Source organism: Astatotilapia calliptera, chromosome 17 (genome assembly GCF_964374335.1).
Source record: "Astatotilapia calliptera chromosome 17, fAstCal68.1, whole genome shotgun sequence".
Classification (NCBI taxonomy): Eukaryota; Metazoa; Chordata; class Actinopteri; order Cichliformes; family Cichlidae; genus Astatotilapia; species Astatotilapia calliptera.
The window spans coordinates 22,773,889-23,017,681 of record NC_137438.1 but is presented as its reverse complement, the minus strand read 5'-3'; the positions used below and the strand labels follow the sequence as shown (position 1 = coordinate 23,017,681).

The 243,793-nt window shown below is 40.6% G+C and overlaps 7 protein-coding genes and 1 long non-coding RNA gene across 27 annotated transcripts; 4 read left to right on the top strand and 4 right to left on the bottom strand.

Moving 5' to 3' along the window:
• Window positions 1-1,479: 1,479 nt before the first annotated feature.
• On the bottom strand, window positions 1,480-62,531 carry sfmbt2 (Scm like with four mbt domains 2). 9 transcript variants are annotated; one of them, XM_026146679.2, is made up of 21 exons: window positions 62,394-62,531; window positions 54,972-55,153; window positions 51,305-51,399; window positions 43,918-44,158; window positions 40,201-40,221; window positions 25,680-25,768; window positions 24,160-24,409; window positions 23,518-23,651; window positions 21,996-22,097; window positions 21,094-21,324; window positions 20,060-20,186; window positions 19,782-19,895; window positions 19,655-19,697; window positions 18,287-18,354; window positions 12,852-12,991; window positions 12,286-12,395; window positions 9,970-10,145; window positions 9,643-9,812; window positions 4,066-4,350; window positions 3,638-3,760; window positions 1,480-2,383 (listed from the first exon to the last, which is right to left on the bottom strand). In XM_026146679.2, the coding sequence occupies exons 2-21, from the start codon at window positions 55,060-55,062 to the stop codon at window positions 2,243-2,245; spliced, it is 2,751 nt and encodes a 916-aa protein (XP_026002464.1). In that variant the 5' UTR covers window positions 55,063-55,153; window positions 62,394-62,531; the 3' UTR covers window positions 1,480-2,242. The 9 variants fall into 9 exon arrangements, with proteins under 9 accessions (XP_026002464.1, XP_026002463.1, XP_080147361.1 ...); XM_026146678.2 differs by lacking the exon at window positions 62,394-62,531 and adding an exon at window positions 62,109-62,339; XM_080291235.1 differs by lacking the exon at window positions 62,394-62,531 and adding an exon at window positions 57,454-58,092.
• Window positions 62,532-69,843: 7,312 nt separating this feature from the next.
• tmem110l (transmembrane protein 110, like) lies at window positions 69,844-83,310 on the top strand. The gene is made up of 8 exons (XM_026146427.2): window positions 69,844-70,286; window positions 74,625-74,673; window positions 74,869-74,964; window positions 75,052-75,173; window positions 76,701-76,813; window positions 77,478-77,561; window positions 77,660-77,791; window positions 83,109-83,310. The coding sequence occupies exons 1-8, from the start codon at window positions 70,097-70,099 to the stop codon at window positions 83,235-83,237; spliced, it is 915 nt and encodes a 304-aa protein (XP_026002212.1). The 5' UTR covers window positions 69,844-70,096; the 3' UTR covers window positions 83,238-83,310.
• Window positions 83,311-86,321: 3,011 nt separating this feature from the next.
• itih5 (inter-alpha-trypsin inhibitor heavy chain 5) lies at window positions 86,322-104,734 on the bottom strand. Its single transcript, XM_026146426.2, has 14 exons — window positions 103,437-104,734; window positions 103,316-103,360; window positions 102,567-102,730; window positions 101,400-101,501; window positions 99,223-99,503; window positions 98,773-98,942; window positions 98,384-98,500; window positions 94,967-95,138; window positions 94,440-94,749; window positions 92,103-92,785; window positions 91,455-91,508; window positions 89,887-90,003; window positions 87,864-88,241; window positions 86,322-86,825 (listed from the first exon to the last, which is right to left on the bottom strand). The coding sequence occupies exons 1-14, from the start codon at window positions 103,548-103,550 to the stop codon at window positions 86,566-86,568; spliced, it is 2,967 nt and encodes a 988-aa protein (XP_026002211.2). The 5' UTR covers window positions 103,551-104,734; the 3' UTR covers window positions 86,322-86,565.
• Window positions 104,735-105,368: 634 nt separating this feature from the next.
• itih2 (inter-alpha-trypsin inhibitor heavy chain 2) lies at window positions 105,369-114,764 on the top strand. 2 transcript variants are annotated; one of them, XM_026146695.2, is made up of 21 exons: window positions 105,369-105,558; window positions 106,044-106,076; window positions 106,362-106,400; window positions 107,435-107,607; window positions 107,682-107,786; window positions 107,870-108,032; window positions 108,103-108,210; window positions 108,695-108,823; window positions 108,914-109,030; window positions 109,178-109,346; window positions 109,434-109,559; window positions 110,197-110,378; window positions 110,698-110,883; window positions 111,004-111,143; window positions 111,393-111,565; window positions 111,756-111,899; window positions 112,009-112,122; window positions 112,742-112,931; window positions 113,011-113,183; window positions 114,156-114,267; window positions 114,378-114,764. In XM_026146695.2, the coding sequence occupies exons 1-21, from the start codon at window positions 105,433-105,435 to the stop codon at window positions 114,523-114,525; spliced, it is 2,850 nt and encodes a 949-aa protein (XP_026002480.2). In that variant the 5' UTR covers window positions 105,369-105,432; the 3' UTR covers window positions 114,526-114,764. The 2 variants fall into 2 exon arrangements, with proteins under 2 accessions (XP_026002480.2, XP_026002481.2); XM_026146696.2 differs by having other exon boundaries at window positions 105,430-105,558; window positions 106,050-106,076.
• kin (Kin17 DNA and RNA binding protein) lies at window positions 114,377-119,476 on the bottom strand. The gene is made up of 12 exons (XM_026146698.2): window positions 119,211-119,476; window positions 119,022-119,116; window positions 118,891-118,934; window positions 118,673-118,795; window positions 117,237-117,421; window positions 117,105-117,153; window positions 116,968-117,019; window positions 116,759-116,891; window positions 116,546-116,674; window positions 116,353-116,452; window positions 116,178-116,278; window positions 114,377-114,961 (listed from the first exon to the last, which is right to left on the bottom strand). Exons 1-12 carry the CDS (start codon window positions 119,322-119,324, stop codon window positions 114,902-114,904), a joined length of 1,185 nt encoding a protein of 394 aa, XP_026002483.1. The 5' UTR covers window positions 119,325-119,476; the 3' UTR covers window positions 114,377-114,901.
• A 656-nt stretch (window positions 119,477-120,132) lies between these two features.
• atp5f1c (ATP synthase F1 subunit gamma) lies at window positions 120,133-125,132 on the top strand. Of its 2 annotated transcripts, XM_026146699.2 has the most exons (10): window positions 120,150-120,272; window positions 120,797-120,831; window positions 121,612-121,743; window positions 121,830-122,037; window positions 122,706-122,849; window positions 122,933-122,997; window positions 123,076-123,231; window positions 124,399-124,495; window positions 124,791-124,817; window positions 124,999-125,132. In XM_026146699.2, exons 1-9 carry the CDS (start codon window positions 120,232-120,234, stop codon window positions 124,795-124,797), a joined length of 885 nt encoding a protein of 294 aa, XP_026002484.2. In that variant the 5' UTR covers window positions 120,150-120,231; the 3' UTR covers window positions 124,798-124,817; window positions 124,999-125,132. The 2 variants fall into 2 exon arrangements, with proteins under 2 accessions (XP_026002485.2, XP_026002484.2); XM_026146700.2 differs by lacking the exon at window positions 124,791-124,817 and having other exon boundaries at window positions 120,133-120,272.
• A 65,365-nt stretch (window positions 125,133-190,497) lies between these two features.
• LOC113009181 (uncharacterized) lies at window positions 190,498-199,694 on the bottom strand. Its single transcript, XR_013902554.1, has 2 exons — window positions 199,363-199,694; window positions 190,498-191,513 (listed from the first exon to the last, which is right to left on the bottom strand). It is a non-coding gene; the product is annotated as an uncharacterized LOC113009181 (long non-coding RNA).
• A 162-nt stretch (window positions 199,695-199,856) lies between these two features.
• Window positions 199,857-216,408, top strand: gata3 (GATA binding protein 3). 10 transcript variants are annotated; one of them, XM_080291233.1, is made up of 7 exons: window positions 199,857-199,997; window positions 205,165-205,252; window positions 205,413-205,797; window positions 206,782-207,258; window positions 209,783-209,829; window positions 212,279-212,404; window positions 214,813-216,408. In XM_080291233.1, the coding sequence occupies exons 3-7, from the start codon at window positions 205,563-205,565 to the stop codon at window positions 215,101-215,103; spliced, it is 1,176 nt and encodes a 391-aa protein (XP_080147359.1). In that variant the 5' UTR covers window positions 199,857-199,997; window positions 205,165-205,252; window positions 205,413-205,562; the 3' UTR covers window positions 215,104-216,408. The 10 variants fall into 10 exon arrangements, with proteins under 10 accessions (XP_080147359.1, XP_080147357.1, XP_026003141.1 ...); XM_080291231.1 differs by lacking the exon at window positions 209,783-209,829 and adding an exon at window positions 209,570-209,715 and having other exon boundaries at window positions 206,782-207,315; XM_026147356.2 differs by having other exon boundaries at window positions 206,782-207,315; window positions 209,570-209,829.
• The last annotated feature ends 27,385 nt before the right edge of the window (window positions 216,409-243,793 follow it).

Genomic DNA, 243,793 nt, shown 5'->3' with positions numbered 1-243,793 from the left:
CACTCAGTGTGTAAAACAACTGGTTGTTCATCATTGTTTGTGGGTGTGTGATAAAAATATTTATTGTGTCATGTTGCACCAGGCTTTAAAAATAGCCCTGAATATAAAAATGCCATGACAACCGTTTCACCTGAGATCATGAAACACAGCTATAAACAAAACTATGTATATGATGTAGTTGTACCACACATCAGTATAATATGAGACGAGGAGTCCAGGATGTGTGATTCCAGAAAAAGCAGAGGGAGGAGATGTATTTCATTTCTACTCTGCATCCATTAAACTGACTTTCTTCTCACTGGCTGCCCCTCATAATGCTACAGGTTAGAGGAGTCAGGGATTGAACCACTGACCTTTCAGTTGGTAGACTGCTCCGCAACAAGTGCCCCACACATGAATGTGCCACCCGAGTTTCTTGCTCCCAGGGGTTATATGAATATATGCTCACTGCACTATTTTAAACTTTGGCTTTCTATTTTTTTATTGTAACAGTTTATATACTAACCCTTCCAGTGAGCTGCAGTTCTCTGGGTAAAAATGCCTTGTTGATGTCAGACTGCAAATAACCACTTTTTTACAACCAAAGTATGCAGAAGAGTATCTCTAAATGCACAACACAATGAACGTTGCAGCAGAAGACACACCAAGTGCTGCTCAGCCTAAAATGTTCACACACACTCACAAAAACAAGACCATCCAATAGCGACTTCTGATTTCTGCTGCTACATTCAGGCAGGTTCAGAATTTGACTGTCTATTTGTTTATTACCACAGTGTACTCGTGCACCATGTCACAAAGCTCAAATCATCTTAAACTGTTCTCCTGAACATGACAGTGAGTCCACTGTACTCTAATGCAGCGGTACCCAACCCCCGGGCCACGGACCGGTATCGGTCCGCGAGTCGTTTGGTACTGGGCCACGAGAGCTGACGCTCAGGTGTGAAATTTATGGATTTAAGGGTTTTTATCGTTTTTTAGACGTATTTTTTTTAATCGTTTTTATCGTTAACTTTGTTTCCCTGGGTCTTTTCCCGTGTGTTATGAATAAATCTTCTTTTTTTAGGTACCGGCACTGGTTTTATTTTGCTGTATTTATCCGCGACACCTTAAAGGCCGGTCCAGGAAAATATTGTCGGACATAAACCGGTCCGTGGCGCAAAAAAGCTTTGAGACCTCTGCTCTAATGGCCTCCACAGTCATCAGATCTCGAATAGAGCTCCTTAGGGATTTGGTGGGTCAGGAGAGTCCCATCATGGATGTGCAGCAGCTGGGTGATGCTATCATATCAACATGGACCAAAATCTCTGAGGAAAATTTCCAGCACCTCTGTGAATTTGTTCCATAAAAAATACAATTAAGTTCTAAAAGCAAAAGTGGAGTGAAATACATTTATACCAGGTGAATATGCCATGCTGTCAGGAACCTTCAGTTTATGTTTATTAGTGTTTGAACTGAAAAGCGAAGCACAAGAAAAACAGATAAAAATCAATAGAAATTTATTTTCTTACTTATCAAAAATATCTGCAACAGAATTGCATAGATGGACACAAAATAGCTTCCATGATTGATTCATGTGACTGTAACAATGAGAAGAGAGTAAGACTATTCCAGTGTGTTCTTCTCTCAAACACATGGGATGCTTATTTGAACTGAATAAATTCATACCATAGTTTCCCGTTTTCAATAAAGATTAGCTAATACGTACATTGTGATATACATCTCCAATTTTTTTCCTTAAAAATCCAAATGGATAATCACTCCTTATAAATAAGGGTAACAATAAATATTCCAAATATATTAATTCTTGGTTTGTTAAATACTTTCCGATTATATTTTCTGAACCGATTATGCCACACAGAAAAAAAGGGAAAACTCTTCATGATTATAATTTTTAAAGCTTAATTGCTATGATGCTCCTCTATGACAAATCAAATGGAAATGAAAAGTAAGAGAAAAAAAAACAAGTCCTCAGCTTCTTCACAGATCAGTAGAGCACACAGATCAGCTCAGTGTGTTCGGTTCTGCCGGAGTCGACAGTAAGGAAGTTTTTTTGTTTTTCGAGGGTACTGCATATCATTTTCACACAGATAGTATCCCAGAAATTAATCCTTCAGCTTCTCATCTGGAAACATCCTCCTGCTGTCCCTCGGTGTGTGCTTATCCAAAGTAACCGACTGCCAAAATAATTTGGAAATCCACGTAATCCAACATTTCCAGGCTTGCTCCTGTCGCTGCTCCTCCATCAGTTGGCGTACTGTTTGTAGAAGGCAACTTTGACACGCTCGATCTGGTGACACAGCTTGATGGCAGGCCCGAGCTTCAAGTCCATACACTCCTGGACTGTGGGCAGAGTCAGCAGCAGCAGGGCCTGACCATCGATGTCCTGCACACAAGTTAAACAGAAATATTCAGGGTTTGAAGCTTTCAGCTTAAACTCCTGTAATGTACTTCACCTCAAAAAAAGCTGCTTGCAGAGGGCGTTTTTATACAAAATTAGAGCTTCAGTTTAGTTTCAAACAGTCTAAGGATGAGTTTTTTTTATTTTTAGTGTATTTATATAAAGTATTTGTCAGATTCTAAGTTGAAAAGTTCAAAACAAAGCTCTAATAAAATATGATAATGAAAGCACTCGACACATTTAATAACATTGCCATTCTAATCTCAACACACTGAGCAAAGCCTTCATTGGCTGGTTTTCTTGACAAATGTGACCAAATCACCAGACTAAACAAAACTCATTCTGTTTGTAAGTACACAATCTCATTTCACTTTAGACTATTTAGGCTAGGTTTTATTTCCATTTGAGTTAACTAAAACATGTTTAAATTACTATAATAACCTTACAAAAAGTCTCTAAGTAACAAAACAAGAAATGTTACTAATGGTTTTTTAAAAGGCTTAAATCTTGATTTCACACATTTTTGTATTATTAATTCTCTTTTTATTCTTTATTTTCTAAACCAATTAAAATGTGCAGTAATATGAAGTAAACAATTTTTTTTTTCCAAAAAAGCAGAAAATAATCGACCGCTCGAAGAAGATGTCATTTGTAGCTGGATAAATATCTGCCTGAGAAAAGCTGGTACCCACTGCACCTCACAGAAACAAATAAGGGGTTAAAAATATAATATCCACACATGTTATTTATCACGTCTGTGTTCAGTGTAATATGTGAGAGTCTCTGCTGGCTTTTACTGTCTTGGTTACACTGAGGTGTTTCTCTGTGTGTGTTTATCTACTCTGTGTGTAAAGACAGCCCCTCCCCTCCTTCTACACACACAGTCCAAGGAGAGACACACAAGCTGAAGTCAGTCGAGTTAATCACTCTAAAATAAACTAATAAAAAAAACCACATTGTTGCCACCTAAACCAATCAGTGAGGCAAACACTGTATCTAACCAAACACTGGGCCATCAAGAAAAATATATTAAAACAATTTATAGAAGAGTTTGTACACAGACAGTTGAAAACAGGGGCTCTGTCTAAAAATATCTATGATTTCTCTAATGCTACATTTTTGCTCAACCCCTGAAATTTAGTTACTTTATTCTGCACCTTCAGCCCCTATTTATCAAACAAGCAACACTTTTATTGACTTGTATACCTAACAGTAATTGTGTTTTTGTTTTTTGTTTACCTGCTCCTGGAAAATGCCAGCCAGAGATGCGCAGTCGGTAGAGTTAATGAACTGGACGACTTCATCTACGCTCCACTCCAGAGGGTTTCTGTCCAAAACCAGCTGACCGTCCTCCTCCTCCACCTGAAGTTGCACATAAAAGGCACACTGTGAATTAGAGGGTAGCACACACTGCTCTGGGTTCTGTTAATCACTCAACTATTTCAGTGTGGATAGGATAAATCATGATGCAAAATCCTGATGTGATAAATCCCCCCATCGTTGATTTTTTCTGGTGTAGAAGCTCGTGATGGAGCTGTTTTACTCTCCTCTCGACACTATTACTTTTACATATAATTAAGTGTACCAAAAATATGATGCATTAATATCAGTAAACTTGCTTGTCATAAAGAGTATGGGGAACCTGTTTTGTAGCCTCTCTGCTTTACCTGCATGTCTTGTCCTTTGGCGGGCTGGTACTTGCTGTTCTGGTTGTACGCAGACAGCGAGCGAGTTGACCTCCTGCGACCTGCGGGAGCCTCCGGGCTGAGTGCCGGGCCGAGTGCCGGGTTTCCCGCGCTGACGGCTCTGCGCAGCGCCGTGGCCCGGCGAGGACGGCTGCTGGTCACCTCCACCGATGAGGTGTCTGTGTGGTCCTCGCGAGGTTCCGAGCTGGTGCCCTCGCTGCCCGACTGCAACGCCCTCTCTTCGTCCTCCTCTCCCTCATCACTGTCCTGGAGAGGGGAGAAAGAAGGGAGTTAGAGAGGCGCTCAGTTGTTCACAGTTGTCCCAGAAATCATGCATATCATGCAGAAATGTTTGTCTCAATGTTTATTCACCAAGTTTAGCAATTTATTCAATTTACCAGTCAAATGAGAGTTGTGGAATAATTAAAAGCAAAAGAATTGTAAAAAAGCTGTGGATAAACAGTAAATACAGAAATTTTTAATTTGAACATCAGCACAAAAGCTGCTTACAAAAGCCGAACTTGAATGTTTATGCCTCCTAAATGTTCTCACAGCATTTTGTTGGGATCATTTTGGTAAAATGTTGTTAGAAAAGGCTGAAACGCACTGGTGTAACAGTAGAGGAAACATTTGAGCTGGACTGAAATCTGAAGTTTCTTTTAATGACATTAGCCAAAAGTTTCTTGTTTACACAGACAAAGCAGAGGCTTTTATGTTAACCAGAAGCTGCTACGTCAATTTAAATGTAGACAGAAATATCTATTAAATATTACGACTGTAGCTGACTGAGATAAAAACAGCTTTTCATGCAAAAAATTAGTTAATAGTATAAATGATTTGATAGATCTGCTAATCTGGTGACATGTAATTGGTTACATGTCAGTCTGCAGTGATATAACACAGAGAAAAGAAGCCACTCCTCACAGATGCCAGAGCACAGAAACGATCATTAACATGAGCGGGTTATCTATTCAATCACTTTGTGTTTCTCTTTAGGACTGAAACAATCTTCCAACCAGTCCGGCCAGTAAAACTCCACAATGTTGCTGAACCACCTCACGCATAAACTATACTTTCAGCCTAACGATTCCCTCCCTCCCAGCAACCGCCATCCTTGTTGAGGCCACATGAATGTGTGTTTTTTTTTAATGTAATGAGGAAGGTAACTTGGTAAATTTAGGGTTTGGGTTATCAGAATCAGAATCAGAATACTTTATTGATCCCTGGGGGAAATTATTTATTGGGTTATCATGCTTTCCTATAGACACAAGTACATAAAACAGGTAAGACTAGATTAACCTCAGCCAGCCACTGCAATAAAATGTTGCCACGTGAATTCTTTATTATTAGTAAACCAGAAATTTTGAATATTATGCAGGTATATTTACACTACTTTTATGTTGTTTGTTGACAAGCAATGCAGTGTTCCAAACTTCTGGTATAAACACTTGGAGTATTGTAGGAGTGCTGGAGGATACGATTTTGGGGTTAAAAAGCTAAAAATTTGACTTTTTACTTCATAACTTGTGAGCAATGAAGCTCATTCTTTTTTTTTTGTTGTTTCAGTTTTTTCAGGGTTATGCTTGTTGCCTGGTAATACACTGGTAATATTTTCTGAGGTTAGGTGCTCCAAATCCTGTTTGGGCCACATTTGAACCTAAGTAATTACCACAGTAGGTTTCATGTAATGTTAGTTGGATATGTTGAATTTATTGACTTTATTGCTAGAATACTCCCACTTATTCTGGATTATCTGTCCATCTGGGCTTTCTCTGATTTAAAGCAGACCTTAACTCCCTGCTAAACTGGCTTGTTGAGTTTCACTGTGGACTTTGAGTGATTTTAAGGAGGAATCTGCAACATTTAAAAAGTCTTCTTGTAATAAAGAGTGCTGAGGTCAATTGATTATAATACAGTCACATAGAAGATGCTACCTGCTCATTCACTGGTGTTAAAAACATATTCCTGTGGTTTAAAAGTGACACAGACAGCAATCTGGGAGACGTATTTATGATGCAAGAAATGGAAACTTCTCCTGCTGTTAGCTGAAGAACAGAAGAAACAGATTTCATTTTAGTTGCCGGTTCAAAGGCACAGTGGGGTACGCTTGCCACAAAATTTTATTGTGCGAACACCACAGCTACACTAATGCAGCTTTTTATTATCCAACATGCCAGGTTGTACTGCCCTCCTGCTAACAACTCAGCAACACTGCCCAAGTGCAGAGGACCAAAATTTAAGAATGCGATAATTTCCTGTAATCACTGTTAGTACAGAAGTCTGTTGTTACGTGTCTTGAAATGTATTTATGTTGTTGCACAAGTCTAATATTTTTCCAGACGAATCTATCTTTCAGCCTGACTTTCAGGTCAGTATTTATTTTATATTTAATTTTGTATCGTCATCAGAACTGTTAATGTTAAATCTGTTGTTTTTGGTCATCTTTAACAGTCATAATAATTTATTTATTATAATCTTATCAACTATTCTCCCCTTATTTAACCGGAAGATGAATGGTCAGATTTTGTCTTTTTATCCCTGTCATATAGCGGTCTGCAGCATATTCACACGTAGTATATGAATATAAATTAAGACACAAACTAAAATCTCTCAGGGCCTTCTTTTAACTTTTATGTTGCTTTTTTACTTTCTATTCTACAGTATGTGTTAATATTTTAAGTGATCACTTTTAAAAATCTATTTATCTAAAATCTATTTATTCGTAATACCACCTCTTTATTCACCTGTAAATAACTCAACCTGCACAAAAAGGTGTAACACAAACAAAATGTGACTAAAAGTTTTCTGAAATGTTTGTTTTTGTTTTTTTTAACCACAGCAGCAGTGACAAGGACATCTCACCCTCATGAATTTTTATTATTATGTTATCCCCACTCTGCTTCATGTTTTCTAGCCACAGAGTGACAGTTTGTTTTTCATAAACAGAGCGGGAGCGCAAGAAGAGAGACAAATGCACACTGAAATTAACAGATCCTTTTAAAATAATTACAGTTTATTCAAATCCTGACTTGCTTTCTATGGTGTGAAAGGTTCTGCGTGTCTTCTATTGTTTCATTCATCCAGACTGCACAGTGGGCGTATTAAAAGGTGGATTAAGTGCTTATATACACTTTTAATAAAAGTAGATTTTCCCATTTCTCTAAATATCAGCTGGACTGGCCTCTAATATGAGTGATAAACACTGATCATTTAATCATAAAACAAATATGGTGAGAAATGTGTCTTAAATCCTTTGTGACAAATGACAAAAGACATAATGAATAATAAAACTGTCTTTTGTTGACAGGACACAGGAATTTCTATTAATTCAGGACTCAAAGGCTGTCAGAATGCTGCTCCATTGCCGCCTGATCGATGCAAATCCAAAGGTTGTCTCTCTCTCTGCTGAGGCGCTGCATGCTTAGCATTGTTCTAGGCTGTGGCCTCCAGATAATCATATTTACATTTAAATGGCAACAGACATTACGTGAGGAGGAGGTATGGCACTCAAGGGATCCAGAATAGAAATCCATGCGAGTTTTCAGAAATGCTAAAGATCCTTGCCCCGAAAGAGCCCATTAAAACCCGAAACAGGAAGCATGTAAGCAAATACTCTTTCAGCTGTGTTGATGCTTACCCATAGCAGAGGTGCAGGAACCTTTCAGCTGTGCTGTGGACATTATATTTTACCTTTCCACTCATGATTGTAGTAAAAAAGTCATGCCAGTTTATACTCTTCCTGTACCGATAACATAAGATTACTATGGCATTTGTACAGTGGTCTGGATTAAGCACTTAATGAAGCCGTAACGCTCTGAAACTGTGAGCGTGTAGCATTGTGTTATACTTAATAACTTAGATTTGTGTAACGCCTTTCAAGAAACCCAAGGACGCTTTACAAAAGAGTATAAATAAACAAAAAAAGGCTAGAGGTCAAAGGCTTTGCTTAATACACGAGTTCTGAGAAGTTTCTTGAAGGACTCCAGTGACGGGAAGTTACGCCCTGGCCTACATGCAAAATGTTGTGAAGCTCATATAGGTGTCCACATAACCTCTGAAATTAAAGTTATGGCACTCTCTTTATTATAAGTGGCTTCAAAATAAGTGCTGTTCGTAGTGAATGTATATTTGTCAGACCTCCTTTCTTTGTTTACTCTAAATCTGTTTAACCAGGACAAAAAATGACCTAAATCAGCCATTTGATTCTGCTGTGACAAATGTAACGATGGTATTGTCTCACTTCATCATGCAAAAGCCATGAGGAGTAATATTCAATAGAAATGTCTCAGACAATTGTGAAAAGCTTTTAAAAACAGAAAAGTAGTTTTGCAAATTACTGATGTTATTGATAAATATATCACACAATATTGAGCATATCAGTCATCACATGTTTATTTAGTCCAATGTGATTGGCTGACCAGTATTTGTGCTCAACCCAACATTCAGGCTGAACGTAAAGCTGCTCTGGTGTCTCTGCTGGACGTGGTTGTTGATTGTTGTTGGATCAGGAGGACGTTGCTGGACAACGCCACCAGAAGGTCCTGGAGTGATTTCCTCATCTCTGCTTGCCTCGTCTTCTTCTTTGAGGAACAGCTGCGTGAGTTTTCTTACAGATTTTGTGATGACCAAACCCAAGATGAAACCCAGAGCGAGGACGGGCATGATGAGAGTCTGTTTAAGTCAGAGTTCTGCGAATCTTCATTTAATCCAGCAGGCACGAGTCTTGTTGAAACTGATGATGTTAGCAGTCTCAGGTGGAATGTTTCTTTTTGTGCTGGTTTGCTTTCATTGCTATGGTGACTCAAAAGCTCCTTGTTGCCACGGCGCCATGTTGTAGTACAACCAAAGCCTTTCTAGAAGCAAATCTCACCACTTTGCAGCCATCTTGAAAAAATTCAAGATGGCTTGAACCAAACCAAAACAAAAACCTGTAGCTCCTCTTATGGCCACTTGAGGCAGTCTAGCTAGACTCCCATACTTTGCACAGTTTCATATAAAAATATTCCAGGAGGAGCCTAGACATCATGGTTCAGAGGTCCACTATAAAATGCACTGAATGCAACGCCTGTGTAGGCTGTTAAAACTAGAGAATGAACTCATGCCTGCTTTCACTGAAAACTGACCTTATCCCTGTGTTAATATGCTAAAGCTAACTGAGGCCTTAACCTGTGAGGTAGTCATATAATACGCTTTAAAACTCACACAAATGCAGACTTGATGCCTGAAGACGGTACTTCTGTGGCATCTGCATATTAAATGAACAACTATAATGTGATTGACTGCAACCTTTCTGTGCCAGATGTGTGGCTATTTTTAGCTACAATAAATAACTCAGTGCCCAGCAGTGGATATATCTGCATAAGGCACCTGCATGAGAAGCTCCTCTTTTACCCCGCATTTTCTATATTCACATGTGATTTTGTTTATAATTTATACACTGTGCACTTTGTTGTGAGTGTACCTGCTGCTTGTCACATGAGCAGGAGTGCACAGGACACTTGTTATGAGAGACAAAATAAAGGACTGAGGAAGAAGTGAAGAAGTGAGGTGTTTTCTAACCTGCGGGGAGCCAGCGGGAGTGTAGTCCACAGCAGAGGAGCGTCTTTTCTTCTGCACAAAGATAGCTTTCCTCTTCTTCCTGCGGCGCGTCGGCTTGGCCAGCTCTCCCTCTGCTGTCTCCTCTCCTGCAGTGGGCTTGGATAGCTTCCTCTTCTTCCCATAGTAATAGGCTGTGGACGCAGAGCAGATGTTGAAAACAATGCACCCAAAACAAAACTTAGCCACTCATCCAGGGCAATTATACACTCTGCAGCATCACAAGCTTTGATTTGGGTCTCCTTCATAGCTGTGGTGCAGGAAGTGATGCGTATAATTACAGAGACTCACTGTATTTGGTTTTTGTTTGGACGGAGCAGTTCTCTGGGCACTTGTCAGTAACGAGGATGGGGCTGAAGAGGTTCGGGCAGCACTGTAGTTTCACACACACTTTACGGCAGAAATCTGGGATCTGGTCTGCTAGGCGGACAATCCGTATGGTGGAACGATATGTTTTTCCTTTATATCTGTGTGTGGGAGGAAGGAAAGGGAAGACAGAGGGACATTGTCAGTGAAGAATTACTTTTACTTATGAGGACAATGGCTAATTAAACCATCTGTGATCCATCAAAGCACTCATAGGTGAATGATGATTGCTTGCACAGCAAGGATGTGAAAAACGGGCAGTTTTACGACAGCCCGCATGACTTCAGACTGTTCGGTTGATTAGGCCGATTCAGGAGAACGGAGTGAGATGAAGGGTCAATTTGGCAATATCCCACATAATGGCTAAGGTCGGGCAAAGAGAGCGGAGCTGCTGGCAAGAAAAAAATATAATGACCTACAAACTAATGTTGGTCTGTGCTACTTTCTTTTTTTTGGAGGTTAATAGGTTAAAATCCAATAATAAATCATTAGTGAAACAGCAGTTTAGTTTGATTTTAAACCAAAACACATCAACAAAGTCACATTTCAATTAGTTGTATCGATAAATTTCTTTATATACATTCTGTTGTGTAACATAAACGTGCTCACAGAAATCAGAAAAGGAATTTTTCATGTCATAGACTGAATGACTAATCATTTAATTTGCAACTGTTAAGGAAAATCAAAATCAAGTTAAAGCCCTAATAGAAAATAAAATAGTTAAATTAAGTCTTATACCCTTAGAAAATGCAATGCTGATATGTTAATTCTGACAGGACAGGATGACTTAAAGGTTTCTAAACATGCAGCAGAGTTTATCTGATCTCTTTGTTTAATCATTAATCATTAAATGAGACACATGCGTGTTTATCTGGTACTATAGCCCATTGTTGGCTCTGAGAGGAGGTTAGATGAGGGGAATTCCAGAGCAGTGCGTCTAACTCATAATAATTTTCATAGATACAATTTTCACTTACATGAGGCAGTCCTAATGAAAGGAGAACGCGGCTTGTGGTAGTCAAGGAGCAGAAGAAGCAAACAAAACGAAACAAAAACACACAAACAAAATACTGATTTTCTCTTTCTTCTGCTTTTAGAGGTCTCAAACTAACATAATGCACCAGCAGTCGGCAACTACGGTCAAATCAGTTAATACTAAGTCAGTCAATTCAATTTATTCAGTTACTTTTAATTATTAACTATGTTTGTCTTACTAATTTATTTTTATGGATCAGCATTAACTCTGCTCTTAGAACTTGTAGGAATGAACAGACTGCTGCCCACAAGGAACTATTCTCCACATTAACACCTTAAAATGTCTGATTTTTACTGATTATCAACTAAAAACTGAAAAATAAAAATAAAAACTATAAAAGATGCAAATCTGCAATAGCTTAAAAGCTGCAGATATTCTGCAACATTTGTGATATAAACTTTGCTTACCAATGTATTTTCTTATGTTTTAAACACTAATATAATCTATGAAATCATGCCAAGTTATTTAAAAAAGCCCTGTAATGACTATGACACGCCATGAGAGTTAATTCACACAGTGACCCTGAGATGTGCTCCATCAGGACCTCAATTTTAAGTAACAATCTGAAGAAAATTACAACCAAACAGGAACAAGATCCATTAATTAATGAGAAATATGTACTCTCTGTCAACTTGTTTTTGCTCTTGCTTAATTGAACTCAATTGTGTACTGAGCCTTCTCCACTTTGGAGTCAGAAATAAATTGTCTCTCTGGGTGGTAGATGCCCCAGAAAATTAAAAGTAAATCCTCTGGCGAGTTGTCAAAACACTTGTGCGTGAATGTGATCACTGTGCTCTGCGGGCCAGCACAGGTGACTCACTCAGACTCATGACTGCCTGATTCTTTCTCGTTTCGGACGAAAAAAATGGGGCCGTTTTCGATTAGAAAACACCGAGCACGCAGCCTGAAGCTGTGGAATAATTTGGCTCTGTGCAGCCAGCAGTGGATGAAAATGCAGACCTTACACAAATACTGCAGCAACAAAAAACAACATAAAAAATTCAAAGAGGGGCAGGGAAAATGGCCTCGCAGGAAACGAGAGGAGGGGGAGGGACACAGGGCCCTTTTAGGAAAGATAGTGATGATTTATTATGAAATTCAATGGCCCATGACCAAAACAGGAGTGGAGCAAATGAAATGAGAAAAGAACATGTTCATTGTTGTTCCCCTGCCATTTTTTGTTTTGTATTTTCCTTTCCCCTCACTTGGCTTTGAGGGTCTCCTCTTGGCAGTCCCAGCTCTGATCCTCCAGCTCCTGCAGCTCCTTCAATACTCGTCCAGGCTTGTAGGCAGCGTTGATCAGCATGCTCAGCAGCTGGAAGCAAAAACAGAACAAAGAAAAAGACAAATAAACTCCTGCTTGATGTGAACAACTCAAGACAAAAGTGAACAAACACGAATGAGGATCCAAGCGAAAGTGAAAGAAAAGATACAGATCACAAAAAACTGTGGAGAAAGCTACATTCTCACACCTGCACAAAGTGCACGAGAGCACACAGTCTCTAGAGAAATTAAAAGGCTGTTTTCCCAAATGGTGGTGGCGGTGTATAACAGTAAACACTGCTGACTGACAGCTCCTCACATTAAAATGAAGGTGCTGCTGGGAAACGGCAGGTGGTTAACAAGACATCGCTGTCTCGGCCTCCGTCTCTTACCTCCTCCCTCTGTCAATTTCTGCTGGCCCACCTCTCTCTTTGAAAGTGTGCAACCCTTTGATTAAACCTGCTCCTCTATATAACCTCCCCCCCACCTGTTTTTGACATCAGCCCACCTCTTTGAGGACCAGTGTGCATTTTCCAGGTCCGACAGCCTGCGGCAGCTCTGCGATGCGTCCCTTGTTGAGGTAGGGTCCTGAGAAACAGCGGTGGTTGACAAAAATCTTGGAGCAGCAGTATCTTCCATTAGCTGAACCTAGGACAGAAGAAAAGAAGGAAAAATGGATGTTCACCACTATGGGAAATAAATATGCTACATGTAATACTGGCATAGTCCAAATAATATCTCTCTTACAAATTTTGAAACCATAAATAAAACATTGAAACAAATATTCTGGACAAAACTGAAACCAACATCGCATTTGGAAAATCAAAGAGAAACAGAAGAGAGTGCACAAGCGTACAAGGAAGCTTTCAGAGTAAACAGATTACACTTAGTTTTCGGATTTTTCTTTAAGTAGCCATGGGTCACAACATCTCATTATTCCTGGTGGAAAATGTCAGGTTGAAAGAAAATTATTCTCCAATAGGAACAAACGTTTCTCTGTATGTGTGGCCATGGTTGCAAATCAACTTGCAGAGTCAGCAGCAAGCCTAGGCGGACTAAAGCCACTTATATAATCGAGTTAAGTTAATTATATAGCACATTTAAGCACAACAGATGTTGACCAAAGTGCTGCACAGCAATCAATAAAGAATTAGGAAAAAAATAGAACTATGGGACAGTAAGGGAGCACGATGGAAATTAAAATATAGCTGTAAAATAATGTAAACTAACCTACAATGTTCACGGAAAGGCAGACGTAAAAGGCTCAAGAGAAGAGGCGCTTTTTTTTGTTGACATACGTATGACTGTTAAGTGAGGCTCTACTACCAGCTGGCAGACAGCTTGCTTAAAGCATTCTGCGTGGGGTATTAAACACTATAACATGTTAGATAATTTGGGGGGGGGGGGGGGGCAAGCCCATGCAAGCAGCTGCAATTGTACAAAAGGATTTTTAGATTAATCCTAAACTCTACAGTAACCAGTGCAATGACGCAAAGACAGAGGAAACATGTTCATGTCTCTGTTTGCCAGTTAGTACTGCAATCTTTACGATAAGTTGGTATGAAGTAGTACTTCCTCACCTGGATTATGGGCAAAACTCGACAGGCCAAACACAGCGGCTCATATTTGATACTTCCGTGAACCAATGTCTTCCCTGTCCACCAAACTGGAGTTTACAAACTTCCTTTCAAACCCATGTTTTGTTTCCTTAAAATACAAAACCTCATTTGATGTTTGACTGAATAATTGGTGTGTCACTTCCATGCAAGGGTGTTAGTCATACTAACGGCTTCAGTTTATCTTTAAATGCAATTTTAGAAGCTAACATTGATGTCATGGTTTTTCCTGGCTCAATATGACGGGAATAGGCCCTTAAGCATGATTTGTCCACAGGTTTGTCAGTTCTGCATTTTCTTGTTATTTCTGACCATTTGATAGACAGAAAACCTCCCTTTAAACAAACTAGTTAAAATATTTTTAATGACAGACTTGGTGATTCTTCATTTTTTAGTGAAGGAATTTACCTGCATGTATGTTTGGATTATGTAAGTATTATAATAACAGATGATGTTTTTCAGTATTATAGTTGCATAATGAAACGACATTTAAACTAAATGTTGAACCTCTCTCAAAACACTTCCTTGTGGTTTGATTGAGCATTGGCAGTATAAGGAAATGACCCAACAACTTTTTACTGGTTTTGTTTCTCAATGCTTTTCTTCCACTCTGAACCAGAAAAAAGACAAAGGAAGAAAACAGAAAGCTCCTTTGTAAATGAAAGTAAATGAATGGTTGTGGTGCTCTTTACTTACTTACTACTTTCCAGTATATCATTAGTGTGTGACTAACCATTTCAGCACATAGGTGAGAGCAGAGTCAAACTGGGCCATGGGTACATCCTGTTGATGTGACCCCCCCCCTACTCCACCACCCTCCACCGCCTCCAAGAAACAAACTAAGAAGTCGTATGAACGATGCTGCACTCTGGCCTTACTGGAGCACCTGAAAACCGTCTGCACCTGGAGGTGCACTGCCAGGGGCGAATAGTAATTAGATATGGTGATGAATATGCATGAGCGAGTGGGCGGTTTTAAACCAGGGACCAAGGTTCTCCTCGAAACAATGCCCAGTTCAGCCCACCCCCACCCCTTTGCTCTTTTTGTGCTTGAACATACATGTTGCTTACAGACGTGTCTGCTCCCAAAGAAAACCAACCACACAATGAGGATGTGAGAGAAGGATGTGGTGTTTTGGTGAAATCTATTCTCAGATTTACTGATATGTCTGTTTATTTGGTTTCAGAAATGCACCCAGAAATACACCAAAGATTGCTAAGTGGCATTCTTAAAAAAAGCTACTTTACCTGACTGTTTTCTAAATTTTGGCTCCAATCCTGCTGGCCGTGGTGATATATTTTACATTTACTGAAATTTGGAAATGACGCAGCTTCATGGTGAATTTCCCTTAGGGCGCAATGGTGTTGAGGAAACCCCCAGTTCAGTTCAGTTATTTCAGACACTGAGGCAAGTGAAAACGAAAAATAACACACCCACATTTATTTGTCAATTGCACGGTAGATCTGAATTCACAAAAATTACCTGCTTTAAGTTTTTTAGAGATGTTGAACATGTGGCCGAAAATATCCGCCTATGCTTTAGTTTTCATTCCTAAATAAACAGTTTATCCTCAGCTTTGTTATGTGTTATGTTTAGTTATGTAAAGCTGATATATATCTTAACAGCACACTGTTCAGACTGCTCTAAATTGCTGTGATGTCATATAGAGATGATATCCCTAATATGGTCATCTCAGGTGCACAGGTGCAGTTTATGAGGGGCAGCCAATCAGGAAAAAAAATACTTCAATGGAGAGAAAACAGCTTGTTTGAGACGGTGGATGAATGGAGGTATAAATAAGGATATTTAAAAGATTACTTAAAATCGCAGATACTCTTATTAAAGAACATAAAACTGGAATGAGCAGATTCCCTTTAAGTTAGGCAAAAGAAAACTAGAGTCACAGGACAATTTGTAAAAAGGAAAAGGTAATTTTTAAGGATTCGCTTTATAAGCACATTAAAGTTCATGTGGTCACAAAAGAATGCTGTGTTCTGGCTCTAAGATTTTGTTTGTGGGTGTAACCTTCTCGCTCCAGCTGATAAAAAGCCAAACATACACATAGTACTCCCAGGGCAGCTACAATAACAGCGGGTAGAACAGAAACGCTCCGGCTCTCTAATGCATTAGAGATAAATAGGGATTTCCTGTGTAAAAGCATTCTTTACATGTGCATATCTAGAATATGGTTTTATAAGAGAGAGAGAAAAAAAGATGTTTACTGAGGAGGAAATGAAACTTAGTGACTGTAAAACATAGTTGCATCTTGTGCTGCTTTTTGCTTTCTCAAGTAGAGTTAAACATTTCTTTAACATTACTGATTCAGTTAAAACCACAGCAGAAGAGGCTAAAAATGCATCTCTCTTTGTGGGATTACTGTAATTAATTTATCAAAGAGACAAACTGATTTACTTAATATGTAAAAACCGTATTAGTGTGAGAAGGAAGATCTTTTTATAAAAAATATTTTTTCCCCTTTTGACTTTGGGGAAAACGGAAGACAAACAATAAAAGGAAATCCGTGTAGCTCCAACCAACGATAACAACTAGGAGTAGTTGATAAAGTAAAAATGTGGCTCTCATACAGTAAATGAGAACAAATGAGCATATCGATGCCAATGCTTGTTAATCATTACCAGCTGATAATGGACAGTGGACATGGATGTAGCTGAGAACAAGCATGATGATTTATGGAGTACATGCATAATTTAGTGGTTACTTCAGGATGTATTTCTGTCATTGCTGACTGACGTCTCAAGTAGTTTACTGTTCCCAGTAACTCATTAACACCATGCATGTTAAAACACAGATTTTAACTAGAACCAAAAACATCGTCTGGATAAATTCCCTGCTTGTGTCCTCAGGGTTACTAGTTTTCCTGCGAACTGAGCTAGATTGAAAGCGCTCCTGCGGGGTGAATTTTCGACCCTGCTCGTTGGGTAGACGTGTTTCAAAATACATTGAAGCTCTGTTAAAAACAAAAACAAACTTATTAAATTATTTAAATTAAATAATCTATTTTTGTTTTAATCCTATAAAACAAATGCAGCATCACCAAGTTCAGCAGTGATGTCACCAACTCTGAGTATGGAACAGTTTTTATCATCCAACCGAGGAAAGAAAAAACACCTTAAAGAAGCATAATCTCAAGTTTCAAGGTGCTTTATATTGTAAGGTAAAGACCTACAATATTAGAGTACCAGACGATCCCCTGTGAGCAGCATTTGGTGACAGCTATAACTATTAGTAACTCTAGGAACCACAAGCAAGCCTGCAGTCTGAAAGCCAAGTGCTCTATTTGGTACTACAAGATGTTTAAGATATGAAGAAGCCTTATCACTCAGGACTTTTTATGTGATCGAGATTCTAAATTCAATTCTGTATTTATCAGGGAGCCGATGAAGACGAGCTAACATGGAAGAAATACGAGCCCTCTTTGTAGTTCCTGTCAGTACTCTCGCTGCGGCGTTTCAGTTCTTCTGAAGGCTTTTCAGGGAGCTTTTAGGTGATAATTAATTACAATATTCCTGCCTGAAAGTAACAAATGCGTGAACTGTTTTTTCAGCGTGATTCTGAGACAGGATGTTTCTATTAAGTAATACTGAAAGAAAGCAGTCAAACGCATTTGGTTAATGTGTGCACTGAAGGACATATCCTGGTTAAAAAAAGGCTCCTCACAGTGTTAGTGCAGGTCAGGTAATACCATCCAGAGTTGGTATCTGGTTAAACATTTTAGAAACAAATACAAATATAACCTCAGTTTTGTCTTATGAGATTCTCCTTCCTCTTCTTCTTCACTCTAAGTGTGACAACTTAAATTTAACTGTAATGCGTTTCACTGGAAAGCAGCCATGAAGGGACTCTCATAAGTCAAACTAGTGGGGAAATCCCTTACAGTGCCAACAGGTTGTAATATAATTTTGCTAGTTGGAGCCACTGATAGCTTTTAACATGAAATATATATAGAAGGTAGAACTGCTTAGATCAAACAGTCCATATTTAACTTTATGGCATGAAATATAGAGACGATGGAGAAAATTAATTCAACTTCCTTTAGTAACATCTCTGACTGAACCTGTGACAGGACACACATCTTCCATCACATTGTTTTCAAACTCAGCAACTTGTAAATAAAATTTACTAAAGTGTTGAAGTGGAGCTGAGTGAAACAGAGGAAAGCACATCAGAGTGCAGTAGGTATATCAGTGTGTAAATCCAGACTGACTTAAGAGTGGAGAAAGAGCGGGATTTCCTTTAATCCTCGCCACAGCGGCTCATTAGCATTAATCGCCACAGATATATCATGTGTAACGTGGCTTTTGATTACCTGGATCCAAGGCGGCAGGCTGGTAGTGGTTGACAGGACTCGCCTCGACAGGCTGGGAACGAGCCAACCTGTGGAAAAACGCAATCAATCCAGTCAGGCTGATCAATAAAATTATCCAAGGGATCTAATCAAACGGCAAACAGAAGTCAATTCACTCAATCAATCGGCACAACAGCGACCGCTTTCAGCTTCAGAATTAGAAACAGGAGTGTTGGAAGGCGGGTGTATGTAGTGATACCGATGAAAGGATTCTCCTAAAGGTATGAAATGGGATTAGTGGTTAGATGAGAGAGCTGACAAAGTGCTGCTGAAGACCTCATATTTCTCCTGCTCTCTGACCGCCGCCCTCGCTCTTGCTCCCGCAAGTAAACAGTATAACATGCCATTCGTCTACAAAAATCAATCAGCGCCCCAGGAAAGCAATTTCTGCCCTAAAAAAAGCCACAGTTTCAATTAACAGGTTTGAGTGACACAGAGAAAGAAAAACCTTCAGGGTTTCTCTGAAGAAACATGTACTGATTTTTTTTTATTATCTTCTTTGGCTTTCAGGTAAAGGACAGAAACCAAAAACCCACAAATGATACCATTTTTCTGACCACACTGAAATTAAACCAATAACAGCGGTCTTCGGGTTACAGAGACATGCAGTCAGCGTTTCACTTTTAGCTGCAATTGAACTGTTTTCCAACACTTGAAAACCATGTTCAGGAGCAGGTTTAATGAGTGAGGAATAGGCATACAAGGAGAAAATGGAGGGCGCCAGATCAGTTTGATAAATGAGGCTAGGAAACCTTCATAGTTTCCTTTTGGAGCACTTTGAAATAAAGCAAAAGGTAACCAAGTCTTGTCTTTTTTTTAAATATAGGTTGTGTATAATTCCTACAATAGACACTGTATCTATTAGTTAACTATTAGGGGGAAGGAGGACTCTCAGCCATCTGAATATTAGCATAAAATGTCCTCCAAAAATACTAGCACACGTCTTCAAAAACATAGACTGTATATCAAAGATGGGCACAGCTACTGATATCCATAGCAATTGATTGTCTAGTCCCACCTTTTGAACCAGACATCATGAGTGTGCAAAGCCCCCCCCTCCCCAAAAATAAATCACACCCTGCTTCACCATACTTCTGCACTCTAATCTGGACTAAAATATAAAAATGTAACTCCATGTGGTATTTCTATTTGAAAGTAGTCGTAGAGGGTGATACATCAACTAAGAAATAGGGTCATTTTCTTGGAAACTTCCATGCAAACAGATGAGTCACCCATTAAAAGAATGTAAAACACGGATACTGTGCCTGTCTTTGAGACAAAGTCTAAAGTCAGTTTTACTTTCAGTTTGTTTAATGTTGTGCTTCTTACTGTTTCTCTGGCTGGACCACTGCTATCTTCTTCTGCTTCTGGCCTGCAGAACGAATCAATGAGACTTTGTGTTAAGCTGTCACTGCATGGCAAATTTACATTTGTGTATATTTGTGTGTCTACGTACAGACAGGTTTGATTGGAGGGGTCAGAGGGTAAGCGTTGGCCTCGCACCAGCCGACAGGGAAGATGTCCATGGACTCGACATCCACGATGCACTCTGACAGAGGCTTCGGCACACCTGGAGATGGGCAGACAGCGGAAGGAAAGCAGGGGTGAGGGAACTGTCACACATATACAAACTGCTGTTTTTTTTCTCTACCCCATCTTCACTCTGGGACACAGCAGGAGTCCCTGACACTTAATCCTCACTGCACGCACACACTCACACACAAACGAATGTACCTTCCAGTCGGAGCCACAGCAGGCGTCCTCTGACCTGTGTGACCTGAGCCACACACACCTCAGCCGGTCGGTGAGGGTTCACTGCCTCCAGCCACATGTCCTTGGCAAAGTCTCTGCTCTGCCATGTCTGAACGCACACACACGAGGGGAAGAGAGAGGGCTTATTTTACATTCAGAGCAGGGATCTAACCTGAGGTAACCTGAAGCCAGGTTCAGATTACAAGACCTTCAAACTGATTTAACCCTTATTTTCCACTTGAAGGACTTCAAACAAGGTGCTGTAACAGGGGTTTTGTAGGCTCATTGCATGTAACACAGTGTCAGATGGGTCTAATAAGTTCCTGTTTACAATATGTGTCTCACTGTAGAGTGTCAACTGTTATGTAAACCTGAAAAAGAATAAAACACTGATAAAACGTTCTTTGAGTGTTTCTGCTGTTTTCACAGTGTACTAACATAAATAAATATTTAAAAACAAGTTTTAAAAGTGATATAAATGGGAAAGAATTGAAAGTACAGAATGTTTTGCATGCATCATCCAAATGCAAATATCGTTTGCTTTTTTAACTTCACCAAAACAGAATAAAGTGGTAGACACTGCTCTCGATCATTTCATGCATTTTCTGCCTGGTGCTCATTGGTGCAAGCTTCTTCTGTTCCCAAACTGTGTGATTGGGACAGTGGGGCACAGTGGCGGTAAAGACAATTACAGCAGTGAAAGTGCAGGCAATGGCTTTGCACTTCAGATCGCAACTTACAAGATATGTTAAAAACCTCTGAGCTTGTTGGGACAGTGGGATTTAAAGCAGATGACACTTGAATAAAACCATAAAGCAGCACCAATTGTGTCTTCTGTCTCTGCTGCCACTATGCTATCCTGAAGTGTTGTGTTGTTTCGGTCTTCAATTTGGTTTTAAAATGTTTGCAGGAACCCTACTGAAAAGCAGCTTCCTCTGTACTAACAACGCTCCCATCAAAACATAGGCTGAACCATCAGGAGTGTCCCAGTTTACATCTCTTCACCCCATGCTTACATCAGGAAAGCAGGCGTCAGGAGCTGCTTCTGTCCCGCTCTGCTTCAGGTAGTCAGCCCAGTCAAAGTCCTGGCCCTCGTAGGCCCGAGGCCTCTCCAGACCCACGCCGTTCTTCATACACCACTGGACAGGCAGGATGCCAGGCGAGTTGGCATGACACACCACAAAGTGTGGCTTGGCTTCAGCAGAGAGGTCATCCAACATCACCTGGAAGTAGAACTCATTGTAGACCTGAAGAGTAAACAGAGGGAGAACATTTAATCTCTTCCTAACACAATGATTTCAACACACGTGTAAAAGAGATTATAGACGACAAATTTACTCTCCATCTTTTAAATGCTTAGACAGAGCAAATTAAAAGAAAAAAGATTTCAAGTATGAAGGCATCCTTGGTAATGTACAATTATTGTTGTGCCACACTAGTCTGCCAGTGTTTTAAGCCGCTGGATCTACCCTGTGAAACAATAAAGGCCAACTAATTATAAAATTTTAAATCATAACATTGAGCACAGTATGTACTATCTAAGCTGCTTTGCTTTCCCCCTGTACGATGCTTTTCTTTGTGTTTAGTAAATTAGGAAGAAATGTGTTCATCATGGAACAATTTAATAAAATACATAAAAAAAAAACGGTATTATATAGTTAGAATAATGTGCAAATGATTGGTAGTTTTACTGCTCAAAAATCAATTAATATTTTTAATTAATGTGTAAAAAGGAAGAAAAAACCCAAATTCATGTCTAAGAAAGGTTCCAGTTGATTCCAGTGGTGCAGAGGAAGGCCTCGTCCATGGAAAAACATTTAAAAAATCCAATGCTTCACTAATAACAGAAGCTGACGAATGCTCTGTTTTGTTTTTTTTAGATAAGCCATTGTTCTCAGAGCCTTTCTGCGTGACTCACCTTTGTGACAGAAACAGGGCAGATCTGGAGCTGCTCCCATGGAGAAACCATCTCCAGCTTCATACCCATCTTGAAGGAGTGCTTGGGCAGGTCTACATGGTCCTGACACAGTAAAGTCAAGATTTTTAGACAAATGTGCTCCACTTTTGATCACACACACACACACACACACACACACACACACACACACACACACACACACACACACACACACACACACACACACACACACACACACACACACACACACACACACACACACACACACACACACACACACACACACACACACACACACACACACACACACACACACACACACTCTCCATGTAGGTCATTCAGACCCAGCTGGGTGGCCCTATAATGAATGAAGCATTCTGCGAGGCTTGATTCATGCTGCTGGCGATCATTGTGATGAATTAAATATAGTTTTTTGCCTCGCACATTGTTTTTCTAGCACCATGACACCTTTTTTACATTCAATTTGGTGTTGATAAGGTTGTGTTTCCTGTATCTCTTTGTTTTTTTTACCTTCTCTATTCCAACTGACTCAAAGTGTAATCAGTACATCCTGTATCACACGGTACTTTCTTGGTTTCACAAGAAAACACACTCAGATCTTCTTTGAAGGGTGTGTTTTCTGTTGTTTGTGATGACACACAATAAACTGTATTATGTAAGAAGGTTTTAGGTAATGCCGTGACTTTTTGCCTTTACTACGCTTATTCACTGAATGTAAGCAGGCTTCTATTTCTTCTATTCTCTTCTATTTATTCCTTTCCGGTTGGTAGGACCGTGTCATGTGGGCTGCTTTGGTAATTTAAATCTCTTATTTCTAAGATTTTTCTTTCACACTTTTACTCATCTGTTATGTCCGTATTGGATTCATTTCAGTTTCTGCACCCTCTTACTTGTGCAGAGCTCTATCAAAACCTAACATTAGCTGCAGGCATCTGTGTCTATGCAGCAGGTGCTCAAGCACAGCATTAGGAGGACGTCATCCAACACAAAATCATTCCAGCTACACTCATAAACAGAGGAATGCAATTAATAAATTACACTTCATTTTTGCATTGACTCATATTAAAAGCACAGTTTAACGCTAAAGTTCTTAACCTTGAATAAGTTGGATTGGTTTGATCATAATTTGTTCTGGCTCTTCATCTCTAAAGTAAATTATTCCTTAAATATTTTTGTGAATGGAGATGGAAAATATTCAAATGATGCGGTGGAAAGAAGAGAGTTCAGCTGCTGCAGTTCCAATTAATCCACCCGTCCTCCTACTAAATGCTTTATTCGGTGCAGGGGGGGGGGGTCAGCTGAACATGAAAATGTTAAAGTTCCACAGATTTTTAATAACAGTTGAATAAATGGATGACTGAATACACAATTATTGAGATTTAATTGGCTTTCAAGGGCATTTCTTTTTTTCTGTAATTGGTACCAAGTAAGAAAACTTCCTGGAGATGTAAAATAAAGAGTTCCTATTCTTTCCTTATATCATAAATTAGCCATAGTTCACCTGGACCTGATCTTCCTGCAGGTCACGGAGCCTCACCTTGAACACCTCCAGAGGTAATGGATTCTTCTGTCCATCAAGCTGAGCATCCTCTAGAGCCTGCTGCCAGTCGGAGGTGCTCTTCGTAGACCTGAGCTCTGTGCGACAGATATGAGATTCTTTTTTTCTCAATTCAACAACTTTTTTCTTCAATTTAAAAACACAGACACACAAAGTCAACTGTTTGACAACAGTTATAGATCATAATTTGTCTTTATGACTTTGTCTTTACAAAAAACGTATAAACCGTTTGATGATTTAAATATTAAACCTTTAAGGATTAACTTGTCTCCTTATTTTCCGAGCAGGTGGTCGAACATTTAAACCCAGCATACCGCCTTGTCAGCATGAACCTTTACATCTTATGTTTTAAATGGCTTTAGGTAGTTCAAGCCCATTTTCTAAAGACATTTTATGAAGCAAAGTATTAACCAAGACAATAACAAGGACACACAGCATAGATAATAATTTGTGATGAGAAGAAATGCCCAAAAACAAAAAACAAAACAAAAACAATGAGTATAATTAATTGGTATCTGGAAGTTATAATTTACTTGTAGATAAAAATGTAAAAGGTGAAAAAGTGCAAACTTATTAGACTCTCACCTGTTGGCGGTTCTAAGGTCAGGCAGTTTTCCTGGGCCCAGCCGAGGGGCCGGAGCCTGACGTCCAGATAGAACAGCCACGTGTCATGATCGTGGTACTCTTCAGAGAGGCCAGCATACCGCAGGCGGAGCCTCCCTCCAACGTTCTGGATGACTCGTACAGGCCAGTAAAGGTAAGGGTCTAAAAGGTCCTGAAGCTCCAACACCGATCCGTCGACAATCAGATCAACTGTGTTCTTGCCTCGTAGAGGCTAAAGGGGATGGACAGAGAAGAGTTTTTACTTATTAAATAAAATGAAAATAAAACACACTGGTCACAGAGATGCTATAAAGGCTAGCTTAATGATCGAATCAAACCTCAGTGGAAAGAGTTTGCGTGTTATCCTTAGATTAAGATGAGAAAAAGAGGTATCTAAACAGGATGTTGAGCTTGAAAACGAAACAGTTTTAGGTTTAGATGATCACACCGGCATTCAGACCTGCTAATTATCCTGCTCTCACAGATGTCAAGAAGTACAACAAGAACTTGTTATTGAGTGTTAATTAGGATACAAATCTCAAAACTTGCCAAAACACTTTAATTTACCTGCTTTGACAAAGTGTTAGAGAGGGTGCAAGTTTTTTTTAAGTGTTTCTATTGAATTGAATGGAATGAAATGCTTTGCTTTTATGTTGCTGGGAGGTGCATTCACTTTGCTTTCTTCAGCTCAAGACAATAATTTGAGATTTTGAGAAATCTATTTAGACCTCAGATAAAAATGATGTATGCTGATTAATGTGTCAGATCATGTCTTGGAAAACGTGGTCGGTGGGGAGGTTTTAGGTTTTTTTTTTTTTAAACAAATAAACACAATCAGCTAATTAAGAAGCCGACTTTCGATGATTTTAACTAAATGTCCGTGTACATGTGCACATAAAGAAAGAAAACCCTCACATGTAGAAAGAGCTTAAATTTTCTCTCGTCTGCAGTAATGCTGCCATCACTCCAGAAATACCTGCAAATTTTATCAAACATCTTGAATTATTAATGACTTCTCTCCAATCGTTTACACTTGCAAAGCTATCCAGCGGACCTGACTGGACCATCTGGAGTTTGGCTAGCAGGATCTGAACTTATGTTCTTATATTTGGCCTCTGCTTTATATCAGTCTTGCAGGTGCAGAATGCAAACATGCTCCACACTCTCACAGCTGATTTCTATTCTGTCACAAAACATAATCAAAAGAGGCCCGTTATTTTCATTTTAAACTTCATATTTTTACTCTTGGACTCCACCAGTTGCTTCTTATGATTCAGAGAGCAAAATAATTATTTAACTATCTCTGTATCTCTATTCTATCTCCAATCTCCACCTGCCTTTAAGCCTGTTCTTTCATCTGAGTTTGACTTTTAAACTAAAGATTTGAAATAACCACATTTTTTCTTAAATTTGGGAAAAAATATTAAAATTGTAGAAAGTATAGGGTTAGGGTTAGTGTGTCATTGTGCTTCTCTTGCTTGTCTGTGTAAACACACACTCACCCCTTCCAGCAGGTTGGCCGGTGCCGTTCTGGCACCCGTCAGGTCCTGAATAAGGAACTCTGTCCAGTCGCTGTGTTTCTCCTTGATGGCTGCAAAGAAACACAAACAAAAAGCCGACACTGAGGAAACATGCACACAACTGTGCAATGGAAAGTGAGCACAAGGTGTGTTCTTGTATAGTGTTTAATTATTAAATGTGTGCAGAGCACCGTTAGATGTAGCCACCAGAGAACAGCATGCAGAGGAAGTGCATGCATACACTTGCAAATGCAAATGTTTCTGCTAATTCAGGTGTTTCAAGGCATAAAGCAGATGTGCAATATGTCACTAGGATGTTTGTGTGTTTGACTGATTTCAATAGTTATGCAAAACGAGTGACAAGAATATGTTTTTCTGCCTGGAAATGTCTCAAAAACGTCAATAGCCTCAATGTTTCTTAAGTCTGTCATGTGCAAAAGAGAAGTAAAGAAGACACCATATTTCATAGGCATTTGCAAAAATAAGCGCATAAAAATGAAAGACACTGACTAATGGCATACTAATGGTGTCGTTTCTGTAATAATGTGAAAAACAAGAGCTGCAAATCTGAGCAGAATAAATATAAATCTTTTAGTTCTGGCTCTTCATGGTGCTAAATGAGTATTTCTCTAGAGACAAATGGGAACAACCCCCCCCCAAGAAAAACCCCCAAACTGGTTTTGTCCAAAATTTTACATACGACATTCACCAGGATGCTTGTAGCTTCCTCTGTGAGCAGCAGAATGATGCACGAAGTCAAAATGACTGTAATGACTGAGGTCCTGCTGCCACAAGTTTGTTTCAGGTTTAATACCACAAATAAAAGTGGGACAAATCAGACCTCTAAGCGCAAGATTCAGAGTGTCTTTGAAAAAAGAAAAAAAAAAAAAAAAAGGAGCACAAATACACTAAAACCCTGGGAAAAAAACCAAAAAACCAAAAACAACAAAAATGTCAGTTGTAGCATTAATTAGCATTTAAAGTTCTGGTTTTGATGAGTCAAACTGAAATTAGACTTGAACCATCAAAATCAGATAGGGGAACTACATGTTACGTAAGTCAAAGTGGTGATGAATACAACTGTCATTAGTCTGTGTTATGCACATAACTAGCATGGCACAGTTTTGAACTGTCTGGGTGCAAAAATGTGGATGGTTTCCATTTAATCGTGGAAAAAAAAACTAAAGCAATCCAACACAAAACCTTGCAACAAAGACTATCTGGATATAGAAACTGATTTGGGAAGGTTTTGATTCTGCTTTCACATGATTATTTGTTTAAAATTGTGACATTAATTCAAGCTCAATATCACAACCTTTAACAAGGTTTTGGATGTAAAGCTAGGCTGCTGTGTTAGACTGAACTTTAACTGTATGCACCTAATAAATTGGCTAAGCATAGCAAGAGAATAATACAGGTAATGTCAGTCATAGACAGTCTTGAAAAGACTTTCATGGGTATGGCAAATCAAATCAAATGTCCCTACAGAGCAGATTTAAATCGTTGCCTTTTAAAAAAACATGCAAGATTGATTATATAATTAAAACCATTTACTTAAAACAATAAAACTCTCAAATCCAAACAAAAAAATGTAAAAAAAAAAAAATGTTTTAAGGTAGTTCATAAATGTGTAGCTGGAATGAAAACACTGGTGAAAAAAGGTGTTTTTATTCCAGTGCTATGGAACAAAAGCCCCAATGCAGCTTACCTACTGACCTCAATTGAGGTACAGTATACGCTGTTGATTTCTAGGAAAACCTGTGTCACAGTAACAGAAGAGTAGTTCTGTACTGTACGCATTCAGAGGACAACCACTGCCTGGCTTCACAGACATAATAAAAAGTTCTTATAACCTTTTTCCCTGTTTTGCTTGCATCCATTAGTACCTTGCAGCAAATATACAAATGATTTCAGAAAACCTGAGTATAGTCAGTTGCAGTCATCTAGTCCAGAAGATTTTAATGCAGTAATACCAGCGTCTATACCCTCAGGAAAGAGGATGTACCGGGAAAAAGAAACAACCTTTTACCACTGAACTGATTTGTTTATCAAATGTCAGTTGAAATGACACTGGGCAGCATGTGTATGACTGTTGATTATTGACTGCCCTAAGCTGATAGTTATATTCAAGGTTGTTTGTCGTATTTAGTTCTCTGTAATTGAGTAATTAAAGGATTAATTTGCCTTCTGGGTCGCATTTCCTTTCTATCCATCTCCTTACTTTCTACTGGAATGATTATGTGTAACTATCCTCTCAAAAGATGACCCCATATCTGTGAACAACAGTTCTTTCTTGCCTTTTCCTAAAGAGAAAAAACTTTTCTTTCAAAAATGCAGAGGATCTAAATAGCAACTGAAAGATTAAATTAACTGTTTGGCTAATTAGAAGGAAAGGATGAGCCTGAAACATATAAAACACAAATGAGGTCAATTTCAAATATGGATGCCAGTTTTGTGTAATCATGTCCACCTTCAACCAAAGACTGACTTATGTCAGATCTAAGAGGAGACAATAAAGACTGTTTTCCTTCAATAAAATGTTCAAAAATATGTAACTAAATATTTATTTTGCAAGTTTTTATTAATGCAAAGTAGGTTGTGTTTAATTAGATACTATTCACTTGCATTTTTTGACATTAAAACTATTTGTCTTAATGTAAGTAATCCTCCCTAGAGGTTTCATGGTGGCATCCATTCAAAGACCGTTCAAAGATTTCCCTTTGTAACATTCTTTGACTCCAATCTCAACAAAATAACAATTTTAAACTGGGCTTTTTACAATGTTCTGATGTTTACTCTTGAAAAACATGCAAATTAATATATATTTAAATTGATTTTTGTTTATTATACACGCAAAATGGCTTATTTGTATTTTTTTTTTTTAAAACCTTGATGCACACTATGTTTACTCAAGTTATTAAAAAGCACAAGGTTGTTATTTTTGCACTGCCAGCTTAGGAACTGCTTCTTTAACGTCGACCTGAAAGTAGGTGTGCTTGCTTTAAAACAATGGTTAACACATTAGAGGTGAATCCCCACAACGTTTCCGCAATAAAAATAGATCTGTGCCTGCACAGCATGTCTTCTATCAGCACACACAAATGCATACACTGATAGATGAATACGCCACACTGACCAAAGCTTCAAAACCATGCTAACAAGCCAAGTTAAAATAAATTTGCATGGGAACTTGTGGCTTTCATATGCTTCCTGCTTCCCATAGTGGAACAGTGTTATATAATGCCTGCTTTGCTTTTCATTTGCTTTTGACTCTTGATTAAAAAAAAAAAACAACCTAAAAAAACCTTCCTTTTCCCAAAACACAGAGCTTCCATTCAAATGAATTTTATGGATACATTTTTAATGTTTTTCCCGTTAGTCACTTACAGAAATAAAAGAAAAAACGCAGACACTTGTTGGAGTTACTGAAACATACCAAATGAGTCATAGTTGCAGAATGACTGCAATGCGCTGTGAGAACTGACATTCCTTGCAGCACTGATTAGCATCAAGCTGAAGTGAAAGAAGAAAAAATTTCTCCATACACTGAAACATGCCACTGCGCATGAAGGAAAATGGGTTGTGAAGTTAGCTTCTGTGGCAGTTCAGTGAAAGCATTGTTGCTGAATCATTTTTGTTTCTGTTATATCCAGGTTTTGTATCACCTCTGTCTTGTTATTCCTAAGTCAACATCAGCAGGAGAGTTTTAGACACAATAGTTAAAGTTTGTTGGGAGCTTTTTTCCAGCAAAGAAAAACTTTGAGTCATGGTAAAAATGAAGTACACTCTCTGTCAGGTCAAAGGTTTTACTTATTAGGACACAATAAAAACAAAAGCTGCGTCTTAAAATGAGGTAAATACAAGCTATGACCTGTAAGAATGAAACCAAACATGACATATTACAGTGCTGTTCTTTATTTCTCAAAAATAAAGCCAAAATGCAGAAGCAATGTGTGAAAACTCGCTCCACCCCATGATTTAGCAGTTTGTAGAGAGACTTTAAGCAGCAGTTACTTGAAGTAACTGCTTTCTGTATGACTCTCGCATCTTTGTTCAGGACTTTTGACCAACTCTTCTTTAAAACACTGTTTCAGGTTTGCAGGCATTTGTTTGTGCACAGCTCCCTTTTGATCTCACCACTACATTTCAATCAGGTTGAGGTCTGGACTTTGATTTGGTCATTTCAGCACTCTGCTTCTTCTCATTTTCAGTCTTTCTGTTCTAAATTCACTGCTGTGCTGGGGATCATTGGATCAGTGATCAAGAAGTGCAAACACAAAATTACCATCAGAATCATGAAGCGTACACACTGCTCTATTTTATTTTCACCACTGTATCTATGCTAGTAAATCAGAGTCATTCTGAGACAACAGGCATGTGTGATCTGCATACCACCAACCCCCCAATTCTCTATACAATATAATTACCCCTGAGTCTTCAACAAAAAGAAGCAAACAGGTGGGGCACCTACACACATTTATTTAAAAGTAAAGATTTTCAGCATCTGTTGGATAGAAATTAGAGTTTAAGTGATGACCTCCAACAGTTTTATGTGCAATTTATAAATGAATCTTTTGTGATAAGGTGAGACGAGATAACAAACACTGGAATGTATTTAAATTAAAAGGGTAAAGTCTACATTTACATATTGTTTTATTTACTTGCAATTTGCTTCCGTCCATGTTATTATTGTTGATATTATTGTTGTTATTATTACTACTACTGCTCCTACTACTAATATTATTAACACTATTATGAGTAGCAGTAGTAGTGGTAGCATTCATTTTGGAAAAGTGTTTTCTAGCATAGCTAGCCCTTCCTTTATTTGTACATATAGCCAGAGGGACTTCTACATTTGTTTATAAAGTACGAATAAATTTACGTATGAAAATCACTGATTTGGATGCATGATTTAGGCTTGTGTTTCTAGAGAACCATCATCCTGCCGCACAACCCAATTCTGGTCAAGCTTTACCGGTCAGACAGGTGGTCTCTAATACTTTGCTAAACAGAGGTTTTCATGGTTGATTCAGTGACTGCGAGGTGCCAACGTCCTGTGGCTACACAACAAGCCAAAATCATCACCGTTCCACCACCGTGCTGACAGCTGCTATGAGGAGATTTCACTGATGTGCTATACTTGGTTTCCACCAAACGTAACCCTGAACATTTTACGTCTTTACTTTGGTCTCATCTGTTATGGTTTTGTCGAGCTCTAACTAGACTTCTTGTTTTGTTTTGTTTTAGAGAGAAGACACTTTCTCCTGACAGCCATACTTGTTCAGCATTTTTCTGAACTTTAACATTTAACATGATGGCGTAGGCCTTGAGATGTTGCTCTTAGGTTTATTAGTGTTTTCTCTGAGCATTGCACGGCCTGACCTTGGGGTGAATTTGCTGAGATGACCAGTCCTGGGAAGCTTGGGAACCCTCTTGAATGTTTTCCACTTGTGAATAATCTTTCTGACTGCAGAATGATGGAATTCAAATTGTTTAGAAATAGCCTTACATCTGTTCCCAGGCTGATGGGCAGTTGCTTCACTAAGATTATTGCTGCTGTCTTTCCTTCTTGGCGATATGTTAACACAAATCTGAAAGCTCCAGACCAGCAAAACTTCGGCTTTAATAGAGATGCTCACATCTGCTGATGATCCATTAATCAAGTCAATCAAGTTTGATTAGCAGAGCATAGCTGATTCCTACCATCTTAATTTCAATGGAAGCAGTAAAGGTGGACTGAGTTTTTCACATACTGCTTCTGCATTTCAGTTAAATTTCTGTTAAATAAATAATTACACAGTGTAAAATATCATGTTTTGTAGTTCATCTAAGATTGTATCTACCTAGTTTTAAGACCTGCTAAGCACCTGGATGTTTGTATTATGTCCTGAAAGGTAAAGCCTAGAATTTAAACCATGACTGTATGTTCAAACTTTATGTTTCTGAAGGCACTTTAAGTAGGAACTAAACAGTTGGTTAATCCAGAAACATTACGAAAACAAAAACAGAGACATGCTACGCTCTTTTCCCCAAATAGCCAATCATTTCCTGCACACAGGTAAATCAGAAAAAAATGGGCCAATTACATCGTTTCACTGATTCACACAATTAAGATTCAAAACAGTTACAGCGATGTGGTGGTGGATATCGTAAACAGGTAGGTGAGTGTCCTTATTGTTTTTCTTCTACCACTCCATCCACTGCTTAACAGAGTGCTCCAGAGGGATGAGTCAGAGTTGCTGATCGTCACAGCAATTTCAACTAACAAGTAAGTGAAATCACAATACTGTAAAACGTTGTGCATGTTTAGTAGAGGTATAATTTGAGGATAAGCTTTCAGAGCGTATTCATCAGATTTGAGTGTTAACTCTTTATATACAGCGTTTGTGCTCAGGTGACCACAAAGTTATATTGTTTTCAAGTGTTCAGTGAGAAGGGCGCTACAAGTATTTCTCGATATCCAATTCAGACGGCTGCCCAGTGGTAATGTTTGCTTCTGCATGTAATTTAGTTAAACCGAGACTAAATTTTGCCACAGCAGTATTTGAAGATCAAGTGAAAAGAACGTGTTTGTATTTGTTCTGTCATGAGTTTGTTCAAGTAACTCAGTTTTTGTTTTTCTGTTTCAGACCCCATGTCTTCTTTTAAAGTCTCAACTTTCATCTTTTTCACACCTATTAGTTGAGTCAAATTCATGTGAGGATATCCCCCCCCCCCCCAAGTATAAGTTTCTGGTCAGAAGCCTCTTATGAAGGATTAGAAATGGAGCAATTAAAATTTCTGATAGGAAGTTGATATGAGCACACGACTGCCATGTTCTTAGGAAATTAAATATACTAAGATTTGATCATTTTATTACATTTGCTAATCTTTAAGTCAATTATAAATTCTACCTCGGGTTCCCGGCAACCTTGTAAGTCTACTTAACTTTGGGCTGAGCAGCACACAGAGCATCTAGTGGGAACATTAAGGTACCATTATGTAAAAAAAAAAGATCATTTGGGCAAACAAGATGTTCCTTATCTGAAGGACTCAATCTGCATCCTGACTGGGATCATTCATGCAGTCATGAATGATGTCCAGCTTCTGGACCTGTGGAGCGTCATTCTCTGAGTTTGTGCCTTCTAGTGTTTTTTCTGTCGTCATTTTGTGTTAAGTTCTGAGTCTTAAAATAACACATGCCTCCATTTTTAATGTTTGCTTGTTGAAAGCACTTCTGTAGTATTCTTTGGTATCTGATTAATCTCATCATGTCCCGTAGAGGGACAGGAGAGCGTTTCCTCTCTTTTTGTGTTTCACATGCAAAGATTTTATTAAAACAACTTGTTCACAGTTTAAAGAGCTAAAATTTCCCATAAACGAGTGAAACAGCAGAGAGTCTGTTTTCAGCTCTTGCAGGCCTGATATTCTCATATTTCTTCTTTTAATTTTTAATGTGTGCTTTTTTGTTTTTTTAGGTGCAGCTTTTCTTTTACCCTTCACTGTTTTGTATGGAAGCCCGTTTCCGCCACTAAAAAAAAAAGGATCCATAACTCAAAATTTCGAGTTATTTTCTTGAAATTTCGAGTTAATATGTCAAAATTTCAAGAAAGTAACTCGAAATTTTGAGAAAAGCAACTCAAAATTTCGAGTTAGCACTGCCAATCAGTAATCTACGTGAATGACGTCATTTCCTTCTTACCCGGAAGCTGAAGCCCTCAGCTACAAATGCTACAGCTAAGCTACCGGTATTACATCCAGTCGTGAATGCACAGATTGCTGAATGTTTTCAGCCTGGCTTCACAAATGATGAAATCCCTGTGTTATTTGCTGAATCACATGGTGTTACTATCAGCAAACGTACTCGCGAAAGCGCCAATTTGTTGGGATCCGTTTTTGAGTGCGCGTGCCTCTGCGCCATATGCTTCCGGGTGTATATTTTTGATTGGCAGAGCTAACTCGAAATTTTGAGAAAGGTAACTCAAAATTTTGAGTTATATTTCTCGAAATTTCGAGTTATTTTCTCGAAATTTCGAGAAATATAACTCGAAATTTCGAGTTCTGGATACTAGCTTCTTTTTTTTATTTAGTGGCGGAAATGGGCTTCCATAGTTTTGCTCTGCAGATGTTTACTACAACGGTAGTGTTGTTGATGTAATCAACAGAGTGAGACGTTGTGGCTTTTAAGACAAGAAAAAAAAATGTTCACCCATTGCACACATAGATCGAAATGTTCCCACAGACCTTCTCAATATGGGAGAGGACTGTCAATCTGTTATTAACTAAAGTCTAAATCTTTCTTCACTTTCCTCTCATTGAACATTGTGTAGTTCTTTAGGAAAAGCCCTCGTTCAGCCCTCGCTACTGTTTGGAAATGTGCTTTGAACAACAGAGGTTAGCTCCATGAGGGCTCTGAATTTTAAATAGATAATTGACTTGTGAGCCCAAGTCAATAAATCCTCTCCTGGTTTTGCACTCCAGAGGTCCGGCCTGAATCAAATCAACAACCCTGGAACTTTCTGGTAAATGAATCAATGGGTCAGCACAGGAGGAGCAGCTTCCCTGTGCGTGAACAGTGAACATGTGTGCGGCCCGACGCTCTCTCCTTACCTGCCTAATAATAGTGTTTTCTTCTCTTGCTGCTGCTGGAGGTTTGCAATGACAAACACACACACAGTGGCTGAATGCACTCCTCTGTTGATCTCAGGTGGTGCAGAAATAGATAAACTATTTTTACAGATCCTACTGAGATTAGTCATGAAGCCATTTAAAGCTCAGCCGGAGCTGCAGAAGCTGAAAGGTGCAAACTTCACCCTCCTTCGCCCTTAGTCCTCTCTCACCTCCCCCCTTCCACACCCAGCTTGCAGTTTCATTATACTCTAACGCTTTGTATACAAATAATTATTTATTTTTGCTTGCTTTCCATCCCAAAGGCAGCAGACACAGAGAGGTGAAAGCCCGAGTTTCACACAACAATAAGTGCATAATTAACCTTGCGGGAGGAGATCCTCAAAACACACCCCTCCTCCTCCCTCATGCCACTACATATCTCAGCACCAACCCCCTCCTACCCTCTCTCTTTCTCTCCCTTAGAGGCCTAGCTGGCTGAAGTCTCCAAGCAACTATCTAGCTTTAAAAAAAAAAAAAAAGAAGAAGCAAAAACAAATATGAATATGAAATGTGATATTTGCATCCGCTCATCTCTGTAAACAAACCAGCCTCTGTGCACAGGGCTCATTTAAAAGCTTTACTTTGGCTAATCAATGTTATATTTAAGGAAAAGAGACGGTTTCTGCATTTTCAGCTGCAATCGCAGCAGTGCAACAGATTCTAATCAGAGTTAATGGGAGCAAATTACACGCGATTCCCCCCTCCTGTCCTATCCACTCATTATGCACTGGCATGGAGATGTGCAGCCCTCAAAGCACACGACAATTCAACTTCCAGTGTAACCGACGGGCTCTCCAAACAGGCCATAATGACCACAGCGAATGGGCACACGTGAAGTGGCACGCAGCGTAATTTGAGTGTTTATCGAGAGACGTATTGCTGTCGTGCTTGGCCGGCCAGTTTCAGGCGCCATATTGTTAACATTTTTATTGACCTATTCATGGCAGTGGAGGGGATATTAAAGCAATTTGTGTAAATATGATTACCTTAGCGGTAAGCAGTAAGAGCCCCCCAGGAGCCGGACACATACAGTAAAGATATGTGCGTGCACGCGCGTGTGTTTGTAACTGTGTACTTCAGTTTTGCTGTAAACTGCTTTTAACACTGTGCTCTAATTCATGAAAAACCACCTAGTCTCAGAGTCCTTATGGAAATGCAGTCTAATCATGCAGAAAGCAAATAAACACAAATTAGCTTTTCTATAATCTATCAGAGAAACACACACAGACACACACACGCGCAACTGTTGTAAGTTTATGCAAATCTGGAGGTTACAGCAGGGAGCCGTGGTGAAGTATCTATCTGACTTCAGCCACCTTGTTTTACAGGAATTTTGCTCCTGCTGGATTTCAGTATAAGGTTGGAGTTTGTCAGACATCACAAGATTAGTCATTTATTTTGAGTTAATATGAACCGTGAGAGATGTTTTACTGGTGCGTTTTATAAATTCTTTCCAGTCGTACGACATCAAATGATGGCACTTTTTTTCCCCTGCCAAGCCCAGCCCGTTAAAAATCACTCCCTCCACATCCGTTTCAATGTGGGGAAAAAACAAAACAAAAAACAAACACTGTTTCGTCTTTTATTATCATTTCTATAACTGTAGGATAACCTGCAGAACTTCAAGCTGTTTTGAGTATTTGTGATTTAATGCACATAATTTGTATTTGTTGCTTTTTGTCTGCTCCTCCTGCACTTTTCCTCCCTTCTGCTTCGCTTTTCATTTTCCTTTTTGATTGTTTAAGGGGAAAGCTTACATCAAATCACATCCGTATCTAGTGCACTTTGTACAGCTCTTCTAATCTCGTTTTTACCTAGCTGGATAAAAGAGTTAGTGGAAAGAAAAGCTCAGTAACTGTTTTCCTTGTGAATCTGTTCTTTAAAGTCAAAAAATAAATAAACAAAAATAAAAACATTCAGTTGTAAAATGTAAATTTTTAGGTGTTGAGCTCACAGTGAAGGAAAACAACCAATTGTAAACCATCATCTTCAACTTTCAGAAACTGAAATGTACTATTTGTTACCATTTTGTAAGGTTGTATAGACAAACTGATGATTCAAAAACTTAAAAAGGATCTGTTTTGTTAATCGGTACAATAAACTATTTTGGGATCTTTAATGAAAGCAAAGTATTTTTGAGTGGTAGCAAAGCAAAGCAAACCCAATCAATCAGCTGTCCTTTGCATTTTTCTCCCCACAATGCAATTGTAAGCCTGAATGCAGCCTCTTACAACACGACAATACAACTGACACAAAGACACACACACAGCAAGGAAAACAGGTCTATCTCAGAGCGTCATCTCCAGCCGGCTCAGGCAGGAAGCAGTGTGGTGAATTCAATATGCAAATGATCTCCATCAGGATTTGTTCAGCGAGCAGCTACCTTCCCACATAACTAAACTTGTTATGTACAAGGCTTTTTATGTGAATGGATAAATGTATACTCACATAACACATGCGGACACACGAACACGCACATGCACTCACACAGAATTACATACATGCACATGAGACAATGAGTTCACAGGAGCAGCTCGACTGCCTGAACAGGCCTCGTTTTCTCACTCTGACCCCAAAGCTTCAAAAAGAGTGAAACTTTCACATGTGTCTATTGTGGTCTCAATTATACTCTCACTGTCTTCATGCACTAATTTGTCGGCTCACCTGCAGACGTGACAGAAAACAAGTTCTACATTTACCTGTCAAAACTTTGCTTCTTCAACTAGCATGAGCCTTTTAATTGGAGCAAAATTTCCAAATGAAATGTGTTTGTTTGTAATTTAGCACGACGCAGCTAATTATAAGCTGATTTTCCAACAGCGGGAGCGGAAATAGGACATTACAGGCGAAGTGGAAAGAAACAGTTCACCCCTCTTACACGGTCTTTGAGATGACTTTTTTATTTCTAGAAATAAGAAAATTATGGGAGAGAAGTGCTCGCAGTTCTTTCAAAAAAAAAAAAAAGAAGAAAAGAAGATGCTGATTAAAATAGGCGCTGATTTTAGGAGCACATTAGTTAGCAAAGCAGCATTTCAAGTGAAGGACTGTGTATGTGTGCAAGTTTCATGACTGAATAAGCAAGTTTGACAAGGGATTAAGGTGTGTTTGGTCGATGTGGTTTGTCCAAGCAAATCAAATATGTAAATGAACTGGTATTCAGGTTTTTCACAACCTGGAAACAAACTAAGGTGAAACGGTTTTCTGAGGGAGTCCTGAATTGTAGAAGTGAGCCTCATGTGAGAAATTTTACAAACGACTGTGCTCCTGCTTAATGTAGGCCAGCAGCACCAGTCAGGCAATCAGGAGGAGTCATTGTGAAACTCTGAAGAGAGCAGAGCAGAAAAAGGAAAATCACAGCCACATTTTAAATCTCATCTTAAAGCTTTTTACGTAAAAGCCTTTCCCTGTGCTTGAACTGTTCTCTGTAATAATGAAACCTTCAAAATGTGCAAATTTAACAGTCTCCTGAGATGCTGCGTTTCCTGGAGCTATCACTGGTTCAGAGATCTGAAGTAAAATTCCTGCTTCCGTAAGGACTGCTTCACCCAAACTATGCCAGATATCTGCCTGTGTCATACTATTCAGACATAACACAAGATCTGTGTTATAAAGGTTAATTGATAACATAAATGAGCCTTTACACACTCTTCATTCTAAATACAAGCATCATCCACATTTTATTTCTAGTTTTATTTATTTAAATGGACAAACTAACCCTTTAAGGCAGTGGGTTTCCAAATGAGGTCTGTAACACATAGCCAAGGGCAAATAAACCAAATAATCTGCAAATGTGCTGTGATATTAAAAGAGTCCATAACATACATATCTACCAGTTCCTGCAAACAAATTATTGTGTGCTTTACTCCCACCCACTTTATCTGTGTGCAAACAGAAGCTCTTATATGACTGTGACACATCATGTCACATGCGTATATAAGCTGAAAAGGTGTAAAATACGTACAGTTCCAGTGGCATCTACAAGTACACATAGTATGTAAGCATATGCTTAACCTGTGTCAGGATTATGAGGTGATTCCAGGAAAACCTGAAAAAAAATCCCCCCTGTATTTAAAGGGCAGCACTAAGCCACTACAGTGTTACTTAAGAAGAGCGTGCAAAACCATGAAAAGCTTCCAAACTACTATTACAGATCCTGCAGAGAGACCGTTCTGCTCCATGCTTCAATATGCACAGTTTTAAGAAGAATCATGAGTCTGAGTGCACGCTGAGCATTTGTTTGTCTTTTCAGAATGACATGAACACAAGCTTGCTGTTTCTAAATATAAAACCTGCAGATAACCTGAGAGGTTAATGCACAAGAAATGCATTACTCATTACTTAAACCACAGCCTGCAGCCTATCTGCATCGAAGAGCAAACACATTTAAAAAAAAAACACACTTTGAAAACTGTAAAGAATAAAAATATTGCTTAAATTTTTTCAAAGAGCAGTCCTCCACTGAGCCCTAATTAATGTATGTGGCATAATAAGCCAACTGACTTCAAACTATCTGAACTATGACAGCAAACCAAAGTGAGCACCTTGCATCAGTGCAAGCAGTTTAGAAAATGGATAATACACACAACAAAATGCAATTCACAAGCAAGAGAGCAAAGATTAAAAGAAGATCAAAAGCCAAAAGTTACACCAAGGATAAATGATAAAAACAACTTGCTTATCAATTTGAAACAGAGCCATGCTAGACTCAACAATACAACACAGCATGACTCAACAGTTAAAAACAAAACAAAAAATACCCTAAAATTAAAAAAAGCTACACTTCACTGAGCAACCTAAGAGCTTTTTTCTCTCGAGGTCTATTGTCTTTATTTTAAAAACTAGTGTTCCTGGGTCAATATACACACACACGGCTTGATCCTTTTAGCAGCCAACCTGTAACATGTACAAATAAAGACCTGATGCATAAAAAGCACTTGATATATAAGACTTGACATATATTTTATAACAACTTCCAACCAAATCACAAGCAGAGAAAAAGGCTTCATCCTCACAGCTTTACTCTCGCCCACGCACTTGCATCCATAAAAAGAAAAAAGTAAACACTGAGAAAACAAAGAAAAAGGTGGGGAAGCAGTACTACACCACGCCTAAATCCAAGTTCTGAAATTATCCAGTGCATCTGATTATGTTTTTTTACGTTTTACTTCCAAGGCTATATGCTGTATATGCATCCTATCTGGAAAGTCTCAACATGCAACGAGAGCAACTAAAGATACCTTTTAAACTGCATTGTGTTCTTTTTTGATCAAACTTGCTCATCATAAGAAAAAAAAAAAAAAACATAACATCAACACTTCAAACTATTGCCTCAAAAAGTTCCCATAGAACTGGTGACACGTATTGATCATATCTGGCAGACACAGCAGTCCTTTAACCTCTGATCTCTCTTCAAACATGCACTAGTGACCTTCTTCTAAATCATTGTTTGTTTGTAGCTCGCTGGTGGAGACGGCCACTTTATCAAAGCATCACACTTCTCACTGAGCAGCTTCGTTTCTGCACTAGTTATCATAAGAGCACAGGCACAAACAGCAGTGTGTGTGTGTGTGCGCGCGCGTGTGTGTGTGTGACTGCTATCACTCTGCTAAGACACTCTCACTCAACATTCAGCTAGAAAGGAGTCACATGCAAGAAGAGGCAAGACATGACAACAGGGCTGTGAGGTCACGCCCTGTACAGAGGTGAAAAGAGGAAGAGGAGGAGGAAGGGGGGGGGGGGGGGGCACACTGTACATGCAGCTCTGAGGCCTAAGCCTGACCCAGTGTTGATTTCATGTTAGCCACTAGTGAGCCAGGCAGGTGAGTTAGTCAGAGGCTCTGTTAGAGCTGCTTACCTTTTCTTAGGTAAATGTTATCTGAGAAATAAAAACAAACAAAAAAGGAAACAAATAAAACAGGTAACTGTAACACAGGTGAAAGCAGTCAAAAATACACACTTGGCTCTCATACTCCAGCTTACTAAGAATACATACACTTACTCACACACACGCATACACACAAAATGTGCATACTATGATGCAAATCCTTGAAATGAAGCGACAAAGAACTCGTAGGGGTCACACATTGACACTATGTTGCAGAACATTCTTTGGGGAATATAACACTGACTCCATTACATGATATACGCCTCAGTTTGCATCATTTAACATGCAGTGGTGTCAGCCATCCATCATTAGTAGAATATATACACACACACACACACACATAATTATACATGTATAAGCTTTCTGACAGGCAGACAGAGAGCTAGTTAATATCAGTGGTTAGTTATATTATAATTGGAACCGACTTTTTAGTGCAAAACACATTTTTTTATTAACACCTGCAAATACTTTCATCAATTTATGATAAATTGATGAAAGTATGATGGATAGAATGGATGATGGATAGAAATTGTGAAATTATTTTAAACCCACAGAATTTAAAAGGTAACCCTGCTCAGTTATAGATGTTTGCATGGCTCTCTTTCTTTCTTTCTTTGCTGATACTGACCTCACTTTTTTTTGTGTCTCTTATGCATTTAAGGTCTGCCTCCAGCAAGGTGCTGGCTTTTGGGATGTGCATGTATCTCCCTCTGGAAATCTGTGCCACACGTGGTTATTCATAATAACCTGCCTGTGTATAGGAAGGATGTCCACAGCTAGCAGACTACACCATCAAACATTGCTGCCATTAGCTGAAATACCAGCTGGTTAAACAGGTTCATCTTCTTTTCATCTTATTAATGCACTACTCCATTGATTAAGAAAATGAGCAGTTGAATTCTGGCTTTGTGTGACATATAATTACATGACCGAAGAATTGTGCAACTGCTAATTGTTAGCCACACCAAGCAAACTAATCTGATATTTTGTGTGTGTGACATGTGGCGCAAAGTTGGACACACTTCAGCGACATCTAAGAGGCGCGCACATTACTTGTATGAGCAGGATCTAATCTGAAATATGACACTGTGCTCAGTTTCGATTGTTTACCTACTTTTAGACTAGTCTGTTGCTCTAATCTTTTCATCCTGCTTTATGCATTATCTATCTATTTATTTATTTATTTATTTATGTATTCTGGAAGGAGGTCAGGGTGGATGGTTGGGAACACACAGATCAGACAATCTGATTTAGAGACCAGAGTTTGACATGGTTCCTTAAGCAAATGACACAATGATTATGAATTTAGCCAAAAAGTATTTAAAAACACAATATTTTTTCCTTTTGCCCAATGAATGCTGTAACAACAACAAAAAACAACAACCTGAAAGTAAAAAATGTTGCAAAACTGTTCAGTAAAACCATTTCTTTGACTTGTTCCTGCAGCTAATGCAAATATAAGTCGTGATTTTAAAACAATCATAAAATGGCACAACCATGGATCACAATTCCTTCAAATCATTTGCAATTCAAAAAAAAGGAAGCAAAAACTGTAAATTTACAACACGCACGCTTCACATCAGATTGAATTCTTCAGACTGAAAAGGTTTAACCGAACGACAGAAAAGTTTTTCCAAATCTTCTGATATTTTGCTTAATTTATTTTTCATTAAAAAATTCGTAATCTTTTATGTAAACTTTGGAAAAAAAAATTATATTTGTATGTCAGGTTGGATTTTGGGAACTCGTGATGGCTGTTTTGTTTTGTTTTTTAAACATTGCTGTCAAATACCTGGGGAAACCACGTCACTGATTGATAGCGGAACAATCAGTACTTGCAGATGCTTTCACCTGCATTTTCATCTGCATTTTGCAACTTGAACCACACAAAACGCAGATTTGATCTGTTTTCTTTTTGAATGATTATCCCCTGAGATGCGAATGTGAATCATCACCTTGTGGAAACAGATATTGTATAATCACTTTCCACAAGAACAGTTTCTGACTGAAAAGGACACATGGAGTCGATGTGAGGGCAAGGACACTAGAGTCAAGTGAAAATCCAGGTCATCTCCACAACGACTGCGGCGCATCTATCCATCAGGAGGGAAAGTGTCGAGAAAAATAAATGGTCTGAACAAGCCTGGGAGGATGAGTCATCTATCTGAGGGGGAGCTGCATGTGGAAAAATATCTCAGCTGTGAAAGCTTTGACAAAGTTGTGGTGAAAGGGACAAGATTTTCTAAGAAGTTAAGGATGTATTGTTTGGGTAAGGCTGAATGGAAGTGCAAAAGTGGAGACTAAAAAAAAAAGCTCCTTTTGTACAACAGGTATCCTGCCTTCGTTTAACACCTGGCTGAGGTGAATGGGATGGATGTGATGGGTGTGATGCTTCGGTTGGATAAATGGCAGTTGAGCAGCCATTACAAAAAAAAAAAAATTCTTTCAGGAGACCTGACTTTCCACTCAGTTTACTTAAAGCATTCTTTGAAAAGTAAATATGGGAGGTGTTCATGTTAACCTGTGTGTGTGTGTGTCTGTGTGTGTGGGTGCATTAACGTCACAACTACAACTGTCAATTGTCACACCAAATATAGCATCCTCTTCTCAGGACAGAAAGAAAACAAACTCACTGCACTGAAGCAAAAGGTAATAATTTGAATAAAACTATTATTTTAAAAGAGCAAATTAGTTTACATTAACGTTGTATACGGTATATACAGATTTGACAACCAACATGTGGTTAACCCTTGTTTATAGTAATTATGTGTCTATTTTTACAAGCACTGCTCAGATTATTGTAAACTAAAGAAATCCTGAAGAGAGGAAAAGCAAATGAGCTGCAGTTAATAAGCCAAAGTACTTTTTGCTCGCCATTGTGTGTTACCCTGCAACACGGGCTATGTGGCACTGCCTGTTAGAGACAAGTGTATGAGCAGGTTTTCTTTGCTGGCATTTCAGTGATAGAAAGTTGTAGGCGCTCAGAGATTCCCAGATAACACAGAGGGACATCGTTTCAACGGTTGGAAAAGATGACACGTTCTGGAGAAAACTTTGAACCAAATTTCCATTTCCACTCCTATACCAGCGCTGATTTTGACACCTTTTGATCAGAAGAAGGTTTTTTGATCAGTTTCCATGAGCAATGACCAAAGCATCAACATTAATTTGTGGCTTATCTGCTCCTAGCTCACATCGCTCTGTCACTAATAGTTTCCCCCCAAAGTACCGGCTAGACAAACTGACTTCACAAGATAAAACTGCCTTTCTACTAGCTGCTGTTAGCTGACACTCAGTTTTATTCCTTATGCAGAGTTTGCTTTGGAGGGGAGGGTGCACAACGCACTGGATTTTTAATGGGAATGTGTTTTCAGTTTTTTAAAGGTTGAAACACTACAAATTTTTTAGACTACATTTGAGTTAGTTTTCAAAAGCTAGTTTTGAATTAGAAATGAACTGATTTTTATTCTTACAAAACAGCATAATCTGTCATGGTACCAGAGATATTACCAGCTGATTTTCTAACAGAAGTGAGTAAAACTTGTGTAAATTTCATAAATGCTGCGTATTTCAGTAACCTTTGACCAGGATTTTGTTTATCTTCACAGTGGTTCAAGAGGACCCTTTATGATACAGAGATCTAAATGTGTGCGTGGTGCACGGGTGCATCAAAGTAATCCTTCCTACCTTCAGGGGGCATGAGGGTCTTGTTGTTTTGTGCACACCAGCCAACTGGGTGCAGCTCAGCTGTCATGACATCACACCAGAAGTCAGCCTTGCGGTCCTCGCCGTAGCCACTGAAGCGCAGGAGCAGCAGCTGGCCACATGTAGTGATGATGGTGGCCACCCAATAAGTGTCTGGGTTGCTCTTATTGGCCACTTCGAGCTTCATGCCAGGCTGGAAGCTGCTCTGAAGGCTGATCTCCACCTATAGAGGAAAACAAAAGGACTTTCAAGTTATAATCTTTTTTTTTGCTTGTTTTTTTTAAGACGTTTGTCTTACTGTTTTTCCTTAAAAATTGAAGTTAACACTGACATTTGGGAGACCAACAGGGCATGAACACAATCAGAGGATCAGAAGTCAATTTCCATTTATAAACTCTGGTTGTACATATAAACTGTGTCTGACAGCTGAAATATTACAGGTCAACCATGAACCACACTTCAGTGTGCAGGTTTGTGGCCCCTTTGGATACTTTGGCTTTAAAATAAGGGTGATAAGCATGAAGTTTGTTTACATCCTGCTTGACCTCCCTGATCTTTACACTGTAGGTTGGTACTACATCCATAATAAACTATAAAAAAAAGTATAAAAAGGAATAAACTAGGTAAATTTGACAAATGAACAAAAAAAAAAAAAAAAGAGGAACAGTCTTTTTTTGTGGAACTAAAGTAGTGACAGTAGGGGTGTATGACATAACCAAAATAATATTAATAACACTGTGTGGGGGATGAGTTCAGGCGCTGTTTCAAAACTCAGTATTCACAGTAGCAAAACGAGCGTTAAAGGGAACTCCACTCATTTTACACACAAAGGTCAGCTTATGCGAAGTGCTTCACAGCCTGTGAAAACAGTTGCTTAGTGTCTTTCCTTGCTTTGCAGGAGGCCAAAGAAAACAACCCTTGAGAATTTCATTAGGACCGTCATGGCTCGAGCTTCAGACTAGACAAACTAATGAAAGAAAAGTGTTACAAACAGAAAGCATGAAGATTCAAAGACAAGAGCATGCAGGAAGTTGTAATGCAGGAATATTCGTTATGTGCAATCTGGTGTTTCTGGAATTGAACCTACATCAGATATTAAAGGTCAGGATATTTCCACCCATGCATTTTTTTAAAGATGCCATTTCCAGGCACTTTCTGTCTTGTAACTGGAATTTTTTTCAGTTTGTTGGCGGAGATGTCCTCATGCAAAATGATGATGGGAATTTTCTGACATTTGACTAAATAACCAACAATAACAGTGTGAGACTCCAGACTCCATATATCAGTGAGCTACTAAAACCATACATGACATCTAGATCTCTGGAGTCTACTGATCAATGCTGTACCTATATCCAGGCTAAAGACTAAAACAAAGACAAAAGGTGACTGGGCGCTTCTGTTGGACGTAAGATCTGTGGACACTGTTAATATCTTTAAAAAGAAACTTAGGACCCTTCTGTTCAGACTTCTATTTATAAATGTATACTATTTTAATTGTTGGATCTTATTCTGTATTGTTATTTTTTGAGAGCACTATATAAATAAACCTTACTTACTCCTGGGTTCATGTGAAAAAGTGACATTTTCTTGTCAATTCCACCCCATTTCAGCCTATTTCACTTTGCTATGTATTTGTTAAATTATGATCTGAATTTTTTGATCCACATCCAGATCTGGATTGACTCTAAAAGTTAATTATTTACGTTTAACTGAGCCTCACCTCTGGAAAACATTTAGAGCAAATCTATTCATGGCACTTTGAGTACTCCTGCTAACAAACCAATCACATCACCTCCTTAAAGGAAGTAATTGAACAACAGTGTGATATCTAATCTCACATGTATTTTATCAATAGTGTATCACCTGATATTACATATTTACTGACAGGATCAAGTGCTGAGAGTGCCTAAGAACTGCTTTACAGTGCTACTAACAGCATGTAAGACGGGTGTAGGTGAGATTTTAATATTCACCAAACCAAATTACTTTCAGAAAAAGACTAAAACAATCCCTCAGGTTAAATAAAAGCCTCTCAGTTTGTCCTTGTGCAGAAAAAGCGATAAATCTGTATATAAAAGAATAATGCATTTCCACCATAGCCACAAGCTGCTGTACAATTCTAGAGAACATTACAAGCCCAGCAGGATGTTCACATTCAACACTAGAAAAAAAGAAAAAACACCACACACACACACACACACACACACACACACACACACTCAGAAGTGAATGGAAAAGCCAACATCTTAGAAATAAACACAATACAAATGGCCCCGTGACTTCCTGCTACAACAATGCAAACGTGCTGTATCACTCTGGCTGGCTTATGTAAGAGAGCTACGGGCAGCCTCAGCAGCAAACACTGACTGTGTGTGTATGTGTGTGTGTGTGTGTGTGTGTGCGCGCGCGCAGGGATGTGTGTGCACAAGCCCAAGAGAAATCACTGTTTCAATTTGTCCAGGCAGAGAGAGAAATGAGGGCTGCACTTTACTGAATCACATTTTTCTGGGGAATTCATGGTCTGTTTCCCAGTGACTCAATCCACTTACCAACAGGGCAATTTAGGCTCCCAAGAAACCCCGTCCCCTCAAATCACCACAGACAGTTTGTCCAACATTGAGGCGCACTTGTAAAACTCACATATTTTAATCTTGGTTTTATTACACTCAACACTCAGTGACGTAAGAAAGTGAGACACTGACACACATATTTTACACCTCTGAAGCCCGTCCTCCCGGCAGCTGAGCGCGGTGAGTCTCATAAGAGCAGACAGCTGCTCCGCTGGACAAACACACGGTCATCTGAGGTGGATAAAGACTTCGCATCCAGGATCAGCTCTATTCGCCCATCTGGCCCTCTCCTGTGATGTAATGTATTAATGGAGGCAAAGCTGAGTAACTATTACTTATAGGGTGTCTTTTCTGGAGGACTGCTAGTAAAAAAAAAAATTAAATAAATTAAATAAATTAAATAATTAAATAAATTAAATAATTAAATAAATTAAATAATTAGATAGATAGATAGTTAGTTATGTAAAACCACATGCGTTTTTTGTTCGTTATATGATTATTATTAACCCTGTAATTAATCAGTAGTGAAATTTAAGTCTGAAACTAACCCTCTGTTTAAGAAGAAAAACAAAGACTCCTTGATAAAATTATTAGTGCTACATTTTTGGATGCTGATCTAAAGTAACTAGGAAAGCTGTTAGAGCCAGCTATTGTAACTAGGATATGGGGTGTGGAGAGTGGGGGTGGTTTGTTACAATTTAATGTTGTCCTCTATTCATGTAGTGCCATCTGCAATAACACTAATCTCTAATTTGGGCAGCAGCACAGGCAGAGCAGTGGATCTGCGTGTGTGCTGCACACAGGAGGAGGGAGACCCGGGGGACTTTGTTCCCACTTACTGCATGATGAGAAAGTAAACTATGTACATACAGACACCAGCAGTAGAGCACTAATATGGGCTCAAAATGTGGTCATAAATATTTTGTACTTGTAAATCGGTTTTGTACTTGTAAATCAGGATTTGTATGTGTAAAAAAGATTTGTATGTGTAAAAAAAAATTTGTGTGTGCGTAAAAAAGATTTGTATGTGTAAAATAAATTTGTGTGTGGGTAAAAAAAAGATTTGTATGTGTAAAAAAGATTTGTGCGTGCGTAAAAAAGATTTGTGTGTGGACTTAGAAAAACCCTGCAAGTTACAAGTATGAATTTTGACCCTATTTTTCTTCCTTTCATCTGATTGGTCAATGTCATGTCAATCACAAATGTAACAATCCAATCAGAGAACAGATGGGTTTGGCTGTCGAGGGGCGCTTTTTTTGAACTGCAGGTCTTTGAAGGGAATAAATGCCCTTTTACATGCCAACCCAGCGTTTTCCTTCATCACCATGAAGGAAAACAGTCTGTGGTCGTCCGAGTTTGGGGATTTTTGTGTCACAGGTCTACGTGTTTAATATAGGGAATTCCACAGCCTTTTCAACAGCGCTGCGGACCGCGGGGTGGGGGCGGGCAGTGTTTTGGAAATGACAGTCTTCATTACAAAGCTTTCTTTGTTATGAATTAGCATAGATGTTTTTATTGAACATTTGAAGAACTAGCAAAAAAACCCCAGAAACTCTTGTAGAGGACATAAAGTCAGAGATAGAAAAGACAAGGAGCAGATGCATCTAGTACAGGTAGAGCTGCTGCAAAAACCCACAGAGCCCAGCAGCCAGCGCAACAAATTCTGGATCCTTTGCTTTTAGTTAGCAGTTAGCATTAGCAGCACATCCTGCGTCCGATGTGAAAGGACTTTTATGCTGCGCACTGTGACTCACAGCAATGGTCCTGGGTCAGCCCTGACTTTGTGTTAAACTAATCCTAAAGTAATAATGGTATTTCTAACCACTCATATACCACAACTTTACCTTTTCAACAGCTACTGAAAATTAGGGGACCTAGCTGCTACCCTTCAAGGACCTGCAGTTCAAAAAAGTGCCCCTCCGACAGCCAAACCCATCTGTTCTCTGATTGGATTGTTATATTTGTGATTGACATGACATTGACCAATCAGATGAAAGGAAGAAAAATAGGGTCAAAATTCGTACTTGTAACTTGCAGGGTTTTTTTTTTTCTAAGTCCACACACAAATCTTTTTTACGCACACACAAATTTTTTTTACACATATAAATCCTGATTTACAAGTACAAAACCGATTTACAAGTACAAAATATTTATGACCACATTTTGAGCCCATACACTAACTTACAACTGAGATAAAGTACTGTGCAAAAATCCTGAGCCACCCCCACCTTTATATTTTGCTTTCAAGCAGCCAGACTTTTATTTGGACCTTTGCTACTTTTTCACAGATATTCAGTACAGTCCTTGTACCTGACCACTTTTGGAGAAATGCGTTTTTTGTTTGTTAAATCGCTGAGCACAGACCTGTGAATTATTGAAGCATAAAAAGCAACACCTAACTCTAAGAATGAACCAGTGGACCCATCTACACACAGGAAACTTATTTTAAATGATATCTTAAGGCACTTTGTTACTATAGCCTGTCACAAAAACACAAATTGTTTCAGTTTCTTTAACTAAATCCCAAAAAGCCAAATATGATACAGTCTGACAAGAATAAAATAGTAATTATCCACCACCAAGGTGCATCCTAAAGAGGAATACATTAAAAACCTGGCATATATTCCGTATGGTGTGTCCCTAAAACAAATTTGAGGAAACCGGACAAGTGGTGAACTAGTTGGTGACCCCTGAGCAACTTCCTTTGGGGTGGCTCACAGAATTAAATACTAAAATGCCATAAAAGACACCAAGCCAAACGGTTTAAATGTAAATTAAATAACATTAAACACAGTTTTCGGTTTCAGCGGCTTGAACATTCAGCTGGCCCACAAAGACAAACCACTTCCCTACTAGTCTTTCTTCTGTGGTTTCTGTGAGCAGACAGAAACAATTTCCACCTTCTAATAAACATATTTAAGCTACTTCAGCTGGAAGGAGAGCTGTGAGATGGACACTAAACATCAGCGACAGCAGGTGAATTCGACATGTTAAGCAGGCAACATAGTCGGTGATGGTCGACTCAAGGCCCGGTTTACCCCTCAGCTGGCCCTGACCAGGACAGCCCAAACCAACTTCAGCCTAGCAAATCAGAGCAAAGCAGAGCACAGTTGGCCTATAGACTCACTACCAAGAAAAGTACCTTTCTCTTTCACCTCTTAGCTCTCCAAAAATCTGTGGTCTGAGTAGCATCAGTAGTGATTATATAGATTTCACTTTTAAACAAGCTCTAGGCTGTGGTACATTGTTTTGATATCTGATAATGCAGCTTTCTAGAGAACTAAAACTGTAACCCAGTTCTAGTTCACACAAAGATAATGATCTGGGCATAGTGCAGCGCAGTCATATCTAGCATGCTCAGTATTTTGCCACTTTGCCACACAGCCTCTGGTGCGAGTTTTGCACAAAAAGTGCTGATTTTTAACATGCAGATGTTTTAGTGCCTACTCGAAACTGTTTTATTGTCTTCTGGCTAGCTGAGTAACTTGCTGCACCAACTGAGAGTTTACCCCATAAAATATAACACAGTGAAACCTGAGTCACTGAGCTTGAGCTTTATACTTTCAAGTTTCATGTTCTGATATTACTTTAACAACAGAATAACCTTGTTAATGTCACGCTGAAGATTTCACACAGACTGCACATGTCTATCTGAGTGTTTTGCTGCAAGTAGGAACGACTGGTCTGCCATACGTCATGCATCTCAAAAAGATGACATGTCTGGACACCACACAAAGCACAGGATTTGTGAGCAAACTCCATGCAAATACATAATCAATATACATATAAATTCCATGTTTGGAAATACTCTTTTATTTATTTATTCATTTATAAGTGCTACATGGCTCTGAAAGCTTATCCAAAAGTAGAGCATAAACAAGGTCGATAGTAAAAAAAAAGGTGCTCTGTTTAGGATAAAATCATGTAATAAATTTATTCTTGCAGCAGTTCAGCAAGCATAATAGACCAAATTGACTCCAAGTCTTCATCAGGATCTGACAAATACAAATTTGTAAATTCCACAAAAAGGCCGAAAGCAACAATGAATTAAATCCTACTAAGACGCTATTGTGTGTGGCTCTGAAGTCTCATACTGTATATCCTAATCCTGCGATACAGAGCTCCACTTTTGTCCAAAAACTATCACAAAAACACAACAAAAAGCAACACTGTTGCACTGGTGGCACTGACTGGTATTCATTATGACAAACACAAACAGTGCTGTTTGTTTTGACTAAAAATCATGCTGTCTTGATTTGCCCAACAGAAAACAGTCCTCAAAAAATTCACTCGGCCAGAAATGTGGTAGTCCAAGACTATCAAGAAAGACATATGAACACATTGTTGAAAGGAGAAAAATGCTACACTGGTGATACTTAGATAATGTCCTAATATCATTATAATGACTGCTTTCATTTGCCACACCTACTTCAGGGCAAGAAAACAGGAAAGACTGGGTATGATGATAACATTCAAATATAGTCTCAGGAAAAGTGAATGAACAGCTGGTCCTTATTATGTTATTTATTTGCATCTATTGTCATGTTTTCTTTGGTACCTAATTAGGTACCTAAAATGGTATTTTAAAAAAAAGAAAAAGAAATGCCAAAGGTCGCCCAACAACGCGTGCGTCACAAGGAAACAAAGACACTGAATCCTCTGTTGAGGCTTGAACACAGCACTGCCCTGTTTTGGTTCTCTCCCATGTGTTGTTAAAGGATCTCTGCATATGGCACTTATCTATGAGGCTGTATTTAAAGGATTAACATGTCAGGTGAAGTTTGTAGACAGTCACTCACATGCTTGAAGTTGGTGTGAGGGGCAGCGTCGGCCCCATTCTCCTCCAGGTACTCCTCCCAGTTAAACTCCACCTCTTCCTCCATCGAATCTGCATCTAAATGAACAAAAGTCAACTGTACATTAACCAACAATAAGACAGATACTTAAAACAACAATTTAGCTCCCAGCTGATTTTTGTTTTTACTGTTACTTATTGCCTCATTCGTGCCCAGGAAACAAGGAAATATACCTAATAAGAACGGAGGCTTTCAGCTCTTCATCACACTCCCTTTGAATATTTAGACAGTTTAAAATTGTTGTTACACAACAAGAACATCAGGCACTGCCACTGGAAAATGTCATCTTATTTATTAACAGGCCTAAGCAGCTGTTGGCCCATATCTCAGTGCATCCCTAATGCAGGTAGCAATTAAACACAGAGCTGTAATTTCTTGTAAATGTAGCTAATTTTGCCTAAGCACAAAATCCACAGTAAACTATCTGGAGGCAGTTTGCGTGCACAGCGTGCTGCAGGTTGTCTTACATAATGTCATTAATGTTTCTCCTGAAGGTGATTGAAGCTGATGCAGTCGAGGCATGCGTCAGGGTTTTTTTCCCCATCAGTATGTTTCTGTGTGAGTGAAGTATGTGAAGGCTGTGTGTGTGTGTCTGTGTGTGTGTTTCAGTGTGTGCCGAATCTCTGGAGACTCCTCAGAGTGAAAACTGAGGGACTGAACCTGTTCTGTGTAATGAGAGGAGATGGTAGCGAGCTGCTATTTTGATGGAGTTTGTTTCTAATAGACTGAAGTGTCTGCTCTCATTTTTCCCATGAATGGACATACGTGGCTTCCTCCCCTTAGTGGTCATTTTTCACTTTGTATATTATTAAATTAGTACATGTTTTTTCTTGTTTCTGATCATCAGCCAAAATTCAGACAATTTCATATTACATAGAGACTGCCTGACAATGCAGAATAAACTGCTTGGAACATGTTGCCATGGAGCTCCCTCCACATATGTTCTAGATTCACACTGCATAGTAAATTCATTCTGTACATATGAGATCTGTCATAATCCACCGCAGTGGTTTCCAAGCTGTGTCCTGTGGCCCAACAGAGCACCTCGAGGTTAGTCCAGGTGTACCTTGGGTATTTGTGTCAACTTAACATTATTAGTGCAAATTTAAATTCATGATATCAGTTTAAAGAGTCTGACAGTAAGATGGGTGAGGTAAGAGAGATAACTTTCCTGTGTGCAACACACAACTGCTAACTGAAATGGTTATGCTATTAAAAGTGCCTGCATCTGAAAATACAATCAAAAGAGGAACTGACAACACTTCAGATGACAAACAGGCTATTTTCTGCAGATATGAACACATGTGCGCCTTGTACTGTGTTTTTTGGGACACCTTACACAAGAAACACAAAAATAAGCAATTTAACACCAACATTAAGTTACACGATATGTCAGTGCATGTCGCCTCAGCTTCTCTTACAGGGAGTGCAGAATTATTAGGCAAATGAGTATTTTGTCCACATCATCCTCTTCATGCATGTTGTCTTACTCCAAGCTGTATAGGCTCGAAAGCCTACTACCAATTAAGCATATTAGGTGATGTGCATCTCTGTAATGAGAAGGGGTGTGGTCTAATGACATCAACACCCTATACCAGGTGTGCATAATTATTAGGCAACTTCCTTTCCTTTGGCAAAATGGGTCAAAAGAAGGACTTGACAGGCTCAGAAAAGTCAAAAATAGTGAGATATCTTGCAGAGGGATGCAGCAGTCTCAAAATTGCAAAGCTTCTGAAGCGTGATCATCGAACAATCAAGCGTTTCATTCAAAATAGTCAACAGGGTCGCAAGAAGCGTGTGGAAAAACCAAGGCGCAAAATAACTGCCCATGAACTGAGAAAAGTCAAGCGTGCAGCTGCCAAGATGCCACTTGCCACCAGTTTGGCCATATTTCAGAGCTGCAACATCACTGGAGTGCCCAAAAGCACAAGGTGTGCAATACTCAGAGACATGGCCAAGGTAAGAAAGGCTGAAAGACGACCACCACTGAACAAGACACACAAGCTGAAACGTCAAGACTGGGCCAAGAAATATCTCAAGACTGGTTTTTCTAAGGTTTATGGACTGATGAAATGAGAGTGAGTCTTGATGGGCCAGATGGATGGGCCCGTGGCTGGATTGGTAAAGGGCAGAGAGCTCCAGTCCGACTCAGACGCCAGCAAGGTGGAGGTGGAGTACTGGTTTGGGCTGGTATCATCAAAGATGAGCTTGTGGGGCCTTTTCGGGTTGAGGATGGAGTCAAGCTCAACTCCCAGTCCTACTGCCAGTTTCTGGAAGACACCTTCTTCAAGCAGTGGTACAGGAAGAAGTCTGCATCCTTCAAGAAAAACATGATTTTCATGCAGGACAATGCTCCATCACACGCGTCCAAGTACTCCACAGCGTGGCTGGCAAGAAAGGGTATAAAAGCAGAAAAGCTAATGACATGGCCTCCTTGTTCACCTGATCTGAACCCCATTGAGAACCTGTGGTCCATCATCAAATGTGAGATTTACAAGGAGGGAAAACAGTACACCTCTCTGAACAGTGTCTGGGAGGCTGTGGTTGCTGCTGCACGCAATGTTGATGGTGAACAGATCAAAACACTGACAGAATCCATGGATGGCAGGCTTTTGAGTGTCCTTGCAAAGAAAGGTGGCTATATTGGTCGCTGATTTGTTTTGGTTTTGTTTTTGAATGTCAGAAATGTATATTTGTGAATGTGGAGATGTTATATTGGTTTCACTGGTAAAAATAAATAATTGAAATGGGTATATATTTGTTTTTTGTTAAGTTGCCTAATAATTATGCACAGTAATAGTCACCTGCACACACAGATATCCCCCTAAAATAGCTAAAACTAAAAACAAACTAAGAACTACTTCCAAAAACATTCAGCTTTGATATTAATGAGTTTTTTGGGTTCATTGAGAACATGGTTGTTGTTCAATAACAAAATTATTCCTCAAAAATACAACTTGCCTAATAATTTTGCACTCCCTGTAGTTAAATGATAAATCAAAGTCATTTTACAACTTATACTCCACTGGTTCAGTTTCAGGTATAAGAAGTGTTAAAAATGTCCCATCATGAACAAAAACTTAAATTTGCACCTTCGCTCAGGATTGCAAACACATCAAACTGGCATTTAGCTCACATTTTATGTTTTCTTTAGAAAGAGAAAGTAGCACAACAACTGCAAGTCCAGAATGTGCCTCGGATACAGGCCAGTAACGTATCCTGACATGTTCATGTGCAATGACAAAACAGCCTGTAAAGTGGGCTTCCACGTAACGGTATGGGCATAGGTGTTACATAACAGCCATCTTTGAATACACAGGAAAAAATACATGCTTCTCGTGACTAAGCCATGAGGACAGGAGAATTCAGTTCAAGCAATAAACAGCCAGGGACATACCCTTACTGCTGACCTAAAGGAGAAATCTACAGAGAGAATTAGAGCATGTCTTTGTGACACAAGTGGCATTCTCTGTTTCCCATCTTGTTAGTGAGATTCCTCAGACGCATTTTCATCTGTGTCAACCGCACCAATCTGTTGATCTGATGAGGGCTGCAACATGAAACCACCCTGGCCACATTATGGTTAAAAAAAAGCAGTGCAGGGTCTTACCTGTGTTCACCTCTTCTTCTTTCCCATTGGTGGGATAGTGTGGCTTCACTGTAGTGAGGGCCAGTGGCTGCTCCTGAGTGTGAGACTGCATGCTGCCCGTTTGACTTCCTGTTGAGCATTAACCTTTAAACCTGAGATCTTTCAATTCTTCTTCACAGCATCTCTCGCCTTCCTTGACAGCCCTGCACCAGAAAAGATAAATTCAATCAAAGCTCTAATTTAATCAGATAATGTTCAATCTGCCCTCTGTCCAGAATAGTCCAAGATCCTTCCAGGAAACAGATGATTTTACTGCTCTTCGCTTACAATAACACGAACGAATCGACACAGTTCACAAAACCTTGAGGTTTGCACACATAAACAGCCAGTATTTGATGAGAATTTCCTTGGAAATTGTGCACACTGTATTTCCATTTTCTTGAGAATAAACAAAAGAAGAAGTGGGTGGTTACCACAACCAGCAACAGCCAGTTTGTCTTAATGTGCTAAAAAGAAAAGAATGCCACCTTCAGAAACTTAACACAAGTCAGCTGATATTTTCAAAACAGTAAAAAGCACACCAGTTTTCTGCATCATTAAAATCATCCTCTCCCTCCTCTGCCTGTGTGCTTTTCCAATATCTTGCATGCTGTGTTCATTTTCATACCACAGCAAAACTGCATCAGATAACCAGTCAGAGTCAAACAAAGTAGAAAAACTGGAATAACATGACTAAGCAAACAAGTCTGCAAATAAGTGTGACCAGAAAATATGCATCCAGGCACCTGAGGCAAGAGAATAATACAGAAGAGCAGAATCATGTCACTGTAACTAAATATGGAAGACTAAAGAGGAAATACTGTCTGACCGTAAATATGTATTTCTGGCACATACTGAAGGAAGCGTAACTGTGTAACGCTAACAACCATAAACACGTTTCTTTTGATCCTTTATATCATTAGCTAAGCTAATGTGTTAACTGAATATTGTTGGAAAGAACTGTAATAAAAAAATAATAAAAAAGAAAACAGGTAACCATGTCCTGATATTAAGTTTTAACCTTTTTCTTGTGGCTTTCTGTTATTATACAGAAATACCTGCAACTTACTCTACTTCTTTTGTCTTTTTGGTTTGTAATCCTGCTAATAACCTTCAACCTAATGCAAATCCTAACAGGTAAAACATGCTTCCAGGTGTTGATTAGCAAACCAGCTTCACCCTAACCCTTTGATCCAAAGGTTAGTTTCTTCCCCTCCTCACAAAACTACAAAACTCAACTGTAAATGTGACTGGGTTGTTTGTTTTTACCTTTCCCAACCCGTTTTATGTGGTATTGTTTTTCTTTTTAATTCTGTTTCTCTGTATTTAGCTAATCAGTTCAACTATTTCACCATTTGCACATTGACTGATTAACTGTTTAGGCCAGGCGTGTCAAACATAAGGCCCGGGGACCAGAATCACCCTGGTGAAGACTCCAAACCGGCCAACTGAATAGCTTTGGAAAATGTGAAGGACAACATAAATTTTTGACTTTTAATTGTATTTTCACAATATTTACAGCTTTTCCTATAGATAAAGACCTCTGTCATAAAATTCCCAATACAAAGTAATTAATTTATACATTTCTATAATTTTACACATTTGCTTCTTACAATTTAAGCACAAAGAGTCATACTGACAGATTTCTTTCATTTACTACAGCGGCCCTTTATCATGTGCAAAAACTGAGACAAACTCCTTAAATTGCACCTTTTATCTTATATTTAGATATCACATTGACTACATGTGTAGTTACATTTCTTTACACATAGACAGAAATGGAAGTTTTAATGTAACATAAGGCTGTATATGACCTGCAATGCAAAATGAGTTTGACGTCCTTGGTTTAGGTTATAATTATTACTAAATCATGCAAAAATATAGTGAACATTTTCACTGAGTCCTCCCTCAACTCCTTAAATGTCTCATTAGTCCACAACCCTCACAGCAGGTCCCTTCTCTGAGCAGTTCTCCCATGTCTGCAATGATCTTCACAGCATCAAAAACATGACAAGTTAATTTTCCCATTAATGTGGCTTTAACCAAGGAACCTGTACACATCCGGAGCTGCTGCACAGCTGCTGCCTACTGCCGATCATAACTAAGATAGGTGAACTGCAGAGACTTATTTCCTACAGGAATCAATAAAGGATGTCTTACCCTCTAATACAAAGCAGAGAAAACAAGCAAATCCTCCAACCTAAAAAATACAATTCACTGATGATCACTCCTTGCAGTGCATCATTAAAGCTGTATAAATACACTTAAAAATGCCAAGACAGCACGTAGAAACCATGAGACTTGTGCAGTAAAAGGAATTTTAAGCAATAAAGTAAATCCTAAAGGAATAAAAACCAAAAGTCTATCCAACGCTGGCATTATTCCATGAATAAAACAAAGAAAAACAATCAAAACAATCATCAGTTCATTATATTCACAACAACAGGCTATGCTTGTCACTTGCCTGGTGGTTGTTCTTGGTCATGCAGTCACATCACCAATGAATCACTCACCGACTTACACACATTTTCATCAACCTGGCAATTAGAGCTGAGGCATGTTGCTGTCACACAGCGATCCTCAATCAAGAAGAAAACAACTCCAAGCTCATGGGGTTGTTGCTCTCAACTATGAAAATCAATATCCAAAAGAGCAAAAAATACTCTGTGATTAAGTACCCAACCTGATGTGCACCCACATGGGAAAAAAGAAGAAGAAATAAAACAAAACTGTGATGCGCATCCAGCAATCCTCTGATGAAAACACACTGAAGTCCTGCTTCCAAAAAAGAGAACAAAAGAAAGAGCCTTAAAATCCACAGGAAAGGAAAACACTTCTCCTCGTCCTCGCATGCCTGTTGGAGCTGCGAGTGTATGTAGAACTGTGAGGCTGCAGCACAAAGGCTGTGACAGCCTCAACAACTAACTGTGTGTGTGTGTGTGTGCGCGCCATCCCCCACCACAGAACACACACCCCCTTGCGTCCCACAGTGGCTCCGGCGTGCATCCATTGCGTAAACAACACGCTGAGCTAATTTGGCTCACATGACGCTGCTGTTTGCTGCCCTTATCCCCCACTCTCTGCCTAAGTACACTACAATCTTCAGCACTGATACATCACTGTCGTCAGCAGCCTTCCACAGCACTCATTAAACTCATCAGAGTGCTCAAACACTGCTATCAAACAGTAGGAGGAGGATGAGCAGCTCGTTTCTTTTCCTTAAAATTCTCTTTAAAAACTTGCAGTTTCACATTCACTCTACATCTGCTTATTTCAACACCTCAGCAAAGCAATCTAGAGCCTGATTGACATCTTTTAACTACTTTTTATGGTTTGTTATTTTAAAAACAGAAACAACGATCCACAATTTGCAGCTTTTGTCGATTTTATATCATCGTACATTGGATAGCTCTAAGATTTTTGAGCTGATGTGAATTTTCAATGCATGACAATTGACTCCCAAAGTCATAACCTCCTGTTTGAACTTTAAAATATCAGATTTTTACCAGTTTTAGTTCTGCCTAATCCAGAATTTCAAACACACTTCTTCGCCTGTTCACCCATCATAAGAAACACATATGTGAAATGTTTTTTTTTCCTCTCCAGTCTTTACTTCCACCGAAAAATGAGAGGAAGAGAAGTTACAGCCATGAAACGATGAGTCAGTAACACTGGTGTTATTGAACTTGTTCTCAATACTCTCAGCTTCAACTCCATCTAATTTGTTTTAACAGAAATGAAGCACAACAAATCCTACATCCATCTGAGTCACTGTAGCACAAGGTTGCCTCAAACCTTTGAAAAATTGCACCATGTATGCACAGCCCTCAATAGGGCGAGGAACAATGCACCTTTCTGAGCTGTTTTGGTGCTACACTGTAGCCCATTTTCTCTGAACTGAAAGAAAGAGAGTAAGCCCTGTGGTTAAAGTGACTTTGAGCTTTAATTTGAGGGCTTTAACAACCACACGAGATGAAAAGTGCAGCGACTGCAACCCTATCATTGTCCACCTGCACTTCCCAGCAACTGGAGGCAGAATGTTTTGTTTTTTTGTTTTTTTTTTTAAACGCACCAACCATTCCCCACACTAATTAGCTCAATACATGATGAGAACACCCTCGAAACATTTAAGCTGAAGGTTTTATTTCCAGTATGCTGGAAGTAAAAAAAAACAAACAAAAAAACCCACAAAAAAAACAGGAAATGTGTCATTGTTCAAATACTTTTGGCTAGCATTGCTCATTTCCCTAGAAGTCACTGCACATATTTATTATACTTGTAAACTCCTTGAATAGTCTCTGGAATAAAAGGTCACATATGCTCATTTTATCAAATTAATGAAGTACTTTGGGGTCTTGAGGAAAGAAAGCTCACATCTATGTGCCTAAAGGTGCTTTACAATGAGTTTTCACAAGACACAGGCTTTAAAATTAATTTCTATGCGTGTAAAGTTTGGAAACAGGAGAACTAAACTCCCCCTATCCTCCTACATAAAATTAAATATTGCAATGAACCACTGGAAGTCGGCTTAAACAACAATGTTTTCTACACTGACTACTCCATACCAGCGCAAGCTGAGCTTTTCCTTAAATTGATCCCTCACTGGATAAACAAGTTTTCCAAACCCTGAGGGACGTTTGTTTGTTCTGACTCAGTGTTAACAGTTCCCCTCAATGTTCATCCAAAAAACAAGCCAAATTTTTGAAGGAGTTTTTTTCTGGGAGTTTCGCGTTTGTACTTGATGAAGCCTGCTGACCTGCAGCCTCCTGGAGGAAACAGCCCAGATTGGTCACCAGGGGATTAAACTGCTCTGAGAGTGTTTAATCTCAGACGCAGGACATTTGTGCCCCAATTGTCTTGGATTGAGAAGAGTTTTTTTTTTAAAATTGATTAGCCCCTGATGGGGCGCTCGGGCATCCACGTGCTGTCTTCTTGCCTTTCTCTAAACCCATCCATGCCAAAGATTTAATAGGGGATTTAGGAGATTAACTACCACTGCATGGGCTTGGGTTTTATTGCATTACTCCGTATTAGGTTCTCTTCTTTTAGAGCTATCCAAGAGTTGTTTCCTCTTGGCAACAGGATGTTATCATATAACAATTTGTCCTCTGTTTCTAACTCTTAATTCCTGCTGTTTTTAACATAGATGTGCACACAACGCACCCAATGTGCTTTATTCCCCAATTAGAACTGCCTGTGATCCCTCACTGAAAACATAAGCATGAAATGACGTCGGGCAAACAAGCATCTGCCCCTCAGGACCACAAATAAATAAATAAATAAAAGAGAGAGGAAACAAGGGGTGAAACTCCCACATCCCAGAGCATTCTTACAACTTCCACAAAACACACTTGCATAACATGGACAGCCTGCAAATCCAAGGCTTTTGGAAAGCAGGAGGAGAAGCTGATATTTGCCTACCTCCTCCCCTTATTCAAATAAGGGGGGAGAGTAAGTGTGATGCCAGCAGAAAGCAAGAAAGAAAGCAAGAAAGAAAGCAAGAAAGAAAGAAAGAAAGCAAGAAAGAAAGCAAGAAAGAAAGCAAGAAAGAAAGCAAGAAAGAAAGAAAGAAAGCAAGAAAGAAAGCAAGAAAGAAAGCAAGAAAGAAAGCAAGAAAGAAAGCAAGAAAGAAAGAAAGAAAGAAAGAAAGAAAGAAAGAAAGAAAGAACTGGACTCTTTCTATCTTTGCTTCTCTTATCTGTGCAGAATATGTGATTGCCTCTTTTCCTGAAACGCTCACCAGTGGATTAGCATACAATGCCTGATCAAAAAAAACAGCCGCGTGATAAATGGCTGTTGGATGACACTTTTAAAATAAATGAATAAATAAAAAGCCAAACCACCAAAAATGATAATCAGCTGGTCTCGTATTGGTCTTTCCCGTGGAGAAAATGGATTATGTATGTTTAACATTATGACCATCTTCGCATTTTCTCCTTTAAAAGTGCTCATTTTAGGCGTTTTCCCTTTATCCGCACGCCTGCGCTCACGCATTCCCACTCGCAGCGTCGTGGAAAAAAATCTTTGGAGCCACAAGAAGTCTAAAAGCATGATTTATTCATGCCGAACCTCTATCTGGGGCTCCGTTACGCAGTCTTTATTGTTTCTGCTCATTATGGTGACGAATTTAATCAGGAGGTGGAATCCTCTGGAATATTGTAAAGCCACTAAAAAAGAAAGAAATTGATTTTTGCGAAGCACCTCGCAAAGCAAAAGAGAAATAATTAAATAAATACGCATGTGGTTTTACCCAATTATCTGCTTAATCACTCAGGAAAAAAAAAAAAGAAATCCCCGCAGAGAAAACAACACAGCGAAAGAATTTTTTCTCGCCCGACTGTGCCAACGTCAACATATTAATCTAAGATTGCAGGGGGGATCAAAATCACCCTGTTGGTTTTATAAGGAAAACAGTATTAATCTGACACACGGCGATCTAGAAGCATCGAATGAGCCACAGCATTTTTGATAAAAGTGAAAGAGGAAACGTTAAGTGCACATAAGGAAGATGAGGCTGTGAGGGGTGTAGCCGACCAGCAGGCTGGCTGGCACTCCGGTCATGTACTTTGCACACTCAAAACTGCAGCGGAAAAAAACTCCCACGGAGTTGCCAAATGCACACTTTGAATTTAATTGATTAAACCTCGTCCATGTCCACCAAAAGAAACCGAACCGGACGCTTTATCTGCCGTCGTTTTATTTTTTCCTCGTTCAAAGATTTTAAGGCGCAGTTTTCCCCCTACGATCACCATAACCCGCCATGTTGAAAGTGGTTTGACATTTTGGCAGTGTCCGGTATTTTCCGAAGGCTTTTACGCATCTAAAGATGACGGGAAAAAATCCCACATGACTCATCTATATGAGAATGACGGCAATAAGTCATTTCTGGCGTTAATCTTTAAAATCAACTTCGTGCTCACGCCAAACAAAATTGCGTCGCGGCCATATAAAACACAGCATTAAAGAAACACATCAAATAACACACGAGCCGCCACTCACTCCTATTTTCCCCACGAATTGTTATAAATTGTATTGTTTTCAAAGCAGTAAATGGCAGAACACATGCTAACAGGCAAAATAAATAAATAAAAAAAATAACAAGGCAATAAACGATATTACCGAGAGTGCCACGAGACAACGTCCTCTCCGCCGGTGAAAGCTGTTAATTACAGCGCGTGCGAGACACTTTGAGCAACTTGGGCTCGTGAACGAAAGCTCGCGACTATATTATCTCGTTTCTACAGAAACCGTCTCAGGAGCACTTCGCTGTTTCAAAGCGGAGGAGGAGGAAAAAAATAACTCTGCCTGTGTTTATTTCGCCGATAAAACCTCCCCCCCCCGTCCCCCCTCAAACCCCGTCCCCCCGTCCCTGCTCAGGACCGCCGGAGCCGTCACCTGTCTTACCTGTCCAAGTTTTTTTTTGTTGCCTCTCCTTCTCGTGACCCCCCTCTGCCTTTTCTCTCTCTCTCTCTCTCTCTCGTTCCCGCGAGCTACGCAAGCGACGTCTTTCAGCTGCTGCTGCCCCCCCTCCTGTTCCAATATGGCATCCCCCATCTGCGCATGTCCAAAAAACATCTACAAATACTTTCAAGCCAACTCTTTCATTGACCTTTCAGCACAGTAGCAAAAACATATTTCTACAGGCTTTTGTAAATATGGAGCCGAGGTTAAGTGAGACACCCACAGCCCCCAAAACTGAAAGCTGTATTCTACTCAGCCGAGCAGATACAATGAAGACAACATCTAATGCCTAATTTATACCTGGTGTATGAAATAAAATGAAACTATTTTTGTGTGTGTGTAAAAACAGCCATTTCACCCACCCCCAGGACCCATTTTTCTTTAACTGTATAGTTACAGTTTTATTATTAACAGGAAGATAAACTATGACCCCGTATAATCACACGTAAACAACAATAAACGTGGTGATCCTTTTAAGGACGTATATGTAAGAATAGTTAACTGTAACAGCAGCAGCAGTAGAGTATGTCTCATCATAAGCAGCTGCATATGTGCGTGAATAAAAAAGTGAAGTCAATAATTTATGGCTTCTTGGCACCATTTAGTCGTTGTTAGCTACTTTTCTCAGTTCAGACTTTTTTCTTCTTCTTCTTTGTTTTGGGAATGTCTACCGTAAGCAGAACCCTTGATATATATATATATATATATATATATATATATATATATATATATATATATATATATATATATATATATATATATATATATATATATATATATATATATATATAATCTTATCAAAGTCAACACTATCCTCTAGCGGTAGGAGTGTATTGCATCAGTTAACGAGGCGAGGCGCTCATGCGTAGACCTCAAAGGTTGGCATGTATTTTCAGAAAGATCTAGAAAGAGTCAGATATTAACAAACTGTGATGGTAAGTTAATCCCAGTGGAAGGCAGCGCATAGTGAAAGTTTTATGGGGTGGAAATAAACTGAACTTTCAGCCTGGCTTTTTGCCCGGAAAGTGAGAGCTACGCAGCTCTATACCGCCCCATATGACGTTTTTTTTCGTCTTCTTCTTCTGTTTTTTTAAGGTGGGCAATTTCTAAAAGAAGTTTCAGTGAAATTAAAGCAGGTTCCTCTTTGAACCTGAAACTTCACTCCTGACCTTGTGCCCGAGTTCTGACTCTTTGATGATATTTTGGGGACTTACTCCAATCACACGATGAATAATAGGGTGACTGTGTGTCCCACTTTTTTCTTTTTTTATCATTTGTCCTCCCCCCGATCTCACGAGACATGTCCCACGGTTTTATTAACTGGCATTTACGCATGTCAGCCACAAAAACATGTCCATGGATCCGTGGATGCAAAAAGTGATCGATCGTATTTAAAGTGTTGTAAATGGTTTGTTGGCCTTCAGTGTTTCAAACACATCTCAAACATGTCCTTCATTAATGATATCGAGTCACCTTGTCACAAGGTAGAAGATGCAATCGGTTTTTGACAAAGTCACTTGTATGTCTTTTATTTATAGGAGTAAAACGTCTCACAAATATTAAAATGTCTTTTCCAAGAGGAGATCTTTTCAGAAGGGCAGCAGAAATTGCCACAAATATAACAAAGCAGTTCTATAAAGATATTTTACATGTGATCAAAGAAACTGGACTGATTGTAACAGGACACAGAGTGGGAACAATAATGCATGCTATACTGGTCATTTCTTTAATTTTCTATGTAACCATTTCTCTCGCACATCCTGTCCACTACAGCCTATTTACCAGTGTAAGCAAAGATATTACGCATAAAAAACACAGAAACGTAAGCAATCACCTTTTTACTCAGATGGCAGCTACATAAAAACAAACGAGCTTCCGCTATGTTTAGAAAATTGCTTTTAAATTGAATAAAGTCAATTTTTACTTTGATATGATCGATGCCAAATCTTTACCGGCATATTGCGCGCTCGCGTGTGTGTGTTTAAGCTATCGCTCAGCTTTAGTAACGCGCAGTGCCTGACCAAACCAAACTCTTTGCTCAACATTTATTGTCTCTCGTTGAACTGATCATACTCATAAAAAGAAAATGCAATAAAGTTTTTCCATGAGCAAATGTCAAGTGCTCATGGACCTACTAGGTCAGCGCGACAGCAAATATAAATAGGTAATGTATTCATTCTTAGAATGAATAAATAAAAAGCTGTAAGTCGGTGACATGTTTGCCTTGATTGGCCTGACTAAACATGGAAACTATTTGAAGGATGAAAGAATCTAACATTTCTCAACGGAGATTAACAGAGTTAATAAAAACACCGAGACTGTTGACAAAGTATAGCTATCTTAAAAAGGGAAGTGCATGACTTCTGGAAAAGTTCATGTGTGCAATCATGTCTGCACAAATTGCAAGTATAACCTGTGTTTACACAGTTGTGTAGATGTCGTTTGATATGCACAAGAGAAACCAAAACCTTCTGTGCTCCCGGAAAAGCTGAAAATATGTATCACGACAGTTAAAACCTGTTAATCAGGGTATTTATGATCAAACCGATATGGGGCAAGGAATGGAAAGTTTGAAAAATATGCGCAGTTTCACACATTTATATTTAGGAATCAAATATTGTTTCATTCAGCAATGATCGTCGAAACGTGGAGTTGCCTCATTTTAAGGAGAAATCTGTAAAACCCGACGGTCTCACTGTACAAGCGAAAACGCGCTCGCTACGTAGATTGCTTTAATTAAGGGTTTTGTTTTGAAATGTGTAATGGGAAGTTTGGTGTTGTGTTTACGGTAGATCTGCCTCATGGAAGCACAAAGGAGTCCTGTAAAAGACAGGAGGAGAGGCGCTCGTGCTGGTGGGATGCCACTCGTGGAACAGATGGTTGAAGCGTGCGCCGTGCGCCATTAATCTGCCAGAGAAGAAGCTTTTCCAAGCGCGCGGGAGAAAGGATTATGGCTCCATTTACACGTACACACAAACATACACACACTCGGATGGCACGTGCTACTGCTGCATCGCGTACACGCGGTTTTGCTCGCCGCAGGGGCGTTTCCAGGACTTTTTAAAATGGGGTGTCACAGGTGGGACCGGGAACAAGGCGCACACCAGAGTGTTTATCATAAATCTAAACACACTCGGCCTCGTGTGTTTCTCTGCATCCTGTCAACGATTCATTAGATGTAAAGAAGTGCTGCACACACATTTAAACATAGATTACTTGGTGCTGGATAACTGTTGTGTAAAGTGGGAAATATATTTAAAAAGCAACATTTATTCAAGTAAACCTTCTAATCCTACTTAATTATCCTAACAGCACACATGTTTTATAATTAAATTATATTTAAAACATGTAAAGAAAAAACTTCCACATTCATTATGATGTAATATTTGAGTTCTAGTTAGGTCTGTGGAGTGTAGTACTTGAGTTTAGGTCTTGTGTCTCAGTCCTGGTTGTCTTATTGTTCTACTGTTTGGAATTAAAGTCTGTGAGTCCACTCAGAGTTTCCGTCTGTCACGATAGTTCTGGTTTCACGGTTTCAGCTATTATTTATTTTCTGCTTTGCTTTGGTGATCACATGTCTCTGGTGTTTTGTGTTTAACTTGATCTTCTCCTGTCTGTCATTAATATCTACACCTGGGTCTTTTTTTTATCCTTCTGTGCCCAATTCCTTGATTACCCTCGTGTGTATAAAAGTCCAGTCTTCATCGTAGTTGTTGTTTGATTGCCTTTCTTTCCTGATGCTGTGTTCATGTTATCTGCCTGCTTATAAACATCCATCCATTCATCCATCCACCCTCTTCTGCTTATCCTTATCAGGGTCGTGGATTCAGTTTGCGTCTATTTTTCATGGACTTTAGGATTTTGGATTCAGAAAATGGTCTAAATAAAGGTTTTCCTTACATCTCCCTGTCTGTAAGTCTGCATTCGATTTCCTTTACCTGCAACTTATGACACACACATTGCTGGGCCGCTTGATTTAGGGGGGTGGGTCAGGAAAGGCATTTGGGGTAAAAATCTGTCAAAGCAAATATATGGAGCTACACACTGTGAGCCCTTCGGGAGCAGTGAAAGTAGTCTATCAGCAAAATCATAAGAAACTCATATTTTAATATTAACAGTATGAAGTACAAAGTACAATGTTTGCATCCAAAATAGATAAAAAGCAGAAAGTAGCATACTGCAAAAAAAAAAAAAAAAAAAAAAAAGAAGAAGAAGAAGAAGAAAAAGGAAATTACCATAGTAACGGTAGTAAGTTACTTTCCATCCGGTGCTATCTGTGCTGTCATCTATCATTGCCACAATAGCAGTGCTATATTGTAGGGCGGGGCGGGAGCCAAGTTGTAGTTGCTTCCAATTAGCTACAACCTGATGGATAGAATAAAAAGTCTGTTATTGAAAGAAAATCAGAAGGAAGTTATTGTATTACTCTGCTAAAGGCTAAGGTCACTTTTACTCTTCTCTGTTTTTTATGCGTCTTTTCATCCCTGTGGAAACATTACAGTTTATATGGAACTCATGGGTTGAAATGTGACTGTTTGTACAATAATCTATGTAAGAATAGATCAGGGCTGTTACCAGGATGTTTTTTAACGGGTTGCCACGGGGGCTAACCAAATACAAGTAGAGGAACCCACAGGACCCACACCCTCTGCTCAAGTAAAACGTGCAGTTCTGAACTTATGTTACTGTACAGACTGTGCTTGTCATGAAAATATACTTAATTTAAATAACAGTAATGTTATGCAGAATGGCTCTTGTCGGAATTATATAGATGACTTTATCTGTATTCTTACTGGATTGTTTTCTGTATTTGAAAGTCTGCAAAATCATACAATATTGACAATATTTTTGTATCAGTGGAGTAAAATCAACAAAGCATAGAAAGTCTATCTATCTATCTATCTATCTATCTATCTATCTATCTATCTATCTATCTATCTGTGTGTGTGTGTGTGTGTGTGTGTGTGTGTGTGTGTGTGTGTGTGTGTGTGTGTGTGTGTGTGTGTGATGTAATAAAATTATATCATATAACATATAATATACTTACGTTTTTTGTTTTATTGGAAGCCAGCTGGAAAACCTAAAGATTTCCTTTGTTACATCATCACGTGAGCCAGCAATTTGCCTCGTGGGGCCCGTGCGCATCACCGACACACACACGCACACACACATATAGGATCACATTAACTAATTTCTGCTGCGAGAAAGCTGCGTCGATTCCAAACAAGAATAACAGGAAGTTAAACGAATTTATCTTCAAAATAAAAGGCCAGGAATCGTCTCAAGAGAAATAAACATGCTGAAAAAAAACAACAAAAAGCCAGTTGCAAATCAAAAGAAAAAAATCCTATTCGCATTAATAAGATAAAAAACACTATTACTTCTAAATAGCTTTTCATATAGGATCATTAAAAGGGTACAGTCGATAGTGGTTTCAGAAGAGCTATATTATTTCGTATATTGTAGAATAGAATAGAATAGAATAGAATAGAATAGAATTCAACTTTATTGTCATTGCACATGCACAGGTACAGGGCAACGAAATGCAGTTTGCATCCATCCAGAAGTGCTTTAGTGATATAGTTATATTACAATAATATAGATATGTAAGTTCATTCATTCGCTTCCGCTTATCCTTTTCAGGGTCACGGGGGGCGCTGGAGCCTATCCCAGCTGTCATAGGGCGAGAGGCGGGGTACACCCTGGACAGGTCGCCAGTCTGTCGCAGGGCCAACACACAGGGACAGACAACCATTCGCACATTGGCAATTTGGAGTTTCCAATTAACCTATCCCCTCAAGCTGCATGTCTTTGGACGGTGGGAGGAAGCCGGAGTACCCGGAGAGAACCCACGCAAACACGGGGAGAACATGCAAACTCCACACAGAAAGACCCCGGCCTGATGTTGGAATTGAACTCAGGACCTTCTTGCTGTGCGGCAACAGTGCTAACCACCGTGCCACCGTGCTATTCACAACATACTTCATACCATGTACATTATAACATACCATAATAGACCCATTTGCAGAAATGGGTCTATTATGGTATGTTATAATGTACATGGTATGAAGTATGTTGTGAATATTCTATAACTATAGGTATGTACAGGCTGTAGTGAGTACAAGCTATGTACAGGATATGAACAGGATATAAATATGAAAAACTATACAGAATATGAAATAAATAACTTTACAGAAATCTGAGATATACAGTTATACAGAAATGGGAACTGTGCAAGTTGTAAACAGTTGTAGGGTTAAAAATTATCGTATGTACAGAATGATTATTTACAGAGCTATACAGTAGTGCAGTTAAGATAAGTGTGATATGTGGATAATTTCTACAGAGGCTATATAAAGTGCTAGTGGTTGTGAGCGGTGGTTCAGTCCATGTTATTATTGTGTGTTTATTGTGTGTTTGAGGGTACAGTTGTCCATTGTGGGTGTGTGCATGTTCAGTCCATGTGTTAACGTGGGTCATATTATACATACATATATGCATGTATATATGTATGTATATATATATATACAGACCTCTCTCTCACACACTCTCTCTCTCTCACACACACACACACACACACACACACACACACACACACACATCATATATATAGTTTTAAAACACAAAAAGGTGGATATTATTATTTATATTTTGTGCTCTGCCACTGTGGCTGGATTCAAGATGAGGTCAGGCACGAGCTTCCATGGATAATGTATGGTGGTGAAACTGTGGTCTGTAGTGAGAGAAAGGAGCATGTGGAGGAGAGATAGAGTGGAGGCAGATGATCCACTGTGGTGAGCCCTAAAGGGAGCAGCCAGAAGAAGAGAAGCAAATGTTATGCTGATGCCTGTTTATGTAACTGGGTAACATATTTTAATGCAAAACAAGTGGGATTTTAAATAGGATAGTGAACTCATACAACTATAATGTTCAGTGTAATTTCAAAACATATGAAGTGAATTATATTTTAGTCCTTCATAACTTTCATGAACTTCTAATTGCCTATTTCACTAATACTTATTATTTTACACAATCTACACTCTGTGCAGACTAAGTAATTTGATTGCACTTCCTACTACAATATTTTTAAATATACATTTATTAAACCATTTTAGTCTACCTTTATTTGATTTAAGGAATTTATTGAGTTAGTTTAATTTTTAGAGCTAATTTATTGTTTGTTTTTACTCATTGAGTTCTTTTTTCTGTTTAAATTATTTTTGAGTAATTATCACAGAGGCAGCAGAGCTCATTCTCCCTTAGATTTATTCAGCCCCTCTATCGATCTATCCTGTTCTAAAGTTGTTCTGAAGAACAGCGGAAGGCTATTATTTTGTAATGGAACTACCGGAAGCGGGGCTCCCTGCGTTTGTCCGCTTCACAGTGCGTGTTTTCGTTGTCAAAACATGTACGCGACTCAGATAATCGATTTCCATATGTTTGTGTTAGCATCATGACAGGCAGCATCAGCTGCTGGAGACAGTGAAGGGAAACTCCACCGAGAGTTGTTCGCCGGAAGTTAAAAATCCGGTCGTTTGTTCTTACCGAGTAAGAGAAAAAAGGGTTAAAGACTTATTTTTCCCACCGAGGAAGCGCTCCTTTTGTCTCCTACGGCTGTGCCGTTTAGTTTTTTTTTCGGTGTCACCATGGACATGTACGGGTATAGCGGAGTCATGCTAGTGAAAAGATTCTTGGATAATGCCCCCTTTGAAGTGACAAACATGTCCGACATTAGTAAGGCGAATCCCCACGGCTGCGACAACGGAGCTCTGACGGACAGGTTCGGCGTCCTGATCCAGGGACTGCTGGCTATCGTGGCTTTCAGCACTCTAATGTGTGAGTATCGATTCCTTTACCATCGGGAGACACATCCCTGATAACTTGTTTTCTTTTTGTGCTAATTCAGTTGGAGAATTGAGGAAAAGCAAAATGCACGAAGTGTTTTTTTTAGAAAGCTGCACCAGTCCACGTGGCGTTTTGTTTGTTGACGTTTGTTTTCCAGCCCCAGTAGCTCCGCACCAAACTGTATTGATAAATATGCTAATTTGTTTTTCCCACCGGTTTCGGCAAGAATCTAAAGCGGACAGCAAGCTTCTAAAAACAGTACCTGACTAATAGCGTTTTTCCTTTCCTTTCGGCGTATATCAGATGTTGTAAACATAGCAGGTTTGAACGGAATTTTAGCTCTTTAACCAAGGGAGAGTTGGGCGAACCCTTATTTTCAAACTGTAATTAATCAAATGAGTTGTTCACGGTATAGGCACTTAATTAAATATGTAGGGCTTGTTATACCGCACTTATATATGTGCCCTTTGCCAAAGCAGCATAACTGAGGTGCTTTTAAGCAGAGCCAGTGTCACATAATAGCAGATTTTAGATCCAGGACCTCATTTTGTTTCTCTTAGAAATCAAAATTGACTTCCATCAGAATAGTTACTTAAAATCTTTGTGCATCCAGTGGAATTTAAGATGTATGCAGGATTTCCGTGTATTCTGCAGTGTTTTTTTTATTATTTTTAACTTTAATTAAAAAAAAAAAGTTGGTGGTGCAGTGGCTGGCAAGCTGGCCTCACAACAAGGATGTCCCAGCTGGCTGGAGTTTAAATGTTCTTCACATGCCTTCCACATAATGTAGTTTCCTCCCCCTGTCCAAAGACGACTGGTAACAAGAATAAATTCGGATTAGGTTAAATGGTGATTCTAAATTGTCTGCCTCTCTGTGTTAGCCCTGCAGCATATCTGTGACCTCTCCATCTGTGGCTTCTTGTCCTGTGACAGCTGGGATAGAGAGAGATAGATGACAAAACCTACATGTTGCATCCATAAAATCAATAAAAGTGAATAAAACCATAATTTAAACCAAAACTAGAGCAGCAAAAATGGAAAAAATTGTAAATAAAACCAATTAACTGAAAGTAACTTACATAAAATGAAGTAATAGTCAAATCAATAAAACAATATAATGATAATTAAGAGTAGGAATTGGACTATTTAAAGCAGGGATGTCAAACTCATAAAACCCACTTTGATCTTAAGTGGGCTGGGCCAGTGAAACTCTCCTTTCTGTCACTGTAAAGATGTTTAACTACACATCTAATCCCTCTATTCCCTTAATATAAGAAAAAGAAGTGCAGTTTCAACCATGTATCTCCTTGTTTTTCTACATAATTGGATCACATCTTGGAGAAGCTCACTGTGGTCGTGAGTTCTCAGAATCGGCTCTTTGAGCACAAGAATGACACCATCACGGAGCGTAAGTTTGATAACATCATGGAGAAGCTCACGGCTCTCCAACGGGAGATTGAGAGACCAGTGTTGGACTGTTAGAACAGCTTTGAAATTCATATGAGTTGTTCGCACTAAAGTAAAAGCCACCATCACTTCATGCGGATACCCCTTCGGCGCCAGCCACGGTCTCAAGGCTGGAGCTGAACAACAACACCCTGATAACGACTGTGTTTAGACTGTTCTTCTCATTCTATGCAAGGCCACCTGGGTTGGCTGGAAGACTGTTTACTTAGCCTGGCAGGGCGAAGGACACTGTCTCAGCTGAACTCTGGACACATACACGCACACAGAAATATATATACACATGCAGATGTACACTCATCCCCCCTCCCCCTCCAAACGCCTTCGACGCTTATTCCCCTCCGATGCTGACGGTGGATCAAGGAGACCAGCGCTTATGCTGCAGGCCCGGATGCACTGTCTACATTGGCTGTCTCTCACCCTTTACCCACCCCTGTTGCTTGTCATGTGTTTCTTTGGTGCATTAAGAGTTTTTTCATGTGCTATGTGCAGAGGTGTTTTTTTTTATCTCTCAAACTGATCTCCCTGTTGGAGCTCAGTCTGGGGGGAGTTATTTTTTTTCTCCTTATCTTTCCTCATGTTGTGCTTTTTCCATGTTATACCCCTCTGACATGTCTTCCCCATGTGATGTTTGTGTAATGTATGTATGGTCGGAAGGGTAAGACGGCGCTGGCACGGCTGGCAGCCTTAACCCAATTTCCCTCAGGATGAATAAAGTATGATCAATCAATCAATCAATCAATCAATCAATCAATCAATCAATCAATCAATCAATCAATCAATTAAGGATTGTTGCCGCATTAAATTAAAGAAGTTGTCTGCACGACTCTGAGCTTATAAGCAAGGTTTTCAGACCGTGCCAAAATTTTAAAATCGCCTCTAAAACGAACAAAGCAAATGTTTGGCCTCAGTATAGTACGCTCAGTGTGCTATATGAAGCTAATTAAGCTGTTTTGTTCCCTTCAGTTTTCTTGTGTGTTCAGTTGTCCAGCACTTGTCCAGTTGTAAGCACAGTCGAGTCTTTCAGCTGGGCACTTTTTATCCCCGGATAAAAACTTAGGGTTAGGGTGATGATTAAAAACAATGCTGTTTTAACAGCTCAACAAGATGCTCCTTGTAAACTGGAGTGTTTACTTGCTCAACCCTAACAATGGCTGTTGACTTACTAAGAAACTTGTGATTCTGGGGCAGCTGACTTGGGGAATGCCAAGCATCTAACCACTTTTGGCACCCTTGGCTCTGTTTTTTATTTTTAATTATTATTTTTTTGGCAGCTCAAAGGTGCGACTGTTACAAGTAGCTGTAATAAAAGCTAAACTCGATGCCTCTCAGAAACCGTATATAGTTTGTGTTAATGTTTGATTACCTGTATGACTTTCTGGATCATATTTAATTTTCGGTTTTAATTTGTTCTCAGCTGTTTCCTTGGATTATAGTGACTTCAGTCATCTGCCAGGGATATTGTTACACAACTGTCTGCACATATGTGTTCAGGGAAAACATTAGGACAGTTTCCTTTTTTTTTTTTTTCTTTGTTTTTTGTAAGTATTCCTAAATGCCACACAAAAAACAGAGTACATGGATGCTGATCCAGCGCAATATAAACTTATTTCTCTAGATTGCTGGCATATAATCTAATAATCAGTACTTTAAAAGGTCAGTGCAGTCATGGTGATTTCATCAGCTAATTAGCATGCTGAAACCTGAGCAGTGAAGTTCAGCAGAATCAGGTCAGGCCTTAAGTGGGAGCGATCAATGAGCTCTAACCTCCACTTAGTTACTTATTAGCAAAAGAATCAATATCCCTCCTCTCGCTCTTATTCTCCCCCCTTTGGTTCTCTGAGTGTCATTCTTGGTCATTCGGGCCACATGTATGTGTTAATATTTACAAATTATTTGTGTGCAGTGAAGCATTATTAGCATCATTAGATCTTAGGTTATGGCCAGAGTTGCAGGCGGACCTGCACCGTACATCCCTCCGCTCATCTGTCTTCCTCAAAGCTATTTTTGGGAGTTTCCTTCCACTGACTCACTGTTCTGCCTGCACTCATGGAACTCAGATAAAGGCTGGAGATTGAGTACGTCAGTCTGCCCCGCCTTGTTGTTCCGTTGCTGTCATGAAAGTAAATCAACACCCTACTTTCATGCTTATTAATATTTATTTTCTGTCCAGGATCCTTTTAAGTTTTAAGTCAACAAGTATAGATTAGTGACAAAGCTGGGGTCATTCCATCTCAAATCAAACTTTCACAACATCCATAAATTCCATGTCATTTGGCATTCCTATAGCAAATATAAATAAATGATGTAAATATGCCTTTACTCTTGTCACATCGCCAGCACATAGCCATAGCCATCGGATTACTCTGTAACACTTCCTGTATTGCTGAGATATTGATGGGCCTTTTCCAAAGGTTTCTTCTTGTCAGAAAACTGAGATGTTCAGTTTCGAGTTAAGCTGCTGATTGAGGAATCTAGACAATATCAATCATTGTGCCTTATGTACCAATATTTTTTTCTCAATGTGATGGACCTTTGAGAAAGGCCCAGTTGGTCTGCATACAGTTTATATATAATACTTCACACATTACCCTGTGTGAAGTATGCGATTTCCATTTGAAGGAGACCTTGATTCTGTTTCCACATGCTCTCTCCCATTTTCGACCCTGGTGGATTTATAGGAACAGTCGGTGCCTGTTTACTGAGCCCACTGGGCTGCGTGAGATTAAGATGATTCATCTGTATTTTATCCTCAACCTTTCTCCCCTCTGGCTGCTCACAGATTGGTGAAAACAGTGGTAAGAAACTGTGCTTTATGTTGTTGTTTTGCAGGACAATCAATCAATTGATTTTCTTTGTTTGCAGTGAAGAGGTTCCGGGAGCCAGTAGGGATCAGACGACCATGGCGGATCTGGTCAGGCATTTTTCATTTTCTCTTTAGACATATCTACCCTGCCCTGTCCTATATCCTAACGTTTTCTATTCCAGCTACAAAATAATTCCTCTGGAATTATACAAAAAATCATAACATTTAAAAAAAAAAAAAATCTCACTTTTCAAGTCAGTCAGAACCAGAAAATAAAAACCGAGTCCATCGTGCCTTTTCCAGGTTTTTTGATACATCCAAACAAGCCATAGGTGCTCTCTTCATCCACTTTGCCAATGTCTTCCTGTCCACTCTCACCAAAGAGGACCCCTGCTCTCTGTAAGTTCTTTAGAAGCACATCAGTCATTCTAGGATGTGCCCTACAGGGATGTCGCTTCAATAATGTAATTTAATTTTTCACCAAAGTTATCTGATGAACTTCCTGCTGGATGCCACTCTGGGAATGTTGGTCATCTGGCTGGCTGTCAAGTTGGTGTCCAAGTTGGTGGAGTACAAGCAGTGGACTCTGCTCATATTTGGAGAATATGGTGAGTGAAACCGAATAATTTTCTTCTCTTTATGGTTTTTCATTTTCTTCTCATCTATTTACACACAAAATGAACACTGAGGCGCATTAATGAAGAAGGTGCAGTGCTAATTTCTGCCAGCAGAGGGCGCTGTAGACCCACCAGAGGTACACCAGGAGCATAGCCATCTCCAGCTGCAGCTGAAAACATTCCTATTGGCTTAATACAGTTACTGCAGCCCCCTCACTCTACCTCCTGTTGTTTTTTTCCTTTACGTCCGTCCTTGTGTGATGGAAAATTTTACTTAAACTTGCCCGATTAAATCCATCTTACTTCTGGGCTACAGTTGTGCTTTGGTCAAGGGCACAATTGTAGTTAATTCCCTGTTTTGTTTGACATGAGCGCTGACATTTCCAGATCGGTGTGTTTGTTTGCCCCCCCCCCCCCGCGTCTGGCTTGTAGTCTTCCTTCTTCCTTCCTGCCTTAATGACAGACCTGTTCTCGTTTGTGTTTGCTGTGGTGAGGCACCTGTGTAACAGAGATTTTATTAAAAGGTTGAGACCAGGGGAAGAAATTCATCACCTTCAATATTATAATCAAATCCATAATTCTGTATAGTAACTGGTTCAAAGCAATGGTAGTCAAATGAAGCTTGACTATAGTTTCATGTTAAAATCCACCCGTAATGTGTTTCCTTATTTTCCGTCACATATGTGCTGTTACTGTTGGGTCTGTGTTTCCACAAGCCCCGCTAATTCTAGAGACTTATTCATCATGAAGAAAACAAGGCAGTCGATCGATTATTTGCGCAAGGGAGGCCTCGTCTGTGTCCACCACGAAAATGACCTCCACGACAACCTCCCTTGCTGCCTTTTTATTGAGAGACAGTTCACACAAAAAAAACATCAGAACAAAGCCACGCCCACATGGTTCTAAGACAAGGCCTTGTATGTATATGTGTGAACTTCTGTAAGAGTGTGTGTGTGTGTGTGTGTGTGTGTGTGTGTGTGTGTGTGTGTCAGACCTCCTGCTGACCAAAGGGTCGTAAACGCAGGAAGCTTGCATCAAAAGAAGCAGATCTTCCAGATAGGATGTATCTGCAATAAAACATTACAGCCCCCACCTAGAACCTCGAGAATCTGGGGGGGAAGGACAGTGGAATTTCTTTCATCAGAGTTGGCAAGCATAGAAATGACAACATTTAACAGTTCACTCTAACAGTTACAGTGGTGGATGCTCATATGGAACATAGCCAGATTTTAGCAGTGAAGTAATCAGTGGTGAGCAAAGAGCTTAGGTTTCAGACTTTTCTAAACACCCTGTTTCTTACAGTTTTTTTCCCCCACTTTTGGCTCTGGATGATGTCATAAAGTGGTCATCTCAGGCACACATGCTGCCTTCCAGATACCACGAAAGTCGGATGTCGGAACTCAGGATGGACATTTATTAGGGTTCAGGAATAAAAACGTGGAACTTTAAGCCTGTGACGTTAACAGATGAAGTGCAAATGAAGTTTCATTAATTTTTTCCCCCTCCTTGTTCCTCCAGGTGACCCCCCCCAGGCAGCAGCATGGCTGGGCCAGTGTGGCGTCTACATGCTCATTATGGTGCTAGAGAAAGGTGTCATCAGCCTTGTGCTGCTTGTCCCCGGATGGTCCAAAGTAAGAAGATTTTACAGCTCATTGTGCGCTAATCCTTTGATATTATAAAACATTTAGGCAGAGGAAACGATTTCCACTTTTTACATCATGGCACAGCCAAGACTTCAGCGAGGTTTAGCCAGTCTTAGACTGTACTTAATCCAATACAATTGACCAAGCTGTGATCTCATCCTAGAAGAATCACAATTTAGTTTGAATCTGAACACCCTTTCGATCTTGTTTTCATGTACATCTGGCATTGTTTGGTTTGTCTTTGAGGCAAATATGGGAGAGAATATAAAAGTATTTATTTGCCAAAAGAAGTTTTTGAAACTTATGAAATCCTTGTGATTTTTTTTCCTTCACTGTTTCCTAGAAATATGCAATAAATAAATAAATAAAAAATCAGAAATGTAAAGTTCATGAGAAACAAACTTTGCCACTTAAGAACTTTTGACCAAGAAACATAAACAAGGAAGATGGTGAAAAAATGACTTCTCCTGATCCCAGTGTAAACATGAAGTCTGTTTCAAAGAGAGTTTGTTTTTGTAACACTGAGAATATTTGTGTTGTAAAATTAGCCTTTGTCATAGCAACAATTGTCGTTATTTGACGGTCTCAATTTATTTCAAACTCCTTCAACCATCCATTGTTATTATTAATCAGTTTTCATCTTCTGTTCCAGTTACAGGAGGTGTTGCTGAGCTACATAGCTAACCCTCAGCTGGAGCTGGCCCTCGTCATGCTTATCGTGCCCTTCATAGTCAATGTAAGTTCTGTTTTCATGATGAGAAAGTGAAACTAATCAGGACAGTTTTTGACTGCTTTGGACGTACCACCTTGTGGTGTCTCTGTCTCCCCCTGTAGTCAATCATGTTCTGGGTGGTGGACAGCTTGATGATGAGGAAGTATAAGACAATGAAGAGCCTGGACGACTCGTCCGACAGCTTGGTGAAGAAGCCCGAATCTCTGCCGTGGGTGGACAGTGAGGAGTCAAGGGTGAGAGTAACTGTTGCTGTGTAAAAACATCACATCACAATCAAACTGGATTTGTGCCCATTTAATTCAAGCTTAGACTGAACAACATTAAAACCCGACTGTAAGAATTTAAAGGCTAATGCTGCTGAAGCAGATAGACCATACAGTGGGGCAAAAAAGTATTTAGTCAGCCACCGATTGTGCAAGTTCCCCCACTTAAAATGATGACAGAGGTCAGTAATTTGCACCAGAGGTACACTTCAACTGTGAGAGACAGAATGTGAAAAAAAAATCCATGAATCCACATGGTAGGATTTGTAAAGAATTTATTCGTAAATCAGGGTGGAAAATAAGTATTTGGTCAATAACAAAAATACAACTCAATACTTTGTAACATAACCTTTGTTGGCAATAACAGAGGTCAAACGTTTACTATAGGTCTTTACCAGGTTTGCACACACAGTAGCTGGTATTTTGGCCCATTCCTCCATGCAGATCTTCTCGAGAGCAGTGATGTTTTGGGGCTGTCGCCGAGCAACACGGACTTTCAACTCCCGCCACAGATTTTCTATGGGGTTGAGGTCTGCAGACTGGCTAGGCCACTCCAGGACTTTCAAATGCTTCTTACGGAGCCACTCCTTTGTTGCCCGGGCGGTGTGTTTTGGATCATTGTCATGTTGGAAGACCCAGCCTCGTTTCATCTTCAAAGTTCTCACTGATGGAAGGAGGTTTTGGCTCAAAATCTCACGATACATGGCCCCATTCATTCTGTCCTTAACACGGATCAGTCGTCCTGTCCCCTTGGCAGAAAAACAGCCCCATAGCATGATGTTTCCACCCCCATGCTTCACAGTAGGTATGGTGTTCTTGGGATGCAACTCAGTATTCTTCTTCCTCCAAACACGACGAGTTGAGTTTATACCAAAAAGTTCTACTTTGGTTTCATCTGACCACATGACATTCTCCCAATCCTCTGCTGTATCATCCATGTGCTCTCTGGCAAACTTCAGACGGGCCTGGACATGCACTGGCTTCAGCAGCGGAACACGTCTGGCACTGCGGGATTTGATTCCCTGCCGTTGTAGTGTGTTACTGATGGTGACCTTTGTTACTTTGGTCCCAGCTCTCTGCAGGTCATTCACCAGGTCCCCCCGTGTGGTTCTGGGATCTTTGCTCACCGTTCTCATGATCATTTTGACCCCACGGGATGAGATCTTGCGTGGAGCCCCAGATCGAGGGAGATTATCAGTGGTCTTGTATGTCTTCCATTTTCTGATGATTGCTCCCACAGTTGATTTTTTCACACCAAGCTGCTTGCCTATTGTAGATTCACTCTTCCCAGTCTGGTGCAGGTCTACAATACTTTTCCTGGTGTCCTTCGAAAGCTCTTTGGTCTTGGCCATGGCGGAGTTTGGAGTCTGACTGTTTGAGGTTGTGGACAGGTGTCTTTTATACAGATGATGAGTTCAAACAGGTGCCGTTCATACAGGTAACGAGTGGGGGACAGAAAAGCGTCTTACAGAAGACGTTACAGGTCTGTGAGAGCCAGAGATTTTCCATGTTTGAGGTGACCAAATACTTATTTTCCACCCTGATTTACGAATAAATTCTTTACAAATCCTACCATGTGAATTCATGGATTTTTTTTTCACATTCTGTCTCTCACAGTTGAAGTGTACCTCTGGTGCAAATTACTGACCTCTGTCATCATTTTAAGTGGGGGAACTTGCACAATCGGTGGCTGACTAAATACTTTTTTGCCCCACTGTATATGTGTCTGCTGAAATAAGAATGCAGCATTTGCCTGTTGTCACTCGTAAACATTGTTTTATAGTTACACATGAGAACAGCAGTGGGCCTAGTATGGAACCCTGGGGCTCCCCTTTTCTTACAGACAGGTAGGAGGAGGAAGACCCAGCAGAGTGGACGTATTTGACAACTAAGTCAGAATTTCTGTGTCTGTCTGCCAAGCTGACAAACTAGTGCTTTAATAATATCACTTACCAGTTTAAAAGCAGCTGTTATTATTGTGATAAAATATCACTTCTGTAGGAAAAACAATTGAAAGTATTTCAATTGAACTGTAATTAGCAGAAGCACTTTTTTTTTGTATTTTCTCCACTAGAGCCTTTGCCTTTTTGTCTTTTGTGAGTTGAGTCAATACTTGACGTACCGGTACTGTATTACCCACACAGTTATATTAGTGGGTTTATAGTTTGTAGCAGTGACAGTAAATTATCAGCGTTTTAGCTCCAGCTGATGAACGCCATCAAGATTTAAAAGGGGAAAAATACCAGAGTATCATTTGGTTACCATCATATGTTTACTATTACCATCTTTACTATTTGCAGTAATTTGTTTTTGGTTTTTTTGTGGTAAGACCTCATTGCAAATGTGTTTTAGAGTCTGCAGGCATTTCAGTTGCTGTATGTAATTGTAATTTTTAATATGAAGCCATTAGTTTTCTTTAGTGTTCATATAGAAGCCAAACAGTTATTTAAAAGTTAAAAAGAACACACAGATAATATGATATTGTTCAATATTACATTTTTTTTTTTTTTCAAATTTTAGGGTTTGAATTTTGAATTTTTAGTCCATGCAGGGTTAAAATCTCAGTATTTTTATTCAGCCATCAGTTAAATTAAATCCCTGGAGGAATCTGACAGACTCGTGTGAGTTCTGGAAGTGACTCATTGATGTTTTGGTTTTTTTTTTTTGTTGTTATTATTATAAATGTTTTGTTCCAAAAAGGAAATAACCCTGAAAAAACTTTGTTCCCACCAAACACCCTCTGGGACTATTAACCAAGACAGATCCAACCATGCCATGTGAAAGCTGAATGCCTTTCCTTTTTGAAGAAAAATCTTTCATCGTGTGTCGAAATGAGCGTTAATGTACCAACACTGTCTCGCTGGGTGTGAGCTGCACCTGTTGTTTTTCTCTTTACGCTTGATCTAATGAGGAGCCAAACCCATAAATTTAGTCCAAGAAACACTGAGTCAGACTTTTCTCTCGAGCTTTCGTCAGTGCTGTTGAATTAGGCGATTTTAGCTTGATTATAGTTGGTTGTCGAAGTTTCAGACTCCCGTAATGAAAATGTTTGCGCGTGGTTTTGCGTATAGAATTAAAACCTCAGCAGACATTTAAAAGGAGATATAGGATTATTGATATTTAAATGGGTTTCTCACCCTTTGTCTGTATTACACAGAAAAAATAAAGGGAAAAGGATAAAGGGTAATAACACGCAGAAAAAGCCTCTTATTGGATCCCACTTGATCAAGAGGAAGCCCACACAAGCAGGCTTTTCGTGTGTGCGTGGTTGGATGCTGGTTTGTCTAGTCTGACAAAGTTGGAAGAGGTTTCTTGTAGTAATTCATACCAGGCATAGAAGCTTCTGATATCCTTCTTTTCCTCTAAGGAAAGGCTGAACTCACAGACTTTAGGGCGAATGACTGCTGGGGTGCGTGACCCTTGTGTGCAATGTGATGAGAGTGTTTATCCCTCCCTCTTCTTTTCTTTTCCCTGGTCGTCTGCCAAGGAGGCATAAATCAAGTCTTCATACCAAGAATAAAAGTGACATTTATAATTTGTTTCATCATGCTGATGTTATGGAAAGCTGAGTGGAGGAGGACAGCAGAAAGACGGGCATTGATTTGGATGAGCTCTTAGTGGAGTTGGAGCCACAATGCTGTTGTTGTGGTTAGTTAGACTGACTGTTATAGAAGAAGTTTAACATGAGTTTAACATGAGTTTAACGAGAGTATAGCTGCAGCGCTACAAATAAAGAAGTTGGTATGGATGCTCAGTTTTAGTACTGTTACACAGCAAGAAGGTACTGGGTTCAAATCCAGAGACACAAATCCTGTGTCTCTGTGCTTTTCTCCTGAGCGAGGTGCAGATGAGGTGCGCTTGACTGATTACCACGTGTTGGAAATCCTCGTCTTTCCTCATGTCGTGCATTTTCTATGGTTTCGGTTCAGGTCGCTGTTCGTGTGGTCGACTGGCCAGTGCTACCTAGCCTGACCTGTCTCCCCAATGTGATGTTTGTGTATTGTATGTATGGTCGGCAAGGTATCATCTATCTTAATTGCCCCTTGGGGATAAATAAAGTCTTTTTGACTTTGACTTAAATAAGATGTTTGTTAACCTTTGACAATATATCTGACAGTGGTTGCAGTCTATACAAGTTTGGAGACAGGCTGACAGGTCAAAGGCAACCTGTACAATCGCCTGTGTTCAAACGTGGTTGCACAGAGATAATGTGTGCAACAAACTCAATCTCTGTATGATCAGTACGTGGAATCGGCCATAAAAAGTCAAAAATATTCACTTCAAATTTCACCTAGTCACAAGGGCGTTTACAGTCTTATACTTTTGTGTGAGTGAACCATTAGCAATAAATCAGTTCACAGGGCCTTAAAGGCACCTAAGAAGGCACATAGCATGTGTGAAAGCCTTGAAATCCCCACATTTACCAAAGCTTAAAGTCCTAACTTATGCTTAACCGACAGTGATTCAGTTACACCTGCTGCGTTGTACGTTCTATTTAATCTGGGTTCCCAGTTTTCCACATTAGCTACAGGGATCAAAGCTCTGGTCAAACACAGCTGGAGGTTTAATGGCTTGAAATTGTCCCTTGGGGAACACCTGTTTGATTCATACTCACAAACGGATGAACATTTAAAAAGTTGATGTTAACTTTGGCTGTTTGCCCTTGTGTAGAATTTGGGACCGCTCTTGACTTTTGCAACAGTACAGTTGCAAAAGCACATTCTCATGGCAGTTTGAGCTCAGTGAGTATTTCACAATCTGTTTAGATATTTCCCTCTTTTCCAGAAGTCCTTTATACTTAATGTTTTCTTTCACGCTTAATCTTCATTTTCTTTTGCTGTTTGGATAGATGGATAGGTTTAGGCACTGAAGCTACCTGGTTAGGGTTGGAAAGGATCAAACATGCACGCTCCTACTCCGATATTACTCTTTACTAATCTCTAAGCTCACCCTTTTAACAGATTTTCCACATGTCAAACCCTATTTTAAAGAAACATATGGAACTTTTTTAGTACTTTAAATGTCTAATAGTTGTGGAATTCTGCTCCTTAGAGAGTTGAATTCCTCCTGCTTCTGGAGAGTGTCTTCAAAGCTGCAAATAAACAGCGGTATTTTTCCACTGTGGACTGGGAATCCAGAGCTGAGAGATTTCCCAGCTTTTTGCCTAGGACGCAAAGTCTAAACACACACTACAGCTGAAAATGAGTCATCTGTTCTTTGTCTTTAGCTTATAGTTAGTGCTGCTCTACTGTAAGCTCTGGTGGCTAACAAAATCCCCCTCTCTCAGGTCCTGCTGTCGGCTGAGACAGACACCGAAGAGGCTTCAGAGGGGGAGGAGGAGCCGGCTGAGGTTGAACCGGTCCCCTATGTGCAGTACTCAGGTGGACCACTGAGACCAAGCTGGGTGGCAGTGTAAACCCAGGTGACGTGTCCTCGATTATCGACTGTCCCCACACACAACACATAACAGCATAAATAAGAAAAACAAACTTCCATCCACGTCTTCACAGACTGTCGTCAGTCTTAATATCAGCTTCTTTGCAAGCAAAGGCACAATTTAAGGTCGTATAACCTGTGAATGTGAATACCTTTAGCTGCCTTCTTCCGCATCAAAGGTTAGAACACTTAGAACTGGAGGTCGACTCAGTATATGCATGCACTGTGCATCACGTAGCGTTTTGGGAATTAGAAAGTCTTTATCCTCTCACCTTGCTGCCTCCGTTTACTGCAAGAGAACATCAGAGAAACCACAGCTGAACACGCCACGTGTGTGGGGAGAGATCATTAAGGAGCGCGGTGCCCACAGGGCAAAATCTACGGGTGGTAATGACAAAGACTAAAATTAATCTGTCTTCTCTCAACTCCAGGGACTTTTGGAAATGTTGTTTCTCTAAAGAGAGTCATTTATCGAGTGTCATATTCCAAAAGGAGAAAGAAAGTATACACTATATATATAAAAGTGCTCTCTAAGGTTATACTCAAATATAATCACTTTGAATCCACCTTTTTATTTGAGGTGTAATTATAGTCATTCCTGCATGTTCTCCCTCCGGCTGTTTACTTTAAGGTAAAAGGGCGATCAGTGGGATTTTTGTTTTTGTTTTTCTGTTGAACCGCACACATCAGTCCTTTGGCTGCTGCACTTTCAACACGTGGATAATGTGGCTGATGAAATACACCACCAACACATCTTAAGCTTGATTTATACTCCTGCGTTTAATCTATGGATGACCTTGCTCTGACATTGCACCACCGAAACAGCAGCTGTCATTGTGTTGCTTTCCTTCCATAGACTGTATATAAAAGATGTCTGTTTTACTCTAAATGAGGCCATCGTTTAAAAAAATGAACATTAAATAAAAGTATACCACTGTGAACTAGCGATTTAACATCAGAGCTAGCTGTTGCATCCTAATCCTAAACTACATAAAAGACAGATGTTTTAAAGCCTCATGTTTGGCCATTTTGAAACTGGTTTTGACCTGATTTGGATGAATACTCTTCAGATTATCTTTTACTACATTAAAGGCTACACACGTGATTTAGTAAAAGTATACATACACTTACACTTCCCCCTCTTTGTCTTTATATATAAAGAGAATGAATACCATGCTCTAGTGAAGCATGCTTTAAACTAGCAATTGAGACCCATTAGAAATATCTTTACAGAGTTCACAGGTCAAGTAAGTCACACAGGCTGGTGAATGCGCACTCCCTGACACTTTGGTGAGTGGTTACCGGAAGTTGCGGAAGTCTGTTTGATAAGAGATTGCTGCAGTCGCCTTTAGTTTGCATGGAAGACACTGTTTTGTCTACAAACACTTGCTAAGCACAGCCTTTTACAGTAAATTTGACTGAATCCAACATGTTTGAAAAAGATTAATTTTTAATTTGAAGGTAAATGTTCTGTGTTTCCGGTTTACTTTCACAACTCTTTACAAACGAGTTGACATCTTACACACAAACTTTAGGCAACCACAGCAATCTGCTAGTAATCAAAGCCATCACAAGGAGCTTTTCAGTGACGGCAAGCAGCTGCTCGTCAACCAATCGAGGAATCATACTTCCGTAGCCAGCAGCCTTCCAGCAACTATTAGTACCTGATCTAGGAGTACTTATTTTTCCCTGACAACTGGTGACTGCGAGCCAGGCTCCAGGTACTAAGCCAGTGTCTGTCAGGCTGAAGAAGTCTGGTCATTTTTCCTCAGACTTCTATACAACATGGCTCCTTTTGACTACTTAAACAGTTGCCTCCTGCTGGCCATTAGAAAGAATGCAGGCTCAAAGTGCTTCTGCATTGGCTTCACTTTTCACACCTGAAGGCTACACCCATCTTTTATAAGCAGTCTGTTTTTTTTGGGGGGGGGTTGATTTACTTCAAACATTTGCAAAGAAGACAGACGGTACTATGCAGCAATTATTAAAGCTATGGAAATAAAAAAAAAAACGTATGTGGTGCATTGGTGGTGGTTTAGCATTGTGAGCAAGCCAGATAGAATAACAACTTCTATTTCATATTTCACACGAGCATTATATTTGCTCCAATATGTCATATTACTAACAAGCTGCTCAATCGAGTAGTTGCACTTCCGGAGAATTACATGGAGTAGGATAAATGTCTATGTCGTAGATTTAATGCAGAAGCATCAGTCAAGCTTAAAATTGAATTATCAGGTAGTTTTTAGGCACTTTTTTAACAATAACAATAGAACATTTTGTAACACTTCAGACTTTTTTTGTCTCCTATAGGAGGCCTTTATGTTACACTACAGTGTGGTGATGCAGCAGCTGTGTGTTAAACTTTTGCAAAATTTTATTTATTCAGTTATGAAAACTGTAAATCTATATAGTGGTCCAATCTGTGGTAAATGCATTGAATAGGAAGCTTAGTGAAAAGGTGTGAGTTTTGAGTCTTCGCCAGATAAAGGTGGTAAACGGGTCAAATGATGGATGTGTGTTACTTTATCCTCAAAGTATTCCTGCCTACATGGTTTACATCTATAATTTCAAAGGTCTACAGTTTGATATGTACTGTCTGTAATATTGTATTTTGTATTTCTTTCTCTTTTTTTTTCTTAATAAACAAAGTTATAATCCTGTGGATGGCATGGTACAGCATGATCTGAGTTGTCATGCACAGGCCGTGAGCTGCCTCAGCGCTTCTTACGAATGTATTTACTCTGTGTTATCATTAAAGATGATTGACACATGAACTCGTGTTCGGTGTTGAATTCCTGTGGCAGCCCGGGCGCTGCAGCACGATGACAGACAACCTGAGTGAGACCTGGCCAGAGCACACCTGTGTGGGTGTGGCCTGCAGCCCTGTGACCTCCACCTGATGACAAGGTGCTGTATGTAAGGGTGTGTTAGGTTTACATGTATTCATCAGCAGTAGGACAAAGGGTTAGTTGGTGGGGTTGTTCTCAGTGGTAAACAGGTGTGATTTACAGCTTTAAGTTTACATGTGTGCAAAAGGTGATATCAGAAAGCAGCGTTAAACTTTTTCTAGTTTTCATTATTTTAGTTACATTTTTTATTATATAATTAATGTAAAAAATAAGAAATTGTATAATAAAACCTTTAACTTTCATCAGAAATAATAAAAATATATTCAGAAGGGACCTGAAAGTAGGAAAAAAACGTAATGTGTGGAGGCTTTTAGGTCTTTTTGGATGTGATAATTATCTTTAAAAGGAGTTTAGTCAGGTAATTAAATGCTGAAGCTATAGTTCTTTGTGCTCATCTCACACCCGGTTTGTCCCATGTGGCCAGTCTCCTGTGTCAAACATGTGTGACATCAAATAGTCTTTGTACTCTCCGTCTATCAGCTTGGCTGCGTTATTCCTGGCGAACCAGCAGTCCACACTCTGTGTGCCGCTGTAGATCCTCCTACTTTTCTGAACAACGGGCACTGAGCGGTTCTTCACCTTCAGGACCAGTGAGGGCTTTGTATCTCCCTGTGCAGGAAGCTCTGCCAATCCTACTTCCTCATACAGGAACTGACCTGAAAGGAAATTTAAAAAAAGAAAAAGGGGGGGTTATTTTAAGCCTTTTTTAGGCCAGTCAGTTAATTTCCTGCTGATAATGGATCTTATTACAATATATTCTCTGACAAATCTGCATTTATTCACAATTTGCAACAATGTAGCTCCATATAACTCAGATAAAGCCAGGTTTTTTCAAATCTCTGAATCACTCTGCCAGATTAGCCCAGATTAAAGTGTAGCTATCTAAAGCTTAGTTTGTAATTAAATACTTAAATTAGACATACTTTTATCCTTTTCTCAAAATGTGACCTTTTTTACTTGCAACTTTGTATAGTGGCGCAAGTGCGGTGATCTAACCTGGCAAGTAGCTTCCAAGTGTGTAGCTTCTTAATGCAAAATCACTTCCAGTTTTAGTGAGAACATTTCTGGCTTTACCTGACTATGCTCAAAGGATAATTCCTCTTGATTTTGGTGACCCCTTGTCCATTATAATCCAGTGTTCTCCTGGGAAGCCTTGGGTCTCAGCATTCAGGCTTTGACATGTACTACGCACCAAGCACACCCTGGACAGTAGCCCTACTACAAAAACCCCTAAGAATGACTCAGAACGTGGCCAAGAGCCCAAGGCATCGATTCAGTCTCTAAATCCTCCACATCCCCAGAGTTTGGTCAAACACACGCCTGTTGTCCAGAGGCCGCACCCCACTAACTCTAACATCCAAACTGACAACAAGCCGGTGGTGGACCTCAGTGACACCGATGGAGATCCCCTGTCCATGCTCCAACAGATTGGAGTTGTATTTTGCAACCCAAGAGAACCTACTCCATTTTAGACAGCGACTTTATAAAGTTGTTCCTGACTGATGAATGTAAAAATGCATGGATTTTGTGAATAATAAATAATCATTTCATATATAGTTACTTAACCAAATATTCATATATTCACTTAAGTCAGTGCTCCAGCCTCCAGAGGTTGAGAACAGTGCTTTAGTATTTATTGATTAGAGTTCTCAGAGCAACAGGATTTTACAGATGAATACTCCTTCAACACTCACCTAGCAGACCGTGGCAGTTGTGCGACAGCCCCTTGTTGTTTCCAATGTAGAACCCCAGATGGTCTCTCTGGTAGGGCGCCGGGTTTTTGTACTGATGCAGCAGGATTACGAAGCTGATGTTCCCACCGACCGTCACGGTCACATTCGAATTTCCCACAATGGCCACAGACAGCGCTCCACTGTCCACAGACACAGTAGAGTGGCAGGGCAGAACAATGCGGTCCCGTCCATCCAGAATAACCTTCTTAGGTGTCACCTCGATGTAGGCGCGTTGGGGTTTATCCACCACAATGGTGATAGTGCTGAAGTAAGTACGCTGCTGCTTGTGACTGCCCGGTGGTGCCGGGGCACCGATGAGCTTACCGTTGACCGTCACACCTGAGAACACAGAACATGTTTTATTAAAGGCATAAATGATTTTTGGTGCCTTTACACCACATTCCAAATTATTATGCAATTTATGTTTAAGTATCATAAAGATTAAATAAGTAGTTTTTCAATTAAACCCATGGATGGAATTGTGTCTCAGGACTCTTTGTATCATGGAAATCAATCTCGGACATCTATGATCATTAGTTTGCCAGGTGAGCCCAATTAAAGGAAAAACTACTAAAGAAGGATGTTCCACATTATTAAGCAGACCAGCATTTTCAAGCAATATAGGAAAGAAAAATGACCTTCTGTCGTTGAAAAGCGTGAAATAGTTAAATGCCTTGGACACGTAATGAAAACCATAGATATTTCACGAAAACTTAAGCATGATCACCATAATATTAAGAGATTTGTGGCTGAGTCAGAGCACACACGGGCTTTTGCAGATAAAGGCACAATGAAGAAGGTTTCTGCCAGACAAATACATCTCTATTAAGAGAGCAGCTGCTAAAAGGCCATTACAAAGCAGCAAACAGATATTTGAAGCTGCTGGTGCCTCTGGAGCACTGCGAACATCAAGGTGTAGGATCCTCCAGAGACTTGTAGTTGTGCATAAACCTTCTATTCAGCCACCCCTAACCAGTGCTCACAAGCAGAAACGACTGCAGTGGGCCCAGAACTACATGAAGGCTAATTTTCAAACAGTCTTGTTCACTGATGAGTGCAGTGCAACCCTGGATGGTCCAGATGGATGCAGTGGTCGATGGTTGGTGGACGGCCGCCATGTCCCAACAAGGCTGTGTCGTCAGCAAGGAGGTGGTGGAGTCATGTTTTGAGCCTGAATCACGGGGAGAGAGCTGGTCGACCCCTTTAGGCTCCCTGAAGGTGTGAAAATGAGCTCTACAAAGTATGTGGAGTTTCTGACTGACCACTTTCTTCCATGGTAGAAAGAGAAGAACTGTGCCTTCTGCAACACAACCATCTTCATGCAAGACAATGCACCATCTCATGCTACAAGGAATACCTCTGCATCATTGGCTGCTATCGCATAAAAGGAGAGGAACTCATGGTGTGGCCCCCATTCTTCCCTGACCTCAATCCTATTGAGAACCTTTGGAGCATCCTCAAACAAAAAAATACGAGGATGGGAGGCAGTTCACATCCATACATCAGCTCTGGGAGGATATTCTGACATCCTGCAAAGACATTCAAGTAGAAACTTTCCAAAAACTCACAAGTTCCATGGATACAAGAATTGTAAAACTGCTATCAAATAAAGGGTCCTATGTTAATATGTAATTTGACCTGTTAAGAAGTTTTTGATTGAAATACCTTTTGATTTCAGTGAAATTGATCCACTAATGCTGCAAATTCAACAAATTACCATTTTCAGTTCTCTACAACCTATAAAATGTTTTGAAACTTTGTGTGCATAATAATTTGGAACTGTGCATTTTAAGTTTTATATTTTTGAAAAACACTGTTTTCATTGGCAGTTTTGTTGAGTAACATTTGAATTATACTCTAATGGTTGATGACTCGAAAATTATGCCGACTGTCATTTGAATCGACTATTTAGGAAAAACTGAGAAAAATATCATTTGCATAATAATTTGGAACATGGTGTATAGGGTTTAGTCACAAGTCTTACCAGAGTATTTGTGGTCGGAGACCAGGCCAAGGATGTGTCCAGGCTCGCCATTGATGTTAAAGCACACAGTCAGTTTACTCAGGGGGAACTCAACAACAAAATGGGGGTCACCATCCGCTGTGAGAGGGTTTAACGGGGGAAAAACACAATTAAATGCAATTCACTCATGCAAGAATTATTGGTTCATAAATCTGTTAGGGCAATAAAAAATATTTAGCATTTTCAACACAATTAGATACTGGAGATATGCTGGTAGACTGATAAAATGTACAGAAAAGTTACATAGTTTGTTGTCTGTGAGGGAATGGTCTAAAAGAAGAAAAGGTATCCAGTGACCAGCAGGTCTGTGTGAAAAGGTCAGAGGGGAATGGCCTTGAGGTCAAGGTAACTAAGATTTGAACTCGTCCGAGATTTTTAGTAGATGCACCTATTGTATGAATTTAAAAATTCTGTGTTGCAGTATTCTTCACTTATCACATTCACAAACTTGGGTGTCGACACCAACCGGCCATCCAGGGGGATGACGACAGTAACCAATCAGCCTTTCATGGGTTTTTAATTGAAGAGGTGCTTTAAGAAAAATTTTTTTATTGTGCAACAATGGGTAGCTATGAAATAAGAAGGGGGTAGGACTGTGGCTCAAATGAGAAAATAAGTCATGTTGTGTTAATATTACAGCTGCAGCAAGTTTTGACCATCAGGACTCAAACGTAAATCCTGTATTATTACCGAACCCATCTCAGCTGCACACTTGTAAAGGCTTTTTGACAGCTTGTTGCAGAGTTCTGGTGATATTGTGCTGACAACATCTGTCGACATGCACACAGTGACGTACCAAAGTACTCAAAACTACCTTCAGGGTGCTTCCTGCAGCAAGTGTCTCAAGGACGAAAATTTTGTAATGAGGTGAAAACAAAACAAGCTAAATTATTGCTGCTGGTAAAATGAAAATAAATAATAAAGCTGTAAATTAAAGTATGGTATCTATCAGCATTAAATGACTCTGGGATAAGAAAACCTGTGAAAATAAACAGCAAACTGATGGATGATTTTCTTACATGCGTTTACATCCGTGTGTCTGTCTGTGTATTACTCCTAGGTTAGAGTTTATTTGTTCAACTGGAGTCACCGACAGTTTGCTGAGAACCAACCAAGATGAAGAGGGGAGCAGTGAGATGACAGAGCAACACTAATGACAGGGCTATTAGCCCTCACTAACTGCTTCTGATGAACTTCCCTCTCTTTACTGTAACACATCCACAAACATCCTCCATTAGCACACAGCACTTAAGGTTTAAAATGCCACGTAGTGCCTGTGTTGGCATTTCAATTAGACCCTGTACGTTCTTTCCTCTCTTCAGGTCAGGTTCAGAGGAATCTGTGAACCTCTCGCTGTCTGTGTAATCACTGCCGACATCCAAATTACAGGCTGCCCACACAGAGTGTAGAGCGAGTCTACTATACATTCCCCTTCTTCTGTCTTTTAAGTTGGTGCCATGTCATCACTGCATATATGCTTCCAGTGCCCCCCAAAAAGAAGGGGAAAAGCACAGAAATTCTGGAGTTACCCGATGTCTTGGAGAGGGTGATGAATTTCTTTGTTGGTCTTCTCACAACTTTGCCTAGAAGGAAGAGAAAATTCAGTCTTAGTAACAAACCTGAGAAACTGCTTAATGCCAATTCTTAACGATAACTATGTTTGGATTAACTGTTAGTGTAATGCGGGTTGACAGAAAAGAGACAGTCTGCATGTTCTTACATGAGATAATGGTTTTAATTCCTTTCAAATTTCATCTTCTTTTTGTTTGCTAGTGTAACCTTATTTGCTTCATTTTCTGTTTCATAAATAGCCACAACATGAAACCACCTGCCCAATACTGTGTAACTCCCCATACTGATAAAACAGCTTTCATGAGTTGGGACAAGGATTCAAGCTCCACAGGGGGATGTCCTGTAGTGTTTGGCATTTGGACATTTGCAGTCTTTGGAGTTGCGAGTTGTAGGGTAGGGTTTGTGTGGATGGGGTTGATCCTTGATCAGATCTGAGGTATGGAGAGTTTGGGGGCTAGTTCAATGTCTTGATCATTTTGTTATGGCCCTCCGGCTCCTCCTGAGTAGATTTTGCTTACAGTTTTTAACTAAGAAAATACTCATGAACTCATTAGGCAGACTTTACAGACACCCTGCACCCCCAAACCTGGGAGCCACTACCTTACCGATTGTGTTGCTCTGCGATAAAGCCTGGCTGTTGAGGTCCCTGTCAGGTGTCTGTGGCTCTCTGTCATCTGTGTCTCCTGGCAGCTCATTGGCAGGTGAGGTAGCCTCACCGGCTCCTGGCGTAATGGTGGGCGCTGGGGCCATGGTGCCATCAGTCAGGACTTCAGGCTTCTCCACCGCAATGTTAGTGAGAGGAGTGAGGAAGTGATAGGTCATGGACAGGTTGGTGGCCTGCTGAGTGTGGCCTTCCCTGTCCTTGCTGGTTTGGCTGCGCAGTCGTGAACGCAGCCCCTCTTTGATGCTTAGGAAACCCCACACACGTTCCACGAAGTCTTCTGCTACCGAACCCAAAGCGACTCCTAATTTCTGTGTCGCGTCAGTTCCCAGGGCTCTGACGCCCGTCGCCATTGCAGAAGTGGCTAACTTCACATGCTTCTCTGTATCTATCTGCCGGTTTCGCAGTGGTACGTCTGTCTCGAGTATGATGCTCTTATCGTTGTTACTGGCAGTGACCTGCACGTGGAGAGATTCTGCGCTTTCGTTTGTGAGCTTGCCGGCAACGACGATCTCAGAGCCATTGAAGTAGTTGGTGAAAAGATTCTGAGTGACGTACTGGACGGAGTTCTCCGTGTAGTTGATTCTTATGTCAGACAGCAGAGGAGTTCCGATTTCATTATAGAACCTAGAAAGAAACACAAATATATGAAGAGTTTCAGTTGAATGAAAGAAAAGCTGAAAGGAGATCAATCAAATTAGCTCAGTCAGGCATTAGTTGGACAAACAACTAAATGTGCAGTGTTCTTTTTGGCAACTTTAACATTATATAAAAGTTATAAAGTATAAAAGTTTTAATATTATAGATTATTAATTGGTGAACATCTGATAAGCAGTAAAGCTGGGTTTTGCTTGCCCAGCAGAGTCCAGTAGTAATACTAACACATTAACACAGTTCTAACATTAAAAATTATATCAAGCATGTTTTTCACTATATAATTTTACACATTGTGCATAGAGTTTCCAAACCTGCATTTGCTTGTTCAGTGTCACCACGAGAGAGGTGATCAGTGTCAGAAAAAGAAGGGTCTTATAGTATACTTCCTCATCTTGTTTATTCAAATAAGCCACCTTCCGGCCATAAACTCCCTTGTCTAACCCCTTAAGCTGTTGCCACCCCACTTCAGAGTTCCTGCGGCCTGTCATTGTCGTCACGTCACAGCAAACCTCCTCACCTCCTGATGAATATGTTTGTTCAAGCAGATCAGGGGCTATTATCTTTGGAGTCTGTCTGTTAACCCCTCGTACATACTCAGACGCAGGTTTCACAACACACAAACACACACATTCCTGCTCAACTGAACAAACACCTCGTGTGTCTGAGTGCGGAAGAGAGAGGGAGAAGAGGACCATGCGTCAAGGATAGGAAAAAAAAGAGCTCAGAGAGAGAGTTGATTAAAGACGTCTTTTGTCAGCACCGTCACATTTGCGGTCGTGGTTCCCTCATAGGTCGATGAGAGACGCACGGGCATATCAGAGCGGGAGAAGGGAGGAATTAAGGACAGCTAATTGCTTAATAAGAATGAGATTATAAATTTATGAAGGTGAAGGGCACTGGGTAGTAATCGTTTATTGAAAGTAAGAATTACTTAATCATACATCTCAATGTTCGTCTTGAATTTTTTGTGTTGTTTTGTGATAAGGAGCTTGGATAGAAAGAGACTAATTCTCAACAGTTAATCTTATAGATGGATTGCAGTCATAAAAAGGCTTCAGACCTGCTTTTTAAACCAGTTTAAGGTCAGTTAAATTCCAGCAAAGACTGGTTAAAAATTAGTTTTCCTTTGTTTCCTTGGTTTGAAAACGAGTCAGTGTTAGTTGACCTTTAGACCAGTTTTAGATCAGTGTAAGGCTGACAGCCATCAGACTGTCAAGTAAAAACCAGACTAAAGCCAAGTACCAGACCTTCAGAGTTTAGACCTTCTCCCCAAATTTAATGTTGAACCTTTTGGACCAATTTTAGACTAAAAGAAGACCAGGCTAATTGTGGTATAGTTTCAATTTAACAACAAGACAGACTTCAGACTAGCCTCACACCTAATTTAGATCTCATCCAGACTACATGTTCAAACCAGTTTCCGACCAGTTACTTACCCCCTAACACTAAGCCATGTCAGAGTCCTTTTGCAGCGGTTTTAGATCATAGTGTCAAATAATCTTAAGCGAATTTTAGACACATTAAAATAAGCTTCCTTAAATTCTCTCATCTTCATTAGCAAAATGGGGCTCATTGCCCCGTAAATATCAACTGTAGCCTATAAGGTGTCATGTCAAAGCCATACCCTTTGAGCATGGCGCTTGCGTCAGCCTCCTCATTGATGCGTCTCATCATCCCGCAATTTTCCAGAGCCATACGCTCCAGCAGTCGGTAGTCCACATCATTACCAATCCCAATTGTGAAGATGCAGAATTTTTCCTGCACAGCTGAGCGAGTGTTCCCCAGGATCGCCACGGACTGGATCTCTCCGACAGTGGGCCGCCCGTCTGTCAGGAAAATAATGAGCGAGACGCTGTTCGGGCTGCTGTCAGGGCCCAAGAGGTAGTCTCGAAGCAGAGACGAGCCGGTCCGGATGGCGTCATCGATGTTGGTGCCTACAGTGAAGGGACATCACTAGGTTTACATCTCAGGTTATGGAAACACAGTGACTGAGCTAAACTTTAATATGTTTACTGTCCTTATTAAACACTCACTTTTCCCACTTTAAGTCTACAACAACATCTATTTATCAGCAAAGAAGGTCACTGCTGTTATTAAAGGCAGTTTTACTTCAAGTCTTCAAAAGGACAAGACAAAGACGAACCGTCTCACCTCCAGTGGGCGCCAGCATGTAAATAAACTTCTTGGCGTCCCTGATATTGAGGGGGGTCACTGGCACGAGACGATTTGGCTGCCAAACTTTGATCTTATTGGAGAAGCTGATAAAGTTAAAGTTATCGCCGGGCCGCAGGTCCCTCAGGATGGTGAAGAGGGCATCTTTAGTCTGGGAGACGGGAAATAAAAAATCACAAGACAGTAAACATCTTCGATGTTTGAGTGTCTCTGTTTTGTCAAAGATTCACGAATTCATGCAGAATAAAGACCCTCAAAATAAATAATTTACTGCAGCGCTCAGACTGTTTAAATGAAACTTTTTGCTTTTCCTGTCTTTAGGTATTAATGTTTGTAATTTTGGCAGATTTTCCTTGATATCTTTGCCCTTCCTGGCTTTTCCATTTCATATTTAGTGGCAATCAAAATATTATCAGTTTCTTTCAGCATTCTCTTTTTATGGATTTAAAATTAAATAAAACTTCAGTTTTTAATTTATATTTTCTGATCGTGAGCCAGCATAATATTGAGTTACATATTCAAACCCACATCTTTTCTGTGTTTTTCTACTGAATATTTTTTTTATCCTTATTACAGTGACGAATTTCAGATTGAATTTGCAGGTGGAACTCGTGGTGAAACAGTCATGTTCACAGTAATTCTGTGCTATTTTCGAGCCTGTGTCAGTATTTGCTTTAGGTTATCTTAGGTTAAGTTGAACCTGCATTCCTGCTCATTGTATTGTAAAGTGCAAGGGTTGGAAGCAAACACTCAAAACATCTATCAGCACCAACCCCATCCCAACAATCACTGTGAAGCGTTTCTTTTCATCATCCCTTGAAAGAAAACAAGGTTTGTTTGTTACCTGATTTCTTTATTTGCTTTAATTGCCAAAATAAAATTCTGTCATTGTTTCCACTGTGGTATGTTTCTTTACGGATAAAAACACTACACGTGTATACATACAATAGCTTTGGACATTTCTGGATTTACAGACAGAACATTTTCCAGTGGTGACATGTAGTTCATGTGTAAAGTGCTATTTGCTAGGTCTTGAACTCGAATGTTTGGAGCTCTTTCTTCTAAGTAATTAGCATTTTATCCCGCAGTGGTAATGTTTTCTGTCTTATCTACTCAAAATTTGACCGACAGAGCATAAAAGTTGATGAATACATAAACTTCAGATACTTGCTGTTGATGTGGAACCATTGAATTTAAATGTACCATAAAACTTGATACCATATTCTGTCAGATCTTTACAGAACATGCTACTTCTTCATATTTAAGTACAGGGGAAATAAGAAATAAGAGTTATTTGGAGACAAAACTTCCTGCTTTTCCGTGTTGAATCCTCATCTTCAGATCTGCAAAAATGAGCAGATGAGAGATATATGATTTGCTGCTGAGGAGCTTCTTAGATGTCTATATGGGGTGTATACTGCAGGGGTCAGAACCACAGATTGACCTTCACTGAAAAACCTCTATTGTGCAGCCACATCAAAACACACTCGTTGTTCTGTTCCTGCAGCCCACTTGGGGCTGCTGTTGGTGGGGAGAGGGATCAGAGGGTCGAGGGTACTGTTGTCCAGAAAGTTCCATTACCCCATAGACTCTGACCTTCCTCCCTCACAGTTTCCACTTTTCTCTCTCAGTGAAAATCTGTTTTTCACTTTCTCTCCTCTTTTCTGTTTCATGGCAGCTGCAAAGATCAGCTCTGGCTGAGGGGATTATCGTGCTACAGCAGATGGAGGAAAAGGTCTGATATTGATATTCCAGTGTGGGCGTGAGGAGGTTGGGGTGTCACATTTCCTATCCAGTGCAGCTTTTAAAATTCAACTTTAAAACAGGGAAAGAGCCTCATAAAGGAAGAGAGGTGGTCAGAAAATGTAGATTTCCTCAGATTCCTTTAGGAGAAGGGTTCGTGTCCAGGACCTCTGCTCCAGGGTAGAACTTTTGGGTAACACTCTAATGTGAAAATACACCAAGCTTATGAGCCTAGTGTAAATGTAAGCTGTCCAAATCCAAACTCACAATGTGTAGCAGGAAAAGCCTGCTCACTGGTAACAGGAAAATTCAAGAGCGAACCCTTCAGTTAACAAACGAAGCACATTCAAGTTGGAAAACAGGCAGGTGCTAAGCTGTAAACACACTAACACTGGAAAAGAAATTTCCCTGCTTACACACTCTGGACCTCTAGTCTTTACTTATTTATTTAACTCCAAAACCCACACACAAAATATGCTTGCTGTGTTTTTATTTTTTGTGTGGTCCAGTCAATCACTGCAAGGGTGATTGAGGTCTTGAAGGTGGAGCACTGTAGAAAATAGGGCTGAATTTTACATACGTACATATAGATCCTGTGGGACTGCCAGATACAGATGGACAAAAAGGTGGTGACTAACCAACCAGACATAGTGGTGGTAGACAAACAGAAGAAGACGGCCGTAGTGATAGCTGTAGCGGTTCTGAATGACAGCAACATCAGGAACGAGGAACACGAGAAACCTGAGAAATCACCAAGGGCTCAGAGAAGAGCTTCAGAAGATGTGGAGGGTGAAGGTAACAGTGGTCGCCGTGGTAATCGGAGCACTAGGTGCAGTGAGTCCCAAGCTAGGCGAGTGGCTCCAGCAGATCCCAGGAGTAACATCGGAGATCTCTGTCCAGAAGAGCGCAGTCCGAGGAACAGCCAAGATACTGCGCAGGGCCCTCAAGCTCCCAGCCTCTGGTAGAGGACCCGAGCTTGCAGGGTAGACCGCACGCATGGGCGAGAGGGGAAATTCTTATACCGCCCCTCGCTTGTCATGGATAACGTCATGGTGGCTATTGACAAATACATAGAAACTGATGGGCAGCAGTGTGGAAAATAAGGCAAAATAAATTAGGACTTGGTACTTGACTAGATGTTGCTTGACATGTTTCTACCATCCCTACTAAATTCAGCACCCTTAGAAACACCAACAGGAAGTGACTAATCAAAATGGAAAGAACCACTCCCATGATTTTGTCATCCCCTTTTCTTTCCCTAGCCATACTACCATTTTTTCCCCCTTTTTAATTTTGGAAGGAAGAAATTTGCTCAGATTAGGCAGAAAGGTACCATAATGTACCACTCCGTTTACCATCCATTTCCCAACTCAAGATCTCAGTTTCATCATGATCTTTGTCAGTGTCGCATCGTTTGCTCAGAAACCCATCTACTGGTACAAAAGACATTTGACAGCCTTAAAGTAAATTGAATTACATTTTTGTTCCTGCACAGTTTATTTTCCTTCTGTTGTTGATTATCCTAACATTAATCACGGAACACGCTGCAGATTCATTTTAATGGTAGTTTTACAGCTGCCATAAATTAAGGAAAAAATGCATTAGTATTCTGCTGTTTGATGCAATAGTTTTCTTTCGGGTATATTGCAATACCTGTCTTATCTTAGTCCCCAACATGGAGGCGCTGGTGTCGATCACAAACACCACGTTCTTAGGCACAGCAGGAAGGTCTTTGGGGGCAAAGTAGTGGACGAAATGGCCGTTCAAAACCTGAGAAACAAAGACAGACGTGCAGCAGCCAGTGAGATCGGTTGCAGTTGTAGTTCTGCTCCGAAGACAGACAGGAGTTTGGCAGTGACATGAGGCTGGTGGCAGGAGGCCAGAGAAAAGAATGACTAACAGGTGGGTGGATAAACGTTGCTGGATGGGAAATCTGCAAGCATGCATGTAGTATATAACAATTATTGTCGCTGAGTTGTTTTTTTCATGAAAACTTTTGGCCCTGTCTGTGTTTATTAAGCACATTTGAGATGTTCTTTCACCTGAATGTCTCCGATCCCCATGTCTCTTTGAACATCATAGCGGATCACGAAGTCTCCCAGGATGCCACTGGTGGTGATCTTTGCCTGTTGGATGATGTTGGGGCTGAAGGTGATCTTGCAGACGTTCTTTTCGTTTTTGATCACAGTGGTGATGGGAAGCTCAGGTTTGGCTGGAGCACAAAGACAGGAAATGCTTTAACAGGGATCAAGAACCGGAGATTTTATAACAGTAAATCTAAACTGGTGACCTCTCCACATTTTATGGACTACAAAGACTACAAAGACCAGCCCTACTTGATTTTTTTCTACTATTTATCGAGAGTTCTTTATGCCATTAAGCTTTATTAGTTTGATTTTTGTTTTGTGTTGTCTATATGCTGTTGGAACTTAAATAACAGTCTTAACTTTTAACTTCCCAAAGATTTTGCACAGTACTCAATATCTATGAACCTGGTATGTTTGGTGGCTTAGGAGCAGTTGCAGTGTTGGCGGCGGCGTTGCTCTTGCCGTTCCGGAGCGGCAGCACCTCCAGGTCCGTGATGGGGGAATGGTCAACGATGGTGACGTCTAGGCTGAGGCGGCTGACCAGCTGCATGGGCCGGAGGCTGGTCACGTGTTCGTAGCGTCCTAGCCGGCGCTGTAGAAGTTCCTCGTATGTCAGAAGGAAGACCGCCCGGTTTCGACCAGGTATTTTAGCCGCCATTCTGAACACCTCCACTTCTGGCTCTGGACTGGAGAGGAGAGGAGGCAGTCAAAGAAAGTAAGAGGATGAAGTGGAATAAACTGCAAAATTACAGTTACTTACCTGTTAAATTAAAGCACAGTAATGACAGCTAGACGTGCAGCAATAAACAGTTATTTTACAGTCTGCTTACTGTAATCTACAACAGCAGCTCAATGTAAAAAAAAATAATAATAAAGTACTGTGATGCATAGAATCTAAGTTTTACAGTATAATATGGATAATTGCCCCATTGCCACACAGTTTAGTGATTCAATTGTGCTCTATCAGCAGTCAATGGTCCTGAACTATGACAATATATCAGCTTTTGTGCATTTCCTCTACTTCCACCATTACATAGTAATAAAAAATACTACTCCCGGTCATGGTGGCTCAGTTAGTGATCTGAAGATGCTATGCAGAGTTTGCAGGTCTGCAGCTGTGGAGCAGTGCGTGGGTGCAGTATCAAAATTATATGGAACAACTAATAACGTGGGCTGGTCTTGTTTATGTTTGTGCTGTTGGTCCCTTAGCTTAGCTCCTGATGCAAGGCAGATATTACTCATGCCAGACAACAAGCTTCTTTGTAAAGTGTTAAAACCAATGAAAACTCTCGACTAGATATTCTTGTGTGGGCTTTTTGATCTTTGACATTTGTTTTAACATGTCTTCCTGCTTGTGCTGAATGCTGTTGTTCCACTTCCTTCTTAGTCACCATCAAATAAAGCCATCGCTGTTGAGCCATGCACTGTCAGCTTTTTGGAGAATGACATGCAAGTGCATCCCTGCATCCTCTACGTCAGTTAACTCTGCACAATCCCTCTCTGTGTAGCCAGAAACAAATGTGGGGACCATAAATTCAACCAACCAATTTCCACAGTGAGAAATTCATCAGAGATACACAACCATTAACCTAAAAACCCAGAATAACAACAACTTAAACCTTTACATTCACAGAACACTGTATAATGCTATAATACCAAAGTTTCCTGTAATCATGAAAAACAGTACATTACATTACATGATATTGGAAGAAAGTCAAGAATAAACATGGCATGTGAAAAAAAAAGAGATAAAGCTGTAGTGTGCTTTGGGGGAAATAACTTGTTTATGGTTTATGTTTGGAGCTTTGCACAAGCTAAATGATTTATTATATTTGGAGTTTGCAATCTCTGAAATGAATTTGCTAAATGGAGCTAATTTAAAGTTTATGAGGTTTTGAAATCTTGCAGATTTTCAATTTTTTGGAGTTCTTGTACTTGGTATTTAGAAATTGTCTAATTGTCTAAATTTTATTGAAACTGCCTGCAGTTATATTTGCTTTTAGCCTTTTTTTTATGTTGCACATTAACTGCCATGCATCTCAAATGAATGGGAAGATTAAGTTTTCTTGACCATGCCCCTATGTATTGAAATAATAACTGAGCAGCTTTAGATAGATGAGGGAAGGAGCATTACAGCAGTTAATGAAGGTGGATGATTTTTTTGAAAGAGGTGGAGCAGCAAAGTAAACAGTCCAAGTGGTGATATCACTAAATTGGACTCACTGCTTCCAAATAATCTCACATTTTTCCTTCAGCCCTGTCCTTCTTTGCCTGCTTAATCTATTTACAGTAGAGTCTGTGACTCACAGAATGACATTTAATGAAATGTCACTTTTCTGCATGGCAGTTCTAAATGGTATGATGTCACTTCTCCCATGTGTCACTTCTTGGGGCACAATTTATGCCTGAGGAGAGACGATCATTACAGCCTTTGTGCCCGCACACACTAACACATGTTCACCCTTTGTGCTTGTAGGGGTAGAAGGATTTTTAGATGGGATGCTATCAATCTGTAATTCGGAGGACGCGGCCACACAGTTAAGTTCAAACTGGCGCACAGACACCTGTTCATCCTCTCTTACCTTGCATCACCTGGCTCCTTCGTCCCAGATTTTCCTCTCTCCTGTTTGACCCTCTTCTCCTTCGGCTTGACCTCGCTCTGGTAGACACGCCCCCCAATGATCCTGGTGTGTTGGGGTCAAAGGTTGAGAATTAGTGGTGCTCACGTTCACGAGCACCTATTGTTACAGTTTAACTAGGATTTTCTTGGACAAAGGACAGAATTTGTTTGCAGAAATCATGTTTTCAGCTGTTTACGGAGTCCAGTGCTGAAAATAAGTGAGCTAATCTGTGTGTGTGTGTGTGTGTGTGTGTGTGTGTGTGTGTGTGTGTGTGTGTGTGTGTGTGTGTGTGTGTGTGTGTGTGTGTGTGCATTTATGAGTGTGTGTGCATTAAAGCTCACCCTTTCCTGTCAACATATGCAAAGAAATGGAAAGATCATAAAACCTTCCAGCCCTGAAATCCTTTTGGAAACATAAAATATCTTCCACAACATCCAAAAACTGCTTCAGTCAAACAAATAAATGAATGCATATAAAAATCTAATTTTAACTGAGTTCTGTTACTTGCTAACAGTTATACATGTGATCATTAGTGATATCTATTGGAATCTGATTCACCATGTCAATTCAGTAATTAAAATAGTGACGTGAGTGCAGATAACACTGAATATTTGCTCCAAATGCCTTCCACTTCTGCCACATTTGGTCTTGACTGATAACCTTAACTCAGGTTGATTCTGGATGCTTTATTTCAGCCACAGGTGGACTTCATATAGGCCAAATGCCTAGTGTGTCAAGACATTTTAACCACATCTCACAGCCCATGAAACTTCTGCCAACTGAGACTTAAGCACCAAATTTAGACCTTCACAAGTCCAACTATGTTTGCTATCTATAGAACCAATCAATGTCATTCTAAAAGAACAATGTGAAAGACAGCAAGATGATTAAAACGATAAAAGAAAGAATATGTCTTTTTAAAATCGCCAAAAAATCCCAGAACGCAGAATCACTCACAATAAACTGGGAGAGAGTTATGTGGCTTCAAGAGAAAATATAGATTTAAAGATGTGTAGAATCGAGATTTAAAAATCTAAATCACCAGCTTTATTCCCTTTATCAGTCTATTAAGTCATTAACTAATAATTCTGTCCACCATCCTATTAAGATGACCTGTGTGGCTCTTACATGGTGAAGTTGGAGATGTAGGCATTAGCGGGGATTTGAAACTGAAAGACGCCCTCACTAGCGGCGGGGTAGCGGTTGAGCAAGGAGCAGTACACCGCGGTGAAAGCGTAGCGGGAGATGATCGTGGTCTTGATGGAGAGTTCCTGGATGTGAGGTTTGGTCTCCTACAAAGTAAAAGTAAAAAAAAAGAAAGAAAAAGATAACGACAACACTAAAACATGCACCGGTGGCGCTTTGGCTAAATTTGGCAAGATTTTACGGAGAGCTGCTGTGATCACCGATAGTTATTCATCACTTCAGTTTTCATCCCAACGAAAGCTAGAACTCCAAATTTACACTGACTCAATACTGAGAGGAATTCGTGCTCGTGAGCTAAGATCCAGGCCATGACATATACTTTGGCACGTCTGCGCGCTTGGCAGTCCTATGCGTTCCGCCCAACGTGCAGAGGTTCAGAGTGACAAAATCAACTTCTAAATAACTAAAAGTAGGTCATGCATTCTATTACAGTGTTTGTTACAAAATCCTCAACTCTCAGGTAAAGTGACAAATGAACAGATTTAAGACAGAACGATAAGATAAAGTATTTCTTCTCATATTTGATCATTTTGAAATAAAGAATTTAAATTATAATTTAAATCCACACGAGGCTGCTCTTCATCCCACCCACCCCCTCCAATCCTCCAAAATAATACATTAAAAAAATGCATAAACACGCAATATCTCAGTAACTGAAACAGCTGTTTTACCTTGGTTATTATAGTTTTCACCTGGCGAGGGACCCTGCGCGGTGCCTGGAGACAAAAACATCATCAGAAGACGAAATATTGACAACCAAAAGCTCAAACACGTCTCCTTTAACAATCTTACAATGTCTAAACCAAAGTCCGCCAAATCAACATCATCTTCAAGTTCAGAGTCCTCCAGTTGTCCCAGTAAAGTCCCGCTGAAGCTCAGCAGCAGCGTCAGCAGCGTCACCAGCATCTTGCAGTTCCTCTACTTCAAAACTCGTTAAAAAGATGAATGAGGCATCATCTCCCGCTGCGGAGCGTGCCCGAGTCCCAGTCCAGACCCGAATGACCGGACAGAGGAGCGACACGGTGCGAAGAAAACACGCCCACCCACCGGAGGAGAGAGACGCAGTGTTTTCGGGAGGGAGCGCTTCATCTTCTAAATCTAAATCACTGCTGCAAATTCAGTTTGCAGGCATGTACATTGAGACTGGATGTGTACAAAAGTGTGAGTTAAATGTCTTCAGTAGTTTTGTTTGTATTGTAATATTCGCGTTGAACCTTGTAAAATACCTAAAATAATAAAATGTCAACTAAAACTATACATTTTTAAAACTAACCAGAAGCGACCAAAACCACTGTGAAATGAACTGAAAAGAAAAGTTTAGAGAATGTGTTCAAAGGTTCTGTGTGTGCGCTCATATTTCAGTGTTTTAAAGACACCGTTTCGAATTAGCGCTGGCAGATATAAAATATATTCTTCACCACTAGGTGGCAGAATTTTACTAGCAGTTGCTGTTGTTTATTAACTTTTCATCCAATCACGGTACAGAAGAATGTTCTTACAGCGACTACAGCTTTAAATAGTAATTACTGTGTACACAAAAGTACAGCACACCCTTTAACTACAGTCACCTCTTTAACTCAACACTTTATAAATCTTTTTATTCTGTTGATGGGTTTACTTTATTTTTTTAAGGTTTGAAACTATTTTAAACACAGGAATTTTTGGTAAAAGGAACATTTAAGGTAGAAAACACAAAACAGCACATCTGTCTTGACATGTTGAATAATTATCTGTGAAGCCGACAGATGCATTTTACATGCTTTATCACTTAGCATGACATTCCTTCACATTCCTTATAATTTAAAATACTTTATCACAATTACAGGACTAATCTCTGGCTTAAAAAAATTACAGTGCTTACACATTTATTTGACCCCCTGTCAGAAAACCAAGAGAACACAAATATTTTAGAAATCTGTCAAAAATGTGCTATAAATTTAAAAAAAAATTGTTTATTAGATACATAACAAACTGAATTCATGTATTTATACTTGTATCGAGCTGGCTGGACTTAAATGTCAATTTCTTCTGTTCAAGAATGAAACAAATGTAAAAACTGTAATTTGGTATCTTAATAAAATGTTTTAAAGAAGTAATTTACTACTTTTTTTTAAATAAATTTGAAAATTAATGGAAAACATTCATTATATGTAATCATTTAAAACATTGTGATTAAAGCGCTTACACATACTGGTTACATTACAGAAACATTAAAATAAAGATTTTGGTAATTACCAGTGTTGCATGTGTGGCATGAACCTTACATGGTGGTTTAATAAATTCGTTAAGTGCAGCACATTTTTACATAGTCTACTCACAGTATTTCCCTAAATGCTTAGTATGAGTGTATTAAGGAGGTCAAAAGTTTATCATGAAGCTGTCAGCAGTTGGGTTTACTTTGGGGCCATCTCGTGGCCAAGCCGAGACACTATTTGCCCTATTTGATTCAAGTCCTGAAAATGCTCATTTTGCAAAGCTGGCTTTCCAACAGAAACACATTAGAATGGTTCCTGGTTAGTTGTGCACCCTGATGTTCAGCTCTGAAGCGCCCTCTTTAACCTGTGAATGACTCAGACCTGTCCTTTTTATCCTGCTCATACTGCAGGCCGAGTTTCAAAGTTTCCTTCTGCAGTGTGGGTTACATGAAACACAACAAATATTGACTGGGGCTGATCACTTCAGTGGATTTTAACCTTCGGTCTTCAGCTCTGCTCCCCTGCAGGACTCTCTCTCTCTCTCTCTCTCTCCCACTGCTTTGTTTTGTATTGTGTGTTTTCCGTGTGAGGATATGTGCACACGAGCCCACAGACCTAGAAACATGAGGCATCTTCAGGTGTTACTTCTGGGGCTCCTGCTCCTTCATCAGGGCTGCTGCTTTGAGTTTGTGATAGACGGGGAATGGGAGGACGAGATGGTGAGTTGGGAGGTGTTAAAATAAACATTTACATATATATTCAAGCTTAAGCTTAAGTAAAACTGTGTTAGTAGTCTTGGCCTCATATTGAAGACACAATTTTTTACGCCTGTAATTTTAAGTGAATTTTATGCTTTTCATTGATGTTACAAGAGAGCCACTTGTGTTCCATGTAACAGCCAGTCTGCATAAAATATGTAAGATTAAATCTAAATCACTGTCTTGAAATTTGACCTGCAACAGGTCCAAATACAACAAATTACAAGCAGCTATTCCCTGAAATTCGTGCTTATTGTTATACTATCAAGAAAGATTCTTACATGTTTATATTTATTGTGGCTAAAATGAAAACAAACTAAAAGAAATCTTAAAATTAGAGGCAAATCAGAGTTTTTTGACCTCTGAAATGAGTCTAAATGACGTTAAATGACTGGAAAACATTTCCAAAGATCTTTTATTTACTTTCATTTTCTTTGTTCTGCTAGTCACAGATGCAGGATCATCGGGAGAGACATAAGGTGAGAGCATCTTTTCAAAAGTCGGACTTTTATTTTACCTGCACACTGCATAAAGAGTCTTGAAATGTGGGTTTGTCTTTCTCACTGATGTTGCAACGCTTGTATTCGGCAATCCATGGAATTCACATATTGATTCTTCAAAAATAAACAAAAGCTCAGCAAACAAAGCCACTCTGATCCAGTTTTAAATTCTACATCTGCTCAAATTTAATAACAGTTACTGATGCATGATCTCACCTCAGAGAGCACATTAAGATAGTCTGATCACTTCTGTGTGTATTTCAGAGAGCGATTTTGACCAGTGAGGAGCAGGAAGACTTTGAGGTATGACCCCTCGCTTGTTGTTCAAGCAGTCTCTACTGTGACAGAGTTTAACCTTATCTGATAATCAATACGCTGTTTGAAGAGATCCTCGTGACTGACAGGTTATTGACTTTGTTCACTGTAAATCCTGCTCTGCTTCCCTTTGCTGTCCCTGTTTCTCTGCTTTAGAAGCTAAATTAGCGGAAACGTTTTGTGAAGTCTGACTTTTCTTTCTGGATTTTCTTTTTTCTTATACCTTAAACAGCAGCAAAATACGTTAACAGGGAATAATTGATGTTAATGTCTCTCTACATGGGTGTTTCCAGGATTTGTGAGGCCATGGGGGCCGGGGTTTGGGAGGGGGACAATAATAGTCATGTGGGCTCGTGGGAAATCATGTATTACATTAAACAAAAATACACTGTGAAAAACTAGCTTCATTTAATAATCCGAGCCATTATCTAGTATTTGGGAGTTTTCAGACCCTTTCGTTAATTAAAACTGTAATACTGCAATACTTTCAAAACAATATGCATCATATTAATGAATGATGTAGCTTTGTACAATAATCACAGAAATGTTTAAAGGGGCTTCTTTATTTATCATATATACATGATGGAAGACAGTTTTTAGGGTGTTTTTAGGGTGCCGACACCCCATGGGTTAGACACATCCCTGCCTTTGAGCAAGTAATTTAAAAACAGAAAAAAAGCATTAAGATCAAATCCATGAACATTTAGCAAATATCTGATACTTTTGGGTCTTAAAGTAGAGACACTTAGGGATCAAATCTTACCCAAATATCTTTTATTAATAAAGAGAACTTTATTAAAGGCACTGTACTTGATTTATGTTGCTACAGAATGCAATGAGTTTGTGGTTTAAAGTATATAATATTAGAGAAAGACCTCTTATGAAAACTTGACTGTAGGAAAACTTGGTGAACAAAAGAAAACAAAGTTAAAAACGATCCTGATCAGAAAAGCTAAACATCTCTATGAAACGTGCGGGAAATTTCAAAATCTCGTTCAGATATTGCTTAATTCTCTGCACAGGCCATCCGTGGAGATGACATCACCGTCAGGAGCTACAAAGTGGAAAGCCGCATCACTTCACGGTTTTCCCACACCATCGTCAGGAGCTCTATGGTCAATTCAGGCTCCACTCCCCAGAGCATTGCCTTCAACGTCCAGATCCCAAAACGAGCTTTCATCACCAACTTCACAATGTGAGCCCAGATTCACTCAGTGCAAGCAATCCAGTGAAAGGGGCAGATATAATTGAACCGTATATTCCCTTCAGGAATGTGAATGGGATAACGTTTGTGGGCTCAGTGAAGGAGAAGGCGGTGGCCAGGAACCTGTACGCTCAGGCCAGAGCGAGAAACAAGGCAGCCGGCATCATCAGGTGCAGGAGCAAAACAGCCTCTCGGTTTCATCTCCTTTGTGCAGCTTGTCAGTTAAACTCTTTTGTTTTTTTCTGCTTCACAGGACTAATTCCCAGGACATGGAGACCTTTAAAACAGAGGTCCATGTGCCCTCAGGCAGCAATATTGAATTTGAGCTGCACTACCAGGAGATGATGCACAGGAAGCTGAATCTTTACGAGCATACACTGCACCTGCAGCCAGGGAGGCTGGTGCCACAGCTCCAGGTGAGAAGGTCACAAATAATGTGGACGTGCACTTCACCTGGCGATCCTTTCTAATGCAGTGACATTTCAGGTGGACGTGTACATCTTTGAGCCACAAGGAATTGCAACAGTAAAGGCATCAAACACCTTTGGAGCACAATTTGCAGATCTAATTAAAGTAACGTCCACCAAAGACAAGGTAACACCAGAAATATGTGTATATGTGTAAAATATAAACCTTTACAATATAATAAGATTAGCTGTTTTGTTGTTATTATAACATTATTTTGTCTTCCTATTGTAATTATCAGTTTCTTAGTATCTTAATTTCTTCCTCTTTTTTGAATTTAAATAAATATCCATGAGATCGAAGTAACCCATGAGTACAGTGCCATAAAGCTGAAAATGTTTGTTTTACTTTTAATATATTAATTTATCTTTGATCTCATGGCAAACTTTTACGGAACCGTTTTTGTTAGAAAGCTATAAAACTAATTCTGAAAAAAATAAATACATTAAAAATAAATATATATAATTTATTTTAAATATCATTTTAACTGATAAATGTGATCCTGACTTAATTAAAAAATAAACTTTAGTAATATATATATATACAGACCTCCACTTACTAAGTAATAAACACTGAAAAAAATATTTTCCCCTTTTTTTCTTCTTGTCCTCAGGCTCACATTGTCTTCAAGCCCACCGTACAGCAACAGAAGCAGTGTGAAAACTGCACAGAAAGCGCTGTAGAAGGTGTCATTACTGTTTTATATGATGTGAACAGAGACAGCAATGCTGGGGAACTGCAGGTATCACACACTGAGCCTACAAGTATCATGTAAAAGACGATTTTATTGATACAGTCTTTTAGAAATGACAATCTCTTCATATTCCCGCAGGTCTCAGATGGCCACTTTGTTTACTTCTTTGCTCCGTCCAACCTCTCCCCTCTTCCAAAAAACATTGTGTTCGTCATTGATGTCAGCGGGTCCATGTGGGGGGTCAAAATGAAGCAAGTGAGCAACAGTTGTTTACTCTTTGGTCAACATTTGGTGCACTTTGGCTCCTTCTGCTCCATCTTCATACCTCTTCCATCTTTTGTAAAACACTGCAGCCCAGTGGCGGTTTTTCAGAATACATTTAAACCCAAGCTTCTCTCACAGACGGTGCAGGCCATGAAAGCTATTTTGGACGACCTGACCATCGATGACTACTTCAGCATCGTAGACTTTAACCATAATGTGCGCTGCTGGAGTGAGGGGCTTGTACCTGGCTCCTCCATTCAGATTGCAGATGCCAAGAGATACATTGAGAACATTAAACCTAATGGGGGTATGACACAATAATTATTATACTATTATCAAAAGGAGTGCTCGAATGACCATTCCCATGTTAATGTTTGGATTTTACTGACTGCAGGCACCAACATCAACGAGGCCCTACTGAGAGCTGTTCAGATGTTGGTGAGAGCGTCCAATCACAGGGTCATTGACCCTCGCTCCGTCTCCATGATCATTCTTGTGTCTGATGGAGACCCCACTGTTGGTAAGACTGCCTGATTCAGATAATTCCCATTAGCCATCTTGGACTTTTGGAGCCAGAAATGACCACACTTGGACAAAAGAATGCATCACTTTCAGCTAACCCTAGCAAGATGAGTTAGCAAGCTATTAGTGCTAATAAGATTTTTAAAAAAGCATCAGAAGATTTTCAAACCCCAAATTTGAAAGACAGATCTCTAGGATGATCTGTTGGTACAGTTAGCCACACAACAAACCATTTTACTGCACAGCAGCAACACAATAACAGTTAAAAAGGCTCAGGCTAGTTGAGGTGAAGCTTTGCAGGCAGGTAGTAGCCTGTTTTGACTCCTAGTTGTCACTCAAAGAGGTCATGCCACAAATGGAGCCACCCCCAAATGGCTATTTAAAGAACTGCAGGTTTTGAAAATTCTGCATTTTTCAGCCCTTAATCTGACCAAAGACATATAAACTAGTCAGCCCTACTGCAGACAAGTTTGCATTTTCTTATCCAGTATATGATATGTGGTTAAGAAGGCGTCATAGAAATACTGGTATAGTCTTTTAATACCAGGATTTTAGGTGTTGGTGATTCTAAAGCCTTTAATGTGGAGTAGAAGAAGTAGTTTTAGATGGAAACAGCTGATTCAAATTTTCTGCAGGTGAGATCAAGCTCAGTGCAATCCAGAAGAATGTAAAGCGAGTGATGAGGGAGGAGTTTTCGCTCTTCTCACTCGGCATCGGTTTCGACGTGGACTATGATTTCCTGGAACGTATTGCCATGGAGAACAGGGGCATGGCTCAGAGGATCTACGCCAACCACGACGCAGCAGAGCAGCTACGGGTACGGCAAGGAAACACAACAAAAAAAACCCATCCAACTCTGCATCACTTACATTCTTCCTCCAAATTTCCAATTTCCTAAAGTCCAAAGCATTCCTTTACTTCAAGCATCTAATCTTTAGGCATCATACTCCCACTTACTGGTAAACTATTTTCTGGGACTCAGTTTGGTAATGAAAAGGTGTGCCAATCACAGTACAAATAAAGAACAGATTTTTCCTGTAAGATAAAATCTACCTTTTTTGTTGGATGCAGAAAATGATGGCCCGTTTAACCATCAAAACTGTCGGTTATCACCTCCTTTTCTTCTCTCTCCACAGGCATTTTATAGCCAGGTTTCCTCTCCCCTGTTGAGGAAAATCACTGTTCAATTCCAAGCGGACTCAGTTGCAGAAGTCACTCAGAATCACTTTGATAAATTTTTCAGCGGCTCTGAGCTGGTGGTGGCTGGGAAGGTGCTGCCGTCTGAGAGCAACACGCTGACCAGCCTCACCACGGGGTCTGCTGTAAGTGCAACACACCCAGTCATACACCTAACATGCTTACTTAAAAAATAGCCCGAGTAGTAAGGACATGAAGGAATGAAGCCTTACTACCAGTATCCCGTGGTACATTTCGTCCTGCAGGCACGTCTGGACATTATTTTGGAGACGGACGCCGACACCACAGAGCTGGACGCAGAGCTGGCCAAGCAGCAGCACTCTTTCACTGGCTTTGCCCGCCAGATGTGGGCTTACCTTACCATTAAACAGCTGATCAGTGAAAGGTGATGGCTGACCAGTTGCTTCATTTCTTTATACATAGGAGACATTTCTGGTTGATCATTATTGCCAAATCTCAGCTTGACATGGAAATATCATTTGGAATATAACACCAAGTAATGTCAGTGGCCCTCTAATACAAGCAGAGTCAAACCCCTGAAAGAAAACATGATTTCTATATAAATATCCTTGAAGACAACAGCAAATTTGTGGAATTGTCAGTATTTGACAGCTGCGGTGTGGCTCCCCTCCAGGTCTCTGGCTACAACAGCTGTCAAAAAGAGGAAGATCACCCAGCGGATTATGACTCTGGCTGTGGAGCATCAGTTTGTCACTCCGTTCACCGCTCTGCTAGTGGAGAGCGGGGACGCCACGGAGAGGTTGCTGGCTGACTCTCCAAAGGACCCCAAACATGGCTGCTGCTCAGGTGCATGGCAAACGGCAGCATGACACTAAACAAAACAGGTGCTACATGGCTGAGGAAGATGAGGAAGGGAAAGGATCCTAAAGCATTTAAAGCACATGTAGAATAAAAGGGCACAAAATGGGATCATACATATATGAATGAAATGCTGTACATGCAAAATATAATACTTTATTCTCTCACATGTTTACAGGAGGAGGATCAAGTGGTCCACCTCCTGTGGAAATTCTTGTGTACCAGCCTCCACCCTGGGTCATGTCAACCCCAGCACCCTCAATGGGTGAGGTTTTGGAGGGTCCAAAAGAGGAGATCACTCTGCCGGAACGGGTTAACCTTGGTAATACAGGCTGTACACACTCTTACTAAGCATCATGAGTACCTTTCCAGCTGCAGTGTTCCCTGTGAACACGACATAGTGAGTAACCAGCTCAGTGCATCTCTTCCAGTGGATAACGACCCTCACTTCATCATCCATCTGCCCAGAAGTAACATGGACATCTGCTTCAACATTGACTCCAAACCCGGTCATATTCTTAACCTGCTTTCTGACAGTGGAACAGGTAGTAAATGTTCAAAGAAATATGTTTTGGTGTTTTGTTAATCATGACTATATCTACAGTTTACTACTGTAAACAACCATGACGACTTCTCTAAGTAATTTGCAGATCATAAGCTGTATAGAAAAGATTGAAGGAGCCAAAATGATATTGGTGGTTGGTTGGACTTCCATTTTTATGTCAGAATGGTAGCATTTTAGCAGTCACCATCTTGGTTTTCTGAAACTAGACAACACATGTGAGGACCCAGAGAACCAGAGGACACTAACCACTCTCTAGTAGCCATTATAATTCACAAACAACAGCATACCGCAATAGGCTAAATAAGATAAATCCCTAGACTCATTAGGAAAATGCTTTCTGAGGAATTAAAAGGAAGAGGAAAGGTAATTTTGTCAGAGGCTTCCTCACAATCTGACTTATTTTTGTAACCAGAAAAGTCACCCCCTGCTGGTCAGTAGAAAAAAAATGAATAAAGCACTCCATCTTTTATGTACAGTTTATGTTGCAGACCTGAAGTGAATTTTAATTTATTCAATCTTTAGTCTATTAAATTCCAAATTTAACTGAATATTATGCGGCACAATAGTTCATAGATTAACCTCCCTCTCCTGTCCTTAAGGTGTAACTGTGAATGGTCAGTTAATTGGCTCTAAGAAAGTGAACAAACGCACCTACTTTGGCACCATCGGCATCTACTACCAGCCGGACGGAATCAGTGTGATTGTCAGTACTGATGGGATCACCATGACTGATGGCAGAAACAACCACTCCTTCACCTGGGGGTCTACAGCTGAAATAAGACAGGATGGGTAGCTGACTTACCTTTAATTGCTGTTTCTACCTTGCTGTCAGATCCTTTGGGCTAAAGTTGTTTTGTTTCTATTTCAGGATAAGGATTTCCATTGTAAAGAATTCTAATGTCATCATCACAATAAATAATAGTACCCAGGTGATGGTGTTGCTTCACCGTGTGTGGAAGAAACACCCTGTTAATGTTGACTTTCTTGGGATTTACATTCCCAATGAGAACCAGTATTCACCTCTAGTCCACGGACTCATAGGTAGGTCTAGGTGGAGTGAAACACACAGTATCCTCACAGTAATCAAACATTAATGTTGTCAAAATTGTTACGTTTAATAGAGAAGTAAAGCATGGCAGTGTTATAAGATACTAATCAAGGAGCTAGCAATGGCCCAGAGGTAAGATAATAAAAACAGCATGGGCCGCATGATCGAGCCTTGAGGAACCCCATGCAAATGTGGAACAGAAGAAGATGTAATTATTGATATAAATATTGAAGTGTTTGCCATACAATACAAAGTACAAAGAAGACCACTGAAGTTCAGTAAGCACAATTAAGACTGCTCAATTAAAAATCAGAGTCATGACTCTTTTGGTCAAAAGTGACATCCCAGTTATTTAACTACTTTTAAAACATCATGTTTTTGTTTGTTCAAAGTATTATTTGTGGTTGTTAGACTCAAACCAGGCAATTTTTTTCTAGTATTCAATCGTGGTGAGCTTGTATAAATTATAGCTTTAATATCCTGTACTTAGCTGACAGGAGTTTTAACCATTGTGGTTTTCTCCTGGTGTGGTCTATCTGCTTCAAGATTCAAGATGCTTCTCTGTACACGCTGGTTGTAACAAATGGTTATTTTATTTATCGTTGCCTTTTTAGCTTGAAGCAGTCTGGCCATTCTCCTCTAACTCAATGAATTTTTCTCCCAGAGAACTGGGTGACCATTCTCTGTAAACCTTAGAAATAGCTCTCTGGGAAAATCCCATCAGATTAGCAGTTTCTGAAATACTTAGACCAACCCATCTGGCACCAACCGCAACACTTAATCACATAAGGCCAGTCTCGTAAGGCCAATAATCTTGGCCTTGCGAGATGCAATAGTACTAATGCATTTGAAGCAGAACTTTTCTTGCTCTCATATTGTCTTTTTGTGTTAATTCAGCTCATGTTTGAGCTTACAATATACTAAATATCAAAGATAGAGTTTAAGCTAAAAATGTGGTCCCACAGGGCAGTTTTCCATTGAGCCTGAGGTCATCTTATACGACATCCACAAAGGAGCTGACCCCCTAAAGAAGGAGGCCACTATGGAAGTGAAGGGCAACAAGCTGCTTGTCACCAGGTATGTCTTGAGCCACAAAAAAAAAGACAAAAACAAAAACAACAATAAAAAAAATGTTAATAAGAAACCTTCTTGTTAAAACTTTACATTCTTGTTTTTGTGTGTGTCAGGGGGTGGCAGAAGGACTACAGGCGTGATAAGAAGCGTGGCTCCAACGTCTACTGCTGGTTCATTCACAACAGTGGGAAGGGCTTCATTGACGGCCACTACTCACAATACATTGTCCCAAATCTAAGCAGCTTCCTCCACATGCCCTGAGAAGCCAGATCCACACTAAATTACCCTGTCCTGCTATTAATCCCCAGGGGTCAGTAGAGAAAATTAGAACCATATGAGTGAAGGGGAATGTCTTTTTTTCCATTGATGTGCAACTAAATTTATTAATCTTATTTTCCAGAGGACACCAGGAGTAACTTTTGTCAAATTTATTTTGAGAAAATATACATCTGAAATGTCAAAACTGACTCAAATACTAAATAAAAACAAACAAAAACAAACTGCTCAAAGTTCTTCTGGTTTGTTCAAGCAGGTGAAATATGGGACATACACAAGAGATTCCCGGGGAATAAACTCTGACACAGTAGAGTCCTTCAGCTAAAAAGCTACCTGAGGTTTAAACAGGAAGTATGCTTATTCAGGCCAGTTTTGAGAAATCCTCGTAGGCAATGTCCACTCTCTTTCCTTTCTGAGGTCCCTGAGGATGAAGAAGAAAAGACATTTGAATGGCTACAGCAGAACAGAACTTTGACAATACCTAAAACAAACCCAAAATATTAATCCTGAAAACAGGGAGCAATAATTTGGTCATAGTCGGACCTATTACAGCCTGACTAAATGTTTTTCCTTTCAATATATAATGAATACTGTGAAATTAGATTATTCCTAAACTGTTTGACACACCTTAAATCATTTAGCTGATCTTTTTTTATATTCGTGCATGTGCAGACTTTTTGATGGGCGGGGCTATGTAATTATGCACGGACTGATTTGCGCATTTACAACACAGAAGAAGTCCAAACATGGACGAACTAGTTTCCCCCCCCCCAAAAAACAAACAAACAAACAAACAAACAAAAAAACACCGTTAGCGTTAATGCGGCTTAAACATGGTCATCACGATTAAAATCTTTTAATGCTCTCAACCCATCTGGAGCGCAGAATGAACAAAATTTGGACAAACTGCCGAAATGCGTTGACAGAGACATTTCAGGGATTTAGACTCAGTCTGCGCTCCAGATGGGTTAATTGTTAATCGCGTTAGTCGTGATGACGGCGCGTTAACGCTGACAGCACTAAAAAAATATATAAAGTCGCCAATTTAGGATTTCTTTGGCTTTAACCCCGATGAAAGAGGTAAACCTAAGGATGTAACCAAAGCGGTGTGCCACTTGTGCAGACGTATAGTGCGAGAAAAGTACTCAAACACGGCTAACTTGCATGAGCATGTACGTGTCCACCATCGGGCTGAGTAAGTTAGGCTATCACCAGCTTCTGCAGCTCCATCAACAAGCATTTGGGCGCACTCTGAAGAGGGTGCATTTGCTCACAGATGATGAGGGTGCTGTTAAAACAGCGCTAATATTTTGTTTCTGTTGACTGCTTCTATTAGCTCCATCATTATTAGCAAACTTACTAATTTTAATGGTTTAAACACTGTTTAATTCAGTGCCATCAGAAATGATTGCTTAAGAGAATTCTGCATTAAAAAATAAATTAAGCAATTTGTTATTCACAAAAGCTCTTTTTTTCTTTATAAACATAAGGACTCATATGTAATATTGATTGAACAAACAAAGCAATGTGAAGACTTTTGACTACAGAAGTACATTAACTTTTACAGACAAAACTATGTTTTAACATCACAGGGACTTCCTTTGGATGATTAAAAGCGGAAAGGTCAAAATACTTACAGAGTCAAGAGTGAGTGCAGCGCTGAAATGTTTTTCATCAATGCCCTCTAGCAGAGCCTCCATATCTCTGTAAGGACCGTTCAGGATCAAAACTCGTTTACCTGCAGCAAGTTTGAGAACAGGTTTACTACCAGAACAATTAACATTTCAAGAACGGTTTTTCTGTGATTTATACCTGGGGCAGGTATAACTGTCTCTAAGTGATTCTGGTCCAGTTTCAGTTTGTCTCCAGAGTCGATCATTTTTACCACTGCGGTGTATTTGTCTCGTACCTCCTATGAATGAAAAGGATCCGCAGATGTAAGCACCACAGACCTTTAAAGTTTACACACTGCAACCCAAATTTAAATCTAAAGAAAATACTTTACCATGATGACAGCCTTCTTTTTGTGGTATTTCTCCCCCAGTCTTTTGGTGATTACTTTTACTATAATATTGGGCTGCAGCCAGTCATCAGTTCTCACCGGCTGCTGCTGCTGTTGTTTTTTCTTCTCCATCTGTGCAAAAAGGAATCACATACCTGATCAATGAACCTGGCTGCAGTTAACCGAAGACAATGCAAACAAAACAAGAATCACAACCTCTATGATCTCCTCCAAAGCTGATTTCTTCTTCTTTTCCCCTCCTCTGAAGTCTGAGCTGGAGTCTTTCCTTTTTACTGAGGTCGAAGACGAAGATGATGCTGCTTTAAGCGCACTAGCACCCAGAACCGAACTAAAGGAGGACAGGAGCACTCAGTTAGAGGCTGAAGTATTTTACATGAATGTATCTTACACAGAGACCTCTGTACCTTGATTTGGAGGGGCCAGCGACAGAAGAACAGGCACCCAAGTTGAAAGCAACTGTAAGACAGAAATAAGTAAGGGTGAGGGGGAAAAAAAACAACTTTCTAGCAAATGTATTAAGAAAATAAGAAAAAACACAAACCTTTTTCTTCCTCACTCTCCCGTTTGAGCTCTGTGTAGACTGGAGTTTCCTGTAGAATAAAACCACCTTGATTATAAAGAGCTGAACCAGCAAATACAGTACGAGGCTTGGGTCTGCCCTGTTGGTACTCACATCAGTGCCTTTGCCTTCACGGCCTTTGCGGACCTGCTCCTCGATCATTCTGGCACTCCTCTCCTCGTCGTCAAGCTCCTGTTTCTTCTTTCTCGCCTGCTCCTCTTGGCGTCGGATGGTCTCTGGGTCGCGGTCGATGTACTGGATGTACCAGCCTTTGGGGGTTTCATCAACTTTGCAAAAACCTGTTGACGATTTCAAACAAGGTTAAAGTACCATTATATTCCTTTGCATTAACTGCAAAAAGGTTACATCTAGATGAGAGACCTGTCAATTTACCAGTCAGTGATTTGTAATGCCTCATCAATCTACATATACATAATGGACATCAATTTCCAATTCAATTTAATTGTGTATCTAAATAGCACCAAATCACAACAGCAGTTTTCTCAAGGTGCTTTATATTGTAAAGACCCTACAATAATACAAAGAAAAGAGTTTTTCAGGTTTTTCACTCCTTAAAAATTGTCAATTTTTTTTGCCCAAGCTGTGGAAGCAGGTGGTTTGATGAAAGGTAAAAATACTGACTCTAAGTGAAAACTACTCATTACTGATTTCACCTAGTTTTCACCACAGCTGAATCTTCTTCCTCTCCCTTTAAGGGTTGCCACAGCAGATCATCTGCCTCCGTGTCACCTTATCCTTAGCATCCTCCTCTGCATGTCTTCCTTGATTATTTTTTTTCCTCTTGCTTGTCAGCTCCATCTCTAACATCCTTTGTCTAGTACATCCACTGCCCCTCCTGTGCACATGTCCAAACCATCCCAGCATTGCCTCTCTAACTTTGCCCCCAAACTGCTCAACCTGAGCCGTTCCTCTGATAAACTCAGTTATAATCCTGTCCCTCATGGTCACTCAGAATTAAAATCTTAACATCTTCAATTCTGCCGCCTCCAGCTCTCTAGCAGGCCTCACTCCATTTGGTAAACCTTCTCTTTCACTTGCTGTGTTCCTTCTATCACAAATCATCTCTGACACTCATCTGCAGCCACTCCACCCTGCCTACGATGTCTTTTTCACCTTACCCGTGCTCTGTCTGTAGCTGTGGATTTCAACTCATCTATCTTTGCTACTTCTGCAACTTCCCCTTGTTACCAGCATTTCAGTTAAAAGAAACACCATCAGTAGCCCGTAGCTGTCCAATCAACAAGCCCAACACACTATTTTGTTAACTGGTCATTTAAATGTGTTCTTTTAGAATAAAACATTGCATAAATGATTGATTAGATGTGGTTTGTAGTTGAAAGCGAAGCTGCTCAATATATAAACACCCACCTAATTTCACCCTGCTGAAAACTACTCACAAAAACACTTAGGCTGTGATCAAAACACTTTTACTACAGAAGAAAAACACAAGAGTGCATTTCCACAGACCATATTTATTCTTTTCGTAGGTTTCAGACCACCCTGTAGTTCAGTGTTTCACACCAGCTTACCCTCTCTGCCCAGCCACTTGGTGAAGTCGGTCAGAGTCTCCCACTGCGTGGAGTTCATATGGATGTGCTCCCGGTGACTGATGTACTCATTGTAGACGATGTTGTTGTGTACTCGCTTGGTCCCTGTGGATGAGAAAGGAGCAACAAACATTCTTATAACTGACTACAGACAGCTGCTGCTGCAGAAACATCTGGATGACTAGCAAACCCCATCTCACCAAATCGTCTCCTGAGCAGCTCCAGGAAGTCACTTTTGAATTCACTGGGAGAAAAGCAACAAGAATAAAGGCTTATGATCTTTTTCATTAAATCACAAACGTGACGGAAGAAGAAACATGACGTAACTCACTCTGAGAAGTAGTCCATGAACTTGGTGGGGTTCTCAGAGGCCAGCAGTAGCTGCCTCTGGTGGGACTCGGACATGCAGTGACACTTAAATCCGTTCTGTCACCAACAAAAACACAGTTTAGAGTTTAAAATCCTTTAGAAGTACAACGAATACACCTAAAAAAAAAGACCCATTTAATGAACATCTTACCTCGTCCCTGCATTGTTTCTGACACATCTGGCAATACCATCTCAACTTCTGTAGACCTTTGGCTTTTATTCGGTTACTTATCGCTTTGGGTGAAAGAAAATCCGCTTTTCCCATTATGACTAGTTAACTTTAACACGAAACACTTTAGAAAATGATTTAAAAAAACGTGTTTTTCCTCGAAAAGCTGCTCAAACGAGCGCTCGCTGCTAGGGTAAACAGTTTCCGCGTGTGCTTCTACGTCATACCCTCGCGAATAAACGAAAAAACTCGCGATACTCTTGCTGCGCGTTTGTGCTCCTCATAAAGATTGTGTTTTCTGGAATTTTCGTGTACATAACGTTCCGGAAAACACATTCACAAAATGTTTTAACTGTTTTAACATTTAACTAATGTTTCTGCGTTTCATTTAATTGTCCTACAAGAAAAAACGAGTAAAAGATTATTTAAAAGTCTTTTCTTTTGCTAAATAAGAAGAAAAACTCGAAACAAACCAACAAAAAAAGAAAAAAGATGTTTCTAGCTAATATAATAAAATCTTAATTATAGCCCAAGCAAATATTTTGTGGAATTCAATATTTTTCAGTAATTTATTTTTATTTAAACTACATGTAAAAGATAAACTACAAAAGGAAGATGTATGTATGGTTGTGTATGCTACATGGGAACAGATGACTCTTCAGGAGTACTTCATTAACGGTAAGAATTTTGACAGTAAGTCGAGAATTTTCTTTAATTTGTTTTTCCTGGGGAAAAGAGCAGAAGTCTTTTCAGCTGGTAAAAGGGGACATTTACATTTCGTGAGAGACTGTATTGTAAAAAAAAAGACGTTAAATAGCGTAAACACATGCTGGATAAATTACTGCGATAATGTACAATAATTGATTTAACTTTTGGAAAATTGTCGAAGGATGGAACAGATTAGCTTTATCTTGACGCGTGTCCGTGAAGGCATCAATTCGTCCATTTTGCTTTTGACTTGCGCCTGCGCAGTCCTGCGTGTCTGACCTTCATAGGACTAACCATGTTCGCCAGGAGCAGCGCTTTGGTGTTCTCCCCACAATGGTAAAGTGAATAATTTTCTTATACTTTCTCCGCTGCCTTAAATGCAGTATTTTATAAGTTTACTTCAAGTAGATATGCAGCGGGAGTAAGTGTGTGACGTGTAGACTGCACCGTTTGCAGTTATTGAATACAAGGGCGCGCTATCTTGCAGGCCGCGGCTAATGAATGACAGCGCTGCCAATGGACACGTTCAGCCGGCTAGTCGTTAATGCTAACTGAGCTGACGTTTTTCAATATGAGGGGAAAGGGGAAATATTATCAGTGCCCCTGGATGATTTATCTTACTGCATTATCTAACACAGCACAAGAACAGCTAGAGTGAACTGTCACAGCTTTCTCCGTGTAGTTAGCCACCAAGCTAAAGGATGAGGGCTCTCCTTCAGGATTAGCAAACAGCTAAATCTATATCAAAGGTTCATTTAACATGAGTCTGTGCTGTAAAGTGGTGTTTTTGCTGTTTAGGATGTATTTGGATATTGATGAAGCTTGTCGGTTAAGCTCACATACATCCTTTCTGTTCACAGGGGGCAGGTCAGGAACATGGCTACCTTGAAGGACAGTAAGTACTTTGTATACTACTCTGATAGAAACATAACACATCTCGGATACAAAATCTGAATGGTCTCACACAAAATCTTTACTATTCCCTTTAATAAAGCTGCAAACATTTACTGGGTGTCACTTGATACCAGAACAAAGCATAATATATATTCTTTTTTTTATTAAGCTAATGCAAAGGCTAGCAGGCAGTCTCGGGTTATCTCAGTCCATCTATTTCAGCCCTGATATCTTAGCATTTGGTTAACTGCTGATATGAAGTACCCGTGACACGAGTGTTAAATTCATTAGCAGTATATATTATGTGTAATCAGTGTTTTGTTTTGTTTTTTAATTTTCCATAGCAAAATGGAAAAAGGAATAGACAAGTTAAATTTAATTAATATTAGCTCTTTAATTTGATTAATATTCTCATGAACATCAGTTCATGAGGATATTGCATAAATTCTAATTCAAGCTGAATATGAGTCTCTAATGGAGACATTTAACAACTGTTAAACCTAATTTGAACTTGTACTTGCATAGTACCTTTCTACCCTGAGCCATAGGTGCTGTGATGAGAACATCAGAAAGTAGTGAATAATGAAAGAGGAAAAAGGGAAATTTAAAAAAAAAAAAGACTAACAGCTGCTAAAGTGAATTACAATTATTTTGCTGAATTTTAGTTTTGTGAATAATAGAATTAAAGTGTTTTTGCAGGTTCGCCAATAATAAAGGGATGGATACCTCTTTTCTTAGTGTGTGAAATTGCATTCAGTTGTCATTTCTTTTCTCCCTCTAGTTACCATTCGGTTGAAATCCATCAAAAACATCCAGAAAATCACAAAGTCCATGAAAATGGTCGCCGCTGCCAAGTATGCTCGTGCTGAGAGGCAGCTGAAACCAGCACGTGTCTATGGCACCGGTTCTCTGGGTATGTACATCTCACTGTCACGTTGACTGAAGCTTAATATTGATTCCAATTCAGTTGATGATTGAAGGTTTTACTGCTTTCTTCAGCCCTGTATGAGAAGGCTGACATCAAAGCCCCAGAGGAGAAAGCCTCCAAGCACGTGATCATTGGTGTGACTTCCGACCGTGGGCTCTGTGGCGCCATCCACTCCGGTGTGGCAAAGACCATCAAGAGTGAGATCGCCAACCTAACCGGCGCTGGCAAGGAGGTGATGGTGATCAATGTGGGAGACAAGCTCAAGGCTCTGCTGCACAGGTGTGTTCAAGGTTTTCATCATTATATCATTTTATCAGTGTAATGATCATCATCTTCATCATCTCACTGTGAAAGGATGTGAATGTAGTCTAGTGTTTGGCTTCACTCAGCAGGTATTTAGGGATATTTAGCTTTTTTCTTTTCTTTTTTTTTCTGTCCTTTATGCTATGTGAATATTGGTTATTTTATTCCATGGAAGGTGTATTAAAGTAATATTTAGGCTACCTCAATGTTTTGTTTTTAATTCCTTTTTTGGGGGGTTGAGGGTATAATTTTATCTCGCACAGGAGCTGTTTGTCTGCTGTTACTTTACTGGGTTGATTTGTATTATTGTGTGACCTTGATATTTTAATGTGTTAATTCATGCATTAAAACTCAAAGGTCACAGAAACAGAACTGCAGCTCCAGTTTTCTGTGAAATGTAATTCTGTTTTTTGCAGTGGAGTCTGGCTTTAAGAAGGCTGCTTCTTTCCTCTGAGCTTTGACTCTTGTCACATGCACAGTTATGACACAAAGTTAACGTAAACCTTCAAACTCTGGATTGGAGGCGTGTCTCCTTCCATCCATACTGTAGGACAGCTTTGATGGCAAGCTCAAGCTGAGGACTGAGGATCTAGTCTAAGACTGATTACTGAGCTCTGATCACGACGACTCTTGTTCTGCCTTAGAACTCATGGAAAACACATCATGTTGAACTGCAAGGAGATTGGCCGCAAGCCCCCCACCTTTGGTGACGCTTCAGTCATTGCCGCTGAGCTCCTCAACTCCGGATATGAGTTTGACCAGGGTTCAGTCATCTTCAATAGATTCAGGTACAAACAGGCTTTGAGGTTTCACTGTTTTCCTTCTGTTTTATTATCCAGATCAAAGCTAACCGACCCTCCCTGTCATGCAGGTCTGTTATCTCCTACAAGACGGACCAGAAGCCCATTTATTCCATAGACACAGTTGCTAACTCAGGTAGCACCAGTTGTTTTGTTAAATCCGTTTAACATGGAGCCATCAGAGATGTTGATCATCTTTCTTCTCCCTCAACAGAGAGCATGGGCATCTATGATGACATTGATGCTGATGTGTTAAGGAACTACCAGGAGTTCACTCTGGTCAACATCATCTACCTGGCCCTGAGAGAGTCGTCCACCAGCGAGCAGAGCGCCAGGATGACTGCTATGGACAGCGCCAGCAACAACGCCTGTAAGAATCTGAACTTCCTGCCAAACGTGCAGTCTTTTATTGTTTTCTTCTAGAAGTCAGAGTGCTGCTGATACTATTTCTCATTTTAAAAGATGCACTGATGTTAGAATATTTCTTTAACAGTTATCATCCAACAGCTATGTCGCCTTTGGAAACAACATCTAAATATATAAGCAGTAGCTAGCATAGCAGCTAATATGAGATGTTTCATAACACTGTCATGAGAAAGCTTAAGTGTTTAAAGACCGATAAGGTGGTCATAGCAGTTTATGGAAAGTTACTTATAGCATAAGTGCTGAGTATTTCTGGGTTTAGCATTTCAAATGGGTTTAATTCAAATTAACTTAAAATTATTGGGAAATAGCCTTCATTTACAGTATAACACCAGCATTATCTATAGATGCAAGTAATTAAAGATGCATAACAAAAAGGAACCCAAATAAAATGACAAATTGCATAAGAGGTTCGAAGGGAAATTAAAAATGGTTCATCCATGGTTCATCCAAGCTCAAGCAGGCTTGAGGGACTTCCTTGGTTGCTCTTCCAGTTTCAGCCTGCTAACAAGGGCACTTTTAGGTCTTTAGATTCATGTCATTGCTAAAGGAGTTGTTTTTGTCAAATCAATTAAGTTGACACCTCTTGGATCTTGGTAGACATTGAAATGGGGCATGTTATAGACAAATGTAAGCAGATTTGGTATGTTAATAATTATTAATGGTAACAGAATCCAAAGTCATGATGACTGGGTTTTTATCCCTCAGTTGTAAAAGGCTGATGGGGTATTATCGCAACCCTGCCGGGTGGGTGGGTGGATGGTATAGACACGAAAGTTTGTGAATACGATGACTCAAGAAGGAAGTCGCCTTAGATCTTAAAATTCTTGCATCTACATCAACTAAGGGGTGATGGCTTTTCAAATTGATACCATAGGTGCATCTAATAGGAGGCTGATGGGCAGCAGTGGTGGCTGCCAGTGTTTCTTCTTTAAAATGCTCTTAAAGGCTTCAAACAATGACGAATAGAAAACAAGCTGAGAGGAGTTGGAGGCGATGGGTTTCTATAACTGTAACGTGTTATGATTTAGTTTGTGCTGAGTCATGCTTTTAATCCTTCCACCATAAAGATTTAAATTTGACCGTGACTGATTTTTCTCTCCCTTCGCTTCAGCTGAGATGATTGACAAGCTGACCCTCACCTTCAACCGTACCAGACAGGCCGTCATTACCAAGGAGCTCATTGAGATCATCTCTGGAGCCGCTGCTTTGTAAGTTTTAACCACGTCTTCAATTTTCTCTCCCACTTTTCTATCTTCCTCCATCCATTTACAATTTTTCCTGTGACTCATCCCTTCATTATGATCCTCATTCACTCTAACTTCCCTTCACTCTTAACTTTCTGACCTCGGAAACCCCCCCCCCCCCCCCTTTTTTTTTTTCTCCTCCCAAAAGATTCCCACTTAGCTATGCATGTCTTTAAATTCCCAAAAGCTGTCAGATTCTTTCATGACTAATTCTCCTCTCCGACCTAATCTACTCCTCCTCAACCTCTGCTGAACTCAGGAACTGAGGCTGGTCTTAACAGAGGAGGTAACAGTGGTAGACTGTAATGTAAAGAGCCCCACTGGGCTAGTGTAATGAAAACTAGCTGTGGAAGGGTCCTAAGTTCTAGTAAAGTAGACTAGAAATTTGACCGAGTAGTTTTCAGAGTTGTGGATTTCATTTTTAAATGTTTGAAACTTGTTCCTAACCTTTGCTTTTCTTTTTGCAGATAAACTGGTGGGATCTTCATTTCCATTATCTCTTCAAAGTACTTCAGACATGTTATTGTCCAGAGTCTAATGAACATTTGCGCTTGTATTTGTAAAATATATGGAGAAAATAAAGCTCTTACACAGAACGTCACCCTTTCATCACTTCCTGTATCTGTTTTTCCTCCAAATAAACTCTGATAGATGAGATGAATGTCGACGTGATACTCCAGTGAGATTTATTAAGTGGTTTTATAATGGCTTTGCTGTTTTCATGGAAATGCATTTGCTCAGTGGCTCCAGCTTGGCGTGCTTGTAATTCTTGAGATATTTCTGTACGAATATGCATTTGACCTCAATGCTTCTCTTATTATACCTTATCTTTATCAGCCATGATACGCTATATTGCCAAAAATCACTTGCATGGAAACTGGTGTATAAAAGGCAAGCAGCTAGACATGCAGACTACCACTAAATATTCCACAGTCAATTGTTAGTGAAAAGTGGAAGCAACTTGGCCATGAAGTGGTAGGACCCATAAAGCAGGGTCAGCAGATGCCAAGGCACATGGTGAACTCTGTGCACTAACTTTCTGCAGAAGCAATCGCTGCAGGCCTCCAGACTTCATGTGGCAATCACATTAGCTCAGAAGAACAGAGCTTCATGGAATGGGTTTCCATGACCAAGTAGCTGCATCCAAGCCTTGCATCACTAAGCGCAATGAAATCTGTTTGATGCCGCCTCTGGACATGTTCTCTTAATGTTTTAGCATGCTAAGACATTTTGGACATTTTCATGCTCCTAACTTTGTGGGAACAGTTTGAGGTTGGACCCTTTCTGTTCCAACGTAACTGCAACAGTGCACAAAGCAGGTCCCTAAAGAAATGTATGGGTGAGTTTAGTGTCGAAGAGCTTGACTGGTCTGCACAGAGTCCCGACTTTAACTCGATAGAACACCTTTTGGCTGAATTGTAGTGGAGACTGTGACCTCGGACTTCTCATCCAACATCACCGTCTGACCTCACAAATGTGTTTCTGGAAGAATGGTCAGAAATTCCCATAAACACTCCTAAACCTTCTGAAATGCCTTCCCAGAAGAGTTGAAGCTGTTATAACTTTAAATCGTGGGCAGACATTAAACCCTATCGATTAAGAATGGGATGTCAGTCATGTTCATAAGTGTGTGTGAAGGCAGATGAGCGAGTTAGTGTCTGAAAGAGTGTTTGAGGTGTTGAGTGGATTCATTCATTCCTCACTCCACAGTTTGGTGCTTTATGGGAACCAGGCTACATTTAAAAAGTTGTTGCAACTGAGCTTTAATGAAACAAAGTAAATGTTAAAGGTATATTTCAGCTCTCAAAGCTGTCAGTCTGTCAGTGCCTTTAATTTTGCAGTTGATCAGTGAACATTACAGTTTTTTTTCTTCTTCGTACATGGTCAATAGTGCAAACTTTGCACTAACCAATAAAGTGTACTTATTTCACACAGTGATTTTGTTTGGTGGGCACTCTCATTTAAAAAAATCTCAACAAACTAACAAAAGTATAAATGACAAACAAATGCCCCGACCTTATCATATGCATAGGTTATTGCTTAGATGGTCCTCAGCCTGTGGATAATCACAGTGTAAATTGGTCGCTTGCTGTTCCTTTAGAGACCACCAGGTGTTGCTCTGTGATCAGAAATGTGAGGTCTTCGAGCCCAACGCAACAACCTGCATTTACTTGTAAAGTGGTGCTTTTGTATGTGTAACAGCAAAATGACATGTAACACCTCCGGTTAGTTCTGCTTAATTAATCCACTGCATTCAGATTTAACCTGTGATGTGAGTCCAGCTGTGTAGGCTAGGTCTTCTGGTTTCTCATGTTAATGTGGGCTAAAGTTAGAGGGCAATAGCTTCTTCCAAATATAGACAGAAAACAGAAGACTCTTGTGGTTTACATTTATTGTTTATGGTTCTGTGGATGCCTGTGTGTGTGTGTGTGTGTGTGTGCTTATATGTCCTGCAGACCTTGTTTGTCTATTGTATTTGTGCTTGTTATTGTTTACTCCTGAGGGTAGCAGGGAGCGATTGCATCTGAACACTGAAATTACAGCGATGCCAGACTCTGATAATCGCAGTCAGAGAGCAGCAGCCTTCTCATCTCCCCCCTCACCGCTGAGGCCCAGTACTCCAACATTACATGGACGTGAGTGACGGTGGGTAAGGGGAACACTGGGAAGTGGGGTTTTTTTTGTGATTTTTTTTTTTTTTTTTTTGCTGGGAAATGTGAGAGTTTTGGATAAATGCTCGATAGTGAAAACAGAGCAGACTGTGTGTGTCTTGTAAAAAAGTAAAAAAATAAATAAAAATTGTGTAGTTGAAAAGTCACTGCAGAAATAGGACGTCCACTATAAAGGGCTTACTGACAGAGATAGTGCACTGAGGTTTGTTTTCCTTTCCGGCAGCAAAGTGTGAAGCCTGAGAAGTTATCTCTGCAGAAATAATTTTCTTTTCTGTCTTGATGATTGCAAGGAAGAGAGTACATCTACCATAATGCAAGCCAAACACTGCGAGGTATTCGACATATCAGTCGTTGGAAGGCTTTAGTCAAAGTAAAAAGTAGGATGTCTTTAAGGTCTCAGTGCTGAGAATTCAAATGATGGAGGAAATGTGTGAAAGAATATTAACTTTAAATATATTACCTTATATGGACGACATGTCAAGCTGAAAAAAAGTATTTTTTTTCCTCATGTTTTAAAGAGTTTTTTTCCCTTTCACACTATAAGTGTGAATGGCCTATGAATAGCCGTCTATACTTGTGTTAATTTCTGGCACTCACTATCTCATTGTTGTCAAAAGAAAGCTAATGATTTAATTAAAATCTGACACGGTTCCTGTTTTTGATTTTAATTTTTTTTCTTGCCTGCCAAATCGTTATTTATGCATTTTTTCATTTAATAAGATGATAACAATTGTAAGGCTTCTGTTACTTGAGCTCTGAGAATGTGGCCAAGCGTCGGGCTGTGGTGGCAGCGGCCATGTGTGGCCACTTGTTGGCTCAGTCCCTGTATTCAGTCTGTCATCTCCTACTTAGCTGGCTAATCTGTGTCTGATTTGTTCCCATTACTGCTGCGACAAGGTAACACGAGTAGACAGCAAAAATTCAGAATTTCCTAACTTGAAAATGTAGCAGTGCCTCGGTTTTTGGTCCCTCCTTGACACGAGCCAGGCGGGATTTAGTTAAGTTCAGGGTATTCTGATGAAAATCCCTCACTGCCACAGACTGTATATAAAAGATGACCATTAAACATTAGTTTATGAAGTCATGTTCTGGATCCTCGAGCTCAGCTTTTTGGCTTTGAAGCTCTGTTTAGTGACCGAAAGAATGATGTTGCAGATACAACAGGTAGTAATAGGTTTCCTTTGGAGCATGGCTGGGCTCTCCCTTGGAGATAGGGTGAGGAGCTTGGCCATTTGAGGGGCACTCAGAGTAAAGCTGCTCCTCCTTCATATCAACCTGTTCATATCAACCAGTTCAGATTCAGGCATCTGACTAGGACGCCTCCTGGAGGCCTCCTAGGTAAGGTTTTTCTGTCATGTCCTGCCGGGAGGAGGATGGGGCAGACCCCAGAAAGATTTTATCTTTCAGCTAGCTTTGGAATGACTGGATTTTTCCCTGGATGGGAATGGCAAGAGGGAAATCTGGGCTTCTCTGCTCAGGCAGTTGCCAAATAAGAGAAGGAGAATGGATGGATGGATGGATGGATGGTGTGTTGTATTAAATAAGGTTTGAAAGTAGTGTTTGCACATTCTAAAAGTCTTCCTCAACATTCTTCTCACTTGATTTATTTTTTAAATGATTTTCTACTGACTTTATGAGCTCGTTTTTTTTTTTTTTTTGGGGGGGGGGGGGGTGTCTTTTTTTTGCAAACAGATCAGTCGCTGCCTGCTGGACTTCAGAAAGAAGGCAAGAATCTATTCTTTCTAGATCTGGAGGATATGTCCATTGTCTACTTATTGCACAGGAAAACTAGGTGGACGTGGCTATGGTAAGTACACCCAGTCAACACTGAATCACGTTTTTGTGTTTATTTTATAGCTCAGGTCTTTGACAGGAATGACATATTTACAGTTCACATGTGCGGAAAAGGTGATGCCCAAAACAGCAAAAGTAAGACCCAAGCTACGGCAAATTTTGACACAAAAAATGCTGCCAATCACTAATAAACTCTAATGCTGGAGAACTTCTATCAAAGTACAAAACAACTTCCTGCACTTTCATTCTTCAGTTATTATTTTGCTTAATGAGGGAACTGGCAAAGTGAGTTAATAGGAGGCTGATTCGAGGCTGACGCCATAATGAAGAGGCTCAAGCATCAGTGAAGAAAAAAGAAAATGTGCGTGTCAGCACCTGCATGTATTTCAGCATTAAGGAGTGTGTAAAGGTGTGCGTGTGGAAATGAGTGAAGACATTTGAACATTGTGTTCAGGGGCCTTGCCGCGGCTCTGTATTAGCTTCACCTCGTTATCGTTATCGCCCTCCTCCATTGTGGCATGAGGGGCGGAAAATGATTAGAGGAACAGGTGACAATGGAAGCAGAGATTTCTGCCTTTACCCGGGGCAGTGCCACTGTCAGGTACAGCAGCATTACACTCAAAAGAAAAGAAGAGGGGCGCCGCACAAAAGAGCTCCTTTCTTAGTTTAAAACACTCATGTCTTCTTCAAGAGTGCAGAATGGCTGTTCTGTGGGAGCCAATTGACTTCCTCCATCCCTCCATCCTTCTCACAGGTAAGAGGGATGAGAGCTTTGAAAAGGAAAGACTTTCCACTCCTCCTCCTTTCTTCTTCACTCTCAACTTCTCTTATTATGATCGGAAAGGAAAAGTAAGAGAGATGAAGACAGGAAGCGAGGCTGTTTCCCACGACGTGTGTGTGTGTGTGAGCGACAGATTCTGATGTAGTAACGCCAGGGCATTATCTCATTCACCCCCCTTCTTATCTCAGTACGTTTTCCTCCTTCTTTTTCCCCCCTCTCCCCCCCAGCCTTACACAAAGCTATCTGCTCTGTGGACTTTTCTGACTATTTATGTCGGACAAGGTCAGGATCGTTTAAACCGCTCTGCCTCTCTCAGCCCCTGCAGATGAGATAGCGCAGGAAGGGAGAAGCGATCGATTCCCGCCGCCACGCAGATTTATTCCCTGTTCCTCCTCCTTCTACTCTCCCCATTCTCCCAATGGGATTCTGTACCAAAAGCCAGGAGGGAGGGTCACCACTGCTGCTTCTCCCGTCCCCAGCCTCATCAGTCTCTTTAACACCAGTGGCATTTAAAATACAGTAGCAGCCGTTAAACTGGCCACTTTTCTCCAGGTCCAAATGAGAGCCTTCCACCCATCAATCTGACTGGATCCGATTTCTGAGGGGGTGTGAATGGTGAGGGCTGTTGGGAGAGAGAGAGAAAGGAAGAGATTTAGACAGGGGAAGTGTCTGTGTGTATCATTCACAGGGGTGTTTTACAAATGAAATGGGGCACTTAGTCCTGTGTGGACGAGGAAACTGGATGCAAATAGTCAGAGGAGTTAGTGTGTGCTCGGGAATGCCGCTGAACATTTAGTTTTAATCAAGGGGTGGATTGCTGTAATTCCAAGCTGGCACATGTCAATCAAATAAGATGTTAAAGTTTCACTCCTAGACCTCAGACTTTAAATATCTCGGGATTCAATACATTTTTGGCATTGATGCAATTTTTTCTCTGTTTTAGTGCAACATATTAATTTTGATTGTTTTGATGGTGAGTTACCCAGTTATCAGCAGTTGAAATGTCTGTTTTTTCTTAGATATAATGGAACTAAGTTGAAGCTACAGTAAATGGTGCTCAGTGAAAGAAACAGAGTCACAGTGGAAGATTATACACAGTAGAAAAGATGGATGTGGGTTCTGCATCTGAAAAGTAAAACTAATGCAAGGCTGCCTTAAACCTGCATTCTTTTTAATAACCTGTGTTGACAAAAAAGACTTCCAGTCTTTGGAGAAACCTCCCTCTGCCCTCTCCTCAGTAAACACTTTCCTGATGAGTTTATGATCCACATTTATAATGAACAAAATATTGAGTGCATTTTGTAAATTTTAGTCATTATAAGAGTCAGAAGGTGGGTTATCTGCCGATTACTGGTGTGAATATCTGAAAAAAACAATAAGAAACAGACTTCATGAGGGTGGCCCTGTGCCCGCTGACCAGCACTGTGGAGCCTGATTTACATTTACCATAGAATACCAGAATTGGCAGGTCCACCACTGGTGCCCTGTGCCTTTCACAGATGAGAGCAGGTTGACCCTGAGCACATATGATAGATGTGAAAGGGTCTGGAGAAGTCGTGGAGAATGTTATGCTTCCTCTAATATCATTCAGCATGACCGGTTTAGTGTTGGGTCAGTGATGGTCTGGGGAGGCACAAACCTCTACAGGCTGACTGCCATGAGGCGTTGGGATAAAATCCTTAGACCGCTTATCAGTTCCTACGCTGGTGAAGGTCCTTGGTTCCTCCTGGTGCTCGACATCGCCTGGCCTCTTGCAGGAATATGTGAAATATGCAGGCAGTGTCTGTATGATGAAAGAATTGACACTACTGATTGGCTAACCTGAACTAAATCTAATAAATCACTGCTGGGACATTATGTTTAGATCCCCTAGGAAACCATTCATTGTCTCATTAGGAACACAGTCCAACATCACCCAAGCCCGTGGGGGCTGTACAAACTGTTGAGTACCATTCTGAGTTGCTGCAATGAAATTCTGGCAAAATGGACTAGCTTGGCGCATAACTTTTTCACTTTAGTTTCAACTTTACTGGCTTTAGCCAATAGGTTACCTTTCCACCCTTTTGTCTACAAATGGTTAATTCTGGCTCCAAAGAAGCCACCTTGGCACAGGCGAAATGCTAACTTTGAGGCTCAAAATGTGCCACCCCCAAAAAGTCGATGTCATTGTGGGTTTTATATCCAGTCTATGGTGTTGATCACTCTTTTTTTCTTTCACTAAACTAGAGAAGCAGGCTAACATTATAGCTCAACGAAGAGGGTAAGTTACATCCTGCCATGGGTACACAAATGTTTTATTCTGCAGTTTATTTGGGTAGGTAGGTGGAATTTTACTAGACAGAAAAGTTCTAACATTAAAAAGATGCTGGCTTAGATTAATGGGCGATCTGGCCTTTAAAAAAAACAACAACAATGAAGAGATTAAATGGTTTAGCTCTAATTCATTCAAACATTTTGCAGAGACGTTAAAAGTTTTCATGCAAATGTTGGAAAAATTCCAATAATTGCAAGGATTACGTTTTCTTTTTATCTTGTTTGAGCAGAAACTGTCATAATCACTTACACCGCAGGACACAAAACTCTCCTTTGAAAGCCAGGATGACACCGATATCTAACAGTAAAACCTATTCACGAAACTGATCATATCATCTCATTAGATTCAGTTCATGTTGAGGTTTTCTCAAAGACAGCCAGCGTAGCGTGAAGCTATGTGTCGTCGGCTTTGTCTGAGCGAGCGTTTTGTTTGTGAGAACACTTACATATGTCTTCTACATTGTGGGTGTGTATGCGTGTGTGTGTCTGCCACTCATGTCTTGGGTTACTGTGTTTCTGGCTGTATGATAGATGGCTCAGCCCAGCCTCAGAGCCCCCAGCCTGAGCTGCCGGACAGCATGTCACTGCCAGTTTCCGCCAACTGTGTGTGCGTGCATGTGTGTTTGAATATGATGATGTCTACGATTCTGCGTGTGTGTCTGGCCAGTTCCGACCCCCTACTGCAACAGGATAGGTGGGTAAGGATGCCCTGGCAGTGTGTTTGAATCAGTGTGTGTGTAGTGTGAAATGCCCGAGGTCCACATCCTGCTGAGCGTGGCGGCCCCAGCCCTTTCCTGTCCAGACCACACGTCTAACCAAAACCCAATGTGTCCTTATGTGTATCTCAGTGTGTACCAGTCTGTGTGTGTGAGTGTGTTCAGTAAGCTCTTTATTTAGGGTCACAACTACAAAGGATTTCCTTATGACATAAATATTTAATCTGTGAATATGTGACGAATATGTGACGAATGTGTGACGAATGTGTGAAAAAGACATTTTCTTAAGCAAAACTACAACCAACAGTTCAAAACGCCCAATATATCCATTGACTATTTTATGAGGATGATTTAAAAATAAACATAGCTGGGTTAAATATTTGGACATAGACAATTTCTTTTATAACACTGGATAAGCACATTGTCATGATAGATGAATTCTTAAGTGTACAGATACTTTATACTCAGATTCAGCTAAAAGGAGCAAAGGTGGCTCAACAGGATTTAAAGGTAAATAAGTGAAATATTCTGTCTGCAGCGTTTGAGCTGGATTTCATTTGATGAAGACAAAAATATGAAAGGAAGATTCCTATAAAGTTGTCCCCCATATTGAATGTTATACAATAAATGGTCATGACTGGTTGGTATCTGGTTCCTGGAGGCTCAGAAAAAACTAACATTATTAGACAATAAAGCCAAAAATATATATTTAACAATGTAATCATGATGTAAATAATCTTTAATATGGGCCAATGTGATTGGATAGTTTTTTCCTTCTTTTTTTATGTATCCTTTAAGTTTTCTGAACTCTGTTGCTTTTATTTTGAAAGGGGGAAAGTGGTAGGTTAAAAGAAGAGGAAAGACAACAAGGTGAAAAAGTATCTTCTTAGATTTGGTCTCATTAGCACATGTGGCCTTATGTGGGTTGTGTATGTTTAGTGTAAGTGTGTAACCTGGCAAACCTGCTAGCACAGCACATGGTGCATTCCGGTGGTTGTGTTAATCTCATACTTGTGAAGGAAAGCAGTACTGTTAAAGTGTGTTTTGCAGGAAATGAAGCATATATAAGTTCAGTCATGCTTAAATTCAGTGAGTTAAAACTACATTTCACATGTGATTATATCCTGATTATTTTGCTATAAGAGCAACTGTGTGTACCCTCTTGATAATGTAAACTCTCATAGCAGAATTGCCATCTGGTCAGGATGTTAATGTGTGGTAATTTGTTGGTTTTGTTTACTTTCATTGGTGTTATCGTTTGATCAGATCATGTTATCGTTTGATCAGTGTGTTAAGCTTATTTTGTTGAACTATGATTAGAAATTGCACCATCACTCTGCTTCTCTAGCTTTTCATAACTGGCTTACTTCCCAGTGATGTAAATTAAAAAAATGCCCATGTTTGAGTCACTATTATAACTTTTACATTTAGCAAATACAAACAAAGGAATTCATCCTATGTTATATAGTAGGAACATTTAGTTTTGCATTGTTGAAGCCTGATTCCTGGTTATTACAAATATAATATCACACATTTAATAAACTACCACACATTTCCAGGTAATCATGGCACTTCTTCGAGTTTACTTTTATATGTTATTCATATGGAATTAGATAGAAACAACATACTATTTACACTGTTTCCTTCAAACAAAAACCGCTGGGGGCATAAGCTATGATTAAGTCCAGCAAAAAATGGTAAGAGTATCCTAATATTTATGATATTAATATTATATTATAGTTAGGCGATTGCTTCCACATGTAAGTATATGAACATATTACCTTGTTATTGCTAGCAGGTTATCATATTGTTACCAAAATATACTGTTAGTAGTTGTTTTGCATTAACACATTGGTTCATTTCTGTATTATTACCCCCATTTTTTTATCTCTTATTATCCAGTTACATAAGGTTTAGTGTAATATTGCTCAGCTATAACCACTGTTGATACAGAAACACAAAGCATTTACACGGCACTGCTTTCTGAACACAGACAGAAAAATCACTTAGATGTTACCATGTGCCGCATAACCATAACTGCTCAACCATTTTTGGCGCGACAGTGAACCTGAAAGATAAGAATGATTTTGTACTGGGCGTCCAGTCTTCCTATATGATACGTTTTTTTTTTTTAGCTTGCTGCTTTATGTTTTTATCTGGTGTATGTGTTAGCAGTGTTAGCTAACAGTTTCAACCACTTGCTAAACTTTCAGCTAATAATGCACAACTTGTCTTCTTAACTTTTTTCAAGTATATTTATTTAACAATTTAATTTGTTTATCTAACATGTGAGGTAATTTTTAAAGGCTAATGGATACTTTTGGCAAACATTTTTGCTACTATTAATTATTAATTATTAACTGTTAGATTAGGCCTAGCTTGGTGAGCTTCCGCAGCATTGTAGTTATGATTATGGTCATTTGTACAGTCTCTATGTATAAAAATGTCGCTGCCTTCTCAATTTTTGACTCAAACCCTTGAATTCAAGCTGAAAGTCTATAATAGAAGTGCATCTCAGCTGATTCAGTTTAAATGTATTGTAGCTAATGCTAAACAAAGACAGAAAAAAGATGTCCAAAGATTTCTGGACCTATATGCAAATCAGCATTTACCATTTCAGCTGGATAACCTCTGTTATTAACAGATCATCAGATTTGTAGTAGAATTATTTTGTGACTTGAATAGTGAAATGTTCCTTGTCCTTTTTCACATCTGCATTAATTCTCAAATGTTTTTTAGGACACTGGAAGAACCAGTTAATGAATGATATGTGTTTATCATTCCAGAATTACATTGTGTGATTGTCTAAAGCTCCAGAACAAGGATTAATGAACTTTGTAGTGATATTTTTTATATTTAAATTCCAGTTCCCAGCTGTAATATTTATGAATCATTGAGAAGTTTCTTTCTTTTAAAGTAATTCCGCAAGACAAGAATAGCTTCTTCCAGGTCTTCTTCTATTTTTGCGCTCCAATGTCTCTTCCTAGTTGTTGATTTCTTTCTTAGAATAGGTTCAGAGATTTCCGCCGATAGCACACAAACAAACGGCACCTAGAGGAGAAGGAAAAACATGTAGTCAAATCCTGCCCCCCTCCTCTTCTCTCCTCTTCTTCCCTATTCTTCCTTCCTCTCTCCAGTGCTGCCAGCAGACAGTGTGTTTCTCAGCGTAGTGGAGATTATAGCTGGGAATGACAAGCACGCTGTCTGATACCATATCCGCTCTGAATTACAGATCAGCCCTTTTTAAATGATAGTTTAAATACTTGCTGCAGGCTGCGAGTTTTCACAGGGTCTTATTTCATTGTTATTATACTAGTACCATATTTTTGTTAGAAAATCAGTGTTGGCGCTTATTTAAATGAGGGAAAGTGGAAGCCGATATACACTCCAGTGTGTTATTTTACTGTGCCACTTTGGAAAATCCCTGCCTATACCCACCCCACTACCCCCCCTCATACTTCTCAGATACACTCGCCACCCTCCCTATTTTATGTGTTCTTGGTGGGAATTAAAAGGGAGCACAGTGAAAAGGACAAAAGAGAAAGGACAAATTGTAATTAGTTTGATTTTTGTGTGTGCGTTTGTGCTTGGCTTGGAGGTTTGTGGAGCCCATTAAGGGTTAGATTGTTAGACTGTTGCTTTGATTAGCTTTCATATAGCGTTAAATGCCAGTGTGTGTGTGTGTGTGTGTGTGTGTGTGTGTGTCGGGGATGCAGGTTGAATTGTTTCACTGTCTTTCATTTTGATCACTGAATTAATGTGTAATAGTGAAAAACTGTCCCCTTATTTTCTTTTTTTTTAATGGAGACAGGCAGGTCAGACTGTAGAGGGAGAGGAGGTGCAGTACTCCTCATGGTGTGCTGGGTGGCGCTCTTGCCCCAGTGTTGCTCCCGCTTCTGGATAAAAGGTCCCTTGGTTTCAGTCGCAGGCTCTGAGCTCTTTGTGCTTTGGCGTTTCATGATGGGATTCTCTGGAGAGCAAAGGATGGAGAACGACACTCCTTCCCCCTCTAACCCTCTCTCTCTCTCCCTCTCTCTCTGTTGGAATACACCCCAACCTTGACATATTGAGAATGAAAACGACGGTTCCACATCCCATGCTCGCTTGTTGACAGCGTTAACGCTCTTTTCATGTGTGTTTTGATAGCTGAAAATGTACCATATTAGAGTGTTAGGAAAAATTATGTTTAGTATGCGTGTTTGTATGTGTTTACCAGGATGTGCGTTGCCTTCACATAACAATTTTTATTTTTAAAACAGAAAAATCTTTTGTTTTGGTGGGCTTCCATGCACTACACTCCCACAAACACACTAATTGAGCTCCTTGTTTGTTTATGGGGTCTGAGAGAAAAGTATGTTAAATAGGCCCAGGGGATAGAAATATAGCCAGTGGGGCTAAAGCAACAACTGTAGCCCTTCCAACCCTTTTCTCACCACTGTAACTGTTCTAACTAGTGCACCAGTTGTCTTTCCTTTTAGCCTCTCGTTCGTGTAAACCTGCAGCCCCTGTGCACGTACACCCTCTGACACTGATTTTGCATTTCAGTCTCATGGTCAGAGTTGTTAAACACATCTGGATTGCCTGATCTGGGTCTGTGAGAGCTAATATAATAAAAATTGTACATGATTAATTTTGGGACCTTTGTACCAAATAAATAAAACAAATGTTATCCAGTGTATCCATTGTAAAAAGAATACAGTGTATTTTACCCTCACACAGTGATACCAAATGAGCTGCAGTTATCAGAGAAATATTTTAGATACTTGTGGGATCCCACGCGCTTGATGTAATGCTTTCACTTTCACTAAGCCAAGAAACTTCAGTTTGTTGTACACGTCCTTAAACTTAGCAAAATAAGTTGTTGTGGCAAAGTAGTTGGACCAACATAATCTAATCTACATTTTAACCCTTAACCTAAATCTTAGCTGCTGCAGCTGCAGCTCAAACCCACCAGTAAAACCACAAAGCTTGCACTGGTCTCTAGTCTTTAGTCACTCAAAACATAAAAAAATAAAAGTATAATCAGCCCACACAAGCTAACACATGAGAATAGCCTCATATTTTTGCTAACATCCTAAAACAAGCGGATATTAATAGCAACAATGCTAATGGATATAGTAACAATGCAGCCATTGAAGCACTATTGCGTGCATTAAAGAGAATAATTACTATGATAACAACGTGCGGTATGCTAACGTGTATAATTGAAAGCATAACATTAACATACATAATTTTAATGAAAACTGCATTATGTAAAGCTTGCACTGGCTGCAAAAACAATTTATATTAGAATGAGTCTTTCACATGGCATCTTTCACTGCATTGTCACATAATATCTGAGGGGTTCGACTCTGACTCAACCAAGTCTGTTTTGAAACCCCTCAGTCTGAGTAGCACAGTGAGCAAGTACCAACAGTGGAAACAAACCCTAACCCTGGCTCCAGCGAAGTCCTGCTCTAATGATGCTCACTTCCCCCTTATTTGTGTGTGTTTGTTTAAATGTTGCTCTGTGCGTTTTCCCAGCACTGTTTATACCATAATTGAAGCTGTGGCTCCTTCCTCCCCTTATGAGAGCGATTACACAGTGTTTGCAAAGGTATTGGAAAATATTTTTTGAGTATCTTCGCTGTATACTTCTGCATGTGTTGACCTAGATTCGTTCAGAGCTAATAATGCGTCATGTGGTCAATGCTTCATTTGTTGAGTGGTTTAATGGTTTCAAAACTGTGGCATGCCTCTTCAAAATGGAATGAGTTCATGAAATTTTCTCAAAGTGCAAGACAGAGTTGAGTGTTGTTTTTTTCCGCGGTAGTAGGCTGCCTGTGTGGGTGAATATATGTGCAGTATGTTAATTTTTGAGTAAAAATGTGCTGATATCTTTACAGTTCAGCCCAAACAAGACAAGGTGGTAAAGTTAAATAGGTGGAAAAACATCAAACGGGTCAAAATTAGTGACCAATATGTGATATTTAACGCCCTTATATGAGTGTGTGTGTACAGCAGTGACTCATCCATTGATTCCATAATACTATGTGACTTGACTTGTGTGAATGCTGAACATCAGCAAACACATTATGGCATCAAATAAGGCAGACTAGCCTTTCCCCTCCGTCTCCTCTCAATCTCATCACACCATTTCAATTTTCCCTTTCCTCCTTCCTGCTCCTCTTATACTCCATCTATCTGCCGCCGTCCTCTCACCTCTCCCTCAACTCCTGCTCTGAGGTTTCATTTCCTTCTCCTAGACTTCATTTTCTCTCCTGTTTCCCTATTTTCCTTTTTTTCTTCCCCCCACCTCTTACACAGATAACAGACGACCCCACATCCACATGCACAAAACACACGCATGCATGAAAATGATTAAAAGCGAGATGTATACAGTACATGAACCGATACTTGGTTTGAACCAGCACATACATGCTGTATTTTTCTGCTGAAGTATGGATCGCCTCGGGGCCTGAAATGAAAACCCATTAAATCGGACATTTTTCACTTTCCCTTGCATATTGTCACAGCTTGGTGAGAGCCTTGAATTTTCTAAAAAAATGTTGTGTTTTTAAGCCCTTTAAGGCAAAAACCCCAAAAACAACCTGTTTTAAGATTTAATAAAATGTTGTTGTTTTTTTCTTTTTTCGGGTTAATCCTGAATATTCCGAGATGTTACCTCCATGCTGAGAAACACAGAAGATCTGTGATCCCTGGCTCCTATAAATGGCTTTGGATAAGACACAGTTGCTGTGCAGATTATGCTTTCCGTGTGTTTTTACCAACTAACTTTAAATAGGTGCTGTAGCTTGAAAATAACCATAAAGATTGAATTCATGTGGTCACAAATGGAAAATAAAAACATACAGAACATAGTATTACCTTTTAGGAGTTTGGCTACCCTCCCAAGGAATATAGGAAAAAAATAAAAGTTTATTTTGAAAGGGCAACAGGAGGAAAAGGACAACGATTTTTTGCTGGTAGCATCGAGCTAAGGCTAACAATGTGCGTTCATTGGCTAGTTGGTCCACACAGACAGTTAAATGGAGGGATGTCCCCGAATATTTCCAGACACCTGTGGTCACTGACGGATGAAACCAACTTCCTTTGATTGTCTACCACTTGAGGTTTTGTGTGAAATGTCAGACATCTCTCATTTCCTGGGCATCAAATACTGCTGTTTTTTTTTTGTTTTTGTTTTTTTTACCAAAACACCTGATGTCTAGAGATGCATGCAAGGAGGTCTTTGTGGTGTTAAACTGAGTGTGAGAATATTGGGCAAATGCCACCTTTTCAAAGTGTGAAGGAGGCAGGAAGGAAATTAAACACCAGACATTCAAACAGTAGTCTTCTGTTTGTGCACCAATTTAGAGTTTTGCATTTTTACTCAGTGTTGGGTTGGTTACGATTAGCCTTGGCTGTGAGAGCCACGAATGCCAAAAGGCACCTCGAGCGCCTCTCCAGGATGCCCGCAGCTGCATCAAAGTGGCAGTGCCGCATTGTGTCGTAACAGGAACAGGTCAAGGATGGCCATAAAATTAGACTTTCGCATCTTCTTTGTCAGCTTCAGGGAGACACTTTGCTGTCTGTGTAGTTTCTGTAGAGAGGTTACTCATTTCAGTTTTTATGATTTATTTAAATTAAATTTCAGTTTTAGTTACCATTCATAAATTGTAGGTGTATACGTCTGGTTCAAGATGTAAAACCTTTAGAGTGGGAAACAGTCATGTGTCCCCGGTCTCAATGAAAGTGAAACACTTTTACTCTTTTAATTTATTTGATTTATTTACTAATTCATTCTAGTTTTATTTCCCTGGGAGATCTCATTTACAAGAGAGGCCTGGCAATTTTAACAACCTTAAAATGCACTGAATACAACACAAAATCATGTAGAAATACTCAAAACACAACATCTAGGCTAATAAAATCAAAAGCAGTTGTATGTTGACTGTTGTAGATTTCCCACATATGCACTGTTACGATTCGGTGTTGTCAATGTTTTGTTTTAGGCGTGACGGTTGTGTTTCCTGCTTTACTTTGAAAGTCTGTCTTATCTCAGTGTGTTCAGTTTACGCTTCCTTGTCTCGTCAGTTCTGATGTGCCCCAGCTGTGTTTCCCTCCTGTTGTCCATTCCCTGATTGCTCCCTCTATGTATTTAAGCCCTGTGTTTCAGTTTGTCAGGTTCGCGATCTTACCCCGGTTGTAAATAGTTTGGTGTTTTGATGTAAATAAATGTCTTATTTTGCTTTGATGTAAATAGTTGTCGATCCTTTCGTTTTGGGATTTTTTTTGTGGAGACCCGTAGTAGTTTTTTTTGTTTTGTTTTGTTTTTCCCTTATTTTTATTTTTTCTGTGTTGCACGCCGGTTGCCTAGGCCGTGGTGTAACATAATGGGGGCTCGTCCGGGATCCGCTGGAGGGTCCGAGGGACCGCTCCAGCCTTCGTCGTCTTCGCTGGAGGGTCCGAGGGACCGCTCCAGCCTTCGTCTACCTTCGCTGGAGGGTCCGAGGGACCGCTCCAGCCTTCGTCCGCCTTCGCTGGAGGGTCCGAGGGACCGCTCCAGCCTTCGTCTGCCGTCGCTGGAGGGTCCGAGGGACCGCTCCAGCCTTCGTCTGCCTTCGCTGGGGGGTCCGAGGGACCGCTCGAGCCTTCGTCTGTCTTCGCTGGAGGGTCCGAGGACCGCTTCAGCCGTCCGTCTGTCTTCGCTGGAGGGTCCGAGGACCGCTCCAGCCTCCGTCTGTCTTCGCTGGAGGGTCCGAGGGACCGCTCCAGCCTTCGTCCGCCTTCGCTGGAGGGTCCGAGGGACCGCTCCAGCCTTCGTCAGTCTTCGCTGGGGGGTCCGAGGGACAGCTCCAGCCTTCGTCTGTCTTCGCTGGAGGGTCCGAGGGACCGCTCCAGCCTTCGTCTGTCTTCGATGGAGGGTCTGAGGACCGCTTCAGCCGTCCGTCTGTCTTCGCTGGAGGGTCCGAGGACCACTCCAGCCTCCGTCTGTCTTCGCTGGAGGGTCCGAGGGACCGCTCCAGCCTTCGTCAGTCTTCGCTGGGGGGTCCGAGGGACAGCTCCAGCCTTCGTCTGTCTTCGCTGGAGGGTCCGAGGGACCGCTCCAGCCTTCGTCTGTCTTCGATGGAGGGTCTGAGGACCGCTTCAGCCGTCCGTCTGTCTTCGCTGGAGGGTCCGAGGACCGCTCCAGCCTCCGTCTGTCTTCGCTGGAGGGTCCGAGGGACCGCTCCAGCCTTCCGTTTCCACTGGAGGATCCAAGGGGCCCGTCCAGCCATCAGCGTCGCCTGCAGAACAGCAGCCGGTGCCGTATGCGCTGGTCATGAATCAAACATTTTCTTTGGGGTTACATGTTTTAAATGTTTGATTTTTGGGTGGGGGGAACTGTTACGATTCGGTGTTGTCAGTGTTTTGTTTTAGGCGTGACGGTTGTGTTTCCTGCTTTACTTTGAAAGTCTGTCTTATCTCAGTGTGTTCAGTTTACGCTTCCTTGTCTCGTCAGTTCTGATTTGCCCCAGCTGTGTTTCCCTCCTGTTGTCCATTCCCTGATTGCTCCCTCTATGTATTTAAGCCCTGTGTTTCAGTTTGTCAGGTTCGCGATCTTCCCCCCGGTTGTAAATAGTTTGGTGTTTTGATGTAAATAAATGTCTTATTTTGCTTTGATGTAAATAGTTGTCGATCCTTTCGTTTTGGGATTTTTTTTGTGGAGACCCATAGTAGTTTTTTTTGTTTTGTTTTGTTTTTCCCTTATTTTTATTTTTTCTGTGTTGCACGCCGGTTGCCTAGGCCGTGGTGTAACATAATGGGGGCTCGTCCGGGATCCGCTGGAGGGTCCGAGGGACCGCTCCAGCCTTCGTCTGTCTTCGCTGGAGGGTCCGAGGGACCGCTCCAGCCTTCGTCTGTCTTCGCTGGAGGGTCCGAGGACCGCTCCAGCCTTCGTCCGCCTTCGCTGGGGGGTCCGAGGGACCGCTCCAGCCTTCGTCTGCCGTCGCTGGAGGGTCCGAGGGACCGCTCCAGCCTTCGTCTGCCTTCGCTGGGGGGTCCGAGGGACCGCTTCAGCCTTCGTCTGTCTTCGCTGGAGGGTCCGAGGACCGCTTCAGCCGTCCGTCTGTCTTCGCTGGAGGGTCCGAGGGACCGCTCCAGCCTCCGTCCGCCTTCGCTGGAGGGTCCGAGGGACCGCTCCAGCCTTCGTCTGTCTTCGCTGGAGGGTCCGAGGGACCGCTCCAGCCTTCGTCCGCCTTCGCTGGGGGGTCCGAGGGACCGCTCCAGCCTTCGTCAGTCTTCGCTGGAGGGTCCGAGGGACCGCTCCAGCCTTCGTCTGTCTTCGATGGAGGGTCTGAGGACCGCTTCAGCCGTCCGTCTGTCTTCGCTGGAGGGTCCGAGGACCGCTCCAGCCTCCGTCTGTCTTCGCCGGAGGGTCCGAGGGACCGCTCCAGCCTTTGTCCGCCTTCGCTGGAGGGTCCGAGGGACCGCTCCAGCCTTCCGTTTCCACTGGAGGATCCAAGGGGCCCGTCCAGCCATCAGCGTCGCCTGCAGAACAGCAGCCGGTGCCGTATGCGCTGGTCATGAATCAAACATTTTCTTTGGGGTTACATGTTTTAAATGTTTGATTTTTGGGTGGGGGGAACTGTTACGATTCGGTGTTGTCAGTGTTTTGTTTTAGGCGTGACGGTTGTGTTTCCTGCTTTACTTTGAAAGTCTGTCTTATCTCAGTGTGTTCAGTTTACGCTTCCTTGTCTCGTCAGTTCTGATTTGCCCCAGCTGTGTTTCCCTCCTGTTGTCCATTCCCTGATTGCTCCCTCTATGTATTTAAGCCCTGTGTTTCAGTTTGTCAGGTTCGCGATCTTCCCCCCGGTTGTAAATAGTTTGGTGTTTTGATGTAAATAAATGTCTTAATTTGCTTTGATGTAAATAGTTGTCGATCCTTTCGTTTTGGGATTTTTTTTTGTGGAGACCCATAGTAGTTTTTTTTGTTGTTTTTTTTCCCCTTATTTTTATTTTTTCTGTGTTGCACGCCGGTTGCCTAGGCCGTGGTGTAACAGCACACTGTTGTATTAATCAGATAAACATCACACAAAATGACACAAAATCACTGTTTTTGTCTCATTTGTAAGAACACAAGCCTGTATTTTAGCTCCGCAGAACTTCTAGGAAGGTGAATATTCAGAGTGCGTGGCTGCTGATTCCCACACTCATTCACCTTTTCCCACCACCTCCGTGTGTGAAGCCCAAATGAAACAGAGATATTCATGGCTCCTCTCCACGAGCATAAAGACCTGGACCTCCTGCCCTGGTCATTCAATTAGCCACAGTGGCCAGTGTGAGTGTGATTCTGTGTGTGTGTGTGTGAGAGTGCAAACTATTGCCCTGTCTGAGCAGCCAACCTCAACTAAGGGCCAGGCTCAAACACCGGCTTAAAGCTAACCAGGTCACAGCTGATGGTGTGAGAATCAGGGCTGTGCACAGTTTACTGTGTGTGTGTGTGTGTGTGTGTGTGTGTGTGTGAAGGAGAGAATGAGCTGAAATCACCTTTCTATATGTCGGTGAGCATGCAGGTGTGCTTTCAGAAAACAAAACCTGCTACCTGACAGTTTTCCCATGATGTCACTGACAGTTTGCAAGGTGTTAAATGTGTAGTACAACTGGAGAGTGTGTGTGTTTAGTTTATTTTTAATCCGGTTTTATTTTTTCACCTTTTGCTGTGAGCGTACGTGCTGACCCTGCCGACACCATCATGTCTGTCAGCGGTGTGCGCGTCTGTTTTCAGAGGCCGTCAGGCTACGCTGACTCTCTGCTGTATGGTGGTTGAGTAATGAAAGCCCAATAATGTTGTATCACTCTCTCCTAAGGCTGCAACATAAAGGCAAGTTATGACTGTTTAAGCTTCAGCTGCATGGCAGTGTTAATAAGGCATTCACAGGTAGAGTGGAAGTTTATGTTTTTCTGTCGCAATACCTGCTAAGCCCTCGCCGTGATGGCTGTTTGTTTTAGTTCAGCACCAGCCTCTTCGTTGGCATTAGAGTGTAATTTACAGGAAATGTAGGTGTAAGAGGAGGCTGAAATGTGGTGACAAGTCGCTGAACTGCAGTTCCCAAACATTAGACTGGTTTCAAATAGGTCAATAATGAAACAGCTGAATGTGATTTGCCTAATTAAATGCATTATTAAATGGTAAATGGTAAATGGCCTGTATTTATATATATTAATTATATATATATATTAATTACTAAATTATCATTAAGGGTTAATTTATGGTAGGATTTTCATCATTACCTAAAAATACCAACAATTTTCCCATTAAAACCTGTAATCAAGAGCCTTTTGTCTTTTTATTATCCAAATTACTTTACTCTGCCAACTTTAATCCTTTAAATTTGTTTCTTTAATGCGCAAAGTTTCCAAGCACCCTTCAGAGACACTTCAGAATGTTACTGTACCCCTGCAACCACACTCAGTTACACTTTGCTTTAACTGGCTGGTAGAAATAACACCTCAGCCCTAAGCTGTGTACGAAATGTTGCACTCAGGTACGTCTCTCATGCCACGTGGATGTTTTAGCACTTTAGAACTCTGCTCATGAACATTTACAAAATTTACAGTGCTCACAGGCTCCATAAGATAGAGACACTGATTCTAACACACAGTAATTGCACCTCAGGCACGTCCCTCGTGAACTGCCACAGTTTCAGCACAACACACGTTGTGGTGATTATGAAACGTTGGATCACACACAATATAAACCCTATTACACCCAGCCAAGAAATAGTACCAGAAATGTTTTTCTGACTCTAGTAGATTTTTTCAATTATTGTGAATTTTTAGAGGTGTAGTGATCATCTACAATAGCACAATCACACATTATCACATCATTGGTTTTTTTTTTTGGTAATTTAAACAGAAATATGAGTAAAAATGCTGACAGGTGGCTTTTCTGACATTTCGACAGAGCCCAGCTGGTATTTCCTCTTGTCTTTACACTAAGCTGAGCTAGCGAAACGGCTGCTGGTAGTGACTTTTTGTACTACAGATATGAGAGTGGTGTGAATTTTCTTATGCAGCACTAATTTTCATAGCGAAACCGCAAATGTTGAACTGTTTAATGATCACTTTTTTTCTTGTGTGATTACTAGTATTTTTCCATTCTTCACATGATTACTTCTGCTGCTTCCTGTGGCTGAGTTAACAGCATGAATGTGAATTAACTATATTATAAAATTAATTATTAATTATGAAACTATGGCCTTGTGTGGAATCCACCTGCCAGAATATAAGTTGGTACATCCAACTTATATTCTAACAACTTAAAATATCGTTAATTACTGTTACTTACTGTTACTTACTGTTACTTACTGTCTTAGAGCAACTGTGACCACATCATTTTCTGTAGGATTAATAAATTATTCTGATTCTTACTCTGATTCAGCATCATTTTAAGTGAGAACAATTTTTGTCTGTAACAAACAATTTGCACGTTTATCAAGTGCTCTTTTTTTTAAAATCCCCGTATAGCCAGAATATCCCAAAGTGGAGGTCACAGATCCATGGTGGACAGCAAAGTTACTGCTGGTTAAATAAGTTGATGGGATTGTTGCAAAGCAAACAAACCCTGCTTTTTAAAAAATTTAAAAACGTTATGATTAAATAGTCACATCTTGCATTTAATTCTTCGTTATCTGAGCTGGAACCTCTATGTAGCAATGCAGAGGCAAAGGTTAAAGGCAGCAGTGGCAAAAGGAAAGCTGTTAATGAAGGATCGACATTAGGTGCGAATGGAAAAACAAAAAACGAGTACTTCATCATGGCCTGCAAAAGATTTCAGAATTGAAACCATAGTATACTTTAATTTGGAAGTCACTATTTCAGATAACTAAATAAAAACGTGATTTAGAGTTTGGAAATTAATTGCACTTGAGTGGCGAAAACTTTGTCAAATGATAACACTTTTATTCATTTTGTATGATATTGTGGTATAAAATTTAAATAATCTAAAGAGTACTTTTAACTACTTTAGCAGGGGAAATACTCTAGTTTAAATTAGGAAAGTATGACTCCCTAATGAAGATGAAGGTACTTTCTCAATATCAGTAAGATTTAAAAATACGTCAAACAAAAGCATGACTCTGTTACGGCGGGGTGCGCCGATGTGAATGGAAACAGGACCCAAAAGCAGATGCTGAAAGGCGGAGTTGCTGGCTGAACAGAAGACGATCCTTTATTTGGATGTTGGCACACGAAAAAGCATGAAGCTATGAAAACTAAGAAAACTGTGAACACTCAGAAAACTAAAGGACTAAGAAACTCAGTGAAAATGCGATGACAAACTATGAACACTGAGTAAACTATGACGAAACACTATGGGGATGCAAACAGACGACCTGACAATGACATGCAAAAAACAGAAGGCTTAAATACACACATGAGGTGATCAGGGGAAGTGGAGACACACATGGGAACACAGCTGAACTTAACGACAGGACAGAAAGGAGTGAAACTGAATACATTGACCGTGAATACAGACTTTCAAAGTAAAACAGGAAACATGGAGATTAAACAAGACACATGAACCGGGGAGACGTAGTACAGGGGAGATGACATAACTGACAGCATGGACTTGACAATATAAGACACGCAGACATAAACACACGAAGGGCAAGGGAGACTTAATACACGGGTAATATGTACAAATGGCTGGACTGCCTTAGTGACCCTAAACAAAGAATAAACATCAAAATAGGCTAAAACACAAAACACTGGGTCGCACGACCCAGGACCATGACAGACTCAGTGCCAATCTGTGGTGACATGCTCTGCTGTGCTTCTGGGCTTCATTTCCCAGACAATATCAAAGAATGTGCCATCGCGTTCATTGGAATTCCTGTTCCTGATGTTTGAGTTTGTCTTTTCACTGTCATCACCCTCATGTTTTTCAGTATATTCCAGAGAAACTGAAAGAAAAATCACAGCTTCATGTGTGGTTTTCCATGTAAAGGGCCCTGTAGAAACACATTATTTCAGTATGAATCTCAACATGTTACAGAGAACTTTGATAAAGAGCATGTATTCATAGTGAAAATTACACCACCCTGTTACTTTTAATGCCCTGATCGAAGTTGTGCGAACTTGAACCCACAAAACCAGCTTCCTCTTCCTCAGTGACAGGCATTTCCTACCATCAGAGACCATATAGTGTGTGTTTCTATAGTTTGCCATTTCCAAAGTTGGCGGAGTGTGAAGACATATAATTGCTTCATGAAACCTAACTAGGTGATATGAATAATCTGTCAGTGGAGGAGGCGACCGAGCCTCCATGCCAATCACTGAGGTGTCCCGGAGTAGCGGAGCGTGGCCAAAACCATACCTGTCCATCCGGAAAAAAAATATCTGTCCTTCAGCTTCCTCCTTTTCCCCCAAACCCGTTGTTATCAGACCAAAGGGCTGAGTGAGTGTGAATTCATTGGAGACCCTCTATATGCCACCATGATCAACTCCATATCAGATAGAGGACTAGCCACTGATTGGTGTGTGTTTGTGTGTGTGTTTTCATCACTCTGATACAGAATACAAAATTTTTCACATGACAGCAAAAGGAGAGACAAAACGAGAAGAGGAAGCTGAGAGGAAACAGTTTTGATAAATGCACTGATAAAACACACACTCTCTAAGTGGTGTAACTTGTGGGCAGTTGCTGGGAGAAGAGTAGTGTGGATTTCGGACCAGAAGACTGAAATAAAATGAGAAGTAAAAAGCTATATTTAAATATTATCTGCTAAATAATTAATGCAATCTATTGCAGGCTGGTGGTGGTGCTTTTCTACAATAAATACTTCACTTTGTGTGATGTTTATCTGATTAGTACAACAGTGCGTATACGTGGGAAATCTACAGCAGTCAACACACAATTGCTTTTCATGGCTGTTCAGTTCCTCTAGTAAAGTCGTGAAAAACAAATTTCAAGCTTGTAGAACCACCTCAGCAGGAATAACGTGAAGCAATCATTTCTGAATGACTTTATCACTCTTTCACACCGTTGTAGATTAAGTTTTGTTTAACTCTTCTTTACAAATTAATTCATGCACACCTCTCTTAAGGTCCTGTTGTGTGACCCAGCCTCGCATCTGACTCCAGAAAGTGTGGAATACAGAGGAATTCATGGTCTACTCAGTGACTGCACAGTGCCCAGGTCCTGTGGCTGCAAAACAAGTCAAAATCATTACCCCTCCACCACCGTGCTTGACAGCTGATATGGGACGCTTGTGCTAATAAGCTGTGCCTGGTTTTGACCAAACATGGCACTATGAGTTGCAGAGAAACACCTCCACTTTGGTCTCGTCTGTCCTAATGACATTGTTCCAGGAGTCTTGTGGTTTGTTCAGATGCTATTGTGCATTAAAGACACACTTTGCTGACCTTCAGACATATATGTAAATATAGCAATTGTGAAATTGCTCACTATTTAGCCAACCTCATTGTGAAACTGGATGCCATATTGTTTTTCAGAGGTGAACATGTCTGAAAACCAAGAACATTGTTCAGTCATATGGTAGTAAGTTATTAGTTACAAGGTAGACCTGTTGTAAAGCATAGTCTGCTGTATTGTAAGTTTTTCTTAGCAGGACTTAAAACTAGAGATTGAGAGCATAAATTCAGTAGGAATGTATTTGTAGAAGTCGCAGATCAACATAGCTGAATACAGGTTTAGACACTTGCATGCTGGCTTCAGCTTTCGTAACTGTGGAAGCTGCGTCTGTCAGTCTCTGTGTTAACCAAACTAATTAGCCAGCTCCTGTATTAGCTTAGTGCCAAACCCTAACTCCAATCTCAGGCAAACCAATTTTTTCTTTTTTTCTTTTTTTTAAAAGTTAAACCGCTCTCCCAAGTCTTTGCACTCAGGAACAAAGAAAACATTGTACCACCTATGATCCCTGTGGAGGGTTATATCAGTTTTCCCTGAGTATGCTATCTGCTAGGGGCTATCAGCTAATGTTAAAGCTAGCTAGTGGCCTAAAACCAGCCATTTTTTCTCAGTTGAACATATGAAATGGAATATCCAGCATAAAAAAGGTAATTTTTAGATGTCAGTCAAATCTGTAAGGTGTTTATGGCTTATTCCAGCATATTTGTTTATCTTGGGAGAAATTGAGATCTCTAGGGTCCAGTAATGGTGAAAACAAAGTATTTAGCTATTATTTTTCCAACTAGCTGTGTTTGTTTTACTCTGAGTTTCTTGGTATCACACTGATTATCTAAACAGCAACATGTTAAGACACCTATGTCTTGATAGGAGATGCTGATATTTTTTGTTGACTTTCAGTTGAATCTGGGCATTAAAAATTTAAATTGTGGCCATATCAAGGTGTGAAAGTTTCTTAAATATAATACTATGCAGAGGTTTTGAGACACCCTTCATTTATCACATTTTGCTTCCAAGGAGCAAAAGTTCTTGTCACTTTTTAAAGAGAGTTCTAGAGTAATTGTTCTCCAAACCTTTCCTTAGACAGTGCTTTTTCACTCATTTTTCAGTCAAAGTCTTTAGACGCTTTGTCACTAGCAGACTGTCACAAAAGCATGCAGTTTGTTCTCATTTCTTTAAAGCTAGTTGTAGCTTTACCCGAAGCTACAGAGCTTCGGGTAAAGCTACAACTAGCTTTACCTGAAGCCAGTTGTAGGCTGAGGTATGCCAAATTACACAATAACTGGAGGAGGTCCGGAGAGAGGTATAATAGTGAGTGCCTACATCGCTTTAAAAACACGGTGAAGCCTTAGTCATGGTTAGGGATTACACTTCAGCTTGTGGTTTGGACGATGTTATCAAAATTTATGCAAATGCAAAAAACCCCCAATACCATCAGATGATTTTGATGCACCATGCAATACCATATGGAAAGCATCTGACTTGCAACAGCTTAATTTTTTCACCATGACAATGATCCCAAACACACTGTCAGTGCAGTAAAAGCATACCTGAATAGAAAAACACACAATGGAGCACTATCAGTCATGGATTGGTCTCCCCAGAGCCTGGACCTCAACATAATTGAAGGAATGTTGGATCATCTAAAGGCAGCCAGCATCCAAAGAAGAGCTTTGAATGTCATTCAAGAAGTCCAGAGAACTATTTCTGAACACTACTTAAAAGATTACAAGAAAGCTTGTACAAGAGAGGCCGTGTGGCTCAAGACTTTTCCACATTACTGAGTAGTTTGAACTCAAAATAACAAATATTATGCAGAAATAAATGATCAAAACACAATATTGCTCTGTGCTTTAGCAAACACAGATATTTTAATATAAGATATGTTGTATAATATGTATAATATGTTGTGCAATATTGAAGCTTTATACACCACATTTTGTGGTGGACCTTCGGCAGCAGCAAACCTCCATGTCTTTCCCCCTCCGCCCACCACATAAACCCCAGTCCATCTCCATGATATTATCAGGTCTATTTCATTTAGTAGGCCGAACTGGCCACCATGTTTCATTACACACACACAGACACACACGTTTGCTCACATATTCTCACATCCACATGCAGAATTACATGCATAAAATCACAAATACAGGAGTAAATTTGCTTTTCTGTCCACAGTGAATAAGTGTGCCATTTGCTCCACAGCTTGTGCACACTTATCTGTTGAAATAAATGTATGCCTCCTGTGTGTACACATGTATTGAGATGTGTATGTGATTCTGCCCATGTGTGCGAGTGTAGATCCAGTATATAGCGTGTTTGTTTTATCAGAGATCTTTAAGCTGGGTCATGTGTTGTTGCTTCACATTTCATCATCCTGCTCTCTTATCTGCTGTTTTCATACACAACTGCTGTAATACTGTTATAACACACACGCACACAATATACCAGACTCCCACCATATAGCGGTAAGCCGGTATAGTTTGTAGGTGGGAGAATGAAGGAGTAACGAAGAAAACGGAGGCAAAGGCAAAGGGAGGGAAGCTTGGAGGGAGGGATAAGAAGGAAGAGAGAGGCAGCTTCTCTCTAACGTCGTTGTTGTTGTTTTCGTTGTTGTTGATGCTGGCGACTGATGTGGAGACAGACAGAGGCTGGAACCCGTCAACGATGTGAGGAATGAAGTCCTTGCGATCATTTCTGCAGATTAGTTTGTGCTCGGACACATACATATTTCATCCTGCACGCTCCACATAGTGTTGTTTTGTCTGTAGTGTCGTATAAATATGAAGGTTTAAATGGCTTTGTGTTCACTCGAAGGGTTATTGCTGGGTCACAACGGCTGATGTTTATCCGGATACATGAAGTTTGATGGTGATAGTTAGATATTTTCGAGCAATTTCTGTCTTTGAGGCTGAAATCTAGCAATTATGAGGTAATTACAAAATTATGAAATTATTCTTGAACTGCAACAATGATGGATGAACATCCACAACTGCTTTAGTGATGCTGTGTCATGTATGGCTGGATTACTAGCTGAACAAAGCAGGCAACTGCACCTAACCCCCTCAGGGGCCCCAAGATCAATTATGTCTATTTAATTTAATCTACTGCAAATAAGTTTGTTAATAACCAGCACTACAGCGCGGGGCTTTTAGCATAGCATCAACTTACCCTTGCCTAATTTTAAGGCTCTCCTACAGGCCAACCATATATTTATATATATATTCAGCACTTTTAATATTTCAGTTGATAGCATTATAGCTTATATGTCTGCGTTTGTTTGTATTTGCTTGGATGAAAACATTATCCAGTTCTTGCACTTTGATTTGAATGATTGTAACTGCCGCCACAGTTTGATTAATCTGACTTTACAAGGAGTGACACAGGTTTACTGCTTCTTTTAATGGTAAATGTAGCTTCTTAGTTAGCTTGTCTAATTAAAAATAATTTAGCATTGATTCTGATCATTTCCATGTCCACAAACTAACAGCTATCAACACTTTCCCGTACTTTCAGTACTATTTGCAGGTGTATCTTTACAGGTGGAAAAGTATGTAGGTGTTATCCTGAGGTGAGTGTTGTTTCTGGCATAAGGAGAATTTCTGTATGGTGTCTTTTATTTTGAAAATCGATCGTGTTTTCAATGGCAACGCAATGTCTGTGGTGCTTCGTAATGCTCTGGTAAAAGTAGACTTAATGCTGGTTTTAGTAATGCGTAGCCAAGAGCCGCTGAATTTTGCAGAATTGCAAGCGTGTGCATCATCAACTGTGACATCACAGAAACCTAATAAGTATTAAGCAAATGTAATATTTCATATCTATAACCAACATACAAAAACCACAGTGTGGGATTGGCATCAAAATGGCTTGTGATGCTCTTTAATCTGAGCTCTTGTTGTGTTAATACAGAGGAAGACAATTCTACACCTCCTTGGGATTTCTAGTGAGACTTGCCCCACAGGAAATATCCTTTTCTTAAACTTCCTGTCTGAGCATCTCAGACCCCACGAGTAGTTTCTCTGTCCGTTACTGTCCAGCTGCCCCAGCTTGACTCATGGGAGCCTTTCCCGTTTGCAACGTGCAGCTCAGAAGCTGATTGGGTGATGACCCTAATTGTCGTCGTTGGAGGGGAGGGGAAGCAGAATGTGGGGGCGCATAATGGCTTCCGATTTTGGGGAGGAAACGAGATGTAAATGAGGCAATTATGTGTCTTAACGAGGGCAAACAGCGTTGACATTCTAGCCCTGGAAACTAGCATATTTATAGCCCATAATAACCTTAAGTGGGACTGGCTGGAAGGCTGTCAAGGGAATTAGAGCCGTCTGAACAGCGCTGCTTTTGTTTTTATTAGGCTTGTGTGTTTGAAACAGCAAGGTTTGACTTGGACTCCTCCATCAAACTGGAAAGAATGATATTGACAGGCGTAGCTCTAAGTTTGATAGTTTTGATAGAGAAAGAGCAGGATGAAACTTTACCTCCCCTGTGGAGAAAGCTGGAGAGGTCTTCCATCCCAGGGGGCCTTTTATGCAAAGCATATATGATCAGGCAAAAATATTTTCCCTCCAAAATTGTAATATTTGTCTAACTAGTTAGTGCATAAAAAGTGTTTAAGAATCAGATGTGAGTCAATGAAAACAAAGAGTGTTCCATAACCAGATTGAGTTTCAGTGATTTTTGGCTCCTTTAACACATCTCCCCCCTGCCTCCTCGCTCAGATTGAACTTGGCCAGTTATGGTTCCTTTGTTTTTAAAACACGACACACAAAGGTTTCGATTTAAAAATGAATGAAGTGGAGTGGAACCTGGTTGGGAGAGGCCAGCAGGCCTGTGGGTAAATGTTTTGGCATTGGGATTGTGCCGAGCACAGCAAAATGTATTTCTGACGGAGTAAGCACAGGGGCTTTGGAGTTCACCCCATTTTCATATTCTCTCGTACATCCATTTCCCCCTTTCTGCAGATTAAAATGAGAATTTAGACAGCATTTCTGCACTGGCATTACACTGAAGGATTATCATGTGCCACTGAAGGCTTGTTCCAATGTAGAAACGTGGAGAATTTACTTCAGCGTGCTGGTTGTTTAATTGTAGATGATCAAAGATTTTTGTTTGTGTCTGAGAGCGGTATTTACAGGAAGTCTCTCTTTCGGGGGAATTTATTTGTGACTGAATAAACTTTGCCTGTGCTCAGTGACTAACAGGCATTTAACATGGGAGTCAGGCTGAGTCACACTCTTTCAAATATTTCACTGCCCTGCTGGCGAGGACAAAACAGCGTCACCCGCCTCACCTGTAAACCTGACTGCCACGGTACACACATTTAGCAACCCCCACCCTCTCCTCCCATTGGTCTCTCTTTCCAATTGCACTCAGCCGTTACGTTCTCAAGGGAAGGGCAGACTCCTGGCGCCGCACTGTTTGGGCTCTCGCTGTATCTCGATACACACATGAGAACAGACAGACACACACACACACATCCGCAGGTACACAGGTATTCACGCAGCAAATTAAGTGGATTGTTGCGTTGCCTCCAACGTAGATGGGTTAAAAAGTCACTCTGGGCTTTTGTTCTTGCACCACATGAGGGTTCATGCCATTCAGAGTTTTCTCTTTGTACAGAGCTGGAGGTTTCGACAAGTTCACCCATGTAGTTGAACTGATGCTGGAGTTACATTGTAACTCTGTTACAGCGCTATTATATAATTATTAACTTTCTATACCTAAGTTAATGTTTGCCGACATGTAACACTAGAAATGTGAGCAACACCTTTTAGTATTTCTCAGTCTAACATTTCTTATGTTATTGTGTAATTTCTGTAAGTTCTATAATATAATCGTAACACTGCTTTTTAAATCTAAATATCTAAATGAGAGGACAGGTCTTTTTAACGATTTAATCATAAACTCTAATGGTAGAAAGGAGCTTTAAATACGTTCTTAAGAAAAGCTTTGATATTTTTGCAATTAATTTTAAATTCTTTATTTAATCGTTTTCAATTGAATTTTTCTATTTTTTTTTTATTCCTTTTTTAATTATTTTATGGTTACTTACAGTTAATTTGCATTCTTTTATTTTCTGCATTTTTACTAAGTATCTGAGACATTTTTTTTAATCCAATCACTTGAGCCTTTAAAGTTTTGCTATCAAATTAAAAATAAAATAAATGTTGCAGTTTAACAAGAGAAGAATTTTCCTAAATCAGTGTTTTCTCTATTCTGTTGCAGCAGCGACACCTTATTTTTTTCTTTTTAGATGAAAAAAACATTTTCACAGAATGCTTTAATAACCATATAAAGTCTATGTGATCAGCAATCCACACATGTATTGTCCAAAGGTCTGGTTATGTTACGGCTTAAACAAAAGTATTTTTTAATTAGTTGCTGTGCACTCACAGTGCTGTTGGCAAATAAAAAGTGAAATTAAAATGATCGGTTTGACTGAACCCCAGCACTGTTACCAATACTATGTTGCTGTTGTACGTTTGATCATCCATTACAGAAATAACTGAATTACCTGCATCACTTTTCGTTTGAACATTCAGCTAATGAAAAATTGATCAGCCGCTGACACAGGTAAATTTAATCTTACTTGTCAGTCAACAAGGCCAGTATTGACTATCAACAACACTGCTATCAATCATTTTATCATTGGCAAATACACAATACATTGTGTAATGCATCTTTAGTAATCCTTTAAGACTTTGTCTCTGCTTTTGCTTATAATCAGGTGTTTTGTGTTATTAAGTCCAAGATCTTTTGTTTTTAACTGTTCAGTGAAATGACATATAAAAACATTGTTGAAGCACCTTTCCTCACATCACATACAAAAATAGAAAAGCACTTATTTTTAACTGAGCCATAAGATGTGCTTCGGGGGCTCTGTGGGTTCATGCAGTCCAAATCATCAAACCCACATAAAAATACAAAAATAAGTTTAATATTCTGCCCAGCTAGTCTGCCCGTGAGCTTTATTTTCATTGAGAGCATAAGATCAAATCAGTGTTTATGAATTGGACACTTGTCTGCTCCTCTGTGTGTAAGTGGTTTAGCAGAGGGAACGAGAGAGAGAAAATAGAAAAGTGGTTTGAAAGGAGAAAATATTCACGACACTCGGAGTGACCTTCATGTGAATCACAGCCTTCCTGGTCCGAGAGTGTTTTTGTGGTTTGTAAAGCTTATTTGACTTTGGACAATAAGTTTAAAGTATGATGTTTGGTTGAGGTAACGCAGGATTATTTTTCCAGCCTAATTTGAAGCAGTAGGCTCTCTCTTCCTCAATTTTCTCCCTGTCTCACTTTCTCTCCTCTTCTTATGGTAATCTGCAGCCATCTTGATCAGAGGCAGACACAGAAAATTAAACAAATAAACTCTGATGCTTCGGATAACATTCCCCTCTGACTGACCTGACCCCCTGACCTCTGAGACACTCTGGCTGGGGTCGTGACCCCCATCGTGGCGTTGGCTCTCAGCATCACAAGAGCCTCAGTGTATTGGGTTGGACTCCGTGTCCTGACCTGCAGAAAAATTCAGCTATGCAGAAACGATCATCCAGTTCACGTTAGGCAACGTTACCCTGACGTGCAAAACACACGTAGAAAAAGAAAAAATAATATTTTGTAAAACAAAAAAACCCCAAAAACTGAAAACCTGAAGCTTTTGTTTTTTTGTTTTTTTACACAGATTTATTTTGTGTTAACTGTTGTTTTGTTCTTGTGCGCTGAGAAATGTTATTTACACCATGTCACCCTGAAACATTTCAAATATTTTTGTATTCAAATGAGACTTTGCTAAAAAAAATTGTTAATAATAAAAATAGTTTTATTATTATTATTGATTTTAGGTACCTTTTAAAATATTGAAAGTCACCTTACATGGGAGAGTGAAAAACAATAATAAACAATAATACAATAAACCAAAAATATATATTAATCAAATTAATAAAACTAATTTGCAGAATATGAAATGATCAAGAACAGAGGATGGGTGCGACAGATGTATGACGACCAGTTTAATGAGGTGCGTTCTGATGCGTTATGCATGTGTGGTTTGATTTGATATGTTTATCCACACAAAGTTGTGCATATTCAGCCAGATGTCCCTTTAGCTACTAAAATTTTACCTTTAAATTAATGCAATATTAAAACACAACAGTTCTATTTTTAATAAACACAAAATGCACTGTTCTTATTACCTCTTGATGACATCGTGGATACATTTTGTGAGCATTTTAGTTAGTTTGTACATAGAAACATTTGAATAAATCTATGTATGAAGAGAACATTAACAAATCACCATGTTAGCAAAAACACAGACATAAGAAACATTTATTTATTTATTTGAAATTGACATTTATGTATTCTTTATTGATAAACTGGCTGATTGTTTCAAAGATTAATATGCTTAAAAGTCGGGAAATCCTAGGAGGAAATACGTGGTGTGAAGATATGTAGCATGCTGGCTATACTACACTATCAACTAACTGACAGTATCTGTTGGAATAAGTCCATCCAGGAAGTTTAAGTGAAATTGACTATGTCTAAAGTGCAAACGCAGGTGTTTCAGGGAACTTTGCATTGCGAGGGAAACTCCTTACACACCAAAAACCCCAGTGATTCCTCTATGAAAAAGCATTATGGGGCTTTTGTGACAGTTGGGGGGGTTCTGCTTTTACAGTAAACACCAGCAGTCTGACCAGTTGTATTTCAGGAATTAGGATGTCTCTTGTGATACCGGACAGGTACAGGTCATGACCTGGATGGAGATAAAGCACTAGATGTGAACCTCTGATAATGCTCCTATGATGCATGAAGAAAAACTGACAGGAATGAAAACGCATGCATGTTCCTGCCTTGGTGTCTGCACAGATAATGAAAACCATTATCTTGACACATCACTCCCTTTGTCTGACACACAACTGCTTATTCAGCAATTACAGAGCGTTATTTGTTGCTAAATACTTTGCTATGTGCTAATTATATGAAAGAGTTTGTTCTGGGAATGCTTCTTCATTGTAAGGTACTGATTTAGTCATTTGCAGGTGTGAGGCTGTTTCAGTATCAACATTAAAATAGGGTTAACTGTAGATTAAAAATGTAATTCATTTGCAGACATTATACACCAACAGTTTATACTGTATTTGAATCACTGGTTCCTAATGTAGGGGTTGTGGTTTCTCAATGGTGTCCTGAGAAAATCTGAGGATTTATAAAAAGACAAAAGTATTTTCATACGAAAGAGGAAATTTTACTAACAACAGAATGTAATAATAATCAAAGAAGTATCAGATTTTATTTATTTAAAAATAGTTTTGGGCAATAGAGTAGACAAGAAATTATTTAATGTTAAAAAACACCTAGTGTAAAATCTCACAGCCTCTGACGAGTTATAGTGAGCTCATAGTTGATCATTTTATGACAGTTGATGGGCTGCACCACAGACGGTGTGGAGGCAACATCAGGGTCTGAAGTTGCATCTGAGAGCACAGAAAAGACTTCTGGCTGTATAGAAAGAGCCCTGGGTTTCCTTTTTCTGTGACCTCAGTGTACACTTTACTGATGGGTTCATGGATTCAGCCGCTAATTGTAGATAACGCTGAATAGAAAACTCAATTTTTGAAAATTACAATCAGCTAACGAAACTTCACAATCCACTGGGTAACATCGTAGTGGCCATATCAATTTTTACTCCTGTAGCTTCATGAAGCTCTTAAAGGCAAGCAACTTGCCACATTTACTTTGTCAGTATCTCTTTACCTTGTTGCTGGCTAAGAAGAGATTCTACATGTTTGCCCATGTGACACAGCTGTTTGGCATGAAAATGCAGAAGTTGCAGGCTAAAACAGGAGCATCATCTTAATAGTTAGGACCTGCCTGACATTTTTCCATCTTAACAAAACTACAAACTTAAGTTTGAACCCAATAGCCAAGACAACTGTGGATTTCTGCATTGTGTCTTTATGATTTCATTCTGAATGTGGTTACATTTAAGGCAGTATGTATAACATTCCCAGTATCAGTGATTTTACTTGGTATTTTATGCCTGCTGTCAGCTTTTGAAAACACATACAGGCTGATATATCCTGTTACTGTTGTGGTCATCTTGTTGTTTTCTGTTTCCTTGGCTGTAGACCAACACCATGCGGTGTATCCGTAACAGAGGAATCAAGGACATTAGCTGTCCAAAAAAACCTGCTTCAGAGTCACTTATCCCTCCAAGAACAAAGCGGAGGTTGGATGCGATAGGCAGCACGCATACGTGTTCTCCCGCTTATCTTGTTTATGTGATGGAGTTTTTCAAACGCAAACATTTTCTTTAGATGGCACAGTGGACCTCTGCTCTGAGATAAGTATCGAATGCAGACTTAATTGCCTGAGATAGAAGCTTATTATTCCCATTAAAACAGGCGTTCGAGGCCTCGCTCCCCGGGTCTCTCCACCGCCAGACTCCCTCTCTCTCTCCCTCCCCGTCTTTCATCCCTCCTCCTCCTTTTCTTTCAGCTTGTCTCTGTTGTCCGTTTGATGTGGAGATGAAGGGGAAAAAGGGCAAACAAGAACAGTTTGGTGCTGAAAAGTTGGAAAATCTGGTAACAATTGAAATGTAATAGAAGTGTTTGGAGGTCTTGTCTCCTGATGTGCTTAGCTAATGATTTTGCCGCCCTGAGTGCACCCCACCTCATAAAACCTTCATTTCATTTGACTTTTTTTTTCTTTAAGTTTTATTTTATATCTCAATCTTTCTCTTCATCCCTTTGGCTTCCTGGTTGTCTTAAAACTTTGTGTAGCTTCTTTTTAAACTTTGTGATATGCAGGTACGAGCTGCCCAACTCTTTCTTTTTCTGTCTTTCTTGCCTTTCCTGCTTCTCCACCCTCAGGTTTCTGCAGTGCCTGCACGGCCGTTGCCTTTCTGGGATTTGTGCGTCTCTGGCGGCGCTTTCCCCCGTCGTTCGGCACTGAGCCGGCATTCCTTCACGGGTTCACTGGCAATGCTCAAGTGGCTCCCTCTTAACAGCCCCCCTAATCACTCAGGGACATAATCACAGGCCACTTTGAAGTAATAGTCAATTTGCTACGAGTCCACCGTTTAACAGAACTGCTTCGACACAGGCTGGGGCTGTGAGCTGGCCATGGAAGATGTAAAGATAGGAAGGCCGAGACAGTGGAAAGGACGCTTTTTTAACACTAGATTCAACAAAAGGTAGCATATGCATGCTTGTTAAAAGGACTCAGGTCGCGCAGACAAAGGGCAGGTGAAGTCGATAAGCCGCGGCAAAGCAAAACTTAGCCGAGGCCACCTGTGTGTGTGCATGTGTTTGGTTGATGACAAGTTCACAGGAAGTGCATGAACTTATAGCTGTCAGTCAGTCTGCACGCTCTGACTCTGAATGCAATTGTTCACAATGAGACACTGTACCTGTGATGATGTGTGCGTGTTCCCCTGGAGTGAATCAGCTAGAGAAAAACGTGGAGGACGGCCTCGCGTTGGCCCGTGTTTATTGTTTACGGTACTCCGGGTGGCGCCAGGTCCTGAAAAAAACAGAAGCTGAAAAACACTTTGTTTTGGTGGGGAGGCTGCTCCTGTGGTTTTGTAATCACCATCACTATCAGAGGCCCCGATCGCTTTACAGAGAGGGAGGGAATGATGGTGGGAGGGGGTAAAAGGTATGTTATTCCACACGGTACACAAAAGGGAGTAGAGAGAAAGAGATGTGGGTGCCTGGCAGTGTGTCTGTCTGCCCTCTTTCCTGCCTCCTCATCCAGGCAGCTGACTCAGGCCAGGAGTCACTGAGACCGTCTGAGTGGTCACGCAGGGTGGTCGACCTTCTGCCAGGGGCGAGATAATATTGTGTGACCAATAGGAACCTTTTGTTAAAATATTTGCTATCATATGGGTAATGTTGCATGAGTCATATATAATAGACCTTTAGAGAGTTTTTTCCCCCCCTGTCTTTACTCTTTTCATTTTAGCTTCTTGAGCTCTCAGCTTTCTGCTCCTTTGTGGCCTTTCCCCTGGACAGTTTGGACTACTCAGAAGTGCAATTGGTTGCCAATAAATGTTATTTTGTAGTAGTTTTATTTTTTTTCAGACAGTTATGCTCAAAGTAACACAACTCCAGGAATGTGCTTCTCGATGCTAGTGCAGGTTTTCTCTGTTGCCTATCTTGGTCCGAGGATCTCTAACAAAACAGTTTCACTTCCTGGTTAAAAGAATAGTTGGATAAAATGCTTGTTTTGTCTTCTGTCTCTAGTGAGAGGAGATTATTAATAGTGTCGTCCTCCACTCACCATCCAAGCTGCCATTGTAAAGTTTTTCTTGTTGATGCAGTAGTTTGGTATCGGCCCGCATCTTCTCCCTCATCTTCCCTGCTGGCTTTGTAGTAGTAGTTTTCACTGTCAGATAGCAAATTGAAATGTTTGTGATAATATTTCTTCCATTTTCTGTTCCCAAAATGACATTGAAACAACTTCAGATGTGGAAACTCCTGAAAATAAAGTACAGCGACTCAGGAGGGACATGTGAATATGGCGCGTGCTGGACTTCCTCTTCTTTTCTCGTTCCACGTAAATGTCGAAGAAATGTGATGCCAAGGATTCGTCTTGAAATTGTTTCTCATGACCTAAAGTCATAAATGTGTTACACACCAATAAACTGCATGTGGTTGATGTTTCTTTGATTGGCTTGATTGAAATGTCTGCAATGCTGCATTTGTGTGCAGTTTTAGTAGCTCAGAAAAGTGACCACGAACCTCAGTGTGTGATGCAAGATTTCAATAATCTTAGGCATGCCAATCACCAGATTCACACAACAATAGACTGTACTTCCTACAGACACTACAGTATATCTAACAAAATCAAATTGATGTTAGGATTGGTAATGTGGAAATCTAGTGTCACTGTGTCATTGTGAATATAATGTTATATTGAAAAAATGTTAAAGTTTGAAAGAGCTCAAACAAAGGAAGCGCTTTTGTTCCCCACTGACTTATACTCCTTTAAGAGATTATCCAATGGGAACTGCAGCTTTTTCCTAATTTGTATGACTCTGACTTTGACTTTGACCTTGACTCTTTAGCCAGCAGCTTCACTGAAGGCCTTGAAGCGTTACATGCTCATACCCATATGATTGGTGCAGTATTGGTTGAAATCTTTGGTTTTTAGAAGCTGTAAAAACCTGACATTTTATGACATTTTTCTGTATGGCGTCATTGTCAAATTGTAGGGCATCATATTGAAAAAATGAAAATTGTCTCTCCATGCCTTTTCATACGACATATTACTTAATATGGTTTCTTTAATTTTTTTTCAAAGTCGACTCTGACTTTGATCACGAACGAAGGTCGTGGTCAAATGGTTAGCTAGCATAAGTACTCATGTCCCTGGAGGCGTTGTTCAAAATAAACTGTGGGAAATGTAACGTTTTTACTGATTTTCACATTTAGTGTGACCTTGACCTTGACCAGATTTTCATCAAAAACAAATCAGCTCGAGTCGTTATTGGTATCCACCGTCACAAAAACTTTGAAAATGATAACTTGAAAACCATGGACGCCAGACTGTTAACGAATAAACAGACAAACAAATGGAACGATTACATTCTCCTTTCTTTTGACAGAGAAACGAAGGAGAAAACAAGTCTCATTTTACAGCATGATGAGTCAGTGACTTCTCCCTTTGAATGTTGCAATGCTGTTTTCTACTTAGGAGTCTTCTTTGGAAAAAATTAAGTCAAATTTTGGGAAAGTAAAGTAATAATGGTATTGAATGGCATAACACTAAAACAAAACTTAATGACACATCATCACATCTTGATGAATGAAGTATTAAAGATGAAAAACCTTACTGACAGACATTCTGTAATTTGTTGAGAACAAAATGATGTACCAGCAAAACCAAACTCATGAGCCACCAGAGGTCTAGAATCACATGTTTTTTTGTTTTTTGGTATACATTAATTGCAAAAATAACAAAAGAAGAGGGTTTGAGGAAGGTGGAAACTAAAGCATGAGAGCTCTCGTTTTTTTTTTTTTTTTTTTTTTTTTTTTTTTTACCAGAGTGGTCAAAGTGCCACTCCAGTCTTGAGACTTCTAATTAAAAGAACTTTGAAAGTCTACATAAAGACTGATTTCAATATCATATTTCATATTTCTGCTTATGTATTTAGTTATGTAGAGGCAACTGATCAGTGTTTTAACTCATTTGAGAACTGAAAACTGATGAGGATTATGGATTTGAACTGAGCGATATACCCTCAAAATTACATGTGTATATATATATATATATATATATATATATATATATATATATATATATATATATATATATATATATATATGTGCGTGTGTGTGTGTGTGTGTGTAGAGAGAGAGAGAGCTATTTGGAATAGATTATTAGATGTTTGTGATGATATACAATAAAAATACTGAGCAGCTTTTTATTAATGCTTGCAGCTTGCAGGAAACAGTATTTATATAAGTGTAAATAAATGAATCACATTCTCCATCATTCTTTTCCAGTGAGCTACTGTCACTGCTGACACACTAACTAATCTGTCATGTGAATCTACTGAAACAATATACCTGCAGCAGCGTTACAGTGCAATAGGCAATAGTGGTGACAAATGCAAGCACAGAAGCAGCCTAAGGAGTGCTTGCATTGTACATTTCAAGTAAACTACTCAATACTTAACAGTTTAAGAATAAGTAAACTCTACTCCAGCTTCACAATATTGTTACTAGGGATTGGTCCGGTGATGCTGTATGAGCCATTTTACGTTTGGTTAGTATGTTATCCTGCCTAGCCTGGTTGTGCTCGACAGTGTGTTTTTGCTCCCAAATTAAAGAAGTTTGTTGTTTGCAACTTTAGTGGGAGCGGTTTTCTTGCATATTTTGTAAAGCACTGTGCTTTGGTTGAGTTAGAGGAAGCGAGAGAGACAACAGAGAGACGAAGCTGAGATGGTTTGATGAATATTGAGAGGTTCATGGATGTAGATTCATGGAGGAGGATGCTAGGGACAGGGTGAGATGGCGGCAGATGATCTCATGTTGTGACCCGTAAGTGGAGCTGCTAAAGGTTTGTCATCCAAGGCTTGTCTCATTGTGGGCACTAGGGAACATAAATGCATGCGCTGTGACTTTAGCTGGAGTAGCCAGAGTTTCTCAGACTTTTTGGGGTGAAGGATCCCTCAGAGGGAAGAAAATTTCCCAAGGGCTGCAGCAAAATCTGAACGCAGATTTGGCTGGTTTTGTCTTGGGTGCAACTTAATGATGTATACTGACTCAAATATATCTCCTTGCTGGGCAACGAGCTAGCTGGCTAATATGCTCGTTGTTAAATTTGTCCTGTGTAGGAAAGGCTAATGTGGTGTGTCACATGGTAGGGCCAATATTAATTCCTACTGACAAAAAGTATTGGACACAATGATTGAAATAGTACTTGACAACCTGCTAAATATTTAAGTCTTGGGCTATGAATTCTAAATTATGTGCACAGCTAAATACCTCTGAGTTTAGCATGAAAACATACTATCTCATTCTTGTGCGCACTCTTTAGCCAGCAGCTTCACTGAAGGCCAAGCAAAGAGGAATGACTCACTGAAAGTTCAGGCCTCTGACTTTCACGGGAAGCGATGCGCCGATACAGATGTCATGAGCAATACTCGGAGAAAAGCGTCACACTTCGCAGCTCGTCTGCTTTACCTGTCCATGAACAAAGAGCACATCGAGGCGAGGAGGGCTGCGCTCAGCCTATTTTCAGAACCATTAGCGCGAGGAGTGTGTAATTCAGAGGGCACGAGCTGTCTTTATTCATGTAACGACATTAGGACGTAATGAATCATGAAGAAGGCGTATTGTTCCATGCTACTCTCCCTAACACTTCTCACTTAGAGCACACACACACACACACTCGCAGGTGTAGAACATCATTATCGCCCAGTTCCAATTGATGAAGAGTATTATACTGCCAAATTGATTTTCTTTACTCTGCGATCACGATGGCACAAGAAAGGAGAAGACGAAGAAAAGACGCAATCATCAACAACTTTATATTCCAATCAGCATATCTGTGTAGGACGAATAAAAAAAGAATTGCAGAGAAAAATGGAGCCGGGGCTCAAATCGCTTTAAATTGCTTTGCTTTTTTTTTTCTATCTAGAAATGTTACCGATTATCATGAAACGCGTAAATTGAATTCTTTTTTTTCCTTTTTTTTCATTTAAGTAATAATTGATTTGACATTTCCAAGCACTTCAAAGGCTGTTTGGCCTGAAGGCTCTGCAGTAAATTACAGTATAAAGCTGAGGATTTACCATTAGCTGAGTGTCAAGTGTACGCTCGGCTTCCCCCGACTCCCCCACTTCCTCTACTTCCCCCTTTTCTCTCTATCGTCCCCTTCCCCACCGCCCAACCAAAAAAAAAAAAGAAAATAAAAGCTTCTGAAATTCTAGTCAAACTTTATACAACTTGTCTTCACCGCCCTGTTTGTGTGCGTTTGTGTGCCTGTGTCCTGGTGTGCCATTTTATTGTAACACTATAAAGGCCCAGTGTGTTTATCAGTAAACGGAGCTCCACACAGTTTGCCTGCCTTCATTATAACTCTTTTCACTTCCTTGTTTAGTTTATATTTTTTTCCCCCGAAGAAATTCCCGTCTTTTCTGTCTGCGTCTTCCATGCGGGGAGCAACAACAGGCGGGAGGGTGTTTGATATGTAAATAGTCTTTTCAACAAAGGCCAGGTGCTATCTGTGGTTACAGAGGCTGATACTTCGGCAGCCGATGGCTTCTGAAACACGCAGAAACACAACTGCACACAAAGACCGAGATTCAACCAGCATGTCCGGCTGACATATATTTGTTTTTTTTTTTTAATCAAAAATCTGATTCTCATCTGGCCAGTATCACCATTCTCTTATACAAACTGAAGAGTGCACATAGCTTATAACTGGTTATCTATGACATATTAAGCTAACTGATACGCCTTAAATAAACAGTCCCTGACCAAACCACCATGTTTAGCTTGTAGGGATCAGTGAAAGGAAACATGTTCGGTCATGTCCTATTTTAAATGTAACTTATCCACATTAAGATTTTTATTATAACAAACTCAGTTTTATTTTTGTTGTTATTCTATGAATAAACTGCTGTATTCACTGAAGCGCTGAACTTAACTTTAGTTTTGACATCCTCTACAGTTTTTCACTAAACTACATTTATTTTATAGTTACTAGGAAGATTTGGTTTTATATAGAAATATCATCGGCTTATAAAATGTTGTATTTTTTACAAGTTATCAAGTACAAAGCTACAGATATTATAATCTTTAAAATGCTTTTATTTTTGCATCATTAAGAACATGTTGTAACTTTTGTGTACTATCAGTAATGACTACTTTTACTTTACGGGAAGATTTTATGATTTGTGTCGGGTCATGGAGTAATCTTCAAAACACACTTAAAACCAAATTTTTAATAACTGTAGTAAATAAGTTTGTATTATGTTCCTGTTTATTTAAAAGTGTCTCTTAATCTGATTTTGCAATGCTTCATCTTTTTCATTTTTGCTTAAAATGTGAATGTAAAGCCTTTTCCTAAAGAAAAAGGAACTTTTGATCATTTAGTACTATGTCGTTTCCTGATAATTTCGCTTTAAACTGCTACTTAGTGGTATAATGAATGCAAAATTGTGATATAAACCTTCAAATTTGGCATTAACACTTGTGTTTGAGTGATGAACCTCAGTTGTTCTTGATTATTTTTAAAGTTATCATGTATGTGAAAATCTTTCCCACATTGCTAAAGTAAACACTTACCTTTGGCATCAATTTAAAGAAAGTGAACTTCCATCATGGCAGCAAAACTGTAAACCCTCACTACGATCGTCTTAAAGCAATAGCCACAGTTTTTGATCATTTTTAGAAATTCTTAAAAACAGTTTGGTTACATTTATAGATGTGTTATGTCCTTCATTTCTAATCATTTTATTTAAATGAAAGCAATGATTGACTTTTTTTTTTATTGCTTTTGGATAACGACATGCACGGTGACATTTAGGCATAAAATTACACATATGGCCAGTTCCATCATGAAAAAGCATGCATAGACAAATAGTTTTAGGATTTTTACTTAGTCAAACCTCAACTTACGTGCATGTGCGGGACCTTAGACACACATTACACAAGCCTACACACACACACGCTTACCTACTGATTGTCACCTGAATCCCAAGTTAGCTGGAGGTGACAAGTATTGTCTTTTGGCCTTGAATTAATGTGCCTGTAAATACGTTTTTTTTTCTTTCCCACCCTCATTCCTATTTGTTAAGTTATTCATAGAACTGCTGATTGCAGGCAGCCATCGTCAGAGCTAAATGAGGGCCTTTGTTATTGTTGAGTAATTAGGACAGCCATCATCGTGCTCCGAGATGACAGGGTCAGTTAAATAGTTTCTCTCTCTCAGTAGTCCGGGCTGATTATGGGAGCTCAGGCAGGCAGGCAGGCAGGCAGGCCAGGGAGCTGGAGTTGGGGAGGGTTGGGAGGCGGGCGGGGGTAGTACAGATGGAGAGGAGTGGGGAGGAAAGCAGACCTTATCTCAAGCAATTAATCAGAGACACTCATATTGCAGGACAATTATTCAAAGCTCACTCCTGCATAACTCAGCCCAAGGTTCCAGTGGGCTCGCTGTCTCTTTCCATCCCCCCTGGACTGGAAGGTCAGGAAAGTGAGAGGAAGGTGGAGTTGAGAGAAAGAGAGGGACGCTGTTGAGTGTGTGTGTGAGTGTGTGCCGGAGTCAGCTGAGGCTACGTAGGGTCAAAGTCACTCAAAGTCTCGTCTTCTCTGGAGGCTTTTTTTTGTTCTTCATTGAGTTTATTCCCCATCATGTTTACATGTATTAAGTTTTTTGCCGCTGGTGGAATAACATGGGCGTTCACTGTTACTGTCTGTGTGTAGTGATGTGTATAAATGTGTGTGCGTGCGTGCATTTAGTGCCCAGGGCAAGCATTATCAACATTCCTCGGTGGCAGCAGGGTGTCTCGCCTGGCACCACACAAACAGGAAAAGGAAATAGCTTGACTTCACTATAGTTATCTCCCAAAGAGCCCTCACAGTGTGCGTGAGTGTGTGTGTGAGAGAACATGATAGCCTGTTTAAGTATGGAACAGTAGAAGACTCGATTATATTGAGGCTCCTTGTTAATATTGAGACCATGTTAATGATATTTAAAGGGAATTTAAAGGGTGTAGTTCAACCCTTTTCACCTGATGCACCTGCACCATCCTGTCTGAAGGACTCATGAACCCCGTTGACAACAACACGTCTTAAACTGGATCACCTCCTACTGGTTTTATTCAGATTACCTGTATTAGCTAAGGTTAACAAACTTTCTCAACCATTCACGACTGTTTCCTGCTGAAAGCGCTATTCTTGACGTAAAATACTAAATCACATTTTATTTGATATTTTCATCACTTTTTCTCTGGTGTCAACTCTTAACATGACTTGTTCCTAAACATCACTGGCTGACAGTCATTGTTAGAAAATAGTTCACGGATATGACCTCAATTTTGGCTCGAGGTACCTCTTGAACGTCGCCTGGATGTCCCTGTTAGACCTTCTAGCTAAACAAAGGTTATGTTGATGAACTGAGAAGAAAAAAAATGCACTTCAGGAGTCACTCAAAATCCTATGTTTTTTAGCACTTTTTGAGCCCTGGAAATGTCTTGAAAGTGTTGCTGATTATTTTAAAAAACATGCAGTAGTAATTAGGGAGCACATGTGGAAAAGACGTTCTGCGGCTCTCTGTTTAAGTGCTAACGAAAAACACAAAGACAGATGCATTTAATTTCATTCTGTCTCTGAAGACAGAGCAACCCTGTTGGTCTGTTTAGGAACTTGTGAGCAGATCAGAAAATATGTTGTGTGAATGCTTGTTTGCTCAGTTTACATAATCACATAAATAATGCAGTGAAAACAATGCAGAAAAAGCTAAGATAGGACCATCGGACCAACAGATACTAAAAAACATGACATGCGAATCATTTTGACTTCAACGTTCAAGTGGAACAAAGTTTATCTACATAAACAATAACGTGTTAAACCTGATCTGTTAACTTTCATTTGCTTGGTTCAGCGCTGACCTGTCACACCTATGAAGACAGCCTGTTCTCACTCTCGAGGCATAACATCCTGACGATTTCTCACGTCCCGTGGCGTTCCTGAGGAACGCGAAAGGCGACCTTCCGCGTTCTTATGCTACGCGGGTTATGGCTGAAATTCAGTAGAATGACGGTCCCACTGCAATACACGCTCCAGGCATGTATTCCAGCCCTAACCCTAACCTAACCAGCACTTTGATGATGTTAAATCATGTTTTCCAAAGCGATTTAAGTAAAGCGTAATATGTTGACGAATCATCACCTGGTGTAAAATATTACTCTTTGTGAGTGAGAACATTTCGCTGAAGATGTTCATTTTTCATAACCATCAACAAGCAAACCAAACCAGTCATTTTTATTTTGCTCAGCCAAATAAGAGGATTAGAGTGTGCGTCTGCTGCTGGGTTTGTTTAATGTGTCTATTTATTTTTAATAGTCCATGCAGGACTTTTGAACTGAATGTCAACAACAAATCACTTTCAGCAAACTTCAAACACACAAAAACATTGTGAAAAAAAAGTGTGAATGCAGGACTACCTGTGAAAGAAACTTCATACTTGCTGAATATTCCTCCTAGAACAAATACTTAATTTATCGCAGATTTGGGGAAAAAGAATGGATGTTGTATATTTTCTGTCATTCTAGTTGTGCCATCCTTCTCTGCTCTTTGGCAGAGTGAGGGTGGCTTCAGTCTTGTGTGTCAAAAGAAAGAAGAACAAGGTTTAAATGTTACTCTGGGGAGATGGTGATAGACAAAAGCTGGTACCTTTATTAAGGATTAGCACTAACTAGCCTGCTGTTAAACATGGAGTTTAGTGTATTTATTCCTGGGATCTTTTGTAAGAGATTTAAATTGTGACTGCTACACGTTTACAAAACAACCAATAGGAATTCAATATTTAATATAATATAACACTTCAATATTAGAACCATTAAAACTTAAGCAAATTAAATCAGACATGCAGCCAAGATGATGGTCTGCTCCAGCTATGGCAGCAGAAACTTTGGTATTAATATAACGTCCACCTGTTATCCTCACTGCACCAACCAGCGTGGAGAAGGATGTAGCATTGGAAAAAAAACTGTGGAAGAACAGATAAGTGGTTTCAGTAGGTATTATCAGTATTACCATCTATATACATGAAACTTCTTCTGCAAGCCTATTAAATCCTGTCACATAGTACGGCATAGTACGGAAATATCACGGTGTGAAGGCCATCCATTCTGCCTGATGTAAGAAGGCGGAAGAGATGGCTCCATCCTGTTTTGTCTCTACTGGAAGGAGGTTGACGGTGAGATAGAAACAGTCTTTGGAATTCACTTTACTGAAGTTTCAATGAATAGAGCATAGAGCTATTGCACATAATTCTCTAAAAATTAGCTCATTTGGAGCTACAGCTCTGATCTTGTACATTAAAAACTCACCAAACTCCACCCAAACCTTCCTCCCCACATCAAGTAATCATTGGCATCCTAATATCTAGTTATCAGTATAATCTTGAAGAAAATATCGATACCGTTAGGATAAGAGAAACCTCGTTCTGCATTGTTATATAAATCAACCAACGTTGCTATTTTTAGTTCACTTGGTTGGCCCGGACACTTGCTAGAGCAAAATAACAGCATCCTGATAAAACAAGTAAACTTTGGCCGCCATTCAGCAGCATTCACCGCCTTTTCCCTTTCCTTTGCTCTCGTTCCAGCCCCAACCTGATCCACAAATGTCACCTCCACTCTATGTATAAAAGGAGAGGAAGACATCGAGGAGGAGGGAAGAGAGATAGATCAGCGTGAGGGAGAGAGAACGAGAGAGGGAGAAAGAGGAAGAGTGTGTCATAAAATGCAAATGCAGCCTGCGTCCGCTTTTACAAATTAAATGTCAGGACATAAAATATTGTCAGTTTCATTTTGCAGCCAGAAGGATGACAAATCCATATTCTCCTTTAAATAAAACTCTTATTGCGGTGGAGGGGTAATCATGGCAGAACAAAGCGCTGTGATTAACGATAGCAATTTATTGTATCTGGCGGCTGGCGAGGCACCGGCTAGGGAGAGGAACAGAGAGACATCATGGTTATCATAATTCATATCGTAAATAACAGGGCCCAGCCAATCACAAGGAGCCGCCGATGTCATCCCAAATAACCTTTGATAACAATTACCATAGAAGGCAGTACAAACCCTGAAGTCACAATGTTATCTTATCCCTATTCTCTGCTTGTAGAATACAACACTATTACCATATAGATTAGACTATTTATAATGGTGCGTGTCATTCTGGGTGCAGCTTTAAGTCGTCACCGTGTATGTGTGTAGGTGTAGCACGGTGAGGACACGGTGAGGCTGTGTGTTCGTGGAGGTGTGTGTATGTGGACCGGGTAGGTGGACCTGTCTTTGGGAGGAGATTATAGCCTGGTCTTTATGAGGAGCTGAATTGCCCTCTCTCAGTATCACACAGGAGCACATTGCCAGGGCGGCCGGCTCTCACAATGGCGTGGTGGGAGAGGAGTCGGGCGACGTGTGTGAGCGCGCGCGCGTCAAAGTGTGTGTTCGGGGAGGGGTCGTGTGGGTGGGGACTCAGTGGAGTGGAGGTGGGGAGTAACACAGGGAAAACTGGAGGAGGCGATATTAGTGGGGGGAACGCTGATAAGTGTGGGAGATTAGCGAAGGCGTATCTTGTCCGAGGTGTTGTTCCTTCTTGTTTTATCTGCTGATAGAAAATTTTCTGATGGGAAGCAGTGATATGTGGATACACGGCTTCCCACCTTCACCCATGCCGCCCACCCACCATCATAGCCACCCGCCCATGAGACGCACAGTGTCTTTCTTTGTGTTACTACCATAAAACTTTAACACGGCAAAGAAAATCAGCAACTATCAATCACAGCAATTAACCCACTGACAGGTGACGTGAATAACACTGATTATCTCATTACGGTGCAATGCTCTACTGGGAAACCTTAGCTCCTGGCACTCATGTGGATGTTATTTTGACATGTACCACCCATATTCACATTATGGCCCACTAAGCACATCCTGTGCTAAAAGCACTCCCCAATGGCAGTGGTCTCCCCCAGCAGGAGAATGTGCCCTGTCACCCTGCAAAAACTGTCATGGTTTTGGCTCAAGGGCACAATAAAGAACTGATGGTGTTGCCCTGGCCTCCATACTCCAAATTTCAATCTGATCCAGCATCTGTGGGATGTGCCTTAACAATCCCTGGAGGATCAAAGGATCCACTGACAATGTCCTAATGCCAGACATCACAGGACATTCCCAGAGGTATAATGTCCAAGTCAGAGGTAGTTGGCAGCATGTGGATGACCTACAATATATCAGACAGGTAGATATAATGCTGTGATTGACTAGTGTGTACTTGACTGTATGCATGCACTGCATGGAAAATAGTATCAGGTCACACCACTTTATCTTTGAATTAGTCATGGTCACAGGTTCACACAGTTCTTCTCTTCTAGATCACCTCCACAATACACAATCAACTCTAAGTGGTATTACAGCAAAGAGGAAGCCTCTAGGAATCACAGCAACGCAGCCATGAAGTGGAAGACCATGTAAAGTTACAGAGCGGGGAATAGTGGGTAAAAGTCGGCAACACTCATATGACTCAGTAACTACAGCTTTATGAGCTTCATGACATGGTTTTCATGGCTTCACATTTTTATTTATGTAGCGTTTAAGTTTGGACATAGATTTGGTTTCAACCTGTGGATAATCTGACCTCTTGCAGTGGGTAGGAAACAATAATTTAATGAGCAGGTTCCAGTTTTTCTTGCATCTTATTCCAAATGTTTTGCATGTATTTTTGGGGAAAACACATAATAAAGTTTAAATAATATTTCTTTTATATATATACGCCTTTTTTTTTTTTTACTGTTTCAATGACTGTAGCAGAAGACGTGCTGCTTGTGACCAGCCAGCCACTTGGCAACAGCTGACAAGCTTTAAGTACAGAAGTGGAAAAAACAATAGGTTTGCAATGACTGTAGGAGAGCGCTGATCTCCCTAAGAGGAACCACCTGACTCCTTTCACTCCTGTTGCAAGTGGCAAGTGTGACTCTTTCAAACCCAATGAAAACAATGAAACCCAGTCAGTGAAAATTAAGGGAAACTATCTGTCTGGAAGTGAGAAAAATGGATAAGGAGAGCAAAAAGCTTGAGGAATAATAAATATTATAATAAATAAATATTATAATGATAAATATTAAATATAATGTCAAATAGGATTTTTAGTAGCATACTGAGGGTTCAAAATATAATTAGAAAAACACTTTATAATTTCCAGTGCTTTCCTATAAAACTTGCATTCTGATTCTGTGTGATAAAATGCTCTGTTAGATTTTAAGCTTAAGTAGCTATAAATATGATAAATTTTTACTCCCTGAATGAAAACATGCGAACTGCATATGAAATTCGTACAGGTTAATGAACAGCAAGCAAGAGCACTGGAATGGCAGATAATCAGTTTAATGATCATGTAAAGAATAGCGCACATATGGAACATACATCTACAAAAATAGATTTTGCATGTATTTGTCGCCTCCAAAGTGAGAAGAAAAAAAGCAAAATAGCTTCAAAGGATACTCGATTCTTTAGTTGAAGGAGGAAGATGAGGGGAGAGGACAAGCACAAGGACAAGATAAAGCAGAGCAGGGAGTGAGAGGGAACCGAAGGGACCAAAGTGAGGACGAGGTGAAGGAGAAAGAAAATGTCGCATTTTTATGCTTAACTTCAGAGAGGAGAAATTCTCCTCTCTTGAGCAATCCAATCCCGGACTCCAGATCAAGAAACATGCACTGGGAAGACAGCCTACAAGCTTGAGGTAGATTAGGAGCAGATAGAAAAAAAAAAGCAGAGAAAGTAACATTTAAAAAAGTCATGCTCAAGAGCAGGACAGAGAGGAAGACCTCAGAGGAAATGATGTAGAAGCGCTAGGCAGTGGTATATCTGTAGTTTCTGGCATGATGTCCCTGTGTGGGCTTGTGAACAGTTAATCTCTCTTGACAGGATCTTTATTTAAATAAAGATCCTGTCAGTGCTGTGTGCTTTCGGTTGCTTAAGAGTAGGACCTACAGTAGCTCCTGCAAGACTCCAAATTGCTTTGACAAATCATGGCTGATGAGAGAAAGGAGCCTTCCTACCTGCGCATAGCTAAACATGCCTGATGGAAACACCTCAGCAGAAATTTAACAAATCTGAAGGCATCTAAGGAGAACGAGGCGAGGCATGTTCTCAGATATCAGAGCAGCTTAAAAATAAGATTATGCATTTAATAAAAATGCAGACTGTCCTTGTTATTTTTACATCTCGCGCACTTGAGCTGTTCGTCAGTGAAATCCTATTTCTGCAAACTGTTCTTAACCACAAACTGTATAAAACAGATGGACAGAGCCAACATGATGCAACACATTGATTAATGAATCCACAAGCCAGACTCACAAGAGGGCGGAGGGCTAAGCTATCCACTGAGGCACAGACAGTGTGGGCACATTGCAGAGCATACCTGCTAATTCATTAATAACAAATAAGATGCTCAAGTCCTGGGCAGTTATCCACTGTAAGTTATAGTATTTATTAGAAAACTGGATAAAAATGCAAATGGTTAGAGTGTCCATAGCTTTAATTGTTAATAAAATTTAATAAGGTCATTTTAAAAAATAAAATCACCACTTTACAGGGGTTGGAAGGAGTGAAGTGGCTAGAGCGGACAAAACCCTTTGTTTACATGTTGTAAAGTTGACAGAGGTCTACAGGGATTGACTCACCAGCCTCAAGTGGCCATTAGACAAACTGCAGGTACGTTTATACTTAAATGTTTCATTCTTCAGACCTTTTAATCTACCAAAAGACAAAAAAGGAGATAAATAGAATCCAAAAAAAAAAAGAATCACAGGGCCAGTGGTGAATTTACAACGCTAAAATCAATCAGCTGTGTATGGCCTGTGTTGCTCCATAATAGTACATGATGCAGAAGCTGATTTACTCCAAGTTCAAAAATCCCACTGCCTCTCTTTTCTCTGCCACTCTCCCTTCTTCCCCCAACGTTTCTCATCTCCTCTCGTAGATGGAATTCACAAAGTGATTTTCTCCTCGTCCTTCTAAATCTCTTGATCACTTTAATTTTTTGCTAGGCTGCTTCATCGGTGTCCTGGGAAAGAAAAAAAGAGGAGGAAGAGAAAAAAGCCAAGGGGCGAGAGACTGCAAACGATGCTGGGCGAGTAGTGAGGGAGTGAGAGAAAAAGAGGGAGAGTAGTATAGAGTTAAAGCTTTATCAGTGAGTGCCCTGAGGTATGTGGGGACGCTGCTGAATCCAGAGAGATTAGGGGAAAAATGCAGCACATGGCAGTAAGGGGCTTACGCCACAGCTTGTATTAGTTCAGGTGAAAAGAGTATTGCTTTTACATAAAACTGGACAAATCCAGCCACAATGCATTTCCCGTTGGACCACAATGGGGTCCTCTATCTGCGGACCTCACCTCCTGTCCCCTGGGTTCCCCCAAAGCTCCTCTATCTAAACAGGAGACTGAACGAAGGAGGAGAAAACACAGATGGACATGGGCGGGAGGAGGAGATATGGCACCACACCAGACTTCATTTTCAGAGTTTACCAGAGAGGAGGTTGTCAAGAGATGGCAAGGACGTACTTCAGGGACAGGGGGTTGTGTCCATCTCAGTTATTCTTTAGCTGATTAGCTCACAGACTACAAAATGTTTTGATTACTGTTCTGATGCCACATCAAGATAATTAAAGCTCACAAGCAATAACAGTTCTCACAGAAATGATAAAATGCAAAGTTAAGCAGGTTGCTGATGTACCATGATGCTCACACAGCAAATCTGATGCATTTCAGCAACACTGATTCCTTTGATGCAGAAATCTTTCCACATTAGTATGACTTTCAATCTACTGTCAATAAAAGTAGGTATCTCTGCAGCTGTTTCACACTTCAAATGACTCAGCGCTAAGTAAAGTGTGTCCTTGGAGCCAGATGCTTTTAATGTGAAACGCATGCACGAGTCGTTGGGTTTTCTTGAAGCTTAAAAAAGCCCAAACAGGAAGCAAATGATACTAACAAGAATTAATACTGTGAGGCCTAAGTCATCATCAGTGATGACCCCAAACCTACCCCCAACCGTAACCCTATGATTTACAGCAAAGTTAAAAAAAAAAACGGGGGGGGGGTTGGTGTGACAGAGTAGGACATTCAAGATGGGGTGAGGTGGAGGCAGATGAGCCACTGTGGTGACACATAAAGTTATATTGTTGGTCATGCTACACCTCAGCCTCCTAGTGGATGCACCTATGTTACAAATTTGAAAATCCTAGCTGACTTCCTTTTTGAGTTTTTGCAATCATTTTGAAGAACATGACCTTTGATCTTGACCTTGAGGTCAAGGTCACTGAAATTTAAAATTGTATGAGAGTTCTAGTAGCTGCGCCTAAGGTCTTAATTTGAAAATCCTACATCTCGAGTTACCATGTTCACAAAGTGTCCTTGCTGCCCGGCCAGGTGATAAAAATACCCCATCAACCTTTTATGGCCGAGAAAGAAAATTGACTCACCATGACTGAAACACAGACCTCTTGGACATTTTTGCACCACACAGCAAGAGCAGCAACTGTTTGAGCATTAAAAATGCTCCAAAAGCCACCAACAGTGCAAACCTGGTGGAGAGGTTGATGTCAGTGACTCTAAATAGAGTAGGTGAGGCCTAACAGACAGTAGCTGGGTAAAGCTGTTATGAAAGTTACTGTAATTTGACCGGATTTTATCAAGGCTATAACTACACTATAAATCTGGACATTTTAACATTGAAGTCTTTGGAAGTTGACTCATTTTTGAGCCAGCCTCAAGTGGCCATTTGAGGAACTTTTGACCACAGAGGTAGCTGCTTAGTTAAAAACAACAAACTGGTTAAAAGTAAGCAGATGGATTTGTCTGTTTGATCAGAAATCAGATTCCTGAGCCCATCACTGCTCTGGAAAAGTCAGTAAATCACTTAAATAACTTCTGTTTTTTCTTTAAATGAAGATTTAATTGTATCCCCCCTCACACAGTTCTGATCCCACACTGCACTGGCAGATATAGTGAGGAAGTTTCACGGGAAATAAGTTTTACTGAAATCATCAGAGGGAGGGTGAGATGAATATAAATCAGTTTGAAAAAGACTGAAAGCCTGTGTAGAGCAAGAGGAAAGATTCGAGATGAACGCACTAAGTGATTGAGCAAAAAGGTCTCATCCTTCTCTTTTGGTGGCGCGTAAATGCTTCACTGAGACACTGAAGTCTCCCATTAGTTTCGCAGAGACTTTTATCTAAATCTTCTGTTCCTGAGGTGCATTTATCAGCCAGGTTTTTCATCTTGAAATATAGGTTGAGAGGAGCTTGGCCTGCACACTTCTTTATCTTTCACCTGTCATGTACAGTAAGCCCAGGTAACAATGGCGCCTTACATTAAATTACACACTCGCTCTGTATTCACGCCATCGAGCCAGACATCGGAAGCGGCTCCGACAACCCCTCCCATCCTCGCCATTATTGGCAGAACAATACCCTCAAAAAGCCAAGTTGGTCAAAAAAAAAGAGAGAAGGGCCGTATCTGCGACAGCGCTTAACATCAATTTGTGACACGATTAATCAATTTGGACCGTTTCTCTCTCTCTCTGTGCCTTGTCACTGTCGTCACTCGTTAAATAAAGAGAGGCGGCTGTTTGAATGAGCTGGGGCTCATCACGATATGGCGCAGGTTAAGTAGGAGGCGCATGTTTTAGGATAGCGCCCTGCCGCTCCCTCTCGTCCTGAAACACTTAGCTGGTGATTAGCATAAGCTGATAGCGCTATCAGGAGCGTGCCATTGTGGTGACCCTGAAGCCCCTCTCCTTCTCCACCATCACCACCCATTCTACCCCCCTCCACCACCTCCTCTTTTCTCCCTCTGAGAAGGTCTTATCTGGGATGTACAGGGCCTCTGGAGCCTCCTGGGGAGATGATGGAAGGAGGAGGCAGAGGTGGAAACCGTAGAGAAAGGATGGGATGGTTGGGTGAGAAGAGGGAGGGCAAGGGGGTGGGGTTGATCCCATTGTTAAACACTCAGTTTCTTTGCATGTGTCCTCTAAAGTTTTAAATGATTGGATAAGAAACTTCAGGGACTCTTTTCAGATTGCGGTTAGAAAACGTTTTACATGCAAATTTAAACAAAATATCAAAAGAAGAAAAATACATACATATTTCATCTAATTTTGGACAGGAAAATAATAAAATGTGATCCACTGAATTATATGATGTCATATTTATCAGTTCAGAAGCTTTTGTTTGTTTATGACCATATATACGAGTAGGAGCGTGCACAACTAACAAACTAGATGTTTAAATGTTTGCTCGGTCTATTTATACTTCTTTTATTAATATAAAACAACAGATAACTGCTGGGTCTAAGATGTTATTCTATGTTATGTTTCAAGTTGACTGGAAGGGACTGACTCAGAGAGAGAAACCTCTTCACCGACTAGTGCTTTGGCAGAGGAATTGTGGAGCATGCCAAACATAAATATAAATACTAACAGTGGCGTCAGGGCGCCGGGGTTGCCGCCCGTGTAAAAATATTGCGAGGAAAGAATCCATCATGAAAAATGAATTACAAAAAAATATAACAAAGAAATGTACCATAAAGTACATTTTGCTCATAAAATGTGTGTGTTTGCATGCACGTGCCTTCCAGAATCCATTTTGAGGTCAAAATTGAACATTATTTATCTACACGTCCCTATGGGAGTATAGATAAATAGCAAGCTAAAGACAAACCTAATGGTTTTCAGTTACGAGGGTCTGAGGCTAAGTTTCGAATGTGTGCTATATGCTATATAAATAAGATTGAATTGTAATGAAAAATATTGAATTGATTGGACCATCCTACATCCTTTTACACATTCACACATCGTCACAGCACAGGCACTGTTGTCTTGAAGAAGAACAGGAACTCACTTGTTAGCTATCTCTCGACGATGGTGGCTTCAAGTGCCGCTGAAACAGTGAAGTTAAATTCCTTACAACAACATCCATGGTTTTCCAGAATTAAATGTTCAGCAGCAGTCCTCGGATTGTGGGAGAGGATATACACAGACCTTTGCTAGCACGCTATATGAGAAACAGCGCTGGCTAACCGGATGTGGGGTGAGCAAAGTCATGCTTTCCGTCTGACCCAATTGTGTCATTCCTGTTACACTTCTTTGAGGTCAACTTGAAGTCAGCTTGAAGTTGCTTGCATAGTTGGTGCATTATAATGTACATTTAAACTCTCAAGATCTCTCTTTTTGCAGCATTACCCTTGCACGACTGACCTAGGGGGTCATGTTCGAGTCTTTATTTTGTTTGTTGGTTTGTTGGACGGCCCGTCACGGGTTTCTTTGTAGATTTACAGCCATAAATGTTGTTACAAACCAAGTGCAATTCTCTAAAATCAAATTTATAAATGTCTTTTGAAAATATTTCAAGGCAGAAGTATCTGGTAGGACCTGCGTCTTAAAATTCAGGGTCAAGCATAAGAGTCCTGAAGACAAAAGTAGTATTTTTTACCTTAAGAGAGTATTCACGGTATCAGTTAATCTCTCTGTCTGTTTTCCGTGCTAAAGGTTTCAGTGTTTATTTGACACTTGAAAGTAACAAACCTAGAATGAAAAGCTGATTCATATTCATGCTGCTAATTTGAGAAAGCAGTAATACCTCAGTGAGACTTTTCTGTGTGTGTGTCGTGAGGAAAAAGTATGATGAAACCGCAAAACAATACCCGCACATAAACACGAAAGTGGCGACACATTTCTTGAAGGTAAGCAATTTTCATGCACGTTAAGAGCTTAGCATCGGCGCTATTCATATCAGTTTACCATTATGATGCAAATGATAACAGTGGTGCCTGGCTTCCTCTTCTCCCTTTTCTTATGCACTTTTACTATGAGCAACATGGCACACCATAGTATAGATGCACACCTACATTACAGTGAACACACAGACGTGCGCACACACACACACACGATAAAATTCACCCAGCTCCATTGCTTATCCCCTTTGTTTGAGCTGATTGGATCTGTGGCGATCACATGTTTACCCAGAGCTCTATCTCTTTGAGAAACCTCCGTCACGGGTAGCGGAGAGTAACGTTTGCCTCTTTTTGTGTTTTCCTTTTATTTTGGAGACGGGCACGCACACACGGTCTTTATGTATATATGCTAATAGGCTGGCTAACACCGTTTCACACTGTTTGTTTCTGAAAATGATGCAACTTGCCAGACATCCATTTTTTGCTGATGTTCACATTTTCTTTTTTTTTCTTGCCTTTCTCAGGGCGGGCATTTTGGAGAGAGAAAATCAGAGAGAGAGAGAGAGAGAGACAGAGAGAGAGGAAAAGGAAGAAGAAGAAGAGAGTGGTGGAGGGTGAGAGGAGGAGGAGGAGGAGAAGAGGCGAAAGAGGCTCGTGTTCAAAATCCACAAAGGTTTTGTAATAAATGCATCGACGACAATAAAAACAAAAACATTAAAGGGAGAAAAGACGTGTTTCTGTGTTAAACAATTAGTGCTGCAGCATTAGAGCCGATCAGGAAGAGACAAAAGCTCGGCAGCAGCAGGGGTTTACCCCAGACACAAAGACACAAAGACAGATGCTCTGCAGCCCAGCCAAGCTACAGTACCATACTAGCTTTCTCTGGAGCTGCACAGAACCACGTCCACAATCCAACTGTCTGTGGGTCTGTCAGCGAGACAAAGAGTGCCGCAATTTAAATAGAATTTCTACGTAACCTGCCCCTAAAGGTGTGATGTTATCTGTAATTTCAATTTACAGTGTATGTGCTTTTTTTCCCTTTTTGCAGGCAATGAATCATATCTGTTTCCATCACTGGATGTGCAAGCCGCTACATATGTGGTAAATGATTGACAGGTGCTTTCCCTCCCCTACAGCCTCCTACAGCCTCACAAACAGTACCTGACTGGGCTGATCTTTTTGCCTGATTTCAAAATGAAACCAACATGGCTGCCCGTTTGCAAACTTTCTTCTAAGTTCTAATAACAGCCCAGCGTGACATGTTTCTGGAAACGTGAGGCAAGACATAAGGCCTGCAGGTGCTGCATCAATCTTCATTTTAGCTCAACAACGGCCGCTTTCGAAGTTTTTAACGTTTCCACGTTTCTAGAGGTTTCACACCAAGGAGGTTGTGCAAATGAGGAGTGAGTGACATGTTCCCCCATTCCACGAAACACAACGGCACGCTACCAGAATGCACTGTAAGGCTGGATACATGGACAATGAAAGGTAAGGTAAGTCCAGACAAATAAATTAACGATAATCCTCAAAGCCAGCTCAAATTTAAGACTACTACTATTAGCGTTACACCAGTATACAGGCTACACCAGCGTTTCAGTTTCTTTGTATATGCCAGCATTATTGTACCAAACAGCAAAACACCAAACAGACTATTAAAATATAGAGAAACAAGAAGCACTCCAAGAACACAAACCTCTGCCAAGGCAGCCCACTCTGTTATTTTTTTAATTGTATTTTATTTATGTGGATATAATAAATTTGTAGCATTTATTTAAATATTTAGTTATAAATATCAAGTGAAAAAAGGTTTTTGATGACAATTTCATTTTGTTTTCCAAAATAATAACAAAACCTGTTCAGGGACATTGTCCATGTTTTCAAATTGTAAAATAATGTGATATTTAGAACCCCCATACATCATCACCAATCGTTACACTGTACTTTCTATATGTTGATAACACACATCACAGTAAGAATCATATTTTCTAAAGTTCTAAAGCATTTTGTCTATTTTCAACCAATAAATCATTACGCTGACATTGAAGACATTTCAGATTTTAATGGATTGTTAACACTGTTAAGCCCACTCTACACTCGACAAAATTTTATCAGAATTCATTCAAAACTTTTTCAGCTATGTCTGTGCTGCTTTCTTCTACGCTACACTGTTAACTTTGATCCTTTTAAGATCTTTATTTATAGAGCACTTTTCTAAACCCACAATCCAAAAATGTTTCATGCAGGACAAGAATGTAATAAACCTGTTAAAATAAAAACAACACATTATTTGTAGCAGTAATTTATATGCTCTGTTTCTTTGCGTGTCACTTTAAAGGATTTTTTCCTTCCTTTATTAAAGATAGTCCAGTGTATGGTTTGCTAAAGGACATGAGAAGGGGAACAATGAAGGACTTTTCCTTTCCTTTTAATCAATAATTGAACCAGCTGCCACTCTGACGCTTGATTTGATTTCACTCAGCCTAAACCTAACCAAACGCTGACTGAAAACAAAAGAAATCAGCAAATGGAAAAACAACTGCGTGAACAGGAAATTGCTAGCAAAGAAAGTGTAAAAGGAAAACACTGATGCTACGTCAATACTATAACATTTCATCAACTACCTTCAGAGACAGTGGCAGGTGTTGCCGTTGTGCACGTACATGAACAACGTACATCAACGTGAGTCAGTAGAAACCTGTTTACTGGTTTTTCCTTGGATAGTAGCATCTGCCTGCATGAGTAGATATTTACCATACACACTGTGTAATATGATAAGATCTTGACACATCTGAGATTTCTGCATGGATAGATACAGCTAAACGTAAATAAAAACAATGTTTGTTTTATCATTTAGGGGAGGTAACCTGCTTCTCACTGGAGAATTCACCATTGTTCTAATTACTCCAGTGCAGTGTGTACAATAGCTCCAAATTACGCAGAAATCAAAGGATGTCGGTCATAAATCTCCTGCAGCCTGTGTGGTCACTCTCTCCTTTCAGCTCCCGTTTTATCATGCGTGTGTGTAAGAGTGTCTGCGTGTTTGTGCGCGTGTGTGAGACAGAAGGAGAGTGAGAGAGAGAGGAACCCCCTCCAGTGGCGTCTACTCTGTACATTCGACTCAATGGCTCCAGTGTTCGTGTGTGTGTGTCTGCATTTGGGTGTATGACTATGGCACTTAACCCTGTGACCGGTTGTGGAATGAGCTTCACAGAAATCACCGCTGAGCCGGCCACCCCCTCCCGCATCACCATGGTGTGTGTTACCACCCCAAGAGAGGCCAACAAGCTAGCGCACACACCCCCTTGCACACATGCAGACACAAGCTTCCTCTGTCTCCTCCAAGTCAGAGGTGGTGATGGTGTAAAGCCTCGTGTTTAGACTCTGCGTCTTTGTTCCTCCCTGATGGTGCCTCCTCTACCTGCATATGAGGGAGGAAGTCTCCGCTGTTTCCACTTTAAAGCCAGGAAGTGTTTGATTCCCTCAGTTTCCTCGACTACTAAAAGCTCATTTCATCTTTTTTTCTGCAAACCACGGAGTGACACAACACTATTATCCCCTCAGTCTACACCCTCTTATGCTCTTTGATTCCGCTGGCCGCCGTTTGAGTTTAGCCTCACGGTCACACACTTGCTGCACGTATACAACAGAAACACCTGCTGCAGCGTCGTCATGTGTAACAAATGAAGTCAAATAGGGGCGGCATGTGCATAAATGGTTGCGCAGGTGTAGGGCAATATTTTAAAGGATGCATGCAAGCCCACTGCTGTTTTCTTCAAACATTTTCTCAAATGGTAATGACTTGCTTTTCATTCAAATACTTAGTGTATCCTAAAAATGCATTATCATCAGGTTACCAAGAAGGCCATTTGCCTTTAGGTCTGATGTTTTGCAGAAAAAAAAAGGCATTATATGATCAGTAAAATGCTACATAATTGTGTAAAGTTGTTGGGTATTTGTTGACAATGCAAATTAACAGCTCACTACTCAGAACACCGAGTTCCCTTCTGGTATCAGCCAGCAGGAACCCAGACTGACCAAAGATACACACATGGGTGACAAATTAAGGCGTCTTATGCGTCCGTCACACATGCCTGGAGTCCAGTTGATGGTCCTCCGAAGAAATGCTTAGTTGCTTACAAGTTGCTGCAGTCCAACATAATTACATAGAAGATACTGATATGTCTGCAAACACTTGTTAATCGCTGGTTCCTGGTAGTGAAACTTGAGAGTTCAATGAATGCTGGAAATGGAGACCTCAAAGTAAAAGTGTTGCCTTTTCAAACATGTTGGTTGCAGCGGTAGAGCGCAACATTTACTCTGAATGGTCGTGCTTTTCATAGTTTCACTATTGCTTAGTGAGTAGGTGGTGAGATTTCACAGACAAACTGGTATTTCCCTGCAAACTATGGGTGGCTGCAGAAACCTGTTGATTACCAAAGTAATCTCAGAAGAAGCTTTTTAGTGGAATATTAACATCTTTGCAATACAGCAACCCTAAGTCACCTGGTTGTGGAATACATATTTTACTCTAGCAACTAAAGGTTATGATGAAATCACTGACCGGTCTCTAAGCCTGTGTGACCAGGGCCTTACTAAGGTGTTGGGCCACCGTATGTTGACAGCACAGCTTCAACGCATTGCTTCTACCAAACTGTGACACATTCTTCAAAGAGATATGGCTTCATTTGCTGTAATGATGGTAGTGGAAGGCCCTCTGTGAAGGGGCATACACACAGGAAGAGACTGGCAGCGATGTGTGTTGGCAAAGCAAAATGGCTGGCTTCCAGATTAAACAAATGTTATCTTTGAGGCGAATCAATGAAGCAACTATAAATGGAATCAAAGAATACAACACATGATATACAAGAAGGTCACATACACAACCAGAGACTGGAATGTCAAAATATTTTCAGCACAGAGTGTCAAATATTGCTGTTCTGTCAAATACCACTGATGTTGCAGAGACACGCACAAGGTTTCCTGTGATGTTGATACCTTGATGCACTGGTTGCACCAGTATTAGATGCTAACAGATAGCAGGCCTCTTTCACAAAGAGACCAAGTCCAGACTTGGAGGGTGAAGGGCTGGCAGTAAAGCAAGTGACACAAGGTTTGGACCTTTGTGTTCAGCATTTTAGTTTCATCTGCACTGCCTTTTCTTTCCACTTTCTCTTACTGGCTAAAAATTAGACCTCAAAACTACTTTGGATTTAGACACCAAAAACAACTTGGATAGGCTTTGGAAAAGAAAATATATCCTTTCTCCAACAGGTGTTCATTTTAATTGAGTTGTAGTGACTGTGAACACCGTATAACATGAGTCAGAGTATTTTGATAATCATTCAGTGACCCTTCTGCCCATTGAACGGGGGCATACTCGCTCTACAAGATGAAGTGGTTCAGATTTCTCTTTTAATTTGTCACCTGTGTAGATTCCTGCCTCTGTAAAGGTGAGGTAAGTGGGTATCAGGCTTCCTGACACTTTAAAACAGCACTCCACTGATGCAATATTAACAGGGAGCAGCTGAGGGAGACCCGGTGTTAACCCCACCATCTAACCTACAGCTTCATGAGGTCAGCGGCTCAGCACCGTGCTAGGCAGACTCCACACTTCTTCTCTGAAGATGGGTGCTTATGTGCCTGAGTGGGTCAAAGAGCTGCCAAACGCATTAAGCTGAGTTTAAGTGAGAGTTCTACTTATGTATGTGTGTAAATTGATAGATGTGTTTGTGAAAAAGGACAAAAAAGAAAAGAAAAGAAAAAAGAGTCAGCCATCTGAGACCAGTCAGTGAGAGGAGGGGTCATGTAGGGTCAGTGCTAAAGCAACAGTGGCAGTCTGCCACATATTCGGTCCATGTTTTGACTGTATATAAGAATTATTTAACTTTTGGATAACGGTTAATGCTGATGTTTAATAATGGGCCTGTAACAATCAGCTATTCTTGATCTTTTTCAGGAGTACTGTGTGGTTTTCATTTGACTTGACTGCAAACATCTGTTACGCAGGAAGTTTCCAAGATGTGTTTTCAAGATCTCTCAGTGGAGAAGTCCTGGGCCTTTAATTAGCAACATAACACTGATGCTGTAACCCCCTCAGCCTCACAAATAATAGAGTCAAGTTATTTTTAATGAGGGAAAGGGCTTTTAGGAATTCTTACACCTCAGTAGTCAGATCACAAACTTGTTTGACTCCTCAGTAATGAAATCAAATAATATTACCTGATTTAAATTTGGCTGATATCCCTTCAACATCACCCCCTCGTGCACCTCTGCAGTTCTTCCATATAGTTAGAGCACTTGGTTGAAGCCTCATTCACCATGAAGTTGATATACCGTGTTTGCAGACAGCAAATAACTTCAATATCACAAAACGGCAGGTTTCAGTGGAAGCGACCAATGTGTCCAAACCTAACGGCGGTGCATTTGGTCAGGAGAATGACAAGAAGCATGCTCACTAGTTTTTTTGGCATTCACAGAATCCTGAACCATAAATTCATGCCCCAGGGTCAGCCTATCAATGCCAAGTTCTACTGTAACATCCTAAAAGCAACTTGTCCTCTCCTAAGAGCCACAATTTTGCCCACTGAAGGATGCAGCACACATTGCAAATGCATCAGGGCGAGTGGTTGAAATGGGTCTTCCAGGAAAGATCTAAAAATAGCATCACCACTTGAGCTGCCTAAGAGCGCGAAGATAAAGATAGGGTAGATTAACCAAACTAAAATCAGGTGTTTTTTCTTTCTTTTCCTTTTTATGGTGGGAACTTTATGACAGCACTTAGATTAAATTCTGGAAGTAGCAGCAAACAATCACAACATCTGAATAATAGTTTCTTTATCTTAGAGATGCAATGCACAGGAAACAGCTATTATCCCTCCACTACTAATTACAAGGTGAAGCACACCATCCCTAATACTGCCCTTACTATATCATATTCTACTACATTAAGGGGCTGGGTATATGCTCTACACTTAGGACCTAACTTGCAGCACTCACCATAAACACTGTAACTGTGTGTGTGTCTCTTCAACCTAAGTTTTTAACCATAAATTAGGCTCACTTGGATCTTTTAAGTAGATTTTAACACACTTCATAATGATTTGAGATCATCTCCTCAGATTTTTCGGGCTACTCCTCCTCCTGGTCTGTGAACCGTGGATCGTTTGCATCTTTTTTCCCATGTATGGCCATTATATTACTTTGTTACTGGATTCTGCATGAGTGGATTTGTTTTAGTCTTGTGTGTGATATTTCTGATTGACCAGGGCAGCTGCAGAGTGCAACCATCAAGCCAAATTCCGCTGTATCTCTTGTTTATTACTGTTTTCCTAGAAGCTTGGAGACATTTTGCCATTCGTGCGGATGAATTTCCTCTTCCAGTTTGTCCAGAAATATTATTAAGATCCTCTGAACTTGCTGTGCGCAGATGACACTATTATTGCGCTGATATTACTCAGCCTAATGAAATCTGCTCTGCCTCGCACCGATGGAACACTGTTAACTTTGATCTCACAATTAAGTCTCCATGAACAGCTAATAAAGCATAATCTGCTCTGTATCTGCTTGTCTGCGCCAGAAGCACAGAAAACCTTTTAGCATATCTTCACTGCAGTTTCTGACTGACACTTTGTTGCTCTCGGCTGAAACACTGACTTATTTTATCACGCCCGAGATAATACAATCAAGTATTAAGGAGTTAAAAATCACACTGGATCTGCATCGGTTGAGTGGCAGATGAGTGGCAGATGCCTGCGGGGGCTTCTAGTCATTCCGGTCTCCTTTTCCCATCCCTCTGCCTCGACTTAGAAGTAGATGTGTTGACATCCCTGAAAACAGAAAAGGCAGTGGTTGTTCCCTTATTGTTGCTGGGGCTTTTTGGATATATCTGTTCCCAATCTTTTATTCATTAAATGCATGACGTCACTTCTTCTTTTGATAGCTCTCATAACCTTTTCATACATTTGCCTGTAATATCCCTGCACTCTGATCAGACTTAATAACAGGCCAAACAGTTTGAGATTTCTGCTCTATGATAAGGGCAATCAAAGGAAAATTGCAGCCTTTTATTTTTGGGATCTGCTCCTTTTTCTTCCTCGGAAAAGACAGACGGTAGCAGTTTGGCGATGGATGTCGGACAATCGATAAGGAATGTTTTCCACATGACTTAAGGACTGATTGGAGCAGTATTTTCCTCTCATCTTATGCTCACATTTGTTGTGTGGGCATAAGCCAGATCTGTTAAACATATACATTTGTGAGCTGATGTATGAGTTTGATACACACGACTGTTTGGTTCACACACAGTTTACGCTCGAGTTCTTAAATGTGCTTCCTTTTTTCTTTTCAGATCATCAAACAGTTTTGAAAAGGCATCCCTTGTTAGAGAGAAAGAGACAGACAGACAATCTACCAGGTTTTACCACACGAACGCCACAGAGTCTCGCTGATGAGGTTAAAAGGTAACACTTCAATCGAGCTCTTAATGTACACTTCAGCCACAGAAACAACACCACTTTCTCTGCCGTGGCACCTCACACTTTTCATCTCCCACCTGTTGTTTTCATTGGAGGAAACCCTTTAAGATCAGAGCGACCCAACAAAAACATCATCTGTTTTCATGGATAACAGTTAGCGCTGGTTTTGAAAGAAGCAGATAAGATTATAGTGTCTAATGAGCAATGGCCTGAGTACATCTACCGGGATATACGTGTTAGAAGAAGCAGTTCGTCTTCGTGATTTTGTGTTGGATCTCTTCCACGAGATCCTATTATATCCTATTATTAATTTTCTATAATCACAGTGGCTCCTGACCGCTATGTATAATGTCTTAATGTGTTTTACTTGGCTTCGTGTTTTCAAGTATCATTGTTTTAACACTATCTTTGATTATGAATAATCTTCTGATGGGTTTGTGATGGAAAATGCGCCATAAGAAACATTGGGAAATTGTACTTTGAAAGCCATTTAATACCTAGTTATGTATTTTAAATAAAAAACAGTATTAAAAATAAGTACTGTTCCTGTGTATTGTTTTGGTCTAATTTCCTTTTGAATTACATCCACATTGGATGATTAAGATGAAGTGCTGTTTTTTTTTTTCAGTAATCTTATTATTTTTCTAACAGTAGCAGCACTGACTTAAACAATATAACGAAACTGTCAGTGATGGATTGAATACACTGTTTTGCAGAATCATGAAGGAGTGTTCTCTTATTTCCCAGTCTTTCAGTTAAAAAAGAGATTTAAAGCACAAAACTCTTATTCGTGGTCTCTATCGCCATACCTTGGTAATTTGCTAAGCCTAAAGATGAATCTGGGACCCCATCAGCCATTATCTGAGTCTAAAGTCATTCACTACAGTGAACTACATGGTAAAATTGCCTCTTTGTACCCCTTTTTAGTGGAACCAGAGTATCCCATAGTACTTCAGTAGAGTAGGCAGTTACTAGGCGGGAATTGTGTATCATCATGCATTGCCAAAGAAAAAAAAATAGTTAAGATGAGAAGTATTTATTTATCCTAAAGTTTGCACTTTTTTTTCTACAGCATTTAAAATTAAGTTAAATTAATTAGGATGAATAAGGAAAAGGATGAAAAAAGAAATGCACACATTTTAATCTTCCTAGTTGATATTTAAAAAAAACATGTTTGTGGGTTTTAGAGTCTAGTTTAGAGTCTTTTGTGTCTACAGAGTGAGTGTCCTTCCTTAACAGGTACCTGAGTGATTTCCGACACAGCCTCTGAGGCCATGGCCAGTATTACATATAATACATCAGGAACAAGACTTCCTGTTCTGTACACTGCCTTAAAAATTCTAATAACAAGCAAACTTCTTGCTAGACAACAGAAGATAGTTTCAAGCCTACATTTTTTTACCAGTGCATCAGTGCCAAATCTTTTGCACTCAGCCCTCACTGGTCAATCTGACTCAGATTCAAAACAGGAACGAGGCTTCCACAGGTACCACAGATTCTATCCATTTATTCACATCATGGCTGCTCTGTTTCTGGTTTCTGTATTTACATATTTAAGACATATAATAAGTGTGTGTGTATTCTTGCTAAGTTTCAAAAGGTCAAAGAGAGCTGATCCCCTTCAAAGTTTCAACTCCTTAAAAGACACGTTTTCCTTACAGAATCTGTATTCTCACTTTTATTCTTCTTATCCCTGAAACAATATTCTGACCTTTCATCAGATGTGTTGACTGTGTCAGAAAGTGTTTAGCCTGAAAGCAGCTCTTCTATCTCCTCTGCCTGTGGATCTTCGCTCTCCTTTATCAATTCTTTTTTGAACATCAGCTTTTCAAAAGCTGTTAGGGATGTGATGTGAAAAGAGGGCAGTTTGAATATTCGGAAAGGTTTTTTTTTTTTTTTTTTTTAAGACAGGCCTAAAGCATCATCTCCAATTACACTACTCAAACGTGTTTGCATATTCAGTATATTGAAAAAATAGACCTGCTGGATGTGGCTTAATATAAGCAGCCTCATAGGCGACATGCAAACTCTTTAACAATGTGCTGGAGAGAGATACCTTATTAGCCTTTTTATCATTATTCCTCCTGATCAGTCTCCTCTACCAGATTGTTGTCCTTCACCTAACTTTCCTCTTTATCATGTAGACACAGACCGAACACACTCTGCAGATGCCTGTGGCTCTCCGCTTAGAAAGAAAGTTGGTCGGTTGTGAAAATAAAATTGAGACCACTGATGCCAGGACTGACTGAGAGAGTGGGCTATGTTCTGACAGATGTGGTGTCATGTCAACCGAAAGGCAAAGATGTGTTGAATTAATGAGGCCAGGTGATGGAGAAAAGGAGCAGAGCTGGAGCCAACAACTCTTGCCTGCAGTTTACTGGAGACCTGGTGTGCTTATTTAAATAACTGCCTTGATCTCACTGATCACTAGGCTAAAGGCTACTTAATTAAAACTAACAAGCAGTGCATTAACACCCTGTCGGCACGCTGACACTGTCAACCTGGCTGTACGCAAGCAGCACCCCCGGGGAGAAGTGTGCACTATTCCAGATCCAGGTGAAGCAGACATTTGATTTAAAATGCCACAAAGTAAGATGGCAGGTTGGCTTTTTTCTCCTTTTTTTTTTTTTTTTTGCAACCTGATTGAAAGGAAAGGCATTTTTCACTGTCGGGGTGGGTTAGGAAAGAGCGTACGTGTGTGTCTGCGATGTGTATGTGTGCAGAATAAAAGCGACATACCCACCGAGGAAGGCCAGCCTTGAGCTTTATAGACGGGTGCTTTGATCAGAAAGGCTGGCTCACCTTCATCTCCTCATGGACGTCGTCACTGGATGCTGATGATGCTGAGCGCCCGTTTCTCTGAGGAGGCTGAATGGAAGAAGGAAAAGGTTCAGGGAAAAGTGGAATAGGAAGCGTGTGTGTGTGTGTGTGTGTGTGTGTGTGTGTGTGTGTGTGTGTGTGTGTGTGTGTGTGTGTGTTACTTTTTGGGTTTCCCCCTTCTAATTTTTTTTCCTCAAAGAGAGAGAGATGTGCTGATACACAATTTTTTTGATAGTGAGACACATTCCCTTTGATTTTTTTAAAATAACAAACACTTTTGAATGACAAAAATTGGGGTGTAAAATTTCACCATGATAAATATAATGGTAAAATGCTAGCTTCAGTTGTTACCTCAGCTATATTATTTTTTGGCCAACTTATACTTTCCCCCCAAAACCGCCTCATAAAATCATTTGGGCATTTTCCTCAATCTATGTATAATATGTAAAAAATAAAACTGTTGATGTAGATGTAGAAATTTATGGGGTATAAGACAGTAAAAGGATCACTTCCAGCTTTTTAAAATTTTAATCTTATTGGTAAAGTTAGCAAAGTTCTCAAGTTTTTCTTTTCCTTTTCTTTAAAGCTGACTGGTAGGTCTACACCTGCACTTTTTATTTCACTCTAACCACTGAAATTGAAAGTCACTGAAAGTCAGTTTATTCAGTGCTTCAAAAATAAGTCCCCAAATTAGTGCCCCAGTGCGTTTCAAGTTGCAAGACCTCGTCCCCGGAGGCTTTTACCCATGTCTTTGTTATTTCCTCTAAAGTAACAAATGTCCCTGCATAATGAGCAAAACAGTCCTGCGGAGCAGGCAATGAGTAGCCTGTCCGCTTCCGGTTAACGGTCCTCTCCGCTGTTTGTGAATGACTTTGTGACGACCTCTGAGGCAAACGCGCCCCACACCACCCAACCTTCTCTCTCGTTCGCAGGAAATGGAAATGGCTTAGGACTATCGGCGTTGCCCCGGCAACCATCTGAGTCCCCCATCTCGCGGTGGAGAAATGAGTTCTGAACAGGCTCGAGAGAGGCAGGGATTAAACATGATCCCGCGGACGGACTGTCAATCACAGCCCTCCAGCAGCCTTCCCGTGTTCACTCAAACATCTACGCTCAAACATAAAAAAGGTGCATTTAAAAAAAAAACCAAAACATGTATACATATATTATTATTTATCGATAACCACAAGTTCATAAATAAAATGAACTGATAATGAATTCGGCCTGTGCTGTGTTCTTTTTTGTTGTAAGCTATTAAAAGCAAGAAACTCTTTTCTATTAAAAAAAAAACCAAATTCGTTATCCAGCAGCGGATTTAGTGGTGGTCGTTATATTCCAGTGCCAAGAGGCGATGGATTAATTTAATTAGCCTGGCGAAGATTAATGACGATGCATAGGCCTTTTGTAGATAAGGCTATACACTGTTAAAGAGGGTGTGTTGTTTTCAAACACCACTGTGTGTCCAATTTGGGGAACTTTGGAGTGTGGCTGAAGGTAATCAGAAAAGGGGGGAAAAGTATAGCCCTAAAGATTTTATAGGCTTCAGCTGGGGTTTATCTTTGCAGGCTCAGATAAATCTGAGTGTATAATAGCTTCACACACATTGTATTATTTTAATTATTTATTTAGTCTTTGAAGCCATAAAGATGCTTATTTTGTGTGGGTGATTTCTATAAACCGTTGGCACACTGTAAACCAGCGAAGAATGGGGTAGGCCTACTGGAGATGTTTGCTGTGATTAACGCACATTGTGACACCTTTCCAGGTGTCTTTATAATTCCCTTTCGTGCTGCATTGTGAGTGCGCGTGGCGAAAATGCGTGGCACTACTATAAAAGCAGCTTTGTATTAAATGTGCGTGCTCTTCCTTTAACAGTACAGCAGGTATAATAGATCCTTACTGTTCCTGGCTTCTGCCCACTTAACACAAAAGTTTTACTTTTCTTTCCATGTTAATTTATTTGGCGTCTAGAGTGACAAATCATCTATTAACTCCCAATCAAAATAAAGAAATAAATTATATGTCCTGCACAAACGTGCTCATATTAATTGCATGTATAATTCTGATGCGATTCTGAACTATTCCAGTTACCCGCATACGGAGGCAAAGTGTCCAAGTGATTTCTATCCCCATGCTTTAATAAAACTGTCAGAAAAAACAGGCTAACTGGTGTGCATGTAAAAAACAATACACTTTCTTTCTCAGAGCTCTATTCATGATGGCGTTACTGTCCTTTTTAGAAGTCTCAACACGTGGCTGCCATCTTGAAACGTCTTTGGGCACACATTTGGACAGTTGTTTTAAAGGATTTCCTAACCTCAGTGGCCACAGGGACATATAACTGCACGTATAGAATCACAAGTCAAATCTGATCATAAAAACGCTTAAAATGTTTACCGACTTTGCCCCAAAATAAAGTTTTAGTCACCATTAAAACAGGAAATAACACTAGAATAAACACATCAGGTCACGTCCTATTAATGCAATAATTTGTACTTTAATATTTCTAAAGTTTGACCAGATGAATTAAGTTTACTCTTTGTATTTATTTTACTACCTTATCACTTTCTTTACACATGTAAAAGTGAACAATTCCTTGAACTTTTTCGATGTATCAGTAAATGACCAGATAAAGATCATTTCGAGAAAACACCTTCAAAAGTGTTTGTATTTCCTACTAAATCTCTCGATTAATAAATGTCTGATTTATTTGTTATTTTATTCCAGTCATGGTGACACAAACTACATTTACACACAGCGGCAAATAAAGAATGAATTCCCTGGAAATCCCTGCCTGCTCCTGGAGAAGTAGCTAATCACGTTACAGTAACGCATTATTGGTGCCAGGCTGGCAGGGAAGGCTGGGAGAGCGAGAGAGGGCGGGGAGAGTGAGACCCCGTGCAATTCGATATTTGCCTCTTTTGACAGTCATTTAAAGGGGATCTGGAGAAGCCGATAGCCCGGGACTTACACCCCTCCAAAGGCTTTCGGGACACTTTAGCCCGACTCGGCTCGGCCCCGCAGCGCCAGTGAGTCGCCAGGCAGGGTGTAAACGTTAAATGTTAGCTATTTGTTCCGTGGATTGCGAGGAAAATCAAGCCAGTCTTTCATTCACCCCCCCCCCCCCTCTCTCACACACACACAGAACTCCGCTCCCCCCCCATCTCCCCTCCCAAGCTTTCTTTCTTTTCCAGACTCCACAAACAGTCATTGACTAAAGAGGCTTAGAGAGACTCCTAATAATGCTTTAACGAATTAAAAGCAACGGAGAAGTTTTAGGAGGAAAAAAAGAGGGGGAGGGAGGGAAATGTTTAGTAATTGCTGAGACTGTACAGACAAAGAGTCCTGACGCAGTGGCACTGGAGGTTATCTGCCATCGTAGTGGTTCCTTATCAGCGGATAAATATTTGTATATCATGGCCAAACTGGAGGGGAAGGAGGAGGGTGGGGTGGGGGTCTGCAAAGCCCCCTTGTGATTGTTGCAGCTCAGGTAAGCTAGATGGATATAATCACTGTATCCACCGCTGCATCCTCTGCAGTGGAGCAGAGCTGCTGCAGTGTGGGGGGTCGAGCCGCTCCAGAAAAGCCTCTTTTTTTCAATTATGGGGTTAAAAGAGTGAGAGAGTGTTTAATAAACGACTGCTCATTAAAGCGAGAGAGAAAGCGAGAGCGAGGGAGTGCATTCCCTTGCAGATAACGGGCAGGTCGCATTGTGCAGATGTCTCCTGGGAAGACTCCTGCACTGGATGTTTGCCCCCAACCCCACCCACAGCCTTGCATCTCATTAAGCTCATCTCCACATCTCTATCTGCAGTATATCTGGGGCGCACCATCAGCCTCCCATCAGTGCGGATGTGGCCCTTTTCTGCACGGACAAAAAGAGTAAGATTTCAGGGGAGGTGAATTAAATCGAGCTCTTTTTATTTATTTTATATTTGGAGAACCCTTTAATCAGCAACCATTAATAATTATCTCCTTGCTTTCTCCCACCCCCTTACCCCGTTTCATATGAAACCGTCACTGGACTACCAGTGGCCACCCAGTACAGGATTATGCACAGCCAGGAAAAGAGGAGGAGGAGGTGGTGGTAGGGGAGAGAGGGAGAGAGGAAGGGAGGGGGCTTGCCTGGATACCCAACCGCCTGCAAGTGTCCATCCTCGGTCTGTTTGACATGGCAGCGTCCCTGGGTATAAAAGCGATAAACATCTGGTGGCGCTGCCAGGACATTGGAAAATGAGGGATTGGGGAGAGGCGGTGAAAGAGGCGGCGAAAATACAAAATCATAATGAGAAGAAAGATGGGCAGAGAGGGAGTGAGAGAGGGGGGCAGAGAGATGCTGATCAGCTAATTACAGCTGCAAATAAAATGCAAATTTATCCTGGCACAGTGAGCATGCCCAAGTTTAAACATAGCGCCATCCAAAAAATCCAGAGCTGCGCTGGCGCTGCGCCAGTGACGACTTCCAAACAAAGGCTGATTATCCAATAATAATAAATTATTATTATTACTATTAGTATTAACCTTATAAGGAGGTGCATCTTCGTTCGGTGTTACACCAGGGTACACCCGCCATCCCTTTGAATAAAAGAATAATCGTTTCCCAACAACAGTGACACCACCATTCAGTCTACCAGTTACACACACTGTGTGTAACTGTGTAACCCCCCCCCCCCCCCCCCCCCCCATCTCGTGTAGTGATTAATGATACATCGCCACCCAAAGATTAATCATGGGAAATTAAAAAATAAAAATAAAATAAAAGTGCTGGAGGTAACTGCAGCTGGATCAGGTGGGCTCGGGATGGCTGTGGAGGGTGGAGGAGGTGAAAGCCAATGAGCTCCATCGAATCTTTTTAGATGCAAATATTTTGTTATCTCTACTTTGCTGCACTGTTTTTTCCTTCTCCCGTGTTTATGATTAATTATCTCTTCTTGGTGAAAAATAAATCATGCGAAATTAGGATCTAGCTGACTCCACCGGCGTAAGCAGAGATGGCAGGTCGATGTTGTTAATTTCAGGTTGAAATTGACACACTAATTATAGTGCAGAGTGCTGCTGGAACACTAGCAGGCAAGATTATACCTCTGTGCTTCTATTTTTTCTTTCTTTCTCTCTCTTTTTTTTTTTATCAGATCCCCACCCCCCTTATATTTTACCAATTAAAAATCGTAAAGGCATTTCATTGCCCCGGGATAAAAAAAAGACAGCCTCTCTCCTAACATGGCCATCACTTTCCCCCATCAGATTCATTGTGATGTATTAGATGCAATAAATTATCCCATGTAACAAAACATGGCGAGCTGAAAGGCTGATAATCTGCAGAGGGGAGATAAGGATTCATTATTCCAAATCATTATGAATCCAGCGTTGGCTGTGACTTCTTTCTTAATCAGCTTCTGTGATCCTGGATACGTGAAGGGAGCAGATAAGAGCAGAGTCGTTTATAATTCTCCCCACCTCGGCCTAATATTTTAAAATAAAATCGCAGGGAGAAGCCGCCGTAAAACACACACACACACACACACACACACACACACACACACACACACACACACACACACACACACACACACACACACACACACACACACACTGGCTTAACGTTTGGAGGGTGAACAGGACGAGAATAATAAAACACATTGAGGAAATAAATAAGTAAATAGATAATACGTGGCCCATACATTTTTGGCGCTGTTTTGTCTCAAATTAAGGTCATCTTATTCGACATTTACAGCGAAGAATCATGTAGGCAGAGAAAGAAAGAGAGCGAGAGAGAGAAAGAGGGAGAAGGGGGGTGGGAAAAAAGGAGGAGATATATACTGCACCGTTTATTTCACATTTGGAGTGGGAAGGGGCTAATAAAATTTAGGCTACACCGGGAGTCTATAAAAGCGGGTGACCGTAAATGATTTACTCCATTTATGCACTAACAGGGGCTGAAAAAGCGCCACGGTACACGGGAGGGGGGGGGGGGGGGGGAGGAGGAGGTTCGCTACTGCTGCTGCAACCTCAATCTGCAAAATTAAGAAACTAGGAAAAGAGGGGTGATTTAATCCGGATGTAATGGTGAGATGATGACACCTCATCCAAACTGCTGTGTGTCAATAAATATCAGATGGCTGTGAGACTAATAATAATAATAATAATAATAATAATAATAATAATAATAATAATAATAATAATAATAATAATAATAATAATAATAAAAGGCTGGTGTGCACAGACTCTTGCTTTTTATTACGACCAGTGTACCAATAGAGTGAAGGGGGGTGGGGGGTGCTTAGCTGTTGTCAGCTGTCACGCGGGAGCTCGCGTCAAATTCTACATTAATCACGCGATTTCACGGCAGGAAAAAAAAAAGAAGAAGAGCAGGAGGAAGAAGAAGAGAGGCGAGTGACTTTGGACTCAGGCTCCAGGCCGCATGCGCTCTCGTTAAATCCCTGTTAGAGGAAGTGCAAAACACTACACAGCCTCATACCTCTAATGTGACACTGTGGGGCCTGTACTAAACTCTAAACCCGTTTACAGTCTCTATTTAAAATTAATTAAGACTCGATTCCACCCCCCCCCCCCTCAAAAAAAATGCATTCCCCCTCTTTAAAAACAAAACTGCTTTTCACATCCGCCGCCTAAAATTAAACGTTATTTCCCGCCTTTATTTAATTGTACCCACAGTGAACAGGACCGAATTGATTCTGGTTATTTTCCTCGTAATTAATCTTTTTATTACACCTATAATGTGCTTTAATCGCGAGCGCGCATGAATGCCGCTTTAATCATCGTTTCTCATCAGCGCGCTCATTTATCGCATCCGCATATTAACTTCATCTTTACATTGAAATCAAATAATTCCCCTGATCAAAAATAAAATAGAACATAATTTAAAAAACACTTTATTTACCTCAAAAGCAGATTAATAAATCATTAAAATTTGACGCTGTCGTTATTCTGTAATTCTATTTAGACACTGGGTGGGATTCCATAAATGAAAAGCTCGGCTCGTCCCTGTGTGGAAGAAGGCTGCTGAATAATTCATTGATTTTTAAAAAAAAGACGCATTTGGCTGTAGTCGCGTTCGTAAGTTTATACAACGAGGTTTGCGCCAATTATCTTTAATTTATTACCTTAATTGAATTTCTCCCCCAAAGATAGATTTGGGTGTGATCAGTTTACATTCTCCTTCAAAGAGTCAATGCGCATCATGAGAGATACCAAGCCTCCAGCATCCTCTCCTCTCCTCGCCTCTCCTCTCCTCTCCTCTCCTCTCCTCTCCTCTCCTCTCCTCTCCTCTCCTCTCCTCTCCTCTCCTCTCCTCTCCTCTCTTTTTCCTCGGTGCATTTCACAGAGAGAAGGATCGGATTTGCTTGGTGCTCCTTTCAATCAACCATGGTGTCAATAAGCAGGCTGGCCGGCCTCTATATGCTCAGTGTGTGTCTCTGTGTGTGTATTGGTGTGAAGCTTTTGCTGTTCGTAGCCTCGATCAGATTTTCAGATTTATTGCCTACATATGTATATTTTTCTCTCCTCTTTCTGAAATGTTTTTTCTGTAATTGCTGAGTAGTTTGTGAATCTTTTTTTTGGGGTGTTGATTAGACACCGAGCAGCTATGGCTTCATCTGTCCTTTGTGGCAGGGGAGAGAAAGGGGCTCCTCTCCTAACACAAAGGGACGTGCAACGTGTTTCTGCCACTGTGAGGGCTTGTGTTCTGCGGTGAAATATCTGCAGAGCACAAGCCCTCACAGTGACAGAAACTGTACAGGCACCACATAAAAGCCTATATAGATAATAGCCAGTTACAGTTACACAATATACAGTTGTGCATTGCTCAATCAGAAAAAAATCACGTGCAAATGCCCACAATCGCCTTTTTCTTACATATAATATAATATAATCTTACTTTCGTTCGGCTTGTGTGCCAATATTGGGCGTCTCCTGAATTAACATGATCACCTGGATACAACAAAATGGGGTTAAACACAAAAATAGTATTTTTTAAAAATAAGAAATCTCATTTTAAATCGCATCGAAATCATAATAAATGACTGTCTATTATAGATCACTTCTATTTTAACCCTACAATAGATTCCCATTGGTTTCTACTGCCGTTCTATTCCCATAACTTGCTGTGCTTTCAGACCCGGAAGAGCTGGCGTGTTCTGTACAGTAAGTACGGTAAAGAGGCCGCCTTTGGTTGGCCCGTGTGCTCGTGCAGCCTGCCCGGTACAGCCTATGTGCGCGCGTGTTTCCTCCTCGCGTTGAGTTGTGACGCTGTGACTCCGGGACCGAGGGCGCGCGCGCACCATCACCGCCGCCGCCACCACTACTCCTAGCGCTGTGCTGAGAGTGTGTGTGTGAGTGTTTGTGTGTGTGTGTCTGCGTGTGTGTTTTTCCCCTCCCCGTCCACAGCTCCTCGCCCTCTCGTTCTTTTTTCCTCTGCCTCTCTCTAAATGCCATCGGCGCCTCCATCTCTATGTCACTCTTCCTTCACGTCTGCGGAAAAAAAAGCCTCCACCCGTCCAGCGTCCACTGCAGGTCAGTAAATATTTAGATTTGCTCTGAAGCCGCCGCATCCTAAATGCCCCATCCAATGAGCTGCCGCTTCCCTCGGTGGCTTTGTAGCCTGTCTGTGAGCTCACTGACGGTCTGAGAATGATGGGAAACTTTTGTGAATGTGCTTTTTTTTGGGTGCTAGATTAAATGACTATAAACGAAAATTATGAGTAAAGCGGTAACATTCTTTTAATCTTTTTTTTTGACTGGACTTCAGTGAAGCCGGAGATGAAGCTACCCGTTACACCTTCATCTCTCCCCCTCAACATCGCTCTGTGTGCACTTGGTGGAATTTAAAAAAAAAAGAAAAAAAAGGGGGGGGGGGTATTGTTGACAATACTGGCTACAACATCCATAACGAGCGCCATTGTTGCGTTTAATGCTAACTGCTTTCTCTATCCTTTTATTTATTAGCAGCGCAAGCGAAATTTGCTTTGGTTGGCCGGGCTGATAATTAAGCTAGCATTTCTTTTTCTTTGGCTCGCCTGAGTCAACGGATTGATATGTAAAAAGGCTAAACGACAGCCGGTTTCACTTCTTAGATTATTTAACCTACACCTAAAATAGCACAGATGAGTGTTTTTAGCGACCCATTACCTCTCGCATTACCTGGTGGTGCAGGCGAGAATCCCATACAAGCCGTGAAATTGATCTGATTACCTTTGCCGGCGGGTCATAAGAAGGAGCTGGGCTTGCTGAGGCTGCTTTGCACCCCCACACGCACACACACACCCAGCCCGTTATTAGTTTCCTCCATCTCGTCTTTGGTCCTTGTGTCTCGAGATGGCGGTGTGTTTGTGTGAGTGCGAGAGAGGGAGAGAGCCGCTGTTTAGAATGAATAGGAAGCTAAATCAGGGGCATCACACGCGCACAGTCACGGGCCAAAAAGCTCCAACGGTTATTTGCACGCGGGGAGCAGAACACGAGAGAAACCCTCGGACACCTTGATGTTTTTTTTTCTTCCCTTCATTTTTTCGCTTCTTAGAAAAGAGGATAGGATTCGATAGGATAAAAAAAGGATAAAAGGATAAAAAATACGGTGTTATTATTAAAATAATATAAACTCGGATTAAAAACGTAGAAGAAGAGCAGCGGACCGCTCGAGCGGATAGCACTTTCACTCCAATTTCCCGTCACAATCGAAATTTCGTTATTGCATGAGGTGTCAGAGAGGCTGCTAGCACTCCGAGCTCCACTTTAAACGCATTTAAATCACAAAGATTAATAACATAAATAAAATAAAATAAAAAAAAATCAGCCAAACAATTTAGTGCCTGAATGATGAATGACTTCTGTTTGGAGATGCACAAGACAAGAGGTGAAAAGGCCCTGCACCTCAAATGAAAGATTACATCAGTGCGTCTGGCGAGACGTGATATAAAGATAAGAATCACAACTCAGTCAATTGGCAGCCCCCTTTTTTTTCTTTGCTCTTTTTTTTCTTCTTCGTTGGGAAGAATGACACAAAATCTGATGTGCTAGTTTTCTTTTCTTTTTCTTTTTAAACACACTCGAAGAAAATGTGATCAATCCTTCAGCTCTTGCTCATTTAAATCGTTCTAGGAAAGCCAGTTCTGTTTTTAAGTTTCACGCGCCCAACAAGCAGAATTTTACGCCCTAGTTTTGTTCTAAGAACCAGACTTGGTTCCCATGCTGACAGAAAAGCAGCCCCACTTTTTTCTTGAAAAGACTAGAAAGGTGACAAATGACTCACTGAGTAAGAAACAAATAGGTTACCTGCGGTAATATACGGGTTTCAAAATGTATAAATGAGCGCTTAACCAGTAAAAAATATCACAATTTACAGCATGACTATAGCCCGTAGCATTTTTAATCACTGGCTGGGCATCTCTTTTTTTTTCCACAGAAGCTCTTTGGATTATGTTCTTATATCGTGTGTTTTCTTGCGCCAAAGTGCTTTTTGATTTAAAAAAATATTTAAAAAATTTATATTTCACAAAAATTAAGTCTAATTCTGGCTGGGTATCTTAGCTCTGTGCGTGCCAGAATAAATAAAGATACGTGACACATTACGACCCAAGATAACAGGCCGTAAATGCGCACACACGCATGCGCACAGGCGATTTTTTTTCAATATTATTTTACAATAGAGCTTCTTGCTTCTTCGTGGCTCTAAATGTACCTCACACGAGCTGCTACTCATATCATTTGAATTTATTTTCCTTTTCAAAAAAGTATTGATATTACTGTAGTGGTAGCAGTGGGTGAACACTCACTGGTGGTGGCATAACTGTTACACCATGTATTAATATAGTATGATTTTTATCTCGCTGACCTTTGATTAATCAGCTGGCGGAAGGAAACTTTTATTTATGAGGGAAAACAATGATTGTAATTTTGTGAACACGGGACGCTGAGGAACAAAGTAAACACACACACGCACAGACACAGACACACACACGCACGCACATGCACGCAAGCATTAGACGTTATCTAAAACATTTGATCCCCCTAAACACACACACAAACACACACACAGGCAATGGAATAATCCGTTCTTGTGTTAACTGCAGTGAAGAGAACAAAAAAAAAGTGGCTCGATTTTAATCAAAGCTGGCTAACATAATCTCGCAGAAATTATCTAAGCCATCAAGAAAAGGACTGGACCCTCGCCCGCGTTTATGAATAAACCTTTAACAAATCTTTGCGCACAGCATCGGTGCTAGTTGTAGGCCATTAACTACAAAAATAGACTAATGTGGGCTCGTTTTAGCCCCTCTCGCTTTTTCGTCCTCACACACACACACAGAGAAAAAAGAGCCAAAGCCACCATTTCTCCCTTCGTGACGACAGTTTAGGATTAAAAATGACTTTTCCCCCCCCCCTTTTTTTTTAAGAAAGGGAGAGGCAGTCTTATATCCCGCGCTGAATAAGCCCCGGCGTTATTGACACCGAGGCTTGGGGACTCAAGTGATGGGATGGCTTCCATGTCCCATTCTCTAAGCTTCGATGCATCCAGTCAAGAAACAAAAACACATAATCGGGATTTTAGGCCACATTTTACCGTCGTGTGTTGCCTTCGAGCACCTATAACGGCTACTTTGTGGATAACGCTCCGCGATACTTTTTTCAAGAGGATAATTACACGAGTCGGCTGACAGCCTGACAATGGCAGCTACAGCAGTTTGCGTCCAAGTTCAGTTTCGGGCTTTGCCTGTGTGAGAAACGCTCGCTCTCCCTCTCCCTCTCCCCAGGTAGGGCTATCCTGGAGAGAGGGAAAAATAGCACGCTTTGCCAAGTCCTCCTCTGCCCGTGCTCCCAAGCGCTCGGTTAAGAGCAAGCTTAATAATTTCAGACGGGATTGAATGAATGAGCCATCACCTGTCCGCATGCAACTGAGGACTCACCTGCTAAATAATCTGTCTGATGGCGTCTTCATTGATCACCTTAATGCTTTTATTTATTTATTTATTTGGTACCAACCCCCCACTCTAAGGAAGTGACCCCCACCTATTATTACACCCACAGCAAATTCATGCCAATACCTACGTGGTGCGAGGGCGTGCGCGCTCCCGCAGCCGCCGAGAGAGGATTCATTTCCTGACTGTTTACACCGCGGTGACGTCACTTCCAGTGGCTGCCCCCAACACACACACACTGCTACTATTACACACCGCCAGTCTGACAGTATACGCAGATCAAACCGGGATTTAGACATAAAAAACCTCCCCCCTCCCACACACACCTGCCCACGGGGAGGGATACAGGGGGACTGTTTCTCAGGTGGAAGACGTAGGGCATCATGGCCGTGTCACGGCGCACACATCCTTTTAAATTCCAGTTTGTTTATTTAAAAAGAAAAACTGGTCAAAGCGAGGCGGGCTACGGTCACTCGCAGTGCGAGTTATCAATGCGCGTTATTCACTGTTGTGAATAAATCTTGACATCGCTCGTTGTTGCTCGTCTGTCTGAGCTGCAGTGAACAGGTTGCAGCTACCGCACAGATACCGACTGAGTTAAGTAACAGCCAGTATTAGCTTACATTATAACTATTTTTTTTAACTTTTCTTTTTTTTTTAAACTGGAGGCTTAGTCACCCAGGCGTCCCTTCGCGGTGAGGAAATCGGCTCAGTTTGGATCTGCCATTAGAATAATGTGGCTGTCACCGCGAGAGGACGCACTGTCACAATTTTAAGAGCATAAATGTCCCGCAACATGCCGTTGGCCCAGAGCAACAGGCTCTGCAGCGGCTTCTGCTCTTCTCTTCTTGCAAACTGTAGCAGGAAAAAGCGCAGACTTTAGTGGCTGTTGTAATAAGTTTTTTTTTCTTAGAAAAGGAGTTTAAAACTTTTATTTTTGGTTATCATTTTTATACTTGTCAACTTTAATGACGCTGAAGGTGAATTTATAAGTTTTCCCTTTTAAGTTTATAAACGTAGGTATCATATTTTATAGATTAATTCAAAATAAAATAACTTCCTACAACACGAGTTTTGCACACCTAGCACGCTTGCATGCATAAGACAGCTGTTAAGTGTATAAGGCCTTACTACAGTACAATTTTCATATTTAAAACAAATATACCTCTTTTGATGAGTTCAGAGAAAAAAAACAAACAAACAAACATTAAAAAGGTAATAAATTCTTGCAGCTCTTCTATATCTTCCTTGGCCAAATGTTGTATTCAATTAGAGCAGGCCCCTCCCCTTAACTGATGACACTGACAGACCCTCCTTAAGTTGCGTCGCGCCACAGCTGTCTGCAAGCATTGAGCTGCCTGGCGCCATCCTGAAAGAATGCCTTCACTGTAAAAAAAAAAAAAAAAAAAAAAAAAAAGAGAAAGAGAGAGAGAGAGAGAGAGAGAGAGAGAGAGAGAAAAGGAAAAAAAGAAGGGGGACTGGAAGGAGCAAGAGAGAAAGAGAGAGAGAGCGAGAGAGGTAGGGCAAGGGTGAGTAAGCAAGAGACTCACAGACCTAGAGGGAAAGAGAGAGAGAGGAGCGGAGTTAATGGAGAGGGCTTCAACTGCGCACAAACAGAGATTTGATCAGTGAGTCTAACTTGCTGGTGCTGGTCAGTGCGCAGTGAGGCCATCCACTGCAAACAAGCCCTGCCTGCGCCCCGTGCGAGCCTCCGCTACTTGTTGAGCTGAAACACTGACTTTTTTTTTTCTCGCTGTTTGTTTGCTAAGAGGAAGAAGTTCAGGAGCTCTGCGTGGGACCGGATTCCATTTTGGACGTATTTCTGTGACAGCACCTCAGTTGCATTTGTAATGTTGGGTATGTTCCCTGTTTAATTTCTGTCTTTGTTAAAAAAAATTTTTTAAAAAAAAATCGCGTGTGAATTTGCTTAAGCGTGAGCGTCCTGCCAAGTTTTAGAAGCGTTGCATGTAAACAAATGTTAGAACGTAAGACAATAAATTCTCCCCTCTGTCTCCAGGTGATCGGAAGCAAGCGCGGAACCTGTGGATTTAACAAACACGCGGATTTGGGACAGTTTATTTCTTATCTTTTGACTTGTACCAGTTTGCTTCAGCGTGCATGAACATTTGCTAAAGCAACGAAAAAATATATCTAAAGAAATCAAGCGATGGAAGTAAGTGCGGACCAGCCACGATGGATAAGCCATCATCCCGCGGTGATGAACGAACAGCATCCTGGCTCACATCACCCGGGCCTCGGCCACTCATACATGGACCCTTCGCAGTATCCCCTCGCTGAAGATGTGGATGTACTCTTTAATATCGATGGACAGGGGAACCACGTCTCTCCATACTATGGAAACTCTGTCCGAGCCGTCCAGAGGTACCCTCCTCCTCCACACAGTAAGTAAACGGCCTGTTAAGGCCTTTTATTTAATCATTTGCTCCCTTTATTTGTTTGGATGCCCGTGCGTAATTGCAGGCAGGCTCCATTACAGCTCGGAATTATTTTCTCACTGTGACCCAGACAAAAGAAAAAAGGAAAAAAAGAAAAAAAAGAAACGAGTTTCGATTTTAGCCCGGGTTGATTCGACTTATAAAACTCAAGTGTTGTGAAACCACGGCGTGAATATGTGTAGTTTACGCGTATGGTTTCTGAGTATGGCTCGTACTGAAGTCAATTCCCGTTTAAAGTTCACAAACATGAGCTGACTCATATGCTGGTGAAGTTTTTTTTCCTTTTTTAAAAGCTCGTGCCCAATTTGTTTTCTGGATCGATCGAGTGTTTAGTTACGGATTTAAACAAATAGACGTGTTGGCACAGAAACCAGAGATACACCTGGAACACTTTGGTATTTATGTTTTTTGGCTTCTGCTCTCACACTCCAACTGTCTATTTTCTAATGTGCCAGTCACTGACGCGTAGTCATTTATGAAGTTTCCTATGATGTAGGCTTTAACTTCCTCAACAGTCGAGTTACTTTTGAATTACATGCATTCATATGTTGCATTTAGGCCCGCTCAATAGGAAGGTTAAAGGGTAAATTTACGCACGTGCGTGGCCACATGAAACTCTCAGATTTCTACACACTAGAGGGGTTCAAATAATTTCTACGTGTAAACAAACTGTCAGGATTTTTTAAATGTAGAACTGGATGTTGGTCACAGTGAATGATTGCTTCTGTGTGTGGAATAATTAAAAATAATAATAATAAAAAAGAAATAAAGAAATGTCACCTGATTTGTTTGCTTAATTTGTGTGTAAAGCTTAAATCCTGCTTTTTCAGGCCTGAAGCCCGACAACTCTAAATGGCAATGTGTATTTGTTTTTACTGCAGAGTGAAGTCAGGTTGTGATCTTTTCTGTTGTTTTTCTGTGCTGCCTCAGGTAGCCAGGTGTGCCGTCCCTCATTACTGCACGGCTCTCTGCCCTGGCTGGAGGGGAGCAAAGGAATCCCCCCGCACCACAGCACTTCTCCCTGGAACCTGAGCCCCTTTCCCAAGAACCTGCACCATGGCTCCCCGGCCAGCCTGTCCGTCTACCCCCCAGCCTCATCCTCCTCCTCCCTGTCTACCGGTCACTCCAGTCCACACCTCTTCACGTTTCCCCCGACCCCTCCCAAAGACGTATCCCCGGATCCGGGCATATCTACCCCCGGCTCCAGCAGCTCCGGGCGGCAGGAGGATAAAGAGTGCATAAAGTACCAAGTGACCCTGGCCGAGAGTATGAAACTGGAGTCAGCTCACAGCCGGAGCGTGGCATCAATCGGAGCAGGGTCATCCTCTGCCCACCACCCCATCGCCACATACCCACCCTATGTCCCTGAATACGGCCCAGGCCTCTTCCCACCAAGTAGCCTGATAGGTGGGTCATCTTCTAGTTATGGTTCCAAAACAAGACCAAAAACAAGGTCCACTTCAGGTAGGCGTGCGCTTTATTACATTCCCTTTTGATCTAACAGCATTCCCCAGAATTGCAGCCTTTAATGATCAGCCGTGTTTAATATCACATAGATTTCTAAAATAAATGCCCATAATCAGCACGTTCATCCCTCACATGGAGGTTTAAGGCCGCAGGAGTCAGTTTAACCCAGACAGTCGCAAAAATACCTCACAGATTTCCCTTAATGGTCTGATTTAAAAAAAAATCATAATAATATGAAATATAATATAACACCAATAAAACAAATATAAAATACGTTATATTTATTTTTTAAAATAAATAAAAAATAAAAAATGGGGGAAAAAGATTAACACCATTGACAACTGAAATAAAAAAAAAAAGAGTTTAACTTTTTTTTATATTGAGGTAAAAAGGAAAAAATCATGACGCAAATGATTTCCGAGTTGAACCATAAATAAGGTCATTTTTTCATCTTCCTCTGCACTAACAGAGAGTGGGAGAGAGACAGAGGGGAAGCCAACTCTCTGGGCTGTGTCGCCCCGTTTATATGTTTAAGATAATCCCATTATTGTCGGACCAGTGCACGCCACAGTTGCATTGTTTACCCAGCGGTAGAGCACCGGATACTGCTCGTTCATTCACAGGGAAAAAGCGGCTGAACCGTCGCCGTGGCAGAGTGCACGAACCACCGAGGGGAGGGAAAAAAGAAGACAGACAGACAGAGAGGAGGGAGATATTTACAAATTGTGAAGAGGGTGGGTAATTATTTTAAAGGTTATTTCAGCGCCGCTGAAAACCAGTTTTCTGTAATGAGATTAATATCAGCGTCTTTGATGGGGTGTATAGAAAACAGAGGATTAGTTGATGCATATCATCGGGATTATTCAGCAGTATACACTGGGCCATTAATGCAAATAAAGATGTGAATTCCGGGATCATGTGAGATAATGTGCAGTTAAAAATATTTGGCGATCTGAAGAGTTTCATTTGGATGTTTTAATCGGGTCTTCAGTGCGGCAGTGTAAACTCAGCGCAGCGCTGAAAGCTTTTCTCCCGGAGCACCAAGCACACTGTGCAAAACGGTGCATTGCAGAGGCCTGCTTTTCTTAAGTCACATGCATTGGATCAGTTCCTGTTTGATTTCTGCAACATATTATCAAGCCAAAAAAAAAGAAGAAAAAAAAAACAGAGAGAGAAATAGCAACACACACTTTCCCAGGTGCTTGCATGTCTGTCACATCTAAACGACGCGGCACGACCCGGACCGACGCATCTCTGTTAGTCTTTGTGAAGAAGTCGAGCTGTGTGTGTGTGCGTGTGTGTTTGCAGCTCGAAAAAAGGGGAAGTGTGGCTGCATGCCTGAGAATGCAAAAGGCTCTCGGCGTTGCACAAAAGCCCTGTGTGAGTGAGTCTCTGCTTTCAAATAATCTGACTATGTGTGCAGCGAGCTCCCTTGTTTCAGTTTCAGGCCCCCGTATACCATAATCCAACTGTTAGTGCGCGTCTCACCTGTCGGTGTCACTAGAGAAGTGCCAGTCAAACCTGCCCCCCCCCCCCCCATTTCAAAATAAAAGATTATCATTATTATTATTATTATTATTATTATTATTATTATTATTATTATTATTATATAAATTTTCAATAAAGGGAAATTTAATGGCTCGGACGAAGGCGGATTTGATTAGATTTATTTTAAAAAATTGTCACGCTCCAAAGTGGATTTTGCTCAGTCTGAAAATCCTGCTCAGAGACTCGCAGTGTGAAAAGTTTTGTGGTTTACTGAAATAATTTATGCTTTATGGACCTTAACACAACTGCTGTATTCGACACCAACACTAACCACATGTGTTTAATGTGTGCGTGCGTGGTGTGTGTGTGTGACAAATAAATCTACTACAAACCTTTCTACTTTCTAGTTATTGTTATCAATATCATTATTGTTAATTACTGGTACTAGTTTGTCTAGTTATTATTATTAGTCGATGTCATTATTAATCGTTCTGTGCTTTACAGATATATATATATATATATGTATATATATATATATATATATATATATATATATATATATATATATATATATATATATATATATATATATATATATATATATATACTTTTCTCTAACCTCTTTTTATTCTCAGCATTGATTGCATGAACCAGTTATTGCTGGTTATTTTAAGGACCAACTGACCTGGACACTCTCTCCATCTTCTGTTTGTGTCTCTGTGTGTGTGTGTGTCCGTGTCCGTGTGCGCGTTGGCTCTTGCAGAAGGTAGAGAGTGTGTGAACTGCGGGGCCACGTCGACTCCGCTGTGGAGGCGGGACGGTACGGGTCACTATCTGTGTAACGCCTGCGGACTCTATCACAAGATGAACGGGCAGAATCGCCCTCTCATCAAACCCAAGCGACGGCTGGTACGTTTCCACCATGTTTCTCTGTTGATGACATTTCCGTCTCTCTCTCTGTTTTTCCCCTATCCAGGAAGAAGTAGGCCTATTAGCTGCAGGAAATTGACTCGACAAGTGCAGGTCTCTGCTTTAAGATATTACCACAGAAAAAAAGTGCAGTTTTTTTTAATGCAATGACAGTGCTACTTTTTATTTGCTAAAATTGTCATTGATTCACACAGTAGGCCCCATGTATATCATAGAACGCTACCTGTGGCCATCAAAGCTTTACAGCTATTGTACGACATCTGGACTATTTCCACTTGTAGTACCTTATTTACGTCCTGCACAGTGTTATTTAACTTTTAAATATTTAATTTAAAATTGCACTGCGAGCGCCTTAGGTTTACTTTTTTTAAAAGAGAGATTACATTTTCTATCTTTCATATTTAATTGAGCAAATAAAACAACCCCCCGGGATAAAACAAACAAAAAACAAACAAACAAAACAAAAGACCCCCCACTCTGATTCTAATTAAAGGAACTGAGCATGGCTGCAGTTCTGCACTCTTTACAGCATCCTTTTTTTTATTTCATCTTGTAGGTGAGCCTATATTGTAGCTATAAGCAGACCTTTTTGCTTTCCAAGTGCAGCTATTTTTACAGTTATTTTGGGGAAAGCCCCTCTCATCAGAGCTTACATCTCTTATGAGCTTCACAGGAGTTCCCCACTCTTTGAAAAAAAAAAATCTTTCGAGGCAAAAATGGCCGTCCAGACCTCTTCTGCTCTGGACTTCTTCTCTTTGCCTCTATAATGTGAAAACCCGACTACTCAGGAAAGAGCTGCCGGATATCTGAGCAGCGCAGATAAGTCGCTTTCAACAACACAAGCCCCGCTTCCCCAGTCAAAACATAAAGGCTGAGGCAGCCCGAGCCAGGCCAGACAGAGAGCCACGACGAGAAATTGTTTAGCGTTGTAATCACCGCTTAAATACACGAGGATGCTCAGGTATGGGTAACAACCAGGTCAGTTTGACCTTGAACCTCTTTCTCGCGGAGGTGAAAAGGGTCAGGAAAAAACTGTACAGGCCAGAAAGTGAAATTTAGCACGAAGATAAGATCTGCGAGCCGAATCATTTCTCTATGAAATCACCACAACGTGTAAATACCAATCCTGTTGACCTTTCATTGCTGATATTTAAAGTGTTGGCTGCGAAGAAAAAAACAAAATGTTGGAAAAATAAGAAAACCGGTTAAACTATGATGATAGGTTAAGTGAATAAAAATAGAGATTTCAAAAGGTGTGTTCCCTCACTGTGATTGGGTATTCACAGCGATCAGCAGCAGGGGTTATTGGGCCACCACGTGTGTATAATTGGAAATTCCTCCCTGAGATAATGTAGTCCTTTACGTTAGCGTGTCCTCTGCGGTCACCTGTCTATTGATTGTTTTTAGAGATTATAACATCAATGTCAAGCCACTGCAGCAAACTGGCCTGTGAGGCAGGCAGCTGAAATCCATCGGAAGACATGACTTTCACTGTGGCAGGATGGAGCGAGGGTTTTACTCTCCTAGTAGCCTGCAGCGAAGCCAAAAATACCCACTTCTTTCTTTCTTTCTTTCTTTCTTTCTTTCTTTCTTTCTTTCTTTCTTTCTTTCTTTCTTTCTTTCTTTCTTTCTTTCTTTCTTTCTTTCTTTCTTTCTTTCTTTCTTTCTTTCTTTCTTTCTCCAAACTGTGTGCTTTTAACTGGCGTGCAATTATTGCCATGTGGTTCATTTCACCGCATCATGTATTCATATTTTGTGCGCATATTGGAAGAATCCAAAGCATACATTCCAGACGAGGCCTTTTACGTTTAATAGATGCCAAATCTATACGTTTCATCTCCTTCCTTTTCCTTTCCATTGTCTGACGTCACGTGTTGGCTTTTTTTAAGGAGGGGGTTAATTTAATCACATTTAATAGCTCTCCCATTTCAAGGCCCTGCTTTTATGTGTTCTGTAAATATTTATTCTCCAGGAGGTATGAGCTCTACGTGGCTATTTTTAGCCCCGGGTGAAAGCAACCCTGTTTTCCTTTTTTAAATTTATTTCTTTCCTCATTGAAAAAAAATTTCAGCTTGCACTAAATGCAAAAGAAAATGCACTGGGTAGAGATATACAATGTATATACTGTCAAAATAAAAGCTTCCTGAATGTTTCAAGCAGCTTTGCGCAATGCTGGAGTGAAAAATTAAAGACTGTATTTAAGCAGGTATAATAGAAAATGCATGTGTTGTTTCTTTGTTAAATCAATCGAGGATACCATGGATACAGGGCTGCTGAATTTACACCAATTTATCCCGATGACTTAAAAATTCCACAGATATCCTTGCAAATCCCTCTTAATGAGTGCCACATGGCTATTTCGCGTAAGGAAAGTTAACTAGTGTGTGTATTTTTTTAAGCCATATTTAAGTGTTAAAACGAGCCCTGAATGATGGTATTAAAGCTGTTAGAATAAACCTCAGTGATGATTGGGTCATTGAGTGGTCATGTGATGTTTTTTTCTTTCCCCTTTCCCTTTTTTTGGCCTGTCTGCGTCGTGCAGTCGGCAGCCAGGCGGGCAGGGACGTCGTGCGCAAACTGTCAGACGACAACGACGACGCTGTGGCGGAGAAATGCCAACGGGGACCCGGTGTGCAACGCCTGCGGCCTGTACTTTAAACTGCACAATGTGAGTAATAAACCTTCACTGGATATCTCTCATAACTATCGAGGCTTGCCTCCAATATTTATTCGTCCAGCTCCCATCTATGTCCCCCTTCTCCTCAGATCTGCCTTCTTTATTTCTCTCCCATCACGTCCTGCTGGGCACCTTCCCCTCTCTCCCTTTGAATATTTTATCTGACTTGTCCCTGCAGAGAATTTCCGGGGCACGGCGATAACAAATACTGTAGAATTAATATGATTTATTGGCAGTAAGTGCGAATCTAAAATGTATAAGACCTAAGTGAACTAAGCCCGCAGCCGCCTTGCTTTTGAATATTAAAGAAGGGGCTTAATTAAAATTCGATTAATTTTTTTAGACCGTTTTCCCCCCCTTCTTCTTCTTCTATTTCTAGCCTTTTGGTTCCATGCGCGCCAGGGACTCTGAGTCCCCCCTCTGACCACCAATCCGTCTGATTCGTTTTGGGTTGGTTAGTGCCTCGCCACATCATTTCACATCCTCAATCTGAAAACCCCAGGGACGCGTTTATCTCTCCCTCTCTCTCCTCTCCTGTGCACAAAGCTGTCACTTTTAATCAAACTGCCATTGTGGCTGAAACTAATAATAATAATAAGCAGGATAACTGCTCTGAGGCCACATGTAGGTAATTTTCTTCCCCCTTGTACAGACAACAGATAGAGGTTGCCTATACCCTTGTGCATAAGGGGAAGAGTATCCTGCTCTGCTGGCCAGCTTGTCACGCAAGCGCTCTCTGTTAAATCATTTTCCCATGTTACTTTTGGCACATTGTGAGGCGGTGCAGAAGCAGATTCAGACCAAGGTTAAAAGGAGAGTAGAATAATATTTCCCCGTTACATATTAGCATCTGAACTGACCCCGACCTTGGTGTAATTATGAAATTAGTTTCTTTTGGTAAATCCAGACTTCTGTTGGGGTTTGCTCCCTTTGAAACAAATTCCACATTCTTCATGGAGAATTTAGTGGAGTCCCCGCTGGCCTGCATGGGCTCCTAATGTGTGTAAGTGTGAGCGTACAAAACACCTGATGGTAGCAGTCTGTTGTCCCGTAAGCTCAGATAAGAAGCTTGTGAAAACAGAAAAGTTGCCACAAACACAAGGTTGTGTTAACACCCAAAACATAGATGGCCTTCTCCGAGTAATCAGGGGTTTTCTCACTGTGCCTGTAAGGTGTCTTTCTCATCTTTATATTTCTGAGAGGTGTACAGTCCTCACACTTCTGTACGGACGCTGAGGTTTCAGGTGGTTAGCTGCTGGTTTTTGGAGGGAGGATGTGAGAGCTTGCACTGTGCATTCTGTGGGGGCCATTGACTCAAATGCTTTTTTTTTGATATGCTCGGGTATTGGTGGCCGAGCACACGCTGGAGGCCCAAGAATTGTTTCGCGAGACGGTAGACATCTCAGCATCAAAGAGCGGAGGCTAGACTGGCTTTCGGTGGGTGTAGCATGCCCTAGAACTGGAATCAGGGCACGCAAGGCAGAGAAGGTCACCCAGTATGGAGTCAAAGCTTAGCGAGTGAAACCCACATCACTGGGGGGAAAACAGATCTGTGCCCTCCACTAATCATCGAGGCCGCTGTTTAAAGAGTCAGCGAAAAATGCCAATGTCTCAGACAGCTCGAGAAATCCCTGTTCCCATTTCCCCGGGAAGAACCACTGAGAAAGATCAGGAAGCCAGTCGGCCTCATCCACCTCCCTCATAATCCTGCCCACAGTCGGAATTCCATCATCCAGCTCTCATTCCTCGCTAAAACCTATGCTGGAATATGGCAGCTGGGGCCATTTTGGCCAAGAGTCGGCCACGCGGTCGAGAAGGAGGGTGGAGAGAAGGACTTGGCCGACGCTGACAGTCGTCATGGCCATGTGTCTCTGTGGTTGACCGGCTGCACATTAGCTGCCAGACTCTTCTCCGTCTGTGTTCTGCACACGCTCTCTCCATCTTCCCTGCACCCCCCTCCTCCCCTTCATCTGTCCTTTTTCTCTCTTTTCTCTTCCTGGCATAGCTACAGCCTTAGATACAGTCCAGCTTATAGGAATCAACATTCATATCCGACCCAACACACACACACACACAAACACACATTCTCACAGTATAGATAAACAATCTTGTGTTTCGGGATGGGACAGCCTGATTCGCCTCGTAATGGGACTCCATTACATATCATTATGTCTGTCCAAAACCCCAAAATCTGCCTCTAAGAGAACTAAAAAGCTCTTTGTGCACCACATTTTTCTTATTTACTCTGAAACTCTGTGACACCCCTCACTTACGGTTTGTTTTGCTTTAATATAAATCTCATACTGGAATCTTAAATTTTAAGATTCGTATCTCATGTGAAATGTTCACGAGGACCAAATACTCATCTGCCATCTTTTTCTTTCTCCTTTCGAGAGCAGATCAACCGACCTCTGACCATGAAGAAGGAAGGCATCCAGACCAGGAACAGGAAGATGTCCAGCAAGTCAAAGAAGAGCAAAAAGGCCCAAGATAACATGGACGACTTCTCCAAGAGCCTGATGGACAAGACCAGCTCATTCAGCCCGGCCGCTCTGTCCCGCCACATGTCATCCTTCCCCCCCTTTTCGCACTCTGGCCACATGCTGACCACCCCCACACCCATGCACCCCTCCTCGAGCCTCCCCTTCACCCCGCACCACCCTTCCAGTATGGTCACAGCCATGGGTTAGAGCTCCACGCGGTGCACCACTTCTGAATCCTCAGCCTCGCCACCACCGCACCTTTCGGTACCTCTGCTGCCCTGCTTCCATATCCTAAACAACAAACTGCTTCTCGGTCCGATCTAAGCTCCCCAGTCTCACCGCCGAGCCACGGTGTGTGAGTGCGACAGGCTTTAGGCTCCTGTTCTCCTCAGTTGTATCTTATTTTTTATAAAAATCGAAGTGTACCTCTGCGATGTGAATGCTTTGCAGACTTGACTTGACTGTGGCGCACCGACCTCCAGGGGGACGTTTTTTTGTTTTCCCTCCTCCCCGAGCTGCCACCACCACATTGAGGCTGTCCTCCCAGCTGATCCACACGATAAGGAGCTCCATTTGTGTACAAAAAGCCATTTTTCCACACTTGACATCACAAAAAACTGACATTAAAAGAACTTTTGTGACGCCCTCTTCCTCAATGTCCAAACCCGACTCTCTTCACCTTGCACCTGTGTAACAGGAAACCCCCCCCCCCCCCCCACCACCACCACCACCCCCTTCCCGCTCCCTTGCTTCCTCTCCCTCTTCTCCTCCTTCTGCTGAAGATGAGGAGAGACAGACGTTGAATATATTTGTACAAATTGTATGAAATACAGTACATTTAATGAAGACTTTTTAATTAAGTAAGAAAAAAAGGAAACATGCCCCTGGGCAGCTAACAACAAGAAGGGTACGAGTCGCAGCAGGTGGAGAGACTTGCCACCGGAGGAGTGAGGAGAGGCTGCCTCCGAGTCCCGGAGGAAAGAAAAAAAAAGGGAGGAGGAGGTGAGGGAAAGACTTTTGAGAAAGGGCAGGCCTCGGTTTTTGCCTGCATGAATTGTGTTGCATTAAGTTTGCAGAGAGTCAGCGGCTCCGGCTGCAGGCATCTCTCTTCTTCTTCTTCTTCTTCTTCTTTTTTTTTTTTTTTGGATGTGCTATAGGTCTCGGGCAATTGGTTTGTGTTGAAGCGCGCACGTACAAGCACACACATACACGCACACACTTACACGCACACACTCGCACACACTCGATCACCTGAAAGACTTTCTTCCTGCCCACAGATTATATGCATTGTGAAAAAAGTTCCTGTATTTGTTATTTGTATGTATAAATCAGAGTACCAAAAATACGAAAGAAACAAAGATGTAGAATTATTTCTTTATGTTATGCAGACTGAATGGTTGTAAAAAATTTAATAATAATCACTAGTGTAAAATATGACTGCTTTTTTGTTTCGTAATTTTTTTTTTTCCTCTTTGAAAATAATAAACTAGTTTAATCTCTGTTGACATGTTAGCTGTGGTTGAGAGCTGTCTTTTCTGTCTGCCTCTGTGCTGTGTGATCTTTGACACATGCTCACACACCCCCACCCACTCACCTACCCACCACAACCACATCTAGTAACGCCCACCTTTTTTTTTTTTTTTTTTTTTCACCCAGCATTCACAGGAACAGCTCTTAGGTCAGTTGAGCACAAACAGGAAGTGAAGGAATAAACAGCAGCAATGGAGGAACAAATCAAATGGCAGGGTCAGACAGGCCACTATGCGCGGGGCACCATGGGCTCAAGTGGCTTTTGTGTCATCCGACAAATACATAAACACATCGCGACCGACATGCAACAAAAAAACATCTGTCGTACACTGAGCGAGAAGGACCCAACAGGAAGAAGCATCGTTTCAGGCATTTTTCTTGCATCCTAATAATGACTAATAATTAAGTCAGATAACAAATACAGGCTGATATTAATTTAAGCTGAGAAATACTGTATATTCCAATCATATACATATAACAATACCACATAATAATATATATAAAATAGCCACATGGCTGTGTACAACACCCTTTAAAGAAAAAAAGTTAATGAACACTTCTAAACATTGAGTTAACCTCACTGAATGTATCACCTCTAGTAGTGAGAAATGATTAAAGCGTTAAGCAGGAGTGGAAAAGAGGAACTACTGTATGTGTTTGTTTCAACCTCTGAACCGCAGAGTGGATAAAGTTCCCTTCATCTTTAATATCATTTTGCCCGTCAGTTTATTAAGTGATCAGTTTTGCTCGTGACATTTCCACAGCTCGCACTCAAAGTAGAGTTTTAGGGCTGTTAGTGCGACTGCATGACAGTGGCCTGTGTAAGGAAGCAGGAAGGAGAGAAAAGAAGATAACGAGCTGATATTAATATGAAAGATTGCAATGCAGGGCTGCAGAGCTCAGTAATACACTGTAGTGGGTGATTAGTGTTGTTAAAGCTGGGAAGTTATCACCATATGCTCTGTTCATGCAATCCAAGACATGATGCATATATGATTTATTCCATTCATCCAATGAGTATGACTTTGGACGCCATCAAGTTCTCAATTGAAGAATTTCCTGCATGTTATCCCCCTTCATTTTTCTTTACCATCATTAACCTTCCAGTAATCTACAAGCATCTTCTTCACATCAACGCAGCTACAGTGGTTAGAGTCACGTCAGTTCTCTTTGCTTGCATGATGTTTTATTCTGTGTATGCAGAGCAGTTCGTGACACGTTGGCTTTAATGAAATCCGCAATGAAAAAGTACATCTGCCGTATCTTCCATCTCAGAATGCACATCAAATTTTTTTTAAATAAGTACGTAAACGCAGCAGAACAGGCAAAAGATTAAAAAGAATGTTAAGTATTTGTTTTTTATTTTTTTAGCTACAATGATCCCATTTAAAAACTGATAATCATGAAAATGATGGGAATATGGAAAAAAAAGCAGTAAGTTCTAAAGGATCACATTTGAATCAAGAATTTAGGAAAGACTTGTGAAGAAACTCTGGTGAAAATGGTGAAAGTGACGTGTTTCCACAGTGAGCCTGGACAGCCGTGTTTATAGTACCTGACTTACACATTTAAGCAGAAAAAAATACTAAATGTAAATGTGGTAAAACAAGGAGAATCTTTGCCTTTCAGCATCATTTTTACCCTTTAAAGCCCTCCAAAAACGTACAAGAAAACAAAGCAAAAGAGATCGCGCTGATGCTAATTTGTTACAATCTGCGATAATAACAGGATGCAGGAGTTTAAAAAAAAAAGACACCCACATCAAGCTCAGATGAGAGAAAAAAAGAAATTAATTTATTTTTAGTTTTATTATGCCACAAGTTAACCAGATAGTCTTACAGCGAACTTCTGCACGTAATCGGCCTCTCAAGGTTTGATCCTTTCGCATGCAAAGCACTGAAATGTCGTCTTTGGCTCGAAACCTCTAAACAACTCTAAAGATCTAACTACCCCTAAACTGTGCACTGTTGCAAACCATTTCCAGTATCGAAATATATTTGCACAAGTGGAATGCCTGCTTCCCGGCAGAAAAGGCCATACAGGAGTCAGGTATTTGGCATCATTTGTTTCTGAGCTGCTGTGACCAATCAGGAGATTTGCTCCTGTGTTTTAATAGTGAGGTCAAGGGGGCATGTGGAATGAGAACAGAAATAGTGAGTGTATGCGTGTGTGTATAGAGGGATTGAGGAGAGCTTTGCCTTGTGGTGGGACCTCATGGCCTCTGGCTGACCTTTTCCCCGCTGGTGTCTGGCTGTGGACGTCTGCCAAGGGTGACTGGAGGTGCTGCAACTGGCTCAGGTGAGGATGAGGCACTCTCTGTGATCCCGTGTCCTCTTCCCTCCGTCATCATCGTCATCCCCGTCACAAACCACTTATTTCTGTCCGTCTCTCCTTCTGTCTGTCTCTCTTCCTGCATCTGCCTCTCGTCTTTCAGGTGAGGATGATGACAGATTTGTGGGTGTAATTGGCTCTTAGGAATAGTCCATCTTCATCCACGCTGCACCGCTGTCACCCTCAGCAGAGGTCAGGTCAAATTTGGGGTCGCTAAGAATTTGATGGCTTTGAAAACCACTCTTCTTCCAAAAAGATGCAACATTTCCTGCTTGGAATTAATATGTGAAAAGGCAATACCCATTCAATAGCAGGGGGTATTCAAATAAACTCTGAATATTTTAAGTAAAGACTGAATGAGAGAAAAAAAACATCAGAATTTCCCCCCAATGCTAAAAATGATCACACAACAGGAAGCAGAAACCTATTTGTACAGGATGTGTTGATTGTTCCCTCACACCTTTCTTTACATTACATATGGTTTATGTGCAAAACGTTTCATGTCTTGGTTTAGGTGTGTTCTAGTTTCTCAGCACATACAAACGCAGTGTTGTATTAGTAATACTGGTTTGAAAGTGGGACCAATCTGTGTCAGTGTGGTCTCATGTGGGGGAACAGGTTGTGTATTGTGGGCTAATGGTTCTGTTACTGTCTCACAGCTCAAACCAATACCTGTTTAACAGTGTATAGTATTTTTTTCTTAGCTACATATTTTGAGGCCTGGATGAAGAACACCCCCCCCCCCCAAAAAAAAAGAAAAAAGAAAAAAAGAAAACAACAAAAATAAGCGTGGGTTCGGCTTAATGGTTATCCACATCCCATACCACACGCTCTACAGTGTGTCATATAACATTAAAATTTGGCACTGGTACGAAGAGACAGACAACACTGTCTAATGACAAGTCGATTAGAATGTGATACACTCAACTTTGTGAAAATTGTTCTACTGCTATTTGTTGTCTGTGCAACTCTTTTTCCTAAGAGTGATACTGAAATGCTTTATAGCAGGGTAATCAATGCAAACTCTCTCTCTGTGTAGCCAAAATGTTCAAAACCACTCAAATCTAGAGACGTTCTCTAGATTTTAGAGAACCATGCTTGTGACTATACCTTGTGGCCATCTGGCTTTGATAAAAGTTTTGAACAAGCTGACCAAATCTGCGATGTGTATGCTATCATATAATGTAGAATGACATGACTTTGCCCTCAATTAAACTAGCAGCAAGAGACTACCTTCAATCAAACACTAAAGTCAGCTCCATTAGGCACATGTTCCTCCTTTAGCTATCTCACTATCAAAGGGATTGTTACACAGTCAGAAACTTTTCTGACACCACTATGACTAAGAAAACAGTCATTGGTTTCTACAGTCATTGGACACAACAGATGCAACTATCATCTACATACCCCCAGTATGAACTCACAGCAGTTGCTTAGCTTATGAGCACCTCTGAAAGCCTAGAGTTAGCATGCTATAGTTTATTTACTGCAAAAAAAATTGAAGTCTCTTGGTACTTTCTGGCAGTTTTGGTGTACCACTAGGCTAGCTACCCAAGCTATGCTACCCAAACACTAGCTATAGCTTCATCTTCTTGGACAGACTCTCAGCGATGAAGCAAGTGTTCCCTACTTTGTGCAACAAATCGAAAACAAACAACATAAACACAGAATACAGTTAGTACCATTTCTAGCTAACAGTGTATACGATCTAGTGTGTGGATTTAGCTGGTGTAGTGTCTGAAATTAAACACTGCAAGCTTTACGTGTAAAAAAAATGACACCTCGAGGTATACTAAACAATTCATATACAGTGAAGACGTAAGCGTAACGCACAGAATACCATCTAACACAGAACAATGCCTGATAAAATATACCTATGCTACAAATATACCTATGCTAACACTGACAGTGCGGATGATGGTGCTCCTTCTTTTGCTATACTGTCAAGATGGTGGCTAGGGTTGCCAACTCCCTGAAAAATAAATAAGGGACACCTCGTGGCCAGGGCCGGGCAACCCAGTTGTCTTCACCCTTCCCAGTGTGGTAGCTCTTTTTTTGTGTGTGTGAAATTATTTTTTAACCATTTGACTTGAATTTGATTTAAGCAGATGCATATTCTTTGTGATATGACCATATGGGAAACAAATGATCATTTAGCCATTTATTTTTAGCTCAAAATGACAACATTAACACAGTAAAACAGGTCTCTTTCTTAAACAGAAGCCTGTCATGCTTAACTTTTGAGAATATAAGTAAATCTTTCTTTAAAAGAACTCTGTCCTGCTTAACTTAAAATTATATAAATTAATAGAAAGCAATAGAACGAAAAATATTCTTGTAACAGTGCACATTTAGTGCATTTAGTACAATTGGCTTCAGTTGAGGTATTATTTCAGCTTTTCTAATGCTAATCAGCTGCTCCTGTTTGTAAACCCGCTTGTTCCCATGATTACGCACCTTAACTCATCATCATTATTCATCTATGTATTACTTTTATGTATTATTCATCTATTTGTTGTAATCATCTATCCTTGCAGTTGTTTATTACACAAAATAAATTATATTATCACACTTCTGGCCACATAGCGCTGATATTCACCGCAAATGCCCATATTAACCTTAACCAGAGGGTTTAAACAACAAACCAGTGTTTACATACCATATCTGCTTCTGCCGTGGCCTGGTGGACAAAAAATTGGTTAAGGGTTCCCCGAGCTTTCACGCCCCTCATGTTCTTCTTGTGCCCACCACTAGAAGCATGCCTATGGAAAAAGTGCGCCGGCACACAGTGCAGTGCGCTTTATAGGTGTTATCGTGCACTTTCCCAGCCAGGTGTTTTCCTTTTCCCAGTCCTCCCAGTACTTTTGCAGCCTTTTTTCTTTTCTTTCTCTGAGGGGAACAAACATTGCTGCTCTAACGCTGGGCTTACACTGTGCGATTTTTGGCCCATTTTGAGCCGATTTTTGAGTCGTGCGACCGATTTGGTGATCGGCCCGATTTTGGCCTTCATCGTGCGTCGTGTAGTATACGTGGGGTAACGAGAAGCGATTAACACCTCACGACCAGCTCCCGATCATCAATCGCTCGTGAGGGTGTCACCACAGCCGCTCACACTGCTCATGCGCAAACACGTAAACATCGGTGAAAAAGACGGCGCAGCACGGCTGTGCAGCGTGTGATCTGGACACAAGTGATGGAGGCACAACTTGTAGAACTTTGGAAAGCTCATCCGAGCCTTTTCGATGTGGCATCACAAAATTATCACGACCACAACAACCGTGAAAATAGTTGGATTTACACTGCTGCTCAATCACAGCTGCCTGATCAATGTTTTTCATTAGCAATTTAGCAAAGTTGATGGTGGTGTGTCTGTGTGAGTGAAAGACAGAGAGAGCGAGCGACAGATTTTCTGTTATAACCTTCATGTTATGGAGGCACAGTGTGAGCACTCAGGTCGCATCAGAGCATCGGGCCGTATAGTGTGAGACCTGCATCGTGACCTACCAACTTCTAATCCCTGCGAGTCAATCGTGCAGTTTGAGCAAGAGCTGAATAACGTGACTGAAAAAAATCGCAGTGTCTGCCCAGCTTTAGGTGTACTGTCATCCGAGACGTGCACCGCAGTGTCGGCGTTTGTTTCCCTGTTGGCCATGCTTGTTGTTGTGGTCATCTGTTGTCTTCCGGTATTTTCTCGGCAAGCGACCTTTCCTCGACCAATGAGATAATCTGAATTGTCATACTCGAATTGTCATAAGTGTGCTGTCAGCACATTGGTCACAAAGCAGGAGAGGGGCTGGGAATTATGTTTTCAAACAAAGCGTTAATTCCATTAACATTTATAGACTACTTTTGATTCTCACTGTATTACGGGACAAAGTGCGTCCCTTATTAGCTCAATACGGGACGTGTACTTTTGTTTCTAAATACGGGACGATTCCGTTTTTTAAGGGACGGTTGGCAACCCTAATGGTGGCATAGATGGTTAGTGCCAAGTATTAATGTTCCTGTCTGGCTGTCACCTACCACCTCCTAGATGACTACTCTAGTAGAGGTTAAACACTTGGGACCCCTCAAAGAAACCCAGTTATCTTAATCTCAAGAACTTCAGATGAAACTTTTGTTATTGAGGTTTTGTTGTGAATCAATGGAAAATAAGAACTACTCTGAGCCCAGATAAAAATGTTTCGACTTCATTTTTTTAATAACAACTGACAGCTCTAATTTTAGGCCCCACAATGAGCTTATGGTGACACTGAGCTCATTTATTGTAGTCTGTTGTATCTGTGATCTCCTGCGATAGCACTTTGATATGACACACAATATAGAATGTCATCTAAAAATTATGATAGGATTTGTGTAAGTCATTTTTCTCAGAGTAAATGGCACCGGTTCTTATCCCCTTTCTTTGTTTTCGAAAGACCTCAAGCCCAAAACATGAGGGATGAGCTTCTGGAGCATTGTGGGAGTTCTCCCACTTGTTCGAGACCCCCTCGCCACTTTCAAAAGAGCAGCCTCGTGCTGTATTGTCTCCTTAACAATCGTAAATTTGAACCATAATCTCCCGTCACAACATGGCAGATAAAAGATAATTATCTCTTTTACTGAGGTACCCTGGGGCTTCTTGGACGGCCTAGCAGACAACATGCCTAAACCCCCATCCCCCACACACACCCACAGACAAACAGAGGCACTCACTCTCTCTTGCGTTTGCAACAGGCTATGGAGGCTGCTGCTATGTAGAGATACTTAAACAGATGAGAGTAAATCACTTTTTCCTTGAATGTGCGCACAAAAGCAGACAAACATAAAAAAATCACCCAAACCTTCCCTTTACCTCTGCATAAATTGACTTTGTGTAGCACAGATGTGAAAACGCGAGGTTTTTCCCCGGGGAGGCGGGGGGGCACAAAGTTCACAGGTTCACTTAGGGAGCACCTTTGAGGTAAAGGGGCACTCAGCCTGTGACAGACAAGAGTAAGAGGGAATGAGTGATGACTTGAGAGGGCTGAGAAAAACCTGAGGTGAAGTGTTTCAGCGAAATACTGAGGGATGTATGGCGGAGAGGGAAATGTTCAGTTATTTAAGAATAGTGTAAGGATGCATAAGTGAAATATGGAGGTGGAAAGATGAGCAAATTTGTCTTACAGCTGTGAAATGCACTATTTATTAGTAACCCTATGTGTAAGAAATCCTTTGGGACATAGTATAAATTCAAATAACCTGACCTGCCATTCACTGAAAGCATTGGATGAAATGAACTGTAATACTAGAAATCTTAACAGAAATCCCAAACAATCCTTTTGGTTTCAAAACTAATGCAGTTAGCCTCGTCACTTCTCACATGTCTAAAGGCTAAAAAGTTGAGCTAAAGCAACAGTGGTGAAGGTGTCCCTATCCCCATCTTCTTTGGAGGAGTTTCAAATATGCAAGGTAAACCTGTGGGTAAATATTGTGTAGGTTTTGTGTTTGAAAGGAAAATTAAAATAGAAATGAAGCTTAAGTTTTAAGTCAACAAGTTCCTATCAACATCAAACCGATTCAGATTAAAAACAGAGGAAACTACATGAGGTTGGGCTGTCAAACAAATAAAAAAATAAATTGTGCAGTCAAATTTTTTTCGCTTTATTTGTCATAGACTTTAACTCATCTCAGGGAAAACATCCTCTTTCTGTATTCCAGCACAAAAGGAACTGGTTTTGATGCATCATTTTTTTTTTGCTTTCATGCCAAGCGATGGGTCACAACAATGAGTCTCTATTGTCATGACAGTTAACTTAGCTCAGCGTAAAGGTTAGAAACGAAGCGCAACGGCTCATAAGCTCCATCTCTGAGGCTCACGCATTGGGGGGGGAAAAAAAAACTGTGTCCTCTTGAGATGCTGACATAGAGGATTTTGTTTCTCAAGCAAGGCTCGACACTTTATTTATTTCACACTTTGGAGAAAGTGTAACCGTAAATTAAACAAAAAAGAAAGGTTAAAGTCTTTAATCCTTGCATTTTTAAATGCTTAATGAACAAAGAACAAGCATTAAAAGATTTTTCCCTCTGGAATATTAACTTTATTTCCATGATGTCAGCCTTTTCCATGAGGTCTCCTGCTGCAGCATTTCTAATGTGTTTCCAAGTATTCTGTATTCCTTCTACTTCATGGCTCTGAGGACATGTTTAACAGCTCCTGGTTGTCCCTGTATAACAGACCGCCTTTGCTCCCAGCCCCTAGGCCAAACTGAACATCACCTGTCACAAAAAAAACCCCCTCTGTGGTAGGAGCACATTTGCATGGGCCTGCATCCACAAACTGTCACTGGGGTTTACCCAACCCTGTATGAAGCCTTCACTGCTCTTCACAGAGTACAAACACACAGCCAAATCACCTGAGCTGCGCAGCAACAGACTGATAGCTGACTGGCACCTCTTAGCCGCATCACAAATCCACAGAAAAGTAGAGCAGACAGGTGTTTGTATTCTGTTCATCTGGCTGCAGTGCCAGAGGACGTGCATTAGCTAAGCTGTGTTTGATGACACGATCTTGGCACCGTGTGCACAGGTCTGTTTGAAGAGTGCGCGTTGAATAGCACTCCGTTTATATCTGGGCCAAGTCACGCATTAATCACCTTTTAATAAACTGGGTAAGAAGTTGATATCTTAGGACAGATGCTGCTGAGTTATATCTGGAGTTACTGTTTTGGGGATTACATTTACTATTAATTTATTCTAATTTAAGAGTTTTTAGAGTTTCAAGAGATTATATATTTCTCTATGATTACAAACACATGAATAAAACTTCACTAGAGTACAATACAATTTAGAAAAAGACTTCATCTTGCCAAGGAACATATCCTACACACAAGAGAATTTCTGTACTCTGCACATTTGTGTTGCATACAGTACTTTTTGCATAGTGTGTTTTTATCTGACTTGCTAATGTAGCACACAAGAGGCCCCACTGTTAACTAGAGAAATTAGTAGAGAAAGATTTTGAAGTTCTGGATGAGAAATGGGTTCACTAGTGACTGAAAAACCAGACATTCTGTGGACTGACTCAGGAAATGCTTCAGCCAAGCACGACCCACTACCAAACAAAGTACTTTCAATATACTTTCAATATTTCCACAGAAGAGGAACCTGAAAGCTGAAGGCTAAGCCCACTACTACTGAACCAGCAGTCTAGGTTAGAGACGAAGCATAATGGCTCATAGGCGCCACCTCTGAAGCTAGCACACTCTAATATGCTAGCTTAGCCAAAATACTCATTTTTGACAGCATCAGTTAAGCCAGTCCATAAAGTCAAACTCAGCTGATACTCATCGATGCCCCTTGTTGGTAAATCTCATGTTGGGACTTGCATTTAAGCTTCTTTAACTACTTTGCAACCCAACTCTTCACCGCTGTGTCTCATCTAATCAGTGTCATATCTGTCGGCATTGGGGTCCTGCTGTTCTGTTCTGGCTTTCCATGTGGGCACGTAGAAAGCCAGATGCAGGGAGCTCCCATATTAGAGCTTTACTGCCAAATATAGATTACCGCAGTGCAGTGGCCCTGACTGAAATGCTATAATATCCCAAGGGGAGTACAAATGTATGTACAAATTTTCATAGCATTCCATCTGATTTAAGAAATATACTGGTAACCACATATATAAGCCTCAGAGAACTCAGTTTGTTGGGTCCTCTGGGCACCAGTAATTTACAGAGTAAAAGATAGTGGAGACCAGAATAACTAAAGGCCTCTGTTACTGTGGTGACAGTGGACACCTTCCAAATTTCAGGAGCCAGTTTGAACTCTTTAGCCAGATAAACCTGTGTTTTTTTTACTCAGGGTTCTGCCTCAGGACCCCTGCTGCGTCAATGAAGTGGTCTGACTGAAATGAATGTATGGTAGTACCCTGCAATCCAGTGCTTCCAGTGAACTCTTTAAAGTGCTCATATTTAAAGATGCTGCATACTGGTACAGGTGACTGGCTACTGGCAGATTTAGCACAAAATCCCAGTTTCACAGTTAACCTTAAAACCCATCGCAAGTCCAACTCTAACTACAACCAGGGAGTGTGTGTGTGTGATCATGCATGTCTGCACCGACAACAGTTAGAGTAACAAAGAGACTGCTGTGTCGGTCAACTGTCCAGAGCCCAGGGCTGTTTACACATGCCATTGTCTCCCGTGGGCCAATCAGACAAGCCTTATTAGGTAAATAATTCTGCTGTGGCCAATCGCTGGCAAGCATACTGGGATCTGGGCTGGTTATCTGCAGCACCCCAGGAAGTGGGAAAAGTGATGAGGGAAATGACAAAACACATTAGTGCAACCTCATATCTCCTCCCCTCTGACTATCTACCTCATATCTCATTAGAGGCTTAATTCATGTGGCCGCCTCTGTTCTGATTGGGTAGTCGATATCTCCCTGCTCGCTCATTGTCTGTGGCCGATGGATTTCATAGAGAGGTTTGAGCATCACTGATAATAAATTAAACTATCTGGAGTAGTGTGAACATCCCCAGTTTTGCAGAAGTCCAGACCAACATAGAGGAATGTTTAGCTTGGGGATTTTTTTAGTTTAGCACAATGCACCCAAAGTGCCAAACTTTGTATTTGCATAAAGTATTTGCATGTGTTGTAGGAAACTTCCAATATGTGGATTTTCCAAGTTGGCTGATAAACATCGCTGCACTTACAAGCTTTTTTTTTCTCCTTTTTTGGTCAGAAAACTAAAATCTAAACGACAACAGATAAACAAATGCTTGTCCTGCAGCTTAACACACCAATTTAATCTTCATCATGCTGCTTAGTCCTGGTGCAAACGTGTAATTAAAGTGTGTATTTGACTGATTTCTTCTACTGATCAACCTGAAACTTGATTTTGAGCTCGGTTATAAGAGAAATGGCTTTAAATGCAAAACTACTTAAAATATATCAGATTTATCAGGTAATATTGGTGCTTATAAGCAACTGAAAACTAGAAAATGTGTATTTCTCAATAGAATCTAAACTGAATCAATTATTTATTAAAATAAAATGTTATTAAGGTTTTTCTGATGGACAAAACTACTTTTTATAAACAGTATCTCGTGCACAAGTGGCAAAGCGCACAGCTGGAAAAATAAGCCCCTCGCCGATATGCCAAAGACTGTGCTTCCTCTAATGGTCACTTCAGACAGTTTTGACCTCTTCAGCTAATTTTACCTCTCAGGACAGCTGCTGAATATTTTGAACCTGATTGTAAAAAATCATGTAGTCATCTATTATTAGGACTTTGGCCTGCTGAAGTAAGAGCTGGTGCTAACTAGGTCACGGGATGTGTGTTAGGCTTCAGGTCTGTTAATTTAAGTCTCTGCTGTATCTGTGGTGTTGATGCCTTTTGTCTTCAATCGTGTGAGGTTTGCTGTGAGCCTAGGGGTACAAACAGCCTCTCCCAAAGGTCAGTGAAATTTGAACATTTTATTAGTTTGTTACTTACTCACTTTTAACAGCAATCTCTGTCTGTCAAACAGGTGACTGCTAAAACTGTTGATAAACTGTAGCAATACAGTCTGTTGATGCAGTGTGCTAACCAAACTAGCCAGGGCCAGTTGATAAATCAGTACTCCATCATCTCATGCAAATGTGACAACTCATCATTCCAAAATAACCAAGACAAGAACGACTACAATGCTAATGTTTAGCCTTTACAATAGGAGCCCGATAAAGAGTAACGTTCTGACACATAGGCCTTTCTACCGTCATTAACTGCAAAACGACAAAACCAAAGCTCTCAGTTCATCATACTTGATAAACCACTGTGACACAATAAGGAAATTTGTTTTATTTCCTGCTGATCAACCAAGCAGATCTGTCATGGTTAGGATGATCAGATACCAGAAGTTACTAAAGCTCTTCAGAGTTTGCTGCCTTATTTACTTACCAATATGCTGAAGAAAAACCATTCTGCATAGCAAGTGCAAAAAGTCTGCTCAGAAGAATGAAATGGGGAAAGAACTACATAATATGTATTAGACCTATCCACAACGATGTCTGAGCCAGCTTGGTGTCTCACACTGCTCTTGTATCAAAGATTTGATACGCTGCATAGTGCGCTGTGTAAGCAGCATTTTTCAATATGCTGAGTTAGTGCAAAGAGGAGCATCTGAAACTAAAACTGTGATCTCCAATAAATTATTGGTGTTAAAACCCCCAAATTAATAAACAACTGACAAAAGTGCAAACACAAAGTTTCCGGTGGGATTTGATTTGAGATCTTTCTCAGCAAATATTCTCAAAATGGACAAGAATGCAATAAAGCAAGAACTTTTCCCCCCTTTATTTCATCTGCTGTGCATGGATTGCAGTGCTCAAAGAATGGTACCAAGTCACTCTATAATTAGATGGTACTCAACTCACACTGGCACTACAATTGGGCATTAGTTACATTTTAACTATCAGATTTGTGCACCAGTTAGTGGTTAATGCAGAGTTGTATTTATGAGCTGATGTAATACTTAGAGGCAATGCCAAAGCAGCAAAAAAAAAGGGGAAAAAAAGATAACATGTGCCTGTCTGAAACTTGCAGCTGCAGATCATCTCACTGATGCAATCTGAGCCTCTTACACAGCCACAATCGTGTGGTGAGCAACCATGTTTCTTGTAATGCTCGATGCAAGAGGGAGGAGTTTCAGCTTCCTTGCCTGAACTTGTCTCCCTGCCCTTTCCAGTGTCCCGTGTTCCCCAATCCTTCCAGGCCCCTCTCTGCTCCCACTGCCACCCCACCTCCCTCCGGGAGCCCTGGGAGTGTTTGTACTGGAGGCAGCCAGCGGAGACGGCTGGTGTTTTCATAGCAAAATCTCTTTCCTGAGGTAATGTTGGCCTAAGTTGACCAATGCAGCACACAGCCCGGTGGCAGCTCTGGTAAGAGGTCATGGATTGTCTGTGATCACATAACCATGGAGCTTTGCAGTTTAATGTTTTGCCCGATATATTTGCGCTAGGACTTGATTTTACAAGCACAGCGGCTCAAGAGTATTCACTGTCTGGGAGTGCATGCCAAGACGAAGCTAATATGGGCCCACAACAGATCAGGAGCGGGAATGAAAACAATTACAGAAAGCTTAGTTAAATATAGTTTTTTTTTTTTTTTTTTGCATTGTCTCATTTCATTATGAGAAAGAAAAGATTAATTAGGTCTCTAATGTTGATTCCAATATAATTCATATATAATATATGACCAATTTGCCAATATTAAGAAACCTTGACAAAATAATTTATGGATAAATACTTGAGCAGATTCTTTGGCCTCCCAAAGTGCATTGTTGCCTGAAGCAGCCTCTGCTGTTTCAGTCAGGACGTGTCAGACCCACCTTTAACTTTGGCAAGCACAGCAGGTTGTGCTAGCATTATAAACTTTTAAAAGCTCACGGGTGCTGATGAGAAGACTCAGAAACAGCAAGACAGAGGGCAAAGAGAGAAAGATTTTATTCACAAAAAGAGGTTTCAGCTTTCAGAACTTTTGTTTGACACAAGAAATTTTACATCTTATGAGATAAAACAGTGTACCTGTCCTATGTCATATATGACAGAGCAGGTTCTCATTCTATAGATTCAAACACAGCTGTTCTGCTTGGGCTGATATCACAGAGATATGCACAAATGCGTCATTTGGCACTGTTTTCATGATGCACCAGTAATATTGGAAGCCAAGTGAAAAAGTCTGCATTTGCCGGTTGGGAGGGTAGTGGTGGAGGATGTCACAAGTTTATCAGCAAGCACCCAGTGGTTTGTGTTCTGTTTGGAAATTTGTTTCAGTTTGTCTCCACTTGTGAATCTTTTTTTTTTTTTTTTTTTTTTATCTCCATTTGCTTTTTATACTCCTTGGTTAGGCGTTAGCATGAAAAACCACTCAGTTAAGTTAAAGGAAACCTTGTGGTTATGGGTTAATATATGCTTGTTTGCAATGTTGAGTCAGAACTGTTTAACACCCTCAGTAGGAGAAGGGACTGTTTACATAGCCGTTATTATTATAAAGATCCAAATGGACTGTAATGCTTTAACAACACCATATTTTAACATAAATATGTCAGTGCATTGGTCTGATGAGGGTACTCTTGAAGTAATGCAAATATGGGCTATATAAATAAAAAAAGCAACAAAGGATTATAAAGGCATAAGGAAACATCTTTGTTTTACAAAACATTTTTGAAGAGTTCAACCTCCAGCTGTCAGAAATTAGCTGTATTATATATATATAATATATATTTATACATATTCACTTATATATAAATATTTGATAACATTGGAGTTTTTCAAGACAAAATGAAACAGAAATTCTATGTGTCACCAGACAGAGTAACCTGCAGTAGCAACACATCAATGTTAGGCTTCAGTTGGGACTTAAAACTCACTCACACCTGCCATCTTCAAGTCAGAAGAGAAAAATATACATTCCCCGATCCTTTGTAGAGTCGTTGCTGGGTAAGATCTGTCTCAGTGGAGGTGCTGCCTCAACCATTAGACGACCCCTTATGAGCAAGCACTTGGTGACAGTGGGAAGAAAAAAAAACTCCCTTTGAACAGAAAGAAACCTTCAGCAGAACCAGGCTCTGCAGCCAAGGCTGCTGGTGAATTCGGGGTCACCTGATTTAGTCCCAACTATATGCTTTATTAAAAAGGAAAGTTTTAAGGCTGATTTTAAAAGTAGAGATAGTGTCTGTCTCCCAATTTCAAACTGGGACCTGATTCAACAGAAGAGGGGCCTGAAAGCTGAAGGCTCTGCCTCCCGTTCTACTGTTAAAAACTCTAGGAACCACAAGTAAGCCTGCAGTCTGAGAGTGACGTGCTCTTTTGGGATGATGCGGTACTATAAGGTCATTAAGATAAGATGGGGCCTGATTATTTAAGACCTTGTATGTGAGGAGAAGCAGTTTAAAATAAATTGTGGATTTAACAGGGACACTCAGTACTCAGTACTTTTGCTGCAGCATTCTGGATCAACTGAAGGCTTTTCAGGAAACTTTTGGAACAAGTGGATAATAATAAATTGCAGTAGTCCAGCCTAAAAGTACAAAAATGCATGAACAAGTTTTTCAGCATCACTCTGAGACAAAATGTTTCTAATTTTAGAGATACTCTGTAAACCCAAGAATGCAATTCTACATATTTGTTTAATATGCTCGTTGAAGGGCATAACCTGGTCAAAAATACTACCAGATTCCAAGGTAATGCCATTTACTTTGGCTTTGTAAAACACTTTGATCTGCTTCTGCGTAAAGTCCAGTTCACCATTAACTTTTTATAATTATTTGAACAGTACGTATCTGGTTAGACACCATGTTTCTAACCACTGCTGGTTACTAGTGAATTACTGACGGGACTCCAGATCTGCGTCACTGGGACCTTAGAAGTAAATTTGGAAGCATTTGGAAAATACACCAACACATGTACACATTTCCCCCATGTTACACACACTTAAATACACACTCACATACCAATGCTGGTGGACCTGAGATTGGTGAAAATTGCGCACTCAAACTGCTTACTCAAAGAGCACATGTGGAAAAACAAAAACTCAGTTTTAGCATAAATGACCTGGCATCTTGTGAGCTGCAAATGACCAAATCAATGATTTAAATCAGTGATGTGAATGCATGCTACATACATTCACACAGCAGCAAGACTGAGTCACCAATTACGGCTTGTACAGCTCAATCTGCTGCAAGACTTTCATTTCAAAACAAACTTTTTTTGTCCATAATCTCACGTTTGAAGAGCCTGGGATAGTGAAGAAATGTAGGGAAGGATGGATTGTGACTGTGTAGTTGTGTTCATTGTGGACTCTAATTTTCTTAAGTGCCGTCTAAACGGTGGAGAAGAGATAAGAATGCCGTTAATAGAGCTTGACCTCTAGTGACAGTCTCACAAAGCAGGCAGACAAAGAGACAACCATAACTTCTTGTGCCCTGAATGTATCTCCTCAAGTTTAAACAGAACTGAAAGCGTGATCTCACTTGGAGTTACTAAAAACACACACACACACAGACACACACACCTACACACACACACACACACACACACACACACACACACACACACACACACACACACACACACACACAAACCCTTTTGAAGTCATTAGGAAATTAGATTGTAGGTGACTTGATGCCCTCAGGTTCTCATGCCTTTGATGATTCACCGAGTTACCTTGGTGTTGCTTACTGAGTTTAGAGAAACGTTTCCATCAGGGCCTTACTCACCTACTTACCTAATATTATACGGGTGGGTGTGGTTTATACTGTAATAGAAAGATAAACATTTCATCTCGCTTGTGCTCCAGGCGAGACTCTGGAGCGCTGCACTTAATGGTGCCTGCGCAAGCAATTTGTAAGCTGCAGAATAAGCAAAGTAAAGGCACACAAGGACAGGCGCACGTAGACGCAAAGTAAATATGCTTAAAGTAGGCAAGGAAGGCCGATATGCCCCCCCCAAAAAAGCACAGCAGAGCGCCAGTGCAGTGCCGAGTTGCGTAAGAGCAGATGAAAACTGAAAACTAGGAATGCGTCGCTGTCAACACTCGAACCAAACGAGACAGAGTTTGTTTATCTGAACGCCTCCCGATCACCAGCCATGAACCAGGAAGCAGCAGGTGCCTCGCTCCAACGGCAGGCCCTGTATTGTTGACAGTGGATAAACAGGTTGGGGATGGGATGAGGTAGTATGAGAGAAAAAAGGAAGGGGTTAGTGGGGGTTGGTGTTTTCCCCTAAACATTGGAGGAGGGAATTAGCCCTGACTAGTTCAGTGTAAAATTTGAAAGTGTAAGCTATTTGTTGTTCTCCCCCCCCCCAGCTGGCGTTTATTAGTGTTGTCTTATTGCGGCTCTGCTGAACAAGCCTGGCCCGCGCTGTCGTCTGGCAGGGGCGACAGTGGGATAAAACCGCCAGCGAGGGGAGATGGCTGGCATTGGGGGAAGGAGAGTCTCCATTGTGTTTCCATTGTAGCTCTGTCACTCTCTGCTGCCCTGGCTTGCTGTCCCCTTTAAGCAGCCCGTCCATGTCAGCAGAAATGAGCTTTTTCTCTCCCCCACCCCTTTCATCCCTTCTCTTTTCTTTTCTTCCTCACTATTCACTCGGCTGTTTCTTGAAATGCTTTTTTTTTTTTTTTTTTTTTAAAACAAACAAAAAAAACAAAACAATCACACAGTCTTAGCACATTAACACATCTGCAGCTTAACCTTGAGAGCTGGACTGTTGTCACCAAGCGTCGAGAGCAACGAGACAAACAAAAGTTTGGATTGTCAAATGCACACATGGGTTCATTTTGGAACAATGCTGCTGTAAATCAACTGAGGGGGAAAAACTTATTTCATACAAAACTTTGGCTCAACAGTGGTGGCATTGTTTTATGTAATGCTTCATCGGTGCAGAATGCCGCGCAGCACTCTGGCGGTTTCTCCTGTTCTTACTCATGGTGCCAGATTTTGGGGGGGGGGGGGGGGGGGGGGGGGGCAGGTGAGCTAAAGGGGAGATGGAGGTGGGGTAAGATGAAGGGGAGGACTCGGGTGACCAGTTTTACCTGGGACTGACTCAAGCCCGTCCGGACATGCAAGGCTGAGATCAGCCCGAGGGAAAAGAGAGAAAGAGAGGAAAGAGGAGGACAGCGAGAGAGTCCCGAGAAAAAGAAAACAACCCCTCATCAATCTTTCTTTTCCTCTCTTACTCACCTTTATCATCTCCATCTCCATCACTCCATGAATTTTCTGTTCCACCCATTCCTCCCCCTTCTGAACTCCTCTTCTCTCCGAGCTACGTCTTTTCCAACATGTCAGGGAGATGAAAATGTTCCTGTAATTGTTGGCTCATGAGAAAGAAAAAGAAAAACTCCTACATACCAAGAGATGTGGATAAATAGAGCTTGGACAATTCAGATATTTTTAAAAGCATTTTCCTTTCATTGCTTTGTCTTGTTGCGATGTCGGGCTGCTTGTTATCATCTGTATTTATCACGTGTGGCGATTAATCAGGTGTTAGAGCTGAGATTTGTGACAATATCAGTGATTCGAAACTAAATTATAACCCAATGTGAGCAGATTTTGTTTTGGGGTTTTTTTTTTAGACGTGAACTGCTCCTCAAAATCCATCCAAGGAGAGCCGACTGATCACCATTGTGCTTGTGCTGTTTTGCACGTTCGCACCACTCAACTTCACTTAAACAGTAACAATGTGAATGGTAAAAACCATCAAACTTCAAGAGGAAGTTGCAAATAGGATGTTAGGGTATGTTTTTTTGTCTCCCATAATACAAATATCAAAACAAAGCATAAAACCCACTTAAATAATCACGTGTTTTTTTTAAACCATCATGTTATCAGTGTTTATTGATCTCTAATGCTAAATTTAGAGCAGCATCCACTATATTTACAAGCACTTTAATACTTCAGTTGTAGTTTATTGCCTCTTTTCTGATAATGAATACCATCAAATATTCATGTTTCTGAAATATGAAACAACTGGCAAGCACTGGGTTAAATGCTTCTTTTGTTCCTGTTTGTTTGTGTAAAGCAACAGTGTGCAGCTCTTGCCTAAAGAGAAATTCCCCTCCATTGACGATACTCTTTCCACAGCTTTTCATGTAAGTTTACACGACAAGTTACGATTTACTGTAACTTCAAGTCATGACTTCCGAGTTAGAAAACTCTTCAGTGCAATAAAGGAAGTGAATAAGTAATCCTGGCTATCATGCCCGTAGGTAGTACCCCAAAAAGTCCTATTTGTGGTTCTCACATAATGCCATTAAAGAAACATCCACCAGAAGGGAAAAAAAAAGACTTTCTTCCAATGCCATCATTTGTGCACAGTGGCCAGATTGCATCATTCCCCTGGGTTGGCAATTACTGTTAACTTAAAGCAATTCTCCAAATATGACAGGATTAATTTGGGAATATGTTTTTATTAACCTAACCACAGTATTACTGACATATTCCTACTTCCCTAGAATTCCAAAGTCATCAAGGGTAAGGTTTTCATCCTGGGTAGGGTGAGGATTCACCATGAGATATATACACTGTATAGAAACTAGTATTGGATTACAACTCTTAACCTTTGTATTCTGGCATTTTCAGTCCCAATGCCTTTAGCAGTAACATCGACACAAAAAATGTGTGCCAGGAGCTTCATGGCAAAGGTTTCCATGGCTAAGGTGTAATGTGGACCTAGTATTTTTGCCTCTGTAACTGAAGGCTGTCAAAGGTTATTATAATTATAGGAGTGATAACTGAAACTGGAGTGTGTTTACATCCTGTATACCCACTCTCCTCTGCTATGTCCTTGGTGATACATAGCTTTGCTGATGATAGAGTTTTTTTAAGACTGGGTTCAAACCAAGCAGCAACTTCCTGGCTGAAAAATGAAGCTCTAAACTCGAATAAATCCCCTTACACTGCTATGCTAAAATGCTCGAAAGGGGCCTGACCACTTTGATATACAGGTGTTCTGACACAGGCAGCTGTAAGTCAGAAAGTGTCTGAAAGGCCTTACATCCAGTAACTGGATTTACTGAACTTCTCCACTATGACTGTGATGTTGACATCGTTCAGAAAATTTGTGATAAAATTATCAGACAAATACTATAGTTCATTATGAGATCCAAGAAGGGATTTCTTAGCAATGTGCAGATTGTGTAGAAACATTAGAAAGAAGCATTTTTTAAAAAGCCAACTAGATTTTGTCCAGTATGTACCACATCCAGAGGTGGGAAGCAATGATGTACAAATGCTGGTGCATCTATCATCAATGGTTACTGCACATGACTAACTGACATGAAAGAGGAAGAGAGGAAGGGAAATCAATCAATGGCTGTTAATTTGAAATGCAACTAACAACTCCACAAATATCAGCAAACACACAAACTGTTTCTTTCTACAGTGTGTCTGCTAATGGTAAAGTGCTCGTATTTCCCAGGGAGAGACAAGAAAGTGAGATAAGTTCACTCAGACATGAAGAAAGCAGCAAGGATAGAAGAGGAAGAGGAGAGATTATTTTAAAGATGCCGTCTGCTCTGTGACATTTGATAAACTAGAAATATAAAGCTTATATGACAGAGCGGCAGACAGTGGATCTATGTGTCATGTGTTGCTAAAGTTAAGTTTCCACATTGTAAAATGTGCTTAAAAACATTTGGCAGTTTACTGAAAGTGATGTGGTGCAGAGCGGCTGTAGCGTTCATGGACAGTGTGAGGTTACATCAAGGAGGAGACACCCAGTCACTCACTCACCAAATTCTACTTTTTTAAATGGCATCAGGCTCATATTACATCTACGTATACCTTGTTGAATTCAGGTCTGCAGATCCGCATATTATCCACTTTGTAATATATTCAGAGCGTTCTCACTCCCGAGGCGTAACATGTCGACGTTTTGTCACATCCGCCGCGGCGTTCCTGAGGAACGCGAAAGGAGACCTTCGGCGTTCTTATGATACGCGGCGGGTTATGGCTGGAATCCAGTGCAATGACGCTCCCGCGGTAATAGACGTTCCAGCCCTGTATTCCAGCCCTAAACCTAACCTTATCCCTAGCCCTGACCATAACCTTATTCCTGACCTTAACCAGGACTGTAATGGTGTTAAATAGCGTGTTTCTAAGCGATTTGAAGAAAAAGAGCGAACATGTGTAGATTCAGTCCAGATGGTTCTCATATTTCCTCTTTTTTCCGAGGTCGTCATTTAGGAACGTGGTGGGTAGCCGAAAACGTAATATGGTGACGATTTGTCACGTAGCGTAAAATGTTACGCTTTGGGAGTGAGAACGTGTTGAATATATTATATTTATTTCGGCACCGCTCCGACCTGGCAGCCAGTATCAGCAGCTCCGACCTGACTACCAAATTTCCCCTTGTGGGACAATTTAAGGATTATTCTATTCTATTCACAAAGAGCATCAGCACAGATCATGTGATCACAGACTGTACACAAAGAAAATCTACTGTAGCTCTTAACAGAAGTTATTGACTTATTTCTAAGGGATTATTTCCCCACAGCTTCACCACTAGAGTCAAGGCTTCCCACATCTACCAAAATCCCACTTTAACCACTATACTAAGTTTTCTGTGTGGAGGTAAAGTCTTCAATATGAGAATATTTATTAGAATTCAAGTTAAAATAAAGTGTATCTTCCTGTGTTTTAATATTATTTTATTATCCAATCCAATCCAACTTTATTTATAAAGCACTTTAAAATACCCAGCACGGGACCAAAGTGCTGTACAGTAAATAAGTTAAGAACAATAGAATAAAACAAAACAGCATAAAAATTAAAACAGCCCTATATTAGAAAATGAGATAAAACAGCATAGAGTCAACTAAAAAACTACAATGAAAATAAACTAAAACCAATATCTCACAAGGTGTCAAAGGCCAACAACCCACTAAAATCAACATCCCATAGCATATTGGTATGTCATGAGGTTCAGTTAGTTTGGCAAAAAAAAAAAAAAGGGGGGGGGGGGGGTGGTAGAAAAACTCTCTAAGGAGCTAGCTTTTAGTTTGAGACTAAATACATACAGTGGGGCAAAAAAGTATTTAGTCAGCCACCGATTGTGCAAGTTCCCCCACCTAAAATGATGACAGAGGTCAGTAATAGGCACCAGAGGTACACTTCAACTGTGAGAGACAGAATGTGAAAAAAAATCCATGAATCCACATGGTAGGATTTGAAAAGAATTTATTCGTAAATCAGGGTGGAAAATAAGTATTTGGTCAATAACAAAAATACAACTCAATACTTTGTAACATAACCTTTGTTGGCAATAACAGAGGTCAAACGTTTACTATAGGTCTTTACCAGGTTTGCACACACTGTAGCTGGTATTTTGGCCCATTCCTCCATGCAGATCTTCTCGAGAGCAGTGATGTTTTGGGGCTGTCGCCGAGCAACACGGACTTTCAACTCCCGCCACAGATTTTCTATGGGGTTGAGGTCTGGAGACTGGCTAGGCCACTCCAGGACTTTCAAATGCTTCTTACGGAGCCACTCCTTTGTTGCCCGGGCGGTGTGTTTTGGATCATTGTCATGTTGGAAGACCCAGCCTCGTTTCATCTTCAAAGTTCTCACTGATGGAAGGAGGTTTTGGCTCAAAATCTCACGATACATGGCCCCATTCATTCTGTCCTTAACACGGATCAGTCGTCCTGTCCCCTTGGCAGAAAAACAGCCCCATAGCATGATGTTTCCACCCCCATGCTTCACAGTAGGTATGGTGTTCTTGGGATGCAACTCAGTATTCTTCTTCCTCCAAACACGACGAGTTGAGTTTATACCAAAAAGTTCTACTTTGGTTTCATCTGACCACATGACATTCTCCCAATCCTCTGCTGTATCATCCATGTGCTCTCTGGCAAACTTCAGACGGGCCTGGACATGCACTGGCTTCAGCAGCGGAACACGTCTGGCACTGCGGGATTTGATTCCCTGCCGTTGTAGTGTGTTACTGATGGTGACCTTTGTTACTTTGGTCCCAGCTCTCTGCAGGTCATTCACCAGGTCCCCCCGTGTGGTTCTGGGATCTTTGCTCACCGTTCTCATGATCATTTTGACCCCACGGGATGAGATCTTGCGTGGAGCCCCAGATCGAGGGAGATTATCAGTGGTCTTGTATGTCTGCCATTTTCTGATGATTGCTCCCACAGTTGATTTTTTCACACCAAGCTGCTTGCCTATTGTAGATTCACTCTTCCCAGTCTGGTGCAGGTCTACAATACTTTTCCTGGTGTCCTTCGAAAGCTCTTTGGTCTTGGCCATGGCGGAGTTTGGAGTCTGACTGTTTGAGGCTGTGGACAGGTGTCTTTTATACAGATGATGAGTTCAAACAGGTGCCATTCATACAGGTAACGAGTGGGGGACAGAAAAGCTTCTTACAGAAGACGTTACAGGTCTGTGTGAGCCAGAGATTTTCCTTGTTTGAGGTGACCAAATACTTATTTTCCACCCTGATTTACGAATAAATTCTTTACAAATCCTACCATGTGAATTCATGGATTTTTTTTTCACATTCTGTCTCTCACAGTTGAAGTGTACCTCTGGTGCAAATTACTGACCTCTGTCATCATTTTAAGTGGGGGAACTTGCACAATCGGTGGCTGACTAAATACTTTTTTGCCCCACTGTATCAGAGCTTTTACATTTTCACTTTTACTCGAGTAAAGAAGCTGAATCAGTACTTGAAGTTTTACAAGAGGACTTTTTTTTTAACACGAGTATCTGTACTTCTACTTGGGTGATGAATGTGACCACTTTAGCCACCTCGGACCACATGTCTTTTAACGTATACACATAATGTGTATAAGATCTGCATTCCCCGTGCTGTGTGTGTTCTTCACACAGTTTTTCAGGCAGAGAAAATGATCCTATCTGAACTTTCCTTCACCCGGACGTTGATGCCTCGTGGCAAGTCTTCTGGTGTAGAGTGAGAAGTTGGAATAAATGAAATATGTGTTAATAACACGTGTCATACAGATACAGTACAAGCAGTTTTCTCACTGGGAAACCCAGGCAGACTTTTTCTATTGGGGTATTTTACTTATATTTTCTCCTTCCAATAGCCATTTCTCATTGGCCCGTCTATCTGGTTTCTTGCTTTAAAGCAGGCTAAGACATTCACCACTACTAAGTCACAGTTTAACTGAAAGCTGTCAAAGGTTATTATAAATATAGGTGTGGCAACTGAAACTCTGGAGAACATGCTCCCTGTACTTTCAGAGTATAACCCACTACATTCCTCACTCCTACACAAACTAAAACACAAAACTAAAACTAGATAGTAACGTATAAATACACATCTTAGTCAGGTGCAGAAGTCAGGTGACTTTGTAATATGATATACAGTAGCAATACGTAGCAAAACGTCACATAGTCGGCTGTATTTTTCAGGAAATGGATTGCCTTCAAATTGCAAATGTCCCCTTTTACGCTGTACTGTAAATGCTCCTGTACTCCCAATTTGCTTACAATTTATCGATACTGCACGTTCTTTTTGTTTTTGTTTGGGGGGCGGGGTGTTGTTGCAGGTTTAAATAAAAATGTTCCTCTTTTGCTTTCAGTTTTATGTCAGCTTCTGCGCCCTCAGGTGAAAGCCAAAGAAGCTGTCAAACTGTGCCTTTCTGTGGAAGTGTTACTCAATCTTGTCCTAACACCTAAAGTATGTTTAGTTACGAACTTCTTTCTCCATGAGTGGGCACAACCATGACAACCTCATGGGCTGTTAAGAAAGTGACACGTGGGTATTCATCTTTTTTTTTTTTTTGTTGAGAAACTTTAGTGGGGAGAACAATTTTAGTTAGGCTTTAAATGTTTTTGAATTGAAAACTTTTTAGGCATTTACCCCGTGAGGCTCTAGCCTCCCTTGCACGCACACACACACTTGTAAAACATATGAGGCTTCTATGACCATAAGGGGACGATAATGGCCTCTCAAATCAATGTCAGCGCCTGTTTAGATTTAATTAGCGGCCTTAGAACAGGTTCTCTGTACAAGTGCATCCACTTAGAGGCCCCTCATTGGATTTTCATGTTCACAATAGGAAGAATGAAGCGTCGGTTCAAGTAATCCTATATCTGCACTTGTTGGCCTGTCCCTTGAGGGCAATGCAGTGTAGAGCTCTGTGTGCACGCATGTTTTTCATTCATGTTTTTCATTCATGTTTTTCATTCATTTGTCATAAAACATATTTGCCGCATTTAAATGTGTCTTAAGTGCGCGTGAGAGCGAGCGTGCGTGTCGGCTCGCACAGCGGTTAGATTGATTGAGCAGTGAATTGTGAGTCCCCTGGGTGTTTTTTGAGCGGCTTGTTGTTTCTGTTTTGTGGCTTCACAATGGGCCTGTGTGTATTGGGGTGGGATTTGTATGCATGTGGGTGGGAAGTGTGCGAGTTTGTGAATGTATGTTTGCTTGAGCGGTAAAGGTTTGGAACAAGAACGTAGCATACGCTATACTTGCCAAGCTCTTGAGCAACGCAGGATAAAAAAAATTGAATTTTTTTTCCCAGCTCTGCTTCGGGTAATTCCAGTCTTTGGATAGTCAAAGAGAAGAGGAATGAATGTTTGAGATGATGTATCAAGTCTTGCTTCACATTGACATGTTGACAGACTGAAAATTCTGAAACATCTCTGACTTTGTTGCAGATTCCTTACAAGACTTTTCTCTGAATTCTGTTGAACTCGCTGCAGGGTTATTTTTTTTCATAGGCAGCCCCAACTTGAACTGATGACTTTCCGTTAGCATGACAGAGAGCTTTAAATCTTGTTTAAATCTAAAGACACTGAAACATCTTGTGGTCCAACGCTCTTCTTCCTGCTCTTCTCTATGCTTGACTAGCCCAGTGTGACCACCAGGTCTGTGCCGATGGAGGGTTGAGGTGAATCGGGGATGAAAGGTGGGATTGTTGTGGGGTGGGACAGGTTCCTCTGTAGCACCTGGCCATCTGGACATTACATCCCCCAGAGCCGTAATGGATGCCCTCCTTCCCCTCTACCTCCTGGCTGAGGACCCATAATGGACACCCCTGCTAGCCCTTAAGGGGAGCCCCTTTGGGACTTCAGTTTGGGAGGTTGTGCAACTGGATAATGGGCTTCATTTAAAGCTCAATTCACAGAGAGGCCAGATCCAGCTCCGAAAAGCCATGAACTGCAGTAGAAGGCAGGGGGTCACTGAAGGTCACGCCAAGGTTCACTCAACGCTGACCACCGGCCGGTAGTTAAAACTCGATCACTGCTGCCAAGTCATACCAATACCTGGGTTCTGCCACTGTATAGACAGTCGTAAAGAGGACAGATTTGAGGCACAGGTGTGTGAGCCTGATTCAGGTTACCTACAAACCATAGTAGTGACCACCTATGTCCAACTCCAAAGCTGAACGAACGTGATTAAATCTAAGGGACACGTTGCATTGATCCGAACAAGAAAACGAAAGGAGCTCTTTTGCAGAGCCAACACAGGAACACCTGGGAAAGCTAAAGACAGGTGTGTGTATGTACAAACATGTGTTGTGTGTGTGTGTGAGTTTGTGCTGGAGAGTGAAAGAAAGAATGCTTAAATGCAACTGTTCATTAACAGAGGGAACTCACTGGTTGGTTTCACTCCCTTTGCTGGAGGGCTACTCGCAGCATTAACATTCTTGATTTCCATTTTGAACCTCAGAGCTGCACTGCGACATACACATGTGCGCGCAGGTCTGTAGACACTCACTAAACTTGCAACTGAACACACGTGTTTGGAGTATCTTGAAGGTGAATCAACATCACTATAATTCATAGCGAGAGGTGAAGTAAAGTGCAGGTTGACAGGTTTATTGCATGTACAGCTCAATAGAGTCTGTGCATTACAATCAGGGATTTTTACATATCAAAACTTATCTGGCATCGTGGGGCAAAGATGACTTAATATGATCTCAAGTGGACTAAATAAGTCAAACCAGTTTTAGCTAACTGCCGACAGTACCAGTACGAGTTTTACCTTGAGGATCTGAAAGTTGGACAGTTTCTCCCACTCGTCACATTCCTCAAGTGGTGCAACAGATGAGGCAAGATTTAACATGAATAACAGCAAGGCCAAGACAGAGCCTCATCCCGGAGCGGTTGAACTTTCATCTCATGCACTCTCTCAAACACAGATGTGGATAACCCTTTCAAGTCTCTCGGTTGCTCAGTTCTCTTCTCTGCCACTGGGAAAGGGGCAGGTAAAGACTTAGAGCGGTTCTCTGTACCCCCAAGGGGCCTCTTCGCTTCATCACTCCAATACTTCTCCACAACATGTCAGGTGAAACAGAGATATTCCAATTAGCCGGAGCTGCTGCATTACAGTGCGCTGCTCCCGTGTCACGCTGACAGGAGGGCAGCTGGATGGAAGACTACTACTTTATTTAATGGAGCCTCGGTTAAGATGATGGAATGCAGCGCGGTGCAGCCTGCAGTGAAGTTGAAGCCTTTCAGAGAATCCATTCAGCATTCGTCACTTTCAAGCTGACCGACCTCTTTAAAATCTCATTATCTCAAGATTTAAATGCATGCTCACTGAGCAGGTAAAGGTTG

What these genes read in the sequence shown, in the direction of transcription:
- sfmbt2 (XM_026146679.2), bottom strand. Translation starts at nt 55,062, where the DNA reads ATGCAGTCTCACACTCAGGAGCAGCCACTGGCCCTCACTACAGTGAAG. An exon ending in GACCTTAGAACCGCCAACAG is followed by an intron (nt 23,652 to 24,159) that starts GTGAGAGTCTAA and finishes TCTGTCGCACAG; the next exon opens with AGCTCAGGTCTACGAAGAGC. An exon ending in GCCCTGTTTCTGTCACAAAG is followed by an intron (nt 21,325 to 21,995) that starts GTGAGTCACGCA and finishes TTTACTCTTCAG; the next exon opens with GTCTACAATGAGTTCTACTT.
- kin (XM_026146698.2), bottom strand. Translation starts at nt 119,324, where the DNA reads ATGGGAAAAGCGGATTTTCTTTCACCCAAAGCGATAAGTAACCGAATA. An exon ending in TTCATGGACTACTTCTCAGA is followed by an intron (nt 118,935 to 119,021) that starts GTGAGTTACGTC and finishes CTTTTCTCCCAG; the next exon opens with TGAATTCAAAAGTGACTTCC. An exon ending in GACAGTTATACCTGCCCCAG is followed by an intron (nt 116,279 to 116,352) that starts GTATAAATCACA and finishes AACTTGCTGCAG; the next exon opens with GTAAACGAGTTTTGATCCTG.
- itih2 (XM_026146695.2), top strand. Translation starts at nt 105,433, where the DNA reads ATGTGCACACGAGCCCACAGACCTAGAAACATGAGGCATCTTCAGGTG. An exon ending in GGCTGGTGCCACAGCTCCAG is followed by an intron (nt 108,033 to 108,102) that starts GTGAGAAGGTCA and finishes GTGACATTTCAG; the next exon opens with GTGGACGTGTACATCTTTGA. An exon ending in TCTAGTCCACGGACTCATAG is followed by an intron (nt 113,184 to 114,155) that starts GTAGGTCTAGGT and finishes GTGGTCCCACAG; the next exon opens with GGCAGTTTTCCATTGAGCCT.
- tmem110l (XM_026146427.2), top strand. Translation starts at nt 70,097, where the DNA reads ATGGACATGTACGGGTATAGCGGAGTCATGCTAGTGAAAAGATTCTTG. An exon ending in TTGTCCCCGGATGGTCCAAA is followed by an intron (nt 76,814 to 77,477) that starts GTAAGAAGATTT and finishes CTTCTGTTCCAG; the next exon opens with TTACAGGAGGTGTTGCTGAG. An exon ending in TGGACAGTGAGGAGTCAAGG is followed by an intron (nt 77,792 to 83,108) that starts GTGAGAGTAACT and finishes CCCCTCTCTCAG; the next exon opens with GTCCTGCTGTCGGCTGAGAC.
- gata3 (XM_026147356.2), top strand. Translation starts at nt 205,563, where the DNA reads ATGGAAGTAAGTGCGGACCAGCCACGATGGATAAGCCATCATCCCGCG. An exon ending in AAAAACAAGGTCCACTTCAG is followed by an intron (nt 207,316 to 209,569) that starts GTAGGCGTGCGC and finishes TGGCTCTTGCAG; the next exon opens with AAGGTAGAGAGTGTGTGAAC. An exon ending in TGTACTTTAAACTGCACAAT is followed by an intron (nt 212,405 to 214,812) that starts GTGAGTAATAAA and finishes TTTCGAGAGCAG; the next exon opens with ATCAACCGACCTCTGACCAT.
- atp5f1c (XM_026146699.2), top strand. Translation starts at nt 120,232, where the DNA reads ATGTTCGCCAGGAGCAGCGCTTTGGTGTTCTCCCCACAATG. An exon ending in CATGGCTACCTTGAAGGACA is followed by an intron (nt 120,832 to 121,611) that starts GTAAGTACTTTG and finishes TTCTCCCTCTAG; the next exon opens with TTACCATTCGGTTGAAATCC. An exon ending in GTCATCTTCAATAGATTCAG is followed by an intron (nt 122,850 to 122,932) that starts GTACAAACAGGC and finishes CCTGTCATGCAG; the next exon opens with GTCTGTTATCTCCTACAAGA.
- itih5 (XM_026146426.2), bottom strand. Translation starts at nt 103,550, where the DNA reads ATGCTGGTGACGCTGCTGACGCTGCTGCTGAGCTTCAGCGGGACTTTA. An exon ending in AAGGAGCCAGGTGATGCAAG is followed by an intron (nt 99,504 to 101,399) that starts GTAAGAGAGGAT and finishes TCTCCTCTCCAG; the next exon opens with TCCAGAGCCAGAAGTGGAGG. An exon ending in TAAGCCACCAAACATACCAG is followed by an intron (nt 98,943 to 99,222) that starts GTTCATAGATAT and finishes TTTGTGCTCCAG; the next exon opens with CCAAACCTGAGCTTCCCATC.